General features: G+C 46.1%; 1 protein-coding gene across 1 annotated transcript; it reads right to left on the bottom strand.

Moving 5' to 3' along the window:
• Positions 1-112,361: 112,361 nt before the first annotated feature.
• DENND3 (DENN domain containing 3) lies at positions 112,362-242,175 on the bottom strand. Its single transcript, XM_073632302.1, has 23 exons — positions 238,299-242,175; positions 185,209-185,476; positions 182,879-182,994; positions 179,383-179,525; positions 173,141-173,252; positions 168,027-168,146; positions 162,458-162,676; positions 160,040-160,164; positions 156,690-156,845; positions 155,670-155,766; positions 152,550-152,653; positions 146,298-146,473; positions 142,492-143,013; positions 141,354-141,613; positions 137,961-138,131; positions 135,372-135,501; positions 134,541-134,648; positions 125,923-126,056; positions 123,825-123,985; positions 119,410-119,540; positions 116,504-116,622; positions 116,280-116,417; positions 112,362-113,782 (listed from the first exon to the last, which is right to left on the bottom strand). Exons 1-23 carry the CDS (start codon positions 238,383-238,385, stop codon positions 113,582-113,584), a joined length of 3,798 nt encoding a protein of 1,265 aa, XP_073488403.1. The 5' UTR covers positions 238,386-242,175; the 3' UTR covers positions 112,362-113,581.
• Between the last annotated feature and the right edge of the window lie 8,079 nt (positions 242,176-250,254).

Raw genomic sequence — 250,254 nt, 5'->3', positions numbered from 1 at the left:
CTTGTTACATATTTGCTGAGGCTGGTGTACACAGGCATATGCTTGTGGGCCAAGGCAAAAATGAGAAGACGCTCTAAGCAGAGCAGCTGAGAAGCAAAGAAACTCAAAAGCATACAGCACGAGTTTGACGACTGCAAGTATCAGCCCAAATTCTGGTTACATTTTCGTTCATTTTCCTGCAACAGACAAGCCAAAAATCTTTGGATGCAACACACAAATATTGCTTCATCAATCCGATCACTTGCAATATGAAAAGCTTTTTTTTTTTTCTTCTTCTCAACTAAAAAAAGGAGAAGAAAGAAGAGATAAAGAAAAGTTAAAAAAAAAAAAAAAAAAAAAACCACCCACGTTATTTCAGATTGAATAAGTTGCTCAATACGCCATAAAAAAAAGCTTTAGGCTGTGTTCACACAATCTTCGCATGCGGTTCACAGCAGGGGTCCGGTGCGTCCCCGTTCTCCGTTTCAGGTCCGATTTCAGCCCAAATTTTTGGCCGAGTTTGGCCTTAATTCGGGATAATATGGGAACGTGTCCCATAGGAAACCAGGCTGAATGAACTATAGTGCGTTTCTGCAAAAAGCACCAAAAAAATAAATAAAAAATAAGAGACACACACAACACACATCGGTCCGATTCTCCTTTTTCTGGGGTCCTCCTCCTGCTATCAGAGTGCCCCAATAGCAAGCTGCAAATTATAGTATACAGCAGTGGTCATCAACCCTGTCCTCGGGGCCCACTAACAGGCCAGGTTTTATGTATTACCTTGGGGAGATTCAGACAAGAATACTGCAATCACTGAGCAGCAATTGATATCACCTGTGATGTATTTCCGTTATCTTGCAAACCTGGCCTGTTAGTGGGTCCTGAGGACAGGAGTTGATGACCACTGGTATATAGAGCACTTCTATAGCAAGGTAAAAAAAAAAAACAAAAAAAAAACACAAACAACCTTCTGCCTTTAGAACCAATCACTTCCTGCCCAGGACTACATGTCCCATGGGGCATTGCTCCTCACACATTCACAAGTTCTCAGGCACTTACTGACATGTATGGACAGTGTACTGAGCTGTATGTGTGCTGCACTGTATTTCCTGATATGTAAAGAAATAATGCATTCTGTATGCAGGCCAACTAATCAAGTGGCCGATTAATCGATTATGACAGTAGTTGTCAACTATTTTCATAATCGATTCGTTGTTTCAGCCCTACATAATAGTGAAAGCAATTATTAGGTAGGCACCAGCGCTCTATAGGTTCCTTCAGTAACAGACTTCTGCCATGTACACCATGCAGAGTATACATTGCACCCACCATCGGGCTGTGGACTGTGTCAATGTACGGGGATATGGATTTCCCTCTCCAGCCTGGCAAGGAAACCGGTTTTTCAAGGCTCAGCCGATTCACCGGCAGTGATCTGGAAGGAGATAATGACGAAATAATAAGTGCAGCATGAGCACAGCTGGGCATGTTCTTGTTCTGACAAACAAGTTCATGTCTGGAGTGTTTTGACTACAAGGGGCAACACAGAAAGTGTGCGCCCACCACTCCTGAACAAACGATTCCAGAACTTTCTCCAACACAATACATCCAACACTCCCCTTCCCCCAATGCTGCTGTCTAAAAAAGGTGCCCCCTGTGCTCCTTCATTCGGAGTGGGGGCGCTCTAACACCGGAGGTGTGCTACTATACTAAGCCAGATCACCAGGTGAAAACAGAGGGTAAAAAAAATAAATAAATATAAATATAAATATATATAAAAAAAAAGATAATAAAAACACAACACACACGAATGCATCCAAAGCATCTAATGGATTAGTAGGCTGCAATATATGACATTTTTGATTTTGGGTTTAACCACTTAAGGACCGAGCCTCCTTCCGTGATTTGTTGTTTACAAGTTAAAAACAGGTTTTTTTGCTAGAAAATTACTTAGAACCCCTACAAACATTATACTTTTTTTCTAACACCCTAGAGAATAAAATGGCGGTGGTTGCAATACTTTGTCGCACCGTATTTGCGCAGCGGTCTTACAAGTGCACTTTTAAAAAAATAAAAATAAAAAAAAATAACACTTTTTTTAATTAAAAAATAAAGACAGCACTAAAGTTAGCCCAATTTTTTTTTATATTGTTAAAGATAATGTTAATGTTAGGCCGAGTAAATTGATACCCAACATGTCACGCTTCAAAATTGTGCCCGCTCGTGGCTTGGCGACAAACTTTTACCCTTAAAAAAAAAAAATTCTACAGGTTGCATATTTTGAGTTACAGAGGAGGTCTAGGGCTAGAATTATATTGTTCTCACTCTAACAATTGTGGCAAATGTCTCACCAGCTCAGTGGGATGGTACGCGTTAAAAAAACAAAAAAAAAAAAACAAACTTTTAATTGGTTTTGTTTTAACTTTTATTTTTACACTGTTCTTTAAAAAAAAAAAAAATTGTGTCACTTTTATTCCTATTACAAGGAATGTGAACATCCCTTGTAATAGAAAAAAGCATGACAGGTCCTCTTAAATATGAGATCTGGGGTCAAAAAGACTTCAGATCTCATATTTACACTAAAATGTAATAAAAAAAAATAAATGGCCCTTTAAGAGCTATGGGTAGAAGTGACGTCTTGACATTGCTTCCGCCCTGCAATGATATGGAGACCGGTGGGGGCCCCATCTTCCCCTCACTCATCTCCACGTCACACAAGGGACAGCATCCGATCGCCTCCTCCGCTGCTGACGGCGCCGGTGAGCGGCGGAGGGCACCGAAGCACGGCGGGAGGGGGCCCTCTCTCACCGCCGATAAAAGTGGTTTGACAGACATCTGTGAGGGTTCATACACCGATATCTATTGAAATCGCCCCCAAAGTCACTAAAAGTAGTGCTGGAACTACTTTTGGGAATCAGCGCTGCGCCTCAAAGTTGGCGTCGCACCGATTCTGATGGTGCCGTTGCCGGCAATAGGCTCAGATTTGGCATGCAATTTGACATGTCAAATTGGGCCAATGTGAACACAGGCTAAGGGCTCTCTCCTTCCCCCCCCCCCCCCCCCTCATTTTCTCCTAGTGATCTGGCCAGTACTAGAGCACCCCCACTCTGGATGAAGGAGCACAGGGTGGCAAAGCAGACAGTAGCATTATCAGTCTGGGAGGGAGGCAGTGTTACATGTATTAGACCCCTTTCATACTGAGGGGCTTCTAAACTGCCACATATACACACAAACAGTGAGGACGGAAAGTATTCAGACCCCCTTAAATTTTTCACTCTTTGTTATATTGCAGCCATTTGCTAAAATCATTTAAGTTCATTTTTTTCCCTCATTAATGTCCACACAGCACCCCATATTGACAGAAAAACACAGAATTGTTGACATTTGACAACTGAAATATCACATGGTCCTAAGTATTCAGACCCTTTGCTCAGTATTTAGTAGAAGCCCCCTTTTGATCTAATACAGCCATGAGTCTTTTTGGGAAAGATGCAACAAGTTTTTCACACCTGGATTTGGGGATCCTCTGCCATTCCTCCTTACAGATCCTCTCCAGTTCTGTCAGGTTGGATGGTAAACGTTGGTGGACGGCCATTTTTAGGTCTCTCCAGAGATGCTCAATTGGGTTTAAGTCAGGGCTCTGGCTGGGCCATTCAAGAACAGTCACGGAGTTGTTGTGAAGCCACTCCATTATTTTAGCTGTGTGCTTAGGGTCATTGTCTTGTTGGAAGGTAAACCTTCGGGCCCAGTCTGAGGTCCTGAGCACTTTGGAGAAGGTTTTCATCCAGGATATCCCTGTACTTGGCCGCATTCATCTTTCCCCAGTCATCCTCTCCCTGCAGCTGAAAAACACCCCCACAGCATGATGCTGCCACCACCATGCTTCACTGTTGGGACTGTATTGGACAGGTGATGAGCAGTGCCAGTTTTTCTCCACACATACCACTTAGAATTAAGGCCAAAAAGTTCTATCTTGGTCCCATCAGACCAGAGAATCTTATTTCTCACCATCTTGGCGTCCTTCAGGTGTTTTTTTAGCAAACGCCATGCGGGCTTTCATGTGTCTTGCACTGAGGAGAGGCTTCCGTCGGGCCACTCTGCCATAAAGCCCCGACTGGTGGAGGGCTGCAGTGATGGTTGACTTTCTACAACATTCTCCCATCTCCCGACTGCATCTCTGGAGCTCAGCCACAGTGATCTTTGCGTTCTTCTTTACCTCTCTCACCAAGGCTCTTCTCCCCCGATAGCTCAGTTTGGCCGGACGGCCAGTTCTAGGAAGGGTTCTGGTCATCCCAAATGTCTTCCATTTAAGGATTATGGAGGCCACTGTGCTCTTAGGAACCTTAAGTGCAGCTGAAATTTTTTTGTAACCTTGGCCAGATCTGTGCCTTGCCACAATTCTGTCTCTGAGCTCTTCAGGCAGTTCCTTTGACCTCATGATTCTCATTTGCTCTGACATGCACTGTGAGCTGTAAGGTCTTATATAGACAGGTGTGTGGCTTTCCTAATCAAGCTCAATCAGTATAATCAAAACACAGCTGGACTCAAATGAAGGTGTAGAACCATCTCAATGATGTTCAGAAGCAATGGACAGCACCTGAGTTAAATATATGAGTGTCACAGCAAAGGGTCTGAATACTTAGGACCATATGATATTTGTTTTTCTTTTTTAATAAATCTGCAAAAAATTTCAACAATTCTGTGTTCTGTCAATATGGGGTGCTGTGTGTACATTAATGAGGAAAAAAAAAATGAACTTAAATGATTTTAACAAAATGGCTGAAATATAACAAAGAGTGAAAAATTTAAGGGGGTCTGAATACTTTCCGTCCCCACTATAATTTTTATATATATATATATATATATATATATATATATATATATATATATATATATATATATATATATATATATATATATATATATATATATATATATATATATTTTACACACATACTTATTTTTTTTTTTAAATTATTGATCTTTATCCACCACACTTACTGGCCCGGTTACCAATAATAATAAAATAAATAATTAAAAAAAAAAAAAAAAAAAAAAAAAAAAAAAAAGGAAGAAGAAAGCCTAAAAAAGAAAAAACAAATCTTCAAATTGGAATTGGTACGCTGCGATATAATAAAGGTTTGTTTTTGGGCTTAATACTGCTTTAAAACGTCATTAGCAGAGCAGTAATAGTTCTTCAGACAGTCTTGTTCTTCTGGCATTACATGGATATATTATGCGGTTATCTTAATGCAACTGATATTCCGCAGGCTCTCTGTAAACGTTCTATTATGTGGAGCTGGGTCGTGCCGTCATGTTGGAATTGCTTCCATCTCGGTAGAAGGCAGGAAAAGCGTCTCCTCCATGTCCTCCTGGCAGCTTGACAGACAAGAGCAATCCGAGGGATCTGTGAGCCTGGAAACCTTTCCGACATTCACATCAATCTCCCCAGACGGAACAATGGCGGGGAAAGTAAAACAAGTCCAGATTAATCGATGTCACCGAGGGTCGTATTCCCCCCCACTGTCACCAGATGACAAGTGACACCGGTGACATGATGGTCCTCATACTCTTCTACAAAACAGGAGGCCGCAACCGTTACCACGTCTATATTCAATATCCAAAATCCCTGCCCCCCCATCATCCAACCAGATAGAAAATAAAAAATGATTATCCATACATTTCATGTTTACCTAAAGTGAATTTTGTTTTACACTTTTGGATAGGAGTAGAGAGGGATTAGAACCCCCGTCAGGTTTTATTGCCATCTGTTTTCTTGTTAGGAGGATTCGCTCTCACTATTCCCCCCCCCCCCCCCACATTTACCGTTATCACTTAAGCCGCGTACACACGTGCGGAATGTCCGACAGAAAAAGTCAGACGGAAGCTTTTCATCTTCTATTCTGATCGTGTGTAGGCCTCAGACTTTTTTTTTTTTTGAAAATTCTGACGGACCTAGAAATGGAACATGTTCTAAATATTTCCGGACAGAACCAATTCTTATAGCGGGAAACCCGCTCGTCTGTATGCTGTTCCGACAGACCAAAAACGACGCATGCTCTGAAGCAACTACGAGATGGAAGCTAATGGCTACTGGCTATTGAACTTCCTTTTTCTAGTCCCGTCGTACGTCACCACGTTCTGGACGGTCGGACTTTGGGTTGACCGTGTGTAGGCAAGACCGCTTGAATGGAATTCTGTTGGAGAAACCCTCGGAGTGTACGCGGCATTTAAAGTGAAAGTAGAAGAAAAATTCCAAAATTTCGGGAGGACGCCAATTTCAGGGTTATCTTTCAAAGGGGAAACTAGTTCTGGTGACAACCAGGGGGATTTTGGAGCATGTGTGTCAAACGTAAGGCCCATGGGCCGAATCTGGCACGTCAGGCCAATTTCATGTAGTCCTCATATCTCTCCTGTGGCACTACCTTGTCTTGAACCCCCACCTTGTCCCAGCAGTCAGTAGCAGAGGACAGAACTCCTCCACCAGTAGGGTGCCTACATTTGCCAGATTGCCCGGGACTATCCCGCAATTGCCATCTCTGTCCTGGGTCCCGGGCACAATACAGTGTCCCGGATTAAAATAGAGGACATAGGCACCCTGCGAATTAAATTGTCAGATCTGGTTGCTAGGGCCGCACCCGCATGGCGTAACGTCACGAGTGAGGCCAGGAGTGAGGCCCGTGCCTACGGCTGAACTGCTGTCTCCACCCACCGGCACCTCTTCCTTCTCCAAGACTTCGGCACCAAGCGGCATGCAACAGGAACTGGCCGGTGTGATCTTCACACTCACACTCTCCAGTCCAGACAGTGTCTCCCTAAACAGCACTTTGCAAAATGTGGTCACCCTATCCACCAGACCTTGAACTTTTCCATGAATCCGGGAAGAAGCTCATCTCTGCTCCCCCCATCTCAGAAATTGGCAGCAGTGAGAAGGACAGAACTGCTCCTACAGATCTTGTGCTTTTCTGTGCAGCTGCGGAGAGGCTCATCTCTGCCAACTCCATCTCAGCAGTCAGTACCAGAGAGGATGACAGAACTCATCCTGCACTTTTCTGTGGAGATGTAGCTCCCAGGTAGCAGACAAAAAAAAAAAAAAGGACAGAATTCCTGCTACAGATCCTGCGCCTTTGTGTAGCGACAGCACCCCCTAGTTGCCTCCTTCCCTGGTCTCAGCATTCAGCAGACACTGGTAGCTGCCTCCAGCCCTCCTCTGGTCCACCTCCAGACCCTGCACTTGTCTATGCATACAAGAAGAGGCTCATTTCTGCGCCAGCCTGATAGAGCCTGCACAGTGAAGATAAGGCCATACACAGAGGAGATGGTGTTAATCAGCGGAGGAGTATTGCATCCAGCAGGCTGTCACATGTAGATGGGCTGAGCCCCGCTCTGACCCCGCCTCCACTATTCACTTTCATTATGACCAGCATGAGGGCCCTTCCACAAGCCTCACATGGTGCAGTTATGGGTGTGTGGGCTTTTCTGTAACTAAATCTGCCGAGCGTTCTGAGTTTATCAGTTTCTGATCATCTTCGCAGATATGTGTGGAGGAAGCATAGCTTCCAAAAGGATTGAAAAGCACGTCAGTTATGGATTATTCCTATTACTCTGGTAGTTCCCCCACTCAGGAAAGAATGATTGGTGCAGACTTAAAAGACTTTTATTTTTGTTGTAAAGTTCACCAATAATGTAGCCCACCTTTGCGTGATCTGGTGGCCAGGCTATGGATATATGGGCTTCAAAAACAAGTCCCCACTGACCTCTGAAGGTGCATGTATTGTGGAGCAATTTATCCTCAATGTTGAGTGCAGAAGCACAAAAGTCTTCCAAGTTGTTTACTCAGCAGATAAGTGTCCTCTGCTCCCCGCTTTGCTAAAAAGACACCCCCCAGTTTCCAGATGCTTCGTGTTCCCCTACTGCTGGCATCACTCCCCAGGACACCTTACGCTCCCCCACCTCAGCAGATGGGCTCCACAGACATCCCTCCTAGACCCCCTACCCCTACTGACAGAAATCATTGCATGCCATCCTGACCAACATCCTTCCAGCCACACCACCCTTCCAATTGCTTACATACTTTTCTCTTGCATACTGCCCACAGTCTTACCCTCAGCACTCCTCTCCTGAATATACCGCCCGTCATACCTTCCACATTCCTCTCCTGAATATACTGCCTGTCATACCCTGCGCACTCCTCCAGATAATATACCACCCGTCATACCCTGCGCACTGCTCCAGCTAATATACCACCCGTCATACCCTGCGCACTCCTCCCGCAAATATGCCACCAGTCATACCCTGCGCACTGCTCCCACAAATATGCCACCCGTCATACCCTGCGCACTGCTCCCTGAATATACCACCTGTCATACCCTCCGCACTCCTCCCCCGAATATACCACCCGTCATACCCTGCGCACTCCTCCCGCAAATATGCCACCAGTCATACCCTGCGCACTGCTCCCACAAATATGCCACCCGTCATACCCTGCGCACTGCTCCCTGAATATACCACCTGTCATACCCTCCGCACTCCTCCCCCGAATATACCACCCGTTATACCCTCCACATTCCTCTCCTAAATATACTGCTGCACACACTGCCCTCCAGATTATCCTCCATACAGCTCACTGCCATACCCTCTATCATACTCTCGGCTCTTTTCCACGCTCCTCTCCTGCACACGCTCTCATACTCACGGCTCTCTTCTATGCTCCTCTCCTGCACACGCATACTCTGCTCTCTTCCACGCTCCTCTCCTGCACACGCTTTCATACTCTCGGCTCTCTTCCACGCTCCTCTCCTGCACATTTTACCCACTAAAATACTTTATTATTTAATTATTGCCAACTTTTCCTGTCCTGGGGCACACTTGTGTTAGTCTCTTGTAAATACAGAGCAGGAGCTCGGTATTGCAGAGGTTACCAAGTTTCAGAACATCTTCTACTGTGAAGCCTGGGGATGAATTGCTCCACAGGACCTAAAGCTACAGAGGTCAGTGAGGACCTTGTTTTAAAGTTTGACCGATGCTTGCTAAGAAAATGTAAACACTGGAATGTCCGTGGTCGGACCTCAGGAATCTTATTACAATTTTACTTCAACCTCACAACCTACTATTTTGAACTTTTCTAAATTGAAGTTAAAAATTTGGTTTTTATAATGAAAAATACAAAAAGTTCACATTTCCCGGAGTGTACAGAGGAGAGTCTGCGGCCTGCCCAGACCCTGCCCCCTCACAATAAGACCTGTATACAGCGTTTGTTGCTCAAGAAGCATTCTGCAGATTACGTAAATCCAAGTTCTGCTTTTTTTTTTTTTTTTTTTTTTTTGTGCTGCTCAGACAAACGACTGATTCAGCAGAATTGGGGGTGGCTCAGCAGTCTCCCCAGCCCCCCCACTTCTATTGTTCTATCCCCCCTTCTGCTCTACGAAGGGGAACTGAGCTCCTGAAAGTACGGTCATGTGCTGGGCAGACGTGATAAAAACCATCGACTAATTCACTTCTCAGCAGAAAAAAAAAAAAACACATGCAATACTCCAAAATGCATTAACCCTCGCCTTACCAGCACAACTGCAGTGCCTTCAGGGGTATCCACCATTTGAGCCTATTTAAATTTGGCAAATAATGAGTAATATAATGTGCAGCACAGAATACTGAAAACCGACTGATCAACAGCTGGATAGTTTTACTGGTTCCTGTGCTTGTTATGGCATTATCAAGAGCCAACAGCCAGGCATATCAAATATTGGTGGCAACTAGAGATGCACCAAAATCAGAATTGGCCGAAAATGGTGTTTGACATTTTGCAGATAGGGCTGGGAAAAAAAAAAATAATAATAATAATAATAATAATAATAATAATAATAAATTGGAATCTTGAATCGAGTTGAGAGGTCAAAACGATTCAAATTTTCAGCAAATCGATTTTTTTTTTCCACCAGGACCGGCGCAGTGTCAGCGGAGGAGCTGCTGAGGTTTTTTGGGTTTTTTGGTTTTTTTTGGAGAAAATCGCCCGGCTCTATTTGCAGATCGAGAAAAAGGTGCAGATAAAAGGCGTGATTTTACTATGCTTATGGTGCATTTTTCATAGATCATGTGACTCAAAGACTGGATTTTTTTAACACCACAATGGAAGCGCAACGGACCAGTGTGAAGACATACATACAATTTAAAAGGGATACATTTTTCTTGAGCTTTTCTTGTGCTAAAAGTGCCAATAATGGCCGACAAATTATTCATTTAAAATTCATGATATATTTGTATTATATTCAACTTTTCAATTAATATATAGTTTTTGTTTACCAAAAATGGCAGTTAAAAGAAAAAAAAAAAAAAGCCATATTAATTAACTGCCATTTTTGGTTTTGGCAAAGAGCATCCTGAATTTTCAGTACCAAAATTTCGAGAGCGAGAGAGAGAGCGAGAGAACGAGAGAGCGAGAGATTAAAAAAAATAAAAACACAACACCATATATACCGCCCGTCATTCAATTCAAGTGATTGGGGCCAATTTGATAGCACCCTGCATCACATGGTTGGTGTGTCTTAGTGCGAGCTTCGCACTACTCTCTGAAGTGCAATCCAAAATGTCAGACAGCTCAGATCACAACGTACAGAGCCAATCAGAGTGGCTCTGCACTTTGCTGTCCACCAATCACAACCATCACAGGTGTAAACACCGCCAGTAGAAGGAACCCCCTTTAGATGCATAGGCAGTGGATGAGGGTGTGGCCACAGCAAGAACTTTACACCCAATCACTTTTGACAGGCATAACTCAACCCATTCAAGTGAACGCGGTGCACACGTTTGTGGCACTCTAGTGTAGGGATCAAGGGGTTAAAGCCGTGGCAATTGTACAGCTGTAAGCGGCTGCATGTTAGTCTTCAGGCGGGCATTAGGAGGAAAAACTGCTGCTCAACTCTCCTGGTTTTACTGCCCCCCCCCCCAACTGCACATGTGAAGGAGCTCTAAGTGTCATTGAACTGCAGCTGAGAGAAATCGGTTCTCCTCTCATGCCAGACAAGGCTGTGCTGTGTAAATCTCAGGACTGGATGGACAGAACTACAAATCCCAACCCTCAACTACAAATACAAGCAAAGCAGCTCTTGTGTATAGATTTCATCTGCTTGCCCGGAGTTCAGCTTTACTCTATATAATAACCAGAGTGATCATAGAACTTCTACTTTGGTCCGATGGTCCTTGCAGTGGGTGTTCCTGGCAGTTTGGTGGTCTTAGCAGTAAATAGTGAAGTATTAGAAACACATGTGACTGCCAGGACCAAAGCAAACATTGGAATCGCAGGCCGGGGGCTCGTCTGGTGACCTACTTCTGGGAAGATTGGGTTACACCAGAATTAGGGAAGTAGGTAACGCAGTCTGTATTTATGGACTCTACGAGAGCAATGGCTTGTAGATCACATGTCGGTGAGCAGAGGACGGGGCCGGCAGCAAGGTCTGTTCTTCAAAGCCTTTCTCAGCTGGCATTCCTTGGCACAAAAACAAGGTGCTCCTCGGTGGCCAAGAACACGCAGCCCCGCTAACACACCGCTCAGGGCTCCTTCTGTTCAATATCAAGTCTGGAGGTTCTGGGAAAGCGTGCCGTCATCAGACAAGAAATGACTAAGCAATGTCTTCGAGTAAAAAAATTTGGCAGTGGCGGTGAGGTGCATTATGGGCCTGAAAGCAACTGGCTCAGTGCGGCCAGAAATATGCCACAGAACACCAGACCGACCACAGAACACCAGACCGACCACAGAACACCAGACCGACCACAGGAGACCTCTGGATGGCAGGGCATGCTGGGAAGTACAGGTCAACTGTTGACGAGCTGCAGGTTGTTTATTAGCAAAGGAGAATTCAAGTAACCAGGAGGAGTGTTCTTGTAGCAAAAACATTTTTAAAGAGATACTTTGTTAATTCAACCAACAATACTCAACCATTCACGCTCCCATACCACCTACCCCTCCTCCTGCCCCTTCCTCACCAGGCACTCCCTCACCACCTGCCCCTCCCTCGCCCCCTCCCCACACCCTTCTGGGCCACCTGCCCCTCCCTCGCCAGGTGCTCCCTCGCCACCTGCCCCTTCGCACTCCCTCCCCACACCCCTCCGCAGCCCCTGCCCCACCTCGCCCCCTGCCCCTCCCTTACCAGGCGCTCCCTCACCTGGTGCTCCCTCGTCACCTGCCCCTTCGCACTCCCTCCCCACACCCCTCCGCAGCCCCTGCCCCACCTCGCCCCCTGCCCCTCCCTCACCAGGTGCTCCCTCGCCACCTGCCCCTTCGCGCTCCCTCCCCACACCCCTCCGCAGCCCCTGCCTCGCCAGGCGCTCCCTCGCCACCTTCCCTCACCAGGCGCTCCCTCGCCACCTTCCCTTCCCTCACCAGGCGCTCCCTCGCCACCTTCCCCTCCCTCACCAGGCGCTCCCTCGCCACCTGCCCCTACTCGCTCCCTCACCAGGTACTCCCTCACCACCTGCCCCTCCGCGCTCCCTCCCCACACCCCTCCGCACCACCTGCCCCTTCGTGCTCCCTCCCCTCAGGAGCCCCTGCCCCACCACGCCCCCTGCCCCTCCCCACACCCCTTTGGAGCCCCTGCCCCACCTCACCCCCTGCCCTTCCCTCACCAAGCGCTCCCTCACCACCTGCCCCTACTCGCTCGGCACTCCCTCGCCACCTGCCCCTCCTCGCTCCCTCGCCGCCTGCCCCTCCCTTACCAGGCACTCACTCGCCACCTGCCCCTCCTCGCCACACGCTCCCTGCCCCTCCGCGCTCCCTCACCACCTGCCCCTCTGTGCTCCCTCTGCACCCCCTCACCACACGCTCCCTCAACACCTGCCCCTCTGCACTCCCTTGCCACACGCTCCTTCTGCACTCACTCGCCACACGCTCCTTCTGCACTCACTCGCCACCTGCCCCTCCACACTCCCTCGCCACTCCCTCCTGCCGCACTCCCTTGCCACACGCTCCCTCGCCACGTGCTCTCTCACCATCTTCCCCTCCGTGCTCCCTTGTCACACACTCCTTCCGCACTCCCTCGCCACCTGCCCCTCCGTGCTCCCTCGCCATTCCCTCTCTCACCACCAGCCCCCTGATGTCAGTGCCCTCACGTTTCTCTAAGGGCCAATTCACAATAGTGGATGGGGCTGCTCTGCAAGCGTCCTGCAACTGTGTGCAATGCACGTGTTTGCGGCACGCTACTGTGGGGTTCAAGGGGTTAAACAGGTACTGAGGAGGCAATACTATGGGAAGGGGAAAAAAGCGGGGGTATAGCAATACTGGTATCGCCTAACCAATGTCCGACTCCTCACACCAATAGGTGGTCTGCCCTCTAACCCACCATATGCAAACAGAAGAGGATTTGGGTTGTTTAGGGTAGGAGTAAAGCTCCACCACCCCAACAACCAAAGCGGTTAATTAGGCAAAACACAGGACTATTGAAGGTGCAATAATATTTATTACGGTAAAAGGAGTATAGTAACTCAGGAGATAACACGATATATCAAGGGCAATCCTTACACCATCCCTCCAGACAAAACACTAAACCAACACAAAAAACAAAAACACACTTTACAATGTGGTAGTGTCCGGACAAATGAACCATGTGGGCTTTGCATACCAGTGAACATCCCACAAGGGGCATCCAATTACCTATAGTAGGTCAATGGCATCCGCAGCTGGTTTTGTTTTTGTTGTTGGTTTAGTGTTTTGTCTAGAGGGATGCTGTAAGGATTGCCCTTGATTTATGGTGTTATCTACTGAGTTACTATACTCTATTAATAGATTTTTTTTTTTTTTTTTACAATTAAAGCAGCTCTGTAAGCAATACATTTTTTTAAATACGAGCAGTGCAAGTAAGTACTGGAATTTGAATTGGGATAAGCCTCTTGCAGTCCCTGTATGGAACAGCTGGAATGTGAGAGGAAGACGGAGTCCATAGTGCCAATCGGCTTATAGGCATGCTGATAGGAGGAGAAAGCAGAGCGACAGATAGTTTAGGCTCGCAGGAAGAGGACGGTAGACTGAGGACATCAAGTGGCAGAAAACAAGTACTGCAGCGGAAGCTCCAAAATTGAACGCGAAATATTGCAGTCAAAGTTTTGTTTTTCTTTTTTTGTTATCCATTATTGGGCTAATGATTTTTAATTTTGGCACGATAGATTGACTTTAGGAACAGCCACATGTTTATTTTAATAGCACTTACTGTATATGCTCGAGTATAAGTCGACCCGAATATAAGCTGAGGCACCTAATTTTACCACAAAAAACTGGGAAAACTTATTGACTCGAGTATAAGCCGAGGGTGAGAAATGCACAGCTACTGTAAGTGGAAAAGAGGGTCAACAATGTCCATTTGCAGCCTCACTGTGCCCATTTGCAGCCATAGGTCCCCTGAACTTCAAACTCGGTAGTTAAGGGTTCCTAGATGCCCCCCTAGCTGCAGCCAATATCTCGGGGCCACTTGGTGCTAGGAACCCCAAATTTGGTGTGCAAACCCAGTGGAACTAGCACTACAACATATCCAAGTTGGGGTTCCTAGCACCAAGTGGCCCCGAGATACGGGGCCCCAAAGTCAGTTCGGAAAACGCAGCAGAGAATGACATTTTCCAAACCGATTTGGGGCCCCCATATCTCGGGGCCACTTGGTGCTAGGAATCCCAAATTTGGATATGTTGTAGTGCTAGTTCCACTGGGTTTGTACACTAAATTTGGGGTTCCTCGCACCCGAGATAGGGGGCCCCAAAATCAGTTTGGAAAATGTCATTCTTTGCACCAGAAGAGTGCTTGACTCGAGTATAAGTCGAGGGGGGCACTTTCAGCACAAAAAAAAAAAATGTGCTGAAAAACTCGGCTTATACTCGAGTATATATGGTATATGCCCTGCCAAAAAGAGGGACAGAGGGAGTTTGGTGAAAAAAAAAAAAAAACCCCCACACAGCAGGAGACACAGCTAGGGGCCATGGCATCACATTATTCAGTGGCGGCTTGTCCATTACGGGCGCCGCCCTCTCTATCACACCCCCCCTATATGCATCATAGATAGATTCAAGCATAGCATGGATCTATTCATGGTCGCCGCGGCCACCCCCTATTCAGGCAACAGGCCTCTTTTCGGACGCCAGTGGCTCTAATATGCTTCAAAATAGGGTGGCTCGTGGAGCAGAGCATTGCGCTCGGAGTCCACCCAGGTGTATTAGAAAAGCAAATGAATATTCACTTTTCTAAACACTGAACCGCGCCTCTCTGCCAATCAGGAAGCGCGGGTGTAATACCCGTCACCTGATAGACAGAAAGACAGAAAAACAAAAACAAAACAAAAAAAAAAACAACAACACACAAGAAAGAAAACAAGAAAGACGCATGGAGGACACAGCTGGCCGCTGCCTGACCTGCTGCCCGTCCCACAGCTTGCCACTGTCACCCTCTGCCTGACCCGCCACCAAGATGGGGCAAGTTCCGGTCAGACAACGAACGGGCGGGGGGGGTGTCACAGTGGCTGCATTTGATGGACACAGTGAGGCTGCAATTTTTTTTATTTTTTTCAGAACTTTTCAGTTTGTTTGCGCCCCCCTCAAAAATTGTGAGCACCAGCCGCCACCGATATTATTCAACACACTTCCTGTGAACAGAGTAGATAATTAATTTTGGTACAATATTAAGTTCTAACTGATCACTGCAAGCAGCAGAACAGAGATCCATTGTGCGGCAGCCTCCTCCATGCAATGTGAATGACCTGCTGTGTACACAACCTCCCACCACTTGTACTGTACGCTGCCCATTGCTTTGTATTGTAGTAGTATGGAGCGAAGTGTACAGTGACTAGGGCGCCCCCTTCCTTCCTGGATGATGTGGATCCTATAGGGCTGCAACCAACGATTATTTTCATAATCGATTAGTTGGCCGATCAGTTAACCACTTCCCATCCCGCGTATAGTAATATGATGGCCGCAAGGTGGCTCTCTCATCCTGGGCGGTCCTCGGCTTCCCGGCCGTCTAGGGGGACGCACGCCCGCCGCATCACTCAGGAGCCGATGCGCGTGCCCGGTTGCCGCGATTGCTTGTCACAGAGCAGGGACATGGATCTGTGTGTGTAAAAGATCCGCGTCCTGTCAGGGGAGAGGAGAGACAGATCGTGTGTTCCTAGTATATAGGAACTCCGATCGGTCACCTTTCCCAGTCAGTCCCCTCCCCCCCCCAGTTAGAATCACTCCCTCGGTAATCCATTTAACCCCTTGATCGCCCCCTAGTGTTAACCCCTTCCCTGCCAGTGACATTTATACAGTAATCAGTGCATATTTATAGCACTGATCACTGTAGAATTGTCAATGGTCCCAAAAACTTGTCAAGTGTCCAATTTGTCTGCCGCAATATCGCAGTCCCAATAAAAAAAAAAAAAAAAGGAAGAAGAAGGGGGAGAGACAAAGACAGGGAGACAGAATAAAAATGCCATAAATCTATCCCCTATTTTGTAGGCACTATAACTTTTGCGCAAACCAATCAATATACGCTTATTGCGTTTTTTTTTGTTTTTTTTTCTTATACTCTACATTAGGACATAAAAAATAAAAAAAATAAAAAAAATTTGGGGGTTTACATACACTTTAAGAAATTAGTGCCAGAAAAAGATTTAGACTTTAAGTGGTTAAATGTTAAAAACTTAACCCCCCTAAATTATCCGACTGGCTTAAACGTATAGAGAAAGTGGCAGAGATGGAGGATTTAATCCATCAAGCTAAAGATAACCCAAAGAAATACCTAGGACGTGGGCCTGCTGGCAACACTTCAGAATCACTTCAGCATTGGTCTACCTGATCACATCAACAAAACCTACAACAAGCTAAGCAATAGATATCCCTAGATGAGTTCTTTATTTAACTAGTAGGCTGCTGATATACCAGGCTTAAATTAGATTTGAACTTTATGTTTCCACTGTTTCACAATGATTTGAGCATTATCTACTGTAACTCTACGGAAATCTCTTTGAATACTTGTACTGATCTTTTATCCTTGATTATTATTACCTGTAAATGTTTGTTTTTTCCTTAATAAAAACTATTATTTGAAAAAAAAAAAAAAAAAAAAAAAAAAAAACCACTTGGCAGACTGCCCAGATTTTCTCTTTACACACAGAAGTTTATCCCTTTGATCTAAGAAGGCAGCGTTAGTTACAATGTTTCATGTTAAAAACATGGCAGACTGCCCTGATGTTTTCTTTTGACAGCTGAGTGAGCAGATAAGTCTCTCCACTTGTTACAGGCATACCCCACTTTTAAAGTACACAATGGGGTTGTATATGAAGGAATCGGCAAACTCTGCAATAGAGATCGTGGGGGGGGGTGTCTGAATCGAGATCATGATTTTTTAACTGTGCAGCTCTACTACGAAGTACTGACCCTTGGCTTGTTCATTGACTACGCTTCTGCTTGTTCCTTATATGCCTCATCCAATACCCACCCCCTGCTTGCTCTCTCCCTGCTGGGGCAATCCTGAGCACTGCGACCTGGCATGGGCATGCAGTAAAACCCATCCTCACCATCAAGAGCTTTGGTGAGAACCTGCTGGTGCTTAGACCCCTGCATCTCGGGTGAGCCTGCATCATCTGTTAGCCTCTGAGCCCGATTCCAGATAGAGACCGTATGGTTCATCAGCACAAAGAAGTTACTTTCAGCAAGGTCTTCTACCAATCCTGAAAACGGTTATCATTCCAGTGACTCGTCGTGCCCACCAATGGAACGTATCAAACGGTCTGTTCGCACAGTTCCCATCAGTGGTGTGAAGATCTGCAGTGATATCACCGCCAGAACATTCCAATAGCTCACTCATTGTTAATATTCAAGACGCATCCCACCAGCACAATCAATACACAATAAAAGAGAGTGACAGAGTTTATCAATGAGGAAAGTAGCAAGAATCAGCGATGAGGGGGTAGAAAATGTAACCAGCATGTAACCCCCTTGCTATCATCACTCGTCATGCTGCAGGTTTATCATCATCACAAGGGTTTCTATGCAGGAAATAAAAAGAAGATCGGAAGTAATAAATTTCCATCCTGCCCGCTCCAAGCAGACAGGAACTGCAGAGCAATAAAGGCTGCACACAAGGAGAGCGTTTCATACTCACGTTTACTATGAAGGTCATCTGTGTTTTTAGACACACACACACACACACACACACACACACACACACACACCAAGGAGGCCTTGGGCTACCTACAGACTTCCATCTACTGAAGATTTACAAATACCAGCACCACTGGGACTTTTGGTTCCTCAATAAGTGGAGGAACCTGCCTAAAGTGAACTTATTGCTACATTTCCCCCCACTTGTTTGCACTAGACCGATTTCCTGCATTCTCCTACAGAAGTCAACTGAAGAGAGTCCTTCACAGCTTGGGAAAAGATGCATCAAAATGCATGAACAAAAAGATGCAATAAATATGCTGAAATGCATGCGCCTTGTGTGAAAGTCACCTGAGCATTTGTTTACCTTCATCTTACTCCAGATGTTCTCCTGTAAAGCCCAGGTTGGCCCACAACCCAGGCACCTCTGTGTAAATTATGCTGGTAGAAATACCTAAACATCAATTGGCCAATGTGAGCTTTTTGGACATCTTGTTCCAAAACTTTGGCCATTAAGATGAAGTTGCGCCTCAGACCTTTCTTTGTGGTCGTAATGTTCTCCACTCCTCTAGCAAGGCTTTCCATAACACTTTGGGCACAGTTCCACACACTCCAGTCAACCAAAACAGCATTTGTGTTATTAGGTACTGATGATGGATAAGACCTGGCTCGTAACTGGTACTCCAACTTATCCCAAAGGCATTCAGTAGGGTTAAGGTCAGGACTCTGAAGGATACTCAAGTTCCTCCACACCAAACCACCCCTTTAGGGAACTGGCCCACCCTTTGCAGCTATATGCAGCTTTACGGACCTTGCTTTGTGCACAGTCACGTTGGAACAGGAAGGGGCCATCCCCAAACTGTTCCCACAAAGTTGGGAGCATGAAATTGTTCAAAATGTCTTGGTATGCTGACACCTTAAGAGTTCCCTTCACTGGAACTAAGGGGCCAAGCCCAACCCCCTGAAAAAAAAAAAAAAAAAAAAAAAAAAAAAAAAAACACACAACCCCACACCATAATCCCCCCTCCACCAAATGATTTGGACCAGTACACAAAGCAAGGTCCATATAGACATGGATGATCGAGTTTTGGGTGGAGGAATTTGACTGGCCTACACAGTCCTGACCTCAACCAGACAGAACACCGTTGGGATGAATTAGAGCGGAGACTGCGAGCCAGGCCTTCCCATAGACACACTCCTAAACCTTGTGGACAGCCTTCCCAGAAGAGTTGAAGCTGTTATAGCTGCAAAAAGGGTGAATCCTATGGACTAAGACTGGGATGCCATTAAAAGTTCATGTGCGTGTAAAGGCAGGCGTCCCAATACTTTCGGTAATATAGTGTACGTTTGGCCATGGAGGTGGGTTTGACTGTCAGGTGCCCAAAAGGCCATAGAGGTACGTTTTATGGTCAGCTGCCCGAAACTTTGGAGGGTCCCCAAGAAGTACAGATGTGCTTTTTGAATGATACACCATTACATGCAGTCTCATCAGTTTAGAGGACATAACAGATACCCATTAAGCTAACACAATAAGCAGGGATATCCTGAAAAGCTTAGCAAGCAATCACGGCTCATTTTAGGTCACAACTGGTTGCTAATCGTAATACACACTGTTCTTTGCAAATTAAAGTGCCATGTGTCTGATGAATACAGAACCTGAACCTAGATAAATAGAACTAAAACACTTTTTTTGGGAGCTCAAAACCAGGGCTTCAATACTGGTTGTAAAAGAAGCTTACAGGGGCACAATGGGAAGACAACAGTTGTCGGCAACTGTTGAACCACCGATATTTTAAAATTCCATGGTCTTGATATTGAACGGATTAAGATTAGCTTCTACTACCACCAGCACCCAAGCCTTGATGAGCTCCTAAAAAGGTGTTGCCTTATTATCTGACTTTTGATCAAGAGTATTGACCTCTACTGGACATATTACATGTGGAGCTCTTATCCTTCACACTGTGCTCGGGGAACGCCCAGTTATCAATACCCCATGTAACACCCAGCTGCCTCTTGCCACCTGATTATCAAATGCAATCTTCCCTTTTGAGTTCAGCGCTCCTAACACATCCCCAATGATAATCTGGGTAAAGCAACCATCTTTTCAGGAAGACTCAAATGCCATGAGCCAGCTTTTACCAGCTTTTACCTTCCCCTAGAAAGATGAAAGAATGTACAAAGGATGCAGTACCTCATTGCAACCATCATAGTTTATCAATTGAGCAAAAAGGCTTAGTGGTTAGCACTACCGCCTTGCAGCACTAGGTTCCTCTGAATTCCAACTAAACCCCTACCTGTATGTAATTTGCATGGGTTTCCTCTCACACACCATAGACATGCTGGTAGGCTCCTGTCCAAATCTGGCCGGTTCCCAATGAACTGGCTGAAATTTACTTAGTGTTTATGTCTGGAGTTAGGTCACCATTACAAAGATTTTCTGTAAAGGTGAACACTTTAAAATTGGCTTTAAAAAGTGTGGAGGAGTACAGTGAGGGGAAAAAAAAAAAAAAAAAAAAGTATTTGATCCCCTGCTGATTTTGTCCGTCTGCCCTTTTACAAAGAAATGATCAGTATATTATTTTAATGGTCGGTTTATTTTAACAGTAAGAGACAAAACAACAACAAAAATATCCAGAAAAACGCACAAAAAAAAAAAAAAAAAAAAAAAAAAAAAAAGAAGTTATTTTATTTTAATGAGTGAAATAAGTATTTGATCCCCTATCAAAGCAAGATTTCTGACTCCCATGTGTCTTCTATACGGGTAACAAGCAGAGATTAGAAACACTCTTAAAAAAGGGGAGTGCTCAAAATATCAGCTGTATAGAAGACACCTGTCCACAGAAGCAATCAGATTCTAATCTCTCTACCATGGCCAAGACCAAAGAGCTCTCCAAGGATGTTAGGGACAGGATTGTAGACTTACACAAGGCTAGAATGGGCTACAAGACCATCGCCAAGCAGCTTGGTGAGAGGGTGACAACAGTTGGTGTGATTATTCGCAAATGGAAGAAACACAATAACTGTCAATCTCCCTCGGTCTGGGGCTCCATGCAAGATCCCTCCTCGTGGAGTTTCAAGGATCACGAGAATGGGGAGGAATCAGCCCAGAACTACACGGGAGAATCTTGTCAATGATCTCAAGGCAGCTGGGACCATAGTCACCAAGAAAACAATTGGTAACACACTACGCCTTTAAGGAATATAATCCTGCAGTGCCCGCAAGGTCCCCCTGCTCAAGAAAGCACATGTAAATGGCCATCTGAAGCCTACTAATGAACATCTAAATGATTCAGAGGAGAACTGGGTGAAAGTGTTGTGGTCAGATGAGAACAAAATCAAGCTCTTTGGCATCATCTCAACACGCCGTGTTTGGAGGAGGAGGAATGCTGCTTATGACCCCAAGAACAACATCCCCACCATCAAACATGGAGAGGAAACATTATGCTTTGGGGGCGTTTGGGGGACAGGACAACTTCACTGCATCAAAGGGACGATGGACGAGGCCATGAACCGTCAAATCTTGGGTGAGAACCTCCTTCCCTCAGCCATGGCATTGAAAAATGGGTATTCCAGCATGACAATGACCCAAAACACATGGCAAGGCAACAAAGGAGTGGCTCAAAAAGAAGCACAATAAAAAGGTCCTGGAATGGCCTAGCCAGACCTTAACCCCATAGAAAATATGTGGAGGGAGCTGAAGGTTCAAGTTACCAAACATCAGCCTCGAAACCTTAATGACTTGGAGAGGATCTGCAAAGAGGAGTGGGACAAAATCCCTCCTGAGATGTGTGCAAACCTGGTGGCCAACTACAAGAAACGTCTGACCTCTGTGATTGCCAACAAGGGTTTTGCCATCAAGTACTAATCATGTTTTCTGAAGGGATCAAATACTTTTTTCCCCTCACTGAATGTATGCATGTATGATGATAGGGACCTTAGACTGTCAGCTCCTTGGGCAGGAATAGATGTGGACTTCTAGTATGTAAAGAAGTATGTAAATTGTTGATGCTATATAAAACACACACAATCCTGGAGATTTCATTGGCTGCTGTTGGTTACTGTCTAATATAACCTTCCACATACCACCCCCTGATCTCTGCACTGAATAAGCTGTTTGGTCTTATAGGTTCTTACACGCACCCTTCCCCCCTTGCTCGATCAGCCCCAAAAAAATCCAATTTATAATCAAGTAAAGAAAAATGAACTTGTGTCAGATAAATGGGCAGTAATCCATTTTAGTGAGTGCTATATATTACTTTGCTGTAAAATCCTAATGCAGCAAACTCATGCCGGCAGAGTCAGCGCAGGATGTATAGTAAACACAGAGACTGCAAAGAGGAGGTGCAGATCAAGTGACAGCGAACGCACACACAAGCCGGGAGGGGGGAGTTAACCAATACAACACAAAACTAAGCAGACATTGTTATGGTATACTGCCAACACAAGAAATGTATGTAAACACACAAAGCTACCGAGGTTCCAATCAATAAAGTCATATATAAACCACTGCAGTAGATGCTATATTTCGAGACCTGGTCTTATAATATAGAGCATTTTCCAGGCATCTTAATAAAACACAAACTGCAGAAGAAAAAAAAAAAAAAAAAAAACACACACACACACACACACACCATTAAAAGGGGCCACAAAGGCTAATAAAAAGGAAGCTAGGTAATCATTTCAAGCACAATTTGCAACAATTGGACCATGTCTTGATGCATTAAGGAAAGCTTCTGACTATCACGAGCAATGGTCACCTTTTGAAGGTCAAAACCTGATCGTCCACCTGTCATAGCAGAAGGATGGACAAGGCTTTGATCATCCAACAGCCATAGGAAAAGCTCTGATCATTCTGTTTCATAGGAGTAAAGTGGACATGAATTAATCACCCTACAGCTGAAGGAAATACCCTGATGCTCCACCTTTTATGGAAGAAAAGGTAGACAAGGTTTTATTCACCCCTGAGCTAGAATAAAAAGACGATTGTCCACCTTTCATAAGAAAAAAGTGGACAATGCTTTGATCAACCAACAGGCATAGGAAAAGCACTAATGGTCCACCCTTTAAAAAAGGGGAAAAAGGGGGGCAATGCTTGGGTCCAACGGGCAAAGCAAAACTCAGACCAAAATGGACAAGGCTTTGATCAGTCGACAACCAAAAGGGAAAGCTCCAAATTTCCAACTTCCATAGAAGAAAGTTGGACACGGCTTTCAGCACCAAACATCCATTGGAAAAGCCCTAATGGTTCCCCTCTTATAGTAGAAAAGTGGAAAAGGCTAAGATCACCCAACAGCCCAAAGTAAAGCTCTGACCATCCAACTTTCATAGGGGAAAGTAGACAATGCCATGATCACCCAACAGCCATCGGTAAAGCCCCAATGGTCCACCCTTCAAATGAGAAAGTTGGATAAGGCTTTCATCACCCAGCAGCCCATGGAAAAGCCTTGATGGTCCACCTTTCAGATGAGAAAAGTAGACAATTCTTTGATCACCCAGTAGCTCAAGATACAGCTCCAATCATCCACCTTTCATAAGGGAAAAGTAGATATGGCTTTTGAGTGAATAAAGCATTAGGAAAAACCCTAGTGGTCCACCTTTCATTAGGAGAAAAGTGTATAAAAGGAAAAGCCCTCACTATCCATCTTTCATATGAAAAAGACATAGGATAATAGGAAAAGCCAACTTCCATAGGGGAAAAGTGGACGAGGCTTTGATTACCCAACAGCCCGAGGAAAAACCCCGATGGCCCTTCTTTCAGATGAGAAAAGTAGAAAATGCTTTGATCGCCCAGTAGCCCAAAGGGAAAGCTCCAATCATCCATGCTTCATAGGGGAAAATTAGATAATGCTTTGATCACCCAAAAGCCATAGGAAAAGCACTAATGGTCTCCCTTTCATAGGAGAAAAGTGGATAAGGCTGGGACCACCCAACAGCCCAAAAAAGCCCTGACGGTCCACCTTTCATAGGAGAATAGTGGAGAAGACTCAGATTACCAAAAAATAAATAAAAAGAAACCCACCTATCCATCTTTCATAGGAAAAAGTTAGAAAAGCCCTAATGGCCAACCCTTCATAGGAGACAAAGGGACAATACTTTGGTCCACCAGCTGCCAAAAGGAAAAGCTCAGACTGCACTTTTTATAGGAGTAAAGTGGACAAGGCTTTGATCATGCAACAACCAAAAGGAAAAGCTCTGATCGTCCAACTTTCATATGAGGAAAGGTGGACAAGGCTTTGATTACACAACAGCCATGGGAAAAACTTTAAGTGGTCCACCTTTCATAGGTGGAAAAAAAAAAATGGACAGGGCTTGAATCGCACAATAGCAGAAAAAAAAAAAAAAAAAAGAGCCCCGATGGACCACCATTCATAGGAGAAAGGTGGATATGACTCAGATCACCCAACAGAAAAAAGGAAAAATCCCCGATTACCCACCTTTCATAAGAGAAAATTAGACAAGACTGATCACCCAACAGCCAAAGCAAAGTCCCAAAAAGGTCCTAGCAGCCTACATCTCATCCATGAAGGGCAGATATCTCACCTTCTAAAAATTCTCAGGGGAAGCTTATAACCGAGCAACACTTCAGAAGCCGATATACGGAGTGAGGTCTCTTTAAATACCCGACACGGACAAAACGTATCATTCGTTAGAAGAAAAACAATTCAAGAAAAAAATCTGTTTTTACCAGACTCCTGGTGGAGGTCTGCGAGAAGGATCTGATCCAGACCAGCAGGAAAAAAGGTTGGACTCCGTCTGTTCAAATCCAAGGTGCTGTTCATTGCTGGAGCGTTCTTCTTCTTCTGCTGGGACTGGCCGGTGATCCAGCCTTCCTGTCATATCTTCAGAGTGGAGAGACACAGCCCGGGAGCTCTAAGCAAAACATTTCACCACAGGCACTAAAATTAGCTTGTAAGTGGCCAAACGCAAATTCACCCGCGTATCTCCTACTCCGCACAACAAAATACTCCACTTCAAGATGTCATTATGATGAAGGACTCCGATTGATTGGGAAATGTTATTGTGCAGAAAGAACCGGTAATAAAAAAGGGACAATTTTAACCGGCATTATGGCCGATCTAAGCTTTTCTCTGTGTAGGGAGCATTAAACGGACGCACAAAGTGGCTCTTATCGTTATCAGGAGACATTTAAACGCAGCGAAAGTCGCTGCAAATCAACTGACTTCATGGATCCTTCAAAAAAAAAAATTAAAGCTCAGCTGCAGCCTTCCCTTCAGACTTGTACAGTTGTACCGGCTCCTCTCCTGGACTGAAATGACTTACTCTGATTTCACTGCACACTGCGAGCTTCTCACCATGTGCAATAGAAGCTGCAGCAAGTCAGATAGAGCCCACCTCATTTCCTGGCTGGAGGACATCTAAGTATCATCTGGCTCTTTTCTCCTCAGCCTGACTGTCCCTGGCTCCACCCCTTTCATTCTTTGGACTTCAGTTCTATCAATCATAGGGGCTCCGCATCACATGTAGCGGTCTGCATGCAAATACAGCCTGCCTGGAACACCCACCCCTTGAGGTAGTTTGAGATCTGCATAACATCCTGCATTCATTGGATTTCAGTTCCTCCAATCACTGAGGTTCAGCGTCACATGTGGGCGTTACCTAGGCAAATACAGCCTGCCTAGGAACGCCCACTCCTCCAGACACCCACCCACTAAAGGCATTTTGATATTTGCATAACTCCTCCCACTGCTTGCATTAGAGTTGAGGGATCTTGAAAGGAGTACTGCGACAGGGTGTTGTTATGTTTTCAGGAAGCTACGTACAGCCCCCCCCCCCCCCCCCCCCCGGCAGCCCCTCCCATGTACAGTGCCCAACATGTACAGCCCCCCCCTCATTGTCCCCTCCCACCAAGCTCTGTACAGCCCCCCGCCGCCCCTCACACCAAGCTACGTACAGCCCCCCCGCCCCCTCCCACCAAGCTACGTATAGCCCCCCCCGCCGCCCCCTCCCACCAAGCTACGTACAGCCCCGCCCCCACCAAGCTACATACAGCCCCCCGTCCCCTCCCCCCAAGCTACGTAAAGCCCCCCCACCATCCCCTCCCACCAAGCTACGTACAGCCCCCCCGCCATCCCCTCCCACCAAGCTACGTACAGCCCCCCCGCCATCCCCTCCCACCAAGCTACGTACAGCCCCCCCGCCATCCCCTCCCACCAAGCTACGTACAGCCCCCCCGCCATCCCCTCCCACCAAGCTACGTACAGCCCCCCCGCCATCCCCTCCCACCAAGCTACGTACAGCCCCCCCGCCATCCCCTCCCACCAAGCTACGTACAGCCCCCCCGCCATCCCCTCCCACCAAGCTACGTACAGCCCCCCCGCCATCCCCTCCCACCAAGCTACGTACAGCCCCCCCGCCAAGCTACGTACAGCCCCGCCGTCCCCACCTGCCAAGCTACTTACAGGCCCCCCGTCCCCTCCCTCCAAGCTACGTACAAGCCCCCCGTCCATCCTCTCCCACCAAGCTACGTACAGCCCCCCCACCGTCCCCTCCCGCCAAGCTACGCACGGCCCCCCCGCCAAGCTACGCACGGCCCCCCCGCCGTTCCCAACCGCCAAGCTACGCACGGCCCCCCCGCCGTCCCCTCCCACCAAGCTACGTACGGCACCCCCCTGTCCCCTCCCGCCATCCCCTCCCGCCAAGCTACGCACGGCCCCCCCGCCAAGCTACGCACGGCCCCCCCGCCGTTCCCAACCGCCAAGCTACGCACGGCCCCCCGCCGTCCCCTCCCGCCAAGCTACGTACGGCCCCCCCGCCAAGCTACGTACGGCACCCCCCTGTCCCCTCCCGCCATCCCCTCCCGCCAAGCTACGTACGGCCCCCCTGCCATCCCCTCCCGCCAAGCTACGTACGGCCCCCCTGCCATCCCCTCCCGCCAAGCTACGTACGGCCCCCCGCTGTCCCCTCCCGCCAAGCTACGTACGGCCCCCCCGCCGTCCCCTCCCGCCAAGCTACTTACAGGCCCCCCCGTCCCCTCCCTCCAAGCTACGTACAAGCCCCCCGTCCATCCTCTCCCACCAAGCTATGTACAGCCCCCCCACCGTCCCCTCCCGCCAAGCTACGCACGGCCCCCCCGCCAAGCTACGCACGGCCCCCCCGCCGTTCCCAACCGCCAAGCTACGCACGGCCCCCCCCCCCGCCGTCCCCTCCCACCAAGCTACGTACGGCACCCCCCTGTCCCCTCCCGCCATCCCCTCCCGCCAAGCTACGCACGGCCCCCCCGCCAAGCTACGCACGCCCCCCCCCCGCCGTCCCCTCCCGCCAAGCTACGTACGGCCCCCCCGCCAAGCTACGTCGGGCCCCCCCCTGTCCCCTCCCGCCATCCCCTCCCGCCAAGCTACGTACGGCCCCCCCGCCATCCCCTCCCGCCAAGCTACGTACGGCCCCCCCGCCATCCCCTCCCGCCAAGCTACGTACGGCCCCCCCGCCATCCCCTCCCGCCAAGCTACGTACGCCCCCCCCGCCGTCCCCTCCCGCCAAGCTACGTACATCCCCCTGTTGGCCCCTCTCACTAAGCTATGTGTGGTGGGGGAGACCAGAGAAAGCACAATACAAAAGTAAACGCCACCTCTAGAAACAATACAAGAGATCCATTGATATAAATCACACAGAGGGGAGAGCCGGCACCATGGAGGTCCCATCACAACTCCCATCACAACTCATCTACAATGGAGGGATTGGAGGATGGATTACCCGCAGCCCCTCCCCCCACATCATATTACATAACAAAACTCTGCAGACAGCTAAATGGGGGCAGGCTCGGGTCGGGGGGGGGGTTTAGTCAATGGGGGGAGCAGGGTCTACTGAAAGGAGGTCAAACAGTGGGGTGGGGGCGGGGTCATGGGCTGTGTGCGCACAAGGGAGGGGTTCAGGAGGTCAGAAATGGATGAGACCAGGAGATAGAAAATAGAAACTGAAGTGTCAGCTCTGTGGGTCAGTCAGGATTGGAGTGTCCGCTCAGCGGAGGAGGGGGATCGGAGCGTCCGCTCAGCGGAGGAGGGGGATCGGAGCGTCCGCTCAGCGGAGGAGGGGGATCGGAGCGTCCGCTCTGTGGCAGGTTTGGTGACAGATTAGTGTCAGTTCTGGTGTGTTGGGAGCACAGGAAGGACTTGCACTGAAGTGTCAGCTCTGTGGGTCAGTCAGGTAATGACAGTGGGAGGGAAGAGATTGGAGTATCAGCTTCGTAGGTGACTCAGGATTAGAATGTCAGCTCTGTGGGTCAGTCAGGTGATGACAGTGGGGGGAAGGGATTGGAGTGTCAGCTCTGTGGGTCAGTCAGGTGATGGGCAGTGGAGGAGGGGAGTGGAGTGTCAGCTCTGTGGGTCAGTCAGGCGATGGGCAGTGGAGGAGGGGAGTGGAGTGTCAGCTCTGTGGGTCAGTCAGGTGATGGGCAGTGGAGGAGGGGAGTGGAGTGTCAGCTCTGTGGGTCAGTCAGGTGATGGGCAGTGGAGGAGTGGAGTGTCAGCTCTGTGGGTCAGTCAGGTGATGGGCAGTGGAGGAGGGGAGTGGAGTGTCAGCTCTGTGGGTCAGTCAGGTGATGGGCAGTGGAGGAGGGGAGCGGAGTGTCAGCTCTGTGGGTCAGTCAGGTGATGGGCAGTGGAGGAGGGGAGTGGAGTGTCAGCTCTGTGGGTCAGTCAGGTGATGGGCAGTGGAGGAGGGGATTGGAGTGCCAGCTCTGTGGGTCAGTCAGATGATGGGCAGTGGAGGAGGGGATTGGAGTGTCAGCTCTGTGGGTCAGTCAGGTGATGGGCAGTGGAGGTGGGGATTGGAGTGTCAGCTCTGTGGGTCAGTCAGGTGATGGGCAGTGGAGGAGGGGATTGGAGTGTCAGCTCTGTGGGTCAGTCAGGTGACAGATTAGTGTCAGTTCTGGTGTGATGGGAGTACAGGAAGGACTTGCACTGAAGTGTCAGCTCTGTGGGAGACTCTGGAGACAGGTCAGCTCTGTAGTCAAGGACAGCATAGTAAGGGATTGAAGCGTCAGCTCTATGCGCGAGTCTGGTAACAGATCAGCTCTGTGGTGATAGGCAGTGAAATATGGGGTGATGGGAAGTATATGAAGGACTTGCATTGAAGTGTCAGCTCTGTGGCTAAATCTGATGACAAATCAGCTCTGTGGCGATAGGCAGTATAGGAGGGATCAGAGAGACAGCTCTGTGGGTTAGCCTGGTGCCAGGTCAGCTCTATGGTTATAGGCAGTGTAGCAGGGGATTAGAGTATCAGCTCTGTGGGTTAGCCTGGTGCCAGGTCAGCTCTATGGTTATAGGCAGTGTAGCAGGGGATTAGAGTATCAGCTCTGTGGGTTAGTCTGGTGACAAGTATCAGCTCTATGGTGATGGGCAGTATAGGGAGGGATAGACATGTCAGCTCTGTGGGTTAGCCTGGTGCCAGGTCAGCTCTGTGGCAATGGGCAGTATAGGAAGGGATTGAAGTGTCAGCTCTGTGGGTTAGCCTGGTTCCAGGCCAGCTCTGTGGCAATGGGCAGTACAGGAAGGGATTGAAGTGTCAGCTCTGTGGGTTAGCCTGGTGCCAGGTCAGCTCTGTGGCAATGGGCAGTATAGGAAGGGATTGAAGTGTCAGCTCTGTGGGTTAGCCTGGTTCCAGGTCAGCTCTCTGGCAATGGGCAGTATAGGGAGGGAATCAAAGTGTCAGCTCTGTGGGTTAGTCTGGTGACAGGTATCAGCTCTGTGATGATGAAGAGATAGGGTTTAGAGTGTCAGCTCTCCCGTCAAGTCCAACAACAGCCAATATATGAAGGTGAAGGCTTTGTCACCGACAATGGAACAATCACCAGGACTTGAGCCGAGTGCTGCGACAGGCATTGAGTGTCAGCTCTGTGGGCAAATCAGTCAAAAGAGAGCAGAGGCGGGGTCTCCATATCAGCACAAGAACAGTGGACAGCACAGGCACTTCATAGACTGTCAGCTCTTGGGACCACATTAGTCCAGGTAGCAATGTTGTCAGCTCCTGAGACCACAGAATTCAAAATGTGAGTGTCAGCTCTGGGGATCAGTGGATTTACAGGTACAGAGGATGAAAGTCTCCGCTCTGTTAATATGATCATAGGCCGGGTATAGAGTGTCAGCTCTGGGGGAGAGTACTCATGGGGAAGTAGAGGCCCTAATAAGCCAGAGAGTGTCAGCTCACTTGGTTAGGCTAGTAAAGTGTAGGCAAAGCATCAGCTCTGCTGGAGGGCAGATAGACCATAGAGTGCAAGCTCTGTGGGGGAGACCAGTAACTGGCCATAGAGTGTTAGTTCTGTGGGGCAGAGCAGTGACAGGTCAAGGAATTAAAGTGTCAGCTCTGTGGGTAAGCCTGCTGACAGATCAGCTCTATGGGGAAGAGATTAGAGCTCTGCAGGTTAGTCTGGTGACAGGTCAGTTTTGTGATGAACAGTAGAAGGATTAAAGCGTGAGCTCTGTGGGTCAGTCAAGTAAGGGGAGTATAGGATTAGAGTGTTAGCTCTGCGAGTCAGGCTTGGTATAGGACTAGAGTGTCAGCTCTGGGGGCTAGTCAGGTAATGACAGTTGGGGAGGGGGGGATTGGAATGACAACTCTGTGTCGCTCAGGTAATGGGTGTATTGGATTAGAGTGTCAGCTCCGAGGGTCTCATGAGATAACGTTAGAGGAGGTGATTGGAGTGTCAGCTCCGCGGGTCAGTCAGGCTTGGAGTGGAGTGTCAGCTCTTGGGGTGATGGAGGGGGGAGGGGATTAGAGTGTCAGCTCTTGGGCTGATGGAGGGGGGAGGGGATTAGAGTGTCAGCTCTTGGGGTGATGGAGGGGGGAGGGGATTAGAGTGTCAGCTCTTGGGGTGATGGAGGGGGGAGGGGAATAGAGTGTCAGCTCTTGGGGTGATGGGGGGAGGGGAATAGAGTGTCAGCTCTTGGGGTGATGGGGGGAGGGGAATAGAGTGTCAGCTCTTGGGGTGATGGGGGGAGGGGAATAGAGTGTCAGCTCTTGGGGTGATGGGGGGAGGGGAATAGAGTGTCAGCTCTTGGGGTGATGGGGGGAGGGGAATAGAGTGTCAGCTCTTGGGGTGATGGGGGGAGGGGAATAGAGTGTCAGCTCTTGGGGTGATGGGGGGAGGGGAATAGAGTGTCAGCTCTTGGGGTGATGGAGGGGGAGGGGAATAGAGTGTCAGCTCTTGGGGTGATGGGGGGAGGGGAATAGAGTGTCAGCTCTTGGGGTGATGGGGGGAGGGGAATAGAGTGTCAGCTCTTGGGGTGATGGGGGGAGGGGAATAGAGTGTCAGCTCTTGGGGTGATGGAGGGGGAAGGGAATAGAGTGTCAGCTCTTGGGGGGGAGGGGAGGGTACCTGGGATCCTGTGGGGAATCTCCGGTCTCCTCCGGTCCTCCGCCTCGGCCGGCGGTCAGCTCCGTGTGGTAGTCGGGTGTCCCCGGTGTATATATCGGGAGGAAGGCTCCGCTGTATGGCCGGGAAGGAGGAGCTCGGTCCGCCTGCCTCCTCTTACCTCACCGAGACCTCGGCCTTCCGTTCACCGGGATCATCAATATGCAGTGAGGGGCGGAGCGACTGGAAAGGCTGGCGCTGATAGGCTGCCTGGTGTTCTCCGGTGGGCGGGATCACAGCCGGTGCACATGAAGAAGGCTGCAGGGGGTAGGTGGGGCGGAAGAAGTAAGGAGCGCTGATAGGCTGCATGGTGAGCCCCGTGGGCGGGGCTGGAGCCGGTGCACTGGGTGACGTAGTGATGGCTGTTGCCAGGAGAGAGAGAGAAGGGAAGCCTGGATGGTGGAGGAGGAGAGGGGACCTGATAGGACCTCACTGAGGAGGGGGGACCTGATAGGACCTCACTGAGGAGGGGGGACCTGATAGGACCTCACTGAGGAGGGGGGACATGATAGGACCTCACTGAGGAGGAGGGGGGGACATGACAGGACCCCACTGAGGGGGACATGACAGGACCTCACTGAGGAGGGGGGGACATGACAGGACCTCACTGAGGAGGGGGGGACATGACAGGACCTCACTGAGGAGGAGGGGGGGACATGACAGGACCTCACTGAGGGGGAGGGGGGACATGACAGGACCTCACTGAGGAGGGGGGGACATGACAGGACCTCACTGAGGAGGGGGGGACATGACAGGACCTCACTGAGGAGGGGGGGACATGACAGGACCTCACTGAGGAGGAGGGGGGGACATGACAGGACCTCACTGAGGGGGAGGGGGGACATGACAGGACCTCACTGAGGAGGGGGGGACATGACAGGACCTCACTGAGGAGGGGGGGACATGACAGGACCTCGCTGAGGGGGAGGGGGACATGACAGGACCTCACTGAGGAGGGGGGACATGACAGGACCTCACTGAGGGGGAGGGGGGACATGACAGGACCTCACTGAGGAGGAGGGGACATGACAGGACCTCACTGAGGAGGGGGGGACATGACAGGACCTCACTGAGGAGGAGGGAGGACATGACAGTACCTCACTGAGGAGGGGGGACATGACAGGACCTCACTGAGGAGGGGGGGACATGACAGGACCTCACTGAGGAGGGGGGGACATGACAGGACCTCACTGAGGAGGGGGGGACATGACAGGACCTCACTGAGGAGGGGGGGACATGACAGGACCTCACTGAGGAGGGGGGGACATGACAGGACCTCACTGAGGGGGAGGGGGACATGACAGGACCTCACTGAGGAGGGGGGACATGACAGGACCTCACTGAGGGGGAGGGGGGACATGACAGGACCTCACTGAGGAGGAGGGGACATGACAGGACCTCACTGAGGAGGGGGGGGACATGACAGGACCTCACTGAGGAGGAGGGAGGACATGACAGTACCTCACTGAGGAGGGGGGACATGACAGGACCTCACTGAGGAGGGGGGGACATGACAGGACCTCACTGAGGAGGGGGGGACATGACAGGACCTCACTGAGGAGGGGGGGACATGACAGGACCTCACTGAGGAGGGGGGGACATGACAGGACCTCACTGAGGAGGGGGGGACATGACAGGACCTCACTGAGGGGGAGGGGGACATGACAGGACCTCACTGAGGAGGGGGGACATGACAGGACCTCACTGAGGGGGAGGGGGGACATGACAGGACCTCACTGAGGAGGAGGGGACATGACAGGACCTCACTGAGGAGGGGGGGGACATGACAGGACCTCACTGAGGAGGAGGGAGGACATGACAGTACCTCACTGAGGAGGGGGGACATGACAGGACCTCACTGAGGAGGGGGGGACATGACAGGACCTCACTGAGGAGGGGGGGACATGACAGGACCTCACTGAGGAGGGGGGACATGACAGGACCTCACTGAGGAGGGGGGGACATGACAGGACCTCACTGAGGAGGGGGGGACATGACAGGACCTCACTGAAGAGGGGGGGACATGACAGGACCTCACTGAAGAGGGGGGGGACATGACAGGACCTCACTGAAGAGGGGGGGACATGACAGGACCTCACTGAGGAGGGGGGACATGACAGGACCTCACTGAGGAGGGGGGGACATGACAGGACTTCACTGAGGAGGAGGGGGGGGACATGACAGGACCTCACTGAGGAGGGGGGGGACATGACAGGACCTCACTGAGGAGGGGGGGACATGACGGGACCTCACTGGGGGGGGGGACATGACAGGACCTCACTGAGGGGGGGGGGCATGACAGGACCTCACTGAGGGGGGGGGACATGACAGGACCTCACTGAGGAGAAGAGGGGACATGACAGGACTTCACTGAGGAGGAGGGGGGACATGACAGGACTTCACTGAGGAGGAGGGGGGACATGACAGGACCTCACTGAGGAGGAGGGGGGACATGACAGGACCTTACTGAGGAGGGGGGACATGACAGGACCTTACTGAGGAGGAGGGGGGGACATGACAGGACCTCACTGAGGAGGAGGGGGGACATGACAGGACCTCACTGAGGAGTAGGGGGGACATGACAGGACCTCACTGAGGAGGAGGGGGGACATGACATGACAGGACCTCACTGAGGAGGGGGGGAAATGACAGGACCTCACTGAGGAGGAGGGGGGAAATGACAGGACCTCACTGAGTAGGAGGGAGGACATGACAGGACCTCACTGAGGAGGGGGGACATGACTTGACCTGTCAGGGACATGACAGGATCTCACTGAGGGGGGGGGGGGCATGACAGGACCTCACTGAGGAGGGGGGACATGACAGGACCTCACTGAGGAGGAGGGGGGGACATGAGAGGACCTCACTGAGGAGGAGAAGGGGACATGATAGGACCTCACTGAGGAGGGGGGGACATGACAGGACCTCACTGAGGAGGGGGGGACATGACAGGACCTCACTGAGGGGGGGGGCATGACAGGACCTCATTGAGGGGGGGGACATGACAGGACATCACTGAGGAGGAGAAGGGGACATGACAGGACTTCACTGAGGAGGAGAAGGGGACATGACAGGACCTCACTGAGGAGGAGAAGGGGACATGACAGGACCTCACTGAGGAGGAGGGGGGACATGACAGGACCTCACTGAGGAGGAGGGGGGACATGACAGGACCTCACTGAGGAGGAGGGGGGACATGACAGGACCTCACTGAGGAGGGGGGGGACATGACAGGACCTCACTGAGGGGGAGGGGGGACATGACAGGACCTCACTGAGGAGGAGGGGGGACATGACAGGACCTCACTGAGGAGGAGGGGGGACATGACAGGACCTCACTGAGGAGGAGGGAGGACATGACAGGACCTCACTGAGGAGGGGGGGACATGACAGGACCTGTCAGGGACATGACAGGATCTCACTGAGGGGGGGGGGCATGACAGGACCTCACTGAGGAGGGGGGGACATGACAGGACCTCACTGAGGAGGAGGGGGGGACATGAGAGGACCTCACTAAGGAGGGGGGGACATGAGAGGACCTCACTGAGGAGGGGGGACATGACAGGACCTCACTGAGGAGGGGGGGACATGACAGGACCTCACTGAGGAGGAGAAGGGGACATGATAGGACCTCACTGAGGAGGAGGGGACATGACAGGACTTCACGGAGGAGGAGGGGGGGCATGACAGGACCTCACTGAGGAGGAGGGGGGACATGACAGGACCTCACTGAGGAGGAGGGGGCATGACAGAACCGCACTGAGGAGGAGGGGGACATGACAGGACCTCACTGAGGAGGAGGGGGGACATGACAGGACCTCACTGAGGAGGAGGGGGGACATGACAGGACCTCACTGAGGAGGAGGGAGGACATGACAGGACCTCACTGAGGAGGGGGGGGACATGACAGGACCTGTCAGGGACATGACAGGATCTCACTGAGGGGGGGGGGGCATGACAGGACCTCACTGAGGAGGGGGGGACATGACAGGACCTCACTGAGGAGGAGGGGGGGACATGAGAGGACCTCACTAAGGAGGGGGGGACATGAGAGGACCTCACTGAGGAGGGGGGACATGACAGGACCTCACTGAGGAGGGGGGGGACATGACAGGACCTCACTGAGGAGGAGAAGGGGACATGATAGGACCTCACTGAGGAGGAGGGGACATGACAGGACTTCACGGAGGAGGAGGGGGGGCATGACAGGACCTCACTGAGGAGGAGGGGGGACATGACAGGACCTCACTGAGGAGGAGGGGGCATGACAGAACCGCACTGAGGAGGAGGGGGACATGACAGGACCTCACTGAGGAGGAGGGGGGACATGACAGGACCTCACTGAGGAGGAGGGGGGACATGACAGGACCTCACTGAGAAGGGGGGGACATGACAGGACCTCACTGAGGAGGGGGGGACATGACAGGACCTCACTGAGGGTGGGGGGACATGACAGGACCTCACTGAGGAGGGGGGGAAAGGATTTCACTGAGGAGGAGGGGTGGACAGGACCTCACTGAGGAGGGGTGGGACAGGACAGGACCTCACTGAGGAGGGAGGGACATAACAGGACCTCACTGAGGAGGAGGGGGGACATGACAGGACCTCACTGAGGAGGAGGGGGACAGGACAGGACCTCACTGAGGAGGGGGGACAGGACCTCACTGAGGAGGGGGGGCATGACCTCACTGAGGAGGAGTGGGAACATGACAGGACCTCACTGAGAAGGGGGGGACATGACAGGACCTCACTGAGGAGGGGGGGGGGACATGACACAACCTCACTGAGGAGGAGGGAGGACATGACAGGGCCTCACTGAGGAGGGGGGGACATGACAGGACCTCACTGAGGAGGAGGGAGGGGACATGACAGGACCTCACTGAGGAGGGGCGGACATGACAAGACCTCACTGAGGAGGAGGAGGGGGGACATGACAGGACCTCACTGAGGAGGGGGGACAGGACCTCACTGAGGAGGAAGAGGGGGGGACATGACATGACAGGACCTCACTGAGGAGGGGGGACAGGACCTCACTGAGTAGGGGGGGACATGACAGGACCTCACTGAGGAGAGGGGGGCATGACAGGACCTCACTGAGGAGGAGGGGGGGACATGACAGGACCTCACTGAGGAGGAGGGGGGCATGACAGGACCTCACTGAGGAGGGGGGACAGGACCTCACTGAGGATAAGGGGGCATGACAGGACCTCACTGAGGAGCAGGGGGGAACATGACAGGACCTCACTGAGGAGGAGGGGGAATGACAGGACCTCCCTGAGGAGGAGGGGGAGACACAACAGGACCTCTGAGGAGGGGGGACATGACAGGACCTCACTGAGGAGGGGGGACATGACAGGACCTCACTGAGGAGGAGGGAGGGACATGACAGGACCTCACTGAGGAGGGGGGACAAGACCTCACTGAGGAGGAGGGGGGACATGACAGGACCTCACTGAGGAGGAGGGGGGCGCATGACAGGACCTCACTGAGGAGGGGGGACATGACAAGACCTCACTGAGGAGGGGGGGACATGACAAGACCTCACTAAGGAGGAGGGGGGGACATGACAGGACCTCACCGAGGAGGGGGGACATGACAGGACCTCACTGAGGAGGGGGGACATGACAGGACCTCACTGAGGAGGAGGGGGGACATGACAGGACCTCACTGAGGAGGAGGAGGGACATGACAGGACCTCACTGAGGAGGAGGGAGGACATGACAGGACCTCACTGAGGAGGGGGGACATGACAGGATCTCACTGAGGAGGGGGGGCACATGACAGGACCTGTCAGGGACATGACAGGATCTCACTGAGGAGGGGGGGGACATGACAGGACCTCACTGAGGAGGGGGGGACATGACAGGACCTCACTGAGGAGAAGAGGGGACATGACAGGACTTCACGGAGGAGGAGTGGGGGGCATGACAGGACCTCACTGAGGAGGTGGGGGCAGGACCTCACTGAGGAGGAGGGGGGACATGACAGGACCTCACTGAGGAGGGGGGGGGGCATGACAGAACCGCACTGAGGAGGAGGGGGACATGACAGGACCTCACTGAGGAGGAGGGGGGGGACATGAGAGGACCTCACTGAGGAGGGGGGGACATGACAGGACCTCACTGAGGAGGAGAAAGGGACATGATAGGACCTCACTGAGGAGGAGGGGACATGACAGGACTTCACGTAGGAGGATGGGGGGGGCATGACAGGACCTCACTGAGGAGGAGGGGGACATGACAGGACCGCACTTCGGAGGAGGGTGGACATGACAGGACCTCACTGAGGAGAGGGGGACATGACAGGACCTCACTGAGGAGGGGGGGACATGACAGGACCTCACTGAGGGTGGGGGGGAAAGGACTTCACTGAGGAGGAGGGGTGGACAGGACAGGACCTCACTGAGGAAGGGGGGGGGACAGGACAGGACGTCACTGAGGAGGGAGGGACATGACAGGACCTCACTGAGGAGGAGGGGGGCCATGACAGGACCTCACTGAGGAGGAGGGGGGAGACATGACAGGACCTCACTGAGGAGGAGGGGGAGACATGACAGGACCTCACTGAGGAGGAGGGGGGACATGACAGGACCTCACTGAGGAGGGGGGACAGGACCTCACTGAGGAGAGGGGGGCATGACAGGATCTCACTGAGGAGGGGGGGACATGACAGGACCTCACTGAAGAGGGGGGGACATGACAGGACCTCACTGAAGAGGGGGGGACATGACAGGACCTCACTGAGGAGGGGGGGACATGACAGGACCTCACTGAGGAGGGGGGGACATGACAGGACCTCACTGAGGAGGGGGGGACATGACAGGACCTCACTGAGGAGGGGGGACATGACAGGACCTCACTGAGGAGGGGGGACATGACAGGACTTCACTGAGGAGGAGGGGGGGGACATGACAGGACCTCTCTGAGGAGGGGGGGACATGACAGGACCTCTCTGAGGAGGGGGGGACATGACAGGACCTCACTGAGGAGGGGGGGACATGACAGGACCTCACTGAGGAGGGGGGGACATGACAGGACCTCACTGAGGGGGAGGGGGACATGACAGGACCTCACTGAGGAGGAGGGGGGACATGACAGGACCTCACTGAGGAGGAGGGGGGACATGACAGGACCTCACTGAGGAGGGGGGGACATGACAGGACCTCACTGAGGGGGAGGGGGGGACATGCAGGACCTCACTGAGGAGGGGGGGACATGACAGAACCGCACTGAGGAGGAGGGGGACATGACAGGACCTCACTGAGGAGGAGGGGGGGACATGACAGGACCTCACTGAGGAGGGGGGGGACATGACAGGACCTCACTGAGGGGGAGGGGGGGACATGACAGGACCTAACTGAGGAGGGGGGGACATGACAGGACCTCACTGAGGAGGGGGGGACAGGACCTCACTGAGGAGGAGGGGGGGACATGACAGGACCTCACTGAGGAGGAGGGGGGACATGACAGGACCTTACTGAGGAGGGGGGACATGACAGGACCTTACTGAGGAGGAGGGGGGGACATGACAGGACCTCACTGAGGAGGAGGGGGACATGACAGGACCTCACTGAGGAGGAGGGGGGACATGACATGACAGGACCTCACTGAGGAGGAGGGGGGACATGACATGACAGGACCTCACTGAGGAGGAGGGGGGAAATGACAGGACCTCACTGAGGAGGAGGAAGGACATGACAGGACCGCACTGAGGAGGGGGGGACATGACAGGACCTGTCAGGGACATGACAGGATCTCACTGAGGGGGGGGGCATGACAGGACCTCACTGAGGAGGGGGGGACATGAGAGGACCTCACTGAGGAGGAGGGGGGACATGAGAGGACCTCACTGAGGAGGGGGGGACATGAGAGGACCTCACTGAGGAGGGGGGACATGAGAGGACCTCACTGAGGAGGGGGGGACATGACAGGACCTCACTGAGGAGGAGAAGGGGACATGATAGGACCTCACTGAGGAGGAGGGGACATGACAGGACTTCACGGAGGAGGAGGGGGGGCATGACAGGACCTCACTGAGGAGGAGGGGGGGCATGACAGGACCTCACTGAGGAGGAGGGGGGCATGACAGAACCGCACTGAGGAGGAGGGGGACATGACAGGACCTCACTGAGGAGGAGGGGGGACATGACAGGACCTCACTGAGGAGGAGGGGGGACATGACAGGACCTCACTGAGGAGGAGGGGGGACATGACAGGACCTCACTGAGGAGGGGGGGACATGACAGGACCTCACCGAGGAGGGGGGGACATGACAGGACCTCACTGAGGAGGGGGGGAAAGGATTTCACTGAGGAGGAGGGGTGGACAGGACAGGACCTCACTGAGGAGGGGTAGGACAGGACAGGACAGGACAGGACCTCACTGAGAAGGAGGGGGGACATGACAGGACCTCACTGAGGAGGAGGGGGGACATGACAGGACCTCACTGAGGAGGAGGGGGACAGGACAGGACCTCACTGAGGAGGGGGGACAGGACCTCACTGAGGAGGGGGGGCATGACCTCACTGAGGAGGAGTGGGAACATGACAGGACCTCACTGAGGAGGGGGGGACATGACAGGACCTCACTGAGGAGGGGGGGACATGACAGGACCTCACTGAGGAGGGGGGGGACATGACACAACCTCACTGAGGAGGAGGGAGGACATGACAGGGCCTCACTGAGGAGGGGGGGACATGACAGGACCTCACTGAGGAGGAGGGAGGGGACATGTCAGGACCTCACTGAGGAGGGGCGGACATGACAAGACCTCACTGATTAGGAGGAGGGGGGACATGACAGTACCTCACTGAGGAGGGGGGACAGGACCTCACTGAGGAGGAAGAGGGGGGGACATGACAGGACCTCACTGAGGAGGAGGGGGGACATGACAGGTCCTCACTGAGGAGGGGGGACATGACAGGACCTCACTGAGGGGGGGGGGGACATGACAGGACCTCACTGAGGGGGGGGGGACATGACAGGTCCTCACTGAGGAGGGGAGGGACATGACAGGACCTCACTGAGGAGGAGGGGGGGACAGGACCTCACTGAGGAGGAGGGGGGAGATGACAGGACCTCACTGAGGAGGATGGGGGATATAACAGGACCTCACTGAGGAGGGGGGGACATGACAGGACCTCACTGAGGAGGGGGGACAGGACCTCACTGAGGAGGGGGGACAGGACCTCACTGAGGAGGAGGGGGGACATGACAGGACCTCACTGAGGAGGAGGGGAGACATGACAGGACCTCACTGAGGAGGAGGGGAGACATGACAGGACCTCACTGAGGAGGGGGGACATGACAGGACCTCACTGAGAAGGGGGGGACATGACAGGACCTCACTGAGGAGGAGGGGGGTGCATGACAGGACTTCACTGAGGAGGAGGGAGGACATAACAGGACCTCGCGGAGGGGGGGACATGACAGGACCTCGTGGAGGAGGGGGGGGGGGACATGACAGGACCTTACTGAGGAGGAGGGGCATGACAGGACCTCCCTGAGGAGGAGGGGGGACATGACAGGACCTCACTGAGGAGGAGGGGGGACATGACAGGACCTCACTGAGGAGGGGGGGACATGACAAGACCTCACTGAGGAGGAGGGGGGGACATGACAAGACCTCACTGAGGAGGAGGGGGGACATGACAGGACCTCACTGAGGAGGGGGGGGGGACATGACAGGACCTCACTGAGGAGGAGGGGGACATGACAGGACCTCACTGAGGAGGAGGGGGGACATGACAGGACCTCACTGAGGAGGAGGGGGACATGACAGGACCTCACTGAGGAGGGGAGACGTGACAGGACCTCACTGAGGAGGAGGGGGGGGACATGAGAGGACCTCACTGAGGAGGGGGGGACATGACAGGACCTCACTGAGGATAGGGGGGACATGACAGGACCTCACTGAGGATGTGGGGGACATGACAGGACCTCACTGAGGATGGGGGGGTACATGACAGAACCTCACTGAGGATGGGGGGGACATGACAGGACCTCACTGAGGAGGGGGGACAGGACCTCACTGAGTAGAAGAGGGGACATGACAGGACCTCACTGAGGAGGAGGGGAGACATGACTGGACCTCACTGAGGAGGGGGGACATGACAGGACCTCACTGAGAAGGGGGGACATGACAGGACCTCACTGAGGAGGAGGGGGGTGCATGACAGGACTTCACTGAGGAGGAGGGAGGACATAACAGGACCTCGCGGAGGGGGGGACATGACAGGACCTCGTGGAGGAGGGGGGGGGGACATGACAGAACCTTACTGAGGAGGAGGGGCATGACAGGACCTCACTGAGGAGGAGGGGGGACATGACAGGACCTCACTGAGGAGGAGGGGGGACATGACAGGACCTCACTGAGGAGGAGGGGGGGACATGACAGGACCTCACTGAGGAGGGGGGGACATGACAAGACCTCACTGAGGAGGAGGGGGGACATGACAAGACCTCACTGAGGAGGAGGGGGGACATGACAGGACCTCACTGAGGAGGGGGGGCATGACAGGAACTCACTGAGGGGGAGGGGTGGACATGACAGGACCTCACTGAGGAGGGGGGGACATGACAGGACCTCACTGAGGAGGGGGGACATGACAGGACCTCACTAAGGAGGAGGGGGGAACATGACAGGACCTCACTAAGGAGGAGGGGGGGACATGAGAGGACCTCACTGAGGAGGGGGGGGACATGACAGGACCTCACTGAGGATAGGGGGGACATGACAGGACCTCACTGAGGATGTGGGGGACATGACAGGACCTCACTGAGGATGGGGGGGACATGACAGAACCTCACTGAGGATGGGGGGGACATGACAGGACCTCACTGAGGAGGGGGGACAGGACCTCACTGAGGAGGGGGGACAGGACCTCACTGAGGAGAAGAGGGGACATGACAGGACCTCACTGAGGAGGAGGAGGAGACATGACAGGACCTCACTGAGGAGGAGGGGACATGACAGGACTTCACGGAGGAGGAGGGGGGGCATGACAGGACCTCACTGAGGAGGTGGGGGCAGGACCTCGCTGAGGAGGAGGGGGGACATGACAGGACCTCGCTGAGGAGGAGGGGGGCATGACAGAACCGCACTGAGGAGGAGGGGGACATGACAGGACCTCCCTGAGTAGGAGGGGGGACATGACAGGACCTCACTGAGGGTGGGGGGACATGACAGGACCTCACTGAGGGTGGGGGGACATGACAGGACCTCACTGAGGGTGGGGGGACATGACAGGACCTCACTGAGGAGGGGGGGAAAGGACTTCACTGAGGAGGAGGGGTGGACAGGACAGGACCTCACTGAGGAGGGGGGGTGGGACATGACAGGACCTCACTGAGGAGGGAGGGACATGACAGGACCTCACTGAGGAGGAGGGGGGACATGCCAGGACGTCACTGAGGAGGAGAGGGGGACATGACAGGACCTCACTGAGGAGGAGGGGGGACATTACAGGACCTCACTGAGGAGGGGGGGACAGGACCTCACTGAGGAGGAGGGGGGACATGACAGGACCTCACTGAGGAGGAGGGGGGGACATGACAGGATCTCACTGAGGAGGAGGAGGGGGGACATGACAGGACCTCATTGGGGGGGGGGGACATGACAGGACCTCACTGAGGAGGAGGGGGGACATGACCCTGCAGGGTTGTAGGATGCCCACTGGAAGGTGTCGTGGAGTCTTACTCTGAGCACACACAGAACAGGCAGCTACGAAGTCAGTAACATCAGCACGTAGACTAGGCCACTAGAATTGTTGGAAAACGGCCCAAAAGAGTTGATTCCTCCCAGGGTGGCCAGCAGCCTTGGGAGAATGTTAAGTCTGGAGCACGGCAGTACGGAGACTCTCTGGGACAAAGCAGCGGTCACAAGGTTTCTCAGGAGGAGCAGCAAGAATTTTGTCACCCAAAGGAGAAGTGAGACTGGTGTGAACCGTAGCCAGAATACGATCAGGAGGAATCACAGGAACCGGGACCGACTACATCTTGGAAGTGGAGGAAAATTGTCGGGACAAAGCGTCAGCCCTTACATTCTTAGTACCGGGTGAGAATGAGACAATGTAATTGAAACTAGACAAGAAAAGAGCCCATCGCTCCCTTCTGGGAGAGAGGCGTTTAGCCTCAGACAAGAATGTGAGATTCTTATGGCCAGTAAGAATGAGAACTGGCACAGTGGTACCTTTGAGGAGATGTCTCCATTCTTTCAGGGCTAAAATGATTGCTAACAGCTCTCTGTCACCAATCTCGTAATTGCACTCCGCAGGTGACAGTTTCTTGGAAAAGTAGCCGCAAGTATGCATAGCACTCTCAGAGGTAGGACGTTGAGACAGAAGGGCGCCAACACCAGTCTCAGAAGCATCAAACTCAAGGATAAAAGGTAACGTAGGATCACAAACCCATGGATCAGGGCCACTGTAGGACTACTGAATTTTTCCTGAGTCCATCGAAAAACCAGCAGTGGAAATGACATAACCCAGGAATTTAACCTGTTCATGCTGGAATTCGCACTTCTCCAGTTTACAATAGAGATTGTTCTCTCTTAGTTTCTGAAGCACACAACAGACATCTGTGTGGTGGCTCTCCAGGGACTTGGAAAATATGAGGATATCGTTGAGATAAACCACCACACATAACTGCAACAAATCTCAGAGGACATCATTAATAAATTCCTGGAAAACTGCCGGGATGTTACAAAGGCCAAAAGGCATTACGAGGTACTCATAATAGCCTGTTCTGATATTAAACACAGTTTTCCACTTGTCGCCCTCCTTAATCCCCACGAGATTGTATGCCCCTCTCAAATCAAGCTTAGTGAAAACCGTTGCTCCCTTGAGGCGGTCAAATAACTCCGTAATCAACGGAATCGGATAGGCATTCTTAATCATGAAACGATTGAAACCCCTATAATCAATACAAGGTCTCAGTTCACCACTCTTCTTCACAAAGAAGAAACCAGCAGAACCAGGAGACAAGGATTTGCAGATGAAACCTCGAGAAAGTGCATCTGCAACATACTCCTCCATGGCCTTATCCTCCAAGACCGACCAAGTGTATGGCACCAGGTTGAAGGTCAATTGCGCAATCATACGACCGGTGTGGAGGCAAACTACCGGCTTGACCTTTGTCAAAGACATCGCTAAAATCCGGCAGGGAGGAGAGAGGAGTGCACAGGCTAACTTCTGGAAGCATGTCTTACTGCATTGTGGCGACCAGGAGAGAACCTCAGCACGGAGCCAATCAAAAGAGGGGTTGTGCCTCTGTAACCAAGGATAACCAGCGCAAACTTAGGTGAGGAAATAACTTGGAATTTGATTATCTCATGGTGAAGAGCCCCTACGGCCATGGACAATGGAACAGTATCATGAGTCACATGGGCAGGCTGTAGAGGTCTCCCGTCAAGAGCCTCAATGGCAAGTGGAGTGTCACGCAGCTGCAGTGGAATCGAGTGCTCTGATACAAAGGCAGCATCAATGAACAGGCCTGCAGCCCCAGAGTCAATTAGAGTCTGTATCTCGATGGACAACCCAGCCCAAGAAAGGGTAACCGAAACCAGGGGCTTATCCTTCTGGATAACTGGGAACGAAACAACGCCACCTAAGGTCTGTCCGTTACAGAACCTAAAGGTTCCCTGGATGGGTAGGACAAGACTTCAAAAAGTGACCTACCTGGCCACAATAAAGGCACAATCTCTCCCTCCTCCTAACTGTTCTCTCATCTGCAGAGAGACGCGTGAAGCCCAAGTGCATAGGTTCATCTTCACTGACCGACTCAGTACCAGGAGGTGAGGGAGGCAAGGGTGGGACTGCAAAGCTCAGAGACAAATATACATGAGGCCTCCGCAAGCACTCCTTAGAAGAGAGTCTTTCTCTGAGTCTGGAGTCCATGAGGATGGCAAACGTGATCAACTTCTCCAGCTCAGTGGGTATATCTCGGGCTGCTATCTCATCCTTGATGGTATCCGAGGGACCATGAGAAAAAGTAGCCACGAGGGCCTCATTTTTCCAAGCAACCTCTGCTGCCAGAGTACAGAATTCAATGGCATAATCGGTAACAGTTCTCGTACTCTGATGGACATGAGGCACTTGGCAGCAGAAGCGGAGCGTGCGGGAACGTCAAATACCCTTTTAAAGGAAGCCACAAACTCTGGGTTACTCAAGACAACAGGTATGCCCAGGCCAAGGCTCTCTCAGAAAGCAAAGATATCACGAAACCTACTTTGCTTCTGTCCGTGGGAAATGCCTTGGGCAGCATCTCAAAGTATATCTCAACCTGGTAGAGAAACCCTCTGCATTGGACTGGATCACCCCCAAATCACTGGGGAAGCAGAGCGGAACCCAACATACCTCTTATAGAGGTAATACTCGAGGCAGGTGCCTGCACAGAGAGCATAGCCAGAGTTCAGGAACCGAAATGGATAGTCAGACAAGCCAAAACGTCAGGGAGCTAGAAAATGAGCGTAGTAGAACAGCAAGCAGGATCTGGAGCCAGAAGGAATGTCAGCCAAGCAAGTCTTTAACAGGAACACATGAGAGCATCTCTAGAGATGAGGCAAAGGCAGAGATCATCTGGGCTGGACGGCTTAAGTAGGCAGGACTGACGAGCAGGATATCAACAGGTGAGTCACTGTGGAGAGATAGGAGCTGGCAATTAGCCGACAGCTGAGCGGCCAGCTCAGAGAAGGAAGGGCTGAGCCCAGCCCTGACAAAGGTCAGAGAGTTTACACTCTGCAAGTGAGAGCAGTGACAGGTCAGAGAGTTTACGCTCTGCAGGTGAGAGAAGTGACAGGTCAGAGAGTTTAAGCTCTGCAGGTGAGAGCAGTGCCAGGTCAGAGAGTTTAAGCTCTGCAGGTGAGAGCAGTGCCAGGTCAGAGAGTTTAAGCTCTGCAGGTGAGAGCAGTGACAGGTCAGAGAGTTTACGCTCTGCAGGTGAGAGCAGTGACAGGTCAGAGAGTGCCAGCTCCGTGGGTGAGAGCAGTGACAGGTCAGAGAGTTTAAGCTCTCCACTGAACACATGGAGAAAGCCAGGAACTAGCTACAGACGTGGCTTGAAGAAGTGCTGTGCTGCCGGGGACACAGATGTGAGGAGGACCCTGCTGCTCCACTGATGGGGACACAGATGTAAGCAGGGGATCCGCTAGGGACACAGATGTAAGGAGGGACTCCGCTGGGGACACAGATGTAAGAAGGGGCTCCGCTGGGGACACAGATGTAAGAAGGGGCTCCGCTGGGGACACAGATGTAAGAAGGGGCTCCGCTGGGGACACAGATGTAAGAAGGGGCTCCGCTGGGGACACAGATGTAAGGAGGGGCTCCGCTGGGGACACAGATGTAAGGAGGGGCTCCGCTGGGGACACAGATGTAAGGAGGGACTCCGCTGGGGACACAGATGTAAGGAGGGGCTCCGCTGGGGACACAGATGTAAGGAGGGTCTCCACTGGGGACACAGATGTATGGAGGGGCTAAACACGACCCATTTAAGTCAATGGAACCTTGCTGCAAACTTGAGCCAAATACTAGGGCTGGTGGTACTCCCATCCACAAAGCCCAATTGGCTGACAAAAAAAGGAAGTAGTAGAATTGACAGTATTGTCACTTGAATGCCTGTTATCCATGCCTGCACCGCTTTCTGAAAAACAATCAACAGCAGATCGCTCTTCAAAAAGTGACCCAGGCATAAACAAGCTTCACACGTCAGGGTCAAATGTCAGGATAAATGTCTGGGTCAAAGATAAGGGTCAGTATCCTTTTGGGTAGGATTTAAAAAAAAAAAAAAAACATTTTTTTTATTTAGTGTCAGTGTGTTTAGGTAAAATAAAAAAGCCAAATGTGCATTAGGCCCCTTTCACACGATCGGACCGTTCAGGTCCGCCTGTCAGTTTTGACGGCGGACCTGAACGGGGGCTCCATGTTAGTCTATGGAACGTCGGATGTCAGTGGAGACATGTCCGCTGACATCCGACCCGGTCCGATCCGCTGAAGAGCAGACGGATGGCCCTACGTCCAGGTCCGTCGCTGGCGGATCGGATCGGGGGAGATCTGACGAAAACGGACACGCTGTCCGTTTTCGTCCGATCCCTCCATAGGCGGCAGCGGCACCTGACAAGCCTCTCCCCGCTCAGTGAGCAGAGAGGGACCTGTCATCCGCCGGCTCAGCGGAGATCAACGGACAGATCTCCCGCTGAGCCGGCGGACCGAGGCGGGCTCCGTAGAAACGGAGTCCGCCTCATGTGAAAGGGGCCTTATTGTTAAACATAAATGGTCTCCCTGCAAAATTCAGTGGTTTGGAGAAATCATTTTGGAAGTTTTTGGGGGGATGGATCATTGTAATGAAAAGAAATATACAGCTAAAGTTGGGACGCTGTGTAAAATCTACAGAGAAACAGAACGTAATGATTTGCAACTCCCTAAAGCCTTTTTCACACCTATGCATTTTTTTTGTGTGTTTTCAGTTTTGCTGTTGTTTCCTATGGGTCATGTTCACATCTGTGCATTTTATGGAAAGGGCCAGGGACTTTTTTCTGTTTTTTGGTAACATAGACTTCAGTGGATCAAAATGTTGAAAAACGAAAAATGCACCTGGTATATGCAACCTTCAACCTGCATAGGTGTGAACCAGGCCTTAACCCACATCTCAAAAAAGTTGGGACAGGGCAACAAAAAGCTGGCAAAGTAACAGATTTTTCACTCCATAAGATGCACATGACCATAATGCCGTGTACACACGGGCGGACTTTTCGACCGGACTGGTCCGATGGAACGAATCCGTCGGACAATCTGACCGTGTGTGGACTTCAGCTGACTTTTTCTGTCGAAAATCAGATGGACTTTAGATTTGGAATATGTTTCAAATCTTTCCGCCGGACCCAGTTCCTATCGAGAAATCTGCTCATCTGTATGCTAGTCCGACGGACGAAAACCGACGCTAGGGCAGCTATTGGCTACTGGCTATGAACTTCCTTATTTTAGTCCGGTCGTACGTCATTACGTACAAATCCGTCGGACTTTGGTGTGATCGTGTGTGGGCAAGTCCGTTCGTTAGAGAGTCCGTCAAACGTCCATCGTAACTCCGTCGAAAGTCCGTCGGACCTTTGATGCCGAAAAGTCCGCCCGAGTGTACATGGCATTAGACGCACCTAGGTTTTAGAGGAGGAAAACAAGAAAAAAAATATTATGAACCAAATGGCTGTGGGTCCTGCTGGGAGCTGGCGGCAGACCTGTGGGTCCTACTGGCCTGTAGGTCCTGCTGGGAGCTGGCCATGGCCTGCGGGCCACAGGCTCAATGGCTAGCTCCCAGCAGGACCTACAGGCCAGTAGGACAAACAGGCCAGCAGGACCCACAGACCATGGCCAGCTCCCAGCAGGACTTACAGTGTTAAAGGCTATTTTGCGGTTACTGGGTGGACACTGGGGCAGAGTAAATGGGTGTATGGGATGGTGAGGGTCAGCTGGCCCTGGGGGTGTCAGGGTCTCTCACCTCAGTGATAGCAGCCGCTAGTGCCAGCTAGGCAGGTCCTTGCACAGCCTCCTCCAGTCCTGGGGGGGGGGGTGATGCTCCTGTCCTGGGGTCAAGCAAAGTTGCAGTCCGAGCCAGTCTTGTTGGTCCCAAGTCCTGACTCCCTGGCGCTCCCTACCTCCAAGATCCTGGGAGTTGTAGTTCTCTGGCTGCGCTACTTCTCCACCCACCAGTATAGCTTGAGCGTGTGCGAAGTGGACTACAACTCCCAGAATGCAACAGCATCAGCGTGCGCCATCTAGTTGGTGGCCGTTCGTCGCAGCCATGCCCCCCAGCCTGACTATTCTAACACGGCGGTGGCAACGAGTCAATATTCGCTCCATAAGACGCACCCTGAAACTGAGCTGCAGCACAGTGGTCAAGACCTTTACAGCGGTTTAACAGGACAGGTTCCACTCAGAACAGGCCTCGCCATGGTTGACTAAAGAGGTTGAGTGCACGTGCTCAGCATCATATCCAGAGATTGTCTTTGGGAATAACGTCACACATCCCAGAAGGCGGCAGGACCAGTCTGCATGCGCAGCGGGGAGACGGCTGTGAGATATCAGTAAGTCACAGTCACCTCCCAATTCCAAAATGTCGTGCCAGGAATTGGCAGTGGTTAGAAGCATTGGATGTGGTGAAGACAGCGCTGTAGTATTTGTAGCCACTGACATTATTTGTAGCTGCTGACTTTTAAGGCCTCATGCATGCTGGATGTTTTTCGCGTGGCAATAACGTGGCTGTTTTTAAAGTGGCTTTTAAGGCCTCATGTACACTGGATATTTAAATGTGGCTGTTGCCTTTAAGCCCTGGTTCACACTGATGCAATGCGGGAAACGCACAAGATTCGTGGTGTTTCCCCGCATCGCACTGCATAGCAATCTCATGGTGTCCATGCGATCTGCTGTGGGTGTCAATGTTAGATTAACAAAAAAGAAGAAAAAACACCCGCGCCTGGATGCACAAGCAATGGTACTTATATGTGCAGCTGCTGTCTATTAGTCCAACAAAGGGTTCATCAATAGTAATCTCAGGCAGTGTTTGCTATACCATATGAATACAATATATTAATATGTGCTCCAAGTAATAAACTGTAAACATCAATAATGGATATTGCACATAAGTGATAAGAATTAAAAATAAAGTGACATAGTGCAGTAAGGTGCAAACAAAAGTCTTTAGTGCAATCTTGAGTGCTTACCCTGTTTCCCCGAAAATAAGCCCTAGCGTGATTGTCAGTGATGGCTGCAATATAAGCCTTACCCCCCTAATAAGCCCTACCCTGTTTCCCCGAAAATAAGCCCTACCCTGAAAATAAGACCTACAAGGACTTTAGGGCTTATTTGGGGGGTAGGGTTTATATTGCAGCCATCACAGACGATCATGCTAGGTCTTATTTTCGGGGAAACAGGGTGGTGCTTAATCCCAGGAATCCCCCTGTATATTCCACCACGTGCTGTAATGGCTATATGGATATACTCACCAGATGTCAGTGACTCCCTTTCCTTACACCAAGGATGTCAACAAAGGCTTTTAGGGTCTCTAAGGGGACCTGTCCCACGGTTCCTGATACCTCCTATGGCTCTCAGGGATCCTTGCTTCTCCCCTTTACGGTCCAGTATGGTCTCCCCAGCGTGGTTAGGCAGGTAGAAAATAAGTATATCTTGGTCCAAGTTGTTGAGCAGAGGTGGTCAACTTTCATGCTGCTTCTAAAAACGTTGATAATTGATGACAAAACGCATCAAGATGGTGTTCCCCTGCGTCACTTCTGGCCCAGCAAGTGGAACGCATGCCAGAGCTCAAGCGGCGTCCATCTTTTTGCCCACTCAATAGGGCCGATTTCTATTTATTTTTAATTTTTTTTATAATTACCATTGTATTTGTGACGCTTTCTAACTGATATTTTAAAATAAACATACCTATGGAATTTTACACTATGAGAGGCTGTCTCTCCATTTATTTTCTACCTGCCTAACAACGCTGGGAAGACTATACTAGACCGTAAAGGGGAGAAGCAAGGACCCCTGAGAGCCATAGGAGATATCAGGAACCTGTGGGACAGGTTCCCTTAGAGACCTAAAAACCTTTGTTGAATCTCCTTGCTGTAAGGCAAGGGAGTCACCGACATCTGGTGAGTGCGGTGTATAGCCATTACGTTAGGGACCTTAGATTGTAAGCTCCTTGAGGGTAGGGACTAGGGATGAGCCGAACACCCCCCGGTTCGGTTCGCACCAGAACCCGCGAACGGACCGAAAGTTCGCACGAACGTTAGAACCCCATTGACGTCTATGGGACTCGAACGTTCGAAATCAAAAGTGCTCATTTTAAAGGCTAATTTGCATGGTATTGTCCTAAAAAGGGTTTGGGGACCCGGGTCCTACCCCAGGGGACATGTATCAATGCAAAAAAAACTTTTAAAAACGGCCGTTTTTTCGGGAGCAGTGATTTTAATGATGCTTAAAGTAAAAAAAAAAAAGTGAAATATTCCTTTAAATATCGTACCTGGGGGGTGTCTATAGTATGCCTGTAAAGTGACGCGTGTTTCCCATGTTTAGAACAGTCCCTGCACCAAATGTCATTTTTAAAGGAAAAAATCTCATTTAAAACTGCTTGCGGGTTTAATGTCATGTCGGGTCATGGCAATATGGATGAAAATCAGTGAGACAAACGGCATGGGTACCCCCCAGTCCATTACCAGTCCCTTTGGGTCTTGTATGGATATTAAGGGGAACCCCGCACCCAAATTAAAATAAGGAAAGGTGTGGGGCCACCAGGCCCTATATACTCTGAACAGCAGTATACAGGCGGTGCAAACAAGACAGGGACTGTAGGTTTGTTGTTAAGTAGAATCTGTTTGTAATTTTGAACATTTTTAACGTGTTTAGCTCCAGCCAAAAAATCTTTTCTAAGCTTTTTGGAAAACATAGGGAAGGGTTATCACCCCTGTGACATTTGTTTTGCTGTCTTTCCTCCTCTTCAGAAGATTTCACCTCACTTTTTTGTCCCAATGAAAAATGTTTTTTGAAAATTTGGGTTTTTTTGTGGAACAAGGATTGGAAAGCATCAGTGGAAAGGAGAACTTGTTTTCCCATATTAACTCTTACAGGAGAGAATTTCCCTTCCTAGGGGTAGATTTCATCTCACTTCCTGTTGTCTCCTTCCGTTTGCAAGTAGGAGTCGTTTGTAAGTTAGATGTTTGAAAGTAGGGTCCTGCCCTATATACTCAGCAGAAATTTGGGCCTTAGGTGTTGCTGTGGCCACAACACTGTAAGCCCTCACAGGGCCCTGCTGTGAAATATTAGATCAAGAATTGTAATTACATGCCCCTGTTGAACAGCAGCTGAAAAATTAGGCCTTAGGCACTGGTGCTGGTGCCACAACACTGCAACCCCTCACAGACACTCTAGTTGGAACGCAGGAACGAGCCCTGCTGCAAATGATTGCTTCAAAAATTGTAATTACACGCCCCTGTTAGACAGGGGCAGAAAAATTGGGCCTTAGGCACTGGTGCTGGTGCCACAACACTGCAACCCCTCACAGACACTCTAGTTGGAACGCAGGAACGAGCCCTACTGCAAAGTATTGCATCAAAAATTGTAATTACACGCCCCTGTTAGACAGGGGCAGAAAAATTGGGCCTTAGGCACTGGTGCTGGTGCCACAACACTGCAACCCCTCACAGACACTCTAGTTGGAACGCAGGAACGAGCCCTGCTGCAAAGTATTGCATCAAAAATTGTAATTACACGCCCCTGTTAGACAGGGGCAGAAAAATTGGGCCCTAGGCACTGGTGCTGGTGCCACAACACTGCAACCCCTCACAGACACTCTAGTTGGAATGCAGGAACGAGCCCTGCTGCAAAGTATTACATCAAAAATTGTAATTACACGCCCCTGTTAAACAGGGGCTGAAAAATTGTGCCTTAGGCACTGGTGGTGGCGCCCAGAACCAAAAATGTTCTTACAAGCTATCAGCGTGATGATTGAGGAGGAAGAGGATAATTACTCAGGGATAGTCACTCAGCATCAGCATAGGCAGTCTTTGAAGGGATCTGAGATTTCAAAAAAAATTATTCGGTTACATCAGCATCAGGTGCTTGGTAGCTGGTGGTGATCCAAGACTCATTCATTTTTATGAAGGTCAGCCGATCGACCGAGTCGGTGGACAGACGCACCCTGTGATCGGTTACCACGCCTCCAGCAGCACTGAATGTGCGTTCCGAAAGAACGCTGGATGCAGGACAGGCCAGTAGCTCAATTGCATACTGTGCAAGCTCTGGCCAGTGATCCATCCTCAAGACCCAGTAACCCAGAGGATTTTCGGTGGGAAAGGTGTCCAAGTCTGATCTTGCCCCTAGGTATTCCTGCACCATGTAAAACAGACGCTGGCGATGGTTGCTGGAACCGATCATACCTTGGGGCTGCGGACCAAAAAATTGTCTGAACGCATCGGTCAGACGGCCACCTTCTCCACCGCTCCTTCTTTGACTGACCGAAGCCTCAGCAACACGTTGTCCAGAAACAGGAGTTTGTAACCTCCCAGTCTCTGGGAACGCGTTGCACAGACCTTTCTGCAAGGCCTCCCGAAGATGTTTCATCCTCTGCTCCCTCTGCGATGGCAAGATAAGGTCCGCAACCTTACCCTTGTAACGTGGATCAAGGAGGGTTGCCAGCCAGTATTGGTCCTTCTCCTTGATACCACGAATACGAGGATCCTTACGCAGGCTTTGCAGGATCAGGGAGGCCATGCAGCGTAGGTTTGCTGAGGCATTCGGTCCGGAGTCCTCTGGGTCACTAAGAACGACATGGTCCGCAGCCACCTCCTCCCAGCCACGTACAAGTCCATGTGTTTCTTGGGACTGATCCCTTAAAGACTGCTGCTGATGCTGAGTGCCAGGCTCCACCTCCATACTGACACAATCTTCCTCCTCCTCCTCTTCCTCCTCGTCCTCTTCCTGTGTGATCGGCGGGCACGCAGGAACACTGTCTGGATAAAGGGGGCCTTGAGAGCTAAGGAAGTCCTCCTCTTCCTGCCTCTGTTCTGCCTCAAGTGCCCTGTCCATTATTCCACGCAGCGTGTGCTCCAACAGGTGGACAAGGGGGACAGTGTCACTGATGCATGCACTGTCACTGCTCACCATCCTCGTGGCCTCCTCGAATGGTGACAGGACAGTGCATGCATCCCTGATCATGGCCCACTGGCGTGGGGAAAAAAAACCAAGCTCCCCTGACCCTGTCCTGGTGCCATAGTCGCACAGGTACTCATTGATGGCCCTCTGCTGCGTGTGCAGCCGCTGCAGCATGGCCAACGTTGAGTTCCACCTGGTGGGCATGTCACAGATTAGGCGGTTCTTGGGCAGGTTAAACTCCTTTTGGAGGTCCGTCAGCCGAGCACTGGCATTATATGACCGGCGGAAATGCACACAGACTTTCCTGGCCTGCCTCAGGACATCCTGTAAGCCCGGGTACCTGCCCAAGAACCGCTGCACCACCAAGTTAAGGACGTGAGCCAAACAGGGCACATGGGTCATTTGTCCCTGTCGGAGGGCAGAGAGGAGGTTGGTGCCATTGTCGCAAACCACCATTCCTGCCTTAAGTTGGCGTGGCGTCAACCACCTCTGAACCTGCCCCTGCAGAGCTGACAGAACCTCTGCCCCAGTGTGGCTCCTGTCCCCCAAGCACACCAGCTCAAGCACCGCATGGCATCTTTTGGCCTGCGTACTTGCGTAGCCCCTTGAACGCCTACGGAGCACCGCTGGTTCCGAGGAAGAGGCCATGGAGGAAGAAGAAGAGGAGGGGGTGGAGGAGAGAGGTGTGTCACAATCAGCATTTTGGAGGCGTGGTGGCGGAACAACCTCCAACACTACTGCACCTTGTCCTGCATCCTTCCCAGCTGCCAGCAGAGTCACCCAATGCGCCGTGAAACTTAGGTAACGTCCCTGTCCATGCCTGCTGGACCATGAGTCAGCGGTAATATGCACCTTACCGCTGACCGCCCTGTCCAGCGAGGCATGGACATTGCCTTCCACATGCCGGTAGAGAGCCGGAATCGCCTTCTGTGAGAAAAAGTGGCGTTTGGGTACCTGCCACTGAGGAACCGCACATTCCACAAACTCACGGAAGGGGGCAGAGTCTACCAACTGAAAAGGCAGCAGTTGAAGTGCTAGCAATTTTGCCAAGCTAGCATTCAACCGCTGGGCATGTGGATGGCTGGGAGCAAACTTCTTTCGGCGGTGCAGCAGCTGGGGCAGGGAAATTTGCCTGGTACAATCTGACGTCGGTGTACCAAAAGCAGATTGCCCACAAGTACTTGGCTGTGACACACCTAATTCTACACCTTCATTCCTCTCACTGTAGGTCTCAGAGAGGACTGAAGGTCTAGTGGGGTTGGAAATCTCAGCTGATGAGGAGCAAGGAGAGATCCTCTTTGTTCTTTGGTGTGGGTCTTTTAGATACGCTTGCCAACGAACTGCATGGCAGGTCAACATATGTCTGGTCAAGCATGTGGTACCCAAGCGGGAGATATTTTGGCCACGCGAGATACGCTTGAGACATATGTTGCAAATAGCAGCGGTGCGATCTGATGCACTCGTCTCAAAAAAGGCCCACACCAAAGAACTTTTTGAATAACGCGCAGAGACTGCAGCGCCCTGCACATGTGGAGCTTTGGGGTGTGATGCAGTCAATGTGCTGCCCTTAGGCTGGCCCCTGGAGGGCATCCTGCCTCGTTGGTGATGTGCTGCCGCCTCCTCCTCCTCCTCCTCCTCCTCCTCCTCCTCCTCCTCCTCCTCCTCCTCCTCTCTCCTATCAGGCACCCACGTTGAGTCAGTGACCTCATCATCCCCTCCCTCCTCATCACTGGAGCAAACCTGGCAGTATGCTGCAGCAGGGGGAGCATGACTGCCAGATTGCTGTCCTTCTTGGGCACCCCCTCTGTCCGCGCTCATGTTACTGCCTTCATCGAGCTCAGTATCGTCATCAGAGCCTTCCAAACGCTGGGCATCCTCCTGGAGCATGTACCCAACACTGTGGTCAAACAGTTCGAGGGAATCCTCATGAGGACATGGTGGAGCTAGGGAAGGAGTCACTGATGACATTGAGCTGAGGGAAGAGGCCGCTGCTTTGCCAGACAAAGCACCCTGGGCATGGGTGAGAGAGGATGAGGAGGATGAGGACGGCTTGGTCATCCACTCGACCAAGTCTTCCGCATGTTGCGGCTCAACATGGCCAGCTGCCGAAAAAAAGGCCAAGCGTGTCCCATGGCCACGTGCTGATGAGGATGCACCGTCTCCACGACCAGCACTAGACACAGAGCCTGCTTGCCCTCTCTTATTGGCTTGTGACTGTCTGCCTCTCCTTCTTGGCCTTCCAGACATACTAATGGCCTGTAGCTGCACTAAGCTGGGATAGAACACCTGTAATTTTCTTCAAGTAGCTTTATATACTGTAACCAGACAAGCCTGCCTGTCAGTAGGAAGATAACAGGAACGGATCTAGCTGAACACTGTGAGCAGGACGCACTGTACTAAATGTAAATAGTCTAGCTGCCTGACCGTGGTACTAATAGGATCAAATAGAACACCTGTAATTTTCTTCAGGTAGCTTTATATACTGTAACCAGACAAGCCTGCCTGTCAGTAGGAAGATAACAGGAACGGATCTAGCTGTACACTGTGAGCAGGACGCACTGTACTAAATGTAAATAGTCTAGCTGCCTGACCGTGGTACTAATAGGATCAAATAGAACACCTGTAATTTTCTTCAGGTAGCTTTATATACTGTAACCAGACAAGCCTGCCTGTCAGTAGGAAGATAACAGGAACGGATCTAGCTGTACACTGTGAGCAGGACGCACTGTACTAAATGTAAATAGTCTAGCTGCCTGACCGTGGTACTAATAGGATCAAATAGAACACCTGTAATTTTCTTCAGGTAGCTTTATATACTGTAACCAGACAAGCCTGCCTGTCAGTAGGAAGATAACAGGAACGGATCTAGCTGAACACTGTGAGCAGGACACACTGTACTAAATGTAAATAGTCTAGCTGCCTGACCGTGGTACTAATAGGATCAAATAGAACACCTGTAATTTTCTTCAGGTAGCTTTATATACTGTAACCAGACAAGCCTGCCTGTCAGTAGGAAGATAACAGGAACGGATCTAGCTGAACACTGTGAGCAGGACACACTGTACTAAATGTAAATAGTCTAGCTGCCTGACCGTGGTACTAATAGGATCAAATAGAACACCTGTAATTTTCTTCAGGTAGCTTTATATACTGTAACCAGACAAGCCTGCCGGTCAGTAGGAATTTAACAGGAACGGATCTAGCTGAACACTGTGAGCAGGACGCACTGCATTAAATGTAAATAGTCTAGATAGAAGATAACAGGAACGGATCTAGCTAAACTGAATACAGTGTATATATATATATGCAACACCTGGGATGCATATATATACACAATACACTGTAAGTGCAGCTAACTGACTGACTGTTCTGCCTAATCTATCTAACTCAAATCAAATGACACTGTCTCTCTCTCTCTCTATCTCTCAGCACACCGGAACACACACTACACAGGGCCGCCGTGCAGGCGGCCTTATATAGTGTGGGGTGTGTACTAAATGCCCTGAGCCGTAATTGGCCAAAGCCACCCTGGCTTTGGCCAATTACAGCTCTCTCTACTGACAGCGCTGTGATTGGCCAAGCATGCGGGTCATAGTGCATGCTTGGCCAATCATCAGCCAGCAATGCACTGCGATGCCGCAGTGAATTATGGGCCGTGACGCGCCACACGAATTTAGCGCGAACGGCCCATAACGTTCGCAATTCGGCGAACGATCGAACAGCCGATGTTCGAGTCGAACATGGGTTCGACTCGAACACGAAGCTCATCCCTAGTAGGGACTGATGTAAATGTACAATGTATATGTAAAGCACTGCGTAAATTGACAGCGCTATATAAGTATCTGAAACAATAATAATACTTACAGCACGTGGTGGAATATAGAGGGGGATCCCTGGGATAAGGCATGAAGCACTAAATATTGCACTAAAGACTTTTTTTGCACCTTACTGCACTATGTCACTTTATTTTTACTTCTTTGTCACTTATGTGCAATGTCCATTATTGATGTTTATGAATTGGAGCACGTATTAGTATATTCATATGGTATAGCAGTCGCTGCCTGAGATCAATAATGTTAGATTAACGGCATCCCGAAACAGATAGCAAAACTCAGTGCGATTGCCAGAATCGCAACGCATGGGTGCAAATGTAATGTGATTTGGGCTATAGAAAATGTATGGCTCAAATCGCAGCGCACGGACATCGCATTTGATGTGCACAGGAATGTGGTGCAATTCCTGTGCGAATCACATGCGGTGTCCCGCATGCACCTTCGTGAATCCAGGCTAAATGCTCCTGCATGTTAAGCTATGGGGTTGATTTACTAACACTAGAGAGTGCAAAATCTGGTGCAGCTGTGCATGGAGGCCAATCAGCTTCTAACTTCAGCTTGTTCGATTAAAGTGATGTTAGGCCCCTTTAACACGGGGCGGAATCCCTCCAAGCGGATCCGCCTGCTCAGTGTGGGATCTCTCCACTGATCCCCCGCTGAGCAGGCGGATGACAGGTCTGTGTTCAACTGCGCTATGCAGAGCGGACACGGACACAGCCCGCTGTTCTCTATTGGGAGGTCGGATGGAATCGGACCGCATGTCCATTTCCATCTGATTGTCATCCAATCTGATCTGCCCGACAGATGGTGAACGTATCCCTATCTGTCTGTTTTTAGGGGACCGGATCGGATGCCGGCAGGTGACAGCGGACACATGTCCACTGACATCTGCTGCCCCATTGAGAACAGTGGGTGGTTCAATCGGGTCCGCCTGTCCGTTTGCCAGTGGGGGGTTCGGTCGGGTTCGCCCGTTTGCTGGTGTGAAAGGGGCCTAAAAGACATGTTATACTTCAAATGATTGGTAAGGCAGACGGCTTATTATCTTAATTAAGGTAAAAAAAACCTTCTGTGTGCAGCAGCCCCCCTAATACTTACCTGAGCCCCATCTCTGCAACGATGTCTACAAGTGACTCTCCCTTTTGATTGGCTGAGACACAGCAGTGGTGCCATTGGCTCCCGTTGCTGTCAATCAAACTCTGTTAGCTAATCAGGAGAGAAAGAGGGGGCATGAACCGCAGATCCATGTCTGAATGGATACACGGAGCCGCAGATCGGCTTGGGTGCCCCCATAGCAAGCTGCTTGCTGTGGGGGGGGGGGGGCATTCAACAGGAGGGAGGGGCCAGGAGCTCCAGCCAGGGAACCAAGAAAGGGATAATCCGGGCTGCTCTATGCAAAACCAACTGCATAGAGCAGGTAAGTATAACATGTTTGTTATTTTAAAGAAAAACTTAGGCTGCATTCACACCTGAGCGTTTTTCAGCCCGTAATACACCAGAAAAAAACGCCCAAGAAGCCAAATCCCATTCATTTCAATGGCACCTGTTCATATCTGAGCGTTTTGTCAGCTGAAGAAAAATGCCCGAAGCTCAAAAAAATACATGAGCTTCTTTTTAGGCAGATTACAGGCGTTTTTCTGCTTTTTACATGTACAAACCTTTTCACCTGTACAAAATCGCGGCAAAAATCGCGGTTAAAAACATGCAACTTTCTGCCTGAAAAAAATACGCTCAGGTGTGAATGCAGCCTAAAGGTTCCTGTTTAAAAAAACAAAAACAAACATGTTATACTTACCTCCTCTGTGTAGTTGGTTTTGCACAGAGTGGCCCCGATCCTCCTCTTCTGGGGTCCCTCAGCGGCACTCCCGGCTCCTCCTCTTCTCGAGTGCTCCCTAGGAGAGCCGCTCTCCCTCTGGGCACTTGTGCGGGTGTGCTCCCGAGTCCTGCTGCTGCATCCATTGACACAGACAGCAGGTCTCGGCCCCGCCCCCCGGCTCCCACGTCATTGGATTTGATTGACAGCAGCTGAGGGAGCCAATGGCTGCGCTGCTAACAGGCTATCCAATCAAGATCCGAGACACCGGCTGGAGCTGGTGTGCTCGTCCCTGTCGCTGGAAAGATCGGGTTCAGGTAAGTAAAAAGGGGGGGCTCTGGGAGGGCTGCTGCAGCACAGGGGGTTTTTCCCCTTAATGCATAGAATGCATTAAGGTGAAAAACCTTGAAGGTTTTCAACCCCTTTTAATTTAAAAAAAAAAATAAGACTTTACAATGAATTTAACTGTTCTTTGCATTGGTTTTGCACAGAGCATCCTCTTCTCAGGTCCCCCCAGCGGGCACTCCAGGCCCTTCCCTCCTGTCGAGTGCCCCCAGAGCAAGCAGCTCTCCAGTGTCCATTCACACACACACAGCCATGACTCGGCTTCATCCCCTCTCTCTCCTCATTGGTTCACAGGCTGTGATTGACAGCAGCGGGAGCCAATGGCCAGCCCCAGCAGCCTTCGGCCTCTAGGTGAGGACCAGTGCCTTCTGTCCGCACCTAAACTCCAGAGCCTCCTGCATCGGGTCTGAACACCCAGTGTACATGGGACCTTAACCACTTCAGCCCCGGACCATTTGGCTGGCCAAAGACCAGAGCACTTTTTGCGATTCGGCACTACGTCGCTTTAACTGACAATTGCACGGTCGTGCGACGTGGCTCCCAAACAAAATTGACGTCCTTTTTTTTTTCCCCACAAATAGAGCTTTCTTTTGGTGGTATTTGATCACCTCTGCGGTTTTTATTTTTTGCACTATAAACAAAAAAAGAGCGACAATTTCGAATAAAAAGCAATATTTTTTACTTTTTGCTATAATAAATATCCCCAAAAAATATATAAAAAAATTTTTTTTTCTCAGTTTAGGCCGATCGTATTCTTCTACATATTTTCGGTAAAAAAAAAAAAAAAAATCGCAATAAGCGTTTATTGATTGGTTTGCGCAAAAGTTCTAGCGTCTACAAAATAGGGGATAGTTTTATGGCATTTTTATTAATTTTTTTTTTTTTTTTACTAGTAATGGCGGTGATCAGCATTTTTTATCGTGACTGCGACATTATGGCGGACACATCGGACACTTTTGTCGCTATTTTGGGACCATTCACATTTATACAGCGATCAGTGTGATTAAAAATGCATTGATTACTGTGTAAATGTGGTGACTGGCAGTGAAGGGGTTAACCAGGAGGGGGCGCTGCAGTGGTTAAGTGTGTCCTTGGGAGTGATTCTAACTGTGGGGGGGAGGGGCTGTGTGTGACACGACACTGATCACTGCTCCCGATGACAGGGAGCGGTGATCAGTATCCTGTCACTAGGCAGAACAGGGAAATGCTTGTTTACATCAGCATTTCCCCGTTCATCCTCTCCGTGAGACGATCGCGGGTATCCCCGCTGACATCAAATCCGCGGGACCCACGGTCGGACTCACGGAGCTTGCGGCGGGCGCCTGCTATCCAGACCTCGCGAGATCACGTATAATAACGTTATTTCGCACAGCGGAGCCAACCTGCCGCAGCAAAACTGCGGCGGCTGGTCCGCAAGCGGTTAAAGTACCTAATTACACCACTTTTACCTACAGGTAAGCCTATAATAAGGCTGGAAATATCTCCTAAACCTGCATGGTTTAGGAGACATTTACCCATACCTCCCAACATTTTGAGATGGGAATGAGGGACACCTACTAACAAATGTATGTAGGCACAGGACACGCCCCTGCCACGCCCCCTTAAAAGAGAATTAACAAAAAAAAAAGATTAATTAAACCCACAATTGCTTTTTTTTACCACTACTATTCCTTTATATTGGCTTTTAAAATGTACAAATGCAGCCATTTAGAAATTGGATGAAAGGTTTAGCATTGGGAAACACTTTTTTAAAAGAGTGCATTTTACATACAACTATGTAGATCAGACCAAAATGAGGGACAAATGAGGGGGACAGAGGGACATTGCTCCAAATCAGGGACAGTCCCTCCAAATCAGGGACAGTTGGGAGCTATGTTTACCATATATGCTTGCGCCGACGTTATTGGCACATGCGCACTGAAGAAAGGGCACGATTGTTCAGTTTCTAAGGGGCTTGTGCCCGTGACTGGCGGCTCCCACACGCATGAGCGGGAGTGACGTCACGCGGCTCCGGCCAGTCACAGAGCCGGGGTCCACGGCCCCCAGGAAGGAAGAGGGGGTGAAGATGGATGCGGCCATCAGTGGGGACATCGCGGGCTTCGTTTGCAGGTAAATGCAACATAATGGGCTAGAATGCGATTGCATACTAGCCCATGATGCTTTTACTTTGCAGGGGTTAAAAAAAAAGGAAGTAAAACCCATCAGGTTTTACTTCCTCTTTTTAAGTGATTGGGGCGTCTGCTTTAAGAAAATGACTAAACTGGATAAAACAAAGTAATAAGCCATTAAAACAGTCCATGTTTTGTTATTTTGTTTTTTTCGCACTGGAAGGGAAAAAATAGCGGAATGTCCATTACAGAAATGATATTTTTCTCATAGTCCAATTAGAGGTTGGAGAGAACCGTCTCGCTGTCTGTGTTCTGCAGGTCATAAACATATTGTGTAATAAATGCCATTGAAGCATAACAGCATTGAATTGTGCCGGCTAATCTCGCAGGGATCACACATACAAGTCGAGGCTTGCCATTTTCTCATGAGTGTTTATATTGTTCCTGCTTTAATGTTTTCTTCTTGTACTTCAGAAAAACAATGACTGCGGGGAGAATGGACAGGGGGGAGGGGCCTAGTCAACAAAAAGCAAACTCTTTTTTTCTATTTTGTTGTTTTTCTCCAGTAGCTGACCAGGCTTTCTTCTAGGACTTTTTGTTTACAAGTTTAAATCGGTATTTTTTGCTAGAAAATTACTTAGAACCCCCAAACATTATATATATATATATATATATATATATATATATATATATATATATATATATTTAGCAGAGACCCTAGAGAATAAAATGGCGATTTTTGCAATAATTCATGTCGCACTGTATTTGCGCAGCGATCTTTTAAACATAATTTTTTTTGCGAAAAAATACACTTCAGCCCCGGAAGATTTTACCCCCTTCCTGACCAGAGCACTTTGTGCGATACGGCACTGCGTCGCTTTGACTGACAATTGCGCTGTCGTGCGACGTTGCACCCAAACAAATTTGACGTCCTTTTTTTCCCCACAAATAGAGCTTTCTTTTGGTGGTATTTGATCACCTCTGCGGTTTTTATTTTTTGCGCTATAAACCAAAAAATAGCGACAATTTTGAGAAAAACGCATTTTTTTTAACTTTTTGCTATAATAGATATAAAAAAAATATAGTTTTTTCAGTTTAGGCCGATATGTATAATAAATATCCCCATTTTTTTAGAAAAAAGCACATTTTTTCTCAGTTTAGGCCGATATGTATTCTTCTACATATTTTTGGTAAAAAAAAAACGCAATAAGCATTTATTGATTTGTTTGCGCAAAAGTTATAGCGTCTACAAAATAGGGGATAGTTTTATGGCATTTTTATTAATTTTTTTTTTTTTTTTACTAGTAATCGCAGCAATCAGCGATTTTCATTGTGACTGCGACATTATGGCGGACACATCGGACACTTTTGGCGCTATTTTGGGACCATTCACATTTTATACAGCGATCAGTGCGATTTAAAAATGCATTGATTACTGTGTAAATGTGACTGGCAGTGAAGGGGTTAACCACTAGGGGGCGCTGTAGGGGTTAAGTGTGTCCTAGGGAGTGATTCTAACTGTGGGGGGGAGGGGCTGTGTGTGACACGACACTGATCACTGCTCCCGATTACAGGGAGCGGTGATCAGTGTCCTGTCACTAGGCAGAACGGGGAAATGCTTGTTTAAATCAGCATTTCCTCGTTCTTCCTCTCCGTGAGACGATCGCAGGTATCCCCGTGGCCATCGAGTCTGTGGGACCCGTGATCACACTCATGGAGCTCTCCGTGCGCATGCCCGCAAGCCGCTTCTCAAAGGGCAATGTACAGGTACGTTAATCTGCCTGTACGTGCCCTTCTGCCAACGTATATCAGCGTGAGCCAGTCAGCAAGCGGTTAGTAAAAAAAAAAACTGAAGCTTTACAAACACTTTAGCCATAAATAATGGGCCTAGAATAACTGATCTCACTCCGGTGTGCACACATCTAACATGTATTGCTGAATCAATTATTTTTTTATACGTCAGCACCCCGAAGGCGCGTGTTTATGCTCGTATTGCATGGGGGTGGGGATGCTCAATTTTTTTTTTGGGGGGGGGGGGGCGGTATATAAGTGCTTGGGTGTAACCTACTTTTTTTTACGCTTTTTTGTTTTATTTCTTTACTAGACTTTATATTTTGTCACATATTTAACAGTGGCGGCCCGTGCATTAAGGGCGCACGGGCGCTGCCCCCTCTCTCCTGCCACCCCCTCTGTGCACTATGGATAGATTCGTGCATTGCATGAATCTATCTATGGCCGCCGCGGCCACCCCCCATTCAGGCGTCCGGCCCCTTTTCGGGCACCAGGCGTTGGAGCCACAGGCTCTAATAGGCATTAAAAAACGGTGACCTCGGGTCTGTTACCTGTCACCTGATTGGCTGAAACGACAGGCGCCGCTATTGGATGCCTATCAGGAGGAGAGGACAGGAGTCGGGAGATGAGGACGGCAGGAGACGCTGGCTTGAAGGACCCCGCTCGTCGCCGTTACCCGCTGCCCCACCAAGACAAGGTAAGTGCCGGGCAGATGGCGAGCGGGGCACACTGGCAGCATTTAATGGGCACACTGGCAGCATTTGATGGGCACACTGGCTGCAATTGATGGGCACACTGGCAGCATTTGATGGGCACACTGGCAGCATTTAATGGGCACACTGTTAGCATTTGATGGACACACTGGAGGCATTTGAGGCAGCACGGGCAGAAGGCGAGCAGGCGGGGGGCTCACACTGGCGGCATTAAATGGCACAGTGGCAGCATTTAATGGGCACACTGGCAACATTTGATGGGCACACTGGCTGCAATTGATGGGCACACTGGCAGCATTTGATGGGCACACTGGCAGCATTTAATGGGCACACTGGCAGCATTTGATGGGCACACTGGCAGCATTTGATGGGCACACTGGCAGCATTTGATGGCACAGTGGCTCGTTTGATGGCACAGTGGCTCGTTTGATAGGCACAGTGGCTGCAATTGATGGTTTTTGTTTTTTTTTTTTCAGTTTGTTTACGCCCCCCAAAAATTTTGAGCACCAGCCACCACTAATAGGAGACCAAACGTCCCCTATGTGATAACATTTTGATGTGACAGGTTCTCTTTATTGAGAAGTTAGGGGTCTTGTTTTACCCCGGATGTTTCACCTGCCCTCCATTTAAATGAATAGAGCGCAGATCGTGCTCCATTTAGCTTCTTCTCCATCCACAGAAGTCACGGAAAGTGAATGCCAAACTCAGAAGTGATATAATACACATTGCTTCCAGATTCTTTCTAGGTAGGGGAGATGGGTGAGTGGACATTCTCTGGTCTTCCTCCCTTCTACCCAGCAGCACCCACCATGGCCCCAGGTCTGCAAGTGGGACAGTGAAGCCCAGAAAACAAGAGGGGGCCTGTGTGGGAGAACATACTGTGGCTGAGTGGAAGCAATCAGGCAGCTGTACAGCCACCTGATTGCTTACACTTGACAGCCGACAGTCGTCAGGTCAGACTTACATATATTCCTGGCTGCTGTAGCAGCTCAGAGCAGGTGTAAAATCCCCTGCAGATTGGCTGTGAAAGGGTTAAAGGGCAACTTTGAAAATACACAATCCCTTTAAATAACATGTATGGAGGATGCCTAAAACCTGCACATGAAGTGGCGCACCTGTAGGATGTCCCAAGGCAAAAGTGACCCTAGTTGGTCAATGACGTCAGCCAGCTCCACTGCCTCTTATTTTACATTCAGTTGCTTCATGACCGGTATTGTTTAAATAGAATAAAAATAAATAAATAAATGAAAGCAGGCTGGAAGGAGAGAGGGAGAAACGGCTTTCAGCTGCTGCAGGGAGAGACACACGGGACTGTAGTTGCACCCACGCTGCACCGATCATCCTCCCTGTCCTGCGCACATCTGATTCCCCCTATCAGGGTCCCCCCCTCCCCGTGTGCCTGTGCCCCATACAGGAGGACTGATGGTACCCCCTTATCAGCAGCCCTGCCCCTACCACATCAGAGCCCCCACCATCACATCATTGATTGCCCCTTTAGATCAGAGGCCCCCCATCAGATTCACCTCCCCCCCCCAGACATAAGAGCCCCTCTATATATGAAAGCCCCCCCCACATTGGAGGCCCCTATACATGTATTCCTCCATCACAGATGCCCCCAATCACACAGTCCCCTCTATCACAGATACTACCAATTACCAAGTGCCCTTTTCACATCAGAGCCCCACCTACCTTCAGCAGTGTATCAGAGGGTGGGAGGCAGAAGAGGTCTGAAGGAGATGGACTTCTGTTTTTTTCTTGAATGCTGGAGGGAAGCCTGCATGCTACCTGCCCTGGATCCAAGTCATGCAGTATTGCCATGGTGTGGGCAAGCTGGCTGACATCACTACAGCAATAGATGATGCTATGCCTTCTAGCCTAGAGTGTCATTGGTTGTTATGATGCTGGCAGACGCCCCGTCTGCACCATGGCAAGTTGTGATGCTCATCCAGAGCACAGTAGGTCCCATGCTTGCGATACCCCCGGGGAACCCAGGCGGAACTAGGGTTGCCCCCTGATCCCTTTAAAAGTGAAAACATAATAATTACACAGGTTCTGTGGCTGATTAAGGTGGTAATTAAACTCACTTGGTGCCTTATCTGCATTAAATTAGCATCAGAAGCTGTGTAATTCATATGTGTTCGGGTTTAAAGGGATGAGGTTGCAACCCTAGGCGGCACCCTGATTGAAAAACACTGCTCTCGAGTCAGACCTATAGCTCTGCAATCAGCAAACCTTATGCTCCCTGATGATTGAAGAACTCTAACTTAGCAAGGGATATGTCAGACCTTTCCTTTACAGAGAGACCACTGCTTTCACACAGAGAGCAAGGATCGTTCTATCCAGCATGCTGGCAGGGGATAGGCTTTTCCACCCAGGCTGTGGCTCGTTCAGAAAGAAGCTATATAGACTTGAATAAAGATTAAGGCTCCATTCACCCCACTGCTGTGCATTTATGCCTGAGTGTTAATGTTTGTTGTATTAAGGCAGGGGTCTCCAAACTTTCTAAACAAAGGGCCAGTTTACTGTCCTTCAGACTTTAGGAGGGCCGGACTGTGGCCAGTGGGAGTAAAAAAGGTTCCGGCATCAGTGGGAAAATTAATACCCCATTGTTTATTTCAGTGAAAGTAATTGCACCCCATTATTGGTTTAACTGGGAGGAATTGTACTCCATCACTGAGGTTATTGGGCCCTGTTGTTGGTGTCATTGAGAGGAATTGTACTCCATCATGTCAGGGCTGGGCTCAGCCCTTCCTTCTCTGAGCTGGCCGCTCAGCTGTCGGCTAATTACCAGCTCCCATCTCTCTCTTCACAGTTACTCAGCTGTAGATGATATCCTGCTCGTCAGTCCTGCCTACTTAAGCCGTCCAGTCCAGTGGAGCTCTGCCTTCGCCTTGGTCACATCACAAGAAACTATTGCCTGCGTTCCTGTTTAAAGACTGGCTTTGCTGACATCCCTTCTGGCTCTGGATCCTGCTTGCTGTTCCACTACTTTGATCCCTAACTTCTGGCTTGGCTGACTATGCGTTCCAGTTACTATACTTTGGCTATGTTTTGACTATGTTTGTTCTTTTTACTTTTATTATTAAACGAGTGAGATTTAACTGTACTTCTGTCTCGGTCTGATTTCATGGTTTCTGACACATCACTGATGTTATTGGGCCCTATTGTTGGTGTCATTGAAAGTAATTGTGCACCATCACTGATGTTATTGGGCCCTATTGTTGGTGTCATTGAGCGGAATTGTGCCCCACCACTGATGTTATTGGGCCCGATTGTTGATGTCATTGAGGGGAAAAGTTCCTCATCACTGATGTTATTGGGCCTTATTGTTGGTGTCATTGTGAGGAAATTGTGCCCCATCACTGATGTTATTGGGCCCTATTGTTGGTGTCATTGAGAGGAATTGTGCCCCATCACTGATGTTATTGGGCCCTATTGTTGGTGTCATTTAGAGAGAGATTTTGCCCCATCGTTGGTGTCATTGGGAGGAAATGTGCCCTCTTCATTGGTGTGAGTGGGGAGAATTGCCCCATTGTTGGTATTACCCTGTTTCCCTGAAAATAAGACCTAGCGTGATTGTCGGTGATGGCTGCAATATAAGCCCTACCCCCTAAATAAGCCCTTCCCTGTTTCCCCGTAAATAAGCCCTACCATGAAAAGAAGACCTACAAGGACTTTAACCAGGGTTTATTTGGGGGGTAGGGCTTATATTGCAGCCATCACCGACAATCACGCTAGGTCTTATTTTCGGGGAAACAGGGTAGTAGATGAAATAGTGCCAAGGGCCGGATAAAAGCAAGCAAAGGGTTGCAGTTTGGAGACCACTGCATTAAGATAACCCATTGATTTGAATAAAATGTCAAAGAGAGAAAAAATTATACTGACATTCATGTCTTTTTTTTATAGTAGTGACTTTGTAATTTGCATTCTCCTCACTCATTTTTATGATTTTCTTTTCTCTTGTGTGATTCAGTCCTATTGTGACACTCCGGCCTACAAGTGACCCGATGTGAAGCCTGTCCTTGCAGCCTAACGTAACACGCCTGTCTCTGATATCCATTTCTGTCCCCCCGTTTATTGCCTTTTCATCACATTTTTATTTGTCTGCTAGAAAGATGTTTGCTTGTTCACAGCTTCCTTCACTTCCGAACTTGGCCTAGTTCGCTCTTTCAAGATCCCCAGTAGGATGATAAGGAAACACTAAAAGTTTCCTTTCACTTAACTCCAAATGCAAACACAAGGGACTCTAAAATAAACACAGGCAAGGTTTCTTTTCAATCCCCTGAAGTGACAATTTTATGGAAATGTTCCTTTATGGTTTCCTGTGCCGTGCCTCAAGCACCGCGCTTTACCTGAGGGGCGCCTTATTTCAGGGGTGTTAAAGGGGACCTCTGCTCGGATGTTTTCATGGCTCCAGGGATATTTAAAAAAATGACCCTTAAGGCCGGATAACACCAGGAATAGCACAGGAACGCGCTGGCGTTTTCTGTGCGATTCCTGTGCAATTTGAGTGCAGTGCGTTTTCAGCACTTTTTATTTCAATGGGCTGAAATCGCATTGAATCACACATGTACTACTTTTAAAAACGCTCTGCAACCAGATACTTTGGTACCATGACATCCAGAGCAGGTAAAGTTGTTAACTTTACACCCGCTGCAGATTGCAGACACAACGCATTTTGAACACATTGTGGGAAACGCAAATGGAATCCAGTTCCCAGGGTTAGCCTACATTTATCCCTGGTTCACATTAGAACAGGGGCGCATGGGTGCAGCCTCCCCTATCCACCACCGCCGCCCTCTCTATCCATGCACCCGGTCCCTTTCAGGACGCATGAATGCCTATGGCAGAGGTGGGCGGGGGTGTTTTTTGAAGCACCTGATTAGAGCCAGAGGCTCTAATAGGCTTCAGAATAGGATGGGCACGGGACGCAGAGCACTGCGTCTGGAGCCCACCCAGTTGTGTTGCAACAGCGAATGAATATTCGCTGTTGCGATACTGGTCCTCCTCCCACCCAATCAGGAAGCGGGTCTAATACCCGTTACCCGATTGGCTGAAAGGACAGGCAATCCTATTGGACGCCTAGGAGGAGGGGAGGAGATGCACGGCGGAAGCGAGGAGGAGAAGACATAGGAGCCGCTGCCCGATGCCCGCCACAGCCTGATGTCCGCCGATGCCCCAATCCCTGCCCGATGTGCTCGCTGATGCCCGATCCCCCAAGGCTGCACGATGTGCCCGCCGATGCCCGATCCCCTGCCACTACCCGATGTGCTCGCCGATGCCCGATCACCCACCGGTGCCCGCCGATACCCGATCCCCTGCCGTTGCCCGATGTGCCCGACCCCTAGATGGGGTAAGTGTTGGTGGACTGGCAGACAGCAAGGGCGGGGGGGTTGTTTGCCGCACTAGAACGCACTCCAAAAAAGTTCACCTTTGTTTAAAAATGGATATCAGAGCATCACAGGGCAAAACATACTAACTGCACAGCTGCTGATGCGTTTCACACCAGATATGACTAAGCACCAAATCTGGTGTGAAACGCGTCAGTAGCTGTGTAGTTAGTCTGTATTGCCCCGTGATGCTTTGATGTTCATTTTTTTAATAAAGGTGAACTTTTTTGGAGTGCGGCTATCCAGCATTCTATTTCTTTCATTACCATGTCTAAACACCTAGGAAAGACTGGGTGTCATGGTTCTGCCCCTAAAGCTTGGTGTCCTACACAGTGTAAGAGAGGACTGCTCTCTTTGTCATCCAGGCCTGCCCACCGCTGGGAGGGGACCAAAGAGGAATTCATCCCAGCAGATTACACAATAAGCCACTGACCTACCCCCCTGTCATAGAGGGACCCCTACACTCCACACTGACCTACCCCCTGTCAGAGGGACCCCCACACTCACCTACCCCCTATCATAGAGGGACCCCTACACTGCAACACTGCATACTGACCGACCTGAGATGTAAGGAGGCACTCCGCTGGGGACACTGAGATGTAAGTAAGCACTCCGCTGGGGACACCTGAGATGTAAGGAGGGACTCTATTGGGGACACCTGATGGCATCTGGTGGCAGGCGACGTGACAAGTGACACACTCGGGGCTCCCACTGGTTCAACATTATGGTGAGTTGAACTATTTAATTTTATATTACAATGTAATAATAATGCGCTTCAATCACCCTGACACCATAATGACCATGGTGCCGGGATGATTGAAGCGCTAACACCTGGTGTTTGAAGTATCTTTATTTGCTGATTGTTAAACTTTCTGAAATACACATACTTCTAGTGTGGTATAGGATCTGGGCCCGCTGTCCCTCCATCCCTTTCTTTCTCTTTCTTTCTCCCTTTGTTTCTCCCTCCAGCCCTCGTTTATCTCAGACTCTAACCACACCCCCTTTGAGTCATGCCCATTTAAGCCATGCCCACTATTCCTGCAAACCACACCCATTTTTAGGTGTGCCACATTTTTCTCTTTCCTTATGCCACACCTACTAATGCATGCCCCGCCCCCTAATTATAAGGTTACTCTGCCTACAGCCAAAAAAGTGTCCCAAATGTTTTTTTTACAATGTCGGCAACTATGAAATTGCACTCCTGTGACCCTTAGGAGAAGCCCAGCCAAACAAGCTCAGGCTGGACTTCTCTTTTAAATATGTAGACAGCCATTCTTGAACTCCTTCTGAGCACCCCTGGCTGTCTGTGACTTCAATACTCTCTGGGTCACTGACAGGGTCGGTGCTACCACTAGGAATCAAACTAGGCAGCCCCCTAGGGCGCCCGGCCACTGGTGTTCCTACTCCTCTCTCTCTGCAGCAAGCAACTAATTCTCAGCATCAGCAGGCAGCCGCCGCTCCATTCGCACATAGTGTCAGAGGTGCAGCGGTGGCGGAGGACGGTGTCTGTGTCCCGACTCCCGAATGAATGGAAGCAAGCAAACATTCATTGATGGGCACTGGTAGACTGCATTGATGGGCACTGGTAGGCTGCATTTGATTGGCACTGGTTAGGCTGGATTTGATGGGCGCTGGTGAGGCTGCATTGATGGGCGCTGGTAGGCTGCATTGATGGATGCTGGTGAGGCTGCATTGATGGGCGCTGGTAGGCTGCATTGATGGGCACTGGTGGGGCTGCATTTGATGGGTGCTGGTAGGATGCATTGATGGGCGCTGGTAAGCTGCATTTAATGGGCGCTGGTGAGGCTGCATTGATGGGCACTGGTGAGGCTGCATTTAATGGGCGCTGGTGAGGCTGCATTGATGGGCACTGGTGAGGCTGCATTTAATGGGCGCTGGTGAAGCTGCATTGATGGGCACTGGTAAGCTGCATTTAATAGGCGCTGGTGAGGCTGCATTTAATGAGTGCTGGTGAGGCTGCATTGATGGGCGCTGGTAGGCTGCATTTAATGGGTGCTGGGGAGGCTGCAATTATGGGCGCTGGTAAGATGCATTGATAGGCGCTGGTAAGCTGCATTTAATAGGCGCTGATGAGGCTGCATTGATGGGCGCTGGTGAGGCTGCATTTGATGGGCACTTCATTAAAAAGGTGGGGTATACATGGGCAGGGAAAAGGGGGTGGGGTCAGGGGTGGAGCCAAGGGGGGGTGCCAAAATGAGGTTTCACCTAGGGTGTCAAAAATCCTTGCACCAGCCCTGGTCACTGACCTGAAACAAATATGCAGCATAGCAGCCAGATGGCCAGCATTTTCACATTCATCAAACATGACCATATTTACTGAATTGCTAACTTCTCAGAACAGAGAAGTCCAAACAGAATTCCTAAATCTGACTGCATTCCTCCAAATCTGTTCCTCCAGTACAGTTTGTTTTCACTCCGCACTCCTTTACTTTGAGCTGTGTCAGTGCTCTTGGCAAGAGGCGCTCTGCTGTGAAAGACATGTGACCTTTTCCCAGCCATCCCATCTATTTCGTTGATGAGTTAAAAAAAAAAAAAAAATGCTGTTCTATTTATTTTCCTCATTTTAGGTCAATACGTTCGGCCTGCCAAGCAAAAGATTGTTTTAAATAAAAAGAAACAAAACTTAAAACTCTGCAGCAGCAAAAAAAAAAGTGCAGGGCATATCTTGTTTTCATTGCGGGCGTGCGCGTGCACGCCGGTGGGAGCAGGTAGAAGGACGCATTGTCTTGTGTTTTTCTTTAGCGCAGTGAGGAGATATGAAGTCAGGAGGTGGAAATTCTGCGAGGAAGGTGCACTCAATGGAAAAGGGGAAACAGAACGACAATAGCTGCATGGGAATGTGCTGACATTTGTGTTACTGTATTACTGGAGGGTCAATGCTCCGCTATTGTGCAGAACCTTCAATGTGTTACATTGTACAAGGAATCTCAGTTCCCAGCTGGGCACAGGAAGGACAAACAAGGCCTGGAGGCTTCACCTTCACATACAGAAATCCAATTTTTTTTTTTGTTTTTAATACATTGCGCAGCAGCATTAAAAATAAAGTAGGCAACTTTCGCTGAAATACTTACATTCAATGCGGTGCTGTCTCCTGTAGAAAGTCCTCTCTGCCACTAGATGGAGCTCCTTTTCTCAGGTTGAGTGACAGTCACTTGGCCAGAATCATTTACTTCCCGTGAGCCCAGTCTGTCATGGACACGCCCTCTGGGTGTGTGTCATTACACTGGCCTGGGCTCACAGTATTAGGTCCCTGGAAGCGAGGCTGCTGATAAGGGCAGTACAGCCAGCCCTCCTGTACTGGGCCCGGGCCCTATCAGTTCAAAAGGGGGGGCTCTGACACTTGCTGAGAAGAAATGCCGGCTGTACTGTCTTAGTGCAGACACCGATTCTCTTCTGCCTCCCCAGTGCTGCCAGCTTCTCCTCCTCTTTCTCCTTCCGGCTGCACTGCAGGGGGAGTGGTGATAGCACATTCGCCGCTTCCATCTGCTGTCCGGGCCCCTCCTGTGTGGCCCTTTCCCCCACAGCGCTGCTGGCTTCCTTCCTCTCCTCCATTGCCAACAGCTGCTGCAGGTACACGCGGATATATCAGGATGGAGAGCAGGTGAAGGGGCCGGAAAATATGGTATTTTCTGACCTCGTCCTTTCCTGAACACAGTGAGTGATCAGTACCAGTCACTCCTGTGCCCATTCATCACTTAAGCATAGTAAACTGTATTTACTATGCTTCAGTTTGTGAATGAGCAGGAAGCCTCAGAGCACTTTCTATTCGTCTGTGCAGCTGAGGTTGCAGAGAAAGGGACTGATAAATCTATGTCCTCAGTTACTTTCGGCCAGGGGGGGCCCTGTCAGGTAGGCTGTGTAGGGCCCCGTGATTTCTAACAGTAGCCCTGACTGGAAGGCACTTACATGAGTGTCAGTAAGGAATTATCACATACTTGGTAGAAGAGCCTGATTGGACGAGGAAGGCTTCACTTACACTTCTGACTGGGGGCTCCTGATAGTGTGATAGTGTGGCGCAGGAGTGCAGAGTCGCACGAGTGCCAAGGAGTCTTGCTGGCAGTAGGGCGGATGTCTTCGGTAGGCTGGTGTAGTCACCGGAAGGACTCGGCAGACAGGCAGGCTGGTGCAGGAACATCAACAGATAGCAAGATTAGGCAGGCTGGGTCATACATGGCAGGGATAATCAGATACAAGGTACAGGCAGGAACGTAGTATGTAGGCAAGCAGGGTCTGGAACCAGATCAGTGCAAACAGGAGCCCAAGGAGGAAGCAGAAGAAAGGTCACAGGACAAGCCGAGGTCAATGCAGGTGGAGTTCAAGGGATGGTCAAGACAAGCCGGGTAGATAATAGAGATCAGGATACAGGTTTCACAGGCAACAGGATGCACAGGAGCTGAAGACAAAGCAGTACTGGAGCTAGGCACAGGCTGGGTTTAAATGGTCTTATTTGCCGCCAGCGTCAATCACGAGTGCACGCGCAGGTGCGCGCAAGCGTTGGTGCACACGGGGAATGCGCTTCTGTTTGCGTGCCAGTTCGCGCATGCGCACTTCTATGCGCCAATGCCCGATTCCTACAAACAAATGGAAAGAGTGTTCTTCTGCGCCTCGGAGTTCTCCTAGGGGTGCGAACTTGTCCGCTGGCATGTGCATCCTGACATTGCCCCCCTTCAATTGGCAGCCTCTGGATGCCCAACTGTGCTAGTTTCTCTGGGTGATACTGACAAAAAGCTTGGAAAAGTCTCTTGGCATGAATATTGCCCACAGGTGCCCAAGAGTTCGCCTCGGGTCCGTACCCCTTCCATTTGACCAAGTATTGGATCTGATTTTGTTTCATCCTACAGTCCATGATCGCCTCTACTTCATATTACTCTTCACCATTTACCATGACAGGCTCAAGGGGACCACAATTGCGTTCAGGAAATGGATCTGGACATGCAGGTTTCAGAAGAGCTATATGAAAAACTGGGTGGATTTTAAAAGAGTCTGGTAGTGCCAATTCATAAGCCACGTTGTTGATCCTCTTTTTTACTGCGAATGGTCCTACAAATTTAGGACCCAATTTCTTAGACGGGCAGGCTAACTTTAGCCTGCCCGTCTAAGGAATTTAGGTCCCAATAAGGTTGTAGCTAACCATACCTGATCACCAGGTTCCAGGATCAGATCTCCCCGTCTTTTCTTGTCAAAAGACTTCTTCTAGTCTTCCTGGGCTTTGGCCATGGTCTTCTGCAACAGTTGGTTGTTAGAACTGAAGAAATTCATGGTATCTTGAACTTCTGGGATAGGACATTCAGGGGCTGTGGTGGTCAAGAATGAAGGGTGAAACCCGTAGTTGGCAAAAAAGGGGGATTGCTTGATGGCAGAATGTTCCGAGTTGTTATATGCGAACTCTGCTAATGGTAGTAGTGCCACCCAATCATCCTGCGAAAAGGAAGAAAAACAGCGTAAATACTGTTCCAGCGTTTGGTTGGTCCTTCCAGTTTGACCAAAGGTCTGTGGGTGGTACGCTGAGGAAAAAGACAGCTTGATCTTCAGAATCTCACACAAGGCTCTCCAAAATCTAGACGTGAACTGAAACCCGCGGTCCGAAACGATATTAACAGGAAGTACATGCAGTCTCACAATTTCCTTAATAAAGATCTGTGCTGTCTCTGAAGCTGATTGTGTACCCCTCATGGGTAAGAAGTGTGCCATTTTAGACAAACGGTCCACAACCACAAAGATGGTAGAGTGACCTTCGGACGGGGGAAGTTCAACGATAAAGTCCATGAAAATCATTTTCCAAGGTCTATCCGAAATTGGCAAGGGTCTCAGCAGAACCCAGGACTTAGTCCTGCTAGTTTTATTTTTAACACAGGTAGGGCAGGTCTCTATGTACTTCTTACAATCCTCTCTTAAGCTGGGCCACCAAAAGGTACGTTGTAAGAGTTCAGTCCTCTTGTTGATTCCAAAATGTCCTGCAAGGGCATGATCATGGCAGAGACCCAAGGCGACAACTATAAATCAAGGCGAAAAATATATAAAGATTCTGTCATTGTACCATAACAGTCCATTCCTTGCTTGTAACGCCATCCCAGAAGAAGATGAGATGCCAATAGAAGCCTGTTTAATCTGGGACAAGAAATCTTCCTGCAGTAAGAGAAAATTCCCAGGGGATAGGATGCTGTCTGGAGGGGCAGGTTCTTCTGACACACCAAACATACGGGACAGAGCATCTGGCTTTGTGTTCTTTGACCTGCAGGTAAAGTGGAAGACAAATCTTGTGAAGAACAGTGCCCACCTGGCCTGCCGAGGTTTCAGACGTCTTGCGGCTAGCAAATATTCCAAATTTCGATGGTCAGTAAATAATAAGATTGGATGAGCTGCCCCTTCTAGCAAGTATCTCCACTCTTCGAAGGCAGCTTTAATCGCCAAGAGTTCTCGATCTCCTACATCATAGTTTTTCTCTGCTGGAGATAACTTGCGTGAAAAGAATGCCACAGGGTGTAGTAAGGCTTTGGCTCCTTGCCGTTGAGACAGAACTGCCCCCACTGCTGTCTCTGAGGCATCTACCTCTAAGACAAATGGTAGAGCAGGATCTGGATGCTGGAGTATAGGTGCAGTAAAAAGTCCTTTCAGAGTTTCAAATGCAGCCTGTGCTTCTGAAGACCATTGGAACCGCTTGCATTGTTTTGTCAACTGAGTGATGGGGGAAATTATTGCGGAGAATCCCTTGATAAACTTCCTATAAAAATTAGCGACTCCCATTAACCACTGTATCCCCTTCTTGTCTGTGGGAGCTGGCCAATCCAGGATGGCAGAGACCTTCTGGGGGTCCATCTTGATGCTGTCTGTGGACAAGATAAGGCCCAGGAACTGGGTACTTTGGCGCTTGAACTCGCATTTTTCAAGTTTTGCGTATAGGCCATGCTGTCTGAGTCGGAGCAGGACTTTTCTGGCATGTTCCCGATGACCCTCTAAGGAAGAAGAAAATATTAAGATGTCATCTAAATATACTATAACAAATAGGTCTAAGTAGTCCCGGAAAACATCATTAATAAAGTACTGAAATGTTGCTCGGGCATTGCCAAGCCCGAATGGCATTACTAAGCACTCGAAATGTCCAAATTGGGTACGAAAAGCCGCTTTCCACTCGTCACCTTCACGAATATGCACCAAATTGTATGCCCCACGTAAATCCAATTTCGTGAAGATGACGGCAGAACAGAGTATCTGAAACAGCTCTGGCACCAGAGGCAGGGGGTAACGATTTTTAATCGTTATTTTATTGAGATCCTGGTAGTCCACACATGGGCGAAGGGAATGTTCCTTTTTTTTTTCATAGAAAATTCCAGCTCTGGCTGGGGACATGGAGGGACGAATAAACCCCTTCCTCAGGCTTTCATCAATGTACTCCTTCAAAGTGGCAAGTTCAGGTTCTGTCAAAGGGAGGATTCGCCCAAATGGTATTTCGGCCCCAGGGAGGAGCTCGATAGAACAATCGCATGGCCTGTGAGGGGGAAGAGTCTCTGCTCCTTTTTTACTAAATACATCAGAAAAGTCTCGGTAAGGTGCAGGAATAACAGAACATAATTTAGCATCAGAGTCCATAACATAGAGGAGACTGGCGAGTAGATGGCTTGGAGAAGCAATGTTGCTGGCAATAAAGAGAAGGGAACTTGATTCTTCCTGAATCCCAATGAATGCAGGGATTGTGCTCCTGAAGCCACGGCATACCCAAAATGATGGGGAACAAGGGTGAAGCTATGGCATCCAAGCGTAATAGTTCTCTGTGGGTACCGGCTATGGTGGCAGGTAATGAAACAGTCTCTTGAGTAACAGGATCTGATTTAATGCGTGACCCATCTGCCAGGTGAACTGAAAGTCCATGAGATCTTGGCTGTAGTGGGACCTTATGTTGTAGAGCAAAAGTCATGTCAATAAAGCAGCTGCAGGCCCCAGAATCGACAATAGCGGGTGCTTGCATGATCCCATCTGGAAGTTGTAGTAAGATCAGAATAACCAGGTGGGAAGACTTGTGAGTCAGCGAGGACTGGTTGATAGAGGAGAAGGTCAGGTATCTGCGAATCTTGGCTGGACAGGACCTAACATAGTAGCCACTCTTCCCACAGTACAGACACAGGTGGTTCTGTTGGCGATACTAACGTTCCTCTGGACAAAGAGAAGGACGGGGCGTGCCAAGCTGTGCTGGATTCAGTGGACTGGGAACTTGTGGCAACAACCCTGAATACTGGGACCGCCCGGCCAATCTTTCAGCCCTGCGTTCTCTTATTCCGCGTACACACGAGTGGACTTTTCGACCGGACTGGTCCGACGGACTTTCGGCGGACTTCCAACGGACTTTCAGAACGAACGGACTTGCCTACACACAATCACACCAAAGTCCGACGGATTCGTACGTGATGATGTACCACAAACTAAAATAAGGAAGTTGATAGCCAGTAGCCAATAGCTGCCCTAGCGGTTTTAGTCCGTCGTACTAGCATACAGACGAGCAGATTTTTCAACCGGACTTGAGTTCGTCGGAAAGATTTGAAACATGTTTTATTTCTAGGTGTAGCAATAACGCATTGTGGAGCTGCTGATTTAAAGTGGGCTGTTACCATCACCTTGTTACCTGTAATTTCACCAGTACCGGGTCTAGAGTCCCCGTTGAGCTTACTATCAGACAATGTAGGCACCAGTCACTTGAGTACTTTTCCAATGCTTTAATGGGAGATAACTGGAAGAAGTAGCAGGAAAGAGGCAGAAGAAGAGTTGCAGGGAAGTTCAAATACCTTTTCTTGGCGTAGCATCAAGGAATTTAAATCTTTAGGATGGATGTATCCTCAGCTTAGGATTAAATCTTTGCCCGCCCGGATAGGTCTATCTCATTAACCTAGCAGCCGGTATGCAGCACGAACAAAAAGTCTCTTCCACAGACTAGGGTGAAACAAACTGTACGATCCTCTGCCACAGGATGTAGTAGTTTTTCGATGAACAGCAAACACAGTACCAGAACCTTTAAGCCGACCCGGCAGTACTTGTGCGGTAGTGTCCAGCTAGCAAAAAGTCTTTGGATTTGAAAGCGCTGAGATGAATATAATCTCTTGACCACGGAGATCTCTAAACACTGACACTATCTGGCTATATACCCCAAAGTTCTTTTTTTTTTCTAAAGGAAACAGAGGACAACAGTCCCTTTGCATAATCACCAATAAAACCGGGGATCTGGCAATGTCAGTTTCTTCCCTTGCTTATCCACAGTGGTGATAAAGTAAACAATGTCATCTTTTCCCGGTCTGCAAATGACCACCTTATCAGCATAGATGTGCCGACCATAGTTCCAATGCAGCAAACATCCATTGAAACGTTCATCCATTGTAACAGAATACCCAGCTCTCCGGAAAGGTGTTGGTACTGACAAATAGTCCCAATCAGCTTCACGGTACCATTGTTCCCGGTTGGTCTCAATTTCCTGCATAATTTCCTGAGTAACGTAAGGAAATTCCAGACCATATTCTGTGGCAACTCGTTTGGTGAGCACTCTCTGTAAACGGGCAAGTCTAGGCAAAGTTCTATTTTTCCCCAAACCAGGAGGCACACAAGAATTCTGTGATTTACGCACCATAGATCCGACGGGTGTCGGCTCAGACTCAAGCAAACTAGCAACTTTAGACAATGTCTCTTTAGTAGTACTGTGCGGCTCCACACAAGGCGATGTCTTCCCAGAATCCAGGGCTGTCCATTCTGAGAAAGTTAGGGCAGAAGCAACATCTTCACCCTGGGCCCACAATAGTTCCTGTGACATTGTCTCAAACAAATCATCATCACCGGAGAGATCTGACATAGAATCTATCTCCGAGTCTCTCAACTCCTCCGCTGGCAAATATTTACAAAGAGTCCCAGATATGTTTCCCTTTGATCTCTCACCCGTTCCTGACGTGGACTTCTCCGGATCCATATACTTCTCCGGCTCCGGTTCGGGTAGTCTCTGGGGTAGGCCTCGACCACAGCCTCGGGAAGCCTTCACATATCCCACCTTCCTTTGGACAGGTGCAACGGGGATAGGTGTGGTAGAAGTACAAATAAAGGTGATGTCCGCTGGTGAAGCAGTAATAGCGACATCTCCCTCTGAAACACTCTCAGTAGCAGACGAGGTCACGGCCTGTTGCTCTCCAACAGCAATGGCAGCGGTCTCCACTGTGGCGATACCTGTAGCCCAATCCACACGATAAGCACGGGGCAACGTTGTAGGTTGCTCCACTGTGAACAAATATTTTCCGCACTGCAAACATCGGACAAATAGACGGAGATGTATGGCCAGTCCTTCAATATCTCCAACTGTATATAGTACAAACCATCCCTGCGGCTTCAAACGAATGCTGGTATCTGTCAGCAGGGTTCCGGTCAGCATAGCACCCACAGCGGTACTCGTAGGGAACATCTTGGACCCCATAGTTGACGGTACTAATGGGAAAGAAGACATGGCTGCACTCTGATCCTCTCAATACGATCACGAGGCCTTTCTTCTCCTTTGGCGCCAAACACATATACCCGCGTCCCAAGCGGCAACAAGTAGATGTGACTCCTCCCACTTGTTCCTCTGATCACGAAGCTCCCGGGCTTTTACTTCTCACCCGCAGCCTAGGCAGTCAGAAATAAAGTCCTGCAATTTTAACCCTTTCTTTCTTTCTTTCTTTCTTTCTTTCTTTCTTTCTTTCTTTCTTTCTTTCTTTCTTTCTTTCTTTCTTTCTTTCTTTCTTTCTTTCTTTCTTTCATCCAGTAGGGATGGTGGGAACCCCTCATAGTGGGCAGAGCAAGTGTACAGATCTGGGAACTCAGCACAGGGATGGTGGAGATCCCTCACAATGGGCGCAGTAGGTGTGTACAGACCTGGGAACTCAGCAGGAATAGTGTTCCATCGTTGGTGTCAGTGGGAGGAATAGTGTCCCATCGTTGGTGTCAGTGGGAGAAATAGTGTCCCATCGTTGGTGTCAGTGGGAGGAATTGCCATTGGTGGGGTCATTGAGAGGAATTGTGCCCTATCATTGGTGTCATTGGCTCCCATCGTTGGTGTAATTGGCAGGAATTCTGCTCCTTCATTTCTTTTAGTGGGGGATTTTTGTCCCATCGTTGGTGTCAGTGAGAGGAATAGTACCCAATCATTGGTGTCAGTGGCAGGAATAGTGTCCCATCGGTGTCAGTGTGGAGGAATAGTGCCCCATTGTTGGTGTCCGTGGGAGGAATAGTGTCCCATTGTTACTGACAGTGGGGAGAATGCCCAAAGGGCCACATAGAAGCGGGCCAAGGGCGCAGTTTGGAGACCAATGATCTAGAAAACACAGGTGAGCAGAAATACACAAAACTCTGAGGTGGACAAGAACAGAGCTGGGATTTATGGCAGGGAGTTCTCTTTGTTGCAATAGACAGAGGGCCGACTCCGCCAGTAACTAAAACTTCACTTTTGAAAAGAGAGGCGCCCTTTCTCTGCATACAGTTTTTAGAATACAACTTTTTTTGTGATAGTGGTCCTTGTCCCTGGGGGTCTCTAAATCTGGCAGGAAGTATTAATAATAGCGCTTGATTATATCAGCAGAGAGAACCCGGTTATTCGTTGTCACCAAATGCCGTTTGAGATATATTTGGCCGCCACAACCTGTTGACAGATTGATGTTCCTCTGTGGTGAGTTTAGCAGCATCGGTTCATAAGGGATGTTGATGTTGGCTGTCAGCGTTCTGCACTGATGAATAGGACTTGGCGGAATGACTTGTTAATTTACAGATTGCGCGGCGATTAGCATTTAATTCAAGTAACGATGGCCTGACCTGGCAGGATGTGTTTTTATATCTTTTTTTTTTTTACAAACGTACACCATCTACATTCACATGAAATGTCTTTTCCACACTTTTGGGGCGCTGCCGCGGTGAACCCGTCCAGGACTCTTCCCTGGCTGTTGTTGTTGGCAGCTGGAGAAGATATTGCGAAGCAGAATTTCAGATTGTTCACAGAACGGCCGCTGTGTTTTCTCACTTTTCAAACTGACAGGATATATTTCTCTTAACTTCCCATCAAACAGTTTCCTCTGCAGAGTCATACAATAATGCACCCCTTTGCTGGATCCGTTTTCTACTGAAGGGATGGGATCCTCTTGTTTTTTTAAGATATACACATAAAAGACTGTCTTGATGTCAGTGGTGTCTCAGGATACATCAGTATTCCTGGCAGAAATTTTTTGTTTTTGTTTTGTGCGTATTTGCGTGTATTTTGCATAAAATAAATTTTAGCTTTCAGAACGCAAATCTGATCTCTTCAAATTAACATCGTACCTGCATCTCTGCACGCATATGTAGCACTGCCCCCTTGAGGACTGCTAAGAATGACCTGCTCATCTGCACGGCCATGACCAAGTGAACCTTCCAACCCACCTGACACTCTGGGTTCAGACATCCTGTTAATACTATAAAACAAGAATCAAGCAACTCAATGGTATAAGGTTCTGAAATGTTTTACTTGAGTCAAATAGGAAAAGTTATTGTACAAAGCACGGAGTGAATCCGCCGAGCTGTGATAACAGAGCCAACTCAGCAAACAGACTCCTCCCAAATGCACCAATGGTTGAACAATGAATAACGTTATATACACAAAGGTACACTATATTCAGATCCTAGGTCACCTTCTAGTGGATGTTTCAGTTAATTACACTTGTGGCCACACTGAGATAAATGCAATCTAAACAGCCTATGCTATATTCACGGGAGAGCTAATCTCCCGCTGGTATTATATATATATATATCTATTTATTTATTTTTATATATATTTATATCTCTAGATAGATAGATAGATAGATAGATAGATAGATAGATAGATAGATAGATAGATAGATAGATAGATAGATAGATATACAGGCTTCCTATAAGTGATGGCAGTAGAGTTCCACGTGGTAGATCTGTTATTCTTCGCTAGCTAGTTGGAGCTCGTTAGGTGGCAGATGAAACAATAGATTCCGAGTAGTGTAGGCCTAATGCCGCGTACACACGATCGCACATTCCGACAACAAAATCCTGGAAATATTTCCGACGGATGTTGGCTCAAACTTGTCTTGCATACACACGGTCGCACAAATGTTGCCGGAAATTCCGAACGTCAAGAACGCGGTGACGTACAACACGTACGACGAGCCGAGAAAAATGAAGTTCAATAGCCAAGTGCGGCTCTTCTGCTTGATTCCGAGCACGCATGGAATTTTGTGCGTTGGAATTGTGTACACGCGATCGGAATTTCCGACAACGGATTTTGTTGTCGGAAAATTTGAGAACCAGCTCTCAAATTTTTGTTGTCGGAAATTCCGTCATAAGTAATTTTTGTAAAAAGTATTAAAAAGTATTATATGATAAAAATTGCACAGGTATACATATCAAAACACATACAAAACACACAAAAGCTGCACATAAAACATAACCAAAACCATCTAGTACTCCTAGATTCTTGGTGGCTCCCCTATGGTGGAGGACAGTGAGTTGCTGTAATTTCGATGCAGTTTGCGTTTCACAGGAAGTAACCCGCTTCTTCAGGAAAAGTTTCAGCAAGAACACTAAAAACGGAATGGTACATATGTCAGCTACAGCTTCTTATATGAACAATGAATGTACTGGGTGACCAGCTGTTATTACATACCTCACGATTAATATTAATGTCTAAAACATCAAAATAGAAACACATTGAATGGTCCTTCTACAAATGGTCCATGTCACCCATATAATGCCACAGGACAGTCCTCCTCGTTTTCCAAGATAGTCCTTAGTTCCTATGTAATTGGAACTAGGTATCTGAAAGTCTATCATAAAGACATCATGGCACCATCTGTAATGACAGTGAGTGTGATCATATTGCACGTATTGAAGCATAATGGGTTAATTTGGTGGGCATTAAGGGATTGTGGGGTGAAGTGATAATGAGGAATCCCTATAGTTACAAGCTACACCCCTACTCCCCAGTTTCAATAATTATCTGGTCAAATCATTATTTCAATGTAAAATCCATGTCAGCAAAGGGTTATACCACACCTCATATCACTAATCCTATATTATATTATTATTATATTAATTTGTTCCCTTAACCACTAGCCAACCAGCCGCCGCCATTATACTGCGGCAGGCCGGCTCGTTCCCGCAAATCGCCGTAGCTGTACGTCGGGCCCTTTACACAGCTATAGCAGGCACACCCGCGTGCCCGCTGCACGACGGGGGACCCAAAGCGCGTGGCCGGTGGGCGCGATGTCCGCCGGCCACATGCGATCGTGGGCACGAGAGCCAGAACGGGGATGTGTGTGTGTGAAAACACATACATCACCATTCTGACAGGAGAGAAGAGACAGATTGCCTGTTCCTACTCACTATGTCTCCTCCTCTAGTCAGTCACAACTCAACACAGTAAGAAACACACACAAGGGTATACATTTAACCCCTTGATCGCCCCCTAGTGTTAACCCCTTCCCTACCATTGACATTTACACAGTAATCAGTGCATTTTTCTAGCATTGATCGCTGTAAAAATGTCAATGGTCCCAAAAACATGTCAAAAGTGTCTGATCTGTCCGCCGCAATGTTGCAGTCCCGTTAAAAATCACAGATCGTCGCCATTACTAGTAAAAAAAAAATTGTAATCTGTACATCTGTAATGACAGAGTGACAGTGTGTGTGATCATATTGCATGTATTGAAGCATAATGGGTTAATTTGGTGGGCATTAAGGGATTGTGGGGTGAAGTGATAATGAGGAATCCCTAAAGTTACAAAGGTATAACCCTTTGCTGACATGGATTATACATTGGAATAATGATTTGACCAGAATTATTGAAACTGGAGAGTAGGGGTGTAGCTTGTAACTATAAGGATTCCACATTATCACTTCACCCCACAATCCTATAATGCCCACCAAATTAACCCATTATGCTTCAATACGTGCAATATAATTACACTCACTGTCATTACAGATGGTGCCATGATGTCTTTAGACTTTCAGATACCTAGTTCCAATTATAGGAACTAACGACCATCTTGGAAAACGAGGAGGACCGTCCTATGACATTATATGGGTGACAAGGACCATTTGTAGGAGGACCATTCAATGTGTTTCTATTTTGATGTTTTTGACTATTAATCGTGAGGTATGTAATAACAGCTGGTCACCCAGTACATTTATTGTTCATATAAGAAGCTGTAGCTGACATATGTACCATTCTGCTTTTAGTGTTCTTGCTGAAACTTTTCCTGAAGAAGCGGGTTACTTCCTGCGAAACGCAAACTGCGTCGAAATTACAGCAACTCACTGTCCTCCACCATAGGGGAGCCACCAAGAATCTGCATTCAAGGAGTACTAGATGGTTTTGGTTATGTTTTATGCGCAGCTTTTGTGTGTTTTGTATGTGCTTTGATATGTATACATGTGCAAGTTTTATCATATAATAAATACTTTTTTGATACTTTTTACAAAAATTGGGTACTGTTATAATCCTTATATTTAGTTTGTAAGGGTCCATTATTTTGTATACTTAAAAAAAAAAAATACTCTTGCGCTGGGTCTCCCCACACTGCCAGAGCAAGGCCTCTTTGACACGGGCATACCGATCCATACAAAGGGGTCATCTTTACCCACGCAGGGTGCACAGGTGTTCCGCACAGACCTGTGCAGGATGGTGGCTGGCTGAACGGACATGCATGGATTTCCACATGTATTTCGGGGGTGCACATCTATGCAGGTCTGATGCAGGGATCAGGATGCAGACTTGCTCCAACAGGCCTCCTCCATGTCGAGCACCAGGACCAAAAACTGTGAGGATGATGAGGATCCCCCACAATCCAGAACATCAGAGATAAGAGGTGAACCCTGGAAGCCTGCCAGAACGAGGAATCAGGTAAGTATTACAGCTTATTCCTCCATGACTAGACTTAAAGTGGTTGTAAACCTCAGACATGAAATATGAACAAAGCATATCCCTCTATAGTGTGTACTTGTCTCAATCCAAAATCCAAAAAGTGCATTCTATGCATCCAAAAATATAGAAAATATAACAAATCAAATCATTAATCAACCAAAAAATAAGATAAAAGCCTCATGCATGTGTCCTGCTTCCTAATATAGGGGGTCACCAATGCCAAGATTTGGTGAAAGCAGGGGTCCGTCATCCAGAGATAATTCAGAAAATCAGCCGGATTATTCTCCTGGAGCTCCCGCAGCAAAGGCATATGACATAATTGGTCACGATTAATAAAGCAACCAATTTTTGGTCCAAGAAATCCTCCTCCTCCTGTTCCTGGACTGGACTTGGGTCAAAGCAATAACTCCAAGGCCAATAATAAATAACACGTTATCTCCCCCGATTCCGCAACATGTCTGGTTGACGAACAGCCGTTCAGAAACGAACTGAAAAGCGTGAATCAACACTCACCAAACTTCTACTAACACGAAATTAGCAGAAGGAGCCCAAAGGGTGGCGCTAAGGGGCTGAAAAACCATGTAGTACGTCACTACGTTCGTGTTTGTTGGCCGACAATTCTTTGCCACTTGTATGCAAGACAAAATCCAGGCACACGCCCTCGGACAGAAGTCTGAGGTTTTGTCTGCGGAAAATCCGATCGTGTGTACGAGGCTTAAGTGTTACTTCTGCTTCCTTCCTCTGTTATCAGCATGAGTCACTTCTGACAAGTTTTCTTGATACCAAGAGAGAAATGGTGACAGGGGAGGGACCTCCTGTTGCACAGCCTGGGATTGACAGCCTCAGCGCTGTTCCTGTGTGCTGTTTGAATGGGGTGTGTCCCTTCCTTCCAATCAGCTCTAAGAGCTCTCAGAGCTGAGCTCTACAGAGTGTAGTTTAAGCTGTCTGCCCCCTTTTTTTTCCAGAAGCTCAGGCAAGCTTTCTAAATTCTGCACTTTGAAGAGAAGACTGCAGATAAACAGGTACAACTTAGGTAGGAGGATTTGTTTCATCTCTGTGTATCACCTGAGGCCAGTCGCTTCGCTGGGTATTTGTAAGGGGTTCACAGCCACTTTTAAAAGCATTTAACCCTTTGATTAGGAATATTGCAGTGGTGCTCCCAGAGTTCAGCTTTAATAAAATCCCTGACACAGCACTCTACGTGATCCTGAGAACAACTCTCTCGGAGATCTTGAGGTTATCTCCCCCAACCCCAGACTGCTTACCTAGACAATATTTCCTAACAATACAGCGTACCTCTCAGCGATTGCTATCTCGGTTACAGGATGACGAGTCTGGAAATGGGAAATTCTGGGAAGTGATCTCTTCCATTCTGTCCTTACAGTCCTCCTAAGAGAGGAAGGAGACGCCGTGCGGACAAACATACGCTTTAATCGCAAATACAGCCCAAAAAAATAAAAAATGTAACATTTCTAATTGAGAATATAAAAGGCGTGTGATTACCAAAGAAACATATTGTTTTTTTCTGCATATCTTATTTTATATTTTTAATATGTTCTCTCAATCTGAACATAATCTCTCCAAAATGTGTGGTCAGAAAAGTATGAAAGATTTCATACGAACATCTCCTAGCACTTTTATTCTGCTGGCCCCAAGCTCCAAACCACAGCAGGCAGCTCATTCCAATAGTAGGAAGATCAGATTATACAGGCTGCAGAGTCATAGAGAAGGGGACACACACTCTCTTTGTCTTTCTTGACTAGATATCTGGCTTAGGCTACTAAGCGACCGGGGAGAAGTGTGCGTGCCGCTCATGACTCGATAGAGAGGGGGGGTGCATGTGGACAATGCATCCGCAGCTGCTGAGTGCTGACAGGGGATGGAGCCCGTCCCGGCTCCTGCAAAGGTTCAAGGAAAGGGTGACCCCTGGAAGTCACACATCTATGGTGTCCTGCTGCGATGAATGGAGTGGCAACCCTCAGCCTGGTCTACGACCAGGCCAACGTGTTTCACTCCGCCTTCCAAAGCTTAGTCGTGGGGATAGGGAACTCGCGTCCAACGCGTTTCACTCCACCCCCCCAGAGCTTAGTCATGGGGATAGGGAACTCATGCGTATGGGGAGAGATGGTGACAGCGATGGGTTTTCTTAACAGAATTCCCAGCATGCTTTGTAGACGTCATGCCAACATCTTGTGCTAAATATGTATTTGTAAAATTAAGATTATACAGTTGTGCTCAAAAGTTTGCATCCCCTGGCAGAAATCATGACATTTTGGAATTGATATTGAAAATATTACTGATCATGTCAAAAACTGTCTTTTATTTAACCACATACCGCCTGGTCTATAGCAAACTGACGGCCAGGCGGTCGCTTTACTGTTCTGACTGGATGTCATATGATGTCTTTCGGAACATGCCACTTGTGTGCGCGATCGGTGGTGCAGTGTGTTGCTCAGACATACCGTATCTCCGAGCATGGTAAAGAGCCGGTTATTGGCATGCTTCTACTTGCGCTGACAGCAGCTCTCCTGACCGGGGGGGGCTGCACTGATAATCAGTGCAATGATTATCAGTGCAGCCCCATCAGCCACCAGTGCCCATCAGCGCTGCCTATTAGTGCCCATCATCATCATTGCCCCCCATCGGTGCTGCATATCGGTGCCACCTATCAGTCCCCATCATTGCCACCTATCAGTGCCCATCATTACCACCTATCAGTGCTGCATATCAGTGCCACCTATCAGTGCCCATCAGTGCTGCATATTAGTGCACATCAGTGTGTCAGAAACTATGAACCAGACCGAGACATTAAAATCACACTTGTTTATTAATAAAAATAAAAAGGTAAATAGAGTAAGCATAGTCAAAGCATAGCCAGAGTCCAGTAACCGGATCGGGTAATCAGCCAGGCCAGAGTTCAGTAACCAGATCGGGTAATCAGCCAGGCCAGAAGTCAGGGATCCAAGTAGAGGAACAGCAAACAGGATAAGGAGCCAGAAGGGATGTCAGCAAAGCCAGTCTTTAAACAGGAACGCAGGAGATGGTTTCTAGTGATGTGACCAAGGAGAAGGCAGGAATGAAGTGAGCTGGAGATCTTTAAGTAAGCGGGACTGACAAGCAGATCCACAACAGCTGGTTAACTGTGGAGAGAGATGAGAGCTGGCAATTAGCCGACAGCTCAGAGAAGGAAGGGCTGAGCCAGCCCTGACACAGTGCTGCATATCAATGCCCCCTATCCCCATCCCAGATGATGTCCAATAGGACGAAATGCGTCAGGTGACGCTCATGGAGTCATTGCAATCTTCTCTGATCCCATGTTGGATTATACAGCACTATTCAAGTGGATGTTTGTAAATGTACACCTGTTTTTACATTAAAATATTTTCACACTATGTGTGGCTATTTATTCCCTACATATATGCCTGAGAGCGGCCTTTCCCGTTGATGTCTGCCGTTATTGGGAGCCTATTTTCTTCAAGTGGAACCTCTCCATCCAGTCAGTGATGGGGTGATTTCCATACTATCTATCCGATACAGCTGGACATTGTTGAGGTATCACCAATATATGGTGGTGGACTGCACAACTCAGGGAGAAGTTTTTAACTCTACTGTGCCCTCACTTGGGTGTCTTTTCTTCTACTCTACTGACTTGGGTCCATGGTGGACTATTTTATTTCATCGAATGATGATACATTCATGATTTTGCAGTGTTATTGACTATAGCACAGTTTTTTTTACTATTCATTTATCACTATTTCGTTAATGGACTTTATTGTTTTGACATTTTCAATTATTGCACCAACCTATTGGCTTAATCGCCACTTTTGTTCATTCACTATTTGTTATATTATGCATTTAATTTTTTGTATATGCACATAGCATTGAGCACTGCACTATTATTTTATTTGTTTAGTTTACTCTAATTAGCAGAAATTATCTCCTTCTCCCTTAGCTATTATTTTCCTGCTGTTTTTTTTCATTTTATAATATAAAAATTAATATTTAACTCTTGTTTCCTTTTTTTTGTTCTTTTTTTTATGTGTTTTACAGTAAAAAGAAGTGCAACATTGGGTAACAAAAATTTTTTTTTTTTGTTTTTAAATAGCTTTGCAATGCTTTGTACCAGAATTAGAATTTTAATATCATTTCAAAACAGGATGAATTATACAATTAAATGTATACTTTTAATATACAGTAACAATATTCCACGTGGGCGGCCTGTATGCAAAGTATACACAGCTCTATCTTTATACAAAGCTGGCCATTACAGTACCTCTTCTGATGACTGGGCACCCCCGTGTGGTTCTCCTTACTATTACACATTATCTATTCTAGTCTGGTCCTTCTGTACCTCCTGTGGTCACACATAAGCCATCACGTTTGACATCATTGTGAGACTTGTCTATTTCTTATGATTTATGCAAAATCATAGGCTTTCAGATTATTAGCAGTTATCACTTTTCCTGAAGAAGCCCCACAGGGTCGAAACATGTTGGTAGTTAATACTGTTATACCGCTATGGAAATAAGAACAACAAGGCCATTTTAAGAACGTGTATGATTTTATTATGAGATGTTTTTAACATTGTGGATTAATAAATTATGTATTTTTAATATAGTCTATAATTTTTTTTATATTGAGCACCCTCAAAGTCCCATTAGCCCCTTTTTTCCAAGTTTCCTATTTTTTGCGAGATCTTAAAAAAAAACCAAAAAAAAATCAATTTCTCTGGTTCGATTGATGAAGGGGGACGGGGGGACGGGGTGAGAGCTGAACTAGTTAAAAACTCTTTAGTGACAAACTTCTTCTATAGCATTCTCATGATGGAATAATCGGCAGGCCCGGCACTGCGGAAGATTCATCTAATGAGACATTAAGGAAATGTTCTGTATTACTGTCCTGACCTTGGGATTTTAATGCAAAGAACCTTCTCAAAGGCAAACATTTAATAAACTGACATTACACTTGAGATATGAACACAGAAGAATCACTCATCTTCATACTCGGCATAATGAGACCTCAATTTCCAGCAAGTCACATGACCAGTTATAAGGATAAATATTTTACCAAAAGGAATTCTATAGCAATGAAATAATAAAATCTCATCACTCGTTGAGTTCTGTGCTAATTTTTAAAGAGAACCTGTAATGAGGGAAATACCCCTCCTGAAAGAATGCTAGCTATATGGCTGTCATTCTGGGCCTTTAACTTCAGTATTCCTGATCCCCTTACCCAGAACTAACACGCGGATAATAAAAGGTGGAGTGATCGCTCATTCTAGGTCTGTGACTTTGAGAGTACTGAAGCCACAGGATCAGCATGACAGACAGCAATTGTTTTCAGAAGAGGAGGTCAGCAATGAAAGCTTCCAATTATAGCCTCTATACAGGTTTGCATTAGGGCCCATATACATTTTTGCAATGCGTTAATACATGTGCAATAATGTGTACTATGCCATTTATTAACATGCGTTGCACTAAGGCCAGGGCTGGTGCAAGGATTTTTGAAACCCTAGGCGAAACTTCATTTTGACCCCCCCCCCCCCCGGTTCCACCCCTGACTCCAACCCCTTTCCCCTTTTGCCCATGTAAACCCCACTTTTTAATGAAGCGCCCATCAAATGCAGCATCACCAGCGGCCATCAATGCAGCCTCACGAGCGCCCATCAAATGCAGCCTCACCAGCGCCCATCAAATGCAGCCTCACCAGCGCCCATCAAATACAACCTCACCAGCGCCCATCAAATGCAGCCTCACCAACGCCCATCAAATGCAGCCTCACTAGTGCCCATCAAATGCAGCCTCACCAGCGTCCATCAAATGCTACCTTACCAGTGCCCATCAAATTCAACCTCACCAGCGCTCACCAAATGCAGCCTCACCAGCACCCATCAAATGCAGCCTCACCAGCACCCATCAAATGCAGCCTCACCAGCGCCCATCAAATGCAGCCTCACCGGCGCCCATCAAATGCAGCCTCACCAACGCCCATCAAATGCAGCCTCACCAGCACCCATCAAATGCAACCTCACCAGTACCCATCGAATGCAGCCTCACCAGCGCCCATCAAATGCAGCCTCACCAGCGCCCATTAAATGCAAACTCACCAGCGCCCACCAAATGCAGCCTACCAGCGCCCATCAATTAATGTTTGCTTGCTTAGATCCATTCGGGAGTTGGGACACAGATACAGTCCCATGCCGCCGCTGCACCTCTGACTCTATGTGCGAATGAAGCGGCGGCTGCCTGCTGATGCTGAGACTTAGTTGTTTGCTGCAGAGAGAATGAACACCAGTGGCCTGGGCGCCCTAGGCAGCCTGTACGTCATCGGTGATGTCGGTGCTGGGGGCGCGCGCTGCTGAAGCCACGCTCCCACTGTGATTGGACACAGCGTAAGCCAATCAGTGGGTCCAGCGGCTGCGATGGCCGCGGGCCACCCACGATCATTCAGCCCTGGTTCACATTAATGCTACTTTGAAATCGCGCTACTTTACTTGAGGAAGCGCGATTTCAAAGTAGCAAGGTCAGCGCGATTTCAGGTGCTACTTGATAGACATCTGTGCGGCTTCATGCACAGATGTCTATTGAAGTCCAAACAAAAGAACTCGCTGCTCCAGGTGAGACAGGAAGCCTAATGATATCACAGGTGCCCGCCTCGGCTCGCCTCCGCATACGATCAACACTGAAGAAATGGCTGCACTCCAAGATCCATCAAAATTCTTATTTAATAGACGAACATCCCAAGTGTTACAAACAGTTCAAATGGTAGACGCGTTTCACACACTAACAGGTGCGCTTATTCATTACTATTAATGAATAGTAATGTTAGCACCTGTTAGTCTATTGAAGTAGCACCTGAAATCGGCAAAAGTAGTGCAGGAACTACTTTTTGCAAATCGGTGTGGCGCCACAAAATCAGTGTCGCGCCAATTGGAACAGTGCTATTGCCTGCAATAGGCTGCGACTTGTCATGCGATTTGATCTCTAAAATCACATGGAAAATCACTCCAATGTGAAGCTAGGCTTAGAGGAGAGACAGAACGGTGGCCTGGTCTGTGAAGGAGGAAAATGGAGATCTGTGTTTCTGCTAGGCAGAAACACGGATTTCTGTTTTCCTCCAGTGTCTGCATCCCCCCCCCCCCCCACAGTGAGTAGGCACTCCCTATATGCACACAATTAACCCTTTAATCGCCCCTGATGTTACCCTATTCCCTGCCAGTGTCATTAGTGCAGTGACGCATTTTTTTTTTTTTTAGCACTGATCACTGTATTAGTGTCACTGGTCCCCAAAAAAGTGTCAGTCAGTGTCTGATTTGTCCGCCGCAATGTCGCAGTCCTGCTATAAATCACTCATTGCCGCCATTACTAGTAAAAGAAGTAAAAAAAATTTAAAGTCCATAAATATGTCCCATAGTTTATAGATGTGATAACTTTTGGGCAAACCAATCAATATACACTTATTGGGTTTTCTTTTTTTTTTTTTTTACCGAAAACATGTAGCAGAATACATATTGGAATAAATCGATGAAGAAATTAGATTTTTTTACATCGGATGTTTTATAGAAAACTACAAAAATATTGTTTTTCTTTTTTCAAAATTGACGCTCTTTTTTTTTTTTTGTGCAAAAAATAAAAACCGCAGATGTGATCAAATGCCACCAAAAGAAAGCTCTATTTGTGGGGAAAAAAGGACATACATTTTATCTGGGTACAGCATCGCACGACCGCGCAATTGTCAGTTAAAGTGACGCAGTGCCGTATCGCAAAAAATGGCCTGGTCATGAAAGGGGGGGTAAAACCTTCCTGGACTGAACTGGGTAAAGCAGTAGTTAACCGCCAAAAAAATTTCCCCTGTAAAATAATAGCATAATGTGCTAGTATGCATCACATATGAAAGACTTACCTGAAATCGAAGCCCTCCAGCGGCGCGCTGTCACTGCTGAAGGCGCTTCCATCTTCACCCGGTCTTCCTTCTGGGTTTGTGGGGTTCGGCGATATGAATGGCCAAGCTGACGATGATGTCACTCATGCGCAATGCGAAGGAGAGGCTGTTTATGGCACGACTCTGAAGTGTGCCTTTCCTTCAGTGCGCATACGCTGGTGATGTCACCGGCTGCATCTAAAGTAAATATGCGCCGTTCAGGAGATATTTACAGTACCTATAGGGAAGTCTTAGTATAGGTTCCCCGAGACTATGTCCGATTGTGACCAAACGCGCGTCGGGAGGTTTGACGTGCTGACATCATCGCGCTGTAACACAGTGGACGAGTGTGCTCAAGCTGGCCGGCTCCTTTCTTGACCATTATTATCAGCATTTCTGCAAGTGCAATCTTTTAACCCCAATAGACCTATATGGTAGGTTTTTACACTATGGTGAGTCTCTTTAAATTTTTGGGGTAACTCTTGACCTATTCCCCTAGCGGTTTGATGTTTGAGTCTGCCTGGACCTCTGGTGCTTAGTTCAAGATTCTTCTCAATCAATACCCATGGATATTCAACACTCTTCCGGACAGAGGCCCTGGCTGGGTATTTAGCCGCAGGCTCATAAGAACTTGCCTCTTGGTAAGCACGCACTCTATGTGGTGGAGGTGCACTGTCTTTGAGAGGTGATCACAAGAATATTACTGGTGTGCACTATATGGATTGAATTTATCTTTGCTAACACATAGGTTGCTGTGTGTGGAGTTCACGGACATTGACATTCATTGTGTGTGTCTGTTCTGGACTATATTCACAACACTATTTTATTTTATTTTTTATTATTTTTTATTTTTCATAGCGCTGCTTTATTGAACTTTATCTTAGTATAGGCATACCTATAGGTAAAAATCATACAAGGGAGTTTACTCCCACTTTAAAAACACACATGACTTTTTCTAACGCAACATAGCACAACGCACTACTGTGTGCTGAGGTGCACTACAACGCGGGCACGTCGCCTTAGTGTGTTGGGGTGCCATCGCAAAAATAAATGGCACCACAATGCAGACCGGTGGAGGAGTTCAGCAGCACTGACCTTTGTTCTGCCTCCTTCACCGGAATAGTAAAAGCCAAAATAAAAAAGATTATCTTCTGCTATTTGCAGAGCAGGCTTAATCCTAATGAGAAGCTAACAATACACGTCCATAGCAACCGCCAGCCAATGACGCAGCTGTAATTTTCGGCGTACCTTTTTTCCACATTCCGTACCTTTAACAATCTATGATTAGCAAAGCGGCGGTGCACAGTTACCTAGCAGGCAGCAAGTCTCAGCCACTTACAGACTTTTCCCTTAAATGGGTAAAGAAGGAAGACCTTTTCCTGGAATATTTGATGTTTTTCCAAAATAAGTAACTCTCAAAGCTGAAGGTTAATCCCTTTATACTTTGCCTCCCCTGGTTCCGACATGCTATTGAAATGTTTTATTAAAAGATTTCTGCTTTCACTGCATAGCTTATTTTAGACCTGGTGACATCATCACTGGGTCTCTGTCCTTCTCTATGCAACACAGGCAGATCATGTCTGTTGGGGGGGGGGGGCAACGGGGTGCTGTACATGGCTTCCTGAAAACATTACAGCACCCTGCCTCAGTACTCCTCTCAAGGGTCCCTATCCCTAATCTAAGCAGTGGGCTGGCTCTTGGGAGAAGCTATGTGTGATAGACTCACCTGGGACAGAGGCTTTTGGAGGGGACTGAATGCTAGCCTCTTGCCTACCGACTATGGGCCCTGGCATTTGGGGGAGCTACAAGCATTTAGGAAGATGTTCTGTTATGTAATGCAATAGTACATTATTGTAAAGGCTATGATGGTCTCTGCCAGTGTGGGACTCATAGCAGATGCTGAGGTCATCAGCAAGCCATCTGTCTGGGGCCCCCTTTTATAATGTGTTTATTGTAAGTAGGTCTGCTATTGTCTGAAGGAGTTCTGTGTTTATACTTATGATAATGTGTATTATGTGTTCTGAGCTAGAAGACGGCAAGTCTGACCTAAAAGGTCAGACCTCTGAGTCACCTAGGCTGGTTTAATGACTAGTTAATTAGCGCATGTTAATTTATATTTCTGGTTGCAGATTGTATTGTTCGGATAATTCGAACCTCCTTCTCAAGTGTATAAAAGCCTGTATTCTTGTTCAAATAAACAGTTCCAGCTTTGCAGCCAAACGAGTCCTGCCCAATTCTTGGTTGTAATTTGTGGCTAGAAAATCTAATATCTATATTCAGACTGGAGGAAGCGGTATATGACAAAAGCACTCAAGCGAAGTGTGGGACGTTCCGTTACACTATGCAAATCTCAGAATGTTTTGACAGGTGGGTGTCAACCCGGCGGAGGCTACATTTGCATGCAGACTGCCCTGGGTAACGCCCACATGCGATGCTGAGCTTCCACGATGGCGAGCATTAGACCAGGGAAGATGTGTGAAATGACCTGTTGGTGCCAGGCTTGGCAATTGCAATATCAGTCCTCTTCAGGGTTCAATGACTCCCAGCATCATTCAAACCATTTTCTGTGAGCCTAGAAGGTGCTATTTTCTGCAGCATTTATGATCCACCAACTTTTGGAGGAAGAAGAGGGCAAAGAGCACCTGTGAATTGTTACAAGAACAGACCAATGAGACTTGGGAAAAAAGTAAGTAAAGGTTCAGGGATGGGGTTTAATTGGGAGAGGGAAACCCTAAAACCACACTTGGGTCCTAAAGCAAACATGTCCTGAGAGAAACAGGAAGGCTACAATTGCTGACCTGCTTCAGAAAATGCTATCATGCTGTTCTATTCCCTTCACTAACCAGATACTGATCCATGCTTCACTGGCTGCTTGCTTGTTTTAGGTCAGTGACTCGCTAAGTGGTGAAGTAAAGTTGAAAATTACAGTCCTGAATCTTGTACCTTCAAAAACCAAGATAACCAATCTTGACTGGTTCCTTTGCACTCAGAAGGATGCATTTGAAAGATGGAGACTACTATGCTGGTGGGTTACAGCAGTGGTCTCCAAACTGCACCCGGGGGGGCCAGATCCAGCCCTTGGGGCACTATTTTCATTCACTGATACCAACAATGGGACAAAAATCCCCCACTAAAAGCAATGAAGGAGCAGAATTCCTTCCAATTACACCAACGATGGGACCCAATGACACCAATGATAGGGCACAATTCCTCCCAGTGACCCCACCAATGGCAGTTCCTCCCACTACTAATAAAGAAGGGTCCCTATTCCTCCCACTGACACCAATGATTGGGCGTTATTCCTCAAACTGAGTCCAACGATGGGGCACAATTACTCTCAATGACTCCAACAATAGCAATTCCTCCCACTTATAATAATGATGAGTCGCTATTCCGCCCACTGACACCAACGATGGGGCACAATTCCTTGCAATGACCCCAACAATGGGACCCAGTGACACCAATAGTAGGGCACAATTCCTCCCAAAGACACCAACGATGGCAATTCCTCCCACTGACACCAATGATGGAATGCTATTTCAACAACAATGGGACAAAAATCCCCCACTAAAAGAAATGAAGGAGCAGAATTCCTACCAATTTCACCAACGATGGGAGCCAATGACACCAATGATAGGGCATAATTCCTCTCAATGACCCCACAATGGCAATTCCTCCCACTGATAATAATGATGGGTCGCTATTCCTCCCAATGACACCAATGATGGGGCGCTATTCCTCGAACTGACACCAACGATGGGGCACAATTCCTCCCAATGACTCCAACGATGGCAATTCTTCTGACTGATAATAATGATGGGTCGCTATTCCTCCCACTGACACCAACAATGGGGCACAATTCCTCCCAATGACTCCAACGATGGCAATTCTTCCCTCTGATAAAAATGACGGGTTGCTATTCTTCCCACTGACACCAACGATGGGACCCAATGACAACAATGATATGGCACAATTCCTCCCAAAGACACCAACGATGGCAATTCCTCCCACTGACACCAATGATAGGGCGCTATTTCTTCCATCAAAGATGGGGCAATAATGTTGGGACCTTTTCTACTCTCAGTGGCCACAGTCTGGCCCCCCTTAAGTCTGAAGGACAGTGAACTGGCTATTTGTTTAGAAAGTTTGGAGACCCCTGGGTTAGGGTGAACTGGCTAAGTGGCCCTAATGTATGTGTGACTTGCATTAGATTGATTGCATTAGATTGTAAGCTCCTTTGAGGCAGGGATTGAAGTGAATGCTATATGTACACTGCAAAGCTCAGTAGAATTTGATGGCTCCATCTACACAACTGGAATAAATGAGAAGCTATTGGAAAGATTGGAGTCTATACATAGCACATCTCCCTGACATCAGGTCTGATTGCATTTACTTATTATGGGCATTCAGCCTGAGAAGTGGCATTCCCTGAGTAAAATATTCCCGTCCTGAAGTGCAGAAAAGGGAAATTAATCAAATCTGATGACAGTCAGATGTTCCCAAAGAGCCCGACTCTCCTTCTACCTACAGAGAACTCTTCTTTGATGAGACAAATGAGAGCAGGTCCCAAGGGTGGGACCAAGATAAATGTTGAGATCCCTCCATGAGATGATGAATGGCTGCAGCTCAGTCCCACATCTTCTCCTCATTAAAATAATGCAAGCAGAACAAACCATTTTATAACTTTTTATGCTGAAACTCTATGGAGATACAAAGACTTGTTCTTTCAAGGTTCCTCTGCCCTTTTCTAACCAGAAAGTTTAGGGTCAAAACTATCATGCATGTCTGGAAAAACAGCTGACAATTTAATCCTGCTCCATTCACTGCAAGGGTTAAATGCTTGTTAACTCTAAGGTGGGGGTTCTCAGCCTTATGGAGGCCAGGTCCAGTAAATTCTTCCAAAACATTCCATGTCCTATCATAAAAGTATGAGAATTCAAAATATGTATTGAAATGTTGGAAGGCCCTGGAATGGGACTGGGTGGCACAGTGGGTGGTTGGGGGTTCTGGGTTCTCTTCAAGAGACTGGAGGGCACTGCTTGGACTAGGAGGTATTGTGAGAGGTTGCGAGGCATGTGCCTTCATTGTTTTATTGGTGGCCATGCTTCTGTTGGTGTGTGCATGCCCATTACCAGCATTTTCATGCCAAACCCATCATTTAAGGTTTCAGTGCTGACTAGTCGTCAACAAACTGCATTTAGCCATGGCTATATATGGTCAAAAACATCAACGTAGAGACCCGCCCCATTTTTACTTTTAGCGGCGGGGCCCAGGAGAGGTCTCCTGGTGCTAGGGTTGCCACCTCATCCCTTTAAACCCGAACACATATTAATCACACAGGTTCTGTGGCTGATTAAGGTGGTAATTAAACTCACTTGCTGCCTTATCTGCATTTAATTAGCCTCGGAACCTGTGTAATCCAGGTGTTCGGGTTTAAAGGGATGAGGTGGCAACTCTACCTGGTGCCAATCAGTGACGAGATCTGACGTGTGCATCAGTTAGCAAGATTTTTTTCCTTTCGGCGGGTGTCAAGAAGTGGCGGCTCTTCCATTAGGGGCCTATCTATGCGTCCGGCCCCCTAATCTACATGCAGGGCGCCGGACACGTGGATTCCAATGGGGAGGGGGGTTTTCTTTAAGCACGCTATTAGAGCCAGAGGCTCTAATAGGCTTCAAAAAAGGGTGGGCTCAGGGGGCGCAGAGCACTATGCTCCGAGCCCACCCAGTTGTGCGACAAAAGCGAATGAATATTCACTACTATTGTCACACTGATCCTCCTCCCGGTCAATCAGGAAGTGGGTCCTGAGACCCGTCATCCAATTGGCTGAAAGGACAGGACCCCTAGGAGGAAAAGGGAGAAGACACACGGCGGGAGCCGCCATGACGCAGAGGAGGAGGAGACACAATGGAAGCCGCAGCCCGCTGCCTGTAGGAGCGCTCCCCGCCCAAAACCTAGATGGGGTAAGTGAGGGGCTGGATGACCAACCAACTGCCTGCCCCCCCCCCCGAAAAAAATTAAAAAACACCAGCCGCCACTGGTGTCAAGAGGCTTTTATCGTGATTGACTTGGATCTGCAGCGCTGGACATTGTGATTGACGGTGGCTTTACATTGTGGGATCTTTTTTTATAGATAAAGGATTTGACTTGTCAAAAACTGTGTACGTTTTTTTTTTCTAATCCACACTGGGAATTTGCTCAACTCCCCTGAATGTTTTTCTCCTGGCAGGAGAAAATCTGCTTTAAAAACGCACCTAAAGTCACATTTTTCCCACACGTTTAGGCGTGTCAAGTGTTTGAATGTTTATGGATTCCATTGCCCAGAATATCAATTTTTTCTGGCCATTGGAATGGCACGTTGAAGGCGCGTCCAGTGTTTAGGTGCATTTCGGAACGTTCATCGTTTATTCTGCTTTTCAGCTCCTCTCCTGAATGCACAGGCGGTGCGTTTTTTTTCTGCCTGTAAATGCACCTCTTCTAATATGGCTGTAAGCGCCTGTGTGTGCATGGACACCTATTCTAACATAGAGGGGCGTTTACAGGCAGAAAACATTTCTTTTAAGCCCTGTGTGCATGAGGCCTTAGTGTGTTTATTTACTAAGAAATGACGATCCTGTAATAGCGATGATTACAGTTAGGCCCCTTTCACACGTCGACGGATAAAAATACGGACATCAATGCATCTCTATGGAAAAACGGATGTAAACGAATGATCATCTGTTTATCTCCGTTTACATCCGCTTCCGTCAACCTCCGTTTTTTGGAACGGATCAAAGCCCTATGGAACGGAACTGATGAAAATTGGATGTAAACAGTTCGTTTTGCATCCGTTTTTTGCATTAGTGGTGGATGTAAAAAAAAAACAAATCTGAAGAAACGTGACTAAACTGATGAAACAAATGGATCCTCAGGCCCCTTTCACATGGAGCGGATCCGTCCAAGTGGAATCCGCCTGCTCAGCATGGGATCTCTCAGCTGATCCCCGCAGATCAGGCAGATGACAGGTCCGTGTCCGCTCCGCTATGGAGAACAGACACAGACCACTCTCCTCTATGGGGCGGTTGGGTGGAAACAGACTACAAGGGAACAAGAAGGAAGCGCCACCTAAGTGCAATAAGTTAGGTACGATTTTAATGGCATAATAAATAATGCACTTACAAGAGGAAGAATAAAATTATGCTCATGTCTGCTGTAGGCACAAAGTGCAGTCCGGTTGCTGGTCCATCCTTTTCTCACGGGTAGGCAGTCATAGGAGACGAGGTGTACAGTCCTTTCCTGTGGCCACCAGGAAGACGGCCAGATCCGACGTGGAACGCAGACGATTACGTCAACGGAAGCGGAAAGAGGGGAAGAAATAAGGGAGAGAAGTCTGGAGAGAACACCCAGGCACAGATTGCATGTCCGTTTCCATCCGATTGTCATCCGATCCACCGGATGGAAGGTGAACATATCGCCCTATACGTCTGTTTTCAGCGGATTTTATCGGATCAGATGCCCAGCGGGTGTCAGCAGACATCTGCCGCCCCATAGAGAACAATAGGGTGCTCCAATCGGGTCCGCCTGAAAAAACTGACAGGCGGACTTGATTGGTCAGCTGGCGTGACAGACGCCCCATTTGCTACTTTCCTCCAGTGTTGCCTAGAATTGTTACATTGTATCTCTTCTTACAAGTTTATTTTCTATGATCCTCATCTCCATCTAGTGGCCAAAATGCAGTATTTTTCGGACTCACTCTTTGTTCATTATCAATTAACCAATTTTTTAAATACTTCTCATAACATTTGAAGAACATTGGACCAGAAGAGAAAATAATATATTGATTTTGCCCCATTCTCACAGCTGGTTAGTTTGTACAGAAAGATTGTAAATGCAATTTCTCTAGACGAATATACAATTTTTTTATGCTTTTAATTTTTTTTTTTATAATTTTATTTTTTTATTTTTTTTAAATACACCCTTTATTGTGTGCTCCATGCACAAAATCCACTAACACCAGCCACTGCTGCAACATGTGCATTTCAGGACCTTTTTTTTTTTTTAGCATGACTCTCGTCTGCGACAGGTTCTCTTTAGTTGCTTGCACTGCGTTGCAGGTGGCGTATTCCTGCTATTTTCCTCCATACGCACCTTCATGCCAGGCGATCATAGCTGGCAAAGACTTGTTGATCTCGGCACTGTGTGAGTCATGGCCGCTCCTTCTATTAAAATTCAGAGAAATAAACATTAAGGTGGTGATGTGCCCACAGCAATGCAGAGCGCAGCGCGATGATTCACTATTGCAATATAAGAGAAGATTAATCGCATTGAGCAAGGTCACACTGACACATTATAGTCACCTGCAGGTTGTTCCACATTTGTAAACATTGCGGATGGTTCCGGATCTTTCACCATGGAATGTTTAACCATTTTATTGAGGGAACCATCTCCAAGGCTTCCTGCTCACACTCTATAGAAGAGCTTTTAAGAGAAGTGTGAGATTAAAAAAAAAAATGAAACATCCATACTCACTTAGGTGGATGCAACATCGGTGTGATGCTGCATCTGTCTCCCCTGCTTCCAAGATCGAGAATTGAGCGGCTGGTGCTCAAAATTTTTGGGAGGGCGCAAACAAACTGAAAAATTCTGAAAAAACTCCATCAATTGCAGCCACTGTGCCATCAATGGCCGCCACTGTGCCATCAATCGCCGCCACTGTGCCCATCAATCGCCACTGTGCCATCAATTGCAGCCACTGTGCCCATCAATTGCCGCCACTGTGCCCATCAATCGCCACCACTGCGCCCATCAATTGATCCCACTGTGCCCATCAATTGCCCCCACTGTGCCATATCAAATGTTCCCACTGTGCCATATCAAATGTTGCCAGTGTGCCCCACGCCGGCCCGCCATCTGCACTTACCTGTCTCGGTGGGACAGCTCCTTGACATTAAAGTCGGGATCCCTCCAGAGTCTGTACCGGGTGAGTGACATCAGCCAACAGTGGACTTTAGTCCGCTGTCGGCTGAATCTGGGTCACAGGAGTGCAGAATGAAGTGCTCTCCTGTGACCCACAGGAAAAGCTAATAGGGGGACCTCAGTTAGGAGGAACCACTATACTGTAAGCATATAGTATGCATTAAGGTGAAAAAATTTATACCTTTACAACCCCTTTAAACTGCATAGAGCAGGGATCTCCAAACTTTCTTAACAAGGGGCCAGTATACTGTCTTTTAGGCTTTAAGGGGGCCGGACTGTGGCCATTAGGAGCCCATTGGGCCCAATCATTGGTGTCATTGGGATAAATTGTGCCCCATGGTTGAGTCATCGAGAGAAATTGTGCTCCATGGTTGGTGTTAGTGGGAGGAATTACGGCTCATCACTGGTGTCATTGGGCCCAAACGTTGGTGTCATTGCGAGGAATTGTGCCCTGTCAGTGGGAGGAATTGTGCCTCTTTGGGGCCAGTGGATGAAATAGTGCCCCAAGGCCCTGATTAAAGCAAGCAAAGGGCTGCATCTGGCCCCCCAGGCCACTGCCATAAAGGGTTCTTTGCTTTCAGAGCAGTAAGGATCTGACATTCCCTTCCATAATTGGTGGTGTCAGTGTCAGTGTTTCAAAAAACTATTAGATGGGCATGAGATCGACTAAAAGCACCCTTTGTTTAGAAAGTTTGGAGAGCTCTGATCTAGGTCACCAAGATCACAAAAAGTGCATTAAAAAAAATCGAATCATTTGGGTTTAACATCACTTCACAGTAATGCAGCGTGTTCAGTTCAGTTCAGCATCCCTAATCCACAAAGTGGACTAAACGGAAGGTGAAGCCAACAGGAATAAATGAGGATGGGTAGGGGAGACCTGGTGGTAAAGAATGAGGGAATTGGGGGGGTAGTCAGTTCTAAATGCGTGAATGTGGTTAACTAACAAATGACCAGGCTTCGGCTATATATAGTATATCTAAGGGGAATAGAATTAGGTCAATAGATGCAGGGCATCTGATGTTCAGAACAATGTTCAACACATCCATCTGTGGAGGAAAGAACCCATTCCATTAAGATCTCCAGCAACCTGGATCTCCATGTGCATTCGATTGTACGTAATTCTAGCCCATGAGAATCAAGGATAAGGAGTTCAATGTGTGGAAATTGTAGCATGGGCGGCAACTAAACAAGATCTTAGATTACTTTTTTAATAAGTCATAAGGAGTACAGATGATATGGTGTTTCTGTGACTACTTTTTGTGGTAAATCAGGAAGACTTTCCTGCAGAATGGTTGTATTTTTTTCCTTAGCTCTACCAGACATGAAGATGGCGACTCTCCTCTCCTGTTTTTGGTTTCTCCAGACGATGATGGAAACATCTGTTTCAACCCTGCTGAGATTTCGATAAAAACCCAAGAAGTCAGTTGAACGCGAACATACAAGGAAGTCACAACATGGAGCTATGAAGTCTCCTCTGCATGGATGATAGTGCTACCTCTGGTGTTTCTGTGACTACTTTTTGTGGCATACCTGAAAGACTTTCCTGCAGAATGGTTGTATTTTTTCCTCAGCTCTACCAGACATGAAGAAGGTGACTTGCCTTGTTGTTGGTATCTCCAGACGATGATGGAAACATGCGTTTCAATCCTGCTGAGATTTCGATAAAAACCCAAGAAGTCAGTTAAACGCAAACATACAAGGAAGTCACAACATGGAGCTATGAAGTCTCCTCTGAAGTGTGAAGGACTCTACTGTAATCCAACAATGGAAGGACAGATGTTCAAACCGTGGGCTAGAAGACTAGCCTTTGGATGAGATCCCAGCCCTCTGTATAGGTACAGAGACATGGACTTACTGGGACTGAAAGACTTCTACCAATGTATGGCTAGAAAGGCACCATTGCTGGTTCCCTCATACATACAATTAACTAAAACTGTAGCACTCCGAATCTGGTGCAGCTGTACATGGTAGCCATTCAGCTTCTAAGTTCAGCTTGTTCAATTAAGCATTGACAATAAAATCTGGAAGGTTTCTATGCAGAGCTGCACCAGATTTTGCAATCTTCTAGTAAATTTCCCCCTACACCGAGTAGGACTACATTTTCAGAAGTACTGTAGTGTATGACCCTTACATATGTAGCTGCAAAAGAGATTTCAATTTTTAATAAAATATAAGAAATTGGTTCTCTATTGGATCCGTTGCTGACCTGCAGAGCTCAATGGTGCGGATTATTGAATAATACGCTTGTTGTGAATTTTCTATTTGTGATATATAGTACAGAGACCAGAAGAAGAAAAACAATCGATGGACTGGAGTACTCCGGACAGGTTTGAGCTGTGCTGGGTACCTGAATTGGCTAAACACTTACAGCAAACGGTCAAGGAAACAGAAAATACAGTAATATGTATATAGATGATTCGGTGACCTCCTCTAGCTGCTGTGGCCTACACAATCTGGTACAGATTGTGTTCTTTGGCCTCAGGTTTCTCTATTAACACCTCACTCTGGGCACCAGAAAAAAAATACCTTTTGCCATGAGCCCTCCCCACATTGCAAGGGTTAGACACCGAAAAGTGGTTGTAAACCTCAGACATAAAATATGAAGAAAGCATATCCCCTCTATAGTGTGTACTTGTCCCAATCCAGAGCACTAAGTGTCATTCCTGTCCGCTGCCTTGTTCCTCCGCTATCTGCATGAATCACTTCCGACTAGCTTTCCTGACACCAAGAGAAAAATGGTGACAGGGGAGGGAGTTCCAGAACACAGCCTGTGATTGACAGCCTCAGCTCTGTTTCTGTGTGAAAAGGGGGAGGAGGGGGGTGTTCCTTCCCTTCAATCAGCTCTTAGAGCTCTCTCCACTGATCTCTGCAAAGTGTAGCTTCAGCTCTATGCCCCCTGTTTTTCCTGACAGCTCAGACAAGCTTTATAAATTCTGGACTTTGAACAACTGTAGAGAGGAGAAGACTGCAGATAAACAGGTACAGCTTACACTCACCGGCAACTTTATTAGGTACACCTGTTCAATTGCTTGATAACACAAATTGCTAATTTTGTACGTGCATCTTAGCCAAAACAATATACGGACATATGGGAAATGATTTTCTACACACACACACCTACACAGGTTGGACTGGATTGACTGTTGTCTTTATTCAACCTCACCAATTATGTAATCAGCCAATCACATGGTAGCAACTCAATGCATTTAGGAATCTAGATGTGGTAAAGACAAATTGCTGAAGTTCAAACTGAGCATCAGAATGGGGAAGAAAGGGGATTTAAGTTACTTTGAACGTGGCATGGGTTGTTGGTGGCAGACGGGCCGGTCTGAGTATTTCTGGGATTTTCACACACAAATATCTCTCGGGTTTACAGAGAATGGTCTGAAAAAGAGAAAATATCCAGTGAGCGACAGTTGTGTGGAGGAAAATGCCTTGTTGATGTCAGAGGAGAATGGGCAGACTGGTTCCAGATGACAGAAAGGCAACAGTAACTCAAATAACCACTCGTTACCTCCAAGGTATGCAGAATACCATCTCTGAATGCACAACCCATCCAACCTTGAAGCAGATGGGCTACAGCAGCAGAAGACCACACCGGGTGCCACGCCTGTCGGCCAAGAACAGGAAACTGAGGCTACAATTCACACAGATCACCAAAATTGGACAATAGAAGATTGGAAAAACATTGCCTGGTCTGATGAGTCTCAATTTCATATATACTTTGTTACATAGTAGGTGAGGTTGAAAAAAGATACAAGTCCATCATGCGGCCGGACCAGAGTCTTGTAGAGCGGGAGAATTATTGTTTTATCTCTGGAGTTGATCCCCTTTTTAATACATGTCAATATATTGTTTGTTTTGTTAGCAGCAGCTTGGCATTGCATGCCCATGCTGAGCCTATCATCTACTAGGACCCCCAGGTCCTTTTCCATCCTAGATTCCCCCAGAGGTTCTCCCCCCAGTGTATAGATTGAATTCATATTTTTGCCACCCAAATGCATTATTTTACATTTATTTCTACATTGAACCTCATTTGCCATGTAGTCGCCCACCCCATTAATTTGTTCAGATCTTTTTGCAAGGTTTCCACATCCTGCGGAGAAGTTATTGCCCTGCTTAGCTTAGTATCGTCTGCAAATACAGAGATTGAACTGTTTATCCCATCCTCCAGGTCGTTTATGAACAAATTAAACAGGATTGGTCCCAGCACAGAACCCTGGGGGACCCCTCTACCCACCCCTGACCATTCTGAGTGCTCCCCATTTATCACCACCACCCTCTGAACTCGCCCTTGTAGCCAGTTTTCAATCCATGTACTCACCCTATGGTCCATGCCAACGGACCTTATTTTGTACAGTAAACGTTTATGGGGAACGTGTCAAATGTTTTTGCAAAATCCAGATACACCACGTCTACGAGCCTTCCTTTATCTAGATGGCAACTCACCTCCTCATAGAAGGTTAATAGATTGGTTTGGCAAGAACGATTCTTCATGAATCCATGTTGATTACGACTAATGATACCGTTGTCATTACTAAAATCTTGCATATAGTCCCTTATCATCCCTTCCAAGAGTTTACATACTATTGATGTTAGGCTAACTGGTCTGTAATTCCCAGGGATGTATTTTGGGCCCTTTTTGAATATTGGTGCTACATTGGCTTTTCTCCAATCTGCTGGTACCATTCCAGTCAGTAAAAATGTTGTTTCGGCACCCTCCTCCACATTTACTGGGGATGCCCACTAATTGACCCCTTCTGGAAAGCGGTCCAGCAGTTGCTGACCAATCTTCTAGGTATACCAATCCCTATAACCCCCAAATTTTTCCTATTAGGCTTATCCCCATTAAAAATTTCCAAAACCAACAAAAAACTAGTACGCCACATCCTTACGGCTGCACGCTGTCTTATCGCATTAAACTGGAAGAAGAGGTCTTCCCCTACTCCTGAGGCCCTATACGCTAGAATCAAAGATGTGGAGTTGATGGAGAAGATGACGGCCAGGATGCAGGACAGGTTGGAGGCTCATGACAAGGTTTGCGAGCTGTGGCACTTTCGAGAGTAAAATGAGCTTCTACGGTGACCTTTCCCCTATTCTTTTCTATTTCTTTCTTTTTCCTTCTGATTATCTCTGTTACTTTTATTTTTTTTTTCTTATAAGTTGATATATGTTACCATGTGATATTAATATGCATATATAAGTACTTCAGACAGGTACCCACAACTGTCTTAGAATACATTAAAAGAAGTATTGCTTGAAAAATTAATATATATCATGATTTGTATTTGCTCACTACCCTTCTTTATGTACTGTAAAAGCTGATAATAAAATAAATGTTATTTGAAAAAAAAAAAAAATTGTTTCTTGTCTGGTCATTAACCTAGGCTTATGACATCATGCACAGCTCTCTCTCTCACTCTCATGAGAGTTTGCCATGAAGGGAGGGGGGGGTGAGTCATAAGAGGGCCAATGAGAGCTGCAGATCTGGAGGTGTGCCTCTGTGGGCCAGTGTAAATCCAGGAAGTGAACAGGCAGCAGCTTCAGCTGCCCACAGTTAAAATGGCTGCAGCCAGACTCAGTGGAGGGAGATTTCTGCAGCATATTTGGCAAGTATAAAATCATAGTATATATATATATATATATATATATATATATATATATATATATATATATATATATATATATATATATATATATATAAAATAATATGCAAAGTGGTTGGAGGGAAGCTTCAGAATGGAAAATATGTTTTTATTACAGGTTATGTGAGCAGACTGCAGGACTGCAGTTCCTCTTTAACAATCCCGTTACAGGCCCCTGTAGTGTACACATACACTGATCAGCCATAACATTATGACCACTGACAGGCAAAGTGAATAACAAGCATAATATCGTTACAATGGCATCTGAAAGGGGGTGGGATATGTTAGGCAGCAAGTGAACATCTTGTCCCTGAAGTTGATTTGTTGAAAGCAAAAAAAATGAATAAATAAATAAAAGGGGCAAGTGTAAGGATTTGAGGGACTTTGACAAGAGCCAACTAATAATGACTAGAAAACTATGTCAGATCATCTCCAAAACTGCGCCCCAGTACCGACCAAAAGAGGTCCAAGGAAGGAAAAAACTGTAAATCAGGGACATTTTCATGGACAGCAAAGGCTGGTCTGTGTAGTCTGATCCAACAGAAGAGCTACTGGAGCTCAAATTGTGGAAAAAGTGAATGCTGGTTCTGATAGAAAGGTGTCAGAATACACAGAGCATCGCAGTTTGTTGTGTATGGGAATGGGTAGCTGCAGTCCGGTCAGGGTGCCCCATTTTCAAATTTCCGAATTTTTGAATTTCCCAAATTTCGAATTTCCGAATTTGAAATTTCTGAATTTTCAAATTTCCGAATTTTTGAATTTCGAATTTTCGGAATTCGAAAATGCGGAAATTCAGAAATGTGAAAATCTGAAAAAAAGAAAGAAACTCAGTAAAATTCGAGATAATAATTAATAATAAATAACTATTAAATTATAGGTATTGGAATTTCCTTTCAAATTTGGCTGTTTGTGAACATAATGAATACAAATTTATCAGAAGTTACGAATTATCCGAAATAACGAATGCCGCATCTAAACAAATGGAATAAAACAAATAATAATAAATACTACTAATAAAAAGGTTTTATTATTATTATTAAGTATTATTATTAGATCGTTACGTTCCATTTGTTTAGATACGGCATTCGTTATTTCAGATAATTCGTTCAAATATATTCACTAACAGCCAAATTTGAAAGGAAATTCCAATAATTTAATCTTTATTATTAGTTATTATTTCAGATTTTTGGGTTTTTGAATTTTCAGATTTTCATTCTTTTGAATGTTCAGATTTTTATTCTTATTTTTGTATTTTCAAATTTCCAACATTCTTGAATTTTGGAATTTTCCAATTTCCGAACCTCAGAATTTTCCAATTTCTGAATTTCTAATTTCCGAAATTCGAAATTCAGAAATTCAAAATTCGGAAATTAACGAATTTGTCAAAATTCGTTAAAAAACAAATTTGGAACTAAACGATTTGCACATGTCTAGTGTCCTGGTCTGATGGATCACGTTCTCTTTTACATCATGTGGGTGGCCGGGTACCAGTCACTTACCTAGAGAGGTGAGACAAGTGACTGACAGGTGTGAAGTGTAACAATATAATATTAAGAGATACTGATGAGTAAAACACACATCCATGGCCATAATATAAACACAAAGCAATCTCCAAAGAGTGTTTTTAAATATATATATTTAATATTAAGTATGACGTAACAGGATCTGAATAAACAAATATGTATGATACACGTGTGTACACACCTTAGAACACAAATAAATCCCCTATACATGTCACTTACACAACTATATATATTATATATTTTGCTATAATACAGAGAATCATTTTATAGGAAAATATACATTTATAGAAATACTACACAAATATAGCAGCATGTAAAGTAAGATTTACCACCAGGTTGTGTTCTCTATAGGATGCGTTGTAAACTTCAATAATTCCAAACTAAAGCATTTCGTATTCTTCTTCTCTGCTGGTTGATGAATTCCTCCAGAAAATGAACATTTAAATCTAAAGCATATGCGCACCTATATCTCATCTCTCTTAACACATCCAGGCAAATCAATCAAATGTGCAAATGTAACTTTTTTTCCTTTGGTCGGCTGTCCCCGGAGAGCTCTAATAGAAGCATCAAAGATTCTACCGATTCTGATTATCTGATAAAATGCATCTCTTCGAACGCAGGGCGGCTCCTTGCCCCATGAGGTGCACGTCCTCACATGCATTACAACCACCTTAAGCATTTGACACTTCCAGGAGGTTGGATGTGTCCCCCCCATCTCATGCTCTGGTTCCATCCTGTGACCCCCAACTGGGTCCAGGCCAATGCATAGGTAGAATAGGCACCCACCTTGGAGCGCTTCAGCAGGAGGGAGGTGCAAAAAGGGCAGGACCTGCGACCTATGCTAAGTCCTTTCCAGTTCATGGCAGGAGACAGTAATGACAGAGATCAGAGGATGGAGCACAGCGGGGAGCACATCCATCCAACACCCCGAAAGTGAAGAACGACAAGTTTGATGGAGGTTGCAGCACAAAAACAGGGTAACTTTTTTTTTAACATTATTTCATTATTTGCATTAAAGTTGAACTCCAGGCAAATATAAATAAAATAACACAGATAAATGCAAATATTGTGTGTATATATGTATATATATATATATGTATATATATATATGTATATATATATATATATATATATATATATATATATATATATATATATATATATATCTCTAGATAGATAGATATCTATATATATATATATATACACAAATACAGATCTCTCTCTCTCTCTCTTTATATAGAGAGAGAGAGAGAGAGAGAGAGAGAGAGAGAGAGAGATTATATATATAATCTCTCTCTCTCTCTATATATTTTGTATATATATATATATATTCTATATCTAGATAGATAGAGTGTTAACGTGCAAAAGCTTTGTGGGTACCTGGATTTGACTTGGTATCGGCCTCTTGCATTCCCTGTACAGCAAAGCTTAGATTTGGAGTGTGAGAAGCAGCATGCTGATAGCAGGAGGTAGCAGAGTGACAGAGAGATGAGGTAATCAGATTACGGCTTCTCCTTTCACTGTCCAATCATAGGCTGGGGGGGGGGGGGGGAGACGAAGACCTGTAATTGTTAATTAATTGCAGTAGAAAAAAATCTGGTCTTCTACCCTGCCATCGGGACTGTGCTGTGTGCTCTGAGCTGTGTAAATCTCAAGACTGGACGAACAAAAATACAAATCCTTTGGCAAGTAAAAAAAAAAATCTCACATTAAGGCTACTTTCAGACTGGGGCGGGCGTGGGCAGTAAAGCGGCACTATATTTAGCGCCCCTTTACTGGCGCTATTCGGCCGCTAGCAGGGCGGTTTTAACCCCCGCTAGTGGCCAAAAAAGGGTTAAAACTGTGCTTTGCCGGAGGTTTTGCGGCGCTGCCCCATTGTTTTCAATGGGAAGGGGCGCTTTAGGTGTGGTGAATACACTGCCCCTATAGCGCTGCAAAGATGCGGCTTGCAGGACTTTGACCGTCCTGCAAGTGCACCCCTCCAGTGTGAAATCCCTCTGGCTTTCACACTGGAGAGGCGCTTTACAGGCGCCATCTTTAGCGCTGTAGCGCCTGTAAAGCGCCTCAGTGTAAAAGTAGCCTTATGGGGAGAGATTTACTAAAACTGGAGCACTCAGAATCTGGGCCTGCCATGCATGTTAGTCAATCAGCTTCTAACTTTGATTTGTTCAGTTAAGCTTTGACCAGAATTATCTGGAAGCTGATTGGTTTCTACACTCCAGTTTTAGTAAACCTCATTTTATATATATATATATCTACATACACACACACACATATATTTATACATACATATATATATATATATTTATATATATATATATATATATATATATATATATATATATATATATATATATATATATATATATATATATATTCTTTGTGTATTTAGTGGTTGGTTTGTCTGGAGTTCAGCTTTTTCTTCTTAGATCTGGGTTGGCCATATGCATATATGTATCAGTGCGGTGGTGGGCTGTGACGCCAGGCTGCCACATATATGCATACAGCCAGAATTGCTGTTTTGTGCTGGGAGTGCGCTCCCGATCACATGATCACCATGTCAGCCAATCACAGTGATCACAGGGGCCTGTGTTAACTCTTAAAGGGCCAGCTCCCATTGGTTGGAAGAGGTTAAAAAAAACAAAAAAAAACTTTGTGTTGAATTAATACATTTCAAACGTCTACAAGTTATACAAAGGCACTGAGAGTTGAACAATGTATTTTCCACACTGGCTTAGTGACCTCAATAGATAACAAAACAAAGATCCATCAATTACCACGATGGGAGTTTTTTTTTTTTTTACAAAAACGGCCTGAAATGCCGATCTTTGCACAGTTTAGTGTATTTTAAATTATATATTTGTATTTTTATACCTATAACTAAAATATATCACATGTAAAGTCTTTACACAAATACTAGGGACAAAGAAAAAAACCTGGAATCAGACTTCATCCCTCTAAGAGTTCATCTAGGACCGAATTCTCCCAGCATCCTCTTCTCCATTGAAAGGCATTTCAGGCAAGCACACCTTACGACAAACTTAGGAGTGTTTAAAGAAGCCCTACAGCAGGTAAACTGCACTCTGTTCCCTGCTTAGATAACTGCCAATCTCCTGCAGCTGGACAATGTAGAGAAAAATAAGTGGAATGAGATAAGTCTATGTTTAATAAATAGCACTTTGGCCTACAAAGTTTGAGTTAGCATCTTTTCCAGGATTAACGGGATCTGCAGTCATGCTCCATTAGATCTGGAGTTACTGCGCAGGGTACAACACCTGTAAAATTCCACCAATCGGACATCGAGAATTCTCCTCGGATCTTCAACAGAATAAGAACTTCCTCGTTTTCCCCTTCCAAAGTACGAGCCTGTTCTCCAATACTGAACCATAATCTGAAGATCCCAATTCCAGAGACCGAAATCTGAAGACACCTGCTTGTCGGCAGACACAGATCATACGGCTCCACCGTACTCTGCCATCTATCCCTGACTGGAGTGTGTACACCAAGGAAGACTTGGACGTCCATTGGCTCATTCTACTTTCCATATGGCCACTTTGCCGTCCTCGTCTCCCGAGCCGCTTAGCACATAGCGGTCCTCTGCAGAGCACAGGGATTTTACAATGTCCGTGTGTGCCACCAGCTCCTTCTCCACACTCTTCTTCTCTGTGTCAATGACGTAGATCTTCCCTCTGGTCTTACCCTGGGAGAGTCCCTGGCTGCCAACCCAGATCTAAAAAGAACAAACACAGCTGAGTGAACAGACGCCATAAATATCAAGTCAACATACAGAGGGGTAAGGCAGGAATAGGTGTCAGATGTGTGCTATTGACAGTGTCCCTACTGGGAAGATTGACCCTCACTTCCTGCCCAGTATCAGAGAGCAGTAAGTGATAGGGAAATGTTCCAATGAGGGGACAAACAAATACTTTTTTTTAATTTGGGAATACAACTGTTTTGCCAACTGTGTCTATCTACCCTTGTAACTGCCAAGACTTCCAGAACTCCTATTCTAAGAATCCCTGCTAGGACTCCCACTGGTACCTCTCAGAATTCTGCCCAGACTCCCAATGATACTCCTACAATCCAGCCAGGAATTACCAATGGTACCCACTGAATCATGCCAGGACTTCCAATGGTACTGACAGAATCCTGCCAGGACTTCCAATGGTACTGGCAGAATCCTGCCAGGACTTCCAATGTTACTCGTACAATCCTGCCTGGACTTCCATTGGTACTTGTACAATCCTGCCTGGACTTCCAATGGTACTTGTACAATCCTGCCTGGACTTCCAATGGTACTTGTACAATCCTGCCTGGACTTCCAATGGTACTCGTAACAATCCTGCCTGGACTTCCAATGGTACTCGTAATAATCCTGCCTGGACTTCCAATGGTACTCGTAACAATCCTGCCTGGACTTCCAATGCTTCTCATATAATCCTGCCAGGAGTTCCAATGGTACTCGTAACAATCCTGCCTGGACTTCCAATGCTACTCGTACAATCCTGCCAGGAGTTTCAATGGTACAGGCAAAATCCCTGTCAAGACTTCCAATGGTACTCGTACAATCCTGCCTGGACTTCCAATGGTACTCACATAATCCCTAACAGGACTTCCAATGGTACCCCCAGAATGCCTGCCAGAAATTCCAATGGTACAGGCAGAATCCCTGCCAAGACTCCCAAGGCTATTTGCCAAATCAAGCTAGACCTTCCAATGGTTCTTACAAAATCCCTGCCCGCACTTCAAGAGTTCTCCAAAATAATGCTGGGTGTGTCCCCCGACCAAAAGAGTATTTGGGGTTCAGCCTTTGCAATGTTTGGTGCTGTGTCTTATCACTAGCTTTCCTTTGTGTTTGTTGCTGACCCAGATTGACCAGACTGCTCTCTTGCCTGCCCACAACCTCAGCCTGGACCTGACTACTCTCTTGCCTGCTAATGACTTCTTCTGAGACCTGACTACTCTTCTGCCTAGCATTTTGTGTACAGTCTCCGCATCGTAGCCATTCTTTACCCCCCCTTAGTGGGGCAATCCAGAGGGCCACAACCTGGTGACACAGCTTGCAGCAAAGAAAACTGGGATCACTAGAGTTTTTGGTCCATCTCCACCATAAGGAGCTCTGGTGAAGACCAACTGTGAACTGTGAAGACCACATAAACTCTGTGCCACGAGTGAGCCTGTCTCCTGCTAATGAGACACCATAACAGTCTGGTGACTAGAGGCGAGTGAACTTCTGAAAAGTTCAATCAGTGGTTTGCTCAAACTTTCTAAAAATTCACAAACCTATGAAAATTCCACATTTCTGAACCACTAAGGAAGTCAATGTAGATCTGAACTGGGCTCCTAACATCATGCAATGATACACAATTGTGAAGAATGGTTTGGGAAGCTCCTGGCAGCCTGATGAGATGATGGGGCAAAAAACTGCCTAAACCACTTTGTTTAAAAAGATTCCACCAGGGAGACGAAAGACAGAAGGGGGACCTGGTGGGACCTGCAGTCAAGCTAAGGGTGGTCAGGCAATAACAGAAGAAGATATTAGGCCGGCCATAGACGGAGTAAATTTCTTTCTTGCACCCACAAGGCCATTATGTTTTCCTGGCGGGGGAAGCCGTCCTTGCTGAGGAGAACACAGGGATTACCGATATCGGCTAGATCAGCTGCTAGTGACAATGGCAAGTAAAATCCGGCAGGCTGGTTGTACCCAAGTTGATCGATCAACTTGGGTACATTCAGCCTTCCCATAAATGGTTTGAATCTCGGCCGGTCCGATTTGAACTGTCTATGGCAGACTTAAGGCAGAAACCACCTTTGGAGCATCTTTTGGTCCCTTTCTTCAGGAAGCCTTTTAGAAATCCAAACCACTAAATACAATATAACACTAATATTCAGGTATCCAAATGTATGAAATCTAGAGCGCATTAACATCATTTGAAATGGCAAAGTATGAAAATTGGCCTACAGCACCCCCTGCTGGACAGACATAAAAAAAACAAAATAGGCTATACATTATAATTGATATCATTTTTTAACTTTTTTTTTGTCCTGAACATAAAAAAATGTGTACAAAACCAATCTACATTGGATTTTCTAGTATAGAAAAAAAAAAGTTTTTCCTTGGTTCATAACAGCTCCATTTTCTTTACGCACTCACTATCATGTTGTGATCATCTTGGAAATAAACCCCCCCCCCAAAAAAAGTTGGGATGATCCCGATGGCCTCTTACCTGCTGCTTGACCTTCAGCAAACACGTGACCAGCCAGCAGTCCTGCAGTACAATCCTGTGCGGGGCTGTGGAGAAATCTTTCGTGTCAAACACACAGATCTCACCGGCCCGTCTACTCGCCGCCCACAGCTGGGACTTCTAAAAACAGAGCAAGCAAAAGCAGTTAGCAACAGCCAATCGGCACACTGCGCAACGGTTTACCGCCCGGCACACTGCCCCCGTACCTCCGAGAAGAACTGGATGGAGGAAAGCTCCGGGCTGTTCCTGCGTATATTCTCTGTGATCTCCATCTTCTTGCACGGCTGCCCGTTTTTCCTCGTTACGATGATCGAATCTTTGGTACCTTCAGAATGGCGGAAACAAAAGAGAGATTATTATTGGGGGGATTTATGAAAACTCTAAAAGCAGTTGTTGCTTGTAGTGACCAGCCTGCAGACCGTGTAGGTGCATAATGCCTACACATCGTGCCACGGGGAGTATTTCTGCAACAGGGAAGGCCAGGTGTTGCGTACAGCAGCACCTGAATGCAGAAAGTCCGCGTTCATACATGGAATACATGAAGGGAAAAAAACCTTGAGCCCTTAGAACCACTTTAAAACTCTCCGATCATACTGGAGTATGTTTAACCATAGGTCTGAGTTAGTAGGGGGGAATGTCAGACCTCTGCAGAGAGACTACTGCTTCAACATATAGAGAAAGAATACTTCTCCACAGCATGCTGGCATGGGACAGGCTGTTCTACTCAGGCTCTGGCTGCTTTTTAAACAAAAACTGGAAGTGTTTGTTCACGCCAGTCTGCAGTGCTTTACTATGAGGGCTGGTGTCCGTTGGGTACCAAAGGTTGGGGGAAGACGGTACTGACAAAACAACTCTGGGTGTCTGGTTTAGAACCTAATCTGCATATTAGTGGTTTTCCACCATCAGACAATGCAACAAAATTCATAGGCGACCTCCATCTCCGGGTTCCACATTCAACTCTTCATGCTATAGGAGGTGGAGACAACACCCCAATGTCTTTGGGATTGCTGAAATGAGCTTTTAAAAGAAATCTCTGGCTATAGGACATGTTACTTTCTCTATTATATATTATGGATAAACAAATCAAATGATTATTAAAATGTAAAATATTCCTTTTCCTTCTGCGTAGAATAAAATTCCCCCCTGAAGAAGACCACAGTTAGAAGGGTTGAAACGCGTAGGGGTTTTATGTGGAAGATTATATACAATTTTTTGCAGTAAAATGCAATTTTAGCAAGATTTCATACAATATGTAGTTCCATCTTGATCGTTTTGTCATTTTCATGTGAATGCCAGAGCTAATTTTTTTACAACTCTCATGTAATTGTGAAATTGCTTTTTGATACAATAAAGAATTTTAATTAATGACCTTTGAATAATTTCTTGGCTGCTAAAAAACCCCATGAGGGAATTTTTCCATTATATAATATTCCGGGGTGTGCAGCACTACTAGCTCACACATATGTGTTTTTCTATTCCACATTCAATTTTTTTTTTTTTTATTCAAAAACACCTAATACATACTTTTTATCCTGCAGTCTTCAGGCCAGTCTAACAATATCACAAGACCTTCCTCCTGGACCAAGCAGCATATACATAATGACATATGAGTGCCGCTCAGTCCAGGAGCAGTGTGATCTGTGTGATGAGGCCACCCCAGAGGGTGGGACTATAACAGCCTTGGCTCAGATGAGGTGGTCTGAATGATGCTGGCGTTCCGTCAGATTAGGCAACCTGTCAGATTTCGTAACGGAAGTGACGTTCCGTCGCCGCCATCTTGGTACACCCCGCACTCTGCCACACTAAGCCTACAGTCTGAAGTCACCAAGCGGACATCTTTTTACACTCACCGAAATCTTGCATTTCGCACTTATTTTTACCAATATGAGCTTCTAGCGTCAAATGCAGTATTTAGAAGTCCGTGACACTGTTTTGATGCTGAATTTCTAGAGCCTGACGATCTCACACGTTTAATAATCTGACAGAAGACCGCTACTTTTAAAATTAAACATCAGAACAGTGTCACTGACTTCTAAATACTGTATTTCATGATATAAGCTCAGTTTACTGGTAAAAATAAGTGTGAAATGCAAGATTTCGGTGGGTGTAAAAAGATGTCTGCTTGGCGACTTCAGACTGTAGGCTTACTGTGGCTGAGTGCGGGGTGTACCAAGATGGCCGTAATGGAACGTCACTTCTGTTACACGATTTTCACAGGTCGCCTAATCTGACAGTTTCGTCAGATTAGGCGACCCCTTAGAGTATGTGCCGGAAGTGACGTTCCGTCGCCGCCATCTTGCTACACCCCGCACTCTTCCACAGTAAGGATACACCGATAAGGGGGCAAGCGGACATTTTATTACACCCACCAGAGTTTTGCATTGAACACTTATTGTTAACAGTAAACTCAGCCCACAAGGTGAAATACAGTATATATAAATCCGACCAACTGTTTAGATGTTGAAAAGCAGCGGCAAACCTGCCGATCTCACAGGTTTGCTAATCTGACAGAACAGCGCTGCTTTTAGAAATCAACGTGTAAACAGTCTGATGGCTTTCCAAATCTTGTATTTCACCATATATGCTCAGTTTACTGTTAAAAAAAAAACCTGTGAAATGTAAAACTCCGGTGGGTGTAACAAGATGTCCACTTGCCACCTTCTCTGTGTATCCTTACTGTGGAGGAGTGCTGGGTGTAGCAAGATGGTGGCGAGGGAACGTCACTTCTGTTTTCTGACGGGTTGCCAAATCTGATGAAACACCGGCATTCAGCCTGGAAGGCTGGCGCCATCTAGTGGCCTGTGTGGGGATTGCTCTAGGCTGAAATTTAGTATTGAAGCAAAATCTGCTTTTCTTTTTTTTTATTTCAATAGGTGCAATACAGCAGACCTAAAGAACACAAACTAGACTTTAAAACATGTTATTTGGAATTCTAAACGGCTCTTGCCATACTATAACTATTGATAATAACTTGGTTCTGGTGTGACTACTTCATTATCAGTATTTGAAAATGAGTTTGTTTGTGTTTTCTATGCAAATGCAGGAAGGTTATAAGAGCAGTCCATAGGATATGAGGTTTGGGTGGTATATAAGGCTGGGGGGGGCGACTTACAATACATCAGCAGGTCATTGTACAGCATCATAGACGTGATTTCATATTTCAGCTGGAACTTATGATTGACCTTCAGGGTGTTCACATCCCAGGCAAAGACATTTCCATCCGCACTGCAGGAGTACGCCAACCTGCGCCCAAACACAGAACAAAAGATGTCAGACACCATTGAAGTGGGGGGGAGGGGGTGTCTGTGATCAAATCCAAATATCTTACATATACATAACACAAGATGCTAAAGGAGTGTGAATTCAGGATAACACTAGGGCCGAAACAACCAATCGATTAATCAACAACGAATCGATTATGAAATTAATCGATAACTATTTTCATAATCGATCAGCCAGTAACATAATGGGGGTTATAAAAACTAAAATGAGCCCTTTATAGTACAAAAAGAGCAAATAATCGCTACTGTAAATATTACTTTCACAGTTCTACAGTAAACAAAGATGAACCCCTTACAGTAGTGATTTGCTCTTTTTGTATAAAGGGTTAATTTTAGTTTTTTTTTAACCCCATTATTTTACTAAACGTATGTGTTTTTTGGTGCTTTTTGCAGAAACACACTACAGTTGATTTAACATGGTTTCCTATTGGACACGTTCACATGTAATGTGTTTTTGCAGCAATTTGTGTTTTTTTTTTTATCTGCCCAACAACAAATTGGCCAAATAAAAAAAAAAAAAAAAGCAAAAAAAAAAAAAAAAGCAAAAAACGCAAATCTCAGCAAGATCACGTTTGCAGAAATAAAAAACGCACAGCAAAAAGCACTGTAGAAACAGAGATCAAAAGCAAACTGCATAGGTTTGAACCGAGCCTTGCTGGCCATACGCATCGATTTTCAGATGAGAATATTCAGGCGAAAAATCTTTGTACATTTGCTGAAAGAATGTTGTTTGAAAATTTCACTTGTTTTTAACATTCTGTTTTAAAATGAATGTAATTTCTGAACGAAAACCACATCCACTGTCTGAAAATTCCTTTGACCAAGAAGTTTTCTATTATTTCCAAATTTTCCCGTCACTGTGGTTGAAAAGAAACGTCGATTTGACCCCACTAACGATTAGAAAATCGAACGAACGTTCTTAAAATTACATTTTTTTTTTTACATTGGTTTTTGTATGGCCACTTGGCCAGCATATAATATATTACAGTTCTGTTTGAAAATCTGCAAAACGGTCTTTAACTTTTTTTTTTTCCATCAAATAAAAAATTTAATCTGAGTCTGAAGTTAATTACCAGCTTCAACCTCTAATAGTATATACAGTATATCTCTCCTCTAATAGTATATACAGTATATATCCCCTCTAATAGTATATACAGTATATCTCTCCTCTAATAGTATATACAGTATATCTCTCCGCTAATAGTATATACAGTATATATCCCCTCTAATAGTATATACAGTATATATCCCCTCTAATAGTATATACAGAATATATCTCCTCTAATAGTATATACAGTATATATCTCCTCTATTATATACAGTATATCTCTCCTCTAATATTATATACAGTATATCTCTCCTCTAATATTATATACAGTATATCTCTCCTCTAATAGTATATACAGTATATATCTCCTCTAATATTATATACAGTATATCTCTCCTCTAATATTATATACAGTATATCTCTCCTCTAATAGTATATCTCTCCTCTAATAGTATATACTGTATATATCTCCTCTAATAGTATATCTCTCCTCTAATAGTATATACTGTATATATCTCCTCTAATAGTATATACAGTATATCTCTCCTCTAATAGTATATACAGTATATATCCCCTCTAATAGTATATACAGTATATATATATCTCCTCTAATAGTATATACAGTATATATCTCCTCTAATAGTATATACAGTATATATCTCCTCTAATAGTATATACAGTACATCTCTCCTCTAATAGTATATACTGTATATCTCTCCTCTAATAGTATATACTGTATATCTCTCCTCTAATAGTATATACAGTATATCTCTCCTCTAATAGTATATACAGTATATCTCTCCTCTAATAGTATATACTGTATATCTCTCCTCTAATAGTATATACAGTATATCTCTCCTCTAATAGTATATACAGTATATCTCTCCTCTAATAGTATATACAATATATCTCTCCTCTAATAGTATATACAGTATATCTCTCCTCTAATAGTATATACAGTATATCTCTCCTCTAATAGTATATACTGTATATATCTCTCCTATAATAGTATATACTGTATATATCTCCTCTAATAGTATATACAGTACATCTCTCCTCTAATAGTATATACAGTATATCTCTCCTCTAATAGTATATAAAGTATATCTCTCTTCTAATAGTATATACAGTATATATCTCTTCTAATAGTATATACAGTATCTCTCCTCTAATAGTATATACAGTATATCTCTCCAATAGTATATACAGTATATATCTTCAATAGTATATATACAGTATAGATCTCCTCTAATAGTATATACAGTATATCTCCTCTAGTAGTATATACAGTATATCTCCTCTAATAGTATATACAGTATATCTCTCCTATAGTACATTATTGGTTATTTATATTTACCACTGCATAGAGATATTTAAGAATAAATTGCCTTTTTTTTTTTTTTTTTTAAACTTTACATATTAACTAAATTATACACCACACTTTTAAGGTTATTAACCGATTAATCAAAACAATAATCGGCCAACTAATCGATTATGAAAATAATCGTTGGTTGCAGCCCTAGATAACACTGAAAATACCAACTGAAACGTCTACATACCATTATACTATCTTACATACTGCTAGCAAACAAACCTAAAAAAAATTCCCCCGGGTAGAAGGACACCAATCCCGCACATGTGCTAGCCAGTAAATCTTATTGATTGCATGGTGCTGTGCTATCAGCAAAGTGTAAACAATATGATTCCCGGACTAGAACGCATGCGCAGTATTGGCAGCGTGTCATCAATGGGAGGAGGTGGCGGCTTAGACAACAAGGAAGCGGCTGGATCACTAGATGCCCTTAGTGTAGATGGCAGCTTGGGACAGAAGAGCCACTCGGAAAGTGGACCAGAATGCAAGGTAATGGTAGTGAATATGTTTAACAATTAAGGTAAAAAAAATAAAAATAAAAAACTGTGTCCTGTTTAACTTGTACAGGATCGGGGTGATGTTCCTCTTTAATACAACAATAAGATCTTACAGAACAAAGAAATGCAACCAACTAGATGTTAGCATTAGAAGACCAGAATAGTCACATGATGAATTTGGACTGTTTTCTTTTGGTCATTAATTTTTTCTCCCCTATAATACACGTCTTGTAATCACACAAATGTAAATCATAGAAGCTTGAAAAGTGGTTGTACACCCTGTACACCCTGTACAACCACTTTTACCTACAGGTAAGCCTAGATTAAGGCTTACCTGTAGGTGCTTGAAATACCTCCACTGTTTAGGAGATATTTACAAAAAAGCCGACCGCCGATGAGTACAGCGCATGCGCACTTTAGAAAGTGCAGATCATGCCATTTCTAATAGAGGTCATGCCGTGACTGGCGGCTCCCATGCGCATGCGCAGAAGTGACGTCATGCGACTCCGGCCAGTCACAGAGCCGGAGTTTGTGGAAGAGGAGTTGAAGATGGACGCTCGCTGCTAGTGGGGACAGCAGTGACATCGCAGGCTTCGGTTTCAGGTAAGCGACACATAATAGGCTACTATGTGATGCATTGAAGCAAATTAGGCTTTACTTTTGCAGGGAAATAAAGAGGAAGTAAAACCCACCAAGGTTTACTTCCACTTTGACATGTATCTAAAGATACGTGTTATCTGTATATATACATGATATACATGATATTTGGATACGGATTGGAAGGGGTTCAAACCCCCTGTCAAAGTTTCTATTGTTGTCTGTATCCATTGGGGAGATTTCCCTTCACTTCCTGGACTGGAGATACAACAGGAAATAACATCAGGGAAATTTCCCTCTTTGATAGTTGTTACCTGAACAAGTGTCACCATTTGAAGAGTTCCCCCTACCTTTTTGCTCTGGTAACAATTGTAAAATTTTGTATCCCTTCACTTTCTGTCTCATTGGCAATGGTGACTTGGACAATGAATGGGTGCCCCTCTCCTGGCAAAAGAAAACCTGACGGAGGGTCTAACGCAGGGGTCTCAAACTGGTGGCCCTCCAGCTGTTGCAGAACTACAAATCCCAATTGCAAGGCTGACAGTTACAAGCATGACTCCCATAGGCAGAGGCATAATGGGACTTGTAGTTCAGCAACAGCTGGAGGGGCGCCAGTTTGAGACCCCTGGTCTAACCCTTCCACACTGTATGCTTTGGTTTCAGATCCATATTGAATAGTCTTCAATAACCTGAAGAGTTCCTTCTCTAGCTGTGTGGAGACCCAGTTCTTACCTCTTCTGAGTATCACCGATGTCAGTGACGATGTCTACTACCTCATCCCGGTGGTCACTTAGCTGCTTGTTACAGGACATACTGTGAATGTTGATGATGTAAATCATGGAATCACTCGATCCGATCCACACATGAGTCGAGTCCACTCCCACCATACACCTCTGGAAGGAGACACAGTGTTACATGTCTGACATGAAATAAAAATAAATAGATATATTTATATATGTAGCAAGGTCCCCGGCCTCCTTTGGTCTAATGAGAACCTCCAGGGGCCAGGGATAGCTGACATCCTTCTGTATATGGTGGGTTGCAAGGCATAGTGGGTGCAGTACAAGGTATACTGATTGGGCGCCAGACACTTCTTGAATGCAAAAGAGATTTTATTTCTCTCAACAGAACTTTGGGAGAGAGGATTAGGGCCAGGACACCCTTAGGAAATTGCAAGATTAATTGTCAAACTCCGAGACAAACTGAAGGACAGCCATGCAGGGAAAGGCATCCAGCGAGACACCACATCTGCATGTGTAGGAATGCTGTCTCCTATGGCAACAGTCTTTAACCGGTTCTAACACAAAGTGTAACAGTTCCTTCACTTCCACTACAATCACCTCTTGTAGTTCTTCAGCCCACTGGGCTCCCAGTCTCTCTCACTAGACTAGATGATTCACTGCCACTGAATCCCTTGAGCTCCTCCAATCTTTACTGTAGTATCTTCCTCAAGCGTCACCCCCCACCTCTCTGCTCGGTCCCTGGCTTGGCACTCAAGACACTCCTCAAGCTTCACCCCACTGGCCTGCTCGGTCCCTGGCTTGGCACTCAAGACACTCCTCAAGCTTCACCCCACTGGCCTGCTCGGTCCCTGGCTTGACACACAAGGCTGCTCTGCAAGCGTCACCTCCGCTGGTTGGGTCCCTGGCTTGATATCCACTGGAGTTTCCAGATTCCTCACCATTCCCCGGTTAATGAGAATACTGCTCTGGTACTTGCTTCAGTTACTCACTGTGGTCCCTGGTAATTAGGCGGATAGTCCCTTACTGGCGACAACTTCCCCTCTACCTCCGACCAAGACAGGTTCTCCGGCCGGCAGAACTTCTGGTTGGACTGCAAGCCGCAATCCCAACCCTGCGCTGCTCTCTTGCTTCTGGATAGGCCCTCAGACAGCCTAGCAGCCAGTTGTGCCCGGGATAGGCCCAAACTCTGGCCTAGCAACCCGGGCAGCACAACACACGTCCACCCAGACAGCCGCCCAGGTGGCACAGAACACCGGTCACCTGACGCCACCCAAATATATAGGTTCTCCCAGCAGGCCAAGGGATTCAAGAAAATCCTTGCCCATCGGCTGAGATACCCATAATCTGACCTTGCATTGCCCTTCTTGTATCTAATGCCACCAGGTACCCGGCCACCTAGCGGCAGAAGAGAAAAGTGCAGCAATGCCAGACTTAGGGAGAAATCAATTGATCCCTAACAGTTAGCCAAGGTAGTTACTCCGGGCAGATAAATTTAGGAGCAACTCTGCCTAAACTCCAGGGTGCTACATATATTATCTGAATTCAGGGGCAGATGATATGGGCACAAGCTCTTTGCATCTAAGGGCGACCATCTGTCCCTGACTTCAGGTGATCGCTCTCTGTGCAATTACTTCCTATAACTGGCCCTCATCCTACTTATCCAACTGCACATAAGGCATTACTTACAAATAATTCCTCCTCTCCTTTTGCTTTCTCGGTTGAGGTTCCCCAAGGGTCTGCTCTTAGACCTCTCCTATTCTCCATCTACACCTCCTCCCTGGGTCAGATAAAATCTCTTTTTTTTTTCCCCACAAGAAACAGATAAAATCTCTTTAAAGGAGCCCTGGATGGCAGTAAAAGGTGTTGGATGGACATACACTTTCATTGGAACATAATGGGTGGTTTTACCCATTCCCCTCTGTAAGGCAGTACAGCCTAGTGCCACTTACCTCTCCAAAAATGCCACTTACCTCTCTGTGCCTCTGGTCAGCATAGGTAGAGATACAAATCTGACCCTTCCCCCATCCATATCAAAAATAACAAAATTTGGCCTTTAGGTATGAAGACCTCCAGCCCAAGATGCTTACCAGTTTAGCCTTTCCCACTTTCAGGCAATGTTGCTGGATGGACCAGGAGGAGGCGTTAAAGACAACCACCTTCCCCTCCCCCGTGGCGCACCACAGCTTAGGGGAGTCGTCCCGCCCGGACTTGTCCAGCTGCCCTGCAGAGAGAGACCCGGGTCAGAGTAGCAGATGATTGGGGTGAAGAAGGTGACTTTTACATTAGTGTGTTCCAGTTCTGCAGGTCATTTGTGATCAAATACTGAGCCGGGACATCCCACCACAGCACAATATAATTGTTAGTAATTATCACCGCTTCACACTCTCAGAAAATGCTACAGCCAGCTAAAAACATCCAAAAACACCCAAGGTGACAGCCGAATATATAATATGGGTTTACTGCGCCTGTATGGGTCCCACAGTCTGTGCCGAGGCCCCTTTCACACTGGGGGGGTAGGGGGCGTCGGCGGTAAAACAGCGCTATTTTTAGCGCTCTTTTACCACAGTATTCGGCCGCTAGCGGTGTGGTTTTAACCCCCTGCTGGCGGCCGAAAAAGGGTTAAAACCCCTCGTATAGCGCGGCTATAGCCACGGTATTACCGCGGTATAGCCGCGCTGTTCCATTGATTTCAATGGGCAGGAGCGGTGAAGGAGCGGTGAATACACCGCTCCTTCCCCGCTCCAAAGATGTGGCTTGCAGGAGATTTTTTCTTCTCCTGCCAGCGCACCGCTTCAGTGTGAAAGCCCTCGGACTTTCACACTGAACAAACAGCGGAGGCTGTTTAGGGGCGGTTTGCAGGCGCTATTTTTAGCGCAATAACGCCTGCAAACCGCCCCAGTGTGAAAGGGGCCTTAGAACGGGGGTCTCCAAACTTTCTAAAGGGCCATTTTTTGTCCTTCAGGCTATAGGCGGGCCGGCGGGAGTAGAAAAATCCTAGGGCTTGGTGATCAGTGAAAGCGGATAAATTGACTGTCAGTGGTCAATAGAAGGAAGAATATTGCCCCATCAGTGGTATTGACATTGTGACATTGGTGTCAGTGGAAGGAATAGTGTCCCATCATTGTTGTTAGCAGAGGGAATGGTGCCCCATCATTGGTATCGGTGGGAGTAATAGTGCCCCATCATCGGTGTCAGTGGAAGGAATAGTCCCTCATCATTGGTGTCAGTGAGAGGAATAGTGCCCCATCATTGGTGTTTAGCAGAAGTAATAGTGCCCCATCATTGGTATCAGTGAGAGGAATAGTGCCCCATCATTGGTATCAGTGAGAGGAATAGTGCCCCATCATTGGTATCAGTGAGAGGAATAGTGCCCCATCATTGGTGTTAGCGGAAGGAATAGTGCCCCATCATCAGTGTCAGTGGAAGGAATAGTGCCCCATCATTGGTGTCTATAGAAGGAATAGTGCCCCATCATTGGTGTCAGTGGAAGGAATAGTGCCCCATCATTGGTGTCAGTGGAAGGAATAGTGCCTCATCACTGGTGTCAGTGGGAGGAATAGTGCCCCATCATTGGTGTTAGCGGAAGGAATAGTGCCCCATCATTGGTGTCAGTGGAAGGAATAGTGCCCCATCATCGGTGTCTGTAGAAGGAATAGTGCCCCATCATCGGTGGCAGCAGGAGGAATAGTCCCTCATCATTGGTGTCAGTGAGAGGGATAGTGCCCCATCATTGGTGTCAGTGGAAGGAATAGTGCCCCATCATTGGTGTCAGTGGAAGGAATAGTGCCCCATCATTGGTATCAGTGAGAGGGATAGTGCCCCATCATTGGTGTCAGTGGAAGGAATAGTGCCCCATCATTGGTGTCAGTGGAAGGAATAGTGCCCCATCATTGGTGTCAGTGGAAGGAATAGTGCCCCATCATTGGTGTCAGTGGAAGGAATAGTGCCCCATCATTGGTGTCAGTGGAAGGAATAGTACCCCATCATTGGTATCAGAGGGAGGAATAGTACCCCATCATTGGCGTCAGTGGAAGGAATAGTACCCCATCATTGGTGTCAGTGGAAGGAATAGTGCCCCATCATTGGTGTCAGTGGAAGGAATAATGCCCCATCATTGGTGTCAGTGGAAGGAATAGTGCCCCATCATTGGTGTCAGTGGAAGGAATAGTGCCCCATCATTGGTGTCAGTGGAAGGAATAGTGCCCCATCATTGGTGTCAGTGGAAGGAATAGTGCCCCATCATTGGTGTCAGTGGAAGGAATAGTGCCCCATCATTGGTGTCAGTGGAAGGAATAGTGCCCCATCATTGGTGTCAGTGGAAGGAATAGTGCCTCATCACTGGTGTCAGTGGAAGGAATAATGCCCCATCATTGGTGTCAGTGGAAGGAATAGTGCCCCATCATTGGTGTCAGTGGAAGGAATAGTGCCCCATCATTGGTGTCAGTGGAAGGAATAGTGCCTCATCACTGGTGTCAGTGGGAGGAATAGTGCCCCATCATTGGTGTTAGCGGAAGGAATAGTGCCCCATCATTGGTGTCAGTGGAAGGAATAGTGCCCCATCATTGGTGTCTGTAGAAGGAATTGTGCCCCATCATCGGTGGCAGCAGGAGGAATAGTCCCTCATCATTGGTGTCAGTGAGAGGAATGGTGCCCCAACATTGGTGTTAGCGTAAGGAATAGTGCCCCATCATTGGTATCAGTGAGAGGGATAGTGCCCCATCATTGGTGTCAGTGGAAGGAATAGTGCCCCATCATTGGTGTCAGTGGAAGGAATAGTGCCCCATCATTGGTGTCAGTGGAAGGAATAGTGCCCCATCATTGGTGTCAGTGGAAGGAATAGTGCCCCATCATTGGTGTCAGTGGAAGGAATAGTGCCCCATCATTGGTGTCAGTGGAAGGAATAGTACCCCATCATTGGTATCAGAGGGAGGAATAGTACCCCATCATTGGTGTCAGTGGAAGGAATAGTACCCCATCATTGGTGTCAGTGGAAGGAATAGTACCCCATCATTGGCGTCAGTGGAAGGAATAGTACCCCATCATTGGTGTCAGTGGAAGGAATAGTGCCCCATCATTGGTGTCAGTGGAAGGAATAATGCCCCATCATTGGTGTCAGTGGAAGGAATAGTGCCCCATCATTGGTGTCAGTGGAAGGAATAGTGCCCCATCATTGGTGTAAGTGGGAGGAATAGTGCCCCATCATTGGTGTCAGTGGAAGGAATAGTGCCCCATCATTGGTGTCAGTGGAAGGAATAGTGCCCCATCATTGGTGTCAGTGGAAGGAATAGTGCCCCATCATTGGTGTCAGTGGGAGGAATAGTGCCCCATCATTGGTGTCAGTGGAAGGAATAATGCCCCATCATTGGTGTCAGTGGAAGGAATAGTGCCCCATCATTGGTGTCAGTGGAAGGAATAGTGCTCCATCATTGGTGTCAGTGGAAGGAATAGTGCTCCATCATTGGTGTCAGTGGAAGGAATAGTGCCCCATCATTGGTGTCAGTGGAAGGAATAGTGCCCCATCATTGGTGTCAGTGGAAGGAATAGTCCTTCTCATTGGTGTTAGTAGAAGGAATCAATCACAGGAATAGGCCGGTGGAAGGCAGGCAAAGGGCCGCAATTTGGGGACCACTGAGACATAAAGACAACATCCCTCCACTGGACACTAGGGGGTGGCACCAGCGGTGGCTTTGGAAGCCGTGGCATGTCCATAATGATGCATCTGAGGGTCTGTGCAGAAGTGTTAGAGGGGGAAGCTCCAAGCCTCTCAATATACAAACTGTAATAACTGTTATCCGGTTTCCCTTTTGCAAAATTTTCCCATAATGCTCCTTATGTGGCCAGAGAAGCTGAAGGCGATGTAAGAGGAGTCAGAAGACTCTTTGTTGCTCAGGAGACAGAAAAATGTCGGTCTTTTTTAGTTTCTTTAGCAAAACATAAAAACCCCAGTGGTGATGAAATACCACCAAAAGAAAACTCTATTTGTGGGAAGAAAATGATAAAAGTTTCATTTGGGTACAGTGTAACATGACCGCGCAATTGTCATTCAAAGTGAGACAGCGCTGAAAGCTGAAAAACGGCCTGGGCAGGAAGGGGGTGAAAGTGTCTGGTATTGAAGTGGTTCAAGAGGAATGTTGCAGGGTCTGCATCCCTGTAGAAGTGATTAACCCTTCGGGAGTATCTCACCAAAAAGGACATTTTTCTTGAAGGGGATGCCTAAAATCTGACTTGTAACTTAGTGCAGACTTCTGGGAAAAACAGTGAGCCAATCACACAAGCAGGACATTACATTTCTGGGGGGCGTCCTGTACACCATCATTGTACAGAAGACCTCCAGGTCGCCATATTGCATTTTACAGAAAATCACAGCACTGGAGATTGAAAAGGAAAAGGAAAGGTCATTTTTAATAACGATCAATTGCAAGTATCACCTGTGTAGCAATTTTATATGCTATATAAATTTTTATTTGCTACATTTTTTTCCCTATAAACACAGAGTTACCCTTTAAGATATCCATTATTAAGCGAACACAAGGATAAGGCTTTCTGATTCAGTCATGTTCAAATCTTATTGGACTGAAATTGGGCTGCTGGTAACTGTCTAGTAACTGTCACTTTTTGTTTTTTAATACATAAAACGTATCCTGGTGTGTTGGCTTTGTAAACTGAACCCCAATGTATCAATAATGTACAAGCAGCAGAGAACATATTGGAGGTTCTCAGATCTGTACCTTTCAGCACTGATATGATCCCAGGAAAATCCGACTGCGCATATATGTATATATCTATATATATATATATATATATATATATATATATATCTCGATATATATATATATATATATATAGATATATATATATATATATATATATCTAGATATCTAGATATATATATCTAGATATCTAGATATATATATATATATATCTAGATATATATATATATATATATATATATATATATTTTTTTTTTTTTTTAATTTAAGTTTTTTAGATTTTTATATTTTTTTATATATATATATATATATAGAAAAAACACATGGAACGATGCTTGATGCCAAAAAGTGTCCTTTTACTGAAAAGTTAATCCATTAATTGTTTCAAAATACAAGCAAGCCACTGTACAGTTCCGAGCACAACTCGCTCTTCGTCAGGCTTTTCAGGCTGTGTGTGAAAGGCTAAACCACACTGTGTTCCTTTATCCACACCCAGTCTGATACACACCTGTGTCACATAATTAATTATCCTATACAAAACACCTAAAACCATTCCAAATTTAACCCTATTAAATAAACCTACTACCCTAAAACCATCCTAAATTCCCCAATAGGGGATAATCTACAAGATAGGTTCATCATATTACATCTCAAATATCCTCATCATATCACTTATGAACCAATTATATTATCTCATTTAATTAGCTCGGTGTTTTGTAAATATTTCTCATAAATATACATATGTTGCTATTTCTATATATGTCTCAAGTTTCTTCATGGATTCCAGTTGATATCCTGCTATCTAGTATTTCCAACGGGAGCCTTTTGTGATCAATCTAAAGAAAATATAACATATTCAAAAATAGTCATACCTCTAATCAATCTTATACTATAAATTTTTAAACAAACAGAAACAAATCATAGTCCCTATTCATACCATCAGGGTACAGGGACTGTAATTTGTTGATCCACCAAACTTCACGTCTTTTTAGTTTCAAAATCCTATCACCCCCTCTTTTGTCATGGGGAATCTCTTCTAAAACCATAAAGCGTAGATCTGTGTCTTTGTGGCCCATTTCTGAGAAGTGACGCGATACAGGTAAACTTGATTGAGGATGTCTAATTGTACTACGGTGTTGTGCGATACGGTCTTTAATTTTTTGGGTGGTTTCCCCCACGTAAAGGAGATTACAGGGGCATGTGAGAATGTAAATTACATATGATGACTGACAGGTGTAAAAACCATTAATGATTATTTTCTTATTAGTCCTAGGATGAGAAAAGTTATTCCTTTTGATAACTAAATTGCATTGAATGCAATTGAGACAGGGGTAACAGCCTTTTCTTTTACTGCCAAGAAAGGTCATCTTTTTCTCATCCTGCCTCTCTGGTTTAAATTCGGATCGCACTAAAAGGTCGCGCAAGGTTTTATTGCGCCGGTATGCCTTCATCGGAGTTAACTGAAACTCCTCTATATGAGGATAGGATCGTTTCAATATCGTCCAATGTTTTCTTAATACATTAAAGATCCTCTCGCTATAACTGTTAAACTGAAAGACAAATGGAATTCGAGGTTTGTCAACTGAGTATCTTTTCCTATTGGGAATTTCAATAGGATTCAAAATCTTATTTAATTCGTGTCGGATTATGTTTTCTGGGTAGCCCCGCTCCTTAAATTTGCAGCACATTTCATCTAATCTTTCATTTTTAACTGTAGTATCACTCACTATTCGCGTCACTCTGAGAAGCTGGCTTCTGATAATAGAACTAAAGACATGAGGGGGATGATAGCTGTCATATCTCAATAGCTGATTCCTATCTGTAGGTTTCGTGTATATGTCAGTTTCAATCCGTCCCTGTTTTATATATGCCCGTATATCTAGAAAGGGGACCGAATCTCCACCAATATGAATCTTGAACTGGATCTCTGGTGAAATACTATTGATCATCTCATCAAACATTTTGAGTGATTCAATGTTGCCCCGCCATATGACAAAAATGTCATCTATATAACGCCACCAGGTGGCGCAATGTTCCCGAAACAGATCATTCACAAAAATATATTTTTGCTCAAAATCATGCATAAATGAACAAGCATATGGCGGGGCAACATTAGAACCCATGGCTACCCCCGTCATGTCTTTAGTTCTATTATCAGAAGCCAGCTTCTCAGAGTGACGCGAATAGTGAGTGATACTACAGTTAAAAATGAAAGATTAGATGAAATGTGCTGCAAATTTAAGGAGCGGGGCTACCCAGAAAACATAATCCGACACGAATTAAATAAGATTTTGAATCCTATTGAAATTCCCAATAGGAAAAGATACTCAGTTGACAAACCTCGAATTCCATTTGTCTTTTAGTTTAACAGTTATAGCGAGAGGATCTTTAATGTATTAAGAAAACATTGGACGATATTGAAACGATCCTATCCTCATATAGAGGAGTTTCAGTTAACTCCGATGAAGGCATACCGGCGCAATAAAACCTTGCGCGACCTTTTAGTGCGATCCGAATTTAAACCAGAGAGGCAGGATGAGAAAAAGATGACCTTTCTTGGCAGTAAAAGAAAAGGCTGTTACCCCTGTCTCAATTGCATTCAATGCAATTTAGTTATCAAAGGGAATAACTTTTCTCATCCTAGGACTAATAAGAAAATAATCATTAATGGTTTTTACACCTGTCAGTCATCATATGTAATTTACATTCTCACATGCCCCTGTAATCTCCTTTACGTGGGGGAAACCACCCAAAAAATTAAAGACCGTATCGCACAACACCGTAGTACAATTAGACATCCTCAATCAAGTTTACCTGTATCGCGTCACTTCTCAGAAATGGGCCACAAAGACACAGATCTACGCTTTATGGTTTTAGAAGAGATTCCCCATGACAAAAGAGGGGGTGATAGGATTTTGAAACTAAAAAGACGTGAAGTTTGGTGGATCAACAAATTACAGTCCCTGTACCCTGATGGTATGAATAGGGACTATGATTTGTTTCTGTTTGTTTAAAAATTTATAGTATAAGATTGATTAGAGGTATGACTATTTTTGAATATGTTATATTTTCTTTAGATTGATCACAAAAGGCTCCCGTTGGAAATACTAGATAGCAGGATATCAACTGGAATCCATGAAGAAACTTGAGACATATATAGAAATAGCAACATATGTATATTTATGAGAAATATTTACAAAACACCGAGCTAATTAAATGAGATAATATAATTGGTTCATAAGTGATATGATGAGGATATTTGAGATGTAATATGATGAACCTATCTTGTAGATTATCCCCTATTGGGGAATTTAGGATGGTTTTAGGGTAGTAGGTTTATTTAATAGGGTTAAATTTGGAATGGTTTTAGGTGTTTTGTATAGGATAATTAATTATGTGACACAGGTGTGTATCAGACTGGGTGTGGATAAAGGAACACAGTGTGGTTTAGCCTTTCACACACAGCCTGAAAAGCCTGACGAAGAGCGAGTTGTGCTCGGAACTGTACAGTGGCTTGCTTGTATTTTGAAACAATTAATGGATTAACTTTTCAGTAAAAGGACACTTTTTGGCATCAAGCATCGTTCCATGTGTTTTTTCTATCATTTATGGTGGAATTTTGGTAGTCCACCTTGACGGTGCTTTGATTGAACAAGGACTTCAAGATAAGAGGGTAACCCACCTGATGTTCATTTATATATATATATATATATATATATATATATATATATATATATATATATATATATATATATATATATATTTTTTTTTTTTTTTATTTATTTTTTTTTTATGGTTGAACTAGATGGACTTGTGTCTTTTTTCAACCTGACTAACTATGGAACTATGATATTTTTCGTACCCTAAAATCTGGCAATACAGGGACTGGAAGAGTTAATGTTATTCTTGCTCTGCGGGGGAGGGACTTCAGAACAAACATCCTAAATGAGAGGGGAAAAAGGCAGGCACTGTAAGTGTCCCATCCATGGCCTTACCTGGGGTATAGAGCAATACGTCCACAGACTGAGTGGTGGTCTCCCCGGCTGAAGGGTTTATCCTGTGCTTCAGAGTCTCAGAGGTGGTCTTTGGAATCATCATAGGAACTACAAAGGAAAAAAAAAAAAACACAACAAACTGAAACAAGGCATAGCTCCAGGCACACAGATACACTATATTGCCAAAAGTATTGGGACGCCTGCCTTTACACACACATGAACTTTAATGGCATCCCAGTCTTAGTCTGTAGGGTTCAATACTGAGTTGGCCCACCCTTTGCAGCTATAACAGCTTCACCTCTTCTGGGAAGGCTGTCCACAAGGTTTAGGAGTGTGTCTATGGGAATGTTTGACCATTCTTCCAGAAGCACATTTGTGAGGTCAGGTACTGATGTTGGACCAGAAGGCCTGGCTCGGGGTCTCCTCTCTAATTCATCCCAAAGATGTTCTATCGGGTTGAGGTGCAGACCAGTCAAGTTCCTCCACCCCAAACTCACTCATCCATGTCTTTAGACACCTTGCTTTGTGCACTGGTCCAAATCATTTGGTGGAGGGGGGATTATGGTGTGGGGGTTGTTTTTCAGGGGTTGGGATTGGCCCCTTAGGTCCAGTGAAGGGAACTCTTAAGGCGTCAGCATACCAAGACATTTTGGTCAATTTCATACTCCCAACTTTGTGGGAACAGTTTGGGGATGGTCCCTTCCTGTTCCATGACTGCGGACCAGTGAAGTAAAGTCAGATGTTTGTTCCCAGCCAGTGACTTCATAAGTCTCTTCTACTGAAGGCAGACTCTTCCCTCCTATACTACAGGTCCAGTATAATAAAACTCACCTTCGTTCCTCATCCTGTCGAAGTGTGAGAGCTTGGACGCGGCATAAATTGATTTTGCAGTCTGGAGAGCTCCAACCACAGCGTTCATGAGCAGGACATTGGTGAGAGCCTCCTGTACATACTGAGGATCCTACAGAATGAAAGAGGAAGTGTGAGAAACTACCACAATCATAATATGACTGTATGTATGACAATGTATTCTTGTACAGCAAGTATGAGAAACAGACCCTCCCTGAAACCCTAACACTAATCCTCCCTGTAACCCTAATACCAATCCTCTCTCCACCCCAAACCCTCCCTGTAACTGTAACCCTAACACTAACCCTCCCTGTAACTGTAACCCTAACACTAATCCTCCCTGTAACCCTAACACCAATCCTCCCTGTAATCCTAATATCAATCCTCTCTGCAACCCTAACCCTCCCTGTAACTGTAACCCTAACACTAACCCTCCCTGTAACTGTAACCCTAACACTAATCCTCCCTGTAACCCTAACACCAATCCTCCCTGTAATCCTAATACCAATCCTCTCTGCAACCCTAACCCTCCCTGTAACTGTAACCCTAACACTAACCCTCCCTGTAATCCTAATGCCGCGTACACACGGTCGGACTTTTCGTCTACAAAAGTCCGACGGATGCCGTCGGACCAAAGCTGGCTGACAATCTGATCGTGTGTGGGCTTCCCCAGACTTTCAGCGGACTTTTTCAGCCGCAAATCTGACAGACTTTAGATTTGAAACAGGCTTCAAATCTTTACGTCGTAACTACGCCGGACCCAGAAATCCGCTCGTCTGTATGCTAGTCCGACGGACAAAAACCCACGCTAGGGCAGCTACTGACTACTGGCTATCAACTTCCTCATTTTAGTCCGTTGTACGTCATCACGTACGAATCCGTCGGACTTTTGTGTGATCGTATGTAGGCAAGTCCGTTCGTTAGAAAGTCTGCCGCAGGTCCGCCAAAAGTCCGCCGAAAGTCTGTCGGACAGGCTGTTGGACTTTTGTAGCCGAAAAGTCCGACCGTGTGTACGCGGCATAACACTACCCTATACTGTAACCCTAACACTAATCCTCCCTGTAATCCTAACACTATCCTATACTGTAACCCTCACACTACCCTATACTGTAACCCTAATGCCGCATACACATGACCGGACTTTACGGCATACTTTGCCCGGCGGACTTTGACGGACTTTACGACGGACTTTCCGAATGAACGGTCTTGCCTACACACGATCATACCAAAGTCCGACGGATTCGTACGTGATGACGTATGACCGGACTAAAACAAGTAAGTTCATAGCCAGTAGCCAATAGCTGCCCTAGCGTCGGTTTTGTCCGTCGGACTAGCATACAGACGAGCGGACTTCGATCGGATTCAAGTCTATCAAATAGATTTGAAACATGTTTCAAATCTAAGTCCGTCAACCTTTTGATAAAACAAAGTCCGCTGGAGCCCACACACGATCGAATTCCGGTATGCCGGACCAAGTATGCCATAAAGTCCAATCGTGTGTACGTGGCATAACACTACCCTATACTGTAACCGTCACACTAATCCACCCTGTAATCCATACACTACCCTATACTGTAACCCTCACACTACCCTCCCTGCAACCCTCACACTAATGCCGCGTACACACGATCGGACTTTACGGCAGACTTGGTCCGGCGTACCGGATTTCGTCGGACAATTCGATCGTGTGTGGGCTCCAGCGGACTTTGTTTTCTCAAAAGTTGGACGGACTTAGATTTGAAACATGTTTCAAATCTACCCGACGGACTCGAGTCCGGTCGAAAAGTCCGCTCGTCTGTATGCTAGTTCGACGGACAAAAAGCCACGCTAGGGCAGCTATTGGCTACTGGCTATGAACTTCCTTATTTAAGTCCGGTCGTACGTCATCACGTACGAATTCGTCGGACTTTGGTGGATTGTGTGTAGGCAAGTCTGTTCATTCAGAAAGTCCGTCGTAAAGTCTGTCGAAAAGTCCGCCGGGCAAAGTATGCCGTAAAGTCCAGTCGTATGTACGCGACATAACCCTCCCAGTAACCCTCACACTAACCCTCCATGTAATCCTAACACCACCCTATACTGTAACTCTCACACTAAATCTCCCTGTAACCCTAACTCTTCTTGTAACCCTCACACACTAATACTTCCTGTAATCCTAATACTACCCTATCATGTAACCCTCCTGGTAACCCTAACACTAAGCCTCTCAGTAACCCTCACATAATCCCCCCATAGCCCTCACACTAGCCCCTACGTAACCCAGTGGCAGCCCGCCCATTAGGGGGGCGCACATGCGCCGCGACCCCTATACATGCGTCAAGCCCCCTTATCTACCTACAGGGAGCCCCAAATTATAGAGCACCAGCCGCCACTGCTGTAACCCTAACACTAACACTCTGACACTAAAGGTCCAAGTACCAGACACAGGGGAAGGTCCCAGCGAGTTCTGCCAGCCTACACTAGAATAAATTGCTGAATGAGCCGACAATTATGATTGCAGTGGAAAAAGTTCAGGAAATCAATGTCTCTCGAAGCATGGCAGCCAGGACTTCCACCGAATATTCATCAACCTACCTTGTGGTTGTCGGCCATCTTCCTCCCCGCCCACATCTCTTTGATCATCAGATTCCACAGCTCACATTCACCCTTTAGATTGGCCTCAAACGTCTCTTTCCTGGTGGAGGCCTTAATCCTGAGTGTTGGGATTCGTAACAGCAGGAAGGCCGACATAGAGACTTTTACATCCTGGAGAACATGGGAGAGACTTGGAGTTGGAACGTGAACTTAATAGCAACATACACACTCAAAATACCTCTACACAGATTTACTGACATATTATATTGTGTCCGGCCACAGTTGTGAGCCCCACTCCCTCTGCCACACCGCATAGCATTTCTTGTTACTACTTCCTGGTTACTAATCTGTTTTTTTGGATCATGAAATGACATCACCATACCGCAGAGGTCCTCCCTGTGTTCTCCTTCACCTACAAATTGCCTAAACTCCCCCTTACAGCCCCAAGTACCTGAAAACATGGTAATTTAGCAGCCCTCTGCACACTGCCGAGCTCAAAACACAATGTTCTGTCCAATGAAAAGCCAGTAAGAACTTGGCACTTGGATGAAAGAATGTACCAGCTTACACCCTGTTTAGAGAGACATCAGCATGCTTTTTACCTGTAGCGCTGGTAGATTTTTAATCTACTGCCGATAGGTAAATTTAGTGGGTTATCTGTTCATACATAGTCAGATTTGCCTCTGTTCCAGCTCGGCTGAGTTGCATGTAATTTCACACTGTGCCTGTGGGTGTCGTTGTTACTATGGGCCAGTGTTGGAAAGGCAACACGTTGAAGTGTAAGAGTGCTCCTCTGTCCCGGGGATAACTCGGTGGAGGAGGTCCTCCGAGTTGCATCCTGGGAGAGGGTATTTATGGGACAGACGCCATGTTTTGAGGTCGTTTTCCGTCCACCTGCTGGCCCTCCTGGCCGACAGGTATGCGCTAAGAGTACTACCTCGTGGTCCTCCGATCGGGAGGCCCACGTCACTGCGGCATGTGGGTGGGCCCAGAAGCCTGTCTGGGGCCTACCACAGCGGCAGAGGAATGGTCCTGAGCTGTCTATCCTGTGTGAAGAAGCTAGACAACCGAGGAGATCCCAGGTGAGGACCCATCATGGAAGGATCAAGCAGAGTGCTGGTCTGGAGAGGGGCCTGGTGACTCAGTTGGAGGACGTATCCTAAAGTAATCATACTGCATAGTACTACCGGGTTGGCTTAAAGGTTCTAGTGCTGTGTTTGCTATTCACCGTAAACCATTACATCCTGTGGCAGAGGATCGTACGGGTTTTGTGCCAATCAAGTCTGTGGCAGAGACTTTTGTTCGTGCTACGTACTGGCTCTAGACAAGTGAGAGAGGCCTATCCAGGCGAGCAAAGACTTAAATTCTACAGAGAGAGTGTAATCAGCTACAAGCTTTCAATTCCTAAAGTTACTAAAGTTCCTAAAGTTTATTAAAGCATTGGAAAAGATACTCAAGTGTCCGGTGCCTGCATTGTTTGGTGGTAAACTCAACGGGACCCTAGACCCAGTTCTGGTGAAATAAAGGTAGCGAAGGTGACGGTAACAGCCCGCTTTAAACCAACAGCTCCACCGAGAGTTATTGCTACATACCTATAACAGTTGCCTTTCCCTTAAGGCCTACCAGTAGTTGGATTACCCCAGACTTAAGGCATGGTACTACGTTTACAGAACCCAAATGCTCCCCCGAAACCCCTAGAGAGAGAGTTAATGTACTGTATCAGATGGCTTCAGGGTGCAGAGAAATCAAAGGAAGGCTTAGTATGCAGGAGCAACCAGAACTAGTTGGACACTGGTTAGAGACTGGTTAGACACCAAGCTTGCAGGGGTTGAGGCAGGCAGTAAGCAATGACAGAGTCCATTATCGAGGCAAAGGGTCAAGGAAGGTAGCAATCAGTATAAAAATCTCTATTCAGGCAAAGAGTCAGGGCAGGTGGCGATCAGTAGTGTGAACTGTATCCAGACAAAAGGGTCAAGGCAGGTAGCGATCAGTATTGTGATCTGTATCCAAAGGGTCAGGACAGGAGGCGATCAGTAGTGTGATCTGTATCCAAAGGGTCAGGACAGGTGGCAATCAGTAGTGTGATCTGTATCCAGACAAAGTGTCAGGGCAGGTGGCGATCAGTAGTGTGATCTGTATACAAAGGGTCAGGGCAGGTGGCGATCAGTAATGTGATCTGTATCCAGACAAAGGGTCAGGGCAGGTATCGATCAGTAGTGTGATCTGTATCCAAAGGGTCAGGGCAGGTGGCAATCAGTAGTGTGATCTGTATCCAAAGGGTCAGGGCAGGTGGCGATCAGTAGTGTGATCTGTATCCAAAGGGTCAGGGCAGGTGGCGATCAGTAGTGTGATCTGTATCCAGACAAAGGGTCAGGGCAGGTGACGATCAGTAGTGTGATCTCTATCCAAAGGGTAAGGGCAGGTGGCAATCAGTAGTGTGATCTGTATCCAGACAAAGGGTCGGGGCAGGTGGCGATTAGTACTGTGATCTGTAGACGCCGGCTACAGTCAAACAATGTCCTGCCTCCTGGATCAGCTCCTATAATAGGCGTCACACTGGTCCAATTTCCCATTATTGGAACAGTGTGACGTCGATCATAGGAGCCAATCCAGCAGGCGGGACTTTGTTTGACAGTTGCTTCAGTGAGTGTGCCGTTACCGCGAGCATGCGCGGGAGTGACGTCATCGCGGCTCCAGCCAATCACAGCGCCGGAGCCGCTATGCATACTAGCTCATTATGCCTTTGTGTTGCAGATGTTAGTTTTTTGGTTTTTTTTTTCTAAGCAGGTTTACAACCACTTTAAGAGCTATGTGTGGAAGTGACGTTTTGACATCGCTTCCGCCCTGCAATGGTATGGAGACGGGTGGGGGCCATCTTCCCTCTCACTCAACTCCATACCCAGCAAGGAAGAAGATCCGATCACCTCCACTGATGCTGACGGCTCCGGTGAGCGGCGGAGGGCACCGGAGCGTGGCTGGAGGGGGGGTGCCCCTCTCCCACCACCGATAAAAGCGATCTTGCTGCGAATCCGCCGCAGAGACCGCTATTATCGGAAACCGGACCGCCGGACGAAGAAGAGGATACTGGGAGTTATAGCAGCTAGCTGCTGCCATGACAACGATATTCCACTTCAAAGTTAGGACGTATATCTGCATGCGGCGGTCTGGAAGTGGTTAAGCTAATACGGCGCTCCTTCTCTTCACTACCAATGCTGAAGAGAGCAACAGGTGAGGAAAGTAAAGGTGAGTATATGCAGCAGGGGAGGCGAGGGCTTTACAGCAAACCTGTTGCGGTGGCTGCGAAACCCCGCCCCCCGTCATCAACCTTAATAAACAGGACCCAGGTACTCTACATTGCACAATAACATTACCGCCCCATACACCAGCTCTCACCTCTATATTCCTAAATATGGCGATTTCCTCGTAGCTCTGCCTGCCCTCAATCAGAAGAAAGAGTCTTTTCTGAGTCATGGCGATCTTCCCCACTCCAAGGTTGGTTTTCACCGAACTGGACAACTTGTACACAAATTCATTCTGGTCCAGCCTCTCGGCGACAATGGATGGCAGGTCAACCTCCTCCGCTTCTGCCTCCGTCTCCTTCCAGCAGTTGTAGAAATCTCTGAAGATATCCGGGTCTATCTGCTTCTGGTGACCTTCAGGGGAAAAAGGCAGATTGAAAATTGTTGTCATTCTTAAAAAAAAAAAAAAAAAAAAAAAAAAGGTTTTGGACTCCGTAAGATAGGGTAAGAACCCCCTTTCACTTTGTGTGCCATCTTTATCAGGCTGGGAAAAATTTACCTCCACTTCCTGTCCTGGAGACACAGCAGGAAGTTAGAGGAAATCTCTCCAAAGTGACTGTTTTTTCAACAGAACTAGTGTCCTCATTGGAAGATTTCCCCTCTATTCCCGTTTTGCTGACATCTCAAAATTCAGGACAAATGAGGATGAACCTCCCAAGAAGGGGCAATGTAGCAATAAAAACTTGACAGTGGTTCTAATCCAAAAAAAAAAAAAAAAAGGTTTTGGGTTTACATAGAGCAGGGATATGCACATAGCGGACCTCCAGCTGTTGCAGAACTACAAGTCCCATGAGGCATAGCAAGTCTCTGACAGCCACAAGCATGACACCCAGAGGCAGAGGCATGATGGGACTTGTAGTTTTACAACAGCTGGAGGTCCGCTAATTGCATATCCCTGACATAGACTTTACAGATGACCTCCGGCCTTCCCTTCAGTCTTGCACAGTTGTATATAACTCCACCCAGGAGCCAGCCCACTGCTTACATCAAGACTGAGATGTCTTCCCTGTTGGCCCCTCACACCAGCCGTGATTTGTCTGCATACTATAGAGGAGCACTGAGGCCCAGTGAAGACATCATTGGATCAAAAATAAGGAATGCAATAAAAATGGAAAGGATTATTAAAAATGGAATTAACATGTTATTGGAGGGAGGAACCAAGGAATGAAAAATGTAAGCAGAATAAATTTCAGCTTTGGGAATGCTGGGAAGACGGCTGCTCTGCCCCTTACCGACAGTTAGAGCGTCAAACAAGCGGTGTATGGTGTCAATGTCCTTCACAATCCCGGACTCTTGGATCCGGCGTACAAAGTCCTCCAGATGCAGGTGGGTCCTGGGAAGCTCAAACTTCTTGACGTGGTCGTCGGCCCTGGGGACGTCCCTCTCCTTATCCAGCACCTGGCTGATCAGCCTCTTCAGCTCTTGCCGGTTCTCGGCTTGTTGGCGCTCAGACGCCGGCAGGGACAGGATGACTTTTCTTACCAGTTCGGTGGGGAAGATGCGCAGGTCGGTCTTGTACAAGTTCTGGAAGTCGGACAGAGCGCTGAGGAGTTTTCCCTGCATGAGGAAGACCAGACCCCGGAGGTAGAAGTATCGGGCTAGGAGAGCAGAGTTCTCCGGAGGAAGACAAGTGATCTCCTTACTGAGGAAGTTGTTCAGGTCCGTATAATACGTTTGAACGCATTGTCGCATCAGAGGGTAATGGACCAGAGGTAGCTTGAAGGTGTAAAAGGGTTTTCCGGTCGGCCTGAACCCTGTACAATAAAGGGAAATTCTTAGTGCAATGTACAGTAACCTTCATAGAGCAACACACTCTACTAATAAATGACAAAATAACATATAGGTATAATGAGATGTTTAAGTGATACTAAAGGATTTTTTTTTTGTGTAATAATAATCATGTTATACTTACCTACTCTGTGTAATGGTTTTACACAGATCAGCCCCAATCCTCCTCTTCTCGTGTCCCCTGCTAGCGCTTTGGGCTTCTCCCCCCTGCTGAGTGCCCCCATAACAACCTGCTTGCTATGGGGGCATTCAATCGTGTTCGCACCCGAATTCCGCTCTGTGTGTCCATTGACACGCTCCCGAGCCCCCCCCCGTGTGTCCATTCACACGCTCCCGCGCTCCCTTCTGTGTGTCCATTAACACGCTCCCGCGCCCCGCTCTGTGTGTTAATTGACACTCTCCCGAGCCCCGTTCTGTGTGTCTAACGACGCGCTCCCGAGCCCCATTCTGTGTGTCTACTGTGTGTCCACTGACATGCTCCCGAGCCCCGCTCTGTGTGTCTGACACGCTCTCGAGCCCTGCTCTGTGCGTCTACCGACACGCTCCCGAGCCCCGCTCTGTGCGTCTACCGACACGCTCCCGAGCCCCGCTCTGTGCGTCTACCGACACGCTCCCGAGCCCCGCTCTGTGCGTCTACCGACACGCTCCCGAGCCCCGCTCTGTGCGTCTACCGACACGCTCCCGAGCCCCGCTCTGTGTCTACCGACACGCTCCCGAGCCCCGCTCTGTGTCTACCGACACGCTCCCGAGCCCCGCTCTGTGTGTCTACCGACACGCTCCCGAGCCCCGCTCTGTGTGTCTACCGACACGCTCCCGAGCCCCGCTCTGTGTGTCTACCGACACGCTCCCGAGCCCCGCTCTGTGTGTCTACCGACACGCTCCCGAGCCCCGCTCTGTGTGTCTACCGACACGCTCCCGAGTCCCGCTCTGTGTGTCTACCGACAGGCTCCCGAGCCCCGCTCTGTGTGTCTACCGACAGGCTCCCGAGCCCCGCTCTGTGTGTCTGCCGACACGCTCCCGCGCCCCGCTCTGTGTGAATGCCGACACGTTCCCGCGCCCCGCTCTGTGTGTCTACTGACACTCTCCTGCGCCCCGCTCTGTGTGTCTACTGACACGCTCCCGCGCCCCGCTCTGTGCATCTACTGGCACGCTCCCGAGCCCCGCTCTGCGTGTCTACTGGCACGCTCCCGAGCCCCGCTCTGTGTGTCTACCGACACGCTCCCGAGCCCCGCTCTGTGTGTCTACCGACAGGCTCCCGAGTCCCGCTCTGTGTGTCTACCGACAGGCTCCCGAGTCCCGCTCTGTGTGTCTACCGACAGGCTCCCGAGCCCCGCTCTGTGTGTCTACCGACAGGCTCCCGAGTCCCGCTCTGTGTGTCTACTGACACGCTCCCGAGCCCCGCTCTGTGTGTCTGCCGACACGCTTCCGCGCCCCGCACTGTGTGAATGCCGACACGTTCCCGCGCCCCGCTCTGTGTGTCTACTGACACTCTCCCGCGCCCCGCTCTGTGTGTCTACTGACACTCTCCCGCGCCCCGCTCTGTGTGTCTACTGACACTCTCCCACGCCCCGCTCTGTGTGTCTACTGACACTCTCCCGCGCCCCGCTCTGTGTGTCTACCGACACGCTCCCGAGCCCCGCTCTGTGTGTCTACCGACACGCTCCCGAGTCCCGCTCTGTGTGTCTACCGACACGCTCCCGAGTCCCGCTCTGTGTGTCTACCGACAGGCTCCCGAGCCCCGCTCTGTGTGTCTGCCGACACGCTCCCGCGCCCCGCTCTGTGTGAATGCCGACACGTTCCCGCGCCCCGCTCTGTGTGTCTACTGACACTCTCCTGCGCCCCGCTCTGTGTGTCTACTGACACGCTCCCGCGCCCCGCTCTGTGCATCTACTGGCACGCTCCCGAGCCCCGCTCTGCGTGTCTACTGGCACGCTCCCGAGCCCCGCTCTGTGTGTCTACCGACACGCTCCCGCGCCCCGCTCTGTGTGTCTACTGACACTCTCCCGCGCCCCGCTCTGTGTGTCTACCGACACGCTCCCGAGCCCCGCTCTGTGTGTGTACTGACACTGGGCTTTTTGTGATCTATTACTACTAAAGTAAAAAAGACCATATAAAATTATGAAAATCAACCAGTTATCCTTATTTTCCATTAATTCATATAGAATAAAAATGCCAGGAGAGTATGAACCCCCCCCAATGATTACATTCGGGAAAAAGGACGCCCCATGGTGATCTCATTTTTTGTCACAATATTTTGTGAAATGAAGAAACTTGCTGGTACTGAGGGGGTTAAAACATGTAACTTGGAAATGGTGCACCAGATACAGCGCACGGTATGCAGGATATAGGGGGGGGGGAAGAATGTGCAGACTAAGGGAGATGAAGGGGTTATTATACCGGTACAAAGCAGTATTTACATTTGTGACTGCTGTGATTGGCTATGGCAGCAATCACAAGGCAAAGAGACACTCTAATTGGTCTGTGCATTTTTCTTGTGATCTGCACTGACTAATGGCAGTGTTGTTAGTTTTTTCTTAAAGTGGAGCTCCACCCAAAACGTGGAACTTCCGCTTTAAAGCACTCCTCGCCCACTTACATTTGGCATGTAATTTTTTTTTTTTGGGGGGGGTGGGTACCTTCTTTTTAGTGGAACTTCCTGTCCCACTTCCTCCTTCCTCTTCTTGGCCGCCTAGGCGACTCCTCCTCTCGCCCTAGGCAGCCCCTCCCTGCCTGTAATCTTCTGGGACATGTCGCCTGGCCAATAGCAGAGCACAGCGTGACTCACACATGCGCAGTGCGCGCCCGGCCGTGAAGCCGTAAGCTGTCACGGCCGGGTGCCCACAGTTGCTATGATGGCGCAGCGGAGATGAGGGGGAGAGGAGCGAGGCTTCGGGCGCCCGCATCGCTGGACCGTGGACAGGTAAGTGTTGGTTTATTACAGGTCAGCAGCTACACTTTTTGTAGCTGCTGACTTTTAATAAACAAAAAAAACGGTGGAACTCCACTTTAAAGTGGTTCATTTTCTCAGTTTAAACATGTGATATGTTTTCTATGTTCTATTGTGAATAAAATATGGGTTTATGAGATTTGCAAATCATTGCATTCTGTTTGTACGTAGATATTACACAGCGTCTAATGTTTTTTTTGGAATTGAGGTTGTACAACGCCTAATGCTTCCCGTCACCCAGAAATATCCCATGTTTAGGTGTTTTGACCTGATCATTGGTTTACAATCATCCTCTATCCTTACCATTCTGCGGCTGCGGTCTCCTCAGAGATTGCGGTCTCTGTGGAAGTTCGGCCACACTGACATCCTGCAGGTTTGGCATACTGATGACCAGCTTCTTGCTGAACATGTGCTCGGGGCGAAAGCGTTTTAACTTCTCGGTGGCTCTCCGTCGCTGGCTTTCAAGTATACTGGACCTTCTGCAAACACAAGAAGTGCGTTACAAGCTTCTCTCCACAAGGGGGCACTACGATCACGTATTCTAGTCTAGCAGGTGCAGTCAAGCTGTCCTAGTGCTGGTGGGATGACCTATTAACCTCACAAGTCTCCTAAGCCTACAGCTTTTTTTTTTTTTTTTGGCATGCACAGACTTGGTCCTGGAGGGTTACAGCTTACGATCAAATCATCTACTCCACTGCATCACTAAGGACGCAGAACGCTGGGACTTTTAGTCCTTCCACAGCTGCAGGTCCACAACATTTATATTAACAGTTTTTTTTTCTCATGCAAACAATTTGAAAACTGAGGGTTCCATGTTTGTTAGGTGCGCACAAACAGATCCCCCATCCACCTTTACCTTGTCGAAAAAAAAAGTAGTAAATAATGCAACACTGATCATACGATCGATGTGCATTTACTACTTTTTTTGCACTGAAGCCTGCAGAGCATTGCTCCCTCGATCAGTGCACCTTGGGTGCGATGCACAGGCTCTTGCAGCGTTTACCTCCATTCCCGGGTCAGTAAAGAGAATGGACCTTAATGTTATGGGGCTGAAGGAAGTGCAGCTGCAACTACAACTGCAGTGATGACACCACCCCGCTGCTGAGTCCTAGGAGTTACTAGAACTTGTAGTAAATTTCATTAATTCCTGACAGACTTTAATGCTGGCGCTGTGCAGGCGAAGCCACGCAGATTTACCCAACATTAAGAAAATAACAGGATTTTAAAGGAAGATGCACCTTGTGTTTCAGGTAAAGAAGGAACAGGGATGGGGTCTGCAACCATGCTTCAGGTTACACCCTTAATGTGGGTATACATTGAAAATGGTGCGAAAGGTGGACTTCACCTGGTGGACTTCAACTTTACCAACACAGTAACTAAATCACTAATACAAATAGTGCAAAATTGTCTGATACTCTAGATCTATAGGAGTTATGTACACCAGGTAATATATAGTGGAATTGTCCACTAATAGAAAAAAAAATGTTTCTAACCCCACAAGGGCAGCGCCATAACTACTCCTGCTTTTTACCAAAATTGTCTGCCAATTGTCATAGAAGGGGAGATTTACTAAAACCGGAGAGCGCAAAATCTGGTGCAGCTGTGCATGGGAGCCAATCGGCTTCTAACTTCAGCTTGTGCAATTAAGCTTTGACAATAAAACCTGGAAGCCGATTGGTTTCCGTGCACAGCTGCGCCAGATTTTGGACTCTCCAATTTTAGTGAAACAACCCCTGTGTGCATATGTGTGCGCACCCCTATGCTTACACACACACACACACACACACACACATATATATATTATGCATTATTTTTATATATATATAATGAATAATATATATATATATATATATATATATATATATATATATATATATATATATATATATATATATATATATATCTATCTATCTATATATATATATATATAGATATATATCTATCTATCTATCTATCTATCTATCTATCTATATATATATATATATATATATATATATATATATATATATATATATATATATATATATAGATAGATATATATCTATATATATATATATATATTATTCATTATATATATAAAAATAATGCATAATATATATATGTGTGTGTGTGTGTGTGTGTGTGTGTGTGTGTAAGCATAGGGGTGTGCACACATATGCACACAGGGGTTGTTTCACTAAAATTGGAGAGTCCAAAATCTGGCGCATATATATATATATATATATATATATATATATATATTTTATTTTTTTTTTATTAGGGTTGCACGGATACTAGTATTGGTATCGATACCGAGTATTTGCACAAGTATCGGTACTCGTGCAAATGATACCTGAAACCGATACTTTCAGGCTCAGTTCTTTGAGCTGTCAGTGGGGTCTCCCCTTTCGACAGCTGAAGTGTTAAAGAGGTCCGATAATTGGAGCTGTCAAAAAAAAAAAAAAAAGCAGCCTGCTCAGCCCCTGAAAGACTAAAATAAAAAGAAACATTGTTTCTTTTTGAATCTGTTTCTTCATCTGCAGATCAAAGGGATGAACAAATGTTCCTCTGTTTAACCCCTTAATAACCCTTCATTTACTCTAATCAGCCTTAATTAACTCCCTATTCTCCTCCATTTAATTATTTTCCTGCTTTTTTTGGTCACGTCTATTTTATAAACGATAAACAATTAAAGCTTTTTTTTTTGGTTTGCTTTGTTAGTGAATATTTTTAAACATATATTTACACATTTCACATTGAAAAAGCGCACAATTAAAAAAAAAATCTATTTATTCCAAATAGGTATCGGTAATTGGTATCGGCGAGTACTAAAAAAAAAAAAGTATTGGTACTCGTAAAAAAAATGTTATCGGTGCATAATATATATATGTATAGATATATATGTGTATATAGATAGATAGATAGATACACACACACACACATATATCTATCTATCTATCTATCTATCTACACACACACATAATATATATATATATATATATATATATATATATATATATATATATATATATATATATATATATATATATATATATATATATATATATATATATATATATATATATATATATTTATTATACACATACATACATACACCCACATAAACAAACCTTTTAAAATGTAATAAAACATGGACGGTGTCAGTAGAGCAATTGATGGTGTCGGTAGTAGGGGGAATCTGTGCCGCACAGGGTGATTAGGGTGTGCCCAGGCACAGCTGGCACAACCTGTGGGCACACTTATGCCTCTGTGTCTGAGTTCTATCAATCAGTACTCTGAGTTTTCACAGCTACAAGAGGCATCTAGCAGAGTTCTAAACAGGCCAAACCATTAGCGCTCAAACTCTACATATATCAGTCAACTGATAAAAGATTTAATGTGTTGGGGGAAACAGCCTCAGAAGTCACGGTAACCTTTGAGAAAAGACACTGCACTGACAAACAGGACTACTGGTAGCAGCATATAACCATTTAAAGGGCTAATAACAACAAATAACACTTTATTCTAGTAACTGTGTGTGGTTAATATAAGCAATGGTAGTATTCAGTAGATGATTTCTTTCGTTTTTATTTTCATGCCTTCATTTATATTTTTCTTTATGTTTACATAAAGACAAGGCTGTTGGGTAACAGGAAATTGGGACAAACCAATAAGTGCCCAAACTGAACAGTCCCCAAAGTTACCATGTATGCAAAGACATCTAAAAAAATAATATTACAGGCTCCATTTACATAGCCCTGATGGAGGGGGACTGGTAACCTCTGAAAAACATTGGCTGTAATACCATGTGTCATCCCATTCATGACTTAAAGGCCAAGTTCACCTTTTGGGACATAAAATAAATAAATGCACATTTTTTGCATGAGAAAAAAAATATGCAATTATTTTTTTTTCTTCTAAGGAGCCTGCAGAGCATTGCACCCGCGATCAGGAGATGACAGGAAAGTTGTCTGCCTGCATATCGTAGAGGCGGTAGTTACCCGAGAGCCATGGACTATGAGGACACTCACCAGCTGCCTCGTAGTTCATCAATAACTACAAGTCGTCAGTCACAACAGCTGGTGATACTTGTAGGTATTAATTCACAGGAAACGGTGAATGAATAATGCAGTCGTGTGGGCAGAAACTCCACATGGTCACACCGTTTTCAAATTCTGACAGCGAATGTGGGGAGAAGGTCCCTCACCCACTGTACCTGGAAGGGGGGATCGGGGGGGTAATCAGGGGGATCGGGATGGGGATCAGGGGAATTGGGATCAGGGGGAGAATCAGGGGGATCAGGAGATGGGGATCAGGGGGATCAGGAGATGGGGGATCAGGAGATGGGGGATCAGGAGATGGGGAAAGGCATGCAGATACTGAAACATGTTAAATGTTCCACCCTAAAAACAGGTGAAACATTTACCATGTTCCAAAGGTGAACTTATCCTTTAACAAACTTCTTTGGACTGGAATAATGCAGTTGTGTGGGCGGAAACCCCACATGGTCACACCGTTTTCAAATTCTGACAGCGAATGTGGGGAGAAGGTCCCTCACCCACTGTAACTGGGAGGGGGGATCAGGGGGGGGAATCAGGGGGATCAGGAGATGGGGATCAGGGGAATTGGGATCAGGGGGATCGGGAGGGGGGATGAGGGGGAGAATCAGGGGGATCGGGATCAGGAGATGGGAGAATCAGGGGGATCGGGGGGGGGGGGAATCAGGGGGATCGGGGGGGGAAAATCAGGGGGATCAGGAGATGGGGATCAGGGGGATCGGGAGGGGGGGATGGAGATCAGGGGGATCGGGAGATGGGGATCAGGGGGATCGGGAGATGGGGATCAGGGGGATTGGGAGGGGGGGATCAGGGGGATGGGGATCAGGAGATGGAGATCAGGGGGATCGGGAGATGGGGATCGGGAGATGGGGATCAGGGGGATCGGGAGATGGGGATCAGGAGATGGGAGAATCAGGGGGTTCGAGGGGGGGGGGAATCAGGGGGATCAGGAGATGGGGATCAGGGGAATCGGGGGGGGGGGGGGATCAGGGGAATCGGGAGGGGGGGGGGATCAGGGAGATGGAGATCAGGAGATGGAGATCAGGAGATGGAGATCAGGGGGATCGGGAGGGTGGGGAAAGGCATGCAGATACTGAAACATGTTAAATGTTCCCTAAAATGCACCCTAAAAACAGGTGAAACATTTAACATGTTCCAAAGGTGAACTTATCCTTTAACAAACTTCTTTGGACTCTGCGATTATTGGTGTGATACGACCCTTTTCTCCTGACTTCCTGCTCAGGTGAGAGGGGGGTCAAAGGAACAAAAGGTAATAAGGACACAAACAACAATAAAAACCTGAAGTTTAGGAGAGCAAATGGGTGAAACAAATAAATATTCATAGGGCTTGATTTACTAAGTGCAACTGCAGTTGCGCCAGAGCTTAGTAAATAAGATGAATCTTTGCTTTGACAAGAATACCCAATCACATAGAAGGAAAAACTGAATTTTTTGCTTGTGCATGATTAGATGATTGAAGTCAGCAGAGCTTCCCCTCCTTTAGGCCTGATTCACACCTATGGCATTTTTAGTGCTTTTTGTATTTTGTAGATTTGCACTACATTCGATTTAACATGGTTTTCTATAGAAGACATTCTGTAGTGCAGATCTGCAAAAAGCAAAAAAAGCACTAAAAATTGCATAGGTGTAAATCAGCCCTTACTAAGCTCTGGAGCAACAGCATTTGCAAACTGCACATTAGTAAACGAACCCCATAGTCTAAAATAGTTAAATCATGATTGGGATGCCATAAACCAACCGCGCTTCAGGGCCTGAAAGAGTCTCCCCATAAGGGCTTTGTAAATTCAGCCAACTGTATCATTGTTTTGTTAGATGCCTTTAGCTGGACAGTAACTGAAAGTAAAAATTACATTTCTCCTGTACACGATCCAAAAAATGGTTTTGGCCCGATGTTGGCTTTAAAGCGGTGTTTCACTGTCATTACATTTTTTTTTTTTTTTTTTGCACAATGACAATGTTTGATATAATAAAATATCTAACTTACTCGTTCCGTTTTTCCAGCCTACTGCTCTCTGTTTTCTCAGTAAAAAAAAAGTTATATATTATCCTTTTGCTGGTTGTCATCTTGCCTGTGGGCATTTGAAGCCCACAGGCATCCTCTTCCGGGATACGGTGCTGCTGATCGACCAGCATGCACCGCCCGTTCTATCCCCGATCTCGCGCATGCGCAGTAAACAGAAATCGTAGCGCTGTCAACAGCTCAGGTTGACGTCACGTCTGTTGAAATCACGCGAGATTTCACGGTGGGTCTCCGCACTGACTCCTGGGATGAATGACACGAGATCCCAGGAGACAGTGCGGCGATCTGAGGAAATGATGCGAATACCCGCAAAATCCCCGCCCACAGCCGCAGGGAACGAACACGGGCCAGGACTTTTATCGAAAGGTAGGAAAAAAAATAAAAAAATAAAAAGGTCCATATAGCACTCAGTGCTATATTTAGAAGCCATGGAGCTGAAGTTGAAAAAATGAGTGAAGATCCGCTTTAATAACTTACCCATCAGTTTCAGAGGATGTGTTAAATTCCATCTGAGTAAAGGCGTCCATTTTCTTGTTCAGACGTGCTTTAAGAAATGAGTTGAACAAGTATGTTTCCAAAACCTGCAAAACGAAACAAAAAAACGCTGATTAGCTGATCCTTATCCACCGCAAGTCGATTGTTACACATCAGCAATAATGCTAACCTTATACTGTATAGTATAATAAAAACTTACATTAAACCCCAATATTTTATATTTTTAAATGTATTTATTTGATATAAATCTATATATATATATCTATATAGATATATATATCTATATATATATATATAGATATATATATATATATATAAATGGTCCATAAAGACATGGATGAGAGAGTTTGGGGTGGAAGAACTTGACTGGACTGCACAGAGTCCTGACCTCAACCCGATAGAACAACCACTCATGTGTATGTGCATCTATCTTACAGCAGCTCTTTTGCATATGGGCTACCAATGCCTGCTAATAGGAAATACCTTGTATTATACTTTATTAATATTTACTAATCTCTTATGTGCTGCCAAGTTGACATATATGTATCTATTACGTTTATGCCATGTGTATGTGCAGATATATGAAAATACTTTTTTTTTATCCGTTTTATATTATTGTTACAAATAAATAATGTTTACCAACCACTCTACCTCCACAAGTCAATTGCCTTATTTAAAGTCCCACATTCCCTTTTTTGTTTACGATAGAACACTTTTGGGATGAATTAGAGCGGAGACTGCCAGCCAGGCCTTCTCGTCCAACATCAGTACCTGACCCCACAAACGCGCTTCTGGAAAAAAAAGCCAAACCTTCCCATAGACACACTCCTAAACCTTGTGGACGGCCTTCCCAGAAGAGGTGAAGCTGTTATAGGTGCAAAGGGTGGGCCAACTCAATATTGAACCCTACGGACTAAGACTGGGATGCCATTAAAGTTCATGTGTGTGTAAAGGCAGAGACAATTATCCTCCCAGCATGTCTTTGGTGTGTGGGAGGAAAGCGGAGTACCCGGAGGAAACCCACACAGGGAGAACATGCAAACTCCAGAAATTAAAATAAATAAATAATGAAGACTTTAATATCACATTAAACAGCGTTGTTGCCTATTGTATATGTGCCGTTCATTTCCAGATCAGGAAAAGTAAAACTCTGATTACAATGGCCGTAATTATTTTTATTAGACATTTGTCTTTGTCTTGGTGCCAACAATTGTAGTCTGCAAACAATGGCTGTAAACGTGTGTTGGGGTCATGTCACTCCGGGGAGCCTTTCCCTGGTAAAGTCACCTGACACGTTCTCTAATGGGTGCCGCTCCCTTCTCTGGGCAAAACCCAGCGGAATCATGTGACCAGCAACCTGATCACTGCTGTGACATGGACCTCAGTGCTGACCATCATTTCTGTCTACATATTATGGTTTTATAAGACATTCAATGCCTGCCTGTTTGCAATGTTCAACTTTTGCCTTCCGTTCTGCTTTAAAAAGAAAAAAATATTAGGCAAGCCATAGATGATTCCATTTTCTTTCCTTCCACCACGAATGGAGCGAAAGAAAATCACTCGACTGACTGTGTTGATGGGGGGATGCCTCCTGCAGTGCTATTGTGTCCTGTAGGCGGGGAGCCTTCCCAGCCAGCAGAACACAATGATTACTGTTACTAATCGCATTAAAAAAATCCAACGGGCAGCCCCACCAGTGCCAATCAGTTCAGCCCCACCAGTGCCAATCAGTGCAGCCCCACCAGTGCCAATCAGTGCAGCCCCACCAGTGCCAATCAGTGCAGCCCCACCAGTGCCAATCAGTGCAGCCCCACCAGTGCCAATCAGTGCAGCCCCACCAGTGCTAATCAGTGCAGCCCCACCAGTGCCAATCAGTGCAGCCCCACCAGTGCCAATCAGTGCAGCCCCACCAGTGCCAATCAGTTCAGCCCCACCAGTGCCAATCAGTTCAGCCCCACCAGTGCCAATCAGTGCAGCCCCACCAGTGCCAATCAGTGCAGCCCCACCAGTGCCAATCAGTGCAGCCCCACCAGTGCCAATCAGTGCAGCCCCACCAGTGCCAATCAGTGGAGCCCCACCAGTGCCAATCAGTGGAGCCCCACCAGTGCCAATCAGTGGAGCCCCACCAGTGCCAATCAGTGCAGCCCCATCAGTGCCAATCAGTGCAGCCTCATCAGTGCACATTGGTGAAGGAGAAAAATTACATATTTACAAAATTTTATAACCGAAACGAAGAAACACTTTTTTCCCCCCAAAAATGTATGGTCTTTTTTTTGTTTGTTTAGCAAAAAAAAAAAAACCCAGTGGTGATTAATAACCACCAAAAGAAAGCTCTAGCGGTCTAAAAAAAAAAAAAAAAATGATAAAAATGTCATATGGGTACAGTGTAGCACTGAAAGCTGAAAATTGGCCTGGGAAGGAAAGGAGTGATAGTGCCCGGTAGGGAAGGGAACTACCCGGATCACGGGATGATGACACTGCAATGATTTAATTACAGAACGTACAGTTCTTTTCTCTTTTTTCAGGAGGTTGGGTACTTCTTTGGGTGTCCGAAGACCACTGCCTACGTGACGTAGACACTTTTTATTGGTTGGTCAAGAGGCCTAAAAGGACCGCTGTGGGAATAGCTGGCATGGGCGCATCTGCAGCACAGGATTACTGGTCCCCTGTACCAGGATATTTCACTGGCGAGGGACCCAGACAGTGGATTTAGGTGAATAGCACTTTCTTTACAAGGTTAGAAAAAAGATTTTTGGCTTTACAGGAGGAGGAAACACAAAATGCTATAGAAAAATCCCACTATTCATACAAGAACATGCTCAGTATTCAGCTCAGTAGTGTCCACTGTAAAGTGAAATTTCAAGTAAACCTTCATGGTATCAGCTGTGTAAGGGCCCATGCACACCAGTGCGCTGCAGGAGCATGCACTTTATTTACATTGCATGTTAATGTGCTTTACATACACTGGTTCTAAGTGGTGTCATTCATTCTACATGGCATGGTACACCAACACATCTGACTTGCAGTGCACCACAATGGATAACACAACTAGTGAGAATGCCGTAGGGGCAATTTATGGTCCATTCATTTTCCCTCAGTCACCTGTTTGTAGAAGGGCTGGTCTGCGGGACTCCGTGTCTTCAGGAACTCCTCACTGTTAAACACTCTGTGCTCATAATTCAGGTGAGCCTTCACATCCCTGCCAAATGTATGAAGATAGAAGGACAAAGATTACATACAATATGATAGGATCATGTACAGTTCTCTAATATTGGGCAATATTCTATATATCCAGCCCTGAATATAATCAGTACATGAAACCCACAATATAATACAAATCTGGTTCTGTACCATTTTGACTCCCCCCTCTAAACTACACCATCATTCCTCTCCATACTCCTGACTCCCCTCTCTGTATTACACCATCATTCCTTCTCCATACTCCTGACTCCCATCTCTGTATTACACCATCATTCCTTCTCCATACTCCTGACTCCTTTCTCTGTATTACACCATCATTCCTTCTCCATACTCCTGACTCCCCTCTCTGTATTACACCATCATTCCTTCTCCATACTCCTGACTCCCCTCTCTGTATTACACCATCATTCCTTCTCCATACTCCTGACTCCCCCCTCTGTATTACACCATCATTCCTCTCCATACTCCTGACTCCCCCCTCTGTAATACACCATCATTCCTCTCTATACTCCTGACTCCCCCCTCTGTATTACACCATCATTCCTCTCCATACTCCTGACTCCCCCCTCTGTAATACACCATCATTCCTCTCTATACTCCTGACTCCCCCCTCTGTATTACACCATCATTCCTCTCCATACTCCTGACTCCCCCCTCTGTATTACACCATCATTCCTCTCCATACTCCCCACTCCCCTCTCTGTATTACACCATCATTCCTCTCCATACTCCCCACTCCCCTCTCTGTATTACGCCATCATTCTTCCGCAGTACGCCATTACTCTCCCCCTCCCTCTGTACTCTCCTCCCTTCAGAACACTATGATGCTCATTTCTCCTGATTCTCTCCTATTCATTGACTTCCAGATCCCGGATAATAAAACATCTCCCATCACAGTCATGATAACTGAGCATTAGTTACCGGAATATATCCACAATAAGCTGCAGAGCAATCTCCTGTATCTCTGTATTCAGGTTCTGCTGCCAGAGCCGCCTCCGAAGTCTGAGTTCTCCAATGTCATTGGGTGATGAGCGATGACACAGCTCCAGGTCATAGTGCAGCTGAAGACTCTCCACTCTACACAACAACAACACAACGTCACACTTTGTTTTCCTTAAGCCTCTCGCACGCGGTCAGCTAAAAATTCCAAGTTTTTAAAGCGTTCAAGTGTTTGTTTTTTTACTGATCGCTTGCTAAAATAACTTTGCAGTAAGATGTTAATGAAACAAACAGTTTTTCTCTAGATCCTTGCATATGCTTGTTGTGGAACACAGAGACAGTTAAGCAGGCCATACACTAGCTGATTTTCAAACAAAACATTTGCACAAAAATTCATATGCACGTCTGTACAAACATTCTCAATACAGGATTTGCCAAATATTATTTCAAAGTACTTTAAAAATTGGTTTTCTTTTAACAGAGGCGTAACTAGAACCTTCGGGGTCCGGGTGCAAGAAACCATGAAAGGCCCCCTTCACTCTGAGCCCAGGACCCTTCCCTCCAAGCCCAGTGGCGGAACACCAGGGCCCGGTCATAAGTGCGACCTTTGCGACCCTGGTAGTCCTGCCACTGGTGTCGGAATTTTTTTATTTTTTTATTTTAGCTTTTTATTTTTAAATATTATTTTTTACAACTTCGTATTAGCCTTGAAGAAATGATGCACATGTATAACATCTACAGTCTCTTTCTTGCATCACCATGCAGATTATTGCTCCTGCTCTGCGTAACTCCTGCAGACTATTGCTCCCAGGAATCCTTCCCTCCTGCACAAACTTATACTGTAGCACATTATATTTCTTGTCACATGCTCTTCTATATGCAAAAGAACCCACTCTGAATAGTTTCTAAAGCGGACTCTAATTGGTTGCTGCTACTAGGCCAGAGGTCTGCAGTACCTCTCCCCGGAAGCCTAGTAACATGTGCTGAACAGTGGACCACTGTTCCCAGCTAGACCGACCTGCAAATCCTGCGCCCTCGGGCCGTATCGATTTGACACTATTCCCCACAGTCTCTCCTCTGTTCCAGGACTCCTCATCAATGACCGTGTAAAGATGAGGCCCTCATCCATGACCGTGTAAGGATGAGGCCCTCATCCATGACCGTGTAAGGATGAGGCCCTCATCCATGACCGTGTAAGGATGAGGCCCTCATCCATGACCATGTAAGGATGAGGTTCCCTCCCAGACTTCCCGGCATGTCTCCACATCAGCCCTTCACTGTGGTACACTTCCCAACCTTTCTCTGCCCCGAGTCCATGATGGAGAACTTAACTGGACCCTACGTTCCGACAGCTTCACCTGCCCCTCTGCTCCAGGAATTCCTCATCAATGATCGTGTAAAGATGAGGACTTCACTCATGAACGTGTAAGGGTGAAGTTCCCTCGCAGCTCTCCTGGGCCTCCTCCCTCGATCGGCGCACCCCCCCTCCTCCTGCTGCGGCTGTCTAGTATTCCATTCTCCACTTCTCCCGCCAAAAACTCTCCCCAGTGGCCTGTTACCTCAGCTTATATGGGAGGCCTGCCCCCTGCCAATTCCAGTTGGGGATTGGTCAGGGCTCCTCACATGAGCTGCCTGCCACTCCAGTTCTAGGCCCTGCCCCTCTTCCAGAACATTCTCCCTGGAACACAGGGGAGGTGCCTCAGAACTAAAGTACAGGTGGTCACACCCACTGCTACACTAACCACTCCCTGACCCCAGATCAAAACAGGCAGGCCTTGTTTCTTATAGGTTTAATGGATATATACAGAACAAGAAAGATGGAATACACCCTGAACAGAATTTTAGCTGTCATAAAAGGACATTTTTGCGATTATATTCGTTTGTGCATTTATGCGGTTTTTTTTTTCTATTTTTTGTTCCTTTTTTGATCTTTTACATGCTGATTTATTTGTTTTATTTAATTGATATGATAATCGAATTTGACCTCTATTTTGGATAATGTAATTGCTAGATGTACGATATGTATACATTAAGGACGTGGTTTTTTATTTTTAGAGGTGGTTCGAGGTAGATCAGCAGGTTAAACTGCTTCTGATTAATTAACGGTAATTGATTGAGTGTGATACACCTGTGAGGCTACACCCTGTAGTGTTGCATATAAAAGTATGTGGTTAGTAATGGAATATTGCACGAAGCCTGAGGAAGAGCATGAGATGCTCACAACTCTACAGTAGCTATTTGTAACCTTTTTTATGCCTTGAGAGCAATTGATACAATATACTATTTTTGTATTGGAGAATGTGTCCCTTTGTTTTTTCCTATATATATACCGTATTTATCGGCATATAACACGCACGTTCATTTTAAGAGGGAAGTTTCAGGGAAAAAAGATAAATTTTAAATAAGGAACTTTAAAGCAAAATAAGGGTCCATGCCCATCTGCAGCCTCACCATTGCCATCAATGCAGCCTGATCAATTCCCATCTGCAGCCTTACAAGTGCCATCAATGCAGCCTCATCAGTCCACATCAATGTAGCCTCACCATTGACATCAATGCAGCAGCTTCACCATTCCCATCAATGCAGCAGCCTCACCATTGCCATAGGTGCAGCCTGATCACTGCCCATCTGCAGCCTAGAGGGGACAGGCAGGGGAGCGGAATGAGCGCCGACAGATTACAAACAGTGAGAATCTCATATGATAGACAGAACAGTGGTCCAATGGCGGCCCAGGAGACAGGACTTCCTATTACAGAGGCCGCCAAGTAAACAGGGGATTCTCACTGTATGTAATCTGATGGCGCTCATCCTGCCCCCCCTCCCTGTGCCCTCCGAGGCAGCTAAAATTGAAGTATCGGTGTATAACACGCACATGGTATTTGCACTCGATTTTCATGGTGAAAAGGTGAGTGTTATACGCCAATAAATACAGTATATATATATATATATATATATATATATATATATATATATATATATATATATATATATATATATATATCCATTCTGCAGCACCCTATAGATTTAATGAGAGTAAAAAACTCATCAGATTACAACAGTTTTGGGTCCGTCAGGATCCTTCATCAGGTAGGGCAAGCATGCAAGTCTACCTGATGAAGGATCTTGACGAATCCGAAACGGTTGAAGTTTGATGAGTTTTTTTACTCTCTTAATAAATCTACAAGGTCTGCAGATTGGACTTTTTTGTTTTTCTACATATTGGAGCTTGGGTGATCTCCGTTGTCTGCTTTGCACCTGAAGGATCCAGTTTCTTGCTGTCCTGATCAGCTTGTGTGCGTACATCTACAGTTTTATACATTTTAATGGTGTACCTGCATATGAACATCTCAGCAGCTTCTACAGGAATATCTGCGACATCGATCTCCTCCTCATCTTCGTTCAGGACGAAGGAGATGTTCCCATGATCAATGTTTATTAAGACCAAATCTTCAGCTTCCTAAAAGGAAAGACAACAGGAAACATCAGTAACAGTCCCGGGTGACAATACTGATACAACAAACCGCACGTCACCCGGCAAGATTCACTTTTTTTTTTTTTACTTTCAAAAAGACATGAAATAGTAACCATAATTTCATGTTTTAATCTGTCCTTCAGCCTCCACTTCAGTCTTGCCCAGTTTTACAGGTTCCTCACCTGTACTGAAACGGCTTACTCTGATTTCACTGCACACTGTGAGCTTCTCACAATGTGCATTATAAGCTGCAGCAAGTCACATCCCATCTCATTTCCTGGATGGAGGACACCCAGCATCATCTTGCCCTTTGCTCTTCAGGCTGACTGTCCCTGGCCCTCAACTGGCATTCATTGGATTTCAGTTCTTTCAATAATGGAAGTTCAACATCACATACCTTGGGATGTCTGCAATGCAAGTGCAATCTGCCTAGGAACACCCACCCCTCCAGAATGATATCCACCCATCAAATCATTTTTGTATTTGCATAACTCCTCCCAAGAGGCAGTCTATTGTTTTCATTTGGTCTAAGTGCTCTTTAGAGGAGACTGTGATGTTTTCAGGAAGCTATGTACAGCACCCCGCTGCCATGATCTGCCTGCACTGCACACAGAATGAGAGACCCGGTGATGACATAATTGGGTTTAAAAGGAGATATGGCTTTAGCCAAATCATATGAAGCCTTGTATTATATTAATGAATACAAGGCTTCCTCTGCCTTTTCACCTCAGCCAGGCAATCTATTTAAGAACATTGCTTAGCATGATGTCCCATGCTGAGGATACATTATTAAACATCCCGCAACACAACTAGCAGCCACCACTCCTGCAGATGCTAGCTTTGTGACAGTGCCATCAGATACAGTGATAGGCAAGCAATCAGCATGGTTCTCAATCACTTTATCGATATGAGAGCCAATTATAGTGATCACATTGATCACATGACTGTGTTTACAAACAAATCAGTGCCAGCTAGCTCTAATGTTATGACCTCCAGCTGTAAGAGGCAAGAGAGGCACACATAGCATATGTCCATCTGCTGCCATTCACAGAAGCCTTTGTATCTTGTGAACTCATTCACAAAATACAATGGCTTCTGTGAATGGGCAGAAAGAGGGGAGGGCAGCATAACAGTTCCCACGACTCTGCTCTTGAAGGAACTGAGAACATTCATAGGAGTAGTGTCGGAGCTCTTTAAGTTCTACAAGGGGGTAAGCACCTCGTTAGACTTAAAGCAGTTGTAAAGGCAAAAGGGTTTTTTATCTTATGCATTCTTATGCATTCTATGCATTAAGATAAAAAACGTGTGTGTAGCAGGCCCCCCAACACCCCCTACAATTTACTCTAAACCCCTTCTCTATCCAGGGATGTCCACGATTCCCTCGGCCGTCCGGGACTCTCCTCCTGATTGGCTGTGGCGCCATTGGCCCCTGCGGCTGTCAAAGTCAGTTAGCCAATCAGGGGAGAGAGGGGGCGGGCCGGGGTTCCATGTCTGAATGGATACACGGAGATCTGACTCGGCTCGGGTGCCCCCATAGCAAGCTGCTGGTCTATGGGGGGCACTCGTCAGGAGGGAGGGGCCAGGAGCAGCGAAGAGGGACCCGAGAGGAGGAGGATCCGGGCTGCTCTGTGCAAATCCACTGCAACAGAGCATGTAAGTATAACATGTTTGTTGTTTTTTTTAATTTTTTTTAAAGCGAGACTTTACAATCACTTTAACTCATGGTATGCCTGCAGTTTTTACAAAGTAGCTGAATTCCTGGAATTCAGCTTTAAACTGTTTTTCTCGTCCCCTAGGCCCTAAACGAGCATTTAAACCCTGTAGGGCGAGGTCAGCCCCACTGAAAGGGAGGACTTATACTTTCTCTGGAGTTGGGCTTTCAGTCCTATTTGCTTATAACACTTTACACCATCAAATAAGTCAGCCTAATCTGTTGACAGTCTCAATCTTTACCTGTCCAATGACTCAAGGTCTATTTTATACCAGTCATGCAGAGAAAATCATTTTGTGTTGATTGGTGTATACCGATAAAATGTGGCGACACAGCTCTGCCAGTCACACTTGTTCATCTGGTTTCACCAATGTAAACATCCCTATGAATGTGATTTTGTAAAGTAATGTGTGTAATCTTAAGATTCGTGGGAGTTACAGGGGCCTAAAGCATCAAAAATTTGACTTGCGCCACAAAACCAACTACTGCATATTCCATGAAACTACAACTTTTGTAAGAAGACGTTTCCTTATCCAGTAAAACAACTTTGAAATATTTCACACCCACCATGCGCACTTCCTTGTAGTGATCCAGGTGACAGCCCATAAGGAATGAGGTTGGCGCCATAATAAAATCCAGCATATGTCGGGATAGGATGGGCACAAAGGTGTGCTGCCACTTGATGGGGTGGAGGTAGATCATGAAACACTCGGCCAGAAGCGTCAGCAAGGCCCAGTCCGAAGAGAAAAAGACAATCTTGCACTCTGTCAGAATACAAGCCATGATCTAGAAAGGAAATTGGTAGAAAAACAACTTGCCGATCAGGCTTTTTCTGGAACTTTTTGTTTACAAGTGTAAATCAGTATTTTTTGCTAGAAAATTACACACATATTATTATTATACAGGATTTATATAGCGCCAACAGTTTGCGCAGCGCTTTACAACACACACACACACACATACATATATATATATATATATACACATATACACACACACACACACACACACACATACATACATACATATATATATATATATATATATATATATATATATATATATACACATATATATATATATATATATATATATATATATATATATATATATATATATATATATATATACACACACACACACACACATACATACACACACACACATATATACACACACACACACATACGTATTATATATACACACACTCACACACATATATATTAATTTAATATATATTAATTAATAATTTAAAAAATGGCGATCGTTGCAATTTCTTATGTCACGTATTTGCACAGCGGTTTTGCAAACGCAATTTGTTTTGGATGAAATGCACTTTAGTGAATTGAAACCAAAGAATAAACAAAAAACACAATATATACCCCAGTTTTTTTGTAAAATGTGAAAGATGATGCTACACCGAGTAAATAGATACCCAACATAACTTAAAGGCTTAAAAATTGCGCACCCTTGTTAGAGGTCGACCGATATATCGGCCGGCCGATATATCGGCCGATATTTGGCGTTTTTTACTTAATCGGCATCGGCCGATTGTGCTGATAAAAAAGGCCGATTATAACTTCAGCCGTGACTTGCAAATGACTTCTGTAATAGAAGTTAATGCAAGTTTCCCTAAGTTATCTGTGGAGAGGATTCTCCCCTCCTCTGGGCAGCCTGCCAAGTCTGATAAGAAGATACATTTGTATCTCTTTCAGGTTCTTTTTATCAATAGACTGAACTCCGTGGAGAAGTTCTCAGTTTAACCATTTAAAGACTAAATCTTTTCTGACACTTGTTGCTTACAAGTAAAAATCCTGTATTTTCTGCTAGAAAATCACTTAGAACCCCCACACATTATATATATTTTTTTAGCAGAGACCCTAGGGAATAAAATGGTGATTGTTGCAATATTTTATGTCACACGGTATTTGCGCAGCGGTCTTTCAAACGCAATTTAAAAAAAAAAAATACAGTAATGAATTGAAAAAAAAAAAAAATAAGCAGTAAAGTTAGCCCATTTTTTTTCGTCCAAAAGTTTTGATTACCTGTTTTTGTGTATTTATTATTTAAGATAGTTTTTTTTTTTTTTTTTAAGGTTTTTTTTTCTAAATTATACATACAAGTGAACTGATTGAAGGTTTGTTTTGTTTAATGTTTAAATGAAAAAAAATTTCTGTATTACTTAAGGCTGCTTTCACACTGGAGCGGGCAGGCGTTGATGGTAAAACGCTGCTAGTTTTAGCGGCGCTTTACCGTCATTTTAGAGGCGCTATTCGGCTGCTAGCGGGGCGCTTATAACCCAGCTAGCGGCCGAGGAAGGGGTTAAATGCGCCCCTGAAGCGCCGCTGCCAAAACGCTTTGCAGGCGCTTCGGCAGCGGTGCGCATTCATTTCAATGGGCAGGAGTGGTGGAGCAGCAGTATACACCGCTCCAAAGATGCCGTTTGCAGGACTTTTTTTTACATCCTGCCAGCGCATCGCCTCAGTGTGAAAGCACTCGGGATATCACACTGAGACTGCAGGGGAGCCGTTTTGCAGGCAGTTTACAGGTGCTATTTTTAGCCCAAAAGCGCCTGAAAAACGCCCCAGTGTGAAAGGGGTCTAACTGTTAGATTTTATGAGATGAAGGGAAAAAAGAAAGGAAAAAAAAAATCGGCCAAATATATCGGCCCAAAAAAATCGGCATCACATATCGGCCATCGGCCACCGCGATTTCTAAATATCGGCATCGGCATCGGCCAGAGAAAAACCCATATCGGTCGACCTCTAACCCTTGTGGATTGGCGGCAAACTACGGTACTTAAAAATCTCCATAGGCGACTCTTTGAACACCTTTTACATGTTACCTATTTAGAGTTACAGAGGAGGTCTGGTGCTAAAATTATTGCTCTTGCTGTAACGTTCGCAGCGATACCTCACATGTGTTGTGTGAACACAGTTTACACATGCGTGCATGACTTACATACGTGTTAGCTTCTGTGAGCAAGCACGGAGGGATGGGGGGGCACTTGAAATTTTTTTTTTCTTATCTATTTTACCTTTTATTTTTACACTGTCCCTTTCATTTTATTTTTTTTTTATTACTTGTAAATGTAAACATCCCTTGTAATAGAAGGAGGACAGGTCCTCTTTATGAAGAGATCTGGGGTCAAAAGACACAAAATCTCTTCTTTACCTTTGTTTTAAAAAAAAGTTATTTCAATCTTTTGCTTTAAAAAAAAAAAAAAAAAAACTTGTTTACTTCGACCCTGGACCAGAAGTAATATCATGACATCGGTCCGGTCCTCCAAGGCCATAGAGCCTATCAAAGCAGATCTACTCTTCAATCGCCTGTGTGACCAGTTGGCGGCACCGTCGGATCGTTCGTCGGGCGAGCCGGCGGAAACGGGAAGACAGAAACACTGGAGAGGGGGCAGCGGGATTGGGGGAACATCCCCTCCCGCCGCTTCTGAAAGCGTCCCAGCAACTAGCAACTCATGAGCAGCTCAGAACACTTTCAAGAGAAAAGTAGAAAAAATTATCCGCACTCCGGTTGTTGCTCTTAAAATTTCTTCATTTTATTGAATAGCCACAGTGAACAAACGCAGATTAAGTCAGTTGACGCATTTCAGCCTATAAGGCCTTAGTCATAACCAACTAAGGCCTTATAGGCTGAAACGCGTCAACAATAAAAATGAAGAAATCTTAAGAGCAACAACCGGAGTGCGGATCATTTTTTCTACATTACTTAACTCAGCCAGCGACAGTGGATCGAGCACCTGGGAGCTCTGCTATCTATGTGGTGTATGGGTAGTAGCACTGACTTTTCTGTTTATACTTTGGACTTTCAAGAGAAAGCCAGCCACCAGCTGAAAAAAACAATAACGGGGTTATGGATGATGTTTTCATCCATAATCTCAGTAAAGCACTTGCAATCCGCAACGTATTGTGGTTGACAAGTGGTTAAGGAAAGGTTCATCCATCTCAATACTGATAATTCACTTCCAAGTGGAGGGTGGTGGGCTGAGTCACTTATGGATTTCCTATACCTTGTAGGGTGTAACCCCTTTACCGCTACTCCTATAAGGTTAAATGTTGGTTTTACACACACTCCTGGCTACTATGTGTGTATATCTCACAAGCCAACTGTCGGCTTTCAGATGAACTACGCTTTCATGGACCCCTTAAAAGTGCAACAATCCCCTTCACCCACATCTGTTCATTGATCTCCTCTACCTAGTGATAACCCAAAAGCAACATATATAAAACACCAGTTCTGATTTTGGCTGTCACTTTCCCCATCCGTTGTGCCTGGGAAAGAAGCTAATAGGAGTATGATCTGCATTCCATTAGCTTTAATGGGGGGTAGGTGAGACATCAAGGACCTAATAGACCCCTGATGTCTCATTAAAGTGTTACTAAACCCAAGACCCTGCATTCACTATATCTGGTCTCCCACAGTACACAGAATATGGAAATGCAATTTGGACTTTGATGGTACCATACAAAAAACTTGTAATAACAAAGATTGGTATAAAAAATAAAAAATGTTTCTTAAAACTTATTACAATCACAATTTAAAATGCATAGATTTAAAAGAAGGAAGACAAAGCAAAAAGGCTCTATATGGTCACAAATGATGTGACACTAGAATGGTTATACCATATGAAAACAGTTCGCTCGACATGTTTCGCAGAAGGAGTTGCCGCTTCTTCAGGAGCTTGTTTTGGTGTATGTATACATATAAAGCTATAGAGCGATTATCAATGTCAAATTACAAATCAAAAGAGAAAACGCATTATTCATATAAAAAACAAGCTCCTGAAGAAGCGGTAACTCCTTCTGCGAAACATGTCGAGCAAACTGTTTTCATATAGGTATAACCATTCTAGTGTCACATCAACTGAGACCATATAAAGCCTTTTTGCTTTGTCTTCCTTCTTTTAAACCTAGGCGTTTAAAATTGTGATTGTAATTTGTAATAACATTTTTTTTTTTTTTTTTTTTATACCAATTACAAATTACAATCACAATTTAAAATACATAGATTTAAAAGAAGGAAGACAAAATAAAAGGGCTTAATATGGTCACAACTGATGTGACACTAAAATGGGTTATGCCATATGAAAACAGTTTGCTCGACATGTTTCGCAGAAGGAGTCACCGCTTCTTCAGGAGCTTGTTCCTCACATGAAGACTAATGCGGAACAATGTATACATGCACAAAAACAAGCTCCTGAAGAAGCGGCAACTCCTTCTGCGAAACATGTCGAGTGAACTGTTTTCATATGGTATAACCATTCTAGTGTCACATCAATTGCGACCATATAGAGCCTTTTTGCTTTGTCTTCCTTCTTTTAAATCCATGTATTTTAAATTGTGATTGTAATAAGTTTTAAAAAACATTTTTTATACCAATCTTTGTTATCCCAAGCTTTTTGTATGGTACTATCAAAGTCCATTTCAGCCTCCCCTAAAAAAAACTTCTTCTCTATCTTGTTGGGAAGAAGGTAGCCCCTTTTTTTTCAGACATCATTACAAATGTTGGCACTTCTCTTAATGGAAATGCAATTATTTTAGTAAATATAAACTGCTAAATACCTTTTTCACATCAGTGGTATATAGTAATCTTGTGACTTCTATCAGTGTCTGGTTAAAGCCTGTAGGAAGAATTTTTGTTCTCCTCTGACCATCCTATAAGGATGCAAGACCCCTGACCCTCTGTCTGGATAGTGCTGATGGGCCCTGTGCTAACCACATGCACCCTCCCAAAAAAACAAAAAACAAAACAAACAACTCCCTAGCACTATACACCAAACTGAGCATGTGCAGAGTGCCTCTAAGGCTCTGTTCTATCAAGAGATGGATTGGGGACAGTGGAAAAAGGGGAGGATCAGAGAAGACACGATCAGTCTTTTTACACAATGCGAAACGTTAACCCAGTGAGTAGAACAAGCATGCTCTACTGCACACGGATTTTACGGTTGTGGGTTTAGTAACATTTTAAGAGTAAAAAAAAAAAAGTGATTAACTGGTGTTGAATTGTAAAAAAATTAAGATGGAAAGTGCGTTACAACCAGTCGTACTGCAGACTTTATTCTCCCAGTAAGTGGAAATCACGTATATTCAGTGTTCATGTCACACCTGGCCAGAATTACCTGTAAGACCTGTTTGGGGGTGAAGCAGAGGAAAGGAAGGTGAAGGTCCAAATCGATTATGGGACTTTCGGGGTCCTCTCGGGATGGGAAGAAGATCTGAAGCGGCTTCATATTGAACACCTACGGAGAAAGATGTGTCAGTGGTTTTCATATCCAAATATAATCAAGTAAAAAGGTGAAGGCAGATACCCCCGAATCTTTACCCCAGGGTTATCTAAAGAGAACCAGTCATCTGTGTATCATCTGAGGATAGTCACTTCACTAGGTATTTGTCAGGGTTTACAACCACTTTAAAACTTTTTTCTTTTGGTAGAAGGCATCTACAGTGCTTTGAAAAAGTATTCACACCCCTTGAAATTTTCCACATTTTGTCATGTTACAACCAAAAACGTAAATGTATTTTATTGGGATTTTATGTGATAGACCAACACAAAGTGGCACATAATTGTGAAGTGGAAGAAAAATGATAAATGGTTTTCAATTTTTTTGTACAAATAAATATGTGAAAAGTGTGGGGGGCATTTGTATTCAGCACCATTTACTCTGATATCCCTAACTAAAATCTAGTGCAAAAAATTGCCTTTAGAAGCCACCTAATTAGTAAATAGAGTCCACCAGTGTGTAATTTAATCTCAGTATAAATACAGCTGTTCTGTGAAGCCCTCAGCGTTTTTTTTTTGAGAATCTTAGTGAACAAACAGCATCAGCAAAGCCAAGGAACACACCAGACAGGTCAGGGATAAAGTTGTGGAGAAGTATAAAGCAGGGTTAGGTTTGAAATAAATGTCCCAAGCTTTGAACATCTCACGGAGCACTGTTCAATCCATCATCCGAAAATTGAAAGAGTATGGCACAACTGCAAACCTACCGAGACATGGCCGTCCACCTAAACTGACCGGCCGGGCAAGGAGAACATTCATCAGAGAAGTGGCCAAGAGGCCCATGGTAACTCTGGAGGAGCTGCAAAGATCCACAGCTCAGGTGGGAGAATCTGTCCACAGGACAACTATTAGTCGTGTACTCCACAAATCTGATCTTTATGGAAGAGTGGCAAGAAGAAAGTCGTAAGAAGTCCTGTTTGCGAGAAGTCATGTGGGGGACACAGCAAACATGTGGAAGAAGGTGCTCTGATCAGATTGGTCAAATTGAACTTTTTGGCCTAAAAGCAAAACGCTATGTGTGGCGGAAAACTAACACTGCACATCACCCTGAACACACCATCCCCACTGTAAAACATGGTGGTGGCAGCATCAGGTTGTGGGGATATTTTTCTTCAGCAGGGACAGGGAAGCTGGTCAGAGTTGATGGGAAGATGGATGGAGCCAAATACAGGGCAATCTTAGAAGAAAATCTGTTAGAGTCTGCAAAAGACTTGAGACTGAGGCAGAGGTTCACCTTCCAGCAGGACAACGACCCTAAACATACAGCCAGAGCTACAATGGAATGGTTTAGATCAAAGTATATTCTTGTGTTAGAATGGCCCAGTCACAGTCCAGACCTAAATCCAATTGAGAATCTGTGGCAACACTTGAAAATTGCTGTTCACAGACACTCTCCATCCAATCTGACAGAGCTTGAGATATTTTGCAAAGAAGAATGGGCAAAAATGTCCCTCTCCAGATGTGCAAAGCTGGTAGAGACATCCCCAAAAAGACTGTAATCGTAGTGAAAGGCGGTTCTACAAAGTATTGACTCAGGGGGACTGAATACAAACGGAAAACACATTTTCACATATTTATTTGTAAAAAATGTTGAAAACCATTTATCATTTTCCTTCCACTTCACAATTGTGTGCCACTTTGTGTTGGTCTATCACATAAAATCCCAATAAAATACATTGACGAAATGTGGAAAATTTCAAAGGGGTATGAATACTTTTTCAAGGCACTGTATGCATTTGCGGGGCAGGTGTGCCACTGCACTTGTAATCACCCGGCTTGCTCACTGCACGCTTCCAGCATACCAACTGAGCTATCACTGACAGCTCCTGGTCTCTGTTTGCAATTGGGTGCCAGCAGGATGGGCTCCTGATCATGTGACCACCAGGAAAACCCAACCACAGCGATTGCGATCAGAAAGAGGCTTTCACCTCCTGGCATGAACACCCATTTAAAGGGCCAATCAGGAGGTGGGCATGAGGGTTATGGCTATCCCATCATACCTGCATACACCAAATCCCCCCCCCCGGCTTCTTAGTGATGTATGCAGATATCCTGGAATGACCATACTGTGTGCTGCTGGCTGCATCTGTCCGTTTGATATATGTGACATGTTTCTGGTTTTGGCCTGAGCATGCTGACTGTTGATTTAACACGCGATTCATTCCTCAACTCTTGTTAGTACTTTTTAAGTGTATTTAATAAAAAAAACAACTCCACATTTCACAAGGATAAGATTCTTTGTCAATTTTTTTATTTTTTTTTACCTCTTTACAAACCTAAAAATAGATCTGTCAACCTCCTGAGCAACAGAAAACGAGGGCATGGTGAAAGAATGTACAAAACGATAACCACATAGCAGGACAATCCAGAAATACAGGTAAGCTGAAGGCTCCATCTATCTCATTCTCCTACCAGACTTCCTCAACCTTTATACCCCAGAGGAACCCTTGAAATAATTATTAGGTCTCAGGGAACCCCCTGCTAAAATAAGGTCACTGGGGGTTAGTGGGAAAAAAAAAATATGCCTTGACCTTGGTGGTCAGGGAAGAATGCCCCCCCTATACAGAAATGGTCAGAATGCCACCTTTCCAGACAGCTAAGAAGATCATTAACCACTTGCCCTTCAGAAGGTTTTCCCCCTTCACGACCAGGCCGCCTGACAATTGCGTGGTCGTGCGACGCTCTAATTAAATTTACATCCTTTTTTCCCCCCACAGGTAGAGCTTTCTTTTGGTGGTACAGTGGAACCTTGGATTACGAGCATAATCCGTTCCAGGAGTATGCTCGTAATCCAAAGTACTCGCATATCAAAGCGAGTTTCCCTATTGGAGTCAATGGAAAAGAAAATAATTTGTTCCGCATTGACTTCAATGGCATGCAATACCGCATGCGGCCAGAGGCGGGGGGGGGGGGGGGGGGGGGGGCCGGAGAGCCTCGGAAACAGCCGGAAAGGCCCGAGGACAGCTATGCTGACTTTGGAAAGGCTCGGGAACTAAGTATTTCCAAGCATTTCCTAACCGCTCCGAACGGCGACGATCGGCGCAGTTCGGCTACGGCGCCCCCCCCCCCACCTCAGGCCAAACGCGGTACTGCACACCGATTTGGCCTGAATCCTGTTCGTTTTGCGAGACAACACTCGCAAACCGAGTTAGGATTTTTTCAAAATACAGTGCTCTGTTGCGAAACGCTCGTTAACCGAGTTACTTGCAATCCGAGGTTCCACTGTATTTTTTGCACTATAAACACAAAAAAAAAACAAAAAACAACAATTGTGAAGAAAAAAAACAAAACCAATTTTTTTACTTTCTGCTATAAAACCCATCCAATAAAAAAAAAAAAATCTAATTTCTTCAAAAATTTAGGCCAATATGTATTCTGCTGCATATTTTTGGTAAAAAAAAATCCCAATAGGCGTATGTTGATTGATTTGCCCAAAAGTTATCGCATCCACAAACTGTGGGATATTTTTTATTTATTTTTTTTACTAGTAATGGCGGCAATCAGCGAGGGTCTGCAATATTGCGGTGGACAAATCGGACACTGACAGTTTGTGGAAACCAGTGACAACAATACAGTGATCAGTGCTAAAAAAAAATATGCACTGTCACTGTACTAATGACACTGGCTAGGAAGGGGGTAACATCAGGCGGTATACTGTGGGGGAGGTGGTTTTACTAAGGGAAGGCAGAGATCTGTGTCCCTGCTTTGCAAGAACACAGGATCAATTCCTTCCCTCCTCACACAAGGCAGATCGCGGTTCTGCCTGTGTACTGAATTATCGGTGGGTGCAGGTGGAAATCGAGCCTGTGGTACCTGCCGCTGGGCTCCCGCTGTGTGTGACCACAGTGGGAGCGGGTCAAAGGCAGCGCGCGCGCGTGCCCCAGACCCGGAAGTCTCAGATCATGTCCCGGGAATGTGATCTGGCACAGAGCAGCCACCTTGCCACAGTATATATATATATATATATATATATATATATATATATATATATATAAGGTGGGTAGTCCGCAAGTGATTAATATCATGTTACTGGCTCTGCCAAGTGGTATTGGACCCAAAACTCTCCAGGCACCATCAGATTGGAGGTCAAATCGGCAACAACACAAAGAACTCTTAGCAACCTCTTGAGGTACCCTAGATGAGACCTTTCATATAATACTGTTAAGGAAATTATAAATTCTGTATATAATTGTAATCTATTTTGTATACTTTCCCTATGTATTGCACAATGCACTCACTGTGCACACGTCATTAATGTTTTCATTACAGGTTTGTATTGTTTCTCGAGTCCTGATAAGAATTAGCCTGCCTATGTTACGCCCCTTGTTACAATAAAAGTACAATTGTAATATTAATGTGATACCTAGGTAATCATGTAAAAAAAAATTTGAACCACTAATCAATATGAGGATAGGTGTTGCCTATCTAAAACATTTACAGAACAAATACTAAGTCACGTTGACCAATAGACAGACCCAACAGGCAGCAGGGTAGGGGCCAAAGGGGGGAAATTTTACGGATATTATCTTCAGTCGCCCATATATTCTTCTCTATGCAATGAAGGCAAATCATGGCTGGTGGGAGGGGCCAGCAGAGTGCTGTACTTAGCTTCCCGAAAACAGGAAGCTGTGGTAACAGACAAATGTGATGCTGAGAATTCGTGATGGAAAGAACGGAAATCCAATGAATGAAAGAGGCAGCTCAACCGCATGCTTTTTACAGCTTTCTTGGCCGCTCGTGGGAATGAGCCCATAGACTCAGATTGGTTTTCATAAGCAACACAGACAGATCTTATTACAAACAATTTTAAGGCCGCCCCGAATGTATATATTTTAAAGCTGCCCTAATGTCTATTTGGAATCTTTACCATTACATACTGATGAGAAGAGACTGCTCCCTGTAAAGTATAGGGGAAAAAAATGTATTTGACATTCCAGCCTCTAAAAGCATTACCAGGTGGAGGGGCCCCGGCGGCGGATTTGGTATCAGTGACAGCTTGGCCGCAAATTCCTTTATTCGCTCGTCAAGGTCGGACTCTTTACATGATTTCAGCTGCAATAGAAAACTGGAAAAGCAAAACAGAAAAAAATAAATAAACAAACATGTGAAAGGTACATAAAGTTGTGAATGAAAAAAAATAAAAAACTAAAAAAAGTCCTGGGGGTGGACAACCCGCTAAATTCCAAACCCTGTCAGGGTAAGTGCATCCAAAAGCCAATCTAGTAGAAAAATAACCCCACCAGGATAGAGCACCTGAAGGGCTATTAATAGCAGTATAAAAATATACCGTATTTATCGGCGTATAACACCCACATTCATTTTAAAGAGGGAAGTTTCAGGAAAAAAAACTTCAATTTTAAATAAGGAACTTTGAAGCGAAATAAGGGTCAGTGCCCATCTGCAGCCTCACCATTGCCATCGATGCAGCCTCATCAGTCATCATCAATGCAGCAGCCTCATCAGTCATCATCAATGCAGCAGCCTCATCAGTCATCAATGCAGCAGCCTCACCATTGCCATCAATGCAGAAGCTTCACCATTGCCATCAATGCAGAAGCCTCACCCTTGCCATCAATGCAGAAGCCTCACCCTTGCCATCAATGCAGAAGCCTCACCCTTGCCATCAATGCAGAAGCCTCACCCTTGCCATCAATGCAGAAGCCTCACCATTGCCATCAATGCAGAAGCCTCACCATTGCCATCAATGCAGAAGCCTCACCATTGCCATCAATGCAGAAGCCTCACCCTTGCCATCAATGCAGAAGCCTCACCCTTGCCATCAATGCAGAAGCCTCACCCTTTCCATCAATGCAGAAGCCTCACCCTTGCCATCAATGCAGAAGCCTCACCCTTGCCATCAATGCAGAAGCCTCACCCTTGCCATCAATGCAGAAGCCTCACCCTTGCCATCAATGCAGAAGCCTCACCCTTGCCATCAATGCAGAAGCCTCACTCTTGCCATCAATGCAGAAGCCTCACCCTTGCCATCAATGCAGAAGCCTCACCCTTGCCATCAATGCAGAAGCCTCACCCTTGCCATCAATGCAGAAGCCTCGCCCTTGCCATCAATGCAGAAGCCTCGCCCTTGCCATCAATGCAGAAGCCTCGCCCTTGCCATCAATGCAGAAGCCTCGCCATTGCCATCAATGCAGAAGCCTCACCACTGCCATCAATGCAGAAGCCTCGCCATTGCCATCAATGCAGAAGCCTCGCCACTGCCATCAATGCAGAAGCCTCGCCACTGCCATCAATGCAGAAGCCTCACCACTGCCATCAATGCAGAAGCCTCACCACTGCCATCAATGCAGAAGCCTCACCACTGCCATCAATGCAGAAGCCTCACCACTGCCATCAATGCAGAAGCCTCACCACTGCCATCAATGCAGAAGCCTCACCACTGCCATCAATGCAGAAGCCTCACCACTGCCATCAATGCAGAAGCCTCACCACTGCCATCAATGCAGAAGCCTCACCACTGCCATCAATGCAGAAGCCTCACCATTGCCATCAGTGCAGCCTGATCGATGCCCATCTGCAGCCTAAAAGGGACAGGGATGGGGGCGGGACGAGCGCCGACAGATTACATACCGTGAGAATCTCCTATGATAGACAGAACAATGGTCCAATGGCAGCCCAGGAGACGGGACTTCCTATTACAGAGGCCGCCAAGTAAACAGGAGATTTTCACTGCATGTAATCTGATGGCACTCGTCCCACTCCCCTCCCTGTCCCCTCCGAGGCAGCTAAAATTTAAGTATCAGCGTATATAACACGCCAATAAATCAGCGTGTTATACGCCAATAAATACAGTAATTTATTGGACATCAAAAATACAACATACAAAAGCCATAGACTAAGAGTGTCAGTTACCCAAGAAGGGGACCCCCACCCGCAATCCCCCCCATCCAAGCATCCCCCCACCCAAAAGGGCTCACCCCCCACTCCAGCGTCCCAGAGTATGCTGAAAAACCCAACCCCTCCCACTATCCCAAACCACCCCTCCACCAGCAGGTGGAGTCCTCCAATTTAATGAGTGAAATAAGTATTTGACCCCTTCACAAAACATGACTTAGTACTTGGTGGCAAAACCCTTGTTGGCAATCACAGAGGTCAGACGTTCATAGTTGGCCACCAGGTTTGCACACATATCAGGAGGGATTTTGCCCCACTCCTCTTTGCAGATCCTCTCTAAGTCATTAAAGCGGAGGTCCGCCCACCCTTGCAAAAATTAAAAGCCAGCAGCTACATATACTGCAGCTGCTGACTTTTAATAATAGAACACTTACCTGTCCTGGAGTCCAGCAACTTCGGCACCGCAGCTCATGTGTCCATCAGCTGTCAGGGTGCTGTCTCCACCATTGATGGTAAGGGAACCTGGTAGCTAAGCATTATGGCTTCATGCTGTGTCCCTACTGAGCATGCACGAGGCACCAATGCGCTCTCCTACTGGCCCAGCAGCGGGGAAGGAGAAGGAAGCCGAGCTGTGATGTAATGCGCCGCGGCCTGGACTTCAAGGAAGCACCGGAGGGTGGGAGGAGACACTTTTGGGTGGAACTCCACTTTAAGGTTTCAAGGCTGACGTTTGGCAACTCGAACCTTCAGCTCCCTCCACATATTTTCTATGTGATTAAGGTCTAGAGACTGGCTAGGCCACTCCAAGACCTTGATGTGCTTCTTCTTGAGCCACTCCTTTGTTGCCTTGGCCGTGTGTTTTGGGTCATTGTCATGCTGGAACACCCATCCACTGCCCATTTTCAATGCCCTGGCTGAGGGAAGGAGGTTCTCATCCAAGACATGGCCCTGCCCATCGTCCCTTTGATGAAGTGAAGTTGTCCCCTTGGCAGAAAAACACCCCAAAGCATAATGTTTCCACCTCCATGTTTGACAGCGGGGATGGTGTTCTTGGGGTCATAGGCAGCATTTCTCCACCTCCAAATACGGTGAGTTGAGCTAATGCCAAAAGAGCTCAATTTTGGTCTCATCTGACCACAACACTTTCATCCAGTTCTCCTCTGCATCATTTAGATGGTCATTATCAAACTTCAGACGGACCCAGGTGGCTCCCAGGTGTCTTTTATACAGGTAACAGGCTGAGATTAGGAGCACTTCCTTTAAGAGAGTGCTCCTAATCTCAGCTCGTTACCTGTATAGAAGACACCTGGGAGCCAGAAATCTTGCTGATTATTGATAGGGAATCAAATACTTATTTCACTCATTAAAATTCAAATCAATTTATAACTTTTTTGAAATGTTTTTTTCTGGATATTTTTGTTGATATTCTGTCTCTCACTGTTAAAATAAAACCTACCATTAAAATTATAGACTGATCATTTGTCAGTGGTCAAAAGTACAAAATCAGCAGGGGATCAAATACTTTTTTCCCCTCATTGTATGAGCCAACTAATAAGTAGACTGAGCCTGACAAAGGAAGCATTACAGAGAGAACAGGAGACTTTCTCATACAAGTACATGGTACAGCGGGCACATATCAGGAATATGAAATGTTGGGGTAACAAACACTTTAAATTAACTATCTAGAGCCGTAATGGAAACTGTCAATCCCGCACAAAAAACATTTTCCTTTTATTCTCAAGAAGCTGTGACAGTTGGTGGGGATTGGTTTCTATGAAGCACAGACAGATCTTATTATTACACAACAATAAAGGAGGCCGTGTCTGCGAGATCAAAGTCTGAGTGGTGTGTTCCTGGGAACAGCGGTTATAACACGCCGGGCTGTATACTTCACCCTCCATAACATAAACAGAAACACCTTCATTACACAGTGTGAGCCACCCGGACACACCGGGCTCATCAGACGTGGAAGGGAGATTTCATCACTAAACTTTTCTGGAATTGTTTATAACTAATCACAGAGCCTCTAAAAAATAATCTGTCCGATCTCTAGTTAGTGGTAATATATGGATCAAGCTTCACTGTCTTAAAAATAAATGTAAAAAAAAAAAAGCAGTTTTTTGACCTTTTAAATTGGCTACTCAAATCTTCCTTTTTTTTTGGCTGGAGTTCTGCTTTGAAAATACATGCACACTTCCAAATATTAATTATCATTAGTTTGCAGAGTCTGGATCTCTCCTTAGTATTCGTGAGACGTGATGGCGTGTGAGGCAGGGATTTATTTTCCTCTCAGGAAGCGCTCGGTAGGAAATACTGGTATGCCCACCCATATCAACACCGTCTTCTGCTGTTTATGAGATTTCAGCTTTACTCATATCCGCTCACCCCCTACACACTAGAGCAGTTTTTTACATTTCCACTATGGCTATCTGGTGATAACGGTCATTACTTCAAGCCAAACTCCAGAAATTATTTTTACTGTGCGGTTACATTGCTCCAGCCTGGCACCAACCAACAGGGGGTCACTCACTTGCCACCATTCAGACAACTTTTTTTTTTTTTTTTTTTTAAACACAAGGGAACTCAGTCAAGTAATTGCCAGACCATTGTTCCTAATTTTTACTGACAGTCTACTGACTGGAATGGTACCAGCTGACTGGAGAAAATTCAATGTAGCACCAATATTTAAAAAGGGCCCAAAATACATCCATGGGAATTACAGACCAGTTAGCCTAACATCAATAGTATGTAAACTCTTGGAGGGGATGATAAGGGACTATATACAAGATTTTAGTAATGACAACGGTATCATTAGCAGTAATCAGCATGGGTTCATGAAGAATCGTTCTTGCCAAACCAATCTATTAACCTTCTATGAGGAGGTGAGTTGCCATCTAGATAAAGGAAGGCCCGTAGACGTGGTGTATCTGGATTTTGCAAAAGCATTTGACACAGTTCCCCATAAACGTTTACTGTACAAAATAAGGTCCGTTGGCATGGACCATAGTGTGAGTACATGGATTGAAAACTGGCTACAAGGGCGAGTTCAGAGGGTGGTGATAAATGGGGAGTACTCGGAATGGTCAGGGGTGGGTAGTGGGGTTCCCCAGGGTTCTGTGCTGGGACCAATCCTATTTAAAATTTGTTCATAAACAACCTGGAGGATGGGATAAACAGTTCAATCTCTGTATTTGCGGACAATACTAAGCTAAGCAGGGCAATAACTTCTCCGCAGGATGTGGAAACCTTGCAAAAAGATCTGAACAAATTAATGGGGTGGGGCAACTACATGGCAAATGAGGTTCAATGTAGAAAAATGTAAAATAATGCATTTGGGTGGCAAAAATTTGAATGCAATCTATACACTGGGGGAGAACCTCTGGGGGAATCTAGGGTGTAAAAGGACCTGGGGGTCCTAGTAGATGATAGGCTCAGCAATGGCATGCAATGCCTGCCAACAAAGCAAACAAGAATATGCATTAAAAAGGGGATCAACTCCAGAGATAAAACAATAATTCTCCCGCTCTACAAGACTCTGGTCCGGCCGCACCTGGAGTATGCTGTCCAGTTCTGGGCACCAGCCCTCAGGAAGGATGTACTGGAAATGGAGCGAGTACAAAGAAGGGCAACAAAGCTAATAAAGGGTCTGGAGGATCTTAGTTATGAGGAAAGGTTGCGAGCACTGAACTTATTCTCTCTGGAGAAGAGACGCTTGAGAGGGGATATGATTTCAATTTATAAAATACCGAACTGGTGACCCCACAATAGGGAGAAAACTTTTCCGTGGAAGGGAGTTTAACAAGACTCGTGGCCACTCATTAAAATTAGAAGAAAAGAGGTTTAACCTTAAACTACGTAGAGGGTTCTTTACTGTAAGAGCGGCAAGGATGTGGAATTCCCTTCCACAGGCAGTGGTCTCAGCGGGGAGCATTGATAGCTTCAAGAAACTATTAGATAATCACCTGAATGACCGCAACATACAGGGATATACAATGTAATACTGACACATAATCACACATAGGTTGGACTTGATGGACTTGTGTCTTTTTTCGACCTCACCTACTATGCAACAAGGCATTCTCTGATTGGACAAGGTGGAGAGAAGGGTGGCGATGTCCCGATCTCCACCTCATCCAATCATAGAATACCTTGTAGTCATTTGAAAAATAAAAAATGTGGTCGGCGGGAAGGGGTTAAACTTTAGCTGTAAGAAATGCACACATGTACAGTACTCTATTTGTTTCTTTCATACCACTTGCACTAATTGTGGTCAATCTATAAATTGTATTTGTGTTCCAGGTCCCGCCCCCTAAAGTCATCAATAAAACGGAATCAAATCTTACCATGAAAGGCAATCCTTCAGGGCGGTATAGTAGGGATATTTAGATATAACACAAAGGGCGAAGGTAGTGTAGGCATCATAAGTCTTGGTGTGATTGGAAGATGAATCCCAGTAAGCCTGTCCATTGGACAGCCCCAGCGTTTCCTAGAGAAACAAAACAAAAGCTCCAGTGACTGCAAAGTATAAGAGTATTCAGCTTCAAAACAGGGGGCCGGCAGCCATGTTTTTGTGGGCGGATACAATACGTTCTCGGTCAGAGATGGCGCTCTACATTCTTTATACAGTGCAGGACCTGCACTCCTACTTAAGGGCTGGTTCCAACTATATACAGTCCAGTGCAGTTTTTTTCTGCATCAGAAACACATGGATAGTAGGTGCTATGGTTTTCAATGGCCTAGTTCACACCAGTGTGGTCATTTCCAGTGCGTTCCAGTTCCAGACTGCACTGTACTGGAGTGTGGTCAAATGCATAAAAAAAATGCACCGTAACGCGCCTAAAAAGCACCAAAAAACATACTGAAACACACGTCCTTATGTAGCCACTTAAGGACTGGGAGAATTTACCGCTTAATGACCAGGCCATTTTTTGCGATACGGCACTGCGGCGCTTTAACTGACAATTGCGCGATCATGCAACGCTGTACTAAAAACAAAATTGAGGTTCTTTTTTCCCCACAAATAGAGCTTTCTTTTGATCACCTCTGCTGTTTTTATTTTTTGCGCTGTAAACAAAAAAAGAGCGACAATTTTGGAAAAAACAAAAAAAAACAATATTTTAGAATATTTGCTATAATAAAATATCCCCAAAAAAAAAATGTAAAAAAAGAAATTTCTTCATCAGTTTAGGCCGATATATATTCTTCTACATATTTTTGGTAAAAAAAAAAAAAAAAAAAAAAAAAAACACGCAATAAGCGTATATTTATTGGTTTGCGCAAAAGTTTTTTCTGCAATTTTTAGCGGCAGACACATCAGACACTTTGGACACATTTTTGCAACCATTGACATTTATACAGCGATCAGTGCTATAAAAATGCACTGATTACTGTGTAAATGACACTGGCAGGAAATGGGTAACACTAGGGGGCGATCAAGGGGTTAAATGTGTTCCCTGCTAGGAGTTTCTAACTGTATGGGGGATGGGACTTACTAGAGGAGGAGCCAGATCGCTGCCCCTACTTAGTAGGAACAGACAGACAATCTGTCTCTCCGCCCTGACAGAATGGGGATGCGTGTGTTTACACACACACACTCCCGTTCTGGCTCACATGCCCACAAATCGTGCGTGGCCGGCGGACATCACGGCCGTCGGCCAGGTGCATCGTGTCCCCCGCTGTGCAGCGGCGGCGAGCGTCTGCTAGAGCTGTTTAAAGGGCCGACATACAGCTACGGCCATTCACGGGAACGAGCCGACCTGCCGCTGTACAACGACGGCGGCTGGTCGGCAAGTGGTTAAGGTGAAAAAGAAAGAAGGGAAAAAACGAGCGCAACAAAAACACACCAAAAAGGCATCAAAAACGCACTGGAATGCATCAACATGCGTCAAAAACTTGCATGTAGAAAAGCATGTGGAAGGCCTCCAGACTGCGTTTCTATGGTGTGAGCTGGTCCCAACAGCGGTCCATAGCTAAAGTGCCACATTCACTATGATATCTAGAGGTAGAGCTTGACAGATGACAAACGGAGCTGCGTTGTCAGGTGGCAGTTTAGCAGGGACTGTGCAGTCCTAGCCTACTCAACTACCAACCATGACGTTCGTCGGGCAAAAAATGTGTGTGTGGTAAGGAGTGCCAACTTGGTGATTTGTTTAAATTACGCATGGCAGAAACAAAAGGACTCCAATCAGCAAAGCTCATGCTGTGTTCTGATTGGGGAACTATAGTCCGGCATGTTGGACCTCCGTAGAGAGACCGCTGCTTCCAAAACACAGAGAGCAGTGAGGTACTTCTCTACAGCATGCTGGCCGGGAAAAAGCCATTGTATACAGGCTGTGGGCACTTTCTAAAAATAAGAGCACAGTGGCTAAAGTAGTTAGCACTTCTGCCTGGCAGCAATGGGGTCCAAATTCTAACCAAAGCACTACCTGCCCGGAGTTTGCATGTTCTCCCTGTGCCTGCGTGGGTACTCCGGTTTTCTCCCACACTCCAAAGACATGCTGGTAGGTTAGCTGGCTCCTGTTTAAATTGGCCCCAGTATGTGTATCAATGAGAGTTAGGCTCCTTAAAGCAGAACTCCACCCAAAAAAGGGGAAGCTCTGCTTGTTTGCACCCTCCCCCCTCCACTGCCACATTTGGCACTTTTTTTGGGGGGTACCTGTGTTGACAGGGTAAAATCGCCGCGGCGACCTATGAGTATGTCCGCCCCCTCCTCATTAATCCCCCCCCCCCCCGCTGCCTTCTAGGACACACACAGGTCCCAGAAGATGGTGGGACCATTCACAAAGCGCAGAGTGACTCGCGCATGCGCAATAGGAAACCGGCTGTGAAGCCTTAAGGCTTTACTTAGTGAAGATGCCAGCGCCTGCACCCAAAGCCAAATGAAGAATCGGCTTGGGTGAGGACATCGGTAGATCCCTGGAGAGGTAATTGTCCTTATATATTTGTAGCTACTGACTTAATTTTTTTTGGGGGGGGGGGGGACTGAACCTCCTCTTTAAAAAATTGTAAGCTCATTGAGGGGAGGAACTGCTATCAATATACAATATATATGTAAGCGCTGCCTGAATTGCCAATGCTATATAAGCACTTATAATATATAAAACCGTAAGGGCTTTTTCAGGCATGCTGCAGTTCCTACCATCCTCTGAAAAGCGATCCACTGGAAGTGAAGCAAAGGCTGACAGGTGTTCATGAGGTGGTACTGCAGCCTCCTGTTTTTTTCTTCAATCGCCTAATGGCAATTTTACATTGTGGGACCGCGCTGCAACTATGAGCTGAGTGTTCGGCTCGCAGATGTGGTGCGGCCCCAATTCAATAGGTGAGTTGGACAAGCAGTACCACTTGTCATACTCTGCACCCCAACTTAATAATGCCACAGGCACAAAAAAAAGGAGGCGGGGCTCCGTGTCTGAATGGATACACGGAGCTCTGACTCAGCTCGGGTGCCCCCATTGCAAGCTGCTGGCTATGGGGGCACTCGATAGGAGGGAGGGGCTAGGAGCAGTGAAGAGGGACCTGAAAAAAGGAGGAACCGAGTTGCCCTGTGCAAATCCAACTGCACAGAGGAGGGAAGTATAACATGTTTATTTTTATCTATTTTTTTTAAATACAACGAGACTTTACAAACACTTTAAAATACTGTATGTGCGAACTAAAAATACACTGGACCTGCAATATAAATTTCACAAGCAACAAAAGAACAATCATGCAGCACTCTGGTCACGAGCAACATCTACAATTATCTTGTCTAATGAGCGGATCTGTCCATGGAATGTGGAGGACACCAGATTACAGGCTGTACATTAGAGGACACGATCACAAGATCTGTATGTCACATACCTGGATGGATCTGGAGAACTGCGCCACCACGCCATATGTTCTGTTCCCCAAAACATCTGTGAACACCAGGAAGTGGAAATAGTCTTCTTTAGATTCAGAGGTTACAGGTAGCCCTCCTATGGGGAGAATGGCATTATAAAAACACTCTACTACTAAAAAAAAACATGAGGCTATATAAAATGTCAGATATACAAAGCACAAAGTTATATCCCATGTCACATTTTGGTGGTGGTACTGCCTATTCAAGTGAATGGGGTCACATCGCAACCACCCTGTAACAGCATGTTGCACCACAGTGGTTCAGACATTTAGGGGTTAAAGTATTTCGGTGAGGAGGTGACATCTCCTCCTCTCCCAGCCACCTCTCAGAAATCAATTTCCAGAGGAGTTTTTCTGATTCCAGTTGCCCTTTGCTGCTCCTCCCTGGCCAACACCTCACTTATAATGAACAGCTGAGGTTGTGTGCAGAACTGCTAATGATTTCCAAAAGACACATTTTGGGTTTGGACATACACTACTGTACTTCAGAACTCTCACCAGAGAGAGAGTTAAATCCCCAGGAGACCCGGTGCACATAACACTTTAACCCATTAACATTCTGTGTTGTGGTTTAGAAATAAAATTTAATTTTTATTTCTGTCAGGGCTGTCTGTATCTCCTCCCCAGGCAAAAGCCCAAATGATTAGATTTCCAATGAGGGAGGTACAGGGAGACATGAAACCACAACCCCTCCCCATTCTACAAAACTCCTTGTGCCCCCTCCCCATTCTGCAGAGCTCATTGCCTCCTTTGATCCTGCAGGAATCCTCCTGCCCCCCGCCTCCATTCTGCAGGGCTCCTCCTGCCCTCCTCTCCATTCTACAGGGCTCCTCCTGCCCTCCTCTCCATTCTACAGGGCTCCTCCTGCCCCCCCCTCCACTCTCCATTCTGCAGGGCTCCTCTTGCCCCCCCTCCATTCTGCAGGGCTCCTCCTGCCCTCCTCTCCATTCTGCAGGGCTCCTCCTGCCCTCCTCTCCATTCTGCAGGGCTCCTCCTGCCCTCCTCTCCATTCTGCAGGGCTCCTCCTGCCCCCCTCTCCATTCTGCAGGGCTCCTCCTGCCCCCCTCTCCATTCTGCAGGGCTCCTCCTGCCCCCCTCTCCATTCTGCAGGGCTCCTCCTGCCCCCCTCTCCATTCTACAGGGCTCCTCCTGCCCCCCTCTCCATTCTACAGGGCTCCTCCTGCCCCCCTCTCCATTCTACAGGGCTCCTCCTGCCCCCCTCTCCATTCTACAGGGCTCCTCCTGCCCCCCTCTCCATTCTACAGGGCTCCTCCTGCCCCCTCTTCATTCTACAGGGCTCCTCCTGCCCCCCTCTCCATCCTACAGGGCTCCTCCTGCCCGCTTCTCCATTCTGCAGGGCTCCTCGTGTTCCCTCTCTATTCTGGACCCTTTTTCGTGTCCCCTCTCCATGCTGAACCCTTCCTCGTGTCCCCTTCTCCCTTCTGCAGCCTTTCTTGTTGTACAGCCCTTTTCCTCCTCTGCTGCCTCCGAGAGAGACTAGTGTAGTAGCTGCTGTCTTGTGTTTCTGCTGGTTTTGTTGTTGTAAATGATAGCCATCCTAATCTTCTCCAAACTAGCTGGCGGCTGCGGGAGGTTGTCACTCGGTCTTTTATCACTACAAATGGAGCAGAGGAGACAAAGAGCTGGACGGCAAGGAGAGCTAGCAGCTTAGTAGGAAGTAGGGACTGTGCCGGCTTTGTGTCTGCCACGCTCCCTCTCCTCCTATGCGATCAGTTAATAGTAATTAAGTATTCATCTCCTTGCTCCAAGCAGACCACACTGCACCCGAACCACTGCACAGATTTTAATGGGGAGGAGTGCTTTGTGCACTGAGGGATTTCAAGTGTTAGTTGACCTTTTCACAAACAAACAAAAGGTGAACTAACTCAACTCTACACCGCTCCCCTGCTGCACTTCTCTCCTTCCTTATCTTCTGATGCCCATGCACCCGATGTAGCAGTCTGGGCATTTGAAAAATGCAATACACAGCCTGGAGGCTGTTTGGCATCATGGTGCTGAGCCAGCATTGGTCAGCGCTGATGACAGATGCCACGCTGACCAATAAGAATCTCTTCGAGCTCTCTCAGAAGAAAGTGCTCATCTTTCGAATACCCAGAAAGCTAACTCAGCTAGCCTGGGCAGTGAAAGATAGTCATCCCTCCCAAGTTCAGAGGGAACTGGGGGAGTAGGGAGGGTGTTGTGGGTAAGTTCACAATTTCATGTTTTGCGAAAAAGAGAAGGATTTCAATCTTTATATACAACCTTTCATGACAATGTTCTGTTCAGAGTACCTGGAAAGCACAGCTGCGGCAATCCTACAAGATCGATGTCTTTGGGTACACTGATCTCCTCTGTGGTGGTCTCTTTCCCACTGTTAGCAGAACCGACTTCAAACTTGGGTTTCTCTTTCTTCTTGCGGAAGGAGCGCCGCCTGGGAAGCCGCTGGAAGTTGCCCTGAGATGCCGACGCCGTTTCATCTTTGGGAATGAAAGGAGGAACGAAGACAGAGGTGATCTCCGGCTCCAAAGATTGCAGATGACGTATTCCCTTCTGTGTGACCTGAGGGTGAGAGACGCAAAGAATAATATAGTGAGATGTAAAAAACAGTTGGATTTAAAGGGACCCTGTGGCCAACAATTGATTTCAACAGCTATTTAATAAAAATTAAAGTGAAAATAATGGTAATATATATATATATATATATATATATATATATATATATATATATATATATATATATATATATATATATATATAAACAATAATAATAATATAATAATTTAGCATAAAAATATTTAACAAAAAATAATTACAGCATTGGAATTATGATGTTATTCTAAAATAATAATATATGTGCATTTTATTAATTTTTAATATTTACCTGTAAAAGCCTAGAGTAGACATCCAAAAACCCGGAAACTGCTGCTGGGTGCCGCCATCTTGGATGTTAAGCGAGCTACCCCAGCAGGACCAGAGCCGTCACTCAAGTAACTCTCTATGGCAGGGATATGCAATTAGCGGACCTCCAGCTGTTGCAAAACTACAAGTCCCAGCATGCCTCTGCCTCTGGGTGTCATGCTTGTGGCTGTCAGAGTCTTGCTATGCCTCATGGGACTTGTAGTTCTGCAACAGCTGGAGGTCCGCTAATTGCATATCCCTGGTCTATGGTATTCCCTTCACTCCTCCCCTGGCCACTACATAAAAGGTTATGTAGGGAAATGAGGGGAGGGGCATAGCGGATATACCAGCACAGACATTAATTAAGACACCCCCAGAAGAGGAGAGAGATATGATGTTCAAGGAGGCAGGGGGCTGAGCTAGAGAACTGACTCTCCTCATAAGTCAAATATTCTATCAATTTTACCGGCACATTGCAAGTGATTAAAAAAAAAATGTTAAACCCTCCTCCACGCTACAATATATACCCCAATAATGTAAAAAACTCCCAATAATTTAATGTAATAATTCAAAGAACAGTGACACACTGCTGCTGCTGCATAAAACCACTCCTAAATCAAAAAGTATATCAATTCAAAATAGTGAAATCAAATGCAGCGCTGTGTGTAAAAAAAATAAATATTAAAAAAACACAACACAATAGCAAAGTGTAAAAATACTATAATTGATAACCAAAATAGATATTCCGTGATACTCGGTACATCAAACCACAACGTACATCAATGTACACATTTGTTAAAAAGTTTAATAATTTAATAGATATCAACAAACTGTAAAGTCCACAAACACAAATCCACCGCGATTCTCTGTGTAAAAAAAAAAAATCTTCCAATAAGCCCAAATGGTGCTCAGCGCCTTCACCACCCTCCAGACAGGCACTCACCATACCATTCCTTTCTAATCAAGGATCACTATGGAAAGTTGAAGACCAGGATTTTCTGGCACTTTGTGTTTGCATGTAAAAATCTGTTTTGCTAGAAAATTACTTAGAACCCCCCCCCCCAAATATATTTTTATAAAAGCAGAAGTCCTAGAGCACGGGGGACGGGGGGGGGGGCTTTAATTTTTTTATTTTATTTTTCCCCTGTGATAGCAATAGGCATGTGACAAGTACTCTTTATGGAGTGATCCCTATGCTCATAACTTCCAGTTTCCTATATCATAGAGGTGAACAGAGCCATTCTGGTCTCAGTTTGCCTCTATGATTAGCTGGTGGAAGCGCCTGTGGTTGATCAGGTATCCTGGGACGGTAGAGCCAGAGAAAGCAGCAGGAGGCAGCTGGGGGGTGGGAGTCGTCCCCTTCCACTGCCTATAAGCAAACCAGCAGCTAGTTGGTTGCTAGGATTGGTTTTACTAGAGAGCCAACCGTAGGCCCTAAAAAAACAATCCTGGGATTGATGCCTGCAGTAGTATAACCACTTGAGGTCCAGTGGTGTACTGGTATGTCACTGGTCATTAAGTGGTTAAAAGAGAAGTCCAGGAATTAAAGAAAATCCACCTAGGTGGATGCAGCATTGCTCCGATGCTGCATTTATCCCCCAGTGGCTCTGCACCGAGAACCGAGCGATCACAGACCGCTGATCGCTCGGTTCTTGATCTTCAGTGAGCAGAGAGCACTGACTGTCAGTCACTGCTCTGTGTTCTGCCCCTGCAGCACTCACTGGAGCACCAGGCTGTGCAGGAGGTGGGAGGGGCCGGCTCATGCTCTCCCCGACACACTGAGAGGCTAAGCCAGCTGCTGGTCAGGCATCTAGGTGGATCACGTCATTAAAGTCAGGATCTCTCCACAGCCTGGACCAGCCGAGTGATGTCAGCCACCAGCAGACTTTAGCTCACGGTTGGCTGAATATGTGATCCCCAGAGGTATAGCCAAATTCCCTGCAGAATCCCCCTCCATGGGTTAATGGTTCTCTCCTCTAAATATCCACAGAACCTGTTATAAAATAAAGTCCCAATAGTGCGAAACCATCAAGATAGTCCCAATAGATGAGATCCCATCCAGCCACTTGCAGAGTGTAGAGCCGGCCGCTCTGCAGGCACTCATCTCTCATCACACACTGGATCAGCCAGGTTTACAATCTGATCCAATCGGATCTTGATGGTATCACACTATTGACACTTTATCTTAGAACATGTCCTCTGGATATTTAAAAAGGAGAACGGAGGAGAGAACCGATAACCCATGGAGGAGATTCTGCAGCAGTGAACAGTCACTCCTCTTAAAGAGGAACTGCAGTCCGCTCACATGATTTTTTTAATAAAAACATCTTTACCATTCTGAAGCTTCCCTCCAACCACTTTACATATTATTTTATATATACTGTGATTCTGTATTAGCCAAATAGGCTGCAGAAATCTCCCTCCACTGAGTCTGGCTGCAGCCATTTTAACTGTGGGCAGCTGAAGCCTGTTCACTTCCTGGATTCACACAGAGGCACACCTCCAGCTCTGCAGCTCTCATTGGTCCTCTTATGATTCATTCCCCCCTCCCTTCCTGACAAACTCTCACGAGAGTGAGTGAGAGCGCTGTGCACTAAGGTTGCCACCTCTTCTTCAAGCCAAACTCAAAACACTTTAGCAGCACAGGGCCATTTTTTTTTTTTTTTGTAGTAAACACTATATAATTATAAAAGACCCAGGACACCTTTGGGTGCCCCAAGGAGAGTAGTAACTATGCACGCTGTGGTGGACAGTGGGTGTGGCCAAACTGCTCTTGCTGACATCACCCCCGGTCAGTGGTGCCAAACCTGCACCCAGACAGCCACCCGCAGCTCCCTTACAGCAACAGATTTGTGTGCGACTATCTCAGTTACTTGGGGAGCCACAGTCCGGTCTGAATAATGTGTCCGGGTTTGAGGCAGAATGAAACCTGGACACGTGATTCAAAACCCGGACTGTCCGGGTGAATCCTGGACAGGTGGCAACCCTACTGTGCATGATGTCAAAAGCCCAGACAAGAAACAGGAAGTGGGCGTATAAGGTATTTACTGGCAGAAAAAAAAAACGTTTTACTATCCAAAGTTAAAATAACAACAAGGGCAGAAGATTTAATAGATGAAAAGATGAAAAGATGACTGAAGTTCCACTTTAATCTTTCCATGCCGATCTTTGATTAGAAAGGCATTTTGTTATGGCGAGTGTCTGTCTGGAGGGTGGGGAAGGCGCTGAGCACCAATAGGACTTATTGGAAGATTTTTCATACAGAGAATCGCGGTGGATTTGCGTTTTGGGATTTTATAAAATGTTGAGATCTCTTGAATTATTACACTTTTTAACAAATGGTGACATGGCGCACGTGGGGGTCTGATGTACCGAGCTTCACGGAATATTGGTTGGTTATCAATTATAGTATTTTTACACTTTGTTATTTATTTTAGTTTTTTGTTTATTTCACACAGCGCTGCATTTGATTTAAGTTTTTTTATAATTAATTTACTTTTTTTTTTTAATTCATTTATTTTAAAAATTGAAATTAGAAAAGGAAATTAGCTGCATGTAAGAGTTTAAAATACTTTCATTCATTGGATGTTGGATTTTTTTCAATTATAGGAGGCGGAGCATCACGGGTTGGGCGTTACCTGGGGTGGTCTGCATGCAAAATACGGCCCTGCCTGGGGAACACCCACTCCTCCAAACTGACACCCACCCATCAACGTATTTTGTATATTTGCATAGCTCCTCCCAAGAGCCAACCCACTGCTTGTATCAGGGCTGGGGGGCTCTTGAAAGGAGTACAGAAGGCAGGGTGCTGGCCCCTCCCACCAGCCATGTTCTCCTTGCATTGCATAGAGAAAAACAGAGACACAGCGATGGTGTCACAGGGTGGAAAATAAGGTATGTAATGAAAACAGAAAGGCTTTATATAAAAATTTCCTTAGCATGTTGATAGGGGGGGGGGGGGGGGAGGAGCCAGGGAAGGCAAAATATAAGCAGATTACCTCTCAGCTCTTTAGTTTTTAAAGACTCAACACGATTTAAGATCGTTATCTTATTCCTGGAATCCCAGCATGCAAATCTATTCATCCACCTTTACGTAGAGATACAGAGAAGATTACCTGGAAAAGGCAATTACACAACAAGTCTGAGCAGTTCATATGCTTAGAAAAGAAGAACCGGATCCTATATATGTGGCTGCGTGTACAGGTGGTAGAAAACTGAAGTTTAACCGCTTCAATACCGGGCATTTTCACCCCCTTCCTTCCCAGACCAATTTTTAGTTTTCAGCGCTGTCGCACTTTAAACGTCAATTGCGCGGTCGTGCGACGCTATACCCAAACAAAATTGACGTCCTTTTTTCCCCACAAATAGAGCTTTCTTTTGGTGGTATTTGATCACCTCTGCGGTTTTTATTTTTTGCGCTATAAACAAAAGAAGAGCGACAATTTTGAAAAAAAAAAACAATATTTTTTACTTTTTGTTATACTAAATATCCCAATTTAAAAAAAAAAAAAAAAAACACATTTTTTCCTCAGTTTAGGTCGATATGTATTCTTCTACATATTTTTGGTAAAAAAAAAAAAAAAATGGCAATAAGCGTATATTGATTGGTTTGCGCAAAAGTTATAGCGTCTACAAAATATGGGATAGATTTATGGCATTATTTAAAAATTTGTATTTATTTTTTTTTTTTTTACTAGTAATAGCGGCGATCTGCGATTTTTTTCATGACTGCGACATTACGGCGGACATATCGGATACTTTTGACACATTTTTGGGACCATTCACATTTATACAGCGATCAATGCTATAAAATTGCATTGATTACTGTATAAATGTGACAGGCAGTGAAGGGGTTAACCACTAGGGGGACACGATGGGGTTAATTATGTTTCCTAGGGGAGTGATTCTAACTGTAGGGGGAGGGGACTCACAAGGGGAGGAGACCGATCAGTGTTCCTCTGTACTGGGAACACAGATCGGTCTCCTCTCAACTGACAGGACCTGCTCGGTTAACGGGCAATCGCGGCCGCCGGGCACACGCACCGGGTCCCAAGCAATGCGGCGCGCGCCCCCTAGATGGCCAGGAAGCTCAGGACGTCATATGATGGCCACCCAGGATGGGAGATCATCATTTGACTATGGGCGGGTAATGAAGTGGTTAAAGTGGATGTAAACCCGAAATTTTTTTCTTTTTTTTTTATGTCATAATATAGAGTATAAGATTTCCTATCATTTGAGCCCAGTCTTGCCACACAGAGTTAATCCATCTCTGAGCAATCCTCTTTTATTGTTCAGTGAGATATGATGCCCCCCCCCCGGCCCCCTCATTTTACTTACCTGAGCCCCTTCATCTCTTAAGCGGGGGACGCGCTGTCCCTCTCTCCACAGGGTCCCGGCTCTTGATTGGATAGATTGATAGCAGCGCAGCCATTGGCTCCCGCTATCAATCAAATCCAATGACGTGGGTGCCGGGGGGGCGGGGCCAAGCCCAGCATTCGTGTCTGTGAATGCAAATGCTGGACTCGGGAGCGCGCCCGCAATGTAACCCCCCCCGCAGGAGAGCGCTTCTCCTAGGGGGTTATCTGATGCAGTGAGGAGCCGCGAGAGCCGCCGAGGGACCCCAGAAGAGGAGGATCAGGGCCGCTCTGTGCAAAACGAGCTGCACAGTGGAGGTAAGTATAATATGTTTTTTTTTTTTTTTTTTAAATAACAAACACGATCCTTTACAATCACTTTTACAAATTGTGTCCGAAGCCTTGTTGAAGTTGAAGCAAGTGTAAATGAGCCCTAACGGTAGCTAGTTTTTATGTGCTTTGATCCCACATGGTAGCGCACACAAAAAAAAAAAAAAAAAAAAAAAAAAAACACACACACACACACACGAAGGAAAGAACTGGCCCTAACGCTCTATAAAATAAAGCCTTGGCGGCGCAGTATACACAGAGAGAGAAAAGGTTAAAAACGGTTAAGAGGATGTAAGAGCCGAGCTGAACTACTGAGAATTGAGCAAATATATCTTCCCCTTTTCCAAGGTCACGTGTAATGCTATTCTAACACCTCAAAAGATCCACATCTAGAAAACCACAGCCACGGTTTAAATAAAAGACTGCAAGCGGAACAGTTTGTGTTTCAACATCCGTGCAGCAGTCCTGGAAACCGAGGAATAAACGCGTGATTCGAAATAGCGACAATATGGCAATACATAAATCGATTACTTCGAAAACAGATGCACGAGGCTTCAAAGTCTATGTACAGCCGAAACTTTTTTTTTTTTTAAAGAATAACTTCACTTTAAAAGAATAAAAATAAATAAAAAAACAAATAAATGCACATCTTTTTGCAGGTACCTTCTTATTATTATACAGCGCCAAAAATTTGCACAGCGCTTTACAATGTAGAGGGGGGACAGCACAATTACAATACAGTTCAATACAGAAGGGACAGGAGGGCCCTGCTCATTGAGCTTACAATCTAAAGGGGGGGGGGGAGGTGGTACAAAAAGGTAATAGTTGCGGGGGGGTGAACAGATGGAGGTGGCTCGGGTGCAGTTCTTAGGTGGGTGTGGGATAGGCTTCCCTAAATAAGTGAGTTTTTAGGGATTGCCTAAAGGTAGACAGGGTAGCGGCTGATCGGACATACTGGGGCAGGGTGTTCCAGAGGATGGGAGAGGCTCTGGAAAAGTCCTGGAGGTGAGAATGGAAGGAGGTAACAAGGGAGCTAGAGAGCAGGAGGTCCTGGGAGGAGCGGAGGGGACGATTTGGGTGATATCTGCAGATGAGGTTGGTGATGTAGCTGGGGGCCATGTTGTGGATGGCCTTGTATCTTGTGATTAGTATTTTGAATTTTATACGGTGGGATAGAGGAAGCCAGTGAAGGTATTGGCAGAGAGGGGCAGCAGTCACGGATCAGTTAGTAAGGTGTATTAGTCTATCAGCAACATTCACATACCTCCCAAAATTTTGAGATGGGAATGAGGGACACCTACCAGCAAACGTATGTAGGCATAGGACACGCCCCCCTGTCACACCCCCTTAAAGGAGAATTAACAAAAAAAAAGTTGATTAAACCCACAAGGGCTTTTTTTTTTACCACTACTATTCCTTTATATTGGCTTTTAAAATTGACAAAATGCAGCAATTTAGAATTTGGATGAAAGGTTTGGCACTGGGAAACACTTTTTGAAAGATAAAAAGTGCATTTTATATACAGATATATAGATCAGACCAAAAGGAGGGACTCACCACTTCCATCGGTGAGTCGGAGACAGGATCCGCCGGCCCCGGATGGTGACCACAGAGATTTCCGGCAGACCAGGCGGTCGCCGGAGTCTCTATGATCGTTCGGAGACCGGGCGCGATGTTATGACGTCACGCTCGGCCTCTGCATTCAAATTCAGGTGAATGGCGGCCGCCCCGGCTGGAAAGTCGAGATCGTTTATTTATTTTTTATTTCAGGCTTCCCAACCTAGAGGTGAGATATGGGGTCTTATTCACCCCCATATCTCACTGTAAAGAGGACCGATCATGCCATATTCCTATTACAAGGGATGTTTACATTTCTTTAAATAGGAATAATAGTGATCACATTTTTTTTTAAAGTGTTAAGCTAAAAAAAGCAAAGTAAAATTAACAAAAAAAAATTTTAAAGTGCCCCCGTCCCCGTGTGCTCGCACGCAGAAGCAAAAGCATACGTAAGTCCCACCCACATATGAAAACGGTGTTCAAACCACACGTGAGGTATCGCCGCAAACGTTAGAGCGAGAGCAATAATTTTAGCCCTAGACCTCCTCTGTAAATCAAAACATGTAACCAGTAAAAAATTTTAAAGCGTCACCTATGGGGATTTTTAAGTACCGAAGTTTGGCGCCATTCCACGAGCGTGTGCAATTTTGAAGCGTGACATGTTAGGTATCTATTTACTCGGCGTAACTTCATCTTTCACATTATGCAAAAAAATTGTGCTAACTTTAATGTTTTGTTTTTTTTTAAAGCATGAAACAAAAGGGGAAAAAAAAAAGTGCGCAAATACCGTGCGAAATAAGAAGTTGCAACGACCGCCATTGTATTCTCTAGGGTCTTTGCTAAAAAAAAAAAAAACATATATAATGTTTGGGGGTTCTATGTAATTTTCTATCAAAAAAATTATGAATTTTACATGTAACAACCCGTTATTTTATTCTGTGTTATGTCTTTTTTTTTTTATCACTTTGCTAAAGTCTGAGGCTTGACTTTATTTTAGCAGTCAGGACTGTGCCACGAACCTGTGAAAAGCGGTACTTGGGGGGGGGGGGGGGGGGGGCATACCACTGGATTCTCGGCACGAGTCACAATTACTCTTATGACTGACCAGAGTGTGGTTTGCACGGCACGCTGCCCCCATCTACACGGAAAACACCACGAGCAGAGAAGAAATATCCCCTTCTCGGAGGAAATGCTGAATATTACTTCTTCTCTGACTGTAAAAGGGAAGTCAGGAAGGTCTATGTCTGGAAGGAACGTATGACCCAACAAGATGAATGGCCCAGTGTATAGATATTGCTCATAGCTAGGGGATCACGTGTTGACCGCGACCGACGTGCGGTTTTATCAAAGTTCAGAATACAAAAAGGTAGAGACGCCAGCGCTGGTGTATTTCTGTGAACAAATAGCTTCAAATCATGTTTGAACGTGCCGGTGCCTGCTACCTGGCCCAACGGGTTTCGGCCCATAACACAAGCATATTTTAAGAGGCTGCTGGCTAAAAGCCTTTGCTGTCATGCAATACGAGGGACTGCCAAGTGACAGATCTTTTGCTATGCTGTAAAAAGACTGGTAAGACTGAACTCCAGAAAAAAATCAACCTTACCCTTAGCAGAGCCCCCCCCCCCCCCACATTGCAATGGTAAATGTGATTGTAAAGGCTTCCAACCAGGGGGTCTCAAACTGGTGGCCCTCCAGTTGTTGCGGAACTACAAGTCCCATCATGCCTCTGCCTGAGGGAGTCATGCTTGTAACTGTCAGCTTTGCAATGCCTCATGGGACTTGTATCTCAACAGCTGGAGGGCCGCCAGTTTGAGTTTGTATTGCAGAGAGCAGCACCGATCCTCCTCTTTTGGGTTCCCCCACCAGTCCTCTAGGCTCCTCCCCTTCTTTGTGTGCCCCCCCTAGGAAGCCACTTCCTAGGGGGCATAGCTGCGAGTGGCTCGCTTCTGAGCCTTGCTGTGTGCATCTATAGACACATTCACACAGCACGGCTCAGCCCCGCCCCCTCCACAGAATTTGATGCACAACAGCAGAATCCAATGGCACCCGCTGCTGCCGGTGTGAGGAAAGAGCAGCGCTGGCTGTAGATGGGCACAGCGCAGGATCATTATAGGACTATAGGTAGGTGAGGGGGCGCAGAGTATTACTCATTTTTTACAGTTAGCCTTATATTAATGCCCGTCCATAGTGCTGATATGTTTGGATACTTAAAGGGGTTGTAAACCCTTGTGTTTTTTCACCTTCATCATATGCATCAAGGTAAAAAAAAAAAAAAAAAAAAAAAAACACACCTGGCAGTCATCGGACCCCCAGCCCCCCCATTTTACTTACCTGAGCCCCTTCATCTCCTCAGCGGGGACACGCTGTCCCTCTCTCCACGGGGTCCCGACTCTTGTTTGGATAGATTGATAGCAGTGCACCTATTGGCTCCCGCTGCTGTCAATCAAATCCAATGACGCGAGTGCCAGGGGGCGGGGCCAGCATTTGTGCCTGTGGACGCAAATGCTGGATTCAGGAGCGCGCCCGCAAGGTAACCCCCTCGGGAGAGCGCTTCTCCTAGGGGGTTATCTGATGTGGGGAGGAGCTGCAAGAGCCGCCGGGGGGACCCCAGAAGAGGAGGATCGGGGCCACTCTGTGCAAAACAAGCTGCACAGTGGAGGCAAGTATGATATGTTTGTTATTTTAAAAAAATTAAAAACGATCCTTTACAAATCACTTTAAAGCGGACCTTCAGTCATTTTTTTATCTTTCCATCTATTAAATCTTCTGCCCTTGTTTTAACTTCGGATAGTAAAACATTTTTTCTCTGCCAGTAAATACCTTATACAGCCCACATCCTGTTTCTTGTCTGGTCATTAGCCTAGGCTTATTATGACATCATGCACAGCTCTCTCTCTCACTCTCGTGAGAGTTTGCCAGGAAGAGAGGGGGGGATGAGTTATAAGAGGGCCAACGAGAGCTGTAGAACTGGAGGTGTGCCTCTGTGTAAATCCAGGAAGTGAACAGGCAGCAGCTTCAGCTGCCCACAGTTAACATGGTTGCAGCCAGACTCAGTGGAGGGAGATTTCTGCAGCATATTTGGCAAGTACAGAATCACAGTATATATAAAATAATATGCAAAGTGGTTGGAGGGAAGCTTCAGAATGGCAAAGATGCTTTTATTACAAATTATGTGAGCAGACTGCAGTTCCTCTTTAAACCGCAATGTTGTCAGAAAGTACCTTTTTAATAGCTTTCCCCTGACCTATGGTTGCGGCCACCTAGGCGACCACATCATCAGCCCGCCCCATTGACTCCTGGGATATCTAGGTCATCAATCCCAGGAGTCTTCGGCATCTAAAGCTTGCATCACAGTGTCTATACTGCGTAGGGGGGGGAGACCGGGAGGTGCATTCTGGGTAGCCAACTGTACAGAAACGACTGGCTTCAGATGTCCACATCTTCCGTGGCCCTGTCCGAAATCCAGGGAGAAAATAATGACTGTGGATAATCCACATTAGGGTTAGGGTTTCCCCTTGAAGAACAAGGTTAGGACTCAGGGATTGGAATAGGGACCTCATCCAAAGGTCAGCAGGCGTGTCCCCAGAGGTCAAAGGTCAGGAGGTGTGGCTGATCCACCCCCAAAGTGTTCTGCCTACCCCAACTAAGTCAGGGAATGAACAAGTCGGGGAAAGTGTTTTGCGCCAAATTGGCTTTGCGCTAAGAATGTGGATAATGCGACTCACACCCATTAGGCTGATGTTTTTATTCTAATTTTGCTTATAAGACATATCCTGCCTATAGAACCACTTTAAATGCTATTTTTTTTAGTCTAAAGCATTATCATAGAAGCAGTTTTAATGATTTTCTTGCTCCTGCATGCTTCCTCCACTCCATGCGATGTTCCACTAAAGACTCTTCTCCTCTGCGCTCCATCCGTTGGTCACACTCTGATGTCAACAGTCCTGTATTGTAAGCGAGAACGCTGAGGGCCTGTCTACATCACAGAACTTCAGAGGGAAGGTAAGAAAACATGCAGGGCAGTTGCTAGTTCACAGATAGCTAGGAAGGAAGATATTCTTTGGCTTAGCGCACAGGAAGTGACAAGGACACGGCCTTTCTGGGAGGACGAACAGGCATTTTCTGTGTTTGCAGAGAAGGTTCTTAAAAAAAGAAGACAACAAAGGCAGTGTGACAGTGCGTAGCCCTGCCAATGTGAAAATGAAGGTGAAAATTACTTAGGATTCAAATCAAAGAGGGAGTAAACTCCCATCTCCGACTTTTACCTATAGGCAAGCCTATAATAAGGCCTACCTATAGGTACTGTAAATATCTCCTTTAGGACATTATAGCTTTACCTTGCAGGTTGCAAAAAAAAAAAAAGTAGAGAAAGCTGTGTTTTTGGCTCTCTCGGGATTCTGTAAACCTGGATTGGAGCCTGGTGCTTGAAGGTTCCAATGTGTCTTGGGTGGGACAGAACCTTCAATCCTGTATCTGCATTTTACCGGATGCCTGCGTGAGTACACAGGTGTGCAGGGTCGTTATATATTCAGGCCTGAGGATAGCTCAGGAATCCCAGTTTGGAGACAGCTCCCATACTGGAGGGCAGGAAGTCTCAACCAGTGGTCAGAGGTACCCCAGCCAGGAGACAGGAGGTCTCGTCCCAGGAGACAGGAGGTCTCGTCCAAGGAGACAGGAGGTCTCGTCCAAGGAGACAGGAGGTCTCGTCCAAGGAGACAGGAGGTCTCGTCCAAGGAGACAGGAGGTCTCGTCCAAGGAGACAGGAGGTCTCGTCCCAGGAGACAGGAGGTCTCGTCCCAGGAGACATGTTGGCTCCAATCGGAGTGTCAGGAGAACCCCTATCCAGAGGCCAGGAGTGGGTCGTACAGCAGGCCGCTGTGACTAAAGGCTAAGTGGGATAAGTGAGCCACGTGAACCAGGAGAGCTTGGCAACACAATTAGAGGGACTGGTAAGGAGAGCAGCGATGCTGCTGACAAGGAAGCCAGGTGGCTTGGCACTTTGTTGACTTCATGTTGATGGTGGAAACCCCTATGTGAGCAACTTATTTCTATGTGAACTGTTCTGTATATTAAAAGTGGGCTGCCAAGCCCTAAAATCAAGTTTGGACTAGCATGACTCATTGGAAAACATATCTGCCCCATGAGCATAATCACCTCAACACCACAGCAGCCACCACATCTAAGGACTGTCCACTACAATATATTACATTTTTGTCCTTTGGTTGAGTTATCCTTTAAGGTTTAATAGTGGCAGAAATGAAATGTAGGCTAAAAACTGTAACTACCTTCTAATGATATAACAAGGAACCCTGTGAAGGTCCACCACTTAGCCAAGGTACTGGTCATCTGGCCTATGCCAAAACAGTCTCCAGTCATGAGATGCCACATGAGTGATTTCACTGGAGTGCAGATGGAAGGAAAACGTTGGGCAGCGCTAGAATCAGCAACCCAATGCATGTGAGGCCCCAAGACTCAAAAGTCCCGATCATGGGTTGGCGTTCTAGTTTAGCAAGGACTGTGAGTGCACTGTTCACTTACAGGCCGGCAGTGTGGAAAGGTTATTTATCCGGTCCTTCTGGCTTTGGTAGAATTTTATTGGCACATATTTTTCAGAAGGAATTGCCTGATATCTACCTACAGAACCTTGCACTCCAATAAAGTTACCCAGAACCAGATATAGCCACAGATGTGGACAGAGGCATGTAAATATGTACAGGGATTCATGGAAATACAGACAAGGAACTTCACCCCTTCACTGTAGCTGCCATCTGCTACTAACAGATAAGAGAACTAATGTGTACATGGGGCTGTCAATAGTTACTCAAGACTTCCTTTCTGCAAATAACTCTTTCTAGGACCGTCTGCAATACTTTAACAAAACTACTGTATTGGGGATTTGGCTGCTCAATGACCAGGCCATTTTTTGCGATACGGCACTGCGTCGCTTTAACTGACAATTGTGCGGTTGTGCAACGCTGCACCCAAACAAAATTGACGTCCTTTTTTCCCCACAAATAGAGATTTCTTTTGGTGGCATTTGATCACCTCTGCGGTTTTTATTTTTTGCGCTATAAAAAAAGAGCGACAATTTTGCAAAAAACACAACATTTTGTACTTTTTTGCTATAATAAATATCCCCAACTTTTTTTTTTTTAAAAAAAAGCAAATTTTTTTCCTCAGTTTAGGCCGATATGTATTTTTCCACATATTTTTGGTAATAAAAATCGCAATAAGCGTATATTGATTGGTTTGTGCAAAAGTTATACCGTCTACATAGGGGAAAGATTTATGGCATTTTTATTATTATTTTTTTTTTTTTACTAGTAATGGCGGTGATTAGCGATTTTTATCAGGACTGCAACATTATGGCGGACACATCGGACACTTGTGACACATCTTTGGGACCATTGGCATTTATACAGCGATCAGTGCTATAAAAATGCACTGATTACTGTGTAAAGGCAGGGAAGGGGTTAACAGTAGAGGGGTGTTTAAGGGGTTAACTGTTACCTAGGGAGTGATTCTAACTGTGGGGCGATGGGACTGCCTGAGTGAGGAGAGTGATCGTTGTTCATACTCAGTATGAACAACAGATCTCTCTCCTCACCCCTGACAGCACGGAGATCTGTCTGTTTACATTGACAGATCTCTGTTCTGTCTCTGTGTGGAGCGATCGCGGGTGCCCGGCGGTCATCGCCCCCCCAGTGGTCAAAAGGCGAGCCAGCTTATAGCTATGACGGTTCGCCCAGGGGAGCCAACCTGCCGCAGTATAACTGTGGTGGCTGGTCGGGAAGGGGTTAAACATGTGACCAGTAGCAGAGGACTAGAAGCTCCTCCTACTTATGTTTACCTGCAGACAGGCTGGGAAAGAGCAGAGTCATGTGACAGTTGTATATTGATTAGGAAAAAAGGCTACTTAGATTTTTTTTTTTTAATAAAATTACAGTGCCATCACCCACATACAGAAATAGAAGGGACATTGTAAAGAGGAGGTTTAAACATTGATGATTTAATATCCTTTGTACACTGATCACCGATTATGGGGCATGCCTATTCATTGATCACTAGTAATAAGGGGGCAAACATCTTCCACTGATCACCAATGTAAGGCCCCGTTCACACCTGAGTGATTTTCTGCTTGTAGCTCTAAAAAACGCCCAACAAGCCAAATGGCCCCTGTTCACATTTGAGTGCTCTGTCACCAGAAGCAAAACACCTGTCGCTCAAAAAAGTGCATAAGGTGCTTTTTGGATGATTGGAGGCAGATTGGGCCCCATAGACTTCAATGGGAACACCTGAAAATGTGCGACATGAGCGTTTTACGTGCATTTTCTGCTCAAACAGTAACTCTCCACCCCTAGTGCAGTGGTTCTCAACTCCTGTCCACAGGACCCACTAACAGGCCAGATTTTAATTACAGTGGATCCTTGGTTAACGAGTAACGCTTTTAATGAGCATTTTGAAAGACGAGCAACTTTAAAAAAAAAAATCCTGACTCTGTTTGCAAGTGTTGTCTCGCAAAACAAGCAAAATTCAACCTAATGTGGTGTGCAGTACAGCATTTGGCCAGAGGTGCTGGGGCACCGGTGACACTCGGAAGGGTTCGGAGCCGTTCGGAAATACTTGGAATCACTCAGAAATACTCCATTCCCGAGTGTTTCCCAGCCTTTCCGAGTCCAGCTGAGCTGTCCTCGAGTATTTCCGAGGCTCTCCAGCGCCCCCCCTGGCCACATACGGTATTGAATGAAATAGAAGTCAATGCGGAACGAATTATCTTCGTTTCCATTTGCTGCTATGGGGAAATTCGCTTTGATATGCGAGTGCTTTGGATTACAAGTCTTCTCCCGGAGCGGATTATGCTCATAATCCAAGGTTCCGCTGTATTACCTTGGGGAGATGTAGACTAGAAGACTGCAATCACTGAGCAGCAAATGATATCACATGTGATGTATTTCAGTTATCTTGCAAACCTGGCCTGTTAGTGGGTCCTGAGGACAAGAGTTAAGAACCACTGCCCTAGTGCTTTCTGTTGGCTAAACTAAAATGCCTGAAGCTGTAAAATGCTTGTAATACACTTTTAAAAATGCTCAAAACTCTCAAATAAAAAGGCCTGAAAGTTGCTCTGCTCAGGCGTGAATGCAGTCTTAGGTAACATTTCCTCCTGACCTCCAACTGAAGGGGTAGCTTGTTCCACTAACCCCCAAAGTAAGTGGATGCCTATCCCAATCGCCACGAATGGCAGGAGTCCCTTCTGCACTGACCACCAATGGAAGGAGGCCCTCCTCCCACTGATGATCAATGTAGGAGGTCCAGGCTAAAAAAAAGACCATTTCATCCTCTGAAGATTCTGCTTGCAGCTTGACTCTAAAGATGGTCTTCTTACTGGCTTGTTGCTTCGGCTAAAAGGGTATCAGAAATCCAAGCCTTCGAATATAAAAATTTGTAGATAAGTGTATTCTGATGGCGGAGAAAGGAAACACAATAGCTCTGCAGAGGGGGATTCCCCCATCTACATCGAATGTCTGGATGGGGAATTGATTAGTTTTCTTTTGTTCAACCCGCTGGTTGAGTGAATGAAAATTAATCATATATGGCCTGCCTTAGATGACAGCCAAGTATTAAGAAAATACCAGTCACTTCAGCATTTAGCACATCAGAAAGACTCTTTGTCATGCTTCACAGCATGGGCAGAGGCCCGCCAGCTTCCATCAGTACAATATTCTCAAGGAGAGTCAAATAAATTCAGAACTTTTATCTGCCTCAAAAAATACCTGTCCTAGAGGAATTGAGGGCTAATTCTACCACTCGACATCATTGGTAGCTTCTTGTTACGTGTCAACTGACACAATCTGCAAGGCACTAACTTGGACATCTGACAATACTTTCATGGTCCATTACAGAGTAGACCTGGTCTGCTTTACTACAGCTGAATTTAGCTGAGCAATCCTCAAGAACGGTGACTCAATTTCTCCTTTTTCTGGATTTTATTAAAGCTTGGCTTTTTTATGGGTGATTTATCCCCCCCCCCCCCCCCCCCCCCCCCCCCGTTGTATGCTGCCATGATGGAAAACTGTATACTCCCCTTTCCAAAATTTTTCTTTCCTGCTGCATCTTCATGGCAGCATATGTATTCCCATCATTATGGTGACCGTTACAAAGAATGGGGCCTCATGGAAAGGCATAGCTCCCAAATGTCCCTGATTTCAAGGGACTGTCCCTGATTTGGAGCAATGTCCCTCTGTCCCTCATTCCTCCTCATTTGTCCCTCATTTTGGTCTGATCTATAGATGTATATAAAATGCACTTTTTATCTATTTTTATCTAAAAGTGTTTTCCAGCACTAAACCTTTCATATGATTTCTAAATTGCTGCATTTGTAAATTCCAAAAGCCAATATAAAGGAATAGTAGTGGTAAAAAAAAGCACTTGTCGGTTTACCCAATCTTGTTTTTTTTTGTACAATTCTCCTTTACGGGGGGCGTAGCAAGGGGTGCGTCCTATGCCTGCATACTTTTGCCGATAGGTACCCCTCATTCCCATTTCAAAAAGTTGGGAGGTATGGGAAAGGGGTCTTCAAAATGTATACATTTCCAGTGTTATTGGGTTGAGGAGGCAGAGCCACAGCCCATCATGTGCTGCTACGAAGACACACCAGGAAAAGAAAATTATGCAAAAGGGGGAAAGTTTGGGGAAAGTTTGCACAACACAGGTAATTTTTTGCAGGAAACTTTGAACACTGAAATACTTGCACGGCCCTGTAAAACTATTTACCTTCAACAGAAGTTGTCTTAGAAAGGAATCTGAGCAAATAGACAGAAATGGTGAATTTCCTTCATTACAGATTAGCTAGAAAGTCTTAAAACCACCCAAATGATTAGATATTTTCGGGAAACTTAGCACAATTTATCTGTGGTGTAGAGGTAACAAAACAAGGAAGAAATAAGGAGGCTTTTGTTTTGACACTGACCTACATGTGAAATATTCTACTTTCTGCCTTTGTCTGGCTTCAGTACTTCTGAACCACTGACTATAAGGAAGCATGGCAAATGAAAGTCAGAGAAAAAGCCAAAGCCCTTTACCTGTTCCAGCTCAGGAATTCAGAAAGCATTGAAGACAACTAAGATTTTCGTAGTGAAGAAACCCTGTTGTTTTCTCATGAGTGGTGTACTTTAACTGTGACAAGGCTTTAACATCGTTCTAAGGTCTATAATTCTATACTAAACACAACATACAAAGCCATTTACAACTCTGCCCCGAGCTACATCACCAACCTTGTCTCCAAATATCACCCAAACCGTCCTCTCCGCCCTTAAGACCTCCTGCTCTCAAGTTCTCTCGTCTCCTCCTCCCATGCTCATCTCCAGGATTTCTCCAGAGCCTCTCCCATCCTCTGGAACTCGCTACCTCCACCGGTCCGGCTATCCCCTACTCTTGCTACCTTCAGGCGATCCCTGAAAACTCATTTCTTCGGGAAAGCCTGTCACGTCTCCAACTAATCTTCTACCACTTCCATCAGCTCATTCCCCACAGTTACAGCCTTTTGTACCACCTGCCCCACCCTATTAGATTGTAAGCTCTTCTGAGCAGGGCCCTCTTAATCCTCTTGTATTTTATTGTATTATAACTGTATTGTCTCCTTTTTGTATTGTAAACTGTTGGCACTATATAAATCCTGTATAATAATCATAAAAGGTCAGAAGGTAGGTTGACAATATGCTGCTCCTGAGGAGACACCCATCTGGTCTACAATCTCTCTAAATGCCACCTTACCATCTCTACAAGAGTTGGAAGGGGAACGTCTATCCACTGCAAGGTTACTCAACTGGGGTTTTGCAAAAACGTATGGTTTCGCAAGAGATCCCCAGGGGTTCCCCCACCATATACCTGTCAATCACAGACAGACAATGGGTAGGTTGCATCCCCACGCTGACACAATGCAAAGCAGTGCAGGAAAGTGGATGTGATAGAGCTGGTTGTGGCATGCTGTGCCCCACCAGCCCCTCCTGTCCATCCCAGGTGCTTGTATGTGACATCACCTGGGATGGACATGAGGGGAAGAGGGGCAGTCAGGGAACAACGTGCCACAACCAACACTATCACAGCCACTTCCCTGCGTTGTTCTGCATGAGAAGGAAATCAGTACTGTAATATACCCTGCTGACCCCCATGTAATGTGCATTAAAGAAAAAAAATCTGACAGGCTGATTGTACTGAAGTTGATCGATGAACTGACTTCAGTACAACCAACCTGACCATAGCTGAATCGAATCTAAGCCAGTCCCGGCTGAACCATAGATTAGATTCATCTATGGCTGGGTTAGGTCTTAGGACTTAGAAAAAAGGAAACATAGAGACTGATAGTCTGCCAACACTCCACTAGACAAAGTATAAAAAACAATAATAAAGAAAAAAAATAATTTGGTGGTCAAATGTGGACAAATAAAATCATACAGAAAATTTGACCTGGAATGTTCAAAAGGTGGATATATGGTGAGTGAACAACCAATAATAATGAAAATGCTAAATAATGTGAATAAAAAACAGCATTCAAAACTGCACAAATTCATAAGTGAACACTTTAAGACAGTCCATCTTGGAAAATAAAACATGTGCATAGAAGTCTCTCATGTTTGTTCAAGGTAATGAAAACTTGATCTGAAAAAGGTGCAAACGAGTGGTAAGGTTGGCACGCTTACCGGAAATGATGGACACACGCACTGTACAGAACGTGGGACAAACAGGCGTTCGTGAGGATATACCTCTACGGGATCCATCACAAGGAGATCGATGTTTAGAGAATAGGCCCCATCCGATATTAAATAAGAGGCTCCAGCATCAAGACACAGACTCCAGAGTGTGCGGTGGACCACATCAGATGTTGCAGCAATCCATGGTGTTGTGCATAAAAGTCAAGTAAAAAAGGGGGATTTGCACTTAAAAAAAATTCCAATAAAAACAGGCTTGTACCTTAAAGTTGTATGGGTAGTTTGCAATGATTCTGCGAGTGTCACCCGACCCGTTTCATCCTATTGGACATTACAGATGATGTCCAATAGAACGAAACGCATCGGGTGACGCTCGCGGAATCATTGCAAACTACCCATACAACTTTAAGATACTCAAAATCCCCCTTTTTTACTTATTTCTGTATGATTTTATTTGTCCACAATTGAGGGCCACATTATTGTTTTATAGAGGTCTTAGGACTGGCTAGACAGAAATACAGCCCCTTTGACGGGGAAAACAGCTTTTGATATTTTTATTGATTCGTCTATGCATTTCACACATACATTTAGCTTTCAACCTCTCCACCGCTACTGGCATTTCCTCTTTCTTCTAAAACATGCAGTGGTCACCTTCATACTTAAAGAGGAACTTCTGTTTCGAAAACATTTTTAAAAGTCAGCAGCTACAAATACCTGTCAGAAATTGGTACCTGCTCCCAGAAAAAAAAGTTCATTATAATGAGAGAGGAGGAGGAAGGAGGAGAATGAGCGAGAAGGCGAAGTTCCGCTTTAAAAAGCCCTCAGTGGACCTTACCAGTCTGACCAATCTAAGACCCATCTTCTTGCTCCAGTTTGCCTCCAAACTCCTAGAACACCTAATTTCTATCTCACCGCTAACAACCTTCTTGACCCCTAACAGTTTGACCTTTTCCCCTAAACACGCCACTAAAACTGCCCTTCTAAAACTCACTAATGACTCATTACCTGCTAAAACCAATGGCCGCTCCTCAGTACTCTTAAGCCTCGTACACGCGCTTAGATTTTCGGACGACCAAACGTCCGTTTTTTTGTGGCATGCTAGTCTCATGTCGAAAGTGAAGAGATTACTCACAATACGAACATTTGCGGACAACAGAATACAACGTCAAAAGTGACGCAACGTGTTGAATAGTTTTGTATGTGTTCTTTCATTTCTGAGCATGCCTAGTCTTGCTCTTATGATTTTCTTCGTACGAAAACTGTACCAATTAAACGAAAATCGGATGTTGAGTTCACATCCGACAAAAGTGTTATAGTCTGTACATCCAGCTTTTGTCTGATGAAAAAGCAAAAATCGGCTGTCGAAAGCACCATACCAACGATCCGAAAATCGGCAGACAGCTTGTCGCACAAATTTTCCATCCGGTTTTCGTATCGTGTTTACGGGCCTTTACTATTAGACCTTTCTGCTGCCTTCAACACTGCTGACCATCCGCCTACCTTGGACTCCCGGCGCTACTCTGTCTTGGTTCTCCTCCTACATATCTAAGGACACCTTTAGCATCACCTACAACTCTATTACTGTCAGGGATGGGCTCAGCCCTTCCTTCTCAGAGATGGCCGCTCAGCTGTTGGCCAATTGCCAGCTCCCATCTCTCTACAGTTACTCAGCTGTTGATGATATCCTGCTCGTCAGTCCTGCCTACTTAAGCCGTCCAGTCCAGAGGTTCTCTGCCTTCGCCTTGGTCAACATCACAGAAACTACAGTATCTCCTATGATCCTGTTCAAGACTTGCTTTGCTGACACCCCTTCTGGCTCCAGATCCTGCTTGCTGTTTCACTACATTGATCCCTGACTTCTGGCTTGGCTAACTATCCGTTCCGGTTACTGACCTTTGGCTACGTTTTGACTATGTTTGTTCTTTTTACTTTTATTATTAAACAAGTGTGATTTAACTGTACTTCTGTCTCGGCCTAATTTAATGGTTTCTGACAGTAGGCGAAGGCCATGAATTCAGAAGATGCAGTCAATCCACTTGTTGGGAATATTTTTCCCAGATTGGATGAACTGGATCACCGCATGGATCAGTTTGCCATGGCGTTACAAATGCTCCCGAGTCGCACGGCTGTACTTCTGTCTCGGCCTGATTTCATGGTTTCTGACAATTACCTCATCTCCCTCTACCTGTAGGGCTCCCCCAATACCATCTCGCTATGCTGAAGACACTGATCCACTTTCCTCTTCAGTTTTTGTACATCACTAATTTATAAAACGAACAGATCAGTACAGATGTTGCACCACTTCCTAAAACTGAGCTCATAATACAGTATTTCCTTCCCCCATGCCCCCTCCTCTGACTTTTTCATCTAGATAAATAACACAATTATCAGTTCCTTCCCTCATTTCTGGATGCCAGCTGAACCCTGAACTCTCGCCTTTTCTTTAACCAAACATCCAATCACTATCCAAATATTCACCTCCATAAAATTTCCAGAATACACCCCTACTCAGCCAACTTCACCACCAAGCTACTTATCGTTCATCTTGACAACTGAAATGCCCCCCCCTCTTTGCCTACCTCTAGACAGGTTATCCCCCTTCATTCTCATTCACCTTACCAACCGCTCCCCCACCCCTCTCTGCCAATCCCTCCACTGGCTCCCAATCACCCAACAAATAAGATTCAAAAATATTAACAATGACTTACCAAGCCATCCACAACTCTGCCCCCAGCTACATTACCAACCACATCTTAACCACTTAAGGACCGAGCCTCTTTTTGAGATTTGTTGTTTATAAGTTAAAAACTGTTTTTTTTGCTAGAAAATTTACTTAGAAAAAAAAATGTATAATGTTTGGGGGTTCAAACACCCTTGAGAATAAAACGACGGTCGTTGCAATACTTTGTCACACCGTATTTGCGCAGCGTTCTCACAAGCGCACTTTTTTTTTTGGAAAAAATACACTTTTTTGAATTAAAAAATAAGATAAACAGTAAAGTTAGCCCAAATTATTTTATTTTGTGAAAGATAATGTTACGCCGAGTAAATTGATAACCAACATGTCACACTTCAAAATTGCTCCGGCTCGTGGAATGGCGACAAACTTTTACCGTTAAAAATCTCCATAGGCGAAATTTTAAAAAATTCTACAGGTTGCATGTTTTGAGTTACAGAGGAGGTCTAGAGCTAGAATTATTGCTCTCACTCTACCGATCGCGGCGATACCTCACATGTGTGGTTTGAACACAGTTTTCATATGCAGGGGCTACTCACGTATGCGTTTGCTTCTGCACGCGAGCTCGGCGAGATGGGACGAGTTTAAAATTTTTATTTTTTTTTACCTTTTATTTTTACACTGTTCTTTTAAAAAAAAAAAAAAAAAAAATTGTGTCACTTTTATTCCTATTACAAGGAATGTAAACATCCAAAAACGTCAAAAAAAGTCCTGCCAGCAGCTTCTTTGAGGCACTTTAGGAGTGGTGTATACACCGCTCATACAGCGCCCCTGCCAATTGAAATCAATAGGCAGCGCCGCTGAAGCTGCAGCGGCACTTTTAACCCTTTTTCAGCCGCTAGCGGGGGTTAAAAGCGCCCTACTGGCGGCTGAAAATAGCCGCTAAAAAAAGCGGCGTTTTACTGCCGACGCCTGGGTGCTGCGAGTGTGAAAGGCCTCTTAGGGTGATACTAAAGTCACGTTTTGTTTGTGTAAAAATTACAAACATGTTATACTTACCTGCTCTGTGCAGTTGGTTTTGCACAGAGCAGCCCAGATACTCCTCTTCTCGGGTCCCTCTTTGGCGATCATGGCCCCTCCCTCCTGTGAAATGCCCCCACAGCAAGCAGCTTGCTATGGGGGCACTGAGCTGAGCCCCAGCTCTGTGTATCCATTCAGACACAGAGCTGTGGCCCAGCCCCTCCCCCTCTCTCATCATTGGCTCACTGACTTTGATGATTGACAGCAGAGGGCACCAATGGTGCTTCGTTACTGTCTCAGCCAATGAGGAGGGAGAGTCCCAGACAGCCGAGTCTCTCATGCAACAATGGCTGGATCGAGATGGGGCTCGGGTAAGTATTAGGGGGGGCTGCTGCACCCAGAAGGCATTTTTATTTTAATGCATAGAATGCATTAGGATAAAAAAAGCCCTCTGCCTTTGCAACCCCTTTAATAACTTTCGTATCCCTTTAGATTGTAAGCTCCAACGATCAGGGCCCAACTAAACTTCTTGTCTTTAGATGTATTGGAACTGTAATCTCAGCCAGCCCATTAAAGATACCTTTGCTGCTGTGACAGTCATATTTTACAGTTCTCGATGTACACCAGGGCTGGGGAAGTGGTTACAGACTGGAAATGAGGGATTTTTACCCCCCCCCCCCCCCCCAAAAAAAAAAAAAAAAAGATTTGCAAAGCAAAATCATCTCCGATATTTAATACATAATTGGGGAAAAAGAAGCATTTGAAATGGATGGCGGAACAATTTATAAAGGTAGTGCTAGGCTCACCACCAAAGTTGGCAAATGGAAATGTTTATTTTAAAGCTGAAGTTTAATCTCCTTATATTTACTTTCCTCTCTCCCCCCTCATCAACATTCTAAAAAAAAAAAAAAAAAAAAAAAAAAAAAGAAGGCCATATTCATGACATACCTCATTTTCTTCCCAGTGATGTCATCGATGGCTCTTTGTGGTTCTCTGTGCAATGCAGGCAGATCATGGCTGGTGGGAGGGGCCGGCAAGGGGCTGTACATGGCTTCCTAAAAACATCACAGCACCCGGCCTCAGTACTTCTTTTAACCACTTCAGCCCTGGAAGGTTTTACCCCCTTCCTGACCACAGCACTTTTTGTGATTCGGCACTGCGTCGCTTTAACTGACAACTACCCCCCCCCCCCCCGGGGCTCTATCGGACTTGCTGCAGCTTCTAACACACATGGTGAGAAGCTCACAGTGTGCGGTGAAATCAGAGTCATTTCCGTCCAGGAGAAGAACCTGTAGAGCGGGGTGAATAGAAGGCTGGAGATCAGCGTCAAGAAGAACCCATTCCTAATATGAGTTTAGATAACATGTGTGCTACTGCAATGCATTATTCATGGTGCGGTTTCAGTTCATTCATTTTGAATGGCACCCCCAGCGCACATCTACACAGCCCAACTCAATGCACAGTTGTGAACCACATTAAAAACACACGTGCGGCACCGCCCAACAACATATGGGCACAGCCCTACCAAGCCCTTAAAAGGGCAGAGCTGTCAATCAGCAATTATGCCGCGTGGAGGAAAAACCCGACATGCCGAATATAGAAAAGTCAGATTCTTTTCCACATACCACACGTTACACAATTACAGAAAAATCGCTGCATGAAACACGATCAGCTACTAGGGAGGCGAAGCGCCATATGAAGGAAGCCTCCGCGTCACGCAGCTTTCTACACCATCTAGAAATACCAACCAACAGCAGTCCATAATACGAGGCACCATCACCAGAGATATTCCTGAATCCCAATATTCCCTGAACTATTCATTCTGTGAAATGACATGTACATTCATTCTTGGTGAATGAGGCAAAATTATTATAAGGCAATTTTCTCTCTCCAGGTCGAATGTTAACCGATTAGGCTGGCCATACATTATACAATTTTCCTTTAGATTTACCAAAACAATATAACATGAGGTCAAACCTAAACACTTTCAATTTGTATGCAATCAGGCAGGCCCTCGCACTACATAGGTAAATCTAAAGAAAATTGTATAAGAAAATTGTATCCTGTATGGCTAGCCTTAAAGTGGTCGTAAACCCTTACAGACCACTTTAACCTACAGGTAAGCCTAGATTAAAGCTTACCTGTAGGTGCAAGAAATATCTCCTAAACCTACACGGTGAAGGAGATATTTTCCTAAAAACGGGGAACCGATGTCTACGGCGCATGCGCGCCATAGACAACGGCGCAGGCGCACTGATCGTGCCGTTAGTGAAGGCGATCATGCCATCATTGACGGCTCCCGCGCGCATGCGCCGGAGTGACGTCATCGCTGCTCCAGCCAGTCACAGCGCTGGAGCAGCGATGGAGGAGGGGAACCAGGGTCGCTTCAGGGGCTTCAATCTCAGGTAAGTAATTCATAATGAGCTGGTATGCTATGCAGGGTGTTTTTATTTATTTTTTTTTAAGAGAGGGTTTACTTCCTCTTTAAGGACCGAGCCTATTTTTAAACTTGCTTGCAAATTTTTTTTGCTAGAAAATTACTTAGAGCCCCCAAACATATTAATTAATTATATATATATATATATATATATATATATATATATATATATATATATATATATATATATATATATATTTTTTTTTTTTTTCCCCAGACACCCTAGATAATAAAAATGGCGGACATACTTTGTCACACCGTATTTGCGCAGCAGTCTTACAAGTGCACTTTTTTTGAGAAAAAAAAACTTTTTTTTATTAAAAAAATAAGACAACAGTTAAGTTAGCCCATTTTTTTTTTTAGATTGTGAAAGATAATGTTACGCCGAGTAAATTGATACCCAACATGTCACGCTTCAAAATTGCGAAACTTTGACCTTTAAAAATCTCAATAGGCGACGTTTAACAATTTCTACAGGTTACCAGTTTTGAGTTACAGGGGAGGTCTTTTGCTAGAATTATTGCTCTCGCTCCAACGATCGCGCCGATACCTCACATGTGTGGCTTGAACACTGTTTTCATATGCGGGCACGACTTCCGTATGTGTTCGCTTCTGCGCACGAGCGCAGCGGGACGGGGCCCTTTAATTTTATTTTTCTTATTTATTTTACTTTTTATTTTTACACTGTCCTTTTAAAAAAAATATATGTTTTTGGGGGACTTTTATTCCTATTACAAGGAATGTAAACATCCCTTGTAATAGAAAAAAAACATGACAGGACCTCTTTAATGTGAGATCTGGGGGTCAAAAAGACCTCAGATTTCACATTTACTCTTAATTGCGATAAAAAATAAATAAATAAATGTCCCCCCCCCCCCCCCCAAAAAAAATTCCCCTTTAAGACCATTGGGGCAGACGTGACGTTTGACTTCGCTTCCGTCATCCAATGTTATGGAGCCGAGTGGGGGCGATCTTTCCCTCACTCGGCTCCATGCTACTGAGGGGATAGGATCGGATCGTCTCTGCCTCTAGTGGCGGCTTCGGTAAGCGGCGAAGACGATCGGAGCGCAGCGGGAGGGTCACCTCTCCCGACGCCGATAAAAGTGATCCTGCGGCGAATCTGCTGCTGAGACCACTTTTATCTGAAAGAGGACCGCCCGCCGTTGAAGAAAATACTGGGGTTATGGCAGCTATCTGTATTCTACGCCAAAGTACCGACATATAAACGACGGTGGCTTGTCCGTAAGTGGTTAAAGTGGTTCTAAAGGCTGAAGGTTTTTTAAATTCCTGCATTCTATGCATGAAGGTAAAAAAAAAAAAAAACCTTCTCTGTGCAGCAGCTCCCTCAGCCCCCCTATTACTTACCTGAGCTCCATCTCGATCCAGCGATGTTGCAGGAGTGTCTCGGCTCTCCGGGGACTCTGCCTCCTCATTGGCTGAGACAATGGCTCCCACTGCTGTCAATCGCAGCCACTGAGCCAATCAGGACAGAAGGGGCAGGGCTAAGCCGCTGCTGTGTGTGTGAATGGACACGCAGAGCCGCAGCTTAGAAGCAAGTCTGCTGGGGTGCAGCTTGCTGTGGGGGGGCAATCAACAGGAGGGAGGGGCCAGGTGCACTGGCAAGGGACCCGAGAAGAGGAGGATCGGGGCTGCTCTGTGCAAAACCATTACACAGAGCAGGTAATTATGACATGTTTTTTTTTTTTTAAATAACAGACTTTAATATCACTTTAAAGCGGGATTCCGGACGTAAAAAAAAAAAAAAAAAATTCAGCAGCTACAAACACTGTAGCTGCTGACTTTAAAGAAGTACTTACCTGTCCTGGGTGCCCGCGATGTCGGCCGCCCGAGGCGGACCCGTCCCTCGGCTCCCGGCACCTCCATCCTAAGGGAAACAGGCAGTGGAGCCTTACGGCTTTGTGAATGGGATGCGATGTGTTGTGGGACACACACAGTTCCCATACCACACCGCGCCCCATTCCCCAGAAGACAACGCGGGGAGGAGAAGAGACAACATCACCGCGGAGTAGGAAGAGGCAGATTAGGAAGACCGCCTAGCAACAGCTATTTAACGTAAGTAAAAAAAAAATTTTTTTTTCCCCTTTTCCTCCATTTTTTTTTTTTAGGTATTTTTTTGTGCAATTTTTTTTTTTTTTCAGGGTGGACCTCCACTTTAAGTACTCAAAATAGAGCAGATTCTATCTAACTGATTATATCTACTCCTCCAGCTACCCGGCTGACCTCGCTACAAAGGAAACGCAAGGAACTATCTTTTGATCTCTAGATAGACCCTCTCTGTGGGACTTGGCTCATGACTATAGCAACTTGTACCTTTGGTAAGACTTACTGTATGTAGTTGAGCCTTTTATCTAGGAGAGACTGAATTATGCTCTTGCTTTGCCCCATTCCTCCTTCCTTCATGCCTACCTTCCCGTCCCCCTAACCTCCTAATTTTTTTTTTTTCCATCACTAATTCAGCAACGCTCCAAGACACATGGGCTCAGTTATGAGTTAGACCAGGGATCTCCAAACTACGGCCCTCCAGCTGTTGCAAAATACGCGTCCCATGAGGCATTGTAAAACTCTGACATTCACAGACATGACTGGGCATGATGGGAATTGTAGTTCCCGAACAACTGGAGGGCCGTAGTTTGGAGACCCTTGAGATATACGAACCTGTACATTTTTCTCAGTTCCTCATGCACACTTGAGCTCAAAAATGCCCGTTTTACAGGTATTTGGGTTTTTTTTTTTTCCGCATCTAAAATGGCCCTCCATATCAGCCTATGTGTCCATGCACACTACTGTATAGGCATTTACAGGAATTTAGAGCCAGAAAAAATAATTAGAAAGAAAAAAACATGTTTGAAACGTGTCAGACTTAATGTATGGGTAGGAGACGGGTATTGGTTATGCACCACAAATTAAGATAGAAAGGGCTATGGGATTTCGAAGGTGCAAAACGGCTTGAACATCGTTCTTATATGCAGGCGTGACTTACGTATGTGTTCGCTTCTGCGCACGAGCGCGGCGGGACGGGGTGCTTTAATTTGATTTATTTTTCTTATTTATTTTTACACTGTCGTAGTTACGACAAAAACTCAAAAAGTTGATTTTTCTTTTTTTTTTTTTTGTCAAAAAAAAAAAAAATAAAATAAAAAAAACTATATATAAAACTTTTTCATACAAAAAAATCCCCTTGAGTTTTTGCAACTTCAAAATCCCATAGCCCTTTGTTCTACTTTAAGTTACATAGTAGACGAGGTTGAAAAAAGACAAGTCCAACCTATGTGTGTGATTATATGTCAGTATTACATTGTATATCCCTGTATGTTGCGGTCATTCAGGTGCTTATCTAATAGTTTTTTAAAACTATCGATACTCCCTGCTGAGACCACCGCCTGTGGAAGGGAATTCCACATCCTTGCCACTCTTACAGTAGAGAACCCTCTACGTAGTTTAAAGTTAAACCTCTTTTCTTCTCATTTTAATGAGTGGCCACGAGTCTTGTTAAACTCCCTTCTGCGAAAAAGTTTTATCCCTATTGTGGGGTCACCAGTACGGTATTTGTATATTGAAATCATATCCCCTCTCAAGTTATTGCCCTGCTTAGCTTAGTATCGTCCGCAAAAGGTAAAAAAAAAAACCTTTGTTGTGCTGCTCCCCCCAAAGCCCCCCTAATACTCACCTGAGCCCCCCTCTCGATCCAGCGATGTGCACAAGAGACTCGGCTGTCCCGGGACCTCACATTGCTCAGACACCAGCGGGAGCCAATGGCTGTCAATCACAGCCAGTGAGCCGATGAGGAGAGAGTAGGGGGGGTGGGGTGGAGTTGTAGCTCTATGTGTCTTATGGACGCATAAAGCGGGGCTCGGGAACAAGCATGCATCAGTGGCCCCATAGCAAGCGCCTGGCTATTGGGGGGGCACTGGCTGGGGGACCCGAGAAGAAGAGGCTCAGGGCTGCCCTGTGCAAAACGACCGCACAGAGCAGATAAGTATAACATGTTTGTTAAAAAGAAAAAAGGAAAAGAAAAAAAAGAATGAAAGGAGGGGCAATTTATTTCCTATGATCATGAATTCCATCTAGTTGACAAATTGCATTTTTGTTTCCTTAGCCACTCTAGCCTGTATGAATAAAGAACACTTTAGTGACCAAACTTGCCCCCCCCCCCAATATTTTATTGTAATGAATACAAAGCTTTCTGATTGGATAAGGCAAAAGGGGGGGAGGGTGATGTCAGAATCTCCATCCTATCCAATCAGGAAGCACACTGTAACCATTAAAAAAAAAATGTATATACATAGAAGGCGTTCTACAAATGGTGGTGGTGCTGAGTGGGCCAACCCCAGGTGCTCAGTGTATAGAGGAGAAGCCACTCGGCTCAGGACCTGGAAGATCACGGCTCAGATTGTAGTAGCACCAACCACTAAATGGGCTTCCCCATCGGTCCCTCGGGTATGAAATATCCGCACTTACATTGTGCCAAGCTGGACCAATGTAACTATAAAATTGAAATCTCTACCTGGAGTTCAGCTTTAGTCAAAGTTTGGAGAGGTCGTCTACACTTCAAAGCTGACTGAACATAAACCGATCGCTAAGCCACCATGAGATGTGATGATTAATAGGTGACTCAATGGATGGTCCGGGGCCGTGTGCCAACCTCTCCACCTATTGCATCCTCTTTCCATGGAATCACATGCCATTATTCCATAACGAAGGGATATTTGGTAGGTCGTCACCATCTGTTTTCTGAGCAGTCTTAGCCAAGTGCAGAATAAATGTAATTCAGGCAATATATACGGACACTCCTAGGTCAGAAAGGCCAGGCATACAAGGACAATGGCAGGAAGGAAGGGTGAAACAAAATTTCATCAAAAAGGAAATGGCTTTATTTTTTTAGTTTATTTCTTTACATTTCAGAAACTTTTTTTTTTTAACAAATAAATATAAAAAGGTATTGTCCAGCACTCCAATTATACATAAGGAACAGGATGAGAGGCAAGAGCATAATTGTACGTAATATTCAAAGTACAGTTGTCTTTTAGGCCTCTTTCACATGGGCAGCCGGGGGGATGTTAAAAGAAAACAGGAGGTCAAGTAACGTTATCTCCAACACCCACAGGCCCCCAACCTTTACTCCAACACCAGCAGGCCCCCAACCTTTACTCCAATGCCCACAGGCCCAACGTTTACTTCAACGCTCATAGGCCCCCAACCTTAACTCCAACATCCACAGGCCCCCAATGTTTACTCCAATACCCACAGGCACCCATTGTTTACTCCAACACCCACAGGCCCCCCAATGTTTACTCCAATGCTCATAGTCCCCCGTTTACTCCAACACCCACAGGCCCCCAACATTTACTCCAACGCTCATAGGCCCCCAATGCTTACTCCAACGCCCATAGGCACCCAACGTTTACTCCAACACCCACAGGCACCCATTGTTTACTCCAATACCCACAGGCACCCAACGTTTACTCCAACGCTCATAGGCCCCCAATCTTTACTCCAACACCCACAGGCCCCCCAATGTTTACTCCAACCCCCACAGGCCCCCCAACATTTACTCCAACACCCACAGGCCCCCCAACGTTTACTCCAACATCCACAGGCCCCCAACGTTTACTTCAATGCTCATAGGCCCCCCAACGTTTACTCCAACATCCACAGGAACCCAACGTTTACGCCAACCCCCACAGGCCCCCCAACGTTTACTCCAACCCCCACAGGCCCCCCAACGTTTACTCCAACCCCCACAGGCCCCCCAACGTTTACTCCAACCCCCACAGGCCCCCCAGCGTTTACTCCAACCCCCACAGGCCCCCCAGCGTTTACTCTTATGTCCACGTGGTCACCACAGAGGACAAGAGGACGCCCTTTACGTCTGGAGGAAAAAAGATTTAATCTCCAAATACTGAACGGTTTCTTCACAGCAATAGCTGTGAAAATGTGGAATAGACTCCTTCAAGAGCTGGTTCTGGCTCTGGCTCATTAAGTTGCTTTAGGAAAAAAAGGCCTGGCTTCTTTTCTAAATGTACATAATATAACTGGGAACTAACAGCTATATGTAAAGTTGATCCAGGGAATATCCAATTGCCTCTCGGGGGATCAGGAAGGAATTTTTTCCCCTGCTGGAGCAAATTGGATCAGGCTATGCTGTTTTTTTTCTGCCTTCCTCTGGATCAAGTGTTGGTATAGGATTGTGTACATTGGATTGTATCTTTTTTTTTTTCCCCCTTTTATTGGTTGAACCAGATGGACGTGTGTCTTTTTTCAACCAGACTAACTATGTATGTAACTAAAAGTGGATAAATAAAATGGCGCAATAACATACCATCCCACATCAGACAATGAGAAAAAGTTTACCCAAAAAAGGGAGACGTGTACTCTGCATGTCGCTGCAAAAGGTGGGTGTGGCTAAATTGTGCTAGGTATTGGGAGTGGCTTAAACGAACATAGATAAATATAGTTTAAGCCTGCTCACAGTACACGCTGCACACGTGCCACAGTCCTTGTACCCACAAGATACTCCTTAACTGTGCGGTACCACAAAGGAAAGTGTCACAGACACATATAAACCTAAAGAAACAACTTGTCTGAGCCTACCTTAAAGAAGAACTTCATTAAATGGTCAGAAACTACTTGGTAATTAGCAACTGCTGAGACACTAAACACTTGAGTATACTTGGAGTATGAAACGTACAAGCGCTTTGTTATGTACAACACAGTAGGGTAGGTTTACTAAAGATGGTGCACACAGAATCTGTAGCCAATCGGCTTTTAACCCGAGCTTGGTAATTTAAGGCTTTGGCAATAAAACCTGAAAGCTGATTGGTTTCGACGCAGAAGTGAGCCTGATTTTGCACTCTCCAGCTTTAGTACATAAACCCCATTGCATAGAGGGCAGTGGTCAGCAGTATGCGTCATGGTGCCACTTATATTGTTGTTCAACAGAAGGAAAATATAGGTGGCATTGGTGGTCAATGGAAGGCAGCTGCTTCATGGTGAGTGGTAGAAAAAAAATAAGCTTAGAATTGATGGCCCGAGGAGGAAAAACATCTGGCGTCAATGATTGGTGGGAGGGAAAAAAACTAAAAAAAAAAAAAAAAAAAAAAAAAAAAAAATAATAAATCGCCCCTTGTCAGTGGTCGGGAGGAAGGACAAAACCTGGTACCCATGATGAGCTGGATGGAAAAAAAGGCCAGCATCAATATTCAATGGAAGAAACAATTGCTTGATGCTGGATGTCAGAGGGAGAAAACGTACCCTGTATCAGTGGTCAGTAGGAGGAAAAAATGACTGGCGTAGGTAGTGGTTAATGGGAGTAAAAATTGCCTGACATTGACAGTTGCTGGGAGTAACAAAATGCCTGGTGTTGGCGATTAATGGGAAGTAAAAAAAATGCCCGACGTTGGTGGCTAATGGGGGCAAAAAAAATGCCCGACGTTGGTGGCTAATGGGGAGCAAAAAAATGCCCGACTTGGGTGGCTAATGGGGAGCAAAAAATGCCTGACATGGGTGGCTAATGGGGAGCAAAAAAATGCTACGTTGGTGGTTAATAGGGAGTAAAAAATGCTACGTTGGTGGTTAATAGGGAGTAAAAAAATGCTACGTTGGTGGTTAATAGGGAGTAAAAAAATGCTACGTTGGTGGTTAATAGGGTGTAAAAAATTCCTAATATTGGTGGTTAATAGGGAGTAAAAAGTGCTACGTTGGTGGTTAATAGGGAGTAAAAAATTCCTGATGTTGGTGGTTAATAGGGAGTAAAAAAAATGCCTGACATTGGTGGCTAACGCAGAGTAAAAAAATGTCTGATGTTGGTGGTTAATGGGGAGTATAAAAATGCCCGACACTAGTGGTTCCTGGGGAGTAAAAAAATGCCTGCCTTTGGTGGTTAATGGGGAGTAAAAAAAAAATGCCTGACATTGGTAGTTAACTGGAGGAAGAATTCCCGGAGTTGGTAGTCAGTGGGACGAAGAAGGCACGCATCTTCAGTGGTCAACGACAGAAAAAAATGCTACATAAAAGGCCAATACAGTATAACAGGAAGGTGAGGTTTAGATGTGCGGGAGTCCATGTTGCCTGTACATCACCTGTTTTACCTCCATAAATGCTGCACTGCCACGTCACAACTGCAGTCATTGCTCACAATTGCGATCCATGGGGTCCATTCACTTGAAGAGAAATCATAGTGTGAGAGAAGATGGATTAGAAGACCCCTCTAAACATAATTCTATGTAGCTGTACTGCGTAGTGCTCAGTAGCAATGTAGAGTATGGACGGGTCAGCTATGCACAAACCGGCAGCTTGGTGTCCAGTCCAGTCCAGTGGGCTAGTTACTACCAGGCGGATGTGTATTGTATGATCAGATTCGGAATGAGGGGGGATATGCAGTAGGTGTATTGGGACCAGATATAGGAATGAGTGTTCGGGACACAGGACCGATCTGTGGGACATCGGGACTTTGCTAGAATTCTGGGACAGTCCCACAATATCTGTGAATGTTGACAGGCATGCAATAAAACCGCAAATGCATGTGTTTTTTTTTTTCTTATCGTCATTGTTAGAGTCTAGCAACCAACAAACCTAAAATACATAACCTAACTGATATATTACCTGTACACACACAGGTGTTTGAGATACGTTACTATGTACCTTGTGTTTGCAGCCATTTTCCATGCTTTCACACTGAACAAAAGAAAAAAAAAAAAAACACAAATCAATCTCAAAAATACCTAAAACGACCTTTGCTCAGCCCCCAGACGTGTCTACTTTGCCTGTAAGGTCCCACTGGCTTTTTGATCTCTGCAGCTTCTCAATGAGTCAGTAAGAGTTCTCCTTCTCTGAACGTAAGCAAATATGACCGGAAGAACCAGAAAGAAAACCGAGACTCTGAGCTTCCCAAACAGAAACTTAATGCTTGTGAGTACATTAAAATATGCCGGAGAAAACAAAGTGGCGATAGCCGCTCTGGCGTAACCGGTATCTAAAAATAGCCGACATAATTTTTTCATCGTCTGCTTATAGCGAGATATGAGGACATGATCTTCATCAAAGCAAGCCATGTACTTACGTAAAGCCTGAGATTGGTTTACTTTAACTCCTTCCTACCCACAATGCCTTTCTTAAATTTCCCAGCATGGTCTCCCGCACCAAAGATATGTCACTAAACATCCTGCTTTCCTTTTGAGAGCCAACAGCCGACACTTTGTGCGGCTTCTGGTTCTCAATCCCAGCAGTTAACGACATCAAGAGTCCCCACTGAAGATGGAGAACCAATCGGAGTGGCTTCTTATCATGTGACCAGTGTCAGTCATAAGAGTTATTTTATTGTTCAGTTAACCTACGAGCGCTGTAACATTTGGTCTGGGCATCTAAGCATCAATGGCTTCTGGTAAAAAAAAAAAAGGATTAAAGACGCACCCCATAGAATCACACACCTCCAAAGAAGTTCTAATGAAAAGCAAAACACACTGTTAAAATTCAAATAGTACACTAAGGGCCTGTTTCCCATCAGAGTGTGGCGCTATAGAACCCATGTTCCATGCACGTGTCCTGCAGGTGCGATCTGACTCGGGTGTCAATAATAAAGTGGTTGTATAGGCTCAAGGTTTTTTTTACCGTCATGCATTCTATACATAAAAGGTAAAAAACCTAAAAACTCTTCCCTCAAAAGTCACCACTATGCTGGCGTGGTTGTGGAGATATTGCATCGCACGCTCACATCTGGTGGTATTGTCCTCGGATAAGACCTTATTGGCTTACTATTTTTTATTGGATTAAGGAGATTCAGGGTTCTGAAGTTCCTAATGACCCTTGGTATGTCCTTTTACACTGTACAGGCGAATCAGCGGGATCATATAAAAAGTCGATTACTCCGCATCTATTAAATGCCGCTAAAGTTCTCATCCCTAAGTTTTGGAAAACTACTAAGATACCTTCCTTACGCCTATGGCTGAGGGAAGTGGATCACCTGTACTATATGGAGGATCTGACCTACTCCAATAAAAAAAATTCTGAACTGAAGAAAAAAAAAAAAAAATGTGGTCCTGCTGGTTCGCCTTTAAATACACAGCCGACTATGCGGAAATTATGGATTCAAATTAAGTATACAATGTACGTTGAGCTTTAATGTAACGTGGACCTACCTGAGGCAGACGGCAGCCCCTTCCCATCCCCCCTTAATCCTATACACTGCTTTTTTCTCTTTCTCTCTCTCTCTCTCTCTTTTCTGTTCTTTGTATCAATAATGTGACAGGATTTAGTGTTTTTGATTAGGGTCATTGCTCTTTCAGACACTATAGCTCTTATGATAAGGTACTTAATATACTTAGATGACCCTTTTCTGGGATAATACTTTAATGTTGGCAATATCTGCATACACTATGATGTCTACATGTATTTTCTCCTTTTTGTGAACATCCTGTTTTTCAATAAAAACTTAAAAACTTAAAAAAAAAAAAAAAAAAAAAAGGTAAACAACCTGTGTGCAGCAGCCTTCCACAGCTCCCCCCCCCCCCCCAATACTAACCTGAGCCCCATCTCGATTCAGCAATGTGCACAAGAGCAGTGGCTCTCCCGGGTCTCTTCTTCCTCATTGCCTGAGACAACAGCGGGAGCCAATGGCTCCCGCTGTCACTCACATCCATTGAGCCAAGGAGGGGAGAGTGGGGGCGGGGTAAAGCCCTGCTCTGTGTCTGAATGAACAGACAGAGCAGTGGCTCAGAAACAAGCCTGCTCAGGTGCCCCCAAGGGGCTGTTCTGTGCAGAGCCATTACACAGAGCAGGTAAGTACGACATGTTTGTTATTTTAAGAAAAAAAACTGCCTTTAACCACTTCAGTCCCAGAAGATTTGGCTGCTGACTGACCAGGCCGTTTTTTTTTTGCGATTCGGCACTGCGTCGCTTTAACTGACAACTGCGCGGTCGTGCGACGTTGCACCCAAACAAAATTGAGGTCTTTTTTTCCCCACAAATAGAGCTTTCTTTTGGTGGTATTTGATCTCCTCTGCGGTTTTTATTTTTTGCGCTATATACAAAAAAAGAGCGACAATTTTGAAAAAAAACAAAAACAATATTTTGTCATTTTTGCTATAATAAATATCCCCATTTTTTTTTTTAAAAAAAAGCTAAATTTTTTTCTCAGTTTAGGCTGATATGTATTCTTCTACATTTTTTTTTTTTTTCAAAAAATAACAGTAATTAGTGCATTTTTATAGCGGTGATCGCTGTAAAAATGCCAGTGGTCCCAAAAATGTGTCTGATGTGTCTGCCATAATGTCGCAGTCCTGATAAAAATCGCAGATCACGGCCATTACTAGTAAAAAAAAAAAAAAAAAAAAAAAAAAAAAAAAAAAAAAAAAGCTATAAATCATAATATATATATATATATATATATATATATATATATATATATATATATATATATATATATATAATATGATTTATAGCATTTTTATTATTTTTTTAAATGCTTCTAAACACAAACGCCGCTAAACGCAACATGTAAATGCAGCAAAAACGGACGCTTTAAACGTGGGTTATTATCTGTCAAGTTCAATCGTTCAGGAGAGGCTGTAAAAAAGTCCCCCGTGCATGGAGCCTTACCAGCCAAATTGACACTATAGCAATTTACGTTAAAAACAAAGGGATTGGTTTGTAAACATTTGCAAATATATGTGTAAGTCATAGTGCCTACGTCATGGCTCCTCTGTAAACTGCAGTCCTAACTTTATAAATGTTCAGAGTCTCCTAAATTGAAGCTCATTAAGCAGTAAAGAGATTATGGGCAGGTGTGCCTGGAGGGAGTCAACTCTTTCTTAAAAGCACAGGGACACACATAATGCCCAGCAAGGACATGATGGCAGCAAAAGCATCGGGTGCATTCTCATACCCAGTTCAACTAATTGTACGAAAAAGTGGCAACCACCCCAATTTATAACTGGCCTTTGCAGTAAGGTGCACATGGAAGGGTTTGTTTGTTTGTGATGTGAATTGCCCTTCAATGTGCACCTTGCTGCAAAGGCCAGTTATAGGTTGGGGTGGTTGCCACTTTTTTTGTCCCAGGGTAAACCGGCCCTCAGTGGCAAAATATTTGTGAACATCAGACCATAGTATCAATATAAGCTTGTTGGACATCCCGTTTCAAAACCTGACTATTACAGCCTCCGCTCTTCTGGAAAAGCTATCCATAGGATTTTGGAGGGTGTTTCTGGTAATGTGTGTCCATTCAGCAAAAAACCTGGCCTCACAATCAATGTTCCAATTCATCCCAAAAAAGATGTTCAGTAGGGTTGAGGTCAAGACTCTGTTCAGGACCCTCAAATTCCTCCACATCGATGTCTTTATGGAGATGTTGGTTTAGAAGACCTGGCTCATTCCAATTGATCCCAAAAAGGTGTTTGGTAGGGTTGAGGTCAAGACTCTGTTCAGGACCCTCAAGTTCCTCCACATCGATGTCTTTATGGAGATGTTGGTTTAGAAGACCTGGCTCATTCCAATTGATCCCAAAGGTGTTCGCTAGGGTTGAGGTCAGGGCTCTGTGCAGATCACTCAAGGTCCTCCACACCAACCTCATCAAACCGTGTCTTTATGGAGTTGTACACAGTCATATCGGAACAAAAAAGCCTTCCCAAAAATGTTACCACATGGCTGGACGAGCACAATGGTCTAAAAATATCTTCGTACGATTACCTAAACTCACTATTTACGTAGTGTTTCCAGAACAAGGGAAAGAAAAAAAAAAAGAAAAAAAAACTCTACATACTGGAAAAAAGAGAACTCAAACAGAGTAGGGGATCTTCATAGAATATCTGTATCAGCTTCTTTTGAGGACAAGAAGACCATTTTATCACAACCACCATTGTCCTTGTCTTCCTGTTACTATTTATCAATGGGGTTGTGTCTCATGGTCATCTTCTACTTTTGGATTCCTTCCTTTCCAAAAGTTCCCTAGTGCTTCCTCCTTTTGGATCTAAAAATGCCCATTCCCTGGTCAAATCACCCCACCCCACATGGTTTCAAATAAAAAACCCTATATGTACCTCTTCCTACAGTCCTCTAACTGAAGCAGTGATGTCACATGAGGTTTCTCTTTTTTCTCTAGCAGCAGCAGGAGTACGGGCATTCTTCCAGGAATGAGCAGTGTTCAGGAAATCACATGCGAGAGCTGCTCAGTCGTGGAGTGCTATCAGCTCAGAGCCGATCACCGGGTGCCAGATGTCAATCATTGGCTGGGACCCGGTGATCGGCATGTGCCGTAACGAATCACAGCACAGCCGGGCAGGCAAGCATGCGTCCCCGACCCAAAAATGTAGAATCACACACATACACGCGACTCTGCGCACAGCGCCCGCTCTGAGGCAGTAAATCTACAGGACGCGGCCGGCAACTGGTTAAAGCGGATTTTCACTGCTTTGGGAACCAAAAACACAATTTTATTCATTTTTAACATTCAAAGCACACTCTCCCATCCATCCATGTTTTCACGCTTTATTTTGTTGAGACATCACTTTGAAAAACACCTCCCTAGCATTTCTGGTCGTGGCCATCTTGAGTAAGGGCAAAAGGATTCATGTAGCATCTACTTCCTGGAATCCATCTGACCTTCGCTTAAGCATGCAGGCGTTTCGTCAGATTAGACGACCCGTCAGAATTGGTAACAGAAGTGACGTTCTGTCGCGGCCATCTTGCTACACCCCGCACTCTTCCACAGTAAGGATACAGTGAGAAGGCGGCAAGCGGACATCTTGTTACACCCACCGGAGTCATGCATTTCACACTTATTTATAACCGTAAACGGAGGTTATATAGCGAAATTCAGTATTTTGAAATCCATCTGACTGTTTTGATGTTGAATTTTCAAAGCAGCGCTGTTCTGTCAGATTAGCAAACCTGTGAGATCAGCAGGCTTGTGGCTGCATTTAAAAATTCAACATCCAAACTGTCAGATGAATTTCAAAATACTGAATTTTATCATAAAAGCTCAGTTTACTGTTAAAAATAAGTGTGAAATGCAAAACTCCGGTGGGTGTAACAAGATGTCCACTTGCCGCCTTCTCTGTGTATCCTTACTGTGGACGAGTGCGGGGTGTAGCAAGATGGCCGCGATGGAACGTCACTTCCGTTACAAAATCTGAGGGGGGTCACCTAATCTGAGGCAGGAGGGTGCGATTATCTGAGATTGAGAAAACCCCCTCCTGAAGACACCAGGGATGTATGACATCATTTGCCTAGGCAAGAAATCAGGGAGTAACTGAAGAGATAAAAAAAAAAAAGTTTAAAGTGATTGTAAACGATCGTTTTTTGTTTTTTTTTTTATTGCAAAGATGTTGTACTTATCTTCACCATGCAGCTCGTTTTGCACAGAGTGGCCCCGAACATCCTCTTCTAGGGTCCGCCCACAAAGGTTTATAACCCCTTTAAGGCTGGATTCACACATGTGCTGTGCGAATTTCAGCTCCGTTTTCTCTGCAAAGAGAAAAAGCAGCTGTTCAGCGATTCCTCTCCACTGTATCGGCGGATCAGCTGAGCAGGGAGGGGGGGGGGGGGGGGGGGTGTAGTGAGGAGGGGGGTGGGGGAGAGAATTCTTGTTCACAACTAAACGCATCTGCGAATCAGATGTGTTCCCATAGAAGATTACGTGCCCTGCAATGCCCAGAAAACGCACATATTTTTTGAGTAATGCGGAGTGCAAATGCAACGCACATATGTGAACCAGCCTCATTCAAAATGAACAGATTTTAAAAATGTCCTGCGAATTGGATGCGGGCGTAAGCCGCATTCCAATTCGCATAGGTGTGAACCCAACCTAAAACGTAAAGTAAAAAAAGTAAAACGTGACATACTTTCCTATCTATTTACGGTACTAATGCTAGCAGCATGACAATTACAAATAATCAATGTTGATTGGGAAAGTCCACTTTAAAGTGGTTGTGAACTCTTTACAACCACTTTTTGCTACAGGTAAGCCTATAATAAGGCTTACCTGTAGCTACACTGGATATCTCCTAAACCTGTACGGTTTAGAAGATATCCCCTGTATTTGCACGTGCCGACGTCATCGGCACATGCGCACTGAAGCATACGTGCCGTTGCTTCGGTTAGACTGTGCCGTTACCAGCGGCTCCCGCGTGCATCGCGCGCTCCGGCCACTCACAGCACCAGTGCCCGACTTCAAGAGCGATGTTGGCCACCGGAGCGGTGTACGAGGAGCGCTGCGGGGGCTTCGATCTCAGGTAAGCAATTCATAATGAGCTAGTATGCTATGCATGCTAGCTCATTATGCCTTTGTCTTGCAGGTGTTTTTTTTTTTTGTTTGTTTTTTTCTAGGGTTTACAACCACTTTAAGTCAGCAATAGCTCAGAAACCTACTCTGTTACAAAATAGATTCTAGTTTTCCCTCCCTTATATTGCAACCAGCCGAATTGTCCAAAAGTGTACGCCAACGATCGGAATATTAGATTGTAGGCAGGTCTGGGGCAATGGCTGATGGCAGTAGTGTATTTAGGTTTTGTGCTGCCCTAGGCCTGACTAAACTCGTGCACCCCCTTAATTAAATATGACCCACCCCTTCCTGTCAAGGCCACACCCCTTGCTGTTTAAGACCCGCCCTGAAATTTTCGAGTGGGGACACTAGTTCTGAGGGCCTGGTGGGGAGGCAATAGATTCCCTTAATTTGCATAGATTTCCTGCCACTTCCTGTTTGGCTATGGGGCAGGAAGTGAAGGGAAATCTCTGCAATGGGATAGGGATGGTAAAAAATAAATGTCGCAAGCCGACGGGAACTCTTTCCGTGCTGCCCCCCTGCAAAGTGCTGCCCTAGGCCTAAGCCAGGATACAGCGTTGGCTGATGGGAACGGTTCAATGCTGGAAATATCCCCTCCATCTACAAGAGGAAAGTAGAGTTCTCAGTGACAGCTCTTCTTGTCTGATATACACCAAATACTGCAAGTGTGTGTCAGTTATTCCATGAATCTCTCATTAGACCTGTACAAGGAGGAGTCACCAGATCCTCCAAAGAACTTCTTCTCCTGGTACATACAGAAAGGACAAACACACCCGGGGACATGGAGCCACTGCCTAAAGGCAATGCTTTTTTTTTTTCAATTCTCTGATCTTAAAGCAAGCAGTCAGTGAAGTCAGAACCCAGAATCTCAATACTTGCTCTGGTTCAGTGACACCGAAAGCTTGAAGCCGGAAGACAGCCAGGCGAAAAGAATTTTAGAAACATACAAATATGACAGCAGAGTCTGCACTTTTTTTTTTTTAGTGTTTAAAGCACGCAAGATGTGCGATAATGCTGTTTGCCTTCCTGGTATAGTGGATGGCTCATTGTGCTTCTCCCTGCCTGAGCTCTGCTGTACAGAAACTGCAAGTGGTTCAAGTACATGCATTAAAAAAAAATATATACATTTTATGATTTATCAATGAATACAGAGCTGCAATGTGGAGGTGCTAACCACTTAGCCGTGTCCAAACTACGGCCCTCCAGCTGTTGCAGAACTACACATCCCATGAAGCATTGTAAAACTCTGAAATTCACAGACATGACTAGGCATGATGGGAATTGTAGTTCCTGAACAACTGGAGGGCCATAGTTTGGACACCCCTGAGCCACTGTGCTACCCATGCTGCTTATTAGGACTCACTGACCCGCACTTTTGCTTCTTTCAAGGGCTTTGCAAAGTATCCAGGTGTCATCCAACTTTAAAAGGAAAAAAGTCAACAACTGGATCATGTGGAAAGCGAGTAATGATAAGAGTGTTTGTACACGACCTGCTACCTTCCAAGGTGAACTGAAATATTAAATGGAAGAGTGGAAGTCATAAAATAATAATAATAATAATAAGTACCGGTGACACTCCCAACAGATGTGGCAACCAGCTGTGAATCACTTCCTAATACAAAGCCTCCCCAAAAGGTTAAAGTAAAACAACAGCCAACATTTATTTTTGTTGGATAGAGAGGAGAAGGATTAGAAGGTTTTTATTGCTGTTTGCGCTCCCATTAAGGAAATGTACCCTCTGTATTTGTCTTGGTGGCCATTAACCAGAGCAGGGTGGATAAAAAAAAAAAAAAAAAAAAAAAAAAAAAATCGGATTTTTGTTTATTTAAATCAGATTTGATTTTTGGAAAATTTTCACCACTTTCCGCCCGACCTATAGCAGAATGACAGCTGGAAAGTGGTTCAGTTATCTGGACTGGGCCTCATATGACAGGATAACAAGCCAGCACGCGCCCACGGGGGCAAGCGTGCCGTGGCGATCGGTGGTGTGTCAGACTGACGGAGGCTCTTTACCATGTGATCAGCTGTGTCCAATCACAGCTGATCACAGTGTAAACAGGAAAAGCCACGTAACGGCTTTTCCTCTATTCGTGCTGACAGACGCAAGTAGAGCAGAGCCAATCGGCTGCTCTTCTGACAGGGGAGGTCTGCACTGATTATCTGCGCAGACCCCCCCACCCCCTCCGAGGATGCCCACCCAGGCCCACCAGGGATTCCCACCCATGGCCACCAGGTAAGCCCACAAGAGCCCACCAGGGATGGCAATCATTGCCCATTAGGGATGGCACTCTGTGCCCATCAGTGATGTCTGCAAGCGCCTCTGATCAGTGCTGCCTAACAGTACCATCAGTGCCGCCTATAAGTGCCCATCAGTGCCGCCTATAAGTGCCCATCAGTGCCGCCTATAAGTGCCCATCAGTGCCGCCTATGAGAGCCACCGAATAGTGCCACCTATCAGTGCCCAGTGCCACCTATCAGTGCTGCATATAAGTGCCATGTCATCAGTGCCAATCAGTGAAGGAGAAAACTTGCTTGTTTACAAAAAGTTTTGTAACAAACGAAGAAAAACTTTTTTTTTTCTCTTCAAAATTTTCGTTCATTTTTTATTTGTAGAGCAAAAAATAAAAACCGCAGAGGTGACCAAATACCACCAAAAGTAAAGCTCTATTTGTGGGGGAAAAAAAATGATAAAAATGTTGTTTGGGTACAACGTCGCACGACCGCGAAGTGAATAGGAAGTGACGTCACCCATAGACTTACTATGGGGCTTCCGTTGTCATCCGTCTCCTCTGCACCCGCCTACACAGAGAAGCCGCGGCTGACAGCTCTGCGTGGGATCAGGTTGGAGCGGGTCAGATCGGCTTCCAAAAAATGTATGTATACTCTTTTTTTTTTTACAGCAGCGCTGGCGAGTGTATACTGATGGCGGGAAGTAAAGCTGCACGATTCTGGCCAAAATGAGAGTCACAATTTTTTTTTTTGCTTAGAATAAAGATCACGATTCTCGCGGCGCAACATCATCTTTCACATTATACAAAAAAATGTTCTAAGTAATTTTCTAGCAAAAAATACTGATTTTAACTTGTAAACAATAAGTGTCAGAAAAAAGATTTAGTCTTTAAAGTGGGGTTCCCATTTAAAAAAAAAAAAAAAAAAAAAAAAAAACAATTACTGTAGCTGCCGACTTTTAATTGGACACTTACCTGTCCCAGGGTCCAGCGATGCGGGGGATCGAAGCCCCGCTCGTCTCCCCCTCCGTTTGGCGGCGCCGGCATTGCAATTGTGGGCGCCAGGCTGTGGCTTCACAGCCGGGCACCCACTGCGCATGCGTGAGCGGCGCCGTGCGCCGTGATTGGCCACTCAGTCATCTGGGACCGGTAATGGGTTCCAGATGATGGACAAGAGGGAGGGAGCAGAGCTGAGCCCTTCCTGTGCCGAGAGGAAGTGATGTCACCAGCCCAGGCACTTAAAGAGGCAGACGAGGGACCCCCTAGCAACAGGCATTTAGAGGTGAGTAAAAAAAAAAAAAAAAAAAATTCAATTTTTTTTTATTTTTTTTAGGCACATTTATCTTTTTTTTTTTTTTTTTTTTGGGTGGAACACCACTTTAAGTGGTTAAACTTCCCTCATTTACAGACAGAAGTTCATTCCTTTGATCTAAAAGGAGCAAGTGTTACAATCTTTCTCCTTATCTCTGTCTAAGAAATGCGGTCATAAACTTGGGAGGCTGCCTGTTTTTTTTTTCTTCTAAGACAGCCGTCAGCTGTGAGCAGAGAACTCTGCATAGAAATCGGGAAAATGCTTTAAGATCGAGAGGGGGAAAGAATCGCGATAACGATTAATCATGCAGCTCTAGTGGGAGGTCTCCCTGTTGACAGAATGCAATAGCTCCACGGGAGGGATGCACATTGAATGTGTGGACAGGGGGAATCAATTTTCTTTCGTTCAACCAGCTGGTTGAACGAATGAATCATGTATGGCCTGCCTTACTCTTCAAGTAGAGTGATTAAGGGAGGAAAAAAAAAATATATATCCCCCTATGCAGCTCTTGCCTATATCGAACGCCATCACATTTGTGTGAACTCATGCAGGAAATGCGACCGACCCAAGTTCAGGCAAATATCCTGGAAGCAAAGATAATATTTATCAAGCGAGATGACACAATGTTATACAAATTGCTATTAATGCATTGAATGAAATGTGTACACTGTAATGAGCCGGAGCAAAGTTATATCTGTTTACCGACTAGGGCTGCAACTAACGATTATTTTCATAATCGATTAGTTGGTCGATTATTGTTTCGATTAATCGATTAATCGGTTAATAACCTTAAAAAAGAGTGTGGTGTATAATTTAGTTAATATGTAAAGTTTTTTTTTTAAAAAAAAAGCTTTTTTAAATATCTATATGCAGTGGTAAATATAAACAACCAACTATATGGCTAGGGAGCAAAATATTGAATCCACCCTGAGAATAACAAACAGAAGAGATATACTGTATATACACTATTAGAGGAGATATACTGAATACACTATTAGAGGAGAAATAGTTTTTTGGCCAATTTGTTGTTGGGCAGATTAAAAAATACAAATTGCTGCAAAAACGCATTACATGCTTTTCTGCAGCTTCTCCATTGAAGTATATTGAACCATAAAAGCAACGTTTTGCGTTAAAAAAAAAAGTCCTTGACCCTTTCTAAATACGCAGCGGCTGAAAAAAAGCATAGATGTGAACGTGTCCCATAGAAAACCATGTTAAATGAACTGTAGTGTGTTTCTGCAAAACACACCAAAAAACACAAAGATGTGAACCAGGTCCAAGACGTTTAGTAACATAATGGGGTTAAAAAAAACTAAAATGAGCCCTTTATAGTACAAAAAAAGCAAATAATTGCTACTGTAAAGGGTTCATTTTTTTACTGTAGAACTGTGAAAGTAATATTTACAGTAGCGATTATTTGCTCTTTTTGTACTATAAAGGGCTCATTTTATTATTTTTAACCCCATTATGTTACTGGCCGATTAATCGATTATGAAAATAGTAATCGATTATTTTCATAATCGATTAGTTGTCGATTAATCGATTAGTTGTTTCAGCCCTATTACCGACCTGCAAAATTGAAAACTCAACTGCACCAGGGCCAAGCTTTACGCTCCATTCACACCTGAGCGTTTTGTAGCTTGAAGCCTGAAGCTCCAAAACGCTTGAGGGGAAAAAAAAAAAAAAAAATCAATTATTCTCTATGGAGATGGTTCACATCTCCACTCCAAAACGCCTGAAAGTCAAACACGTTCTGGAACTTTCTTTTTTTAGGCAGATTTGGGCATTTTTCGGCTTTTTACATAGGTGACCTTTTGACCTGCACAAAATCGCGGCAAAAACGTGTCAAAAAAAATTTAAAAATCGCTGTAAAATCGCACGACTTTCTGCCTGAAAATGCTACGCTCAGCTGTGAATGGGGCCTTTAAAGTGATATTACACACACACTGTTTCATTTACATTATCCCTTATATTTCTGTATGTGGATGATGGCACTGTAATTATTTTAATTAAAAAAAAAAAAATCTAAGTACTGTATCTTTTTCCTAATCAATATACAACTGTCACATGACCCAGCTCTCTCCCAGTCTGTTTGCAGGGAAACAGTGGCAGGAGGAGCTTCTAGTCCTCTACTGCTGGTCACATGTTAAAAAAAACAAACGAAAAAAAACAGCTTTTGGAATACAGAGTAAAAATAAATAAATGTATATCAATAAATTGTTATAAATTGTCATACAAATATATATTTTAAATCAAATCTTTAGTATTTTTTTGGGCAATAACATAATGTGGGCAGATTTCTGCCAGTCACAGACACCTCCAGCCTGTGTCTTCGAATAATAGGGAGGTGAAGCCTCCATTAAGCTACATGTAATATCCCACCCCTCTGATTGCGTTTAGCTGGTTAGTGGGCATGGAGGAGGGAGGGAGGGAGTGGGCTGCCATTGACCACTGTGGATACGCCCACGTATGTGACTCTATAGTCACATGGGCTGATCAGATGTGATCGGGAGGAAATGCTCAGCATAGAAACTCACTGAAAACTGAGCATGTGCAGAGTTGCCACCACAGCTCCAAAATCCCTCGCTGAATTGGGGACAAGAACAGAAGGTGGAGACAGAGAACAGCAGGATCAACCAATTTTTTTGCAAAATACAGAAAACAAATCTCATAGTGACTGAGTGAGTATGAACAGCATGGAATACACCATTTATTGATAGTTTTTTTTTTTTTTACGATGTGGGTTTAGTGACAATTTATAATCTCTTACTACTAACAGAATTAGTTGCCTCATTAGACCAGAGGATTACACTGAGAGCCCCAGGGTTCCTCCAGAGATTGCTTGAGTTCCTTGAATAATGACCAGTGTTAAATGGCCCTTCTCCCTGATGGTCCACACATAGTTCTATGGCCAATGTCATGATGGTGCAGGTCCAGTGGAGTATGTAAAAATGACACTGGCAGGGAAGGGGTTAACACTAGGGGGCGATCAAGGGGTTAAGTGTGTTCCCTTGGTGTGTTCTAACTGTAAGGGGTGGAGATAGACTGCCAGGGACATGACAGAGATCACTGCTCCCGATGACAGGGAACAGAAGATCTCTGACATGTCACTAGGCAGAACAGGGAATCGCCTTGTTTACATAGGCAGTTCCCAGTTCTGCCTCTTTACACAGCGATTGCGGGTCGCCGGCGGACATCGAGTCCGTGGGACCCGCGGGCATGCTCCCACGGAGCGTGGCTGGTGTGCACGCGCGCCCGATATTCTCCTTGCACGGACCGACGTACAGGGACGTTGGTTTCGCGCAGGAGAGCCGACCTGCCGCAGTAAATGTATGTGAGCTAGTCGGCAAGTGGTTAAACCAAAGAAAAGGACCATTTTCAATAAGGATGGGGGAATCCCTCCTTCTGAGCCTTTGTATTTTGACAACGGGGAGATTTCCCCTCTGTCAGAACATAGTCATCAGCACTGCCGTCTATAGCCGGCGGCGCTGATCGAGAGAAAATTTTCAAACGGATTGGTCGATCAATAGACAACCAACCTGCCCACACAAGGCTCAAAATTTGACCGGTCCCTGCTGAAGCTCCCCTTTACTGCCCTCAGGCTGACATCGCTCCTCTTCTGGGTCCTAAGAGTACCCCGCAGCTGGACAGTTAAAAAGGTAATTGTCCACATCCCACAGGCAGTGACGCAGACACCTGGAAGAAGGACCCCAGTGGGAAGCAAACACCTGGAAGAAGGACCCCAGTGGGAAGCAAACACCTGGAAGAAGGACCCCAGTGCGAAGCACACACCTGGAAGAAGGACCCCAGTGGGAAGCAAACACCTGGAAGAAGGACCCCAGTGCGAAGCACACACCTGGAAGAAGGACCCCAGTGGGAAGCACACACCTGGAAGAAGGACCCCAGTGGGAAGCTGACACCTGGAAGAAGGACCCCAGTGCGAAGCTGACACCTGGAAGAAGGACCCCAGTGCGAAGCTGACACCTGGAAGAAGGACCCCAGTGCGAAGCTGACACCTGGAAGAAGGACCCCAGTGGGAAGCTGACACCTGGAAGAAGGACCCCAGTGGGAAGCTGACACCTGGAAGAAGGACCCCAGTGGGAAGCTGACACCTGGAAGAAGGACCCCAGTGGGAAGCTGACACCTGGAAGAAGGACCCCAGTGGGAAGCTGACACCTGGAAGAAGGACCCCAGTGGGAAGCTGACACCTGGAAGAAGGACCCCAGTGCGAAGCTGACACCTGGAAGAAGGACCCCAGTGCGAAGCTGACACCTGGAAGAAGGACCCCAGTGCGAAGCTGACACCTGGAAGAAGGACCCCAGTGCGAAGCAGACACCTGGAAGAAGGACCCCAGTGCGAAGCTGACACCTGGAAGAAGGACCCCAGTGCGAAGCTGACACCTGGAAGAAGGACCCCAGTGCGAAGCTGACACCTGGAAGAAGGACCCCAGTGGGAAGCTGACACCTGGAAGAAGGACCCCAGTGGGAAGCTGACACCTGGAAGAAGGACCCCAGTGGGAAGCTGACACCTGGAAGAAGGACCCCAGTGGGAAGCTGACACCTGGAAGAAGGACCCCAGTGGGAAGCTGACACCTGGAAGAAGGACCCCAGTGGGAAGCTGACACCTGGAAGAAGGACCCCAGTGCGAAGCTGACACCTGGAAGAAGGACCCCAGTGCGAAGCTGACACCTGGAAGAAGGACCCCAGTGCGAAGCTGACACCTGGAAGAAGGACCCCAGTGCGAAGCAGACACCTGGAAGAAGGACCCCAGTGCGAAGCAGACACCTGGAAGAAGGACCCCAGTGGGAAGCAGACACCTGGAAGAAGGACCCCAGTGGGAAGCAGACACCTGGAAGAAGGAACCCAGTGGGAAGCAGACACCTGGAAGAAGGACCCCACTGGGAAGCAGACACCTGGAAGAAGGACCCCAGTGGGAAGCAAACACCTGGAAGAAGGACCCCAGTACGAAGCAGACACCTGGAAGAAGGACCCCAGAGGGAAGCAGACACCTGGAAGAAGGACCCCAGTACGAAGCAGACACCTGGAAGAAGGACCCCAGAGGGAAGCAGACACCTGGAAGAAGGACCCCAGTACGAAGCAGACACCTGGAAGAAGGACCCCAGAGGGAAGCAGACACCTGGAAGAAGGACCCCAGAGGGAAGCAGACACCTGGAAGAAGGACCCCAGAGGGAAGCAGACACCTGGAAGAAGGACCCCAGAGGGAAGCAGACACCTGGAAGAAGGACCCCAGAGGGAAGCAGACACCTGGAAGAAGGACCCCAGAGGGAAGCAGACACCTGGAAGAAGGACCCCAGAGGGAAGCAGACACCTGGAAGAAGGACCCCAGAGGGAAGCAGACACCTGGAAGAAGGACCCCAGAGGGAAGCAGACACCTGGAAGAAGGACCCCAGAGGGAAGCAGACACCTGGAAGAAGGACCCCAGTGCAAAGCAGACACCTGGAAGAAGGACCCCAGTGCAAAGCAGACACCTGGAAGAAGGACCCCAGTGCAAAGCAGACACCTGGAAGAAGGACCCCAGTGGGAAGCAGACACCTGGAAGAAGGACCCCAGTGGGAAGCAAACAAAAGATGTGCTGGAAGATCACATGACCGCGACTTAAAGTGAATTGTGATAAGCATTATTCTAGCAAACAGCAATGGAGGCCTAAAAGTTCAGCTTGCTTACATCACAGTGATGAGCTCTGTGGAGCATTTTTGCCTGTGCTATGTTGTGGGGTTTTTTTTTTTTTTTTTTTACATTTTCTTTCTCACATTCCTTTATCTCAAGGCAATGTGTTCTGCAGCATGTCGCAATAAAATGCTGTCTTCCTCATTTTTGTTACAGCACATACCAACTGAACTGTCTGCCTTGATCAGTGTAGTTCCAATGCATGGACAACGCAGCCCAACACACGTGGTGAAAGTGAGCCTTGAACCATATAAATAAAGGCTGACCATTATAAGCATCCCATTATGTCCCCCTCCTGTAATGGTCACTTTTGTTAAACTTTTCTCTCTTGTAAACATGGAAAAGATAAGCCCCCCCCTGAAATAAAAAAAGGAATCCATATACTGAATACTATCATTGCAGGTATTAGAGTGGTTCTAAAAGCTTAAGGTTTTTACCCCAATATATTCAATACATTAAAGGTAAAAAAAACCTTCTGGGTGCAGCCCGATGCCCCCTTTATACTTACCTGAGCCCCATCACGATCCAGCGCTGTGCATGAGAGCGGCAGCTCTCCTGGTCCCCTCTCTCCTCATTGGCTCTCACAGCAAGGAGAGCCATGGGCCCCTACTGCTGTCAAGCACAGCCAATGAGGAGAGAGCGGAGGGGGGGGGGTGCCAGTGAGCAAACCTGCTTGAGTGCCCCCATGGCAAGAGGCTTGCTGTTGGGGCACTCGGCAGGGGGGAGCCAGGACCACCGGTGGGGGGGGACCCAAAAAAGAGGTTTGGGGCTGCTCTGTGCAAAACCATCACACAGAGCAGATAACATTATTATTTCTTTCCTTTTAGAACCTGTGTGTGTCCCAGAAGACAAGCTGGCCATTCACAAAGCACCGCACGACTCACACATGCGCAGACGGAAACCGGAAGGCTCCACTGCCGCTTTCCCTTAGTTGGAATGGCGGCCCCTGCACCTGATCCAATGGACGGATCGGCCTCGGGGGGCCCCGACATTGCGGTCTCTCTGTCGCCCCGCGACAGGGAGTGTCCTTATTAAAAGTCAGCTGCTACAGTGTTTGTAGCTGCTGACTTTTCTTTTTTAAAAAAAATTTGCGGCTGGAACACCGCTTTAAGGTTTAAAAAAAAAAAAAAAAAAAAAAAAAAAAAAAAAACACAACTTTTGGGTGTAGCCCCCCCCTTATACTTAAAGTGGGGTTCCACACAAAAATACCTCAAAAATTCTAAAAAAAAAAAAAAACCAAAAAAACATTTGGATATTTTTTTTTTTCCACTTACCTCTAAATGCCTGTTGCTAGGTGGTCCCTCGTAGTCTGCTTCTTCCTTTGCCTGGGCTGGTGACATCACTTCCCCCTCGGCACAGGAAGGGCTCCGCTCTGCTCCCTCCCTCCTGTCAATCATCTGGGACCCATTACAGGTCCCAGGTGATTGAGCGGCCAATCACGGCACCGCTCACGCATGCGCAGTGGGTGCCAGGCTGTGAAGCCACAGCTCGGCACCCACAGTTGAAATGCCGGCGCCGACGAGCGGAGGGGGGGGGGGCGGGGACGAGCGGGGCTTCGTTCCCCCGCATCGCTGGACCCAGGGACAGGTAAGTGTCCAATTAAAAGTCAGCAGCTGCAGTATGTGTAGCTGCTGACTTTTAATTTTTTTTTTTGACAGCCCCCCTGGGTGGAACTCCTCTTTAACTGAGCCACATCTTGATTCAGCACTGTACACGAAAGCAGCGGTTCTCTTCACTCTCTCTCCCTCCTCACAGTGCAGATTAATAGCAGCGGGAGCCATTGGCTCCCATCAACCCAATCCTTTGAAAAGGGAGCACGGGACGGGGCAACATCAACCCATTGTAAGCCGCATGAGTACCGCATTGAGCCTGCATGAGAACCCCCTTAGCAAGCAGCTTGCTGGGGGGGGGGGGGGGGGGTACTAAAAGAAGGAGGAGGCAGGAAGAGCCAGAAGTGCTGGCGGGAGACCCCAAGAAGAGGAGGATCCGGGCTGCTCTGTGCAAAACCAGAGCAGGGAAGTATAACATGTTTATCATTTTAGAGAAAAAAAAAAAAAAAGCAAAGGTTTAATATCACTTTAGGCTCTGTTCACAATACTGTGATAGCAAAGTCGTGCGACTTTGCCCTGCAACTTCCTTCCCACTTGATCAAACTTGGATGCCATTTTGGAGCCTGTACAAGGGCTGAAATCGCACCAAAGTCGGAGCGACTTGTGTGGTATCAGTTAAGACGGCTCTCATAGGGAAACATTGAATTTGACATGTCATGCGACTTGGGGTCTCACAAGTCAGATCCCATGTCGCAGCAGTGTGAACCCAGCCTTCAGGAAAATAAAGCAAAAAACACAGAAGTAAACACTCTCGGCAACAAATGTATGTTATAGAAGCCAAAACTTTTTTTTTTTTTTTTATTTGGGGAAGACTTCCCTTCACCCTCCATCCCATAGTGACTAAGGGAAGTCCCTCTAAAGCGAGGGAATCCCTGGTTGTCACCAGTACATAGATTTCCCCTCTGTCCTTGGTGACAAGCAAAAACGTGCAATTTTCTTTCACTTTTAGTGATAATGGTAGACAAAATAAACAAAGGGGAACACCGAAAGCAATAAAAAAAAAACGACAGGAGTTCTTCTAACCCATCTCCGCTCTATCCAAAGCTAAAAAATGCTTTTGCCTTTAAATTATAACTTTAATGGACGTCTCTGGCTAGCTGATAGGTTTAACACAGGCAGGACAAAAAAAAAAAAAAAAAATGGCTCTCCGCACCACATCTGCTGTCTTCTCTAAATAATGTATCAGCTCTTTCGTTAAGAGTTTTTTTTTTTTTTTCTCTAAAGTGAAACTGCGTTCAGAAAGCCATCACAACATGACGTCCGGCTCCTCTTACCTTGTTTATCTCCCTCAGTTTGTCGGTGGAAGCCCCAACAAGCACACAGATCTCCAGTAACCCCGAGGGCAGCTGCGAGTCTTCCATCTTCACAAACCCGTCTGAAAGGTCCCGGTGGGCCAAGCGCAGGTAAGAGCAATAAAAACCCACCGATGGGTACTAGCCGAGTCTGCAAGTTCATGGAAGCCAAAAAGAGGAAGAGTGCCAAGGCATGGAAGAGATCTCAAAAATAAATAAACAAAACAAATATGAAAACACGAGGGAGCAGGACAATCTCACCGAAGGTGAAGTAGTGCGTCAAACTAGATCCAGAGGTCAACGGCTCCAATTAAATAATCCTAAAAACTGATCAGCACCTAACAATTCGAAAATACTTCCAAAGCTTCAAATTGGTAGAATTAAACATGTATCCAAGGCTGGGATGCAATCATAGTGATGATACAGGATCCACATTTTTTTTTTTTTTGGCCACCAATTCTTGTCTCATTCTATAAAATTCTGGTGGATACAAATGTATCAATTCAGCATTGGTGAAAAAAAAATTACTTCTATGCAGTAGTAGATGCAAAGAGATACACGAGATTCAGTTTTTAAAAAATACTGCTTTACCAAATTTTCCAGCTATCCAAAATTCAGCCACAAAGGTTAGACCTAAAATTTTGAAAGCATCCAGGAGTAGACAAAGCCAAATTTGGGAAGGTGTAGAAGTGCAACACTGACTAAGGAACTTAAATTAGTTAACAATATATTATGCTAGAGTTTATCAATAATTTAAAGCAAGGCTGGACAAATCCCAGGTGCCAGGAAGCAAACGCTCCATAAGAATTAAAGCCGGGGTCCAACTATTGAAGTCTTCTCTCGTTGTGGTCAATGGAGCTGGCTCCTGAATTGCATATTGATTTGACTACTGCCTTTAAATTGTGGGGGGTAGACAACAGGATGTCTTGGGTCGGAGAGTGACTAGTAGTAAAAAAAAAAGTTGCCTTTTTTAAGACTGGAAAAGGAAAAAACATAAAAAGTGGTCCAAGGCTCTTCTAGACATGTCTTCAGTTAGGAAACAGAAATGGTAAATTTTCCAGGAACACCACGAAGAAGGTACCAGAATCCAGAACGATGGCTTGGGTCTGGGAGTGACCAGTAGTCCCTCTAACTTGGCTTAAGGCTTGAATAGGCAAATACATATGAAAAGCCCCGAGGCTCTTCTAGAAGTGTCTTCACTTAGGTAAACAGAAATGGTGAGGTCTCCGGGAACACCACAAGGAAGGTACCAGAATCCAAAACGATGGCTCAGGAAAAGCAATATAAAAGTGAAAATCTCACCTTCAAAAATGATCAACCTCAACAAAGAAGATTCCAGGAGGACAACTCAAACTATCCAGAAGCCGAGGTAGTCTTGAAGCTTAGATTTTGGTAGACACCCACTAAGAGGAGGCAAATTTCCTCAAGCAGTAGTTCAACAATCACGTGCTGGAGGAGAAGAGTTTCACAGGGCTTTACAGTTTGACGGTTAAAAGTTGTTCAGCACAGCAAAATAGAAATTGAGGAACAGTAGTGTAGAGTGGGAGGCTCAGCCAACAAAATTGGTGCACTGTTTTTTGTGACAAGCTATATTAAGGACAGTAATGTAGGAGAAAAACGGAGGGATAGTCAGGATCGGGAGGAACTGCAATTTGGGATCAGAGCCAGGAAAATACACAGAACCCAGAAATACAGCAAGAGTGTAGACAGGATCAGGTGGGTAGTGCAGGATCAGGATCAGCACAATAGGATCAGGATGGTCGTGTTGAAGACAAAGCTAGCAATATAAAAAGATTAGGAGGCTAGAACAGAGGCACAGTGAAGGAGATGGCCAGGATCAACGGCTAATCCAAATTCTGAGCTGGATGGATAAACAGGATAAAGGCAACTAATGCAGAGGCACAGCTGGGTGTACACCTAGCATCAGGATTCTGACCCGGGGGGGGAAGGGGGGGGGGGACGACTGCTAGGTGGACGTTCAGGCTGAGAGCTGCAGTCCAGGATCACCGATTAGTGGGTATCCGGTGTGAGGTGTACTGCAAAGAGGGTGACCTGGGTTAGGAGTGCAGCTTACAAATATCCAGCATCAAACGTCCATCCCAGGAGTACAGCTTTGTGACTGAGTTTAGAAGTGCAGCTTTAAATGTATCCAGGAATTAGGGGTACAGCTTTTGGGTTTAGCAGCTCAGGAGTGCAGCTATGTGGACATCCAGGATCAGGAGTGCAGTTTAGGAGTACAGCTCTGTGGACATCCAGGGTTAGGAGTACAGCTATGTGGATATCCAGGATCGGGAGCGCAGTTTAGGAGTACAGCTATGTGGATATCCAGGATCGGGAGCGCAGTTTAGGAGTACAGCTATGTGGATATCCAGGATCGGGAGCGCAGTTTAGGAGTACAGCTATGTGGATATCCAGGATCGGGAGCGCAGTTTAGGAGTACAGCTATGTGGATATCCAGGATCGGGAGTGCAGTTTAGGAGTACAGCTATGTGGATATCCAGGATCGGGAGCGCAGTTTAGGAGTACAGCTATGTGGATATCCAGGATCAGGAGTGCAGTTTAGGAGTACAGCCAGGTAGATATCCAGGATCGGGAGTGCAGCTCGACATCCAGGATAAGAGCTGCAGTTCCGAGTACTGTTATGTGGAGTGTAAGTCCAGTTTATAGGTACAACTATCCAGGATAAAGAGCGCAGCCCCAGGAATGTAGCCTCGGCTGGAATGCAGACTGTGGAGTGTAGATGGATGAATTTCCAGGCTCAGGTATGTAGTGGAAGAAAAAAAAAAAAAAAAGCTGTGCAGGAAAACACATCAGGGACAATACATATCAGCTGTGCAGTCCAATGCCGGTGAGTGAATAGCCGGGACTAAGGAGGTAGTGCAAGCCAGCCAGGTTCAGAAGAACAGTCCAACTGTACAAGTAGGTGGTACCCAGGTTCTGGGGGGGGGGACAGGATGAGGAAAGCAGAGCAGGACGGGCAGGCTGAGGAAAGCAGCACAGGAGGGATCAGGACAGGCGGGATCTTAGAATCAGGACAGGAGGGATCAGGACAGGAGGGACCAGGACAGGATCTTAGAATCAGGACAGGAGGGATCAGGGAAGCAAGGTAGGATCAGAAAAGGCAGGACAGGAGGGATCAGAAAAGGCAGGACAGGAGGGATCAGAAAAGGCAGGACAGGAGGGATCAGGAAAGGCAGGACAGGAGGGATCAGGAAAGGCAGGACAGGAGGGATCAGGAAAGGCAGGACAGGAGGGATCAGGACAGGAGGGATCAGAGGTGCAGGACACGAGGGATCAGGACAGGCAGTACAGGAGGGATCGGAGGTGCAGTACACAAGGGATCAGGACAGGCAGTACAGGAGGGATCAGAGGTGCAGGACACGAGGGATCAGGACAGGTTGGGATCAGGGAGGCTAGGTAGGATCAGAGGAGCAGGACAGGAGGGATCAGGACAGGAGGGATCAGGACAGGCAGTACAGGAGGGATCAGGACAGGAGGGATCAGGGAAGCTAGGTAGGATCAGAGGAGCAGGACAGGATGGATCAGGACAGGCAGTACAGGAGGGATCAGTGAAGCTATGTAAGATCAGAGGAGTAGGACAGGATGGATCAGGACAGGCAGGATCAGCAAATCAGGAGAGGAAGGATCAGAGAAGTACAAGGCAGGCAGGATCAGAGAAGCAGGCAGCAGTCCAGCCAGGTACAATCCGGGATCAGAAGGCCGCAGAGCAGTGCCCAGGCTGGGATCCTCCACGTACAGTCCGCCCTGCACCCATCTCAGCAGAGCCCGGCACCTTCAGCGCCTCTGCAGCACCGTCACCTCTCTGACACCCGGGGGACTGACTCTACCCAAACCACGCCCAAAGCCACTTAGACCCGGCCTGAAAACTCCGCCTACAACTCGTTGCTCTATCGCCAACTACAAACAAACCCGCCAGGTAACTCCACCCACAACAGACCCCGGAGACGGTAACTATAGCAGCGAAAGTTTGGTAGCCACGCCCCAGAATCCGGAGAGCCTATGCTCCGTGTTTGCCAAACATCCCCGCAGCAAGCGAGCGTAGCCGCGCCTCAGAGGGCGTGGTTTCGAGCTCACAAGGTCCCCCCCCTAGACCCATGTGAGGTGTGCGTGTAAATGAAACCACGCCCCTAGTCTGAGGTGCTGGGCGGGAAATGCCTGCTTCTAGTTTACCTCACGGGGTGAGGGGGCGGGGCCACCTGAGGGTTGATGTGTGAGGGAATGTAATGATGGCTGATGATAAAAGTGTATTAAGGGTTTCAGTCAGTGCACAGTGCAGGTCAATGTGTAAAATACAGTCTACAGGAGGAGGTTACAGTACAATGGTGTGAAAAAGTCCTATTGGGATTTAAAGTGACTCTGTCATGAGAAAAGTATAGCGGCCGCCATTGCTGACCGCTCTAATAAAGAGACCCTGTCACCTGACCATTCTAATAAATATTCTTTCCCTTCAGATTATATGCCTTTAACCCCTCAACGCTGGCTCTACGTATATATACGGCAGCGCAGAGGAAGGCTTTGGCCGGTCTCACGCTGCTGCAGTGCAGTTTGGACGTAGATCGGGTGTACCTGCGGTATTTTTTTTTTTGTGCGGTTAACCTGCGTTTTCCCACGTCACGTGTTTTTGCCATGTTTTCTGCATCTTTGGTGCGTTTTTCAGAAAACACGCCAAAATAGAAAGTCTATGACCGCACAAAAAACAAAAGGTACACCTGCTCTACATCTGCAGCCAAACCGCAACGCAGCAGTGTGAAACCGACCTTTACCCCCCCAAGCTGCCATATCTTTGCATACAGCCTGCGTCCCTTGTTTGTACTGGGAACGCGCTCGCCACAGCACCCCCAGCGCAGTGACCGCAATGTCATCCACAACTTCTATCTGCATTTAATTAGCCTCAGAACCCGTGTAATTCAAAGATGTTTGGGTTTAAAGGGATGAGGTGGCAACTCTATCCCTGACCTGTCTGGTGTGTTCCTTGGTCTTCGTGATGCTGTTTGTTCACTAAGGTTCTCTAAGAGCCGGTTCACACAGGGGCGACTTGTCAGGCGACCTAGCCGCCTGACAAGTCGCCTCCCATTCTGTACAATGGAACCGTTCTAATAGGAGCGACGCAAGTTGCTCCGACTTAGAAAAAGGTTCCTGTACTACTTTGGGGGCGACTTGCATAGACTTCTATACAGAAGTCGTTTTGCAAGTCGCCGTGGAAGTCGTGTGCAGGTTGCCTCGGTGAGGCGACCTGCAAGTCGTGCCGCCCCTGTGTGAACCGGGGCTAACAAACCTCTGAGGGCTTCAAAGAACAGCTGTATTTATACTGAGATTAAATTACACACAGGTGGACTCTATTTACTAATTAGGTGACTTCTGAAGGAAATTAGTTCCACTAGATTTTAGTTGGGGGTATCAGAGTAAAGGGGGCTGAATACAAATGCACATATACACTTACAATTTTCACATATTTATTTGTAAACAATTTTAAAAAACAGTTATCATTTTAAAAACATCCCTGGGAATTACAGACCAGTTAGCCTAACATCAATAGTATGTAAAATCTTGGAGGGATGATAAGGGACTATATACAAGATTTTAGTAATAAGAACGATATCATTAGCAGTAATCAGCATGGATTCATGAAGAATCGTTCTTGCCAAACCAATCTATTAACCTTCTATGAGGAGGTGAGTTGCCATCTAGATAAAGGAAGGCCCGTAGACGTGGTGTATCTGGATTTTGCAAAAGCATTTGACACAGTTCCCCATAAACGTGTACTGTACAAAATAAGGTGCGTTGGCATGGACCATAGGGTGAGTACATGGATTGAAAACTGGCTACAAGGGCGAGTTCAGAGGGTGGTGATAAATGGGGAGTACTCGGAATGGTCAGGGGTGGGTAGTGGGGTTCCCCAGGGTTCTGTGCTGGGACCAATCCTATTTAATTTGTTTATAAACGACCTGGAGGATGGGCTAAACAGTTCAATCTCTGTATTTGCGGACAATACTAAGCTAAGCAGGGCAATAACTTCTCCGCAGGACGTGGAAACCTTGCAAAAAGACCTGAACAAATTAATGGGGATGGCGACTACATGGCAAATGAGGTTCAATGTAGAAAAATGTAAAATAATGCATTTGGGTGGCAAAAATATGAATGCAATCTACCGTATTTATCGGCGTATAACACGCACTTTTTTCCCCTTAAAATCAGGGGAAAGTCGCAGGTGCGTGTTATACGCCGATCCCCTGCGATCCCGAGCTGTCAAAGTGTCAAAATCGCCGACCGCAATTTGAAAATGGCACCGCCGGCGCCGAAATACACAGAACCGGTCCTCGGCTCTTTCCGGCGGCTCTCGTTTACTTTCGGCTCCACTCGTAGTCCCGAGCGGAGCTATCCGAACCTACTCGGATAGCTCCGCTCGGGACTACGAGTGGAACCGAAAGTGAACGAGAGCCGCCGGAAAGAGCCGAGGACCGGCTCTGTGTATTTCGGCGCCGGCTGCGCCATTTTCAAATCGCGGTCGGCGATTTTGAAGCCCACAAAGCAGGGACAGGGAATCGAAGCCTGCACTGGGGACAAGGCTGCACTGGGGAAGGCTGCACTGGGGAAGGCTGCACTGAGAAGGCTGCACTGAGAAGGCTGCACTGACAAGGCTGCACTGACAAGGCTGCACTGGAGAAGGCTGCACTGGAGAAGGCTGCACTGACATGGCTGCACTGACATGGCTGCACTGGGACATGGCTGCACTGAGAAGGCTGCACTGACATGGCTGCACTGGGGCAAGGCTGCACTGAGAAGGCTGCACTGACATGGCTGCACTGGGACATGGCTGCACTGAGAAGGCTGCACTGACATGGCTGCACTGGGGCAAGGCTGCACTGAGAAGGCTGCAATGATCGGCATTTAAATGTAAGTTTTTTTCCCTTCAACTTCCCTCCTAAAAGTTTTTTTTTCCTTAAAATTCCCTCCTAAATTGGGGTGCGTGTTATACGCCGATAAATACGGTATACACTGGGGGGAGAACCTCTGGGGGAATCTAGGATGGAAAAGGACCTGGGGGTCCTAGTAGATGATAGGCTCAGCAATGGCACGCAATGCCAAGCTGCTGCTAATAAAGCAAACAGAATATTGGCATTAAAAGGGGGATCAACTCCAGAGATAAAACGATAATTCTCCCGCTCTACAAGACTCTGGTCCGGCCGCACCTGGAGTATGCTGTCCAGTTCTGGGCACCAGTCCTCAGGAAGGATGTACTGGAAATGGAGCGAGTACAAAGAAGGGCAACAAAGCTAATAAAGGGTCTGGAGGATCTTAGTTATGAGGAAAGGTTGCGAGCACTGAACTTATTCTCTCTGGAGAAGAGACGCTTGAGAGGGGATATGATTTCAATTTACAAATACTGTACTGGTGACCCCACAATAGGGATAAAACTTTTTCGCAGAAGAAAGTTTAATAAGACTCGGGGCCACTCATTACAATTAGAAGAAAAGAGGTTTAACCTTAAACTATGTAGAGGGTTCTTTACTGTAAGAGCGGCAAGGATGTGGAATTCCCTTCCACAGGCGGTGGTCTCAGCGGGGGGGCATTGATAGCTTCAAGAAACTATTAGATAATCACCTGAATGACCGCAACATACAGGGATATACAATGTAATACTGACACATAATCACACACATGGGTTGGACTTGATGGACGTGTGTCTTTTTTCAACCTCACCTACTATTTTCCTTCCACTTCACAATTATGTGCCACTTTGTGTTGGTCTATCACATAAAATCCCAATAAAATAAATTTACGACTTTTGATTGTAACATGACAAAATGTGGAAAATTTCAAGGGGTGTGAATACATTTTCAAGGCACTGTATGTGATTGTGAGCAAGGACAAGGTCATCCAGCACCCAAAGCAAAGCTTGCAAAGTGCCCCCCCCCCCCCCCCCCCTTCCTCGAATCACACTCTCATGTCCATATGTACAGGGGCTAGGTTGGTACTGAGTGCAAAAATGACAGCCACTGCACCCCCCCACCACCACCACCACCACCACCACAGCACCCAAGGTGGCCTTTCCTACCACTGAGTTGGCTCTGATCAGTAAGTGACAGGGTGTCACCAGAGCAGAAATGACAGAAAATCCCCCTGGGGGGGACACAGATTTGGAGCTCCTGTTTCAAGCAAAATAGAGAGGACACCACACTGAGCTGCTTGTCGAAAATTCTTGTTGCCTGGCAATCTTGGTTTTTTTTAATCACTGGCCAGAGAGAAGGCAGATCAGTAGTTCTGACTTCCCTTGTCACTTGCTGCATGTTTTTTCTACTTTTCGACTCCACAGATAGCCAGGCAGTTAGCATTTCCAGCATTAAAACAAATACATTTCCTATGACTATGATTCCCAATAGACACAAAGTTCTGGGCTCTCTTCACTTAATACAGAAGGCTTATGTTTTGAAAGCTGATCTTCAGGCATGCAGATAATTACACAGATGAATTACATATAAGGGAACTGTGTGCCTGCCAAAGGATTTGTATTTCTGCCCATCCAGTTCGGAGATCTACACAGCTCTGACACACAGCACAGCTCTGTCTGGCAGGGCAGGAGACCTGATTTTTCTCTGCTCCAGTTAAATTGCACTAATGCCGCGTACACGCGATCGGAAATCCGGCCAGCAAAAGACCGATGAGAGTTTTTGGTCGTAAAAATGTGACCGTGTGTATGCTCCGTCGGACTTTTGCTGGCGGAATTCCCGCCAGCAAAAGATTGAGAGAAGGTTCTCGATTTTTCGGTCGGAAAAAGTTCCTATCCCAAAATGCGATCGTCTGTACAAATGCGCGCAAAATTCCTATGCATGCTCGGAAACAATTCCACGCATGCTCGGAAGCATTGAACTTCATTTTCTCGGCTCGTCGTAGTGTTGTACGTCACCGCGTTCTTGACGGTCGAAAGTTCAGAAAACTTTTGTGTGACCGTGTGTATGCAAGCCAAGCTTGAGCGGAATTCCATCGGAAAGAACATCCAAGTTTTTTCTGACGGAAAATCCGCTCCTGTGTACGCGGCATTACAGGTCTAAATCCTTACCCAGTCTGTGATTGGACAGGAGCAGACTGATAAGTTAAAGCGGGGGTCCACCTAAACCGCCAAAAAAAAAAATATTAAAAGCCAGCAGCTACAAATACTGCAGCTGCTGACTTTTAATAAATGGCCACTTACCTGTCCCAGGGTCCAGCGATGTCGACAGGGGACGCCGAGAACCCGCTTGGTTCTCAGCAGCTGCCACCGCCATCCTAGGTATGGGAATCAGGAAGTGAAGCGTTGCGGCATCACTTCCCAGTTCCCTACTGCGCATGCGCGAGTCGCACTGCGCTTCCTAACTGGCCCCCCGCTGTCTCTGGGACCCGCGTGTATCCCAGCAGACAGCGCGGTGGGGACGGGAAGAGGCATGGACTCCCATTGGAGTCTTAGACAGGTATCTGCACCCCCCTCCCCCCTGAAAGGTGCCAAATGTGACACCGGAGGGGGGGAGGGTTCCGAAAAGCGGAAGTTCCATTTTTGTGTGGAACTCCGCTTTAATCTATCTGTCAACTCTGATCTCTCCTCCTATCAGCATGTCCCTAGCACCGCAGCACAACTGGCTGGCTCCTTGTGCTGCTTCTCAATCTCCAAGTCCAAGCTCTGCTGTACAGTGCACTCCAGAGGCGGATACCAAGTCTAATTCTTACACTGCTTGCATTTAACCACTTTGCCTCTCAGATTGCTGCACCCCCGCTATGGACCAGAGTCAGTTTCACATTTCTGCTATGGACCTGTATATTCGGCAATAACATTTTCCTGAAGATAACAAGATAATACATATATATTTTTTATTTTAATTTTTTTTAATACAAATAAGGCTTTATTTTCATGATATTGTCTTGCAACATTTATTTTTTTTCTCGCAATCCTAAAACGCAACAAAACTAAACAAATGCACTTTTTCTTTTTTTTTTCAGCAGTGTTAGTTTAAAGTGTTTGTAAAGGTAAAAAAACACTAAAAAAACAGACATATCTATACTTACCTGCTCTGTGCAATGGAATTGCACAGAGCACCCGCAAACCTCCTCTTCTCGAGTCCCCCGCCGGCGCTCCTGGCCCCTCCTCTCTGTCCAGTGCCCCCATAGCAAGCCACTTCCCATGGAGGGGGGGGCATTCGTGTGCGTGCTCGCTCCTGAGCCCTGTTGTTTTGCGTTCATTGACACAGACAGAGGGACTCAACCCCGCCCCCCGCTCCCTTGTCACTGGCTTTGATTGACAGCGAGACCCGGAAGTGAAGGGAGAGAAGAGTTGCAGATGCGCACAGCGCTGGATCCAATGAGGGATCAGGTGAGTAAAGGGGGTGGGGGATGCTGATGCCTAAACATTTTTTACCTTAATGCAAGGAATTTATAAAAAAATGTATGCATTTTAACCACTTGCCGACCAGCCGCTGTCATTATACTGCGGCAGGTCGGCTCGTTCCCGCAAATCGCCGTAGGTGTGCGTCGGCTCCTTTTAGTGCCATAGGAAGCGCGCCCGCTGCACAGCGGGGGACCCAATGCGCGTGGCCAGCGCCTGCGATGTCCGCCCGTCGCCCACGATCGCAGGAAAGAGAGCCAGAACCAGGATCTGTCAATGTAAACAGACAGATCCCCGTTCTGACAGGGGAGGAGAGAGAGAGATCTGCTGTTCCTAGTGATTAGGAACAGCGACCTCTCTCCTCCTCCAGTCGGTCTCCTCCCCCCACAGTTAGAAACACCTCCCTAGGGAACACGTTAAACCCCTTCCCTGCCAGTGACATCTAGACAGTAATCACTGCATTTTTTTAGAACGGATCGCTGTATAAATGTCAATGGTCCCAAAAAAGTGTCAAAACTGTCCGATCTGTCCGCCGCAGTCCCGCAAAAAATCGCAGATCGACGCTATTACTAGTAAAAAATAAATAAAGTATAAAAATGCCACAAATCTATCTCCTATTTTGTAGACGCTATAACTTTTGTGCAAACCAATCAATATACGCTTATTGCGATTTTTTTTTTTTTTACCAAAAATATGTAGAAGAATACATATCGGCCTAAACTGATGAAGACATTTTTTTTTTGGTATATTTATTATAGCAAAAAGTAAAAAATATTGTTTTTTTTTTTTTTTTCAAAATTGTCGCTCATTTTTTGTTTATAGCGCAAAAAATAAAGACCGCAGAGCAGATTGAATACCACCAAAAGAAAGCTCTATTTGTGGGAAAAAAAGGACGTCAATTTTGTTTGGGTGCAACGTCGCACGACCGCGCGATTGTCAGTTAAAGCGACGCAGTGCCGTGTCGCAAAAAAATGGCCTGGTCATTAAGAGGGAAAATCTTCCGGTCTGTAAGTGGTTAAACTGTAATATGTCCTCTTTAAAACACTAAAATTATGAATCTGTTACAAAGCATTACGAAGTTACAAATTAAATAAAGTTTTTATTTTCAAATGGGAAATGTGTAAGTATATGTTACATATTTAAAAATATTAATAAATATATCAAAGAAAAAAAATGATATTAATAGGTAACAAAATAGAAACAAACAAGAAAATCAGCAGGAAAATAATATTTCAAAAGAGGAAACTAAGGAGTTAATTAGGACGGATTAGAGAAAAGGGTTAAGGGATTAAACAAAGGCACATTTTATTAAGAAAAAACTTTTTTTTTTACTTGCCAGGTTGCTATGATTTCATCTGCCTATCAAAGTTTACCCCTTTGATCTGCAGATGAATGAACAAAATGATACAAGTGTAATAATATGCTACATTGTATCTTTGTATAATTACAGTCTGAGTAGTGTTGCTTATAAACACTAATTCCATCTGCTTTTTTGACAGCTAGAGCTGCGCATGCGCAGTGTTGACGTCACGGCAGCTGATTAACATATCAGCTGGAGCGATGTTG

Source organism: Aquarana catesbeiana, linkage group LG05 (assembly GCF_042186555.1).
Source record: "Aquarana catesbeiana isolate 2022-GZ linkage group LG05, ASM4218655v1, whole genome shotgun sequence".
Taxonomy (NCBI): domain Eukaryota; kingdom Metazoa; phylum Chordata; class Amphibia; order Anura; family Ranidae; genus Aquarana; species Aquarana catesbeiana.
The sequence above is the reverse complement of the archived record's forward strand: the minus strand, read 5'-3'. Positions and strand labels throughout refer to the sequence as shown.

Excerpts from the sequence above, each read along its gene's own strand:
- DENND3 (XM_073632302.1), bottom strand. The coding sequence starts at position 238,385 with ATGGAAGACTCGCAGCTGCCCTCGGGGTTACTGGAGATCTGTGTGCTT. Across the intron at positions 135,502-137,960 it reads AGATGGCCGACAACCACAAG|GATCCTCAGTATGTACAGGA; the intron begins GTAGGTTGATGA and ends TTCATTCTGTAG. Across the intron at positions 116,418-116,503 it reads CCATCCAGTTCTTCTCGGAG|AAGTCCCAGCTGTGGGCGGC; the intron begins GTACGGGGGCAG and ends CTCTGTTTTTAG.